This window comes from Megalops cyprinoides, chromosome 12 (genome assembly GCF_013368585.1).
Source record: "Megalops cyprinoides isolate fMegCyp1 chromosome 12, fMegCyp1.pri, whole genome shotgun sequence".
NCBI classification, from domain to species: Eukaryota; Metazoa; Chordata; class Actinopteri; order Elopiformes; family Megalopidae; genus Megalops; species Megalops cyprinoides.
Genome location: NC_050594.1, coordinates 32,711,301 through 32,966,882, shown reverse-complemented (window position 1 = coordinate 32,966,882; position 255,582 = coordinate 32,711,301). Strand labels below are relative to the sequence as shown.

Below are 255,582 nucleotides of genomic sequence, written 5' to 3'. Positions count from 1 at the left end.
GTGGCAGGGTGGGGTACACATGTTGATAATGTGTGTATTGGGTGCTACAACCGTCATGTTTCTGTCTTAATTGCTGCTTATGCAGGTGCCCCTGTAACTACGGAGATAAAACACCTTGTCTCAAACATGTCATCAGTGCAGTTTTTGTTAGGGAAGCAACAGCAGTGCAGCATCTTCCACTTTTAATGCCACACTTCAGACTGTGCCGCTCCTTTAGCTGTTTTCCAGGACTTGGCTCAGAAAGGCTTGTGTGTGATGTTTTGTATGCCTGTATATGTCTGTCTGCATGTGTGCATGTGTGTGTGTGTCTGTCTGTCTGTGTATGCCTATGTGTTTCTTTGTTTGTTAGTAGATATCAGCGTGCATATGTTTGTGCTGTATCTGCCTGTATGTGTGCACCCGTGTGTCTGTTAGTCCCTATGTGTGTATGCATTTTTGTGTCTGTGCATGTGGTTGTCCTTGTCTCTGTATGAGTGTGCTGTTATATGTCTTTATATATGTGAGTGTATCTTGTGTGCCTGTATGTCTGTCTACGTTTCTGTGCAGATGTTGGTATGTGTATGTTTGCATTGTGTCTGTTTGTGTGTATGTGCGCTTCTTCTTCATCTGCATTTTTGGGTGTGTGTCTGTTTGTCCATGTGCACACAGTCGTCTGTCTATGCAAGTTTCATTTGTGTGTGTGTGTGTGTGTGTGTGTGTAAGAGGAATAATTTATTTGAATACGTCTGAGAGTTTATTGTGAACCCCTAGCTCTTGAGACTATCCTTCCTTGCTGCACAGGACCGCTGCCATGGAAGACCTGATGGGGAATAGTCATATTAATCAAGGACTTTCCAGCCAAATACAGCTTTCACCATTTTTGGAGTGGAAACTCAAAGCAATTTCGAAAAACAAAGCAGGCATTAATAGTAGCAGAACACTCAGTCGCATCCTTGCTGTCGCATTCTAGAGTTCACTCCAGGACACATTTGCAGAAAGCTCTGAAATTATATGAACATTCTTTGGGAAGTGGCTGGCTTAGGGGGGTGGGTTGGTCTCAATTAAAGTGTTTATGAAAACATCAATCCCGACAGGATTTAAAAGAGTGTGCTGTCTTGTGAAAACATTCACTTGCACCCTCCCCCAGCGTTTCTTGACAGATAACACATCTTAAACCATACCGATTAGGCAAGGGAGAAGCTGGATGGATGAATAGCTTCAAATTTAATTTTGCTATGTAATATTATCCTTGAATGTTTGTATTTAGCACAATTTGGGAATACCCTGTTACAGGTTTTTTTTTTTTTGCTTTGACATGGTTTCTAGCTTTTTAATTTTTTTCATAAAAATCATAAAATTTCATAAAAATCTTGACTACTTAAGGGCAATATAATGATGATGTTCAGTGATCAAATTAGCTCTTCATATAAACCAAAATGAGAAAAAAATATTTTCATTCTTTATAAACTAACTTTTCATCAGTAAGAGGTTGATCATAGCAACTTTGTGGATTGGTATACATTTTATATTAACATTAAATCAAAGTTGGCAACTGCTCGGAGACTTGGAGTCTCTGGAAACTGTTTTTTTTTTTTTTTTTTTAACCTGTCTGGATTTTCTTATTTCCCAGTCTTTTCCTCACAGGTTTTATAATATGATTTACCAGAAGGGATGAAAGTTTTTATTTAATGCTGGCCTTAGTTTTAGTCAGTGTTGTAGAATCCAGGCGCACCACATTCTGGGGGAAGGGGAAACCACAAATTCTCAAAATGTGAAACATCATATCAAATTGTATGTATGCTGTACACTGACTCACCTCTCTGCAGTGCACCATGTCAGCTCATTTTTAAATTTGATTGCCTTTAAAAAGCGAAAGATGATATCTCATGGCTGCTTAGGATTAAAAAAACAGACTGGTTTCCAAGAAAGCAGTTAGTAGAAGAAAGAGAAGTGTTTCATCTCTGATTTGCATTGAAGTGGAAAGATGTGGGTGCCCACTGCACATGTGCAGGATCCCCTCACCAGGGGTCTGTGGCTGTTTCCACCACAGTGTGGTTAGGGTTGGAGTCATCAGGCTCTCTCAGGGGAGCACACAGCCCCCCACCACCCCCACCACCACCACCAAACCCTTCCCAGCTTTTGAGCATCAGAAATACTCCTCACCCCAATCCCCAGCCCCACCCATACATTAATGCTCCACAAACCCAACACCATCTTCAAAGTCTTACCAGGATTCCCAAAACTTTGCTTCTGACATCCACAAGCAATTTTCCTAGTATTCTTTAGCATTTTGAAAAATGACACTATTAATCTTTTTTTTGTTGGTTTTCCGGTCAACAAAGAGGGTGGTGTTTTTGACTAGTTCAACACAGCTAAGGATAATTTTGAGGGGGATGTAGCCATGTGGTCATGTTAGGTCAGATTTTTAGTCACAAGCATTGTTCACAAAACAATTAGGACTATCTTCACAAGTATGTCTGGCAGAACATAAATTCTTTGATTGAGAGTTGTAGTAAAGGGATAGGCTAAATGTCAAGAGGATTTATAAAATTTGGTACAGACATTTAATCTGTTATTACACCAGTTAACACTATCGCCATGTTTAACATATCATTGTGAATTCAATTTGGCTGTTGTCAAGTGTGGAGGTATATTGGGCAGTGGTACATTGTGGTTGGATTCTGTTATGATGAATTACATTGAGAAGTAGATTCTGCAGAGATGACTCATTTTATCCAAGTTGATTCTTGATGACCTTGCATTAGTTTTCAAAGAGGCAGTCTTTGACTCTATTGTGTGGATAATCAGAGGGGTGGTGGGACTGAAACCTCTAATTGTGGTGTGACCAACATCTAGCAAGGCACAGCAAATAAGGGAGTTCTGCTTATGCTGGATTTCACTGGAGAAGAGACCATTTGACACCTGGATGCTGGTGTAAAGGAGCTAAGTGTACATAAATGAATATGAGCACTACACTACACTACAGTGTTAATATTCATGTTCATATTCACTACAGTGTTCAGCTGTTGAAGATTTTGTACATACTGTGGGTAGGGGTGCTTCTGTATCTTCTTAGACCACAGTGTTCCGTGTCTGGAACTGTACAAAAGCCAGAAATCATGCAGAGTTGTGTTAAGCTGGCACTGCGCCTGAAGTTGTGGATTTTGCATCTGTCGCATGCATGAATGTTACTGCCAATGCAGGGATGTGCTTATGTAAGTAGATATTAAGGCTGATTTCCTGGCACCTTAGGGATTTCTCAAATGGATGGTTTTGGTGCTGGATTTTAAATTTGGCCTGGTAATAACCACTTTTTCTCTTGTAGAGGTAGGTACCAATTCATCTGAGGACAATGAATTTTGGGACTGTGGCTTCCTGCAGTCATGCATCAGTGCCAAAACGTTACAGCTTTGTACTGTTACTCACTTAGCTATAGTATTCCTAATGCCTGTTACAGCAATTATACTTTATTCCTGAGTGTTTGTTATATTCCTGGGGTTTGTTAAGATGTAACTGTCAGTGCCCCCGCCCCCTAGCTGTTGTGTTTTTGTTTTTTCCCATGTGCTTTTGTTTTTCCCTTGTGTTTCAGCCCTGCCCTGCTCCCCGCCCGGTTCTCCACCAGCCTGATTGCTTATCGCATTCACCTGCCCACCTGCACACCTGCTTCCCATTCCCTTGTCAGCCCTGCCCTATATCTGCCCTGCGTGCCTCTGTATTGTTGCTAGTTTGTAGCAGTATTTTCCGACTGTTTCGTCCCGCCCGTTTTTCCGTCTGTTGCTGTTTCCCGTTTTCAACCTGCCTGTTTTTTGATCTGTTTATTGCCTGCCGCTCTGTATTGTTCGCCCGATCTCTCTGCCTGCCCGTTGTTCGACCCTGCCTGTTCCGACTTTACCGTACCTGGATTTTCCCTTGGACTGCCTCTCTGGTTTAGACCCTGCTTGTGAACTGGTTAACGATCTGCTTTGCGATTTCATTAAATCTGCCCGGAAACCGACGCACTTGTGGTCTGCGATTGAGTCCTTGTCTGAGCCCCTTGACAGTATCTTGTGGGTGTGTGTGTGTGTGGGGGGGGGTCATTATGTGGCCTCTTAGTGTCCTCTGTACATGCATCACTATAATACACCTGCTACAGCATCACCATGTTATGGCAAATTCGTATTCTGTATGTCGCATATATAGTCCGTATGTATTTAACACACACACACACACACTCACTTGAACCCTGCTCTTGCCTGTCTCCAGCTTTTAACCTTTAAAGGGTTAAAAGCTGGAGACAGGCAAACAGACTCAGTGGACAGAAGCTGTCATTTGTCCTTACAAAACCCTCCGGCCTGAGAAAGCTTAACTTCCGGCCACACCTTTTCCTGTTTCCTGAGGCCTTAAGAGTATAAGACTGATCCTTATGAGCTTAAGTCTGAGCCATGTGATGGAAAGACTCATTTGATTTAATAAGGCTAAACACATTTTTTTTCTTTAACTGCATTTTCTTTTCAGGTGGCTTGGCAGTATTGACTGAATCAAGGCCTAAATGTTGTTTCATTGCAGTTTCTGTCCCTCATTATTCCCAAAGTTCACACCACCTTCTCTGTTCTCTGAGAAGGTTTGTTAAAAATAAAATGCACTGTGCCTCGGACCTTAAGCATGGGCAATACTAGTTTTTATTTTTCAACACCAGTATCACAGCATTAATATTTCCAAAGATTACCTTCATGTTCACAGGTAATAAATAGGCTTACTAATGTACTACATGTACATTGGATAAAAAGGGCCAACAGCCATTTGTACTGTCTGTCATTTAGGGATTGTAGCCAAACCCCCAAAGAAGCATCCAGCTGTATTAAACATATCTGCACATATACACAGATTTAACTGAGTGAATTGATGGTTGCCTGTCAGTGCTTTTATACCTATAGGGACTGCAGTAACTGTGCTGAGATCTGGCTGGGGAATTAAAAAAACAGGAACTAAACCTCACATCAAGAGAATGACTTCAAGGGGGAAGAAAATCCGGAGTCTGTTTTTGGTTAGAGAGAGAGGGGGCTGGGGGCAGCCATATGATTGAGCGAAATGAAGGACTGCTTGGTACAGTTTTTGTTCTTTCCCAGAATTAACTGAATGACTGATGAAAGAAGGCAACATGCTACTGAACGTGTTACTGAAACATGGTGTAAATAGTGACTCTGGTCTGTGTACAATGTTGTTATCTTGAAAACTGAACTCACCAGATTTGCATAATAATGCACCAGATTCCAGTTTTTGTGATGAAATTAGATCAAATTATAGTTCAGACTAAGTTCAGATCATAAAGACTCTTCTTTCACAGAGACACAAAATTGCAATATTGCAACATGTACAAAGAGAGTATATGTGGAATATACAGTAATCATGACAAAAACTGCTGTCATCAACCATATTATTCACAAGTAGAATGCAGATATTCTCTGTAAGCCAGTAAAAACAATTGCAAATATAGATCTACAATCAACATTGATAAAAAGGGCACCAAATTACCCTGAACACTACCTCAAACAAAAGGGTAAGTGCTACTCTTAATTCTTTTATGCAACTTTGCCTTGTGTGTGTGACAGGACATTGTGAAATTGAAATTGGACACTATTTGATATCAAAGAGGAGGTCTATAAAAATGACATTTTAACACAAAGGCAGCCTAGCAGAATAGAGAGTAACGACATTAAAAATGAACTTGATTTAATTCATTAACTCTTAAAACCACACTGTGACACTATCAGCTTCCTTCAGGAATCTATTTAGTAATATCATACTCTTTGTATATGTGAACATGCTGTTTGAAAATGGCATCATCACTGATTTTTCCTTAAATTAATTAACTACTCATTAATTCTGCAGACAGGACTATCCTCTCATAGCAAGTTGGCTAATTATTCCTGACAAAAAAGTCTCTCTGAGTTGCACAGCTTTCAGTTCTGCCCTTCTTTCCTCTGCTTCACAGCTCGCTTGTTCATACCAGGTCAACACATTATTTCATTAAATTTCAGACATATACAATAACTGATCTACAACAGTCTAACTTGAACATTTTTAAACTATCTAGCTAATTTGTGTTGGGGTAATGTTTGGTAAATGTACATCTCTTCAGTTTTTAGTGTTATGTGCTTAAATGGTATAGTGACAAAACAGAACAATGAAAAATTTAATCTGTCAGAAGTTTAGTTTGACTTTGCCGGCTAATGTACCTGAACTTTTCATTCTCATTCTCACTGTCATTCTCAGCTGCCTGGCTGAATGAAGAAATGATCTAACGTCATGACTAGTCACTTCAGTTATTGTTTATATCACTGCCACATAAAATCTCATCATCTGTGGGGACAGAAGCAGTCTTTGTGATTGTGATATAATAAGCCTTGTTAGGTAAGGTTTTAGGTTTTCTAAATGCTTCCAGGAACAATTATACTGTAACCATTGTGACATGCACATTTCTATCTGCATGGAAACCAGGCCATTCTGATATGGTGAGATGGTCAAAGAGAATATCTCAAAGCCTGTGTGTATTAATAAATATGTCTATAAATGTCAAAAGTGAGTTAATATAGAGTGGATTCTCTTAAGGATTTGTGTCAAATTCACTTTCACTCAGAAAAGTGTCTGTTATAGTTCTATTTATTCTCCTCTGAGAATATATCAGAATTTTTATCTGGAAAAAACAGCAGCTATATTGACATTCAAGCTTTGGACCCACCGACAGATCCAAGGGATATATTTGAATAGCATTTACACCGTATGCCAAGTTATGGTTTGGTAGGGCATACCCCATGCCTTTATGGCACTGAGAGTTAGGCTCTTTTTTGGGTTACCTACAGAAATAACCACAATGACCCTGAGGTGAGCATCATGATATTTACTTCTGTATCATCTAACCTCACCTCAGCATGTGGTAGAATTTGGATAAAATCCCAAAACTTGTTCAATTTCTTATTCTTTTTCTTCCCCATCCTTCCCCATTCTGCCCCCCCTTTTTATGCATCTTACAACTGGTCTCCCCTCATCATCAGCCATTTACAACATACACTTATTTGTGAACAAAAGCTATGAGTATTAAAAGATTATGATTATCATGATTATCAACAAGAACTACATATGTAGTTAGCTAGCTAATTAAGCTCCTATCTAGAAATTCATAATAGGACCAAGTTAGATTTGGGTGTTCAGTGTCACTTTGTGCACTTTCATATCACTGACTTTAATGGCAGGCCTTCTTCTGATTTAGATCTGACATTATCTTTACAGATGTAAAGACACATTACAAATTTAATCCTGATTTTGAATTTGGTGTGTGTATTGTAAAGGCCTATATATTTTGAATTAATTCACTCATACATACACATATACTCACACACACACACACAATACACAATATAGGTCATTCTCTTTCACATTGCACATCTTGTTGCTTTATTGTTTTTACAGGTTTTGGTGGCCAATTTAATGAAATTGGTTTGTTTTCCTGGAGGTGAATTATGTGTTTATTGCAAATTAAATGCATCTGAACATCTGCTGTTATAAGGACAAACAAGTCTGGCAGTGGCAAAATGCAGTGATCCACAAAACAGACATTGTTTTTCTATTTCTGTGTGGAAAGCATATTAAACAAATACAGTCTGGCTCTATTTTACACACATTTAAATGCATTCAAAATTATGTCAATAACAAGAACTGTAAATATATGCTATGTATGCATATTTGGACTAAATATAATTTGGGTAAAATGTAGTTAATGAAGGCCTTAAAATATTCTAGTCGTGCTCTCTGTTGGCTCTTGCAAAGCTCTTCCTTAATGAGCTAGAGTAGGTGGCCTCTTGGCCTCTTATAATAATGAAATTAATAAGATGCTTTCATTGTGGTTGCCATGTCTTGTTTCCTGAATAAATGGTCTGGTGTGAAAGTGCCTGTGCAACAAACAGCCAGTGGATGAAATAATGATCTGGCGAGGTTGTAACAGGGCTTGGTATTCTTGTAGTGCCCTCACTTGGGTCAACACTTCCACTCCAACCGAAAGAAAGGACAGCCCTCTTATTCAGTGTCAATCAGTGGCCATTTGTGTTTTGGTTCCTCTAAAAGTTCCTGATGATCAGAATTTAGCCCGCTTACAATCAACTCTGTAGCTAAAAGAACACGGTGTGTCCATTCCTAGAACACTGTAGACAATGGAGGAAGCAGAATTCCTATTCATGCAGTGAGAGGTCACAGAAGTTACTAGAACAGTGGCCCTTTTGATTCCAGCATGATTGTGTCATCTGCAGTACTGTGAAATGTTTGAAAGGATTCCAAATGGGGTGAGAAAAATGAGAACTGTAGCAATAAAACCTTGCTCATTTTTTATTCTTCTCATTTACTGTGCTTTCCTTTCATTTCGCTTTCATTTTCAAAAATGAGAAAGCATTTACTAAATACAAATAAGAAATACTTCTATCTATTAATGAAATATGACATCACTGAATGGGTAAATGAATTCATAGTATGATTTCATACTATTTCACTGATTTTATCTTTTAATATACCAATATTTACATATACATAGTTTATTGTATTCCTGACTGATGACAAATGACCCAAACTATAAAAGATATTACTCATTTACAGTCTGCTTACTCTACTTGTTGGCTCTATTTTCCATTAAAATTATATTTAATTCATACTGTATAAAGTCATGAATATAATAACTGTCTTCAAACTTGCAGTAGGTTTTTAATATAAAGTATAACTTGGACCCCTTTCCATATGGAGGCTCTGTTTTAAAGAGAAGTCAGTTGTGGTCTTGATTTTTCAAACTTGCATTTCCTCTAAGCACTTAAGGCCATGTGCCTGACTAGGACAGATCAGTCTCTTCTGTGCCACAGCAGGAGCGTGCTATTTGTTTTTTTGTTTTTTTTTTTTTTGGAGGAAGGTCAACGTTTCAAACTGGCATCATTTTAGGCCCAAGCAGGTTTTTAGGATTGGGTTGACAAATTGAAACCTTGGCACTGTTTCATTTGTTCTGGCAAATCCAATCCTCCCTGGGCCTTTGTGATCGCAGCTCAAGAGAAGAGAGTCCTGTATAGCACCTTAATCGAATGAGAAGCAGGCAGACTGGGAAACCAGAGATTTTCATTATAAATGATCTGGACACCTTCCACAGCTCCCTACCAAGCCCAGTAACTAAAACAGTACAATGGTCAGTCTGACAGAACTTTAACAAAAATGAAGGTGGAACATCACACATCATCCTATCCTCTCATTTGTTTCTGTGTCACACAGAGGACTATTAAGCCTACATAGTTTATAAAGCTTTTATTCAGCTTTTGAGGTCTAGGAGTGTATATAAGGTACATGATACTTCTACTGATTTTACATACCCCATCCATGGTTTAATATGCCATAATTAACCACTTAACAACTGAGAATGACGTGAGAGAGTGTCTGAACAGTTAGAGAATCAGGAGAGCTGACAAATTTGTTTACAGTGGATATAACAAGTCTACACACCCTTATGAAATTGCAGATTTCTGAAATGAAAAGACAGAAATGACAACAACATAAATGTCAGACTCTTTCCATCTTTAATGTGACCTTCCAACAAACAAAAATCCAGAGAAAGAAATTAAAATAATAAAATAAATTTAAAAAAAAAACACCCTGATTACATACGTCTGCACCTTTTGCATTTATTACAGCAGCAAGTCTTTGTGAATAAGTCTCTATTAACATTTCACATCTAGACTTTGGAATTTTATCTTTAAATTTTATCTTTTTATCTAATATTTTATTTTCTTTGCAAAAAAGTTCAAGTTCCTTCAGATTACACTCCTGTGTAAAGCTCTCTTTAGGTCATTCCAGAAGGTTTTCGATGGGATTGAGGTCTGGGCTCTGACTGGGCCATTCCAAGACTTTGATTTTCCTTTTCTAAAGCCATGCCTTGGTCGACTTGGATGTGTGCTTTGGGTCATTGTCATGTTGCAATGTGAAATTCCTCTTCATTTTCAGCTTTCTGACAGAGACCAGCAGGTTTTGTGCCAAAATATCTTGATATTTGGAGCTATTCATTATCCCATCCATCTTGACAAGAGTCTCTGACCCAGCAGAAGAGAAGCAGCCCCAAAGCATGATGCTACCACCACCATGCTTCAAAGTAGGTATGGTGTTCCTTGGATGATGAGCTTTATTGGCTTTGCGCCAAACATATCTTTTACAATTTAGGCAGAAAAGTTCAACCTTTGTATCGTCAGACCATAGCACATTTTCCCACATGGTTTGGGGTGACTGAATGAATCTTTTGGCATAATTTAGATGGGCTTGGATGTTCCTTTTTGTAAGAAAGGGTTTCCATCTTACCACCCTACCCCATAGCCCAGACATGTGCAGAATATGAGACATGGTGGTCTCATGCAAGGAGTGACTGGTCCCTGCCAGAAATTCCTGTAGCTCCTTCAGTGTTGCTGTTGGCCTCTTGGTAGCCTCCCTAATAAGTTTTCTCCTCGTCCCTGATCTTTGCAATGTCTCTGTGGTGCCACATTTTCTCCACTTACTGATGATGGTTTTGACAACTGCTCCATGGTACATTATTTATATCCCTCTCCTGATTGGCACTTTTCAACAATTAGCTCTTGCAGTTTCTTTGGCAACTGTTTGCGGCCCATGGCTCAGGTAGGATGCCACCCCAAACATTCAAGCAAATCCTACAGCAATAGCTGACTTTAATCTGGGTTTAATCAGAATCACTTTCATTGATGGCAGGTGTATGCTGTTTACCTACAGGCATGATTTTGAATGTGATTGGTTAGCTTTGAACACAGCTAGAGCCCCCATTTATGAAAGGGTGTGCAGATTTATGTAATCAGGGTGTTGTAGTTTTTTTTTTTTTATTTAAAATGTTCCTAATAATTAACTATTCGTTTTTTCTCTGGATTTTTGTTTGTTGGAAGATCACATTACAGATGGAAAAAGTCTGACATCTACATTGTTGTTATTTCTGTCTTTACATTTCAAAAACCTGAAATTTCATAAGGTGTGTAGACTTTTTATATCCACTGTACCTGTAGTGAAGTAAAATGGAAATGGTTCTTTTTAAAAACATATTACCAATATCCTACCAGGTAAAGTGAAATTATTAGATCATAATTTGTAGAGACTGAGATGCATAATTTCCACTGTTGCCACAAATTCCGAAATTTACCAAAATCCTGTATCCTGGCTTTCTCTCTGGTTGTCTTCTACCTTGATGCTCATGGGCACTTGTGACCCTAAACTTCAAGAAGTTCCATTCATATAACCACCTACAAAAAAAACAAGATTTTAATTATGTTTGCTACCTAGTTCATATGGTCAACAACAGTGAAGCGTGATAGCAAAACAACATGCAGTAGTGAATGTTAACTTCAGTATTAGCTAGTGAACCTATAGCTAAAGTCAGCTTCCTGATAATGTGTGAATCTCTAATTGCCTGTTATAGTTTACTATGTCATTTATGAATGTTATGTAGGTAGGTCTGGCAGTAAATACATTAGTATCATGGAAGTCTTCCATGTAAAGAAAAACTTCCTAATGAGTGAGCCAGCAGGCCGGAGTGATACCTATCTTACAACTAGCAAAATAATTAAAGATATAGCGTCCTAGCTGACTAGTAAATGAGTTGCAGCTCTGGGTTTCATCCCTGTTACGTCTTGGATGTAGAATTAACTAACATTCACCTTGTCTTCTTGAACTTGCAAACAGCCTGCTAATTTCGAGTGACTGAAATGGCCGCAAGATCTGTAATTTATGCATCTCCGACATGGGAGGGAGGCTGGCGTGGAGTTGTTGGAATTTTACTTATTTATTAATAAGAAAAGCAAAAGAGACATGGGCATGGGCATTCTGAAACAATCCTTCTCTTCACAATTGTATAAAATCAGGTAAAGGATAATTAAGCTATTCTAACCAGGGTCTTCTGCTACCAGTAAATTTTTTAATGGCAACTGCCCTCCCCCTACCATGTCCACACATTCTTGATTGAGAAATGTTGTGCCGCTGTATCTGTAACACAGAGAATGGAGTGATACACCATTTGCCAAGTCACTCAACATGTAACCGCAGTAGCAAATTAGTAAACAACCATATCAAAATCCCCCACAAAATTTGAGCGATTACACTTTTTCTGAACCTGTTAGCCTGAAGACATGTCACAAAGGCTCGACTACCTAGCTGGTAGACTGTGCGTCACGTCGGATCGAGAGGATGCACATCTCCAGCTGCACTTGCAAAACCTATTCTGTTTGGAAAACATTAAGGTCCAGTAGTGTCAGTGGAGATATCAGCATATAAGAACTCTTGCTTTAATGTGAGATTACGTGTAGAGGTAGACTTCCAAAGTCAATTGTTTTAGAGGGTGCAAGATAACTAACCAGTTCAATTATTTAGCTAACGGACCCATGGAAATAGTTGCTAGCTAGCTAAAACGGTCACCGATGGACATCTACCAAGATAATGGGCCATAAAATAGCTATCTACTGGCTAAACATGCCTGTCTAACTTGTGGTAGTGCTGCTTAGGTTAGCTAACGTTTGTCAAGGACTCAACCACAGAAGGCCGCTAGTCGTTCATATAATTATTGTTATTTGTAGTATTTTTCACTATTATTACAAGTATTATACTTTCTGCAATGGGAGTCTATGACAGCCCATAGAACCCCTTGGTGGGTTTTTATGAAATCTGGCACATTGACAGTTCAAAGCATCCAGGTATCAAATTTGGGGTCATTCCATCCATCTCTGTAGTGCCACCAACAGGCCAAATTTCAAGGTACTGTTTGTCCTAGGGTTGTGATCTTTTTTCCCCTGAATCCTTGGGTCATCTCAATTCCATTGCACCCACTGCCGTTAAAGTCCGCCATATTGGATTTTCTGCCATTTTGAATTTTTTGAAAAACCTGCTTTTGCGAACTAGTCCTAGATCGTTGATCCTATCACCAAAAAAATTGGTACATATCATCTACAGAGGGTTCTGACCAAAAGCTATTCAAAGAATTTTGCTATGGCAAATGATATGGCCGATGTTGTCCGATGAAATTGCATGGCGAAGACACCAAAACAGGAAGTGCGCCATATGTCAGTAATGCTTGGTTGGAGTCATGCCAAACTTGGTATACTTTATTGCCAGGGGGAATATTGGGTACCCACCAAGTTTCATGTAATTTGTCCACATGGGGGCGCTATACCAGAAAAAGAGAAAAAAATTCAAATGCCTATCACTTTGGAACCAAAGCAGATATTTCAACCAATTTCCTGGATCAAGGACCAAGGATCCTAAAATTTTTCTTTAAAAAATAAGATTTGATCTTCAAAAAGTCTTACCAAAAACAGGTGTTGAAAAATGGGGGTCATTTTCTAATCAGGGACATGTTATTATATTCAGCTAATATGATATGTTCTCTGCCATTTTTCCCATAATTTTGGATTTTTTCAAATACCCAAAAATTGCACTACTCCAACAGTGTTGGCACTTTCTTATTGCAATGTCCAAAGAAGGCACACTGCATTTTATGGCACTGCTTATGTTTAAGCTCAACATACTGTATATGTAGTGGGGGGCAGTACAGTGGTGCAAATAGGTAGCACTACTACCTAACAATATGGAGGTTTCAAGTTCGGGGTGTGTTTGCATTCAGTTTGTGCCTTGTCCCTGTGTTCTTCTGGGTATTCTGGTTTTCTACCACAGTCCAAACACATTCAGGTAATGTCAACTGGACATGCTATATTGCCCATAGGTGTGAGTATAAGAGTGGGTGTCAATGTGTCTGTTCACCCTGTGACTGGTGTCTTGTTCAGGGATTGTTCTGATTAGTTGTCTACCTGGTGGCTTTGTGATGCTTGGCCCCTTCAATGCTGCTTGCAGCTATATTTCATTTTAATATTCTTGGGTGACGCCAACTAGCATACAGGATTACCACGCCCTAAATTCAATTGATTAGTAATAACATGGCGGTTTGCTAGCAACATTTGTGAGATACCTAACGAACTCAAACAGAGTGAATTTTTATGAATGCACATGACATTGCACAGTGCAGAGCCAGCTCTGAACAATTTGGTGCCCTAGGCAAGATTTTAGCTGGTGCCCCTTGCATCACAGCCAATTCTGCCACCACAATTAATTGTGCTTTTAAACTATTCTTTATGGTCAGAACATGACAAACGCTTGCCAAACAGTGGAACATTTCACAAATCTGAGTTATTATAATGATAAAATTTTCAACCTCAAAATATGCATGAGTAAAATTAAGTAAAATCCTTTTTCAGTCCTTTTTCCTCAACAAAACAAATATCTTAATAGAAAAATTAAGTGCTGCAGTGTGATACAGCACACATGTAAGATGACTCAGACTGCAAAGTGTTTTAAAGGATAATGTCAAAAAATACAACAATAAATAGACAAAGAAATCTTAATTCTGGTCAGCATGCCAAACCCTTTGTACAGATGGGCTGAAGCATTTTGTAAGTGTTTTAGCTGACAGTGTAAACAAAATAAATAGACAAAAGAAAAATCTCAACTGTGGTCAGTATCTTCTGTATAATTTTTAAACAAGCAAAGCCATTACCCTACAAGTTACGGGCAAGAAAGACAAGTCTGTGTACAGTCTCAGGTTTTAAAGCTGCCCTGTGACAGCTGATAAGCTTCTTGAATCCCTCATTTTTGACAGTGCTAATGGGGAAGCATGTCCTTTGCAATGCCATATGCAATTACATTTGTGATATCTATGTCTTTGTGTCTTTTTGTTCTTTTTTTTGTCATAAGGCACAGTGCTGGAAAATGCTGATACGATCGTTTGCTGCTGGGTAGTCGCACTGGGTACTTGCCTGGTGCTTGTCAAGGTTCCACTAACAACACTTGTTTGGGACTGTAATTTCTTACTTTCTGCGTGTTCTAACGGTTGATATTGTTTCAAATGATGAAACAGGTTTGTGGTGTTGCCTGCAAGGTTGGATTATGGACCGGGCCAGTGGGGCCAGTGCCCCAGGCCTCGGACTGCCAGGGGCCTCCAAGCCTCAAGCCACACGCGGTGCGTGGTCCGAGACTTCTGAAAGAAGTTGAATGCCTTGGCCCTCAGTGAGCGCAGTGCAAGCTAACCCTGTGTGCTTATAGTATTAGCTAACCACTAGTGCCCCCCAGACCCCTCAGCGCTTACAATGTGAGGGCCCCCCAGACCCCTTGGCATTTAAACAATGAGCTGACCACTAGGTCCCCTAGGCCCCTGGGGCTTAAAGCGTGATCTGACCACTAGTGCACCTGGGCCCCGCAGCATTTACAATGTGAGGCCCATCGGTGCTTAAAACGTAAGCTGACCACTAGGGCCCCCAGGCAGACACCAACATAGGAAAGCGGGGGGGGGGGGTGGGCGGTTTCTTGAGGCAGACAGTGGATGGTTCATGCAGCATACGAACTTGTGAAGAAAAAGTGTATTTTTCAAAATTATGTTGTAGGCTATTCCCCAAACACCTGAACAGTCTTTCCAAAGTAAGTAAGCTAGTAAGCTAGTAACACCCGGCTCCAACAGTAACTAGTATTACTGTGCAATAGACAAACTATTCAATCATATTATCTCACATAACCAATCACATTCCCTCTGTCTGTTTCCCGTTTTTCATCCTCTTGTCTTCTTCTTTTTCTTCCCTGGGCACCAGAGGGCTTCGGTCTTTTTGACATGATTATGCTACTGATGTTAGCCTAATCGTATCACGTTTCACGGTCACTAGCTCAGAAAACCTGCCCATCCCACAACCAGGTAAGTCCGGGAGGGGGAGGGGGAGGAGGAGGGGGGGGGTGCTGTGCGCAACCCAGAAAACACCTGAGTAAATGGCTCCTAGAAATGTAACGCAAACGTGCTTTTACTTAAGTAATTTTATCAACGTCTGGAACAGAATGAATGAACATGCAAGTTCTTAAAAAGACATTTTTCTCCTGCAGCTTTGCTCTAACCTACATTATTTTCTCTCACTGGACGGAACACAAACATTTTTACACAACTAGTAATACTCACCCCTGGTGGAGAAACTCACGACAAGTACCTTTTGTTGAACCAGTATCATTAACTAAAAACTACTACTAATTACTACAATGCATTAACACAACTTTGAACAGCGAATGCGATTTCTTAATCGGCATAGAAAAATCGGTCTGCTCCTTGTCAGGAGTAGACCATTTTTGGCAACCTCCTCTCAGATTTGATGGATTTGAGAAATCATTTTGCCTCATTGTCCGTGGGTGAGTTGACAGGAGTGGGGTATTGTATCTGAGGACATTAAAAAACATTTCTAGGCTATTATTCAGCTTTAGCAATCTCTCCAGGCGATTTTTGTGTTGCAATGATGGTAAATCCAAAGTCTTCCAGTATAAGATGAGTCATTGTTACTGGAACTGTTATCTTGAAATGTAGCACTTTGCATATGCCAGAACTTTTACGACACAGGAGGTCGTTATAGGTCGTAGATGAGTAACAGTAAACAATAAGGTATAACTGATATTTATTTCCCATAAGAAATAATGTTATTACGGGGGGGGGGGGGGGGGGGGTTCTCTGTTGTATAGCAACTTAAATTGGAGATATTAAGGTACGAGAAACTACTGAATAAGAGTGGGTTTGGTACGTTGTCATCACACAGTGCCATTTGACATACCTAAACACTAAAACACACTGTATATGCAGTGACATACAGTAAACGCTGTAAAGTCCACTTCCACCTCGAGAGTCATGCTTAGTCTTACGCTTAGCCCTAACAATGTGCTTATCAATTGTTTTTGCATGATTACACGGATTCTACAGGAAACATATTGAAAAAAAATCTCACGTCACACTTTCACAATGAGAACTATAAAGTCAGCAGGGTCGGGAGGTGGTTCTAGGTACAAGATTTTCTTGGAATGGATGCTGGGAGCGGCATTGCTATGAAGTTACGTCATCTGCACCATAATAATGAGAGGAGTGAAGGCAGCGCTAAGACCGCATAGTGCACTCAGTCGCGAACGGTTTTCTTACAGCTTTGGTGGCCTGTACTTTTCAGTCTGACGTATAACAGTGGGTAGCTGGATGGCATGTTTGTCAAAATCTACGGGTGGTTTGTGATTAAATTTTTTGGTTCATAACACATTGCAGAAAGGATGGAAATTCCAGTTTGCTAAGTCATGACATTGATTACACGTTACATTTTCAACATGACAGGTTCAGCATTAAACTTTCTGAAATCAACATTGAGTCAATGTTTCTTTTTTTATTCAAAGCCTTCATTGACACGTTAAGTGTAAAATGAAAGTGGATTCAATCATTGAAAATTGATTTATGACCAATATTGACACAGTTAACCAAAATCAGTATTAACACCTGCTTAATCAGGCAATATTATATTATATTATATTTACACATCCAAAATGTGATCCCTTTGTCACGACTCAGGCAAGGACTCAGTTGCAGACCACGGGAGATTCGGGTTCCAGACGGGTTTATTAATATTGCTAGGCAAGATCGCAGACACTAAACAGACAGGGTCGAAACCAGAAAAGCAGTCCGTCGGCAGATCCAGGATCAGGAACAGGAGCAGGCAGGGTCGAGAACCAGGCAAGCAGAATATCGGGCGATCAGGACAGAGCGGCAGCCAGGAATCAAGTCAAAGTTCAGGCAAGGTCGAATTACGGGAACAGCACACAGACGAGAAACGGCGGGGAGGAAACAGGTGATAAAACACTGCTACGAAATAGCAACAGGACAGAGACACGCAGGGAAGATATAGGGCAGGGCTGACGAGGGGATGGGAAGCAGGTGTGCAGACAATCAGGCGGGTGGAGATCGGGCGGGGAGCAGGGCAGGGCTAGAACATAAGGAAAACAAAAGCACATGGACAGGGAAAACCAAAAACACCACAGCTAGGGGCCGGAGTACTGACACCCTTTCCTGCAAACACATGCCACAAAGACACACAGTTTGTTACATGACATGTGTCAGTTTGTGCTAGTGACTAGTGAAGGTGGTGAATTTACAACTCAGACTTGTGAGTGAGTGTGTGTTTGTTTGTGTGTGTATATGTTTGTGTTTGTTTGAGTGTGTGCATGTGTTAGGAGCCCATTTCAGCAGCCACTCAGAAAGTGCACACCTTACAACACACAGCTGTTTCTGAGCTCTATGTGGACTGTGTAAGTTGTCCTAGAACCCTGTCATGCAGTTTGTGAACCACCCACTCACCTCCAACACACAGACTCTCATCCCTCATTTCCCTTACTTTAATGACTCAGTGGGCTCTGGCTGCTTCCTGGCACACTTTCAGTCACATCTCCCTAAGGAAACAAAGGCCACTGTTTCACAGCTACGGTGCCACCACCAGCAGCTGTGAGGTGTGTGCAGCAGGACTCCAGCCTCCATGAGTGAGTCTGGTCTCTGTGATCAAAGATAAGGGTCTGGTTTCGAGGGACATGGTGTCCATCAAATGCCAACCTATATTGCTTCTCATTTCGGTTGCCTTGCACATCACAGCTGTCCGTTCACTTCCATACGTATCTGAGGATGCCCTTGCCTGTAACAACAGGGTGAAGGCAGGCCTTTGGTTTTCAGTATAATAGTTTTAAGCCTGCGTCACTCTCCGTGTATTTTGTTCAGCCGCTTGCTTTTGAAGTTAATGCGGAGGACTGTTGCCTGAATTGACACTGGATTTTAACGATACGCATTTCTGCGTTTTTTTTTTACCCCTCCCACGCTCAGTTTTTAAGTTGCCAGTGGTGACGGAATTACTACATCTGGAGCAGAGTTTTGTCCCAGCTGAGCATTTAAATATCTAACTTGTAGCTGTGGAAGTGCCGAAAAAACGGAAATAAAGGATTATAGAATTCTTTCAGCAATGATTCACCAATGGCAAACTTTTTTCCCCTCATGCACCACCACAGAGAAATTAAAGCCTGGTATAACCTTACAACAAAACATGCTGTTCCAAAAGCCTGAAGAGGAAATTGACTACCCCACCTCTGAAGACCCCAAACAGCCCACTCATCTTAATAACATCCGTTGTGCAAGGACAGATGATGTTTAGGGTGATAGCCTGACTGTTTGTAAAATCCGCAACAAATGTTCCAATCCATGTGCTTACTAGGGTTCAAAGCTTGGGGCTTAGAGTAACTCTGCGGCACAACAGGATTTGTATCAGTCTCAAATGGGTCAGCGAGGTGAAGAGCTGCTAAGTAGTGGTGTTTAAATCCTCCTCTCCCCCACCCACCCACCCACACACTGGGCTCTGAGAATGCTCATGGGGCCAGGGCCTGTACCACAGCCAGGGGATGGCAGCCACCCCCCTCACTCCTACCCTCCAGTGTTTGAGGTGCCAGTCGTAAGCTCAAGGCAGGGTCAACAGAGGTCACTGGGGTGGTGGCTTGGCCACATGGAGAGTCTGTGCATAAGCTTAAATCATTCTACCAGTGGCTGTTCCAGTGTTATAGGCAGAACTCATCCAGATGTTTTGAATATATGCAGCTTGATTACACCTACCACTAGAGCCTGTTAGCATGCCTTTATATCTACCTGTCACAACTCTTTTCTGAATAAGGCATATTTTAAGAAACCTTTTGAGATCCTTGCTTATGTTGGTGCATGCAGATTATTTATTCATGAAGGCACTAAATTCAAAGAACATTCTTAAAATTGAGCTCCCTTTCACAATATTTACACAATATTACCATCTTCTTTACCTTCGGGGATGAGTCTGAATGACTGTACAGTGAATTCTCTGAATAGAATGAGGGCTTTCATTATTCATGCAGTTTTCAAGTATAAAATACAGGAAAGGATCAACAGACAGACATGTTACAAGTATTAAGTAAGTATAGCTGTTATAAGCACAGTAGGAAGAAGAAGATAGCAATAGTTAGTTGTATTAGGATAATTCCAGATTTATCAACTGTGGCTTACAATGCCTAGAGATGGGTATTTTTTTAATAACATGAGTTTTTTTTATGGTTTTTTAAGTCTTAAAACATAGAAATGTGTCCTACATATGTATTGCTGTAATTTAACATTTGGCCTTTATTGTCTCTTAAATTGATATACTTATTAAGGTTATTGTGTTGTAATGCTACTGTAATTGTGAAGCAATGTACAAGCAATTTTTATGCTTGTATGATTTGAGGGTAATTTTTCCATTCTATTATGTGACATGAATGGAAATGATGAATATTCTGTCACAAATAGTCACAAAGCACTTTCACGTGACAATATGTACATTATATATCTATCACGGTTTCTGCTACGATTTTTTTCTTGCCAGTCCGGTGTCCAGAAAGAATTTATTTTACCGGACAAATTTGAAACTTATCTGTCACATTTCAATAACAGTCTATGTTACAAATGCAAATATAATGTAGCAAGGTTAACGAAAGAATGACAACGACCTCAAATCAGTTTGACTATTTAATAAACAGTAACGATTAAGCAAAACTAACAGTAACGATTGAGCAAAAGCTCAACATTAGAATGTTAGAATAAAATGTAGGCTATTACGAAACATCTGTAGCCTGTTAAAAAAAGGTTAGGCCTACATGGCATCAAATGTAGCCTATAGGCTACCAGGTAACATTTTATTTCCTCCATTTCATTGCCGGCAAAGTCCTGCCAACTGTGGCATTCAAGCGATGATTGATTGGTATTAATGGGCCCAAAGTGTGCCAAGAAAACATTCCCCACACCATTACACCACTGCCACCAGCCTGAACTGTTGACACACGGCAGGTTGGGTCCATGGATTCATGCTGCTGGCGCCAAATTCTGACCCTACCATCTGTGTGCCTCAGCAGAAATCGAGATTCATCAGACCAGGCTACATTTTTCCAGTCTTCAACTGTCCAGTTTTGGTGAGCCTGTGCCCACTGCAGCCTCACCTTTCTGTTCTTGGCTGACAGAAGTGGAACCCAACATGGTCTTCTGCTGTTGTAGCCCATCCGCCTCAAGGTTCAACATGTTGTGCATTCTGAGATGCTTTTCTGCTCACCACAATTGTACAAAGTGGTTATCTGAGTTACTGTAGTCTTTCTGTCAGCTCAAACCAGTCTGGCCATTCTCCGTTGACCTCTCTCATCAACAAGGTGTTTCCGTCTGCAGAACTGCTACTCACTGGATGTTTTTTGTTTTTGGCACTATGAGTAAACTCTAAAGAAAATTGTGCGTGAAAATCCCAGGAGATCAGCAGTTACAGAAATACTCACACCAGCCCATCTGGCACCAACAATCATGCCACGGTCAAAATCACCAAGATCACATTTTTCCCCATTCTGATGGTTGATGTGAACATTAACTGAAGCTCCTAACCCATGTCTGCATGATTTTATGTATTGCACTGCTGCCACACGATTGCCTGATTAGATAATTGAATAAGTAGGTGTACAGGTGTTTCTAATAAAGTGCTCAGTGAGTGTGTGTACATATATATATATATATATATATATATATATATATATATATATATATATATATATATATATATATATATACACACACACACAAGGCTGTAGGAGAGAGTTTGATATTAGGGGGGACACAACTTGCTGTGAATTTTATGTGTGTATACGTAATCCCAGTCCTTAAAGGAGCATATATCTTGATTGAAGAATAAAACAATATCAGGATGGCTTGAAATAAGGTATGCATGTGTATACATATCTTAAGTGCTTTCAAGAAGAGCTGCATACCTCTGTTACTACTAAGCTCATCTGGACATAGGAGATGCTCATCTGGACATAGGAGATGCACATCTGGGGCAGAGTTTGCCCAACATGAAGGTGTATCACCCAACATTAGCATGTGCCTCATTAGGCCTATATATAAGAAGAGTTATTTTCCTCGTGGAGATGGAAAGTGTATGACACTAATCCACATAACCAAATGTCACACTTTGATGTAATGAATGGTGCATGCCATCCAATCACAGCAGAAGACTGCCAAGTATGGACTACACACAGCAGACAGGTTTTCCCTCACTGTATAGCCAGGGAAAACAGGTGCAACGTTGATGAAAATCTGTGGCCTTGAACAACAGGAAAACATGGAAGTACAGTAAATACTGTGTGTACGTTTTTTGTTTACATTTATTCCATCAGCAGTTTCTAAAACTTAAAATGTCGACTGAATACTGTGGTGAAGTTTTCTTCACAAAGTTGGTCACATCAATCTCCCACCGGTATTACTAGCTAGCTAGCTGACACTAACTTTACCTCAGCAATAGACCCATGTCAGTTCATTAACGATCGGCGAAATAAGTAACAAGCTAACGTTATATATGAAAATTTACGACATACTCAAACAGAATACTGTTCAGTAGTAGGCTATAGAATTTGATGCCGAAAATAGCGTGTGGCGAGTAGCCCAGAATACTTCCTACGTCCTTGATCTGCAAAGGCGGTTACCTCGTGAACTCAATGTTTTTTTTTTTAGCCCAGTGCTTTTTAAACGACTGTTGTAGCTAGCTGTGTCGTCCCAGTTAATCTGCTGTGCCAAAGCGGAAACACTCAGTTATGTTCGAAAATAAAACCCTGTTTAATGGGTTTACTGTGCTCGCAGTAACATGAATTCAACGTATCCTCAAATCAAATCTTATTTTACGTGTACAACGTACAGTAGTTTCAACAGTACTGAAACTAGCTAGCTAATAGCCTAGCCTACAATCGGTGTTGCCAAATTATTCAAAAGATGACTAACGTGAAAGTGGTCGCTAAATAAATCCACACACGCCTATCACTGTCATGTACCATACTTACTCTTTACTCCAAAAAACGACCTAATATGTTTTTTTTTCTTTTCCCGGGGAGCGGGTGCATGTTTAGGGGTTGGGTTCAAGTTGATTGTTCTAATGTGCTTGGTTTGCGTGTTTTTTTTTGATAATGATCCAGTCAGTGAAAGTGGCGCGCTCACAAAACGTGACCGGGGAGAACAATATTCCGTTTCCAAATCAAACTTTCTAAATTCTAAATTTGCCGGTTGTTGTGACACGACTACAAATGAACAAATGATGTTTTTACTCATTTAGAGAAATGAATTTATCGGGCAACTAGTTGGGGGACAAAAATAGCCCACACAATGGGGGACAATGGAACATATACTGACCGGCAGGCACTGACAACCAGCAAAGTGGAATCCCTTTGTTGCCCTACAGCTGCATGGCAGTAAATACTGTATCTCTGTTCCCCTGTTTGTCATCAATGATTAACAGCTAGACAATTAGGTCATCATTATCATACACGATAAAACTGCCAAGCCAGGTTAACCTGCACATAGTTTCTTTAATGTTTTTCTTGATTAACACTTGAGACCCCCTGAAAGCCTCAACAGCAAAATTTTGGGGGGTCTCTGGAAAAATCTTTAAAAAATTATTTGTCACTTGCAATTGTCACTAAAAATGTCTTTTGACACTTAAAGCCCGACATACACAGCCTGCGTCCAAATTCACATCCCTTCTGCTAGGTTGAATTGCTCACGAAGTAATCATCGCTAACGATGCTAGTTGCTTGTCTATGCGATGAAGTGTTGGCGAGAAGAATAATTTTGAATTTACATCAAATTTAATCATAGTTACAATCTGCATACAGCTCTGAGTCCATCTCCACACCCATTACTCTTGTTTGAATTACTCATGAACTCGTCATTGCGTAGATATGGAATACATATTACAAGAAAGAGCGGAACCTAAGCTTTGTAATGATGCTAGTCACATATTTGTACATACCGAAGTAATCACGTTATGAAGACAGATCAAACGCATGCAAAGTAATATCTTTACTAATTTCTTCACCCATTTTCACACTCCTGCTTCTTGGTTGAATAAGTCACGAAGTGTCTATGTGCGTGTGTCGGGCTCGAGTGTGCGCGTGTGAGTAGGGTTAGGCGAGTGTGCTATGTGGATTCTGTTGCAGGGCATAGTTGTTACGTAGTTTTGTAGTTGTGTGAGTGGCCTTATTGTTAACGGTATAAGCCTTGGTGATGTGTGCAAAGCGTGTATAGCCTAGTTGATTGCCTTGGCTTGCATCCATGAAATCTTGTAAAATGCGTATTGAGTCTGTGTAAGACTTCAGCATAACACTGGAGCACTAGGTAGGGGCATACCTGCCAACACTCACGTTTTCCCGGGTTTCTCCTCTATTTCAAGGCCTCCCAGCGCCCTCCTGTTTTGTTGTTTCTCCCGGGAAACTCCCGTAATTTGCATGGCAAACTTTATCATGAATAATCGTCATACACGGATCCATAAGTTTTGTATTTTGTCTGATGTTACCCAAGTTGCCAGATCGTCTATGAAACACAATCTATACACACAATCCACACACTAAATACAATTATTTATTTACTATCCACGGGTCAGGTGGTCAGGAATTAAGTGAAAACATTGTACATAACCTTTAAATTAAGCTTGTCACAAGTACTCTAGTTTTATCATAACACCAAATTAATGAGTACAAATAAATAAATAATCAATGGCATGGATTGATTCTCATAGGCAAAACTGATAGAGCTGTAACATTGCTTTTGTACTTATGCTTTGATGTAAATCATTGTAACATTACATCTGCATGTGTCTGTGTCTCCCTCACTTTTGATATATGAAATATGCCCTTGGCATAACATCAGCCACTTTGGCACTCATGACGCCTCACTTCACTACACCTTAATGTAATCACTGTCTGGTGAAAGTGAAAGCTGCATTATTTATTTCTGTGTCCAGACCCACAACACCTGGCAGGGAAGCTATTAACAAGACTGTATTTATATGTGGCATTCCAAAAGGACACAATAGTTTTCTTTTATGAATTGTGCACTGGTTCTTATCATAATTCTGGAAAGCCGGGATTTGACCTTTGTATTGGTTTGACAAGCCCCCAGAGCCGAAAGGCATAGCACTGCCTTAAACAGATTGCCATGAGAAACCAGTATTTTTCACATATTTTGATGAGTTTATTTATTGTGTGTATATACATGGAAAATATTTTTTTCTGTTCTGTTCTGGTAATGGTCTGTACTAAACAGCCTCATATTAGCAAATGGAGCTACAATATGTTTTTCCTTTTTTTAATTTACTAGTATGATTTTCTTTGTAGATTTAGATTGAGGTTGAAGTTGAGCCTGTTGAAGTTGAGCCTGAACCCTAGAAGCTGTGTCCTTGTGCCACGTCCACTTTTTTAGCAAAATAATTTGCATGTAGAAAAAGCAAAGAAGACCTTCCTATTAACCTCCATGCACTTCCATTCACTCCACACAATCGGCCTTCTCTGACAGGATTATACATTTGCTCTGAGAAACTAGTTTGACTTCTACAGTGTAAATACAAAACTGAATATTCTTAGTATAATAAAATGAATGTGAATGTCCTAATTGTCTCTATAAATATTGGCAGTCCTACGTAATATTTTACTAGCAATCCTAACACCAACTGTTGAGAAAGTATATTTTGTAAGAATTTTAGCTTCCAGACCTGTGATACATTTTGCCAATGTCTCTTTGAACCTATATGAATCTATTTCTATAGCAAGCTTGGCAGTGAACTCAAATTGAATTTATAGTATTAGCCTGATACAAGGACACCAACTACGGGTGATATTCCAAATGGAAGCAATTTCAACAATACTACTGTAGTTTGCAATGGATGTTAATTTTGTGGTGGCTGTGGCCATTGGCTAACACATAAGCTGCTTTGTGCAAATTCAAAGTAGAGTGAATGGTTGGAATCTATCTGCAGAGTCCATTTGATCAGAGCTATACCATGTTGTTGTCAGTTCAAATTAAGTTTATCACTGTCACCATGTGAATCACCATTCCTTCAGATCCATACTCTGATGTGGAAGATATAGCATGGATGCACTTAATTCAATTCAATTCAATTCATTCTTATTTGTATAGCACTTTTTACAACACAAGTTGTCACAAAGCAGCTTTACATTGTTCCCAGGCCTGAGACCCCCTGAGAGCAAGCCTAAGGCAAGGGAACAGTGGCAAGGAAAAACTCCCTATCAGGAAGAAACCTTGAGCAGAACTGGGCTCAGAGGGGGGGGCCCATCTGCTTCTGGCCAGCACTGGGCAGATAGAGTTAAAGACAAGTTATGCAATGTACTTTAAGACATTTACGACTGATAGACAATAGTAGTTAACAGCAGAGTGATTATAAGAATGTCTCCTAGGATGTCCGATTCTTGGAACGCAGTTGGCTTTGATGGGCAGGGCAGCGAGGTAGCAGGACTGGAAAACGGGATGAGACGCTTGGGCTACAGCTCCAGACAGGAGCCCAGAGCAGGGATAGGAAGCAAACAGAAAACAGTGGTTAGTGGATGATAAGAATGGCGGGGATGTAGAACAGAGAGGCAGGAGAGGAGGGGCAGTGAAAAAGGTGCCAGTGTGCAACAAGGAAAAAAACCCGGCAGACTAACATTATGGCAGCATACCTAGGGGACGGGAGGCAAGGGACCGGCATAGTCATGAGGGCAACCCTAAGACAGTCAACACCAACTCACGGCAAAGTCCATGAAAGCAATGACCACTTAGTCCACCAGAGACTCTATGATCCATGCCAGCACGAGGCCATGTCCCTCAGCTGAAAGATTTACTATATAGATATGTTTTGAGCCTAGACTTAAAGGTGGAGAGGTCCAGTGTAAAATGAGTGAGTTTGCTCCTGATTGAATTTTGGCCTATGACCAATATTTCGGTTTTGTCCAGGTTAAGGAGGAGAAGGTTTTGGGCCATCCAATTCTTTACATCTGTTAGGCAGGCCTCCATGTTTGAAATATTCAGAGGGATATCGGGTTTGACTGATATGTATAACTGAGTGTCATCCGCGTAACAGTGGAGATTTCTGTCATGTTTACGGATGATATCGCCAAGAGGCAACATGTATAATGAGAACAGCAGAGGCCCAAACACAGATCCTTGAGGTATCTTACTCTGGAACGAGCGGAGGATTCGTTGTTAATGGAGACAAACTGATATCGTTCTGATAGATAAGACCTAAACCAAGATAGGGCCTGTCCACTTATGCCAACCAGGTTTTCGAGGCGGTCGAGGAGGATACGATGATCGATGGTATCAAAGGCTGCACTTAGGTCTAGCAACACAAGAAGAGAGATACAGCCATTGTCACAGGAGAGTAGAAGGTCGTTGAGCACTTTCAGGAGAACGGTTTCCGTACTGTGGTGAGGCCTAAATCTGGACTGAAAAACTTCCAAAATGTTGTTAGAGTGTAAAAAGGCACAGAGTTGCTTTGATACTGCTTTTTCCAGAATTTTTGAGAGGAATGGAAGGTTCAAGATGGGCCTATAGTTTGACAGGTCATTGGGATCAAGATTGGGCTTTTTCAGAATAGGCTTGATAACTGCTACTTTGAAGGGCTGAGGTACGTGTCCAGACGTAAGGAAGGCGTTGATTAGATTTAAAATTAAACATCTTAGTGTATATATTGTACTCCTCTGATACTGCTTTACCTAACCAATTTGAGGCTTTCCAGTCCACACTGCTTTACTAATGGTAATCTACATGGGTTGACTTAATGCAAAATTTATTCTCATCTGGACAGGCAGGTTGCTGAGGATTCAAATATCAGGAAATTGTCAGAGAAGAAAAGGATTTCAAATTTATTACAGTGAAGGCTGATTACAACACATAGTAGTAGACAGAAGGAAAGATAGGGGTGTAAGGAAAGTACAAATAGCAAAATAGATAAATAAATTCCAGTGTTGATGGTTAACACTAGCTGATTTATGAGTTTAAACAATTTCCCCTGCAGATACAACCCTAAGTCCTGCTGTTTAACAGAATCTGGATACAGCCCATTTTGTGTGAAGTCATATACAACACTTATTTCTTTGTCATGAATTCTGCATTTCCCCTTATTAAAATGGACAGTTTTACAGCTGTAACAGTAAGCCCATGGAAAAGGAATAGGGCATAGAGAAATCTGAGTGTGTACGTGCCTCATACAAGTCCACTGAGGATACAGCCAAATAAAGAGGAAAAAAGAAACAGCGATGAGTGTACAGAACATTTCACTGCAAAGTCCTCCTGGCGATGTGGAATGCGCTGTAGGGGGGTGCTTTTGCTTAGGTCTGGCAAATAGAATGTCCAGCTCCAGCCAGATCTGATCCAGCTCATTGAAGCAATGCATATCTCAGCCCACACGCACCTCCACTCTTACTGCTTGTGTTTAACCCTCCCATCCCTGCATTTAACTGACCCATGCAGGCAAATATGATTTTTGAAAACAGAGAACAATGCTGAAATAATCTGACCCCAAAACACATCAGAGTACTATCACAGTATAAAAAGAAAGAGAAAGCCATGCAACCTGCATGTTATATCTTGCAAACCACAACTCTTTATCGTACTGTTCTTTTTCATTTCTTTCCTTTGCATGCACATTACCAGAATACAGCATTCTATTGAGGCACACTGAGTTTGAAAACTATGGTGAGGGCCAAGGAAATGTCAATTTGCAACCTCACTATCCATGGGATCTTGAGCTCAATTTCTAGGCCAGAATGATATCTTTCTGATGGCCTGCTGATGGCCGTGAACTCAGATTTAATTGTGAGGTCAATAGAAGTCAATACTCTACATTGCAGTGCAAGTTTAGTTTGTATTAGTGAAAAGGGAAAAGAATTGAAGAAAATGAGGGTGGGTTTTAACATTGGCTGGTAGCTACTGTAGCTGTTAATTGACTAATTGGAAAATCAGTCACTGTATGTTTGTTGTTCAGCTGGCTAGCAAGCTACTTTCGCAGTATCTGTAAGTTTTTTATTTTTTTTTTGTGCTAGTAAGCCTCAGAAAATGTCTGACCAGATTCATACATATACATGGCCACTGATAGACAAATGTAGATGTCTGCTAGACATCTAATGGAATGGAAAATTCGAACTATGGAGCAGCAAATGATTGTATCAGCATTTTCCAGCACAAAAAGACACAAAGACATAGATATCACAAATGTAATTGCATATGGCATTGCAAAGGACATGCTTCCCCATTAGCACTGTCAAAAATGAGGGATTCAAGAAGCTTATCAGCTGTCACAGGGCAGCTTTAAAACCTGAGACTGTACACAGACTTGTCTTTCTTGCCCGTAACTTGTAGGGTAACGGCTTTGCTTGTTTAATACTTGTACAGAAGATACTGACCACAGTTGAGATTTTTCTTTTGTCTATTTATTTTGTTTACATTGTCAGCTAAAACACTTACAAAATGTTTCAGCCCATCTGTACAAAGGGTTTGGCATGCTGACCAGAATTAAGATTTCTTTGTCTATTTATTGTTGTATTTTTTGGCATTATCCTTTAAAACACTTTGCAGTCTGAGTCATCTTACATGTGTGCTGTATCACACTGCAGCACTTAATTTTTCTATTAAGATATTTGTTTTGTTGAGGAAAAAGGACTGAAAAAGGATTTTACTTAATTTTACTCATGCATATTTTGAGGTTGAAAAAATATTTTATCATTATAATTGTTTTGAATGTTCTACCTCAGATTTGTTTTTGGCAAGTATTTGTCATGTTCTGACCATAAAGAATAGTTTAAAACCACAATTAACCGTGGTGGTGGAATTGGCTGTGATGCAAGGGGCACCATCTTAAATCTTGCCTAGGGCACCAAATTGATCAGGGTCAGCTCTGCCCTGTCTACTATACTTACCATGTAGTACTAACTCTGTTGCCACCAAACCATACCCTTCCATACCTGAAACTGTTAACCATATCATACCTTATCATTCCACAATGTCTAGCAGCTTTTATCTGTTATTTGTCTATATAACCATTCTGAATAAATATTCTGAAATGCTGGCCGGTATTAATTCAGCCAAAACACTGTTACACAACTGTTATTTCTTCAATTGCCCTCTGGTAATTTGGTTGGATGCCCTCATGTGAATTAAAGTAATTCAGGAAAGGTATTTAAATTGTGGCACAACATAATTCAGAAACCTCAAAATCTCTATTTTGTAGCGCAATTGGCAGCACAGGGTAGGCCTATATAATTAGATGTTGTATGGTAAAAGAACAAATTACAAATTATATCAATTTGGACACTGTAAATGCAAACTGAAAAAATATCAGAAATTTCAGAATTTTGTGAATTTTAAGTTTTCCATGTAGTTTATGCACTTTTCAGCAGATTTCAATTATAATATGGTATTTATATACTCGTATATTTCTATTATGAAAATCTTATATAATAATAATCTCATAATCTTATTATAAACATAATCTTCCTAAGATGTTTGGATTCTTACTCTGAAACTCAGGGCAGAATGTGAGCTGAAATATCCAATTAAAAATGGGTTACAATAATTTTCCAAAATGCTTTTAGAGTACAATAACATTATCTTATAGCTACAAAAAGACATTCTTTATTTGGCCTAACATATGCAGTATAATTACATTACATTTTGTCCCAAAATCTAGTAGAACTGAATCACAGGTACCTGATGCTGATACTTTCCCACATTTGACATATTAGTGTGAACTGGAAAGAAGACATTCTTGTCAGACAGTAAGGTGGAAAGGCAGGCCAGGTCACATAAAAAATTGCGCAATAAGGATCTTTAAGGAGCATTGCATGCGTCTCAAATCAGCACAGCTGCACAAGTTGTGGCAGTGAGACAAGTCTCATGTACAATAGCCGATTCCAAAAACAAGATAGCATAAAGGTGCAGGATGCAATCACTTCAGAGTGCCTTGCTTTTCCCTCACTAATACTCAAGGAACAAAGTTATTCACTCTCTCTTTTAGGTAAATTTACATTTAGTTGCTTAGCAGACATTCTAATCCAGAGCAATTCACATAGGTTACAATTTTTACATTATTCATTCACACAGCTAGATATTTACTGAGACAATTCTGGGTTGAATACTTTGCCCAAGGGCACAACTACAGTGCCCCAGCGAGGAGTTGGATCATTAATATTTGGGTTACGAGCCATGCTCCTTACCACTACATCACACTTCTGCTGTGTCTTTAACATACCTAATGATCTATAACGAATTGTGATATCTTTGCATTATACTCTATTGATTCCCCTATCTTGTGTTTTTTCATGATCCTGGTTTCTGGATTCATTCCTTAATCAGTGGGTGACATTGACAGCATGCACAACCACAGGGTCTCCTTTCTCTTCACTGACCCTCCTGTTTGTATTCTTGAGCTGAATCATGGTATTTCCTCTAAAGTCTTATCTCCTTGGTCAGATAATGAAATATTTTATGCAAATGAATGCAGATTTCATGCAAATGATTAATAACCTGTTTTGAAAATGGTACCAATCATCTGTACTAAATTTGCCTTTGTTAGCACTGACTTGTTAGCACATGCATTTTTTCCATGGGTACAACCATGTGGCCAATGACCCATTCATTTGGTGTTTACAGAGGAAGGTCATCTAAGACCACAGTCACTTTCCTGCCTGGAGGTGATCAAACTTCAGTGTTTCACCTTGGGCCCATTTTTAAAAGTAGTAATAGGGTTCAGTGCATCAACAGAACACACTTACCCTGCTTTTGGCTATTAACAGATACCTACAGTATGACAGTGTGACACAAACATATAGAGGAATTATATGAAAATATCAGTTAATTATACAAAATATATTAAACTCTGATGACTGACAATGTCTGTATATATATTTTATTTTGAATAGTTTTTTGAAAAAGGTAACACCTTCAGCATGGTCAATCCTTTTTAAAGCATTCAATATGTTCCATACTGTGAGTTTATATGTTAAATTGACTATTAATAGGACACAGAAACCCATGTCAGCTTTTGGACTGCTTATCATATCTTATCAGAATTTAACCAATGAAACCACTGTTATCGTGAGAAATGTTACGTGCTGCCAATCATACTCTATATGGTGAATTTAAGGTTTTTAAATACATTTGGATACTACCAAGATACTACATTTCAAAAACACTTCTGAGCTTCATGCATTTGGTTGTACTGAAATAGTAAAGGTACCAGAGCTGTTTATACTTTTGAGGTACTTTTGAGCTGTCTGTACTGTACTTTTGATGAAAACTATGTCTTTGTGTTCATGTAAAACACAGACAATTGCTAACAAATTAAAAGCATCCCTTCTATGCAGGAACACCATACACATAGCAGAATCTACAATCAAACATTCAAACCCCAGTGCTAACCTTTATTAAAATCCTCTTATTTTGGTGTTCAGGTGTGGTATTGATAAAGTCTTGAATCTTGAATATCATGAACCCGAACTGATATTGATAAGATATGATAAGCTGAAATTTCTGGAAACAAGCCTAGGCCTGTTCATAGTAAATTTTAGAAAAAAGTAGTGAAAGCAACAGATGTTCTATTCCTGTGACTATTGTGAAATTTGTGTCAGTGGTAGAACACTATTTATCAGCAAGAAAGATTGAAAAAACTGAAAAATCTGTAATTATTGATTTACAGAAATTGTAAACAACCATCTAGCAGCACTCACTTTTAATATTTCACTCACCTATTTAATCCATTTTTTCAGTCCAGTCCCCATTTACTAACCAAGCATATGTGATCCAAATAGCCTTTGTCAGAGTGTGTGGGTATTTATTGATATATTAATATAAAAATACTATGTTAGTCATGATAATGCGCCAATTACCTGGCCGTTAAAGCCACAGAGGGGGTCTTGTAATTGTTAACCCTTACTGTCTGAGCAGTTCAGAGTAACAGGTACGTACAGTAAGAAAGAGCTGGAATTTCTGCTATCAAAATTCACCACATTTAACGTACTTCAAAATGTTTCTCATCCTTTTTTTCTAAAGAAACAAAACAATCAAATTGTTTAGAGCAATTGGGTTGTTTTGTGGTAATTTCAAAAGACAGCAGGCCATGGGTCTGTAAATACGTGCCTCTGCAGCCTCTGTCTGCAGTAGGAGCCTCAGTAGATGGCTAAAAGGTTAACTCAGCGCTGGTAATAAAAATAATGGAGCTGTCCTCATGTGCCCCTTTAGCAGGCACTACGTGAATACCGGAGCGAAGGTATACAACATCTAATCTGGACAGGGGCGAGTGTGTGAACCTTGTTGGTGCTGATCAACATGTCAACATAACCTTGAACCCTGAGGCAGGGTGGTGTGTGTGGATGGGGGGGTGCTCCTCACTTTGTTTAACTTAGCCGATCCCAGTGATTGACCCAGAGCGAGCTCCCATTGGCCCTTCACAAACCATCGTTTATTTATTTGTTCTCCGATTAATGTTTTATTGCCACTTTATCTGAATGTCAACAGCTTCATAGCGTGTCACGAAGAAAACAGATTACGATACTGTATGCGTCTGAGTAGAAGCTGTGAGGGAGGATGTAGCTGGCAGAGCATGCTGTACCATAGGATCGGCACGTAATGCATGTGGGTTCTGTCGATGCTCTGGAGATTGTGGAAGAGGAGATAGTGAAGTCATTTGAGCCAGAGAGCCCGAGTTAAACATCTGCAGTTTTATGAGGAGTTAACAGACACTCAAATATCTAGTTTTTACTTTCTCTCTCCATTGGAATGTTGTACAGACCTAAACCCATAAACCTTATTCACACAACCTCCATTCTGTCAGCTTCTTTAAATCATGCATATACCCACTGGGTGCACGGTATCAATCAAATAAATTTCACCAGTTGTTGACCTTGCAATATGAAGTGCTGTTGTCCAGATGGGCGTTCTAAACAAATGAGATTTAATTTAAGCAAAAAAAGAGATCCATTTAGTAGTATTAGATTTGTTTTATTATCATTAGAAAGAGTAAGTGTATTGCAATGCAACTTGGACGACATCCTGCGAAGTAGTTACTGAATTTGTGGAAAAAGGGCAAAGTAGTTCTTAGAAAAGTACTCCACAGGGTACTGAGTAACCACATGGAATTAAAAAAATCTGTCCAAGGAAAAAAACAACAACAACGCTTGCGTAATGTTTGCATCAGAAAACAAAGTCAAATTTCAGGCTGAAATATTGTGATTTCCATGCTGTAACAAATGTATCTTCCATATGCTGATTTCTTTTTTTTTTTTTATGGAGGATTTACATTTACGGTTAATGGTCTCCCTTTTGAACGAGCTACTGCAGACTTCCACCAGCATATCCCTTCTAATGCTGTGTCCAGATTGAAACCAGTGTTTACTCTGTGTGAAATCAACCTTGGATGAACTGAAGCAGGAAGGCCTGGCTGTCATAGAGTGGGCGTGAAAATGCACTCTGTAATGACTACGTCAATCGTGCCCATAAAACATCCCCGTTAGTTCCGCTTTTCCCCTCTTGGCATCGGAGCAGCTGCTTACATCACGTATCAGACTGTAGTGACCCACCAGATTAAGCAGTGCTAGAAGTTTTTTGGGGGCTGGCCATTATTTCTTATCACGTGACCAGGGATACACTCTATGCCCATGCAGGGGATTTTTCCATAATGGATATGTTCACACAGTCTGGCTTAACACAACAACAGTAAACAAAATAAGCACCACCCTCCCAGATCCACTCATGTCATTAATAGTGAAGATTAAAGAGTTTTGAATGACCTCTGTCCCTTGAGAAGGATTTTCTGAGTGCACGCATGCACCGGGGATGTTTCTAGCTGCACAGCCAGAGGCCTCACGTTACCAGGCTGGCTGTGTGTCTAAGTCGAATGCCGAGTCCTCCGTCCTGTCAGAGTTACCAAAGGTCACTGAAGGAGAAGAAAATACAGTTTAAACTGGGATCAGGAGTTTTTATTGGGTATACAATTTTGAGCTAAAGTGAGCCCAGCAGCAGAAAGCCTGACACTGACCTAAGCTCAACATGCATTCATTTTCAGTTGTTCGGCTCATCCTGAACATTCTTTGGTGGATGAATTGTGTTCATCTACTTTTTGAGAGTGACTATTTTCTGTCATTTGTACATCCTAAAGTATTAATCTATTTGATTAACAATTACTGTACTCTTCAGATCATTGTATTTTTCTAAATGGGGTCTTTAAATTTTGAAAATTATGTTTTTGCATGTATTATCAGTTTTTCACCAGTCTCTAGAACTACATTTTGGTTAGCTTAATTGTATTGCAAAATAATAATAATAATAATAATAATAATAATAATAATAATAATAGTAATTTAAAAATCTGTGTACTTGAAATACATCTGAAATGAAAATATTTCACAAAATAAAACAGAATGTTGTCCTTTTTCAGTTTTTTCAATGTTTCATATTTGTGGCTGCTTGCCTGGTGTGAAATGGTAGAGACTTGCATTAACATTGCAATGTCAAAATTAACCAAGGCATATACTGGTATACAATTTATGGGAAGAGAACCATTATTTGCGAAGTGAAATGTGTTTTGCAGTGTTTTTTTTTTTTAAGATAAAGCACTACCTGTACCAACCTGATCCTTAATGTTAGACCAAGTCTGACCCAGCCCTACTCTGCCCCCTAGTGCCTGAAACCACCTCCTAATGCCAGAACCTGTCCACCAATGTCTGGACCTGGTTGGGTTCTGGTTGGGTAGCAAAATTCTATGATACCATGAGCAAATTTGTAGTATTGAAAAAGGGGTACTTACTTTACATTGCCCATTTAATCAGTTCTCCACTGTCATGTATTTTGAAATGAGTCATTTTTGTGTTGTTTTTGGCAGCGAGTGAGACACATATTTACTTAAATCAGGAAGCCACAGTCAGTGCCTTGGATCCAAATGTTGCTTTATCATTCCTTGCTTGAAACTACTTTCCATTGCAGAGCATCAAAGCTATTTCTTGGAATGTTCTCTTGTTTTCAGGTTTTTGTCCCTTTAATTACTGTGTGATTTCAAAAGTCTACCGTTCTCTTATTGTTGTTGGCCTTGTGCACACTTCCGGAACATCTGCTTGCTATTAGGGCCTTTTCTGTGCACTCTCTGTGTGTATAGAAAAATGCTGAAAAACAGAATTAGCATCTTATTCTTTTTGCCAGATTCACAGCCATCCAGAGATTTGTTCTTTCAGTTTTTGCCTTCCTGATTACAAATGAATTTTGATAGTGGCGTGTCACCACAATTTTGGTTGAACCATCACTGCCCCCACCACACAGCTTTTGGAAATTTATTAAAAGACCCCAGTGGCTGCTCTGCATGTTACCAGCGTGACAGTCGTCTGTTAAATTAGAGTCAGCAGCCAAGGAACATCTCAGGCCCATTATGACGTACAGATTCATAAACTGTTGCGTCTATTCCTATTCATGCCAAATGAAAAAATGTGACTTTTATCACCCACTTTCAGTCATCTCTAAGTAATAAGCAGAGCTGTAATGCTGCATAATGTCTCTCTGAAGCTGTAGTAATGAAATGAGGGTTACTGCATTTTATATCTGCTGGATTTTTAGCAAGGGGTGATACTAAACATGTGCTAGACTCATGAATTATGTGGTGTTCATGGCCAAAGCTCACAATGCTTTTATAATGCTTAATGTGTGAAAACTGTGACTCTGGGCTGTTTGAGCCTGGTGCTCCCGAGGAGAGGAGACAGATTGGATGAATGCAAGCCAAATGCAGTGAAGACAAATGGCTTGTTTCTCAGCTGCGTCATTAAACAAAAGCACTCTTCCACACTCTTCGAGGCTGTTGACATATTGCAGTATTTAACTGTTTTTTTGGGCATATTTTTTCAAGTAGTTTAAAAGTCAAGGAGCTGTTGTTGTTATTGTTTCTGTCAGTATAGGCCTTGTGTTTTTGTCATTAGATGGACAGTTTAAAATAACTAAAGTAAATGAAACAAAGTTAGCAAATTGTCTTGGCTCATGTTTCCCTGCATCAGCCCAACAGAAAAAGCTGTGGGTGGTTTGTGCTCTTTTCTGTTGTTTCCAGTTAATATGTCATTGAATTGCTTTCTGTGTTATACTTCCTTACACTGTGCCTCTTGAACAACTAATAAAAACTGATTTTGTACACAAGTCCTAGTCTCATGGTCATACTAGCAAGCTAGTATGTTAAATTATTGTCATTTAGCAGATTCTCCCATCTAAAGCAAATCACAAAGTGGACCTGAAAAAGTGGTATGAAAAGTTATACAAAGTGTGTACCTGAACATGTAACAAGTGTAACACAATATCATTTACATACCATTATACGTAAGGGGAACCAAGGAACACACTTGGGTAGGGGCGGCTGAGATGTAGCCTCAAGAGGTGGGCCCTCAGTCTGTGATGCAAAATGACCACCATCTCTGTGGTTCTGACCGCAACAGGAAGCTTGTTCCACCACACAGAGGCCAAGACAGACAGGGGATGTGACCATGATGGATTATGATGAGAGGGGGAACCAAGCCTACTGAAGAAGCTAAGTACAGTAGCCTGGCTGGTGTATAGGGTCTGACGGTAGATTGAAGATTAGGGGGACTGTTTTCCCACACCACTCGATAGCCTAACGCCAGCTTTATGAAATGGGACGAGAACCATCACCAGTAGCCAGTGTTGGGAGATCAGGATGGGTTAGACATGGAGGAATTTGGGGACATCAGAGACCAACCAATCAGCAGCATTCTGCATGAGCTGTGGGGGTTTGATCACATATGCAGTTGACAAAGTGGTGACAAACGGGTGGATTCTTCTAATGTTGTATAGGAAGAATCTGCAGGTCCTATTGATTGCTGCAATGTGGTCTGTGTATGTCAGATCACAAATCAATTGTCACTTCAAGGATCTTGACAGTCTGAGAGGCTGATACTTTGTTGCTTTGCAAGATGATGGTGAAGTCTTTAAAAAGAGAAGACTTGGCTGGAATATACAGAAGCTTGGTCTTTGTCAAACTGTCTAGACATCTACAATAAGACATCAGCTTGGAAAGCTCAGATACATTATGAAACCTGGGTATCAGATGGGGGGGGGCAGTTGTCATCAGCAGGTGTCATCAGCATAACAGTGATATGAGAAGGCATGGTAAGAAATTACAGAGCCAAGTGATCTTGTGATCTTGTAAACAAGGAGACCAGAAGGGAGCCAAGGGCTGAACCCTGAAGGACTCCAGGAGAGGGGGTCCAAGGGGTTGATACAGCACGTTTTTAGGACACCCGACAGATGCACCCTGAGAGGTAAGATGAGATCCAGCTAAGAACTGTGTCTGACATGCCCACTGCTGCCAAGGAAAACAGGTGGACATGGTGATTTACTGTGTGGAAAGCCACAGAAAGGTCTAGAAGTGTGAGGACACAGGCACGGACTCAAATGCAGACCAGACGTACTCAGGTTCTAAGTGGTTTATTTGAAGTCGCAGGGGAGGTACAGAATGTCAGAACAAGCAGGGTCAAAACCAAGGAAGCAGTCCGCAGTGGGGCAGACAAGGGGCCGGGGTCGTAAACAGGCAGGCGAGAGTCGGGACCAGGCAGGCGGATCAGGCAAACAGGTCAGAGCAGCAGGCAGAGACAAAGTCAGGGTGTCAAAGACAGGGCAGACGGGGTTGGAACCAGGCAGGCAGGCGGATCAGGCAATCAGGGCAAAACGGCAGGCAGAGACGAAGTCAAGGAACAGGCAAGCTCAGCACAGGAAACTCCAAAACAGAATATACAGGCGGGAACGAGACAAGCAAAAAAGAACACTGCAATGAACTGGCAAGAAGACAGAGACAGCAGGGTAGATATAGGGCTGGGCTGACGAGGAGATGGGATGCAGGTGGGCAGGCAGGCAGGTGGAGGCGATCAGGAAATCAAGTGGATGGGGACAGGGCAGAGAGTGGGGCAGGGCTGAAACACATGGGAACAGTAAACAAAAGCACATGGATCACATTGACAGGGAGAGCACAAAAACAGCTAGGGGGCCAGAGTACTGACAAGAAGCATCAAGACAGCATACTGGGAGGCAGCCGTTGCAGAGTGAAATACAAAATTATTTTTTCAATCATTTTTCAATAGACTGCTCACCTTTGTTAGGCTTGTCGAGAAGGGCGAGAACAGTCACCCTACCAGGCTCTTTGGTGTCGCAGTCAAAGCTGCAGTTTGGTACCCTGTAGACCCGGGTTTGAGGCCGGGTGGGGTGACTGTTCTTGCCCTTCGCTACAAATGGTGTTAGCCGTGGGATGGCTTGCTGCGAGGCCATCGGAGGCATGCCCAGTGTGTGAGCTGTATGAGGGACCCCCAGGTTAGGTTGACCCCAGTGTAAGGGACCCCAGAGACTGGTGAGTGGGGCACCTTGGGATGGGAGAAGTATGGCAGGGGAATGTGTGAGGGGCACCTTGGTGTGTGAAGCGCATGGGTGTGCTTCCCGAAGGGGAGGGCAGTGTGACAGAGTGCTGTTACTACGGTTGAGTATGTGCTCTGACTGCCATACCAATGAGCTTGGCTCTTTGGCGTCGCGGTCAAAGCTGCAGTTTGGTACCCTGTAGACTCGGGTTTGAGCCCGGGTGGGGTGACTGCTCTTTCCCTTTGCTACAAGGCTTAACACAGATATCCAAATGTGGCTAGCATTTCAACATGGTCTTTTTAGATTTTTTCAATGATGTCTTTTTTAACCAAAATACAACTTTGAAAAAGTTTGAGGCAGCTTTGAAGTTTTGGTACTTGTACTGATAAAATACTGTGGTGAAGAAAATCCAGAGAAAATCTGATGTTGGATTTATGGCCTATGGCGTCAGCTGTGGTTATTTACCTTGCTTAATGAAATTGTGTTCCTCCAGTTGTACATGTGTCTTTACTGCAATGCAATTACACTTGTAAGATAGTGCTGTAATAACTAAAACAATGTGCAAAAAATGTACCAAATAGCATTTTTATGGAATGCTTTTTATTTTAATGTGTACAAAATCGTCAATTTCACAAGATTACAATGTACAGTTATGTTTACATTTTGATTAACACTCTTTCATGAGGTGATATGCAACGTGGATATGAATATGTAGTTGTTGAAAAATAATGACTTCCAGCTTTGTACTCTCGTTGAGAAGGGATGGCAAATGTGACTACTGAAAACTGAGGAATTGTTTGCAGAAGTTTTTCAAGATCTTTATTGCAGTGCTTGCTTGCATTAAGATGCCCTAACTAACAGATGGCTCCACCATTCGTGGATGGCATGTGACATCAGCTTTGTCATTGACATCTGCTGTTGACAATCAATAGCAATGTACTGTCACTGCTGTTACAAATGTTTCCTCTTGACTTTCATATATTTTCCTTTATTTTACCGTTTCTGTATTTTTTCCCTAAATTTGGCTTCCTCCAAACTCCTTCCATTTCCTACCATCAAGTTTCCTGCTCTCTGCCACTCTCACAATCTCATTCTCCTGGCCACGAGCATCATCTTTCTTTAATGCTGCTTAAAAATGTAATTGTCAGGATGCATTCTATCAGCAAAGTTGGAGACAGCTATTGCATCATACATCCAATAATTTACAATCTCTTTTAATCGGATGTTGTTACTTTCACACTGATTTACCAAGAAGGATAAGGCAACGATAACCTCTATGGGGCTTTGTAACGATTATAATTATTATCAGTAATTACTTATACGCTGCTTCTATGAATCAGCATGTGTCGCCGTTGTTTGCATTTTGCAAGATGGCTGCTGCTGCCAACTTTTATGACTCACCCAGAATAATGCTGTATTAATACCATTTATAATCTCTTTTGTACATGGCTGTGAGACTGAACTTTTTCAGGGGTTTACTGAATACCATGAGAGACTTACCATCTTTGTGTGATCCCCATTTATTTCACTAAAGAAAACCTAATCTGGCAAACAATTTGACATTTATGCCAACAACTTGCTAACAATGTTGAAGTATTATTCAACAGCTTTGTTAGAAATATGTGTGGGGGTTTTTTTATCACCTTTAATATTAGGAATCAACACCAATTTTTTTTAGCAAGAAATGAAAGAAGGCAGTTTGAAATCCACTTGTGATTTCATGACCATTTATCCAAGTATCTATTTGCTTCTCACTTCCTGTTGTGGAGAAATTACACACAGTGCTTCATGAGCACAAAGTGAGACACATTTAAGAGCAAAAAATGAATATATAACCTGAGCATATATTTATTTAGAAATTGGGTTATTTAATATAAGATGAAAGTATTTTCTAACTCAATGTCAGAAGTATAAGCCAGATGTTCTGGGAAAAACTCAAAAGGCATGGGCAGAGGTAGTCTATCTTGCATGTCTTAATGGAGTTAAGGCCTGCTGGTAATTGTCTCATGATTAAGTCACGAGACAATGCTAGCAGCTTATATAGCCCAGAATTGCATAAAACGTTAACTGCACGTGGATAGCAGTTCACACAGTTGTTGAGGTCATTGCCTCTAGCTTTAAATTAAGTTTGAATTAAAATGGATGAAGTGATTATAATCTTAAAATATTTCAGAAACTTAGTCACTTTGTGAGAACATTCATGATTTGGCCGGTTCAGGGCCAGTGTGTTCTTTATGGGCTTTTTCAGAGGGGGGCCTTTTGTTTCTCATTTCTGGACTTTTCTCCCCTGCTTATCATGCATTCATTCATGCCTGCACGTGTCACATTGCAATTTAATTGTTTTTTATTTTAGTTTTATTTTATTTTTCTATTTTCCTCCTTCAATCTTACGTGAAACTTTCCACAGTAATTAGGCAGACGATGCTTAATAACTGTTTTCTTGTAGATCTGGGTAATTAACTCTGTATGTCACTGAATCATTGTCCACGTTAGACAATTCATACACTGTATCATTGCTTGTGCTTTAAAACTGGACAGTCTGTCACAGTAAGCGGATGTCGAGCAGTTTCATATCTTACCTCTCTTGACCTGTCTTTAGTTTTTTTTTTTTCCTGGAAGAGGAGTATTTTTGTCTTTCACACTAAACTAATGCTTACAGCACTAAAACTATAAATAAACCACTGTTGCTTTTTTAAGGTTTAAACGTTAATAGAATTTTCTTTTCATTCCTTGAACTGGTTTGTTAACCGACTTCAGTTTGCTAAGATCTTTAGATGCTTGCATAACTGCATGCGTTTGTTACATAAGGAGAGACACGCTGCGCTTTATGATCTAAAGGAACAAAGGACTCATTCAGTGTTATGTTGTTAGGAACTAATAGTCCTCATTTCCTCGAACTTCAGTGAGGTTTCAGATAAAGGCTTCGTTTTCAGTAAAGGCCAAACAATAGGGCATCCTCTATGATAAGCATTTATTTATATCCTTGTCGTTTTTGGGTCCATTTTGACCATCTCACTTATCATGGTTATCTTGACCTCTTCTGATTGATGAAAGAACCATCTAAAGGGGCACTACATTTTAACCTGTGAGTACAGTATATCAGTGCTATTACAAGGGTGGAAGTTTGGCATGGTGGTTAACAAACTGGTGTCATAATGAAAAGGTAACAATTCTTGTGTGGGGCACCTTTGAATAAATAATAATAATACCTAGAAAGGAAAGTTTGAGGACAAACTTTAACCTGGCTTGCCAGCTGTTCAGGGGTGAGATTTTCAGTTTGAGACCATCTCTTGTGGATATGCACATGTTTTTTGTGGATAGGTCCACAACGTTCATTTTGAGCCAGTCAGCTTGTTAGCTAGCTTACTAGCATGCTAAATAGTTAGCCAACTGGCAGGCTACCTACATCATTACCTTGTTAGCCAGCTAGCTAGTTCTTTTTTTGGCTAGTTATCTCACTAATTAAGTCTCTAGCTAGCTACTTTAAGCCAGTTTATATCTGGGACAGCTAATTTGCTAGCTAGCCAGCTAATTCTAGTTTCAGCCAGTTGTCTTGCTTGCTAGTCCAGTTCTACTTTCAGCTAAAGATCTGTGAACAGATTAGATGTGAGAGTAAGAGGGCATGAGAGCATGAAATTGAGGCTAAAAGTGTGAGTCATGCCAGATAACTGAGAGTTGGCAACCCTGAGTTATAAGCTTTGCTCAACAGGCGGTCTGTATCTGTGGCCGCAGCAGCACACCTATTGTGATGTCAGTTGCACGTGAAAGAATGTTCAGATTCTTAACATTCTATCAATGTCAGTCAATGAGAACATTTTATGTAAAGTCATAAATATCTTCAAAAATACTTTAGGCAATGACACAAAAAGCTCAAGCAATGCAATCCAATAATAGCGGAATGTATTGGCCAAGTTTTGTAAGTGTAGCTGAAAAGATGCAGGAGTTACATACACAAAATGGGATGGAATAAGAAGAATATGAAATAATAACCAAAACAGTAAATTGGCTTTGTCAAGCCAACTTACCTGAATCATTTTCTTATGTAGCTTAGTCTACCTGGAAAAGGGTCTATTGCAGCCTATTGCAGGACTGTGGTTGGCTGGGTATGGATACAGAGAAAAGGTCAATGTAATACTTAATACCCAGGAGCAGTGTCGGAGCTTCAGCAATGGGGAGCAGCCATCAGTCCTGCTGAGGCAGATGACACCATCACAAACCTGTGTTTGCTTTGCAGTATAGCAATTTTATCATGGTGGATTTGCATGGCCTATCTTCATACAGAGTTCATCTAAAAAGGGTCACATGGCTGAAAGAGACCCAATAGACTCATTGGCTGCTATAGCACACATGAGATCGAAGCAGGAAATGCTTGGTCAGGCTGACTGTGATTTGAAGCAAATGCCAAGGCATCTAGAAGGCACAACAAAAATAGACTGTTTTCAAACTGAGTCTGTGACCTTTTCATTTTTTAATTGGACAATTATTGGATTTGAAAGCTGTGTTGGCCCTTGTGTTTTGAAAGCGGCTAAAGAAGCTGATCAGTCTTGGGAAAGGGGCTGAGAGGGACAAATGAATGGGAGTCCTGTATTATCCAACTGCAAGGCATGCAGGTTTGCTCCTATAAAGAGAACCCAATTCCCTCTAACAAATGTAACAAATCAAACTTATTTCAGAAGTTGTGAGCAACAGCGTGCCAAAAATATCTGATGTGACCTTCATCGATACAAAATACTAACCTGTAATTTATTTATACATTTTGATATGCTGCTATTGGTGGTGTTTTATTTAATCAAATTTGTCAATGTCTAATGGCTTCCCAACCATGGTTTTGCCAACTATTACCCTCAGTTATTAATGCACTATTTTGTCAGCTGTGGTTTTATGTATCCATGGTTTGGTGCTCTTACAGCATCTAAGACTGTATGAAACTTCTTTTAGGTACATTCGTGTGCAACTATTGACGCCAAAGTTGAAGTCATTAGGCTCACACATCCAGGGGTTGCAACAACACTGGGGTGCCTCAAGGCTGTAAGTGAATCCACTGTCACACTTGCTTCATATTCTGCATTCTGACTTGGAGCAGGCGTTGTGCAGTGGTCACACTGGTATATAATATACATTTCTGTCAATGGATGTTTGAATTCAGTTAGTATTTGGGTTTGTGACTATTGCTGGTGATGAGGTTTCTAATGTAACAAACTTGACCCGGTTGCTAACCTCATTGTTATGGTCACATTCAAGAAGCTGGAAATGCTGTCCAAGAGGAGGCATGTAGTTAAGTAGATAGCTAGATAGCACAACATGTTTTTCTTTCTGAGGTCTGAAACATGGAGGCAAATATGACAAGATACACTTCATTGATTGAATGAACATTCACTGATTAACTTAGTTGGTGTGACAAATTAATTTGGCTACCCTCAAGTGCTCATTGTTTATCCATTGAAAGCAAGCATACATAAATACTTATAAATACTTAATATAAATAATGTCCTTTCTCACATGAAGGTATGTGAGAACAAATCACCATTAACTACTGTACATGTTCTTACATTCTTGACCTATGTGAATTTTTGGTAAAATCGCATGCTTTCTCTGAAAACTGTAGCTATCAAGCTAGCTAGGAAATATAAATTTTATTGTAAAACATGCATTCCCTACAACATTCCCTAGAGGGTTCAGCAGAACCTTCCAACCTATGTGCCAGTTGTCTTGTTATGCTATATCAGCTAAGCCATGCCCTGTAAGTATTTTAAAAACTGCACCTTTTTAAAAAGCTTCACAATATTATCCTATATGACATAGCTAGTAAGGCTGGGTGGGATTTACCCTTCAGGGCCAATTAGGTTTATCTGAAAATGCAGTTAGCTACCTAGCAAATACAATATTTATTTTATTGTAATACATCACATTTTAGCAGTGTCATGTTTGAAATGGAAGGGGGACATTTGCTATAATTGACCAGTAGCCTATAGTAGTAGCCTATAGCAGATGCCACACTGAATACATTTCATAGGCTTATGCACAATGAAGATCATAACAGGGCCATTGTGTAAATACAATTGCAAATGAAAAATGCGTCGGACAGTGCATAGCATCATTAGAGATCTGACACAATTGTCCCATAACAGTCTGAAAGTATGTAGGACCACTTGCAAGCTAGCTAGCTAGTTAGGGCTCATTCACTAATTAGTTCAGACCACAAACTATCTCCTCTTCATCAGTGTCTAGGTGCTTCAGCCAGTTCCTATGTGTGCTGCCATGGTACAAAAATGCCTTCAAAGAATTTCTACACACTCATTTTTAAATGGACTTCTCCATCTTAAAAAAATCCACAATATGTTGAAATATTGTAATCATGTGGTTGGTGTGTATATAAAACCATCCATATTGTCTACTGCTTTTGCCATGTTGTCTACCCAATGACTAATATGAGAGAAAACTCAATGACCAATGAGAGAGAACCATGTACACTGTGTTTTTTTCCTTTTTAAAATCAAAATATTTGATACTGACATTAATTTGTACCATTTTATGCAGATACAGTGAAGAGGCTCATCTTCAGTCCAGAACTGCTTTATTTTCTCTGAATTATCTGTTCAGCTTTCGTAATTATGGTTGTCAGGGTCTTGCAGCTGCATTCTGCAATGAGGACCTATTAACTCCACGAGAAAATGAGCCCTGGGCTACAGGCAGGGAAAAGGAGTTTTCCAGGGCCATTTACATTTATTCACAGAGAACAAGCTTTATACCACCCATTTTAAGAGATACGCGGACACGCAAGGTAAGTCTGAACCCCAAAACTCCCCAGTGCTTCCTAGTCTGAATCAGCCCCACATGGTAAAAATTGTTTCTGCTTAAAGTAACAGAAAAGTGGTACTTTTGCTTACAACTAGATTGCAAGAAAGTTCCTGTTCATTCATAAATGGTTTTGCCTTGCAGCTGCCATGTCTCATGAATTGGTTCAATATGAAATGTTTAAAATGTTTTTTTATGACTAGGAGAAATGATACCTACACAGTATAATAGCTGAGGAAATGGATAAGCTGCCCTGTACTACTCTAGCAAGACAGAGGTGAAAGGTAAGGTTTTCCATGTGCGTTTCTTTATATTGCAGCTGACTGGTGAGGATTTTTTACAATAGTATTCCCAGAGTGATCATCTGGAATTCATCTGCAGAGTAGTATTTATGTATATTGCTGGCATGTAGAGCTACAGTACCCATTTTAGATGATATAGAGTGTTGGGAGGGTTACTTTTAATATGTATTCCACTACTGATTACAGAATACTTCCTCTAAAATATAATTTGTAACGTTTTCTGTTAGATTACTCAATTAAGGGAAGTAACGTAATCTAAATACTTTGGATTACTTTCTGAACACTGTCTTTTTAATTTTTAATGTTTTTTTAAAGAATGTTCATCCGACTAAGATTCTGAACGGTTATTTTTATAATGTTTACTTAGCATTGTTGTAGCTAACATTTTGGCACCCCCATGTTAGGTCTATGGGCATTTCATTGCAGTTTCTTCAGAATTGTAAATGTTAAATAAAAAACTGTACATTACACGAAAACATGAGTTGGAAAAGGCACAAGCCACCCTAAATACATTGTGAGTGATAAAATTGTCGGAGTAATCGCAGCTTTGAACATTTCACTTGTTTTGTCACTGTATCTACTCGTTAGCTAGTTAGCTTTAATACTATACCTACTAGCCTACTAGCTAGCTGAATAGCTAATCCAGTGCAGCCAAACTATGTAAGATCGCTAGCTAGCGATCAATATTAGCTTAAATAATGAAAAAGAGAACTTACTTCAAGATGCTTCTTCAGGTTAGAGGTTGACTCTCTTGAAGCAGATAGCAGGTTGGTTGCTGGCAAACACAGCTTGTATTGTACTGTTATGTTGCAACCTTTGCCAAATTTGAAAGTAAAATGGTCCCGGTATTTCCACGACATAAACGCGTTGCGCTGGTTGCTTTCTGTCTCACTCTCCATTCTACTCCATATATATATATATATATATATATATATATATATATATATATATATATATATTTTTTTTTTTTTTTTTAAATCCAATGTAATTCCTTCAGTAATCTAAACATTTTTAAAATGTTACTGTAATTTGATTACCATCAGTTTAATTGGTAACTGTAATGGAATGCAGTTGCTCATATTTTGTATTTTAAATACGTAACAGCGTTACATGTATTCCATTACTCCCCAACCCTGATGATATAGGGGATCTATACATGTACACCCCTGAACTGGTAAACATGACAGGAATGCTTTGAGTTCATTCTAAAGCCTGGTGTAATGGGGGGGGGGGTCAGAGGTCATGTATGAAAAGATCTGCTTTCACCTCATTTGTTGTGCCATTTTATTACCACAAAGGAACTCAAGGTAATTATTAATAAGCTGAAACCCCATCTGACAATCTGGGCTTTTTTCAGGTTACTTACCACTGTTGGTAATATCATTTGCAAAACTTTGTCTTTACTTTGAGAAGATTGTTACTGGTTTGTGGAAAATCTTGGAGTAGTCATATCATATCCTTCTCAAGATTTCATGAATGCTGAGTTAACTAACATTATAGTAATCCATCAGATGTTTACATCATATTTGTTCATAACACCTTTGACTATTTGTGTTGGCAACAGTACTACGGACACAGTGTTCAGGTACACACTGTAACCTCATGGCAGGAGCACTTAAGCCTTTTTCATTAAGTCTGTCTTAATCCAAGTGCCCTCTAAAGCCAATGTAAGCCATTGTTGCAAGAAACCCTTTAAGTACTGAGGGGCACCCTGTCAAGTAGAGTGAATTCTCAATACCACGCACATGACTGGATCAATTTCATGTGAGCAAGCTCAAAGTCGACTGCTGCTTATAGATATGTCCTTGGTGCTCTGAGTGCTGTCCTCCTCGGGAAAATGGTACAGGATGAAAACAGAGCAACAGAACAATAAACTGTGACTCAGACAGAGTCATGCACAGTTCTTATTTTAAAATGTATTAGCTATTCAATTACCTTAAACCAAATGCCAGCACTTGCTTATTGTAAAATATTCTTAGGCCATTCAGAATACTTCATATTCAGGAGTACTATAGTAATGTTTCTCTGTGTGATTCTGATCCTAAAGCACCAGCTGTTACTGCACACAACTGATCTTTCCTCAGTTCTTTGTAAATCAGTGTTTTGTTGAAGCATATCCTCAGATAGAGCCTGGATACAAGTTAGGCCTCAAGCTGGGGCTGGGGACGTATTTATCATCTCAACTGTTGATGTACAATGACAGCCATTGCATGGCTGTGGGACTACAGGGGCCGCCTCTCTGTGGTGTATCAGGGGTAACGCTGCACCCTAACACTTTTTTTTGTGGAACACTGAACTGGAATGAACCCGATCCTATCTGTTCCAAATGTACCCAAGGTTGTTGTGTTAGTTCTTACAACATAAGCTTTGTTTGCCCAGCCAACCACCTGGAACATTATTTTCCCTTGATGGAGACGTCACTGCACGGTTTCCTGCACAGAGGTGCATCAGGTATGTTCTGCCAAGTTAACACTCAGTATGAAAGATTGATGTTCTCGCATGGAATGCAGAGCAGTTGCAAAATATGTGTGTTAAGAAATGTCACAGCCATCACTTCCAGTTCCATCCCTGGGAAACTTGACTCACTGTGAACTTGCAGTAGCTTCATAAACCATGGTTAAATCCTGTGGAAGGTGGAATTTCAGTGCAGCTTGTCTCTGTATCATTTTGTCAGGATATAGAGCACTGTGACACTGTGGCTTTTTTTGGCAGGATATAGAGCACTGTGATACTGTGGTTAAGGCTTTATCACCAGAGTGCTGCAGGTTTAAACCTTTGTTGGGGCACTGCTTTTGAACCTTTCAACCAAGCACTTACCAGAATTGATTTAGTTAATATATGTAGCTGTATAAAGAGTAGCATAAACATATAACAGCTTTGCAAGTCACCCTGGAGAAGGGAATGTGTTAATCAACTTATTATTATATTGTTGTTGTTGTTGCTGTAGTATAATGGATAAATGTGAAGTGTGTGGCAAATGTCAGCAAACACAGAGCAGTCCACTGACAACCATGAATTAATGAAAACATTCATTAATTGCCAATACCAGTTTCTTTATCTCATGACATACTGATTTTTTTGTATTATTTAAAGTGTTATTTCTCCACCAGAATTGCATTTAAGTGTGAGTCAGGGACTGTCTTCTTTGTTTAACACTGTTCAATCCATGTTTTAAGTTATATCTTAAAGTTAGGTCCTTTATCAACCCAAATATGACATACACAATGGGGTGGTCAGGGGTGACACAGTGTAGGCTAGATACCACAGCAAGCTTCCATAGAAATCTATGGAGCCCTACAATTTCATGTGTTACTGCTGACACCTATTGGAGCGTTACCAAACAGCAATACTGTACAGAGAGTATATCAGTGTTATGTTACAATGCTCTGCATATTTTTTTGTAGATCATGATCCATGTGGGAATACATATTTTATGAAAGATTTCAGATTAGATCATTTCTAAAAGATCATTTCTATTTTACAGTTCTTGCCAGCATTACATTATATCAGTAACAGCCTATTTAGATTATTTGCTATATATGACCATATTTAGATATGTATAAGTGAGAGCTTTAATTATGAATGAAAATGGCTTAATCATGAAAATGGATAAAGGATAGTACCTGGATCAATGACATAATGGGATGAAATTTAATCTTGGCAGAGAGAGGAATTCACACCACAAGATGGCAGCAAAGACCATTCAATGGAAGTTATTTACCCAGTTATAATTCAGTTGAGTTCCATTGATTGGTGACAAGGTTTAAGAAATGATATTGTTCTGGTGCATAAATATTGCCTTTTATATCCTCACCTTCATGAAGAAGCTAAGGTCTCAATAGGTCAAGGAAACAAGCTTGTATTTTAATAGTGCTAAGGATATTCTTCACCCAGAGAGAACATAGCATGCTTTGCAGGGAGCTGCTATACAGCAGTCTACATCCCCTGCTGTGCCTTATACACGACCGTCTGGAACTCAGGCACTTATTGTACACATTTTAAGAAGGTTGCATACAGGGGTAACAGCAGGTCTGATATCGCCAAGGGAACAGCAGAGCGAAATAGTATTATTCTTTGTTTGTATTAAACGCCTGGTAAACACTGTCTGTCGTGGTCTGTCATTTCTGCCTGTTTTTCCTTTGCTCTTAATGTACACCCAAATTGCCACCAGAGAAGTCATTAAAGAACACCTTATTGTATTTTCATATTATTCCAGAAATGGTTGTTTAAAATTTGAGCAAATAAGAATTTTTTACCAAAATGGTTACAACAAGGTCATTCTTGGAGAAAAAGACAGGGAGGCTGCCAATCCGCCATTCAGTTCATCTGACCTAAATCTTTCTCACATGCATTATATTTCCATCTTGTTAAGACCTGTAAGGATCTGCTGCTGCTTTTCAGATGTTTGTTAAAGAGGCTATATTTAACTAGCACTACTTCAAGGGCTGGAATACTGCTCCAGTGCTAGAAGGTCCTTTCTTCATGGATAATTTAACAGGCATAATGCTGATGCGCCCTAAATGATGGATCTAATATCCAATTCACAGGGTTTTGCTGGCAGATTGTGAGAGGGAATGAGGCTTCGTCTCTAACGAGCATACCCTCGCTGCAGTGAGAACCCGCTGCAATGTGAAACTGAAAGGCCCCGGCCTGCACTATAAAAGCTTCCAGATTTTGATGTCAGGCTCGTGTCTCTCCTGTGTCCTTCCACCTCAGGCAGCCTACAGACAGACAGAGAACATATAAATCTGTGACAATTGAGGGAGGCTGCCCATGCCCAGCAATCTAATGCCGCAAAAGGTGGCTGGTGCAACTAATGCACATGTATCAGGAGAGGAGGGTGTGTCAGGATGGGAGTGCTTTGAGGGTCTATGTTAAGTGCAAGAAAGATGGTCTGAATAGAAGTCTATTGTAGAATAGAAGTCTATATAGTCTATTGAATAGAAGCGAAGTTATAGTAACTCACCATAGATGCACATGGCTGCAGTGAAGCATTTTTAAAAGGCCGAGGCACTCATGATTGAGAAATTATACAGTATAAAAGCTTTTATTTCATGGAGAAGAGCAAAGTAAAAATGCGCTCAATGTACCTATTGTGAACTGTTGAAGCTTTTGTCAGGAGTCAGGAGTTCCCAGACTCCCAAGTTATATGAATTTGATTTCTAATACACATGTATGTTTGGTGTTTCCACTAGACACCAAACATATTACCAATTCTATTATATATAAAATAACACATTATATTCATAATGATGACAAATCTGCCACAGTATGTATTTTGTTTCATCTAATGAATCTAATACATAAAAGATCAATTACCCTGCTATGAAGAGTGTTTAAATTAAATACTGTTTATACTATGTCATTTGTGCTGAGGAAAGCAGTTTGATTCTGCCAGCTTTTCATGCATTCTGGATACCTGCTACAGTAATCAGTTTGGTCACACCCCAACAACACTTTTCAAACAGTATTGTATACATGTAATTGTTATTCTAATATGGAAATCACACAAGATGCATGTTTTACTTGTTCAGTATAATACAATTAAATGTGTTGAATTTTAATTGATTACAAAATGTAAGTTTTCCATTTGTAACAATTTTACCAAGGCAAACACGCAAGGAGGTACAGATTAACCATGAGTGTTTTTTTAATCAGTCATACACAATTTATAGCATAATATCATACACAGAACAATCCATTTACACCTGAACTTTGTTTAAAAAGTCCTTAATGATGAGGATAGTTTTTTTATAATGTATACAACACAATATGCAAAAAAATGTATTATAATTTTCCTTATCATCTCAGTTGTCCTCAAAGTTTACAGACTAATCTGAAAAAAGACAGTAAACAAAGGAGTTTTTTTTCCAAAAAATGTTACATCATTATTTTAATCTCCGTACTGTAGGTAAAAATATACTCTACTAAAAGTCTAAATATACTTAATACAAATTAGACTCCAACTAATTTATTTCACAAAAAATGCAATACAAGGATGAATGCATCCACATGTATCCATAACTTTGCTGGTGCGCTGGTTCTGACTAAACTGCAAGAAGACGGCAAGCTGCATCTAGAGGACAGGAGGGACATGAAAAGGTCAGTAAGACTGTGTGCTCTGAGGGTGTCTTACTTCTGCCAAATACTCCCTGTTTTGCCATGAAATCCACAAGCCTGCAGGGCAGAGAGGCAATTGAAATCCACTTCAATGATTCAAAGCTGTAATTGCCTGTGTTGTCATTCCTGCTGTTCTTCCTTCCATGAAGTGCAAAATTACTGTCCCAGGACTCGTTCGCTCCAAACGTCCCCAGCAGCAGATAGTTAGGGATGCTTTTGGAGACAACACTAGATCAGGTTTCTGCTTGTGGACACTAGGAATTGTCTGTCCACTACATCCATAAAATTACAGTTGAGAGGATTTTTTTCTCAAGCAATGTCAATACCTTGTAATATGCAGCATGTTGGCGATCATAAAGTGGTTGTGTGAAAATAGAGGTTTTGAATTTTACATTAAATGGTCCTTCAGTATAGTTCATGGCATTTCCATTTTTATGGGAATGAATCTAGCTGTCTAGCATTATGTTTGCAAATTGTCTCACCTTTATTGGAAATTGGAATTGGGAAATTGTGGCACTTAATATTTCCTTTAGTATTCAATATATTTACATTATACAGTTTTAACTATAAATTGACTTCATAATTAAATGTTTAAGGTGGCATTTACTGAACAAAATAAAGCATTACTTAACAACAAACTGGCACTCTTTTAGACTCTTTTGGTCACAAAACATAAAAGGTATGATATATGTATATGCTTTAAAAGACCTATGTAAATGAACATTTATGAGTAAATTAGATTCTCAGAACTGTTACCAAAATCCCCAGGTATCTTTGGGCCATTGTGACTTAATTTCATGTAAATATGTGTGATAATTATGGAGATGGAGCAAAGCAATAGAAAGGTCTGATGGAAAAGGGAGCAAAGCCTTGCTGTCATTTAATACCCCATGGGTTCTCTGCATTCATTTTTGGCAGGTAAAGCATAGATCCCCCAAGTTCCATTCCATTATAATAAAGCACTGAAATCGTTTAATGAGCCTACAGTCTTGAATAGTTGATTGAATTGAGTAGTCTTGAACAATCAGTTTTAACTGCTGCATGTCTCTGGAGGTCATCACTGCCAACCAAGTGGCCATTGCCTTCACATTTCAGTATGAAACCCATAGGCCCAGAGGCAACAGCCAGACATTAGGGTTTAGATGGAGGTGTAGTGGTTCCGGTAATTGGTCAGCTTGATTTTTTCAGGCAGGATGATGTTGACAGAGTGTTCCTCACCGTTGTTGGCCCTCAGCAGGTAGTCCCGCTGCTGCCGCACGAGCTGGCTGTACTTGGCATTGGCCATCCAGGCCTCGCAGCGGTTGAAGAAGATGATACCTGTGGTACCCAGGACCACCAGGCAGGTGAGCAGGCCGAGAACGGCAAAACAGATGACCTGGCTGCGGGTGACCAGGTGGCTGGGGGCACGCACCGTCTCCTTCATGGTAATCTTCAGCAGCTCACGGTCTGGCGGGCGCACCAGCTTGTGGAACACGTGTGAGGGCAGGCCATGGTGCTGCGGCGGGCGGCTGCCCTCCTGTTCCGACGGCCGAGAGGGCCTGGCTCTGGGTTGAGCACAAGTGTGCCCCACGAATCCCGGCCGGCACAGGCAGCGGAAGCCCCCGTCAGCCAAGCCCAGGCAGGTGCCGCCGTTGGCACAGGGGTGGTCAGAACAGGGCAGCAGGGAGTCGTTGCAGGTAGGGCCGGTGAACCCCCCCAAGCAGGCGCAGGTATAGACAAGCCCGTGGTCAGTACAGCTGCCCCCATTGGCGCAGGGGCTGGGCTCACAGTCGTCCACATCGATCTCACAGAAGTTGCCAGCGAACCCAGAAGGGCAGAGGCAGGAGGAGTGGGCTGCCAAACCATCATCATCAGTACAGGTGCCCCCGTTCTGGCATGGAGAGCTGCGGGACCATACAATGGGCTTTAACCTGGGCAGTTTCACTCTAGTTACTGTCACCAGCCAGGTCTTTCAAAGACTGTCATCACATCACTATTCTATCACCCCTCAGGGCTTGAAGTATTTACATGTGCACAATCTGGGTCCACACATATAATGAATGGTTTTTAATGTACTTTTATGAGTAAATCATTTTTAACTATTGAAAACAGCAGGAATATGGCCTTGTACAACTGAAGATGCCAGTTACCAGAGTACCAGAATTACCTTTTACCGTATACCATGTCTATTAAAGTAAATGTTGTTTAGTTTTGATTCGCTGTGTAACAAAAGCCATTGTTCAGCTTTTGTACCTTTTGGTTCTTTTGTTCAGACCTGTATTTGATTGTTGTGATGTCTCCTGCTGCAAATTAAGCCACTGAAAAGGTCAGCTATTAGTTTTTCTGTCATGAAGCATAAGGAATCGATTTATTGTGCTGCTTTTGTAAGTATATGCCTACAAAAAGCTAGACAAATATCTCCATGACTGAAAACCAGAACTTTTCAAGGCTCAGTATTCATTCATGACCAAACTCACACTGTGTATTCAGTGCCCCTGTTGGCCTTGTTTTGGAAAGAGACCGCAGGAGCTCCGTGTAACACTGGAATGCTTCTCATTAATCCAGAATCCCACAAAGCACCTTCGACGTTTCACGTATTCATTTAATTTAGCGGAGAACACCGGAATGCAAATGATCATTTTGGGTGCAGCGAAACGACCTCCATTAATTTAAATCCCGATTATCCAAAGGCTTAAAAATATTGCTACACAATTGATTTAAGATCAGATTAAATGTGAACTTTGTCAGGGAACACCATCCTTTATTTCATAAGAAAAATGCCAACGGAGTCTGTGGCACGAGGTCGATGGTGGCCCTACTAACGAGTATTCCCCTTGCCTGTCAATATTTGCAGTGCGCGTCGTGCCGTTTTAGAACTAATGGTAACAAATACAGCTTATAAAATTGAGTAGTGTCAGTGGTTTCGGTTTCTGCTTGTGATACTGGTTTTGATGTAAATTCAGGGAAGCTTTTAGAATCTACATTTGTGTTCATCGAGTGAAGTTTGTTGGCGAGGGGAAGATTAGCCTTACCCATTGGTCAAGCATGGTCCAATCCTCAGGTGGCAATTGTCCCCAGTATAACCGTGCGCGCATATGCAAAGGTAACCGCCCTCGCCTGTCTCGATGCAGGTTGCATTGTTAGCGCACGGCTTTGATGAGCAGGAATGGGTATCTGAAACATATTTAAATTTTGAGAAATCCTTCTGCGTAACCTGGGCGTCACATCTTGACGCGAAAATTCCGTTATGGCTTGACATCAGGGCGGGCGGCCCGCTCACCTACATCACACCGACTCCCCGCCCAGCCCTCCTCGCAGTTACATTGCCAGGCTTTCTCACACGACCCGTGCACGCAGCCCGGGAATGGTATGCACTGGTTACACGTGGCACCCTGCCAACCTGGTTTGCATCTGAAAGCGAGTGCAACAACGTATTGAAAAGCCAATATCTTTGATTGTGTCACACCTGTTATTCCTTGTTTTCCTCTTTTTGAAATATCTCTGTAGTCACAGTATGCAAAGCCATGCAATAATCTAAAGTATCCAATACGTTAAGTAACATTTTCTCTCGGGATATAGGTTATTTAAAAGATATATAGGAAAAAATAGAAAATTCCTCTCGGGTCAATGTGTTGTTTTCTTTAGCTCGAGAAGCAAATTGAACAATAGTCTATTACATGGTTTACTACATGAAGGCGTGCTTGTATGTGACACTGATTTCTTTCTAGGTGTTATTTTTAATAAGTGTATTTTAGAATGTATTTTAGATGGATGAAACAACTGCACGGTTATGCGGCTGCTTTAAAAGAAAGAAATACAAAAATCAAAAGAACATTTTGCGTACCTGCATTCTCCAGTTTTCTCACAGAACCCATTGTCTGGATCGCAACCTGGGCTGCATTCAAAACCTTTTCAGATTACATGCAGATTAGTAGGTGAATTATAAAACACTGAAAGATATAAATGGTGTTTGTTCACAGATAAACTCAATGGATACACAAAATTCCGTTATTCTGCCTTAAAAAATGACAAAAATGACAGGACCTGAGCTCAGTTTGACAATACTTTAACGAAAAATGAATTTGATTTTAAAAATACAATTGCTGGCCCCCATCACTACTATTCGTGTACATTAATTGCCATTGTTACTTGTGTAGAGAGAAACACTATTTTTACCATTGCCGATGCCAACGGTGACAAGGAACAACAAGCAGGAGGTAGTCAGTGTGTTTAGACCACAGAAATACATCCTGAGATTTGGGCTAGATGCGCATTTTCCTGAAAGACAGGCATTTGTCAATAGTGAGGTATACGGAATCAAGAATTTAAGTGAAACAGATGTGCCTTTGTCGTTACGATCACAAGGTTTGTGAGATACGAAACACAGTACACCGTTTCCAAGACCGGTCGTGCAGGTCGGTCGTGCAAAGTTGATATCGTTAATATACACAGAATCACAGAATGAAAATTAATAAAACATAAACACATTTTAAATGTGCAACTATGTTAAATGCTAACGAATGAACATATTTACTCTTAGAATACTCTTAGAAGTACACAACCACAGACGGACATATGTGACATGAAAAAAATAACTACAGCCATTGGTCTTATTAACTAACGTCTTGCGTTTGATAACGAAAGGATTACCTATGTCGCTTCGTTGCTCCTCCTTTTACTGTTAAGCATTTTGCTCTCGCTCCAGGTCAGCATTAATGTCATAGTGAAACCACTCAGGCGGGCGGGGAAAAAAGAAATCAAGTGTTGAGAGACCATCGAGTGCACGGGTCAGCTCTGTTTCCTCTCCGCTTGGACTCTGGAGACAGTGTACACGCGCCTCCTACCTAGCCGAGTTTGAAAGGAGCTGTCCAGCACTCCAACCTCCTGAACGCATGCGCTTCCGTTGCGATTTCATATGGTTATAGTATATATAAACTGCTTTATAATGAAAACACCTTGGTGCTTTTGAGCAGTTGAGCTTAAGGTTGAATTTTATTGTGCTCATAAGGACTCTCAATCAATTTAAGACACTCCCTGGTGTTGGAAAAGTAATTTTCCGCTCTCCTTCCTCAGTGTGACACATTACATCTGAGTAAATGATCATCTCAAGTCATCTGAAAGATGCGTGTTTGATTAATTGAAAGATTAATTGTTTCACATTCATAATAACGCTTGAATAATATTGCGAATACTGTGTTGTAATATTATGAGCAAGCACACGACCCACAATGACATTAACTTTATTTATATCTGGATTTTTACTGTTTGATAAATTTACTGTTGTGGTCACTGAAAATGATCATTGATAATAATAATCACTGAGAATAAAGACTAAATCCAAGGATATTACCATCAACCTTGTAAGTGACATGCACTTACAGAAAGATAAGCCACTGGTGAGGAGAGTAACCCTGCATGACCTTGAAGGCTTCTAGTACATGTATATTGTAAACACTGCGTTTGATCAGAAGTAGCCTAGGCTATTACAAGTGCAACCTGTGTAATCGTTTCTAATACACTTCGAATTGTCGCGGATTTGGCACTGATAGGGGTTTTAGAAGGCAGTTTGGCTACTTCTGTGTTTTGTTTGTTTCGTCAAATCACATGAACCTAATGAAAATACTCACCTTGGGTCAACAACAGCGAGATGTACTTGTTCCCAAGGAAGAATGTGTCATACGTGTGTCACGAGTTTTTACAGAACAAGCCTTGTTATTTTGACCGATTGGTTTTGGGGTTTTGGTAGACAGGGACATCACTTTGGCTTGGGATTTTGAAATCAGGCCGATGTAAAAATTGTTTGCTCACATCCTTTTGTCAAATAACCGCCTCATTTTATTGTAGGGTGCTACTTAGCTTTAGCTAAACGATCTTTTACACGTACAGTAAATTGCACTGCAATCTACCCCTACATTAAAGATCTATTCGCAATATAAAACTAAACCCTGATTTTATTTTTTGTTTTTCCAAATCTTAAGATAAACTTGTGATGCAGATTTACCTGTAAAATCCGCCGGAGCAATCTAGGAAGGTTATTGTACACTATATACGAGTAACTAGCTTGTTTGCTACAACACATGATAGCTAGCTATTGACTACAAGAGCACTTGGAGGGTGGGAAATGAGCTAGCATCGAGTGATGCGTCAAGCCTACTACCTAACACAGCTAATACAATGAATTTATGAATGGAAAAAGTTGAAATGAGTGAGTAAAAAATTAATAAAACATTTCACTGTTTTATGTGAGGCCATGGTTATCGTCATGATAGCTACCTATATCAGACCAACTAGCTAGCTAGAAGCTACAAGAAGTGATAACCTAGTCAAGCGATTGTTGGCTAGCTAGCGGTCAACAGCATTTGGATTAATTCACTTAGTTTAAATACTAAAGCTTTAACCCGTTAATAGAACGACGTCTTATTGCTGTAGTAATTGATGTTTCAGTCGAGTCCATGAGCTTTATTGTGGGCAAATGAGAAGAAATGTTCGGTTTGGATATTGAAGAGGTTTGCCTCAGCGATTGCTTTAGTTGCGGAAAGACAACGCTGAGAATAGCTCTAACATATGTAGCTAGCTACTGTCTGAGAGATAAACAGATATGAAAACTAGCTTGTGTTTCAATTGAGTATAAAATCCATAAAGCTAAGGGAAGAGTGTTCTTTAAATAAAATAATACGTCTGTTCAAGCCTGCATGAAAAGGTAGAAAAGAATCACTCCCTCTGTTAGTTTTTTTTCTTTTTTTTTCAGGTCCAGGCCTACATGTCTAAAGATTAAACCTGATCAGTTTTGATGGGGTAATTGTCAACAAATGTGTCAGTCAAATTGGAGAGATTACAACAGAAAAATATATGTACTGGACAAATTTTCCACCTTAAAAATCTAAAAATGTTATAAATGGATCTTAATGGCATTGCAAAAGCACCACACAAGGCATTTTTATAAAATAATAATAGATTTGATTCCAGTGTGCATATCTCTTGTTTTAACCAAAGTCTCTCTTATATTCTTGGACTGAAATTCACCACATGAGAACTTTTAATCTTTATTCAGATCTCTTGCCTGGTGTTTCACTGCCACTCCTGTGTTATCTCACTGGCCCCTGTAGGGCTTCTGCTTGGTGAAGTTAATACTAAGCTTAGCCACAAGGCTCCTTAATCACTTGTTGCAGCTTCTACTTCTGTGCTCTGTTAATTGGTCCTCTAGATGCCATATCCCAGAAATGCAGGTACTTAAGGGGAATTACTCTATGCCACTTAGTTTGCCTGAATTACAGCCTTCTGTGTCATCTGTTAATGACCTCCACCTGATAGGGCAGCATTCAGAATATGCAAGATCTTGAGATTATTTTGCGTTGCTTCCAAAATAAATAAATAAATAAAAAGTGGAGCTCTCGAGTGGCTCAGTTGGCAATGTGCTCGTCTTGAGTGCTGGTTGAGCCCCCATCTACCAACATTGACCGGGAGACCACAGCAGCAGAACACATAGGCTTTGTTCCACCAGGGATAGGGGTGGGTAGGTCTGCCTGGGTGTCCTTATCTCACAGCTCTCAGCCAGTCTGTAATTTGCAGGTGCCTGTGAGTTGCAGAGATGATGTCAGAGGCTTAGGGCATATCATCCAATTGGGGTCCTCTTCACTGAGAAACACACTGTGACATGCAGTGTGAAAATAACACTTGGTTGCTTGCATTTGTCTCTGAATGTAGAGGCTGTCATGGCGAGATGAGCCTAATATACAACTGGCTAATCCAAAAATAGGGTTGCATTAAGGGGCACAAGATTGAATTAATAAATAAATAAATCAAAACAATCAAAATTAGAAAAAAAGACTACAGCGATGTTCATAATTCAGAAGAAGAAGACTACATGTATAAATGTTCTTTTTCTTACATTCAGGGATTCTGGCATTCTGTGGTAGAATGAAGTACTGTGTTAATTTAACGTGCTTTTTTGCCTCTTAGCGTATGTGCTAATTTATCTCTCTTAATCCTCCGATGACCTATGAGGCCATGTGGGACAGTCATGATTTATGTGTCTTTTTACACACATTCTTTACATTCATTAAACAAAAGATGGTTGGAATCACACAAAATGGTGGCAAAAGACTGATACATTTAAAATATATTAGATTATATATTAGATATATATTACATTTAAATATATTAATTGATTTAATATTTTAATATATTCTAATAATATTTTGATATATTTATATAATATATCAAATATATATCAAAATGGCAATAATTTAGAGATTTATATCAATATATTGATTTTGCTAAAACATCTTCTATAGAATATATTCTCTGAATATAATTTTTTGTATGTCATGCTTATTTTCTCAGGTTCTCAGACTTAATGTAGGTATAGATTTGGATTAATCTGAACAATTCACTTCCACACAATATCAGCTCATTGCCATTTTCTTCCACCCCTCAAAATAGGTTCAAGTTCTGTATCTAGCTGCCTACCAGAGACTAAACACTATACTCACAATTATCTTTCAGGGTTTTGAAGGTCAATTAGAATAAAATGGAATACTGTACGCTACTTTATGGCAGACTGTGGAAAAAAAAATAAAGGTAGCATGAATAATAATCTGCATTTCAGTCTTTTTTTGCATGTATGGTAATAAGGTACCTGAGGGTAATTTGCTTTTACAGGTCTGTTTGCTTCTATGGTCATTCTACTTTGATGCTGTTAAGTATAATTGCTATTCATTTTAACAGTGTTTTACATTGATGCCTAGTTACTGTAAATCTGACTCCTCTGTTGTTCTTGTGTTATGATTTTTATACACACAAACACACACACACACACACACACGCACACATTAGTGTGTGTGTGTATAAAAATCACAACAAGTGTGTGTGTGTATGTATGTATGTATGTACATCATGCGACATTAGCTTTGTATTGTAAACCACTAAAAATTGTCTCACTATTGCCCTAAACATTACTATTTCAGAATTATTTCTGTTTGTCTATGTGTGCACTCTGTAGAAATTAGTGACATATGTTCTAAATCACCTTGGAAAATGGCATCTGTCCAGTATCTGGCTGCCTGAGGAAATAAGGAAATTAATTCTTCTGTAAAAGTATATGAAGAATATATATGTCAGTACTGCGGCATCTTAGCGATTTGTTTTGTTTCTCCCCATCCATGTGCTCTTGTTTACTGTTTCCCTGTGTTTCAGCCCTGCCCTGCTCTCCGCCCTGTCTCCGCCCACCTGATTACCTGATCGTCTCCACCTGGCCGTCCAAAGCACCCTTCTCCTCATCTGCCCAGCCCTATAGCTACCCTGCTTGTCTCTTGTCTTCTTGCCAGTTCGTCTCAGTCTTCTGTTACGCTGTTCATTCTGTTTCTGCCTGCCGGTTCTGTTGCCTTGCCTGTTTCCCTCGACTTCGTATTCTTGGATCTGCTTTTTGGTATTGATAGCTGTGTTTTTCTGGTTTTGGGCTTTGCCTGTTTTGACCACATTTTTGGATTACGCTTTGGATTTAATAACCTCTATGTGTACCAGTCTTCTCTGTCTGCGCCTGATTCCCTGCCTGAGTTCTGATAATATATATAAGTATAGAGAAGTACATGCTTACAAACCATTGAAACCTGTACTGATTTTCATCAGCTCAATTCAATGTCTGGGAGAGATCTAATACCCCTGTTATTTGTGATACGTTTGACCCCAATTGATATCATCGATGGAATAATGCTTTTACCTCCCTGTTCCTGCTTTTTTTCCTTTCAGATTGTGAAAGGGAGTGAATTCCTTCATCTTCAATGGTGACTGCCAATCATAAATTTGTGTCCACTGTTCTATAATAGTTTTCTCTGTTTGATCGTAACCTGAGCTCCTCTTGCAATTCACTTGATAAAAACTGAAGGTTGTGGAGACCCAGGCAGCTAAAATATTGTTTGCTTCAATTTTATCACCTTGCACAGCAGGCATACCATTCAACAGTGATCTCAATTATTTACTTGCTTGAAAAATGCCAGTGGCCAGGGCAGGATACTTACATTTGACCAAATCCATTTATACAGTTGAAGCAATTCAGGTTAAGTACCATGCTTAATGCACAATGACAGGACCCTACCTGGGAGCTGAACCTGCAACTCTGTAGTTAATGACTACTACACCTCAATGTCACCCAAATCTAGTAGAACCACTGACAAATGTAGAACAATTATTATATAAATGCACACTAGTATAAGTTATATCTTTAATTGTTTGGGCTCCTAGGAGGTCTCCCTTTGTTCAATGTCTTCATGATTTTGATGTCTCTGCAGAGAGTAATTACATTTCTGTAATTGACACCATAACAGCAACATGCAATGTCAAGGGCATTCACAACAGGTGTACTGTAGCGTGGCACAGATGCACTGCTCTGTAGTTGCTGTGCACATTTTAGCTCCTGAAGTGGAGAGGAGTAGCACAAACATGTCTTGTGGCTCTCTTACCTTGAAGAGATATGATCCAACCATTTTATAGTGAATAATCCGATGGCAAGTGTCGACCTGAATTCTGAAGGGGAGGAGAAGGGATTGGTGCCTCATGCTAAACTACTGAACTACTGTCTTTCTCTCTTTCTCCAGATGTCTGTCTCTCTCTCTTTCTCTTCCTCCAGATGTCTCTCTCTCTCTATATATATATATATATATATATATATATATATATATATATATATATATATATATATATATATATATATATATATAATGTGTGTGTGTGTGTGTGTGTGTGTGTATCAAGCATCATGCTCTGTGCTTGGTGCTCTCTGCTAGGTTGTGATGCATTACATCCCCATTCTTCTCATGCCCAGAGGGAATACTGAAGAAACAGCACGGTAACCAGACTGATTAGAAAAGTAGGATAAAATGATTGATTTGTTTCTCTCTCAAAGACGGAGCCTTTAACCACCCCATCCCCATTTCATAGACATTAATAGAAGCTTTTACAGAATCTGCAGGTAAAACTAGAATAGAGGTCTCACTTGTTTCCCATAAGATCATGCATATCTTCTTCCTTTGCTGATAACATGAATAAAGATGTGGCTTGAGTCAGGGCTAAGGTCAGTGGCAGGAAAGGCTCATTCATATTCTCATAACTCATTAGGAATTCATAAAGTATTCAGGCATCACTCAAGTGGTCTGAATTTGTGCATTCAGAAACAATTTGAGGATTGTTTTTTACGCAAGCTGTCCTGATCAGGGCCTCTGAACCACGCGGGAGCAGGTGCCTCAGGCAGATGCCTGATGGAGAGCATTAATGTGTCACTGTCAGTGCAGGATAAGTCAGTCACTGTCCCTATCTGAGAGACTACAACCCAGCTGAGGAGTGTCCCTCACCTTTCCAGCTACAATGCAACACAGAGGGAGGCAGCAGGGGGCTGACAGAAATCAGTGCCACTCAGTGTGTTGAAACTAATGTGTTCTCTAAAATATCAACAAAGGGCAAGAATGCGACAACCCCTGACTACAGTGTCCCTGCTAAGTGAGCACATTGTGTAAACAGATCATCTTGCCATCCCAAAGAAGAGGCTTTTGTGTTTGTTGCATCAACTCAAGGTGGGATGAAACATGCTGTTTAATCATAACATTTATGACTCTGATATACTACATTGTGAGTGATTTTTCCAGAGGCATGGCAGTGCCTACCTTACTGACAGACCCAGGTGCAGATTGGATTCCACTTTGAGTGTGGTCATTGGGAGTCCCCTTCCATTCTGACAGCTGAATGACACTTACAGCACTAATGAAGAGGAAGGCTCTGTCTCTGAGGAGCTCTTGTCCTCACCTCCTTGACTCTGAGATGCTGTGATTGCTCATGGGGCATGACTGGCAGGGCTCCTCTATGTGTCTTACACTGGCAGCCGATACATTGTGTAAATGAAACCGCTTCCTTCCTCTGATTCCAGAAATTACCCTCAGCCAGCACCAAGATCAGACTCTGCAACCCGATGCATACCCTAAACCACAGGATAAGGGACAAATTTGTTAGGAGATATTGTTGCTAGTAATTGTGTTGCACCATATCATAAATCTGACCTTGAGCGACTCTGCCATGTGCTTACTGCCAGCAGGGGATAACTGAAATCTACTGTAATACTAGGGGAGTGCAGTTTGTTGGCATGAGATGTGTAATTTCCAGTTGAAGCAGGGTGCCTTTTTCAGATGCTTTTACTTTTGCCTTATAAGCCACAGGAGAGAAGCATTTATGTAGATGTAGCTAAGAGAATCCACCATCGTTGCCACTACACTCTTCTCCCAGCAATCACACAACAGAAGAACGTGCCCTTTGACCCAACAGTGTGTGGACCAGTCCGTCTCCTTGCTCCAGCCAAACCATACCAGTCCTGGAGCTGATCACAACTGACTGATATGCATTTGTATTAGCATGCCAAACCATGACTCAGAATGCATACACACAGCTGGATCTTTCTCTGGTGCAAGGTATAAAACAAACTATGAATAAAATGAAAATGGAAAATGAAGAAATAAATGAACTGCAGGAGGGGAACAATGCTCTCCCACCCGTGCAGTCACAGCCTTATTTGATAATGCAGAAGGACCCGCAAAATTAGAGCCTCGTCAGGATGATGTCACCATCTCTTTGCTTTTCACCAAAACAAAGCAGTGGTGACAGCATTTGTTTTCTCGCTGTTTTTTTTTTTTTTATGAGGAGCATGCAAGAGATGTAAAATAGCTTGTACTGCACAGCTAAAATAAATGTGATCAGGTGCTTACATATCACCATTAAACCTGTGTTTTGGTTTGCAACTATGTTAGAGTAAAACCAGTGACATGTTCGTGACAGTACTTCCTATCAGGCCGTGTCCTCCCCATGCCCTTTTGTGCCACAGCAGACTCGTCACAGTTCTCTCAATGCATGCACACAGAGGCAGGATGCTCTGGGGAGGCAGCTCTGATCCTGCTTTGTTGCACTGCGGGCTCTGCTCTCAATCCCATCTCTCTCCTCCGTTGTTTTTAGACAGGCATTTAGAACAGAGCAACAAGAGCATGCTGTCAGTGCCTGTTGCTGTAGAAACAATGACTGGCTCCTCTGTTTCAAGGGAGTGATGACTAACCCCAGCCAAATCCAGGCTCTGTGTTGTGCCAAGTGGGTTTCATGAGTTGAGAGGAATGTGGAAAGAAGCAAGGGCAGTTGGAGAGATGGGGAAGATCGGGAGACGTAGTGACAGGCAGAGAGACAGAGACGTAGTCTGGGTGTAGCCAAGTGGAGACAGAATTCCTGTGGGCCTTGGATTGTGTCTGAAATGTTCCCCCCATAGCCCACCATCCCCCACCCCCCATATGCCAATTTCTTTTTACTGAGTCTAAGGTAATTTAAAAAAAAAAAAACAGCACTGGCTCCTTGCTAACAGCGGCCATCTCAGGACTTACATTTCCCAGCATCATCTTGTTATTTCCTCAAATGAAGCAGACTGTGCCCTGCTGTAAGATCCACATTCTGGAGCACTTTAATGCAGTGGGTGTTGTAATGAAACAAGGGTTTTTTTTCATTTGCGTTACTGCAGAAGTGATGGAATTATCTATTGATTTAATGTCCTTGGGTCCTGTTTCATCACTGTCCCTCCCAGCCGAAAGCGGACACTTCTCAAGGGTGCTCCAGACATGATTGCACCTTAGCAGAGAGGGCTTGCCTCAGAGCATTGATTGCTCACAGAATGCACTGGGGAAATGTATCTGTGGGACTCGGCAGCGGCTGGTGGCTCTGGAACATGAGGGAGCTGGTGACAGCTGCGAGCGGGAGGTGGGTGGGTGTGGTCGCCTCTTCGCTGCCGTGCACTCTAATGCTGAGTGAAAAATAAGCAGTGCATCAAACATATTTTTTTTTCTGAATGACATATTAAAGCATATGTTTCATAGTTTCATATGATCAAAAAAAGTATTGCACAAAATCATACTTAAATCATACAAAAAGATTTGAGTAAATTTTATTAATCTTTGTAAGGTTTGTAATAGCTAGACAGAGAACCATAAATCAACATTAATATTCATATTTTAAACACATATGGTAAAAAAACAGACCCCACAAGTAAAATCACAAGGAAAACTACTTTACTAATGTTAGCTGTCTAAAATAGGCAGCTAATTAGTAATAGCCTACTAAGCCTAGCATTTCTTTCAAGCAAGTGAGCTGGCTAATGCTTTATTTTGCTTCTAAAATATTTTTAAACCTGTAGGTAAATTGTGATCACCTACCTTGTGTATTGTTTTAAGTGCATTTATTCATGTACAAATGTCATCTCAAGTACAATGCAAAAAACTCCCTTTGTGGCTCTATTCTCTACACTTCGGAGAAACTGAGACCTGGCCTCCCATAATTTGACACTTATTAGTTGATAGTGTGATTGAATTTGAGTGCTTATTCTGGAATATCATTATGACAACATGATGTGGATCTAGTGTTTCATTTCCTCTATTAATATTTAGAAGGCAATCCCCCAATTACCCCTGGTAGGGCTGGCAGGTCCCTGCAGAATTTATTGTCTGAAGGCTAAACAAGAACTGAGCAGGTACTGCTCATATATATGTACTATATCTAATTTGCTGGCATTTTTGATCCTCTAATTTTAATTTTTGTTGGAGAAGTTCATAGTTTCTAGGCTGCTTATTCCAGTCTCATTCATTTACACCCTGCATTCAGTTGGGGAATGTTGCAGTAGTGAACTGCACCCTGAATATTTCTTACAAGCATGTCTTGGCTCCCACGCTCCATTACAGGCCTTACTATATTGAATAAAATTCTTGCTGTGCACATTGATGGCAAAATTATGTTCTTAGAGCTGTCTGCTGAATTTACATGAATAATTAAAAGGGGGTGCATTCATTTGTCAGCATAATGTTTTGAGTAAAAGGCCAGATTTCTACTTACAAAACTTAGAGATCAGAGGAAGATCAGAAGGAGAAATTAGTTCAATAACAGCTTTTCAGTCACCCCATTACTCCCAGACCTAATTAATGAATTGACATGACCATTAAACCTGAAATGTTATTTGTCTGAAAAAATCTCTGATTTCAGCCTCCTTGCTTTTCAAATTGATATGCTTATCTTTGTGTTTCGTTTAATGTGGAAATGTTACCCACATGAGCGTGATCATCTTCCAGTCATAAATCTGTTACAGATGGCTGTAGGCAGTGGGATAAGCATTGTTATTTACCACCAGTTGCTTTTCGCCACTGTGACATTTGAGGTGACAGTTTTAGACAGAAGTGTCCTAGTCTGTCATGGCTCTGCAGATGCTGCATCAGAGGATGACAGAGGTGACTGACCACTCTGGCACGCAGTGCCATTGCAGATTAGTCTCAGGCTGAAAGGTGATATTACAGAGGAATTTGTTACAACACTTTATTCACAGTAAGACATAGTAGTCTTATACTATGGCCTGGGACTGTCCTCAAATACCTAGACCCTTCACCTTCCCCCACCACAGGGAAGAGGAGGAGAGAAACAGAGCTGGAATGGCAGAGAGCTGAGGTCAGTGCCTCCCTGCCCATATCTCCTCCGCTCATCGCTAGCTCCCATGGGAGGTCTGCAGGGGAGAGATAGCACAGCCATGGAAATAAACATCCCTCGTAGAAAACTGACATGTACATTACAACAGCACAATTTTGAATTTTGAGAGGCTGATTCTGGGACGTGGGGGGGACGTGAAAAATTGCATTAGTTTATTTTGATGACACTGATGGTCATAGATAACTGATTCCTTTACCATTGATTCATCGTGTAAGCATATCGGCCAAACACGTGTCACGCCGTGTGCAAGGCATCGAGGAGGCATGATCACTGATATATATCCTCTGTGTTTTATATTCCGAACAGGGAAGGGATTGAGTGTTTTTAAATTGGATATGAAATGGATCTGTTGCTGGAAAGCTCAGACAGCAGGCCAGATTAATCGTCTCTGGGTAGTCTGCTGAAACGACCGAGCAGATGAAAATGCCAGTGTCCCTCAGGTCCATGGCAATACATCATAACAAGAATTGTAAAAAATAAATTTAGGATTTGAACACACACAATGAGCATTGTGTGTGTGTGTGTGTGTGTGTGTGTGTGTGTGTGTGTGTGTGATGTATTTAACAGTGCCAACAACAGTACCAACAATATTTTTTTCTGGAAGGAAGCTACCTCTTTGATGTGAACACATGGAGGTGAAAGAATGGAATGGTGGTGTCTGCTGTGCTGCAGAGCCTTATTCCAAATCAGTGCCGACTGATGGAGGACTCATGGGGTGTGTGTGTGGGTGTGTGTGCGGGGGTGGGGGGGGGGGGGGGGGGGGGGGTGATGGCGGGCTTACAGTAACTCAGCAGCAACTGCAGCCTAATTGGGTTCAGCGGGTGAGAGTAGCATCTGGCTGGATGGGCCGGATGCAAAAAATACACTCAGACTGACTGAACTGAGCACTTACCTGTTGTGCAAAGCAAAGCAACAATATTCAAGACTCCAGAGCTCTGGAAAGGAGAGGGAGGAGGAGGCGAGAGAACGCAGGGCCGATAGCCCATCCGAAACTGCACCTGGCAAACAGAATTTCAATTTTGGAGGGCCAGCAGAGCATAATAGTGGCGCATAGGCCGAGCTCTGTGCCCACGCACAGAAACGGGGGCCCCTTGGTCTGTCAGCACTCTTTAACACTCAATCTGGTTTATGTTTTAGACAGCCAGCCTCTCCCTTTCAGTATTACACCAGTCATATAGCATTCAGTAACACAGCCCCTCGTCTGTGGCTGGGGTTTGATTGATACAACGCTAATTGGTCTGGCAAGGCTAATGCAAGCACAAACTCAGCTCACCATTCAGAAATGTTTATCTGGCTTTCTTAATTTGTCTGCTGGATATGTAATAAATAATGATTAGACTGATCTCCCTCTTTTGTTTGAAGGAAAAAACCCTGCTGCTTTGCAGTTGGTTGCTCTGTGTTTGGGCAGTGCTGGCGCAGAACATGGAGCACCTGCAGAGGGATGATCTGGCTTTGTCACGGCATGTCGCCTGGCAGGGCCAGCATGTATCACCTACTCCACAGAGCTTTCCTACTGCCATCCCAGGAGTCACAGCATTTGGGGATTTCGCACTCTTTTCCCACTTTCTCAAGTTCCTGAACAGCTGTAACAATAGGACAACAATTATTTTGCAGCTTAGAAAAGAAGCAATTCCATGGGGCTAGGAATACAGGGGATTACATACCCTTTGCCTTCTTATCTAAAGTTGGACAATTTGGTGTGGTAGAGACTGGTTCAAAATGCATTGGTTCTTACACTGTATATGACAAGCCAGGATGTGAACAATTCAGACATTCACACAGGCTAGGGATAAAATGCTTAAAAATGCTTTGTATGATGTTTAAAATGTCAAAACATTTTGCACCAGTAATAGTATGTATTACATTTTGAAAGTAAGTATGAAGTATTTTTCCATAATGTAACAAACTGTTGCTGAGAAAGCAAGGTTTTAAATGATGTAGTCAAATGAAAACACAGTTAATTGCTGTCTGCCTCAAATTAACACAATCAAGTTATATTGAAATTTCAGATACTGACTTTGTTGTAAATGCAAATTCTACACTAACAAAGCAGACACAAGATAATCAACCAGATTTTGGTCGGGGAGCACACTGCTGGAAAATGTCACTTCTTACAGTACAGGGACCTCAGAGCACTGAGTAGAACTGTGAGGAGCAGCACACTTTTTGTTTCCCTCGAATTTTCTTGAGTGATCAGGAGACTCGGGAGGCTGGCCAGACTCAAGCGGGTCGAAACAGCTTTAGACCACTCTGGGATGCCTACCCCCTGCCTTTTACAGTTTAACAGCTTCCAGGCTGCGTTTCCCAGACAGCAGAATGGCCTCTGGGCAAATTGTGATCAGATGATTGCAGGCTCGGTTTCCCGGGTGATGCACTGCTGTTTTACCCTTGGGCAAGGTACTTAACCTTAAATACCTCAGTAAATATCCAGCTGTATAAATGAATAATATGTCAGATGTAAGCCATGCAAGTCACCCTGGATAAGGGCATCTGCTACCATGAGAGAAAAATAATGATACTCTTGCAAGAGGTCAAATTATACACAGTGTATTGGAGGATACTTAGAGTTGTTTTCAGAAAAAAAAACGGAAAGTTGGTAGACTTTGTACTTTGGACACTGTATATACTGTTAAATGACACTGTGCTGTGCAAAGTGCGAACTGCCAGAAGGTAGAAATTTGGGACCAGTTTAGATGCTGAGGGCAGTTATGTCAATATCTAAGATTGCCCAGCGCTTTGATGTGCATTGGTTGGCTATAACACGTCTGCATTCAGATAGTTTCATTTATTTCATCCCAGCCAGCCCGTAATGTGACATCACTGTACAGCTTGGCTCAATAACACTAACTCTGTTCAGGGCTGCAAGGAACCTGGCGGTAGTGTTTGATGACCAGCTAAACTTTACCAACCACATCACAATGACTGCCACATCATGCAGATTTGCAGTGTATATCCTGATATATATGTATGTACAGGATGCTACACGGCACCTTGTGCAGGCTCTTGTCATCTCAAGGCTGGACTACTGCAATGCTCTCTTGGCTGGCCTACCTGCATGTACCATTAAGCATCTGCTGCTGATACAGAATGTGGTGGCATATCTGGTTTTCAAACAAGCGAAGAGGGCCCACATTACACCTCTCTTTGTCTCACTCCGCTGGCTCTCTGTAGCTGCCCGCATCAAGGCCTTGATGCTTGCGTTCAGAACAACCCACAAAATTGTACCTACCTACCTGAACTCACTACTAAAAACCTATGTTCCCTCCTGACCGCTATTACACGTACAACTTGAATACACAGCTCCTCCTGGCTGCGTTTGACAGCCGTTTGTGGCATAGAGTGACATGCGTGGAGGACTGACTAATAAACTCATCCAGGTGTGAAGCCATCTGAGCTCCTCAGGGATTCCCTGGATTAGTGAGCCCCTTGACCTACATCATGCTGTGACTGTGATCATACGCGTCTGCCGAGTGGTGAGGACCAATGCTGAGGGGAATATGACTTTGCAGAGAGAAATAGTCATGTCATGTCAGGCACAGGTGTTGCTAGCTACAAGTGGAGGATACATGAGATGTTGAATTCATTCAACATTCAGTAAGTAACTCTGTGTTATTCTGTATATGAATAAATACATTTAAAACATTTTTTTGCATTGTTAATCAATCTCAGTATATATGCCTTCTGCATTTCAATCAGTCAAATATTTCCTTACTCTTTCTCTTAATGAGACGCCATTTTATATTGTAGAAATTAAATGTCCAGCCTCCCTAGTGACTCTTTCCCATCCCTTTTTTGGCTTCACATTTTGATATTTAAATCTCTTTGCATTCTCAGTCATTTCTGAAGCAGTGCATGCTGATGTCAGTGCATGCTACTTTAAAATGAGATGCATCCTCATGGCCACAGTAGGAGTCCATGGAAAGGCTGCGGGAACCAACCAGTGAGCTCCATCGATTGGTGGCCTGTCAGTGGCTGCTGTGCCTATCACCAGGGTCAGACAGTCCTATTGACTTGTGGTATCTGAGAGAAACAGGGAAACACTCACACATCATGGCTTTGTGTTGCCCCTGTTAATAAATAAGGAGAGATTTCTCTTTCTTCTTTTCTCCCCCTGTAGGGTTTCAAACTATCAACCATAGGGTTTCAAGATCTAATCCTGGAGAACGCCTGTCATATACCTAAGAAAGGTTCTTGAATTTATTTAGTCAAAATCCAGTTGTATCATTGGACAATGTGCAAAACCTAAGGTAAGTAAATGACATGGATTAGGGCACTTGCTAAATAATATAATGCTATATGAGGTGTCTCAGGCACTGGTGGCAGTGCTTATGTGGCACAGAGACAAATATTAATTGTTTGCTGGGAGATTACCCAGCTGTGTAATGAGCCAGTGAAGGAGCCTCTGCAGTTTGATCCCGGGATTAGAGGACAGAACGGCGGCAGACCACAGCCACCCTTTCCATTGGATGGCAAGGGACGCTGGGATACCATTAATTTTACTTAGAGCATCTGTCATCATGGCAACCCCAAGCATGCACTGCCAAACAGGGTTTAATGAAGGCATCAGAAGCAGAGGGAAACAAACCAAACTAATCTATTGGCCCTGGGTGCATCCCGAAATCCATTTCAGGTTACCATAGGAACTGCAAAGGTGAGCATATCTCTCAAAATTTGTTGTGCAAAAAGGAGAAAAAGGCCTTCAAATGTTTAGCTTCTACAAATTTTAATTATTTATGAAACCATGCCCTGCACTGACATGGATAAATGGGGTAGAGAGATTACACTGAATTCTGCCAGTGACGACAGAGACATTTTTAGCAGAGGGGATTTGCAATTGTCGCAGTATAATATGTATCTTACAGAGCAAATGTCCTAACTCAAGTCATCCTGTTTTATTGCTGTAGCTGCACACCTACCTGTAGGTAGGTCAGAGGAAAGTACCACACTTTCAACAGCACAATTTGGATCTGAAATCCTGAAGACCAGTACCACAACACAGAGTCCTGGTTCTATGGCCTCTCTGAATTGTTATACCAGTTCAGTTGCAATGAGCTCATGTATTTGTACATCTCTGTTTACTCTGCTCGGGGCCAGCCCTTGGCATAGGCTGCATGCTATGCCCACCCCCCCCCCCCCCCCCTGTACGACTAGGCGATAAAACGATAACAATAATTAGCACGATATAATTTTCCTCGATATCTAACAAATGTTTGATAAATGTTTGATATAATTAATTTCCATGCTTAGACAGCACGTACAGAAATGAATCACAAACTGCCAATCGTCACAGGAACAGAGGTATGCATTGCGCAAGCTAGGTTGCACGGTGAGAGGTATAAATTCAGGCCAGCACATGGTATTGTTTACAGACACAGTGGCTGACAGGCTTGTAGTTGGAGCAGAATAAGAAAAGCAAGCGAAATTAGCGACACCGAAGAAAAAGTGGTGCCCATGACCAGCTCAAACGACGAAGACATCGTGGACAAGAAAGGTTACTCAACTTCAGTAGTTTGGAGATACTTTGGCTGTTTACAATCCGACAAAAAACAGAGCAGCGTGCACTGCAAACTGTGCCGAAGATACGCGCCATCAAAGACAGGCAACACCACAAACCTGTTTCATCATCTGAAACAATATCACCCATTAGAACACGCAGAAAGTAAGAAATTACAGTCCTAAACGAGTGTTGTTAGTGGAACCTTGACAAACACCAGGCCAGACCAAACACCCAGCAACAAACGGTCGTATCAGCATTTTCCAGCACCGTGCCTTATGACAAAATAAGAACAAAAAGACACAAAGACATAGATATCACAAATGTAATTGCATATGGCATTGCAAAGGACATGCTTCCCCATTAGCACTGTCAAAAATGAGGGATTCAAGAAGCTTATCAGCTGTCACAGGGCAGCTTTAAAACCTGAGACTGTACACAGACTTGTCTTTCTTGCCCGTAACTTGTAGGGTAATGGCTTTGCTTGTTTAATACTTGTACAGAAGATGCTGACCGCAGTTGAGATTTTTCTTTTGTTTACATTGTCAGCTAAAACACTTACAAAATGTTTCAGCCCATCTGTACAAAGGGTTTGGCATGCTGACCAGAATTAAGATTTCTTTGTCTATTTATTGACATTATCCTTTAAAACACTTTGCAGTCTGAGTCATCTTACATGTGTGCTGTATCACACTGCAGCACTTAATTTTTCTATTAAGATATTTGTTTGGTTGAGGAAAAAGGACTGAAAATGGAAAAAGGATTTTACTTAATTTTACTCATGCATATTTTGAGGTTGAAAAAATATTTTATCATTATAATTGTTTTGAATATTCTACCTCAGATTTGTGAAATGTTCCGCTGTTTGGCAAGTGTTTGTCATGTTCTGACCATAAAGAATAGTTTAAAGCCACAGTTAACCGTGGTGTTGGAATTGGCTGCGATGCAAGGGGCACCAGCTAAAATCTTGCCTAGGGCACCAAATTGGTCAGGGCTGGCTCTGTTCAAAACTGTCAATGAATGACAATGAACAGAAAATGAAGACAAATGCACCTGATGAGAAAATATTTTACACCTGTTCATTATTATATGAATTCAGTTTAAACTGATTTAGAAGTCTGAAAGGAGTGTTTCCTAACTATTCTCAATAGCTGCTGTGTATTTGCTGGAAACCTATACCAGAACAATATATTGAGAAAGTATTTTAGGGAATATTTTTAACTCAACCAATTTATTCAAAAATATGTAAATTATTGCCATTTGGTTTTATTGCAATACATTTCTGCTTTGCATTAATATAGTTTAAATGTGTTTGCAATATATTATTGGCCAGAACAATATGTTTCTCAGTATATTTACAATACATTTCATTTTCTTATGGGAACAATATTGATAATACTACCCATCTAGGTCCTTTATTGGCTATTTCTGGTGAAGGATTAAGGTTTATTTCAAATGTGGTTGAAACTGACTGATGCAACCCAAAAATGTGTTGCTGGAATAATTTCACTGATATTCCTTGTTGTTGTTTGTAGATGCTGTCAGGTTGGCACCTCCTTTGTTTCGGGTGAACTCAGCAGCTCCATCACTGCTCTCAGTGTTCACAGAGAGTTACATGGCCCGCCGCACCCTTTCCTTCTGACAGGGGATGCGTCTTTGAACTCTGCACAAAGCGTCTGTCTAGGACTGCCTTTCCCATATAACTTATTGAGTGTACACCGCACTATATCAGTAATCCCCAGAAAACTGTGGTGGATGGCTGCTAAAAAATGTATGTGGAATATCTCCACAACCAATAAATTGTTTCAATCTCATCAAAACGTGTGTGTGTCTGTAATAAATCGATGACATAAACAGTTACATTGCAAATATGTAATGAAAAGTGTACAGCATCAACTATCTGAAACTGTAAACCTTAAAAATAAGCAATTCTTGTACTGAATCATAAAGGATATACACAATGTGCACTACTGGCAAATTTAACTGTCGACTTTTAAATTGGGCGGGAATTATGTGTTTATTGTATTGTATGTATTATAATGTTAATTGGTCGGAATGGATCCATTGGAGAAATAACAAGTATTTTGTGGATGTGAACCCAAGAGATACTGCATCTCATTAATCCGCTCTGTTCTGAAATGGCCAACTAGACTTTCATATTGATGGGCCAAGCCTTCTATCATGATGAGGTTTGTTTTCTGCTTCCCTGTCTCCCTCTGTATTATCATCTTCTTTTCCTAATTTTCACCCATTTTAATCACCACATTGAAAATGTATCTATCCATCACATGTATCTATCCCCTGCTGACCCCTATGTAAGTATTTAAAGTCATCTTTGCATGTGACCTTCAGAAGCAGATATCAACAGCTAGATCCAGTGTTTGAAAATGGAAATGGCACATGCAAATCGCTTTTATACACACACCTTTCAGACACAGTAGTTGGCACACACTGTACTTCTACTGTATGCAGACCTAAATGCTGTGCTCCTTCTCCAGATGTTGCGACAGTCTTTCAGGATGAAAACATCCACTCTTGCCATTCTCCGCTGAGCACGCTCTCAAGCCTTTGACAGCTGAGTGATAGTGATTAAAGCAAGGCTGACTTCACACTGAAACACCTGAGCAAGGTTTATTTTAAAAAGCAATTATTTCTGATGTGAAGAGAAGCATTATATAAATAGCATGCACAAATAGATTTTGAAGCTTGTCCTCTGCATAAAAGGGCTTTGGAAAGACAGGAATACAGCCTCTAATGGTGTGCAGTATGTACTGAGCAATGTACAAATTTCATGGAGATTAGTTTTCCAATACCACTTATCCAGCTAGTGAGCCCCACAAAATGACTAGCGAGCCCTGGCAACACACAAAGCAGTATCTTCTCAGGCACGTAGAAAGATATCTAACTTATGTTACTATGTAAGCAGCTAGCTTTGTGTTACAAACGTGAATGATGAATGAAGCCATCTGTCACTGTCCTTCAACAACAACGTCAGTTCCTTGCATTTACATATGACATCATTTCAACGTCACAGCAGTCCCAAGTGTGTGGAGTTCTCACCTACTAAACCTCAAAAGAGGAGGCAAGCCATTGCACTATTTGTCAAATGTCTATCAAAGAAATGTGATTGACAAGCTCACTGAGCAATCAGATAAGGACAGTTATGCTATTCTACATGGTCCATGTAAACAAACCACTTTCTTGCATTTGTATCTCTTGGTACGTGTGACGCACAAGAGTATAGCTGGTTAAAGAAGCTAGCTGGTGAAGTAGACAAAACAAGTATGGTACACAGCCACTTCTCCCTACACTTCATAAGTCTTCAGTTCTCAACAATTTCTGTTGATGCACACTTAATATACCTCTGGTGTAGTGAATATAATTCTCAGCATTTGGTTAATGGAGCACATCTTCGCACACAGATCCACAATGCTGAGTGTGCTTTGTCCTAATAAGACCATCAAGACTTTCAAGACTTTGTGCCTATGCTCTTAATCCTTTCCTACCCATAATTTATGTATGCAGCTAACAACCTTTAATTCAGTTTGCTAAAGCAGAATTATACTCATCCATTATTTATGAAGGGAAATTGTATTTCTATGTGAAGGTAAGCCTAAACCTATGTAAATTATTTATTCTGCAACAGGCAACAATGAAAACTAAACCCTAAGACATTATGGTTAAATATATAATAGAATCTTTGTAGGAAAGCTCTCCTGTTACTTTTTAAATTGCAAGTGTGTGCAATATGTGTATGTATATACATATACACACATCTGCATACCCATACATACTTTCATCTAAGCTCAACTGGAGCACTGCCTCACATCTGGTGTCACAGAATTTTAAATGCCAGCACAATGAAATCTTTGTTGTTGATCTGTGGCACATTGATTGGTAACATGGCAACACGCAGTTCTAAGATTAGATCTATTCTAGAAAGAGCTGGTGTTCTGACACACAGCTCAAGCACCACACCTGACAACATGGCTCCACTCACTCAGGTATACTCTTTCAGCAATCAGGATTTACTGGCTTCAAATGTCATATTAATATATCAATGCTTTATGGTCGTTGTTAGAACTAATGCTCTCTGCTACAGCAGTATAAAAATAGGCACTCAATACTGAATGGTATGAGTCATTGCAGAGTGAGAGCAGTTATGTTTTAAAGGTGTAGTAAATTGACTTAAGTGATTTTTTCCACTCTAAGAGTGGAACATAAAGTTCATGCAATGAGTCCCAGTTTTCTTCTGATATTGAGAATTTATTGAACTGAAGGGAAAAGCAATTGGAATGTTGTGGTAGGGGCAACTTTCTTCCTTATCTTGGTGCCATGTTGCTATTTCATCTTGGAAGGTTAATACCTGTCACAGTGTTGAAGACTGAATGTTGAATGTTATCTCTCTCCAAAGGACAGCCATGCAGTATTTCTTTTGAGACATGGTATCAATTGGGATGGAATTTTCAAATTGCATTACTTTGCTTTACTGTCAAAAAGACACTGTGGATAATAAAACATGTCACCTAAAACAAATTTTCTGTCTTTCTTTCTTTCTTAATTATTGTCTTCCTTTACAGATTTGGTGGCATAGTGATAGATTCATATAGTAGAAGAACCTAAAATTCTTAGAGCTTAAAATGCACTAAGCCTCTAAGCCTCTCCAGTGACTCTGTGGAAAAAAAAGCGATCCCTTTGTACTGGTGGCCAGACTGAAGCTGCCTTCAATTACTGGTGATTGCAGCATGTTGAAAGTTGCACAGTCAGTTGGCTGAATGCTCTTGGGGATTAAGAGCATGGCCTTCCTTTCCCTTCACATGGATCTTGGTCTGACAGCTGACAGTTAATAGACTCTCTCCCAGACATTAATTGGCCTCTGTATAGTAGAGTGCACTGCAAGAGTTTGCAGTATGAATATTGTGCTCTGGGCTTGGAGACTTGATTTTACAGAGCAGTTTGAGGAAGAAATTGTACCACATTAATTACCCCAGAGGGTTCTTCACTGGAAACCAACACCTCATTAACAACCTCGGCAACACAAAAATAAGGATCCCCCATTAAAGGGATTGTGGCTCACTCTGTGCCTTTGTGGTATTTTTGCAAACACATTCAGAAAAATACACATTATAACTGCATGTGTTTTAATTGTATTATCAAACTTCAGTCTATTGATCTTGTGTAGGAGATGGAATCTTCACAGTGTTTGGTTTCCAACAACTCAGCCTAAAATACTATGTATTCCACCCCGCTGATCCAATCTTGCCAAGCCAGAGTAACTTCATCACTACATCAAGAAAACTTCTGAAGTGAAAAAAGCAAGAGTGGGAATGAATGCGTGGAGATATGAAATGTATTGCAGGGACTGCTAGCAAAGATTATATACACTGAATTGATCTCTCTGGGATAGAATTCTAATTCCAGTTTTGGGGGAGAACAGGAGCAAGAGTAGTTCTATCTTTATAAATAATAAAACTGTCCTGCTAATAGGTTTTGAAATTGGTTTGTGTCATGAATATTTTACAACTGAATAAACTTTCTTCACAGGCATGGAAATGTATCACTTCATCATATGCACTAAAAGCAACAGCATTTAAAGTGGCAAAGTGGGGTATCCTTTTATATCCTTTTAATGAGACATCACCTATGACTGCACTGTAGTGACACTCCATGCACTGGGCACACTGGCTTTGAAGAGGCACTAAATCTGTTATATATATCAGTTGAGTGTTTCACTCATGCCTCTTAATGTATAATTAAGGAGGCGGTGTCTGAAGAGAGAAATATCCAGGCAGAGCACTAGACCTGCTGCAAAAGAATATCAAAGCTCTAGGAAAATGAAGAATGCTGTGTTATTTTGAGCAAACAGTAATTTGTTTATTTGGCCTGCAGCACCATGGGCATTTATTTGTAGGGATGGGTTTTTGCTTTTTTCATGCTTGTTGGTGAAGCTTAGTTTGGGAGGAGGACTATCTGTGATGTTGCTGAACACCCACACATAACACTGATTCACCACTAAACTTCGACAATAAATCTGTCCACTTAATACAGCACACATAAATATACCCTACTTAGCGCTTTAAAGCTGTCCTCAGTACTCCAGAGTGTCATTGGATGGGGGTGTAGAGCAACTTTCCCAAGAGACTCCAGCCTGCAGGCTTTTGCGCCATTGCCAGCTTCTTCTGGGTTTATTTTTAAAGGATGGGCCTTTTCCATTTCTCAGAACAAGCTAATAATGAACTGGGTTCATCTCCAATGTAGCTTGTTCTACCTCTTTAAATCTAATACTGTACATGCTGGTTAACCTATTGGAAATCTTCAATTCTATCCATAAATTATGACAACACTTGAGCAATGTGAATGTGTGCTGTCCTTCAAGGACCCTTGCTACTAACATCAATAATCTACGCAAATGTCATGAAAAAGCAATATTTAGTTATAAACAATATTTAGTATTTGGAATGTTCCCTGACGCAATAGTATCTGCCTTATCTGATTTGAAATGTTCCTTTAATGAGAATGTAAAAGTCAGGATTTTTCTGTGGACATACCTGCAATTAATTTTATTAAACAAACATCTTTACAATTGATTTATTCAATTTTTGACATGAACATACATATTGATGTATGTATTGATTGGGAGTTTAAGGACCTGAGGGAAATTTTTATTTGACTGTAGGGGAATGAAGCACTTTTAAATTGCATGCATTTGACCTGAATTCCCCACCTGCTATTACAGAAGGAAAGGTCCCACATTACATGTCAAAATGCACTCTAATTAATCAACACCATAAAGAATAATAAATCCACTTCAACTTCTGCAAAAAAAATGTACATTTATGGCAGTGCATGTTTTAGTTCCTTCAAAAAAGCAGTCCTCTTTATAATGTTTTTGCAGTAAGGATTCACTCCTTTCAAAATCTCCCCTTGCTTAAACACCCACTCTCTGTAACAGGTAAGAGATTTCATTTATTCTCAGCTTCCATCACCAGACGATGGTGTCACATTGTTCATTACCTGGAGAGGGGAAAAAGTGTTGTTAATATCACTTAGAAACTGATAAGAAAGAAATGAGAGCAGCATGAAAACACCAGGGCAAGAGGATCTTTAATTAGCCCTGGTTCACACAACTGAGGAGCTAAGAATACTGACAAGAACATTAGTTTGTGAGGGGAACCTGGCAAAACTTCATCCTTGTCTGAATCATTGTCTAAATCAATTAAATAAATTACACAGAGTATTAGTAATGCGTCCCCAGATTTGCTTCCATAATTTTTGCAAGGAAACAAAAATAGATTTATAGCCTTCTTTGTCTGAGGAAAATGGAAATAGAATAGAAAATGAAAATATTCTAAGGTACAGTTTTTGAGCAATAGAAGATTAAATACATTCACAGTTAGTATAAATAAACTTTGTACCTGTGCACTCATTTCAGCTGCCAAAATGCTGATGAAAATTTCCCCACTCATTCACAGTATATTTTAAGGACCCATTTGTACTGCTACAAAACAGCTGATAAATGCATTTCCACTGAATAATTCATTGTGAGTTCTTTTTCAATGAAGTTAGCAAACAGACTGGGAACATGTAGCAAATGAGTTATAAGATAAAAGCATCTGCCAAGTGGGGCAAGTGTAAACATCCTCATTTTCCAAGTGTGAGATTAGTCAGAAATCCTAGTTTTAAAAACATACAGTACTTCTTCAGTGCCTTCATATATGTTGCATATAAGTTTCTAACATTCATGTTTTGGGCTAGGTCGTTTCCTGATAAAAATGGTAATACCAGTAACCACAGTGAAAATGGAATATTAACTGCATAGTATCCTCTTAAAATTTGTGTATTAAATGGTGCATGAAAGAAATCATACATAATAAGTAGTGACCTATTTATTAACAGTTTACTTAGTCTATAGACACACCCTTAACATAAGGCTGATCAAAATTTTTTCTACGTACGATGACAGTCATGCTGGGTGGCATATGACAAACACTGCCATTATGGCTGTACGTGTTCTGATCAATGAAGGCTTTTGATTTCCTTACCATGCAAAGCATTTATCAGTCTGCAGTTGCCCCTTAGCAAAGAGCAGCAGCCACCAGTTTCTTTACTGCTGTTTGAATGAACGGAATAAGGAGGTCTTCTAAAAATCAGTGTAATATAGTCTCCTTCTATCATTATCTCCCACTTGAATAGTTGGTGGAAGTCGGTAACATCTTTATCATCTTGACCTATGTTCCTCCACAGTAAAGCTGGCAGGACTCCCAGCCCTCCTTGCCACCAGACACTGATTTTTCTACTGTGCCATCTGTAATTGTCGAAAGCTTAAATGCTGTATCCATTACTGTATGACGTGATGCTGCCCAGTATTTTAATTAAACCATGTGTGTTTCTGTGTGGCCCTCTCCTTCAGCCCTCTGCCTCTCAGCTAAAGAAGTGAGTGTTGCACCTGGTTTTCCTTCACACTTTATATATTTTTATGAACTATTTAAAAGTAATGCCACATTAACTCATATAGTTATGAAATATGTTTTAATAGTATAAATAGGCCAATTAAATAAGGTGAGACTGTCAGTACTCCAGCCTGAGCTGCTTGTTTCTCCCTGTCTGGCAGTGTGGGTGTGTCCTTTGTTTGTTTTTCCTGTGCATGTGCTTTTGTTTTGTTTTCAGCCATCACCCCACCTCCTGTCCCACCTATCTGTCCTGCTGCCACGCCCACCACCTGAAGCCCACCCTGCGTACCTGTTCCCTGTTCTCTCATCACCTGCCCATGTATATATACCCTGTTGTTTGTTTTGTTCTTTGTGTGATCATCTCAGCTTTGCTCCTGTGTCGTTCTTGCTGTTTGATAAGTTCAGATTTGTTTGGTTTTTTTTTTTTTTGACTCTGCCTGTTCCTGGACTGGTTTTTTCACTATGACTTTTGCCTGTGTGTTTGGACCTGTAATTAAAGGATCTCCTTTAACTACCTGTTTTGTCTGCGCCTGGGTCCTTTACCTGCCAACCCTGACAGAGACCCCCGTTGCAGTGCAAGCACAAGGTATTCATGATAACAAAGATTTCCCTTGCAATGTGGGACAGTGGTTTTATAGTAGAAATATGAGACTGTTACAGGCATGAAGAAATTGTGTGTAAAGGTAAATCTTTTGGATGTATGTTGTCTTCCTGAATAGTCTCCATTCAGCTCCACTCAGCCCACATGAATGAACATGAATTCAGAGGTTCCAGCCCCCTGAACCACTCCTGACTATAACATCCTGGGATACTACAGCTGCAAGATACCCTTGACCTACATACAATCGCACCCAGCTTGATACAGATAAAACACCATTTTTGAACATAAGTTTCACAAGGAAGTCAGTCTTAATAAATGCACTGGTTGAGTGGATTGTGACAGAAGTCACAAGTCTGTATTTTCAGAGTCTGTAATAGCTCCTGTTAATGTCTAGGCTTAAAGGATAACCATAATATTAGATACTTGTTTTGTAAGACAGACTGTTTTAATTTAGATTAAAAGCACATATGATCAACAGACTATATAATGATAAAAAAGCTGATAAAGTGAGAAACTGGTCACAATCGCTGGATGTCAGAGCTGCTGGAGAACTATTCATGTTTGCAAAAGTAGGTTTCCAAAACCCAAGCTAATTATTGTTAGCCATTTCAATATTTTTGTGTATCAATGTGTGTATCTGTGTATTTAAAAGCTGCTATTAAAATAATGCCAAGTTACCCCACACAAACTGAACAAAAACTAAAGCAACTTCTTTCATGCTTCATGATGCCTATGCTTCCTTATAAGCTGCTTGGAGTTTTGCATTACCATGTCCCTCAAATTTTATCGCATCATACAGTAATGATCTGCACTACATTGCAGCAGTAATTCTGCAATTGCAGCAGTAATGTCCCTTTTTTGTTGTCTGAAAATAAGAGTTCACACACAATTCACTATCAATCTCATTTTCTAGAGAGCAAACTCCAATTTTCCAGTTTACCCACAAGATCAGCATTGTATTTTTATTTGGCAAGCTAGCAAGCTAACTAACTGGCAAAAAATAAATAAGTTGTGAAACATGCAAGAAAAATACATCCAACTCAGAAAACTATGAGGCTCTTATAAACAGAAAGCTTAGTGCTTTGACTACTAAGTAATACCTGTGATGACAGATACAGTTAAATTTGCCATTGAAAAGTATGACTTACATCATACCATACCGAGTGATCTGCCAACTTGAAGAGCTAGCCACCTTGAGAGCTAGCAACCTAGGCAATGACATAGCTAGCAATTCACCATGATAGCATGAAGAAAAAATGATAGAAAACACATACCTATGTAACTTAGTTGCCTGGCCTCTTCAAACAGCTACCTTATAACAATGCTAACAGCTATCAGCTAACAGTTACTACTCCTTACATTATTTTACATTATTTTTGTGGGCTGCTGATATTGTTTTTTTGGATAGGATCTTAGGTACAGCTGGTAGTTTGCTAGCTAGCATTCTTCCACTACCAAGATGACCATCATACTGTATCTTTTCTGCCAAGGACTGAATGTGACATGCAACTGGCTTCAATGAGCAGATACGTGAGTGAGCAAGATCTGGGTAGATGGTGAGAGACCCACAGCATTACTAATGATGTAATTTTGAAAATTAAGTAGGAGAAGAAGAAAAAGAGGATAAGAGAGAAAGTGAAACAGTTTAAGTTTTGTTTATTGTGTGGCCAGATTTGGTGCATATTTTGGGAGCATTAGCATCAGCAGGGGAATTTAGACAAAATGACCATTGAACTGTATTAAAACTAGAATGGCTTTGTGAGATTAGAAACAACTGTTCTGAAAGGGTGCAACGCTGTAGTGGTGTAAGGGCATTGCAGTTGGCCTGACCTTTTTATTTCAGCAAATGGTGTGTGTGCGTGTGTGCATGTGTGTGTGTGTGTGTGTGTGTGTGTGTGTGTGTGTGTGTGTGTGTGTGTGTGTGTGTGTGTATTGAGCCATTTTGTACTGATCACAAGATCACAGTAGCGGACCAGCAGCCTTTGAAGTGCCTCAGTCTCTCCATGGATATGCTGGATATTTTTGAAGCTGGGAAGTAAATTCAGTCACATAAGATATAAAACACTGAGTGTGTTGAATTCAACCAGTTACTTACCAATTTATCAACAGACATAAAAGGGATCATTATTTCAATATCTGCTTCATCCATACATCTGATGTATACTGTGTATATCCAGCTCTGTCTAAATCTGAGGTGTGCCTTTCTCTTAATTTGGGATCTTGGGATGAAAACTTGTAGTTGTTCTTTCAGGTGCATTCAAAACAGCAACACTCACCTTCTTTGTATCCCTCTAATGAAATATGCTAAGGGGATTGAAAAAATCCATCCTGAAACTCTCTTGGTTTGTCTTTGATACTTGGCTATTAAGTTAATCCATTTTTGTAGGGTGCATAATTTGATTTATTAACCCTGCTACCATCTCAGTAGTAAATAACTTTATCTTTCAATGAACTTTTATTCTTCTGTAAATGCAGTTAATTAAGACTGTGTATTCACAATCCCAGAACAGCATTAGAAAATGACATCCATACACTTATAATGAAAATAATACATATAGATAGTTCTATAAGGTGCATCTTTCCTGTTTTAAAGCACAAAATCTAGGGGAGCTGTAGATTACTGAGTCCCCCATCTGCCCCCTTCCGTGCTGATGTGCTGATGTTTATTAATCTGAGTATCATTCTATTCTAAGTGGGAAATTATGTTAAAAAGGACTACAGGACTAATCGGCCCACTAACTCTCAGCCCAGGGAGCAGAGAGCTATCACGAGGAAGTAATGAGAGAGCGCACGGCGTGATTGACAGACAACATGTTCTTATCTATGCCGGGTGAGCAATTACTCTGCGTCTCCCAGCCCGACAGTCGCTTTCCACAGCCAATTTCAATCCCAATCAGCCCTCTTGGCAGAGGAATGGGAGCTCAACAGGCTCTCTCTAAAGGCAAAGTCTCACATTGGGCTTACAGAGTGAATAATGTTTATCTTTCAGAACATATATACACCCCCCTTGGTTTGTAAGCTTGTGTGGCTGCCCATAGGAAAGAAGTACTCTTTTGAAGCTTGTATAATAAGAGCATATGCTGAAAATATGAATACAAAAATCAGCTGTGTACCAACAAAATCTAGGCACACTTGCTTCATGAATGTCATTTTCAAATGATTGTATTAAAATGATTCAAAAAAATATTCAAGAATGGAATTACACTGTTTGATTGTTCCACAGTGCATGCACATTGCAAGGCCATCAGTTAAAAGGTTCTGTTCAGAAAGGCTATTTAAATTTTGAACTGCTTACAGTTGCATATGCGAGCTTAGAATAAAAATTGGCATTTGGAAGAAGTAGATTTCTTGGTGTCTTTTAAAATGATTAATAAGTCTGACATTCAGTTATGCAAATTAGGCTATTAAAGTGCAGTTTGCTCCATGTAAGTTTATTTTCTCCATTACACAAATAGCACAATTGAAAAGTGCTATTCTTTTCATTAACTCCTCTGCATATCATTAACTTCCCAGCAGGCTCCACAATGTTAGGTATGTTTATTTTAACATGATCATGTTACTTTAACAATGAAAACTGATTGGGTGTGCAGAGAATCTTCCAACATAACTGATCTCTGCTGCAAATGTGATACTTCTAACACTGTCTATTATTTGAAAGGCGTCATGACAGCTGGGTGTACAATTGGTGGTTCAGATATCGACTGCATGTTGTATGTGGTTCCCTACCAAAACATTAATGAAAAAAAGTCATTTTAAAAAGTTATGATTGTTATTTTCCATTACAGAAATAAGGAATACATGAAAAATTAGCAAATCATAAAATAACACTTTGTCTCATCAAGGCCAAAGGAAGACAGGCGTTACAGGTCCACTGATCTCAGTTACCAAGCCATGAAGAAGGGAAATGACACACGCTCAACAATACATGCGAGATAATGCATGGGATAATTTGGTGAGGGAGAAATGTTGTGTGCCTCATGCACCACTACAGTGGCTATGCTAGCCACTATCCTGACAGTAGACAGCAGGTATGATCATTGTTTACTTTCAGTTGGTTTTATTATTGGTTTTATTCTGTTTGCCCTTGTATATATCACTAAAGAATGAGATCTGTGTGTCTGTCAGGTTTAGTTAAAGTTATGCAAATACCTAATTGTCTTTCATGTTACAAGTTCCATTGGAAATTGAAAATATGAAAGGAACTGAATAAAGCCCTCAATGGCTTCTGAGCATTATTGAGACCTCCCAACATTGATGTAGGTTTGTAAATCTAATATATTCTCAGATGAAATACAATATTAAGACTTGGGTAAAAAGAGGTATTTCTTACATTTTCAGACTCAAATAAATTTGAAGTTGAAGTTGCTTTGAGTGAAAATGCACTCATGCTGAGTCAACTATTTTCACTGATAAAAGTTACCTCTTTATTTCACTTACAATATCATGTGGGAAATGCATTGAATTTTTCACAAATGTTTAGTCATAAATTCCATGTATATCTGTAACAAAATGCTTTCAGTGTACAATCAAGCGAAGTTGCTCAGTGGCACGAGTCACACATTCTCCATATATGAGTACATGCAGATTAGCATAAATAGCTCTGCCACTCAAATTAATGATGGAAATCTGAGGAAAACCTGATAAACATGATGGTAACTAAGAAATTTGCTCACATTACCTTGCTCACACAGTAAAGAACACTGCCCAATGTGTCCTGTGTACTTTCAAGTTACTTTGCCCTAAAACCTTAATGTTAAACACATTTTATATTTTCTGCTAACTTCTGAATAACCCTAAGTGAAGTAAAATTAAGTAAGATTATCTATGTTGTTTTCAATTTTTTACATGCAACATTTAAATGATCAGGTTGAATGCTCTCTTCTTGGTCTTGCTGACAAAGAAACGTTCTATCTTGGAGTTACAATGTGTGTACATTGGTAAACCCCATCAGAAATGCATAACACAACGTATTTTCAACATAGGTGAAAAAATGAACTGTAAGTGTCTTTCGTATGTCTATGCATTTCAGTTTCACACCATTAATGAAAACTGTCCGAGGAAAAATTAAAACAAGAGTGCATCTCTGCAGAATTGGAGTTGGGCAATAGCCAGGGTACCAAGGGGAACTGTTCTGTGGCAGGAAAGGTGAAGTGCTGCTTTTCAGAACTCTGCTTCACCTTTTCAGCATCTGAAATTCCCAAGTATCATCTCACTTTATGAGCCATGTCAGATCATAGGGATAAATGTTCTACACATTTACCTTGATGCAGTTTTTACCTATGGCAACAACCTGCAACCATGTAATTTTTTTCTTTTCTTTTAGTCTGGCTGACATGAATGATAAGGTGTCACTAAACCCAGCCTCAGTTTTGACTTTGAAAAGTAGTTAGCATTGAATGGCCAATGGCCTTTCACAAGTAATCAAAATCAAAGATTACATCAAAATTACATCATAAGCTTAAATCAGTAGTTTATGACAGATGATAATGGTTCATATTTTTAATATTAGTTAATTTTGTCTCAATTTTACTGTGAGCAAGAGATGCAACCAGAATCCCCTTTGTTAATTACATCTGGTTGCATCATAGCTGTAATACCATATATTCATACTGCTGATTAAATACATAATGCTTTGGTTTTTGTATTAGGAGTTTTTAACTTGTGTGAGAAGCTTTTTATGCTTTGGTGACTGAAAACAGCTCAAAGCATTTTGAAAAAATGTGCCTTTCATCAGTTGGGCTAACAGTGTTTTCAACTTGCTGCCAGAAGAGAGGGAACATTTTCAGAAACCCAGGACCACAGAGTAAGGAATGAATATGTGTAGTCATGACAACAGTCTAAATATCCGTATCAAAATCCAAGATGACATATTCCAAAGCACTGGCCAACTGTAAACTTACCACCCCTGGTTATATGAATGTAGGTTTCTACAGGGGTAAAGCCTTGCCAACTCACAATTCTCCGGTGCTAAGGAGGAGCAATGATAATAAATCCAGTCTGTTTTTAGAGGGAGGAAAATCGAATGCTTAATTTGGATTTTTTTGTGTCCACACAGTTGAATATCAGCAGCTGAATTACACATAACTAGTGCTACTGAGCATCACCCCTGAATTTGACTAGTGCACACAATTATAATACCCACATTTGAATCACTTTTGTATGAACAGAGATTTGCATTTGGAAGAAAAATGAGGACTGTGATGAATGTACCTCTCTGCACTCAGACAACTTATTATCGCACTCTCTGGAGAAAAGATCTATTTTTGGTGTTTGCTGTAGACTTCAAATGTACCGTGTTCTCCAAAGCCATAAGGATTTCATTTTTTTCACAGGCAGACATTAATGTGATCAGGTGTCAGCTCTCCAAATTGATAACAGTGTTGGTTAACCATCATATATTGTTGAAATTTGAATCCTGAGGGCCCCCTCCCCCCATTTTGGACCAGAGATGAGCACTGTATTCAAACATAAAAGCCAAAAAGGACAATATGACATCTGACCACGCACTATGTAATATTATTGCAGGATTTGGGACGTTGGAAGTCTTTTTTTGTTAAAATTGCCGGTTTCCAGGCAATATCTCCAAATCTCAGTAGTATTAGTGATGATTTTTTCTGTTTGTAGCTTTCCATTGAAGTCTGTTGATGCTATTGATCTGGAATGCTGGTGGGGAGCATTTTCATAGTCTGTGTTATTGTATTAGCAGGCTGATCATCAGGGATGTCATTAATTTAAAACAGAAACATACTTTATTTGTTGTGGTCGTGGTGGTGCATGCATGCGTGCATGCATGCATGTGGTAAGGGGGCAAGGAGGAGTATAGTGTGAGTCTAGTTTAGTTAACAACATGCAAAGCAACAGTGTGAACACAAAACAATCATGATAGCCCACTTAGTACGTGGTTGTGTTCAGGTGTGTTTTCTGGTGCAATATTTGTTGCATCTGTCTAAAAAAGAACAAAAGAGTTTAGTTACCCATTTCATAAAGTATTCATTATCTTACCCCTTTGATCTGAACAAAGCCTCTGTCATCAATATGCAAAGGACGCTGCTTGATGAGACAGTGCGTTTTACACAAAACATTTCCCGAAAACCAGCTTTTGAAGTATCTTTCAATTGGATGTGGAGTCCTTTATATTAAGGTTTAGATTGTTGAAATATGCAGTTAGTGGGGTGGTGCATTGCAATAGGTTGCTTACAACTCAGTTAGGCTAGCTATGCAAGTGGACATTAATAATATGGAGTGAGATCCAGCCATTTGTAAGGTTCTTGGACAACACCAAACCATAGCCATTATCTCCAAATGGAGAAGACTTGAAGTAGTGGTGATTATTCCCAGGAGTGGCCAACCTGCCAAAATTTCTCAAAGGGCACAATGGCACCTCGTCCAGGAAGTCTCAAAAGATCCCAGAAAACTTTCCAAAGAACTGGCCTCTCTAGCATCAGCTAAGGTCAGTGTTCATGACTTAACAATAAGAAACAGACGGTACAAAAATGGGCTTCACAGAAGAGCAGCAAGGCAGAAACCACTGCTCACCAAGAAAAACATCATAGCTCATCTCATATTTGTGAAAAAGTACCTGGATGATCCCCAAGAATTTTGGGATAATATTCTATGGACAGATGAGTCAAAAGTGAAACTTTTTGGAGGGTGCAAGTGTTCCTACTGTATGTCTAGCATAAAGCGAATACAGCAGTCCACTGTAAGAATGTCATACCTACAGTGAAACGTGGTGGTGACAGTGTGAAGGTATGGGGATGTTTTGCTGCCTCGGAACCTGGACAAATTGCTACCATTTAAGGAAGCATGAATTCTGCTGTACCAGAAAATTCTTAAGGAGAATGTCTGACCATCTGTGCATGAGCTGAAGCTAAACCATAACTGGGTGATGCAGCAGGACAATGATTGAAAACACAGAAGCAAGACCACATCTGAATGCCTAAAAAGAAGCAAAATTAAAGTTTTGGAGCAGCCTAGTCAAAGTCCTGACTTGAATCCAATAGAGATGATGTGGCAGGACCTGAAAACAGCAGTTCATGCTTGAAGACCTACCAATCCGTCAGAGTTAAAGCAGTTCTGCAAAGAAGAGTGGGCCAAGATTCCTCCACAGAGATGTGCAAGGCTCATATCAAATTATAGGTATTATAGGTATAAGTATTTAGTTGCAGTTGTTGCCACCAAGGGTGGTCAAACCAGATATTAGGTTTAAATGGGCTTTAACTTTTTCACAGGGGTGATATGGGTGTGTGTTAACTATTTTCACTGAAGTAACATAATAAACATTAAAATACTGCCTTTTGTGTTTACTCAGGTTCCCTTTGTGCAATATTACATTTTGTTTGAAAATCTGAAACCATTCAGTGCCCCAACTAGGCAATAATAGAAAATATCAACACTTTTTCATATAATGATAAATGAAGTCTATATGCTGAGGATTCAATCCATCTTTTGATTGTAGCTGAAAGCGCATGTTTTTGTAAAATGGATGCTATTTTCAGAGTAAAAAGCCAAAATGCCAGATGGCTTTTCAATCCCTTATGCCAGTTCAAAATCAGTGACAATTCAGCCAATCTGGCTGAAAAAAGTCAAACCTGCAAGTTACTACTGTTAGTTTAACTGAAGATATCCCTGTGCAACACCATCTCACCAACTTCAATTGGCTGTTTTTAGTAAGTATATTATTAATAGTAAGAAAACTATTATAAAACTGTTAGTATAAAAATATTTTAAAGTACAAACATGAAGATAAAAGAGCTATACTTGTCTACTCTTAAGATGGCAATAAACAGGTGTTGCAATAATGTTAAGAAATTCCATTTAATATTAAAACAAAATGTTACATTAAGAGGGATGTGCTATTAAGCAAAGGGATAGTAATTGGGTTTTTTCTTTATTTGGGCTGCATTCTGGGTGCAATTGCATTGATAGGCCCTTTCCTTCACCCACTCGACTCAAGAGATGATTGTGATCCAGGACACTGAAGCCCCTTTTTTCATGGAGGTTGCTGAAGGCCTTTGAAAGAGGTCAAACACACAGCACATGTCCAGGAAATTGAGTTTCCCTCACACGTCATATTGTTTTCTCACTGTCCTAATAAAGGAGCAGAGTGACATTTCTCACTTTAATTGAGGTGAAGGACAACTTGAGACTGACAGCATATGTGGCTCAAGAGCAGTCTCCCCTTAATGGATTAATCTTGGTCTTAGAAATGCCCCCAAACATACACACACACACGCACACACACACACACATACTACCACCACCATCATACATCTTAACCCTTCCATAACAAGCAGCAATGGGTGGATTGTCTCTCATAATTTAAATCAATTGTCAGACAAACATGGCATCATTCCCTCAATTTATTGCACAAACATCTTTCTATTTGTTGTATTTTATACCTCTCTATTTATTTTATTCAATTTATTCTTTTGTTGTTTTTGATGTGTGCCGGACGGTGCAGTTGTGACACTCAAATTTCCTTCGGGCTTAATAAAGTATTTCTTATGCTTATTCTTATTCTTATTCTGATTATTATTTAATTGTTTTATGCCTGATTTTTTTTTTAGTTGTTTTATAAGCTGTGCCAAAATGAAACCGGATGGCCTGAGGATGCAATGGCACACCTTTGGCTTCCCTTGCGGTCATTGCCATATTTACTTCATTACTTTCCAATTGGTCAGTCACCATCATGTCTCTCTGGGGTCCAGTCATGGTCCATGTCCCTGCTCTACCAGCACTGACTCAGACAGGCCATCCCAGTCAGAATAAAGTGCTGTTTGAGCTCCATTTGCCACCTGTCAGCCACTCCATAGTCTCTACATTGTTTTCCATTATCAAGGCGCGTACCCTGCCTTGAAACGAATGTCTAAGATCAGGGAGTAAGCAGCAAACTCCCTCGCTCCCCTTGGACCGGCAGGGAATACATTAAGCCTGATTTAATCTCCTCACCCTCCTTCCCTGACTCTCAGACTTCACCTGAATCCAGATATTTCCTGTCTGTCTACTCTGCCCCTGTGCTACGTTCCCATCTTGATCCCATCTTGTGCAGCTGTGAGAAGACTCTTAGGTAATAGGGTGTTGCTGTGGTACCCCAATTCTCAGTGATTAAACAGAGGGAGTTCCTGCTGCAAGCACACGGCAACAGAGCAAAAATCACAACAAATAAAACAGGGCTGCGAAGTCCCAATGGTATACATGAAGTCAAAGCAAAAATGGAGCACACACAGTGATAGCAAAAGTGATTTTACATTTTATTTTGATTTTTAATTTTATTCTTAATATTTCATGAAGGTTAGACCCAATGAATAAAATTCCAACACTGAAGTGAAATTTCCCAAAAATGTTTAGGATGGAAATGTCACAATTAGAAACCCTGGCAGAATTTGTTTCATGTTCCAAACAGCCACTTAAAAAGGGGTAATATAAAGTTACAGGGAGTTAGAATTCAACTACCCATCACTCATCTCCCATGCATTAGTACAGAGCCCATTACAAGACCCACTTACTAGCTGAGAAATTAAAATTCCCTTTGGCAATTGGTACCTTCAGTTTACCAATCTGTACCCTCAATTTAATGATTCCTGTCTTCAGTTTATGAGTTTGTACCCATAATTAAGCAATTCATACCCTCAATCTATCAATCTGTACCCATATTTAGTAAATTCATACCCTCACATTCTGCATAAGGAAGACTCGTTGTAATCTTGTTGGCAGCACAGTACTCTAACCAAACTGGAGGAAATATTCTGTAAGATCTGATCTACAGTAGGACCAGATTCCCCAGCTGCAATTCGTATCTTAACTATTTTAAATGAAACATCATAACTTGGTCCTAAATCAGCATTTATTGAGCAATTATTTTTGGAGCTCTCAACTCTGTCCATTTTTTTTTTACAAGAAAAAAAGTAAAGTTGTTATGACTTGCCTCCAAATTTCTACATACCTAAACCGTAACCATGTATATAGTAAACCTTACCATCTATTTATCTATGCTAAAGGACAGAGGTCCAAAATATCCCTCTAGTGATTCACACCGTATCAATTTCTACCCATGATTTTGCAATTCATACCCTGATTTTAGCGAGTCATATTCATGGTTTAGCAATTCACGCCCTAAATTTATCAGTCTGTGCCCAGGATTAGTCATTTGTACCCTCAGATTACCCCAAAATCTGTGTAAATCAGATTTGGACGGAAGTTGCCCGTAGTGCTGATCCAGGGCCGACCCGTCGCATAAGCGAACTAAGCGACTGCTTAGGGCCCCCCAAGAGAGCTTGAAATGTTTTTTTTGTGATATATTACATTTAGGGTTGTCGATTAATTAAATATAGAAAAAAAAATACCGTATCAAAAAAACTAACGCAGATTAATCGCACTCTATGATGCCCCTTGACCCCATACGTCACTGTGCATTTAAGCAATAGCCTATCACACTCGAGATCGTGCTGTTATACTGAATATCAGTACGGCTGTGACTCGGTCGTAGGTAGGAGGCTGCAAGCTGAGTGCTGAAGAAAATCACAGCCGTGCTGATATTCAGTGTAACAGCACTACCTCGAGTGTGGTATGGCTTTTATGCAACAGGTTTTCGAACAAGGCTGTTTATCAAGTAACGACAATTTGAGACAACAAAGTATGTTTTTGTCCTTTATTCGGCTTTTATCAGAGGCTACACGAAAAGGCTAGATAGCTGCTTTCTTACATACCCGACAGCAAGCTCGTGCTCACCAGCTGCTTTTTATCATACACACAAAGGCTGGCTATACGGTAGGCAAGCAAGCCACTTTTAATCATACCCCCCTACAGACTAGCGAGCTACTTTTTGTTTATCATATCCAACTGCTGGCTAGCTAGGTTCTTTTATATCATACACGAAACGTATCCACATATACTAGAGATGTGCATCTCCATCACTGAGGCAGATGCGATACACATTTCAATGCATTTCCAACGATCCGATACATTAAAGATACATATGAAGCAACTACTAATGCGATATGATATGATTCATCCCTATTGCGATACAAAAGAATATGATGCTATGCAATTCAATATAGTACAGATAGTTTGATTTTATTGCTTTGGTTCTTAAGTAAACAGCAAATCATAAATTAACTTAAAAATTAATTTTTACTTTTTAGTTACGTGCTGCCTGTGTACTTTTTATAGCAGCACGGCATATTTTGCAAATAGCATGCGTCTTGTCAAATTGTCCGTCTCTCTAGAAAAATCCGAAGTGTCGCCAAACATTTGATTTGTAGCACTTCAGTGGAACGTATAGCTCTTCCTCCTTTATGTATCTGTGTCTCGCCTGGGCACGCCTCCAACCCGCGCGAGACTTGGCCGAGAGACTTGACAAGAATTGGCCACTAATAGCAGTGGAGATGAGAGAGCGCGTGAGAAACTAAAATAAAATCATTGGTCACATTTCTTTTCTATAAAAAAAGGCATAGGACCGCTACAAATAATTATATATAAATAAATCGGATTTTACCGATGCAAAGATGGTAGAAACGATGCATCCCGAGTTCATCCCAAATTGTATCCAGTGCACACTTTTTAAATCAGGGCAATCGCATCGTGAACTTTTATGCCGGTGCACCGATGCGAATCGGTGAGTCTTACAATCCCTATTATATACTATATATCCACCATACATTACTGTTGGTCTATGTTGCCTAACTAATTTTAGTTTAGTTTTTTGGCATCTAAAATGTGACACATTGACAATCATTACAATGTCAGGATAAAATGAGAAACATGCGGACTTATTTCCATCATCGTTCTTGCTGAAACATTTCTGATTTTTTATTTCCTTAATTCATTAGGTCATATTTTTGATTGTTATGGCCATTATTGCATATGAACAGTGAAAAAATGTTCTGAGTGTACGGGAAATAAAAGAGATGTTGACCTTTAAAGTTTATAGTGTCTGTTATCATTGATGCAGTCATCTACCAAAATCCATTTGAATTGAAATATTTTTAAATGCTTCTAATGGCAAATGTTGATATATGCGTCTAATTTAGATTAATTAATCACAAAGCATGTAATTAATTAGATTAATTTTTTAACCTTAATTTTTTATTTTTTTTAATCGCTTGACAGCCATAATTATATTATGTCAATGGTAATCATACAAAAACACAATACTATGTTAACAATAGTAAATAATATTGGCGGCGCCGAGGCAGTGGGGGGCCCCCAAAGCGAATTCTCCCTAGGGTCCCATAAAGGCTTGGGCCGGCCCTGTGCTGATCACACACAAACATGCAATATCTTTCAAGTCTGAAATATAATTCAATGAAATCATCTCAGCTCTCATCAAACATATATCTATATCTATATCTATATATGGCTATAGATAGCCATATATATATATATACACATGGCAAGATCTTATGGCTATATCCCTAATAAAGACCTGCACAATAACACAAACTGGAAAGATAGGCAGGTACACCACACAGCAGCATGCTCTCTGTGAACATACATGCACGCACACAAACATGCATAATAAATATATAATAAACATAGAGAATCAATAAACAGAAATAGAGTTAAATAGCCTAATTTCTTTTGGTTTACCCAAGGTCTATTCTTCTGAAGCGCTTCTCTTCTTTACTTCAGAATTGTATATGGATATTTAAACCTTCATAAACGTAGTGTACAATAATCATGTCGTTCCTGCGGTGGATCTCTCAATTACTTTGCTATTACTTTGAGTGGTGTTGCCTTGTTGTTCTGACCTGAGATCAGTGTTCTCTATCCCTGTTGCTTGCTCTGTGTCATCTCCTTCAGGGGCATTAATGGCATCTCATCAACAGGAACGAACCTGCCTCGGCTGCAGTCCCTCTTTTGTAAGCTAGTTTTTCTTTGGTGCACCTCTTCAGGTTGTGACATCTTTTTTCACCTCAAGTAGTTTTCTTATTTTATCTTTCTGAATGGAGCTCATTCAGAATGCAACTTGCATTACAGTAGGCCTCCACATAGCCCCCCCCAAACTCTTCATCATAGCCCTTTGCCACAGCAAATTCTGTCCTCAGCTAACAGTTTATGGCTAACCCTCTGCAGTTACTCACTCGAGTAATGGGAACTTGGCGGTAAAGCACAGACAGGGACAGTTACTTCCGCCCTGCAGAATGACATAACACAAAAGAGAAGATAATGGCAATACAGTACTAATCTCCATCGTCACAATAATCTCAACAGTGTTCAATCTAAATGAAAGAATACATCATTATGTAGCATGCCTGCTGGTCTCTCCCAGGCAGCGAGGAGATAATAGGGGTCTCCATGGTTAGAAAAATGCCGACGCTGACACGTGTGGGGGTGCTCATTGCCATGGAAACAGTGACTGCGCTATCAATGCTGGTTTCAATCCGCGCCGTGCCGGTGTGACCAGTATCTCACACGGTAGGATGTGCTGCAATTCCAATGATCTTTTCTTTTGCTTTTCTCATGAAATGGAGCTAATGCAGCTGACATTATGATAAAATGAAAAACCAAAGATCCAGGGAATTATGGGATTTCTCTTTTTAGTTTTTGTCACTGTTCCAAAGGGGCTGAAAGCTTAGTCTCAGACTCATGGCAAACCTTTTTTTCCCCCTCTCAGAGCAGATTCTTGACAAAATTGGAGCCCTACTGGGAGGTGCCATGTCTATGCAATCTTACTATAGAATGTGTACCCCATCAGCAAACCTCCCACTGCTCGAGAACTGGTGTTTGCAAGGGAACACAACGTGTGACTGCATGACCAAACAGACACAGACAGAAAGCTAGAGATTTAAGCAACAAATGTGTCCTCTAAATACCCCATTATGTAAACATCACCGTATTGATTTCTCTGTGCATGGGGTTTTTCCGCATATGCATTCTGGCTCAGATTTGTGGAGCCCATTAGTACCCGCATAATTAATTAAAGGGTGGTGTGTGTTCCCAAGAAATCTGACATCAGTGCCAATTTTATAATGAGAGATTTCTGTTGAATTATGGATTCCATTAAGAGCCAGGTGATGGATGTGACTGCCTGAGAATTTCCATAGGTATAGTATCTAATGAAAATTACATCCTGGTGCTCTACCGAGAGCAAGTAGTTAAGTTTTAATATGAGAAAGTCCTAATTTCTTTGTTCTCTGTATTACCAAGGACGTGGCTGGGCTGTGAATCAATTGCCTCAATTTGAGTTGATTAATAGAAGGCTGGTCTTGGTTTTGAACTCTAAATCATGGTGTTTGAGCGGTTCGTTCCTCGTACTGTACAATTACCAGTAAAGCAAAGTATTAATCTTTATTAATTACACTTAATTATGATGTGCCTGACTGCCCAATGTTATCTCCTGAGACCTCTCTCCTTTAACATTGGGGCTCACAATTAAAGGCAAAAAGACAAGGCCTCCCCCAGGTGCCCCTCCAGCTTTCAGACTGAAATGGGTTTCCTGGCAGTTGTGATTTCAAAAACGTGGTGCAGGTGCCACTCACTGCTTTTAAATGGTCACAGCAGGCCAGTGCCGGAGAGGACACAAACTGTCACAAACAGTCTGTCCTTAAAGAGAGCACACTGCCACTCAGCATGGGGCTACCACAGCAACGACAGAGACCCCGCCTGCCCACAGAGCGCGGGATCCAGGCAGCGGATGGCGCTAACCGCCCAGAATGGGTGGAGGGAGTGACAGCAAGTGCACCTCATTGCCCCCGTGACAGTCACTCTGCACCGCAGGGGAATGAGACGTCAGGAAGCCCAAAACAAATGGACCAAGCATGATTCGCTGATCTGAACCAAGGATAGCATTTAGCTGTGGATTGGTTCATATAATTCAGGCAGATGAACAAATGAGCAAGAAATGTGTTTTGCTGCCTGCTAACTAATGATAAAGTACAAAAGCCTCATGATTGTGGTATTTGTGTTATACCTTTTTTGGAGAGACAGTAGCAAAAAAAAAATGCAGAGAATAATGTGGATCATTTGTAGATCTGGCATCTTCCTCTGGAGGTTTACTTTCCAGTGTGAACTGCTGATGATATGTGGAAAAGCTTCCTAAGTAAGAGTAAGCATTGGAAAAGAGTCAGTGGTTGTGATATTTGCCATAGGATAAACACAACTACTTTCCCTTGAAAGTTTTTACTTGGTGTCTTTGGACCAGTATGTAGTCCTCACCTGAAAGATGTATTGCAGCCATTTGGGGTATACTACCCATGACTCAGTTGAGAAGCCAGGATTTATTTCTGCAATTAATTGTGGGGTTTATTAAACTTAAGATCTCCAGTAAAATAACTAAGCCCAGCTACAGCTATACCTACAGTGTAATATGGGTGGGTTGGCTTGGTTGCATTGTGATTCTTGATCTATATCTACACTTTGTGAGGGGTAAATTACTACCATATGAGATGGCCAGGATATGAAACATGACCATATTGACAGCTGGCTGTGGCCCAAGCTGACTAAGTAGCTGCAGGTCGCCCTACAGAGCACCATGTGACTGAAGACCATATTTCAAACAGCATACCACAGCCAAAATGCATTAATTTCTTCATTCAGTCCTATTTTTTTTTTTAAAGGAGCTGTATTTTACCTGGGCACAAAAGGCCACAGTGGACTGTCATTTACTGCGCTCTGAAAAAGAATTGACCACTCAAAGAAAAGTTTTCTTTTTCTTTCAACAATAAAAGCCCCCCAGGGATGCCTTCTGACAGATTGATAAATTTTTCACTCATCTATTGTGACCAAACCACATACAAAGGAGAGAAAGAAGAAAACAGCTTGGTCACATTAACCTCTGGCCAGACCATTCCAAGTCTCGAGGAGAGCCTTTTTAGAATGTGACTTCACTGTCCTTCCTTATCCACACTCCATAGGTCTAGATTTACACAAGTATTGCTCAAAGATCTCATGGCAGGGGGCTTTTAACCAGAGGACAAGCATCTCTTGTTGGTAAACACAGTAGAGAAGAGGATTTCCTTACTATCTAGTCAAAAGAGTAAGAAGACTGCTTTTAGGTATGGTATGCCAGGTATGCCATATGGGTTCGGCAGGGCACACCTCATGTATAGACCCCAGACTTAATCCCTTTTCAGGTGTCACACAGACATAACTGCAATAAATCTGAGGTCTGATATCTTACAAACATTTAGTTCTACACCTTCTAATCTTGTCTGAACACACAGTTCAGATACCTCATATGACCACACAATAAATGGCAAGACCAGGTCTGTTTTGTACTTTCTTCCTTGCTGTCTTCCTTTTTCTTCTCCTACATTTTAATTTTCCATCTTCCTTTTTCTTCTCCTACATTTTAATTTTCCACCTACATTTCATTATTGCAAATTGCCAGCTACCCCAAATAATATTTCTGGCTAATGGTCTTTTCTGTCAGGATAGCATATTTCATCATTGAGCTTCATTTGTTTATTGTACCCTTTTGCAAAGCATTACGGGTCATACAATTACAGGCACAGCCACTGTGGGTGTGATAGTAAGGATACAATAACCCTGTTTTCCTAAGCTAATAAAAATGATGTTTATCTGAATACATTAAATATTGAGCAAAACTAACTAGCGAGGGATATATGATACTGCTTTAACATTGTTTCCACTGTGTTGAAGGTTTCATGCTTAAAATCATCTAGCAAATCAATAAATATCTTGCTGAAGTCATTGCCTATATTCTCATCATAAATTTCATTCAGAGCATCCACAAAACGTAATCTCTATAACCAAAACACATTCAGTCTATAACAAACCCTGTTATTCACAGGTCCAAATTTCATATTCCTCATCTATAATCAAAACAATTTCAGCATATAAATATAGAATGCAAATACTACGTACAAAACATCACCCAGTACCTACACATTTGCAAGAATGGGTCAGCCACTCAAAGTTTTAAAAGCACTAACACAAAACATTTTTGTTATTGATCTTCATAGACTTAGACATAGACTAGGTTTTGATGATTAGAATTGTCTTCTTGCCAGAACCCTTTATCATTTTGGCTCGGTGTATTGCCTCATTTCTCAGTCCTAATCCTTGAGAATGACTTTGTATACTGCTTTGATTTTCAGCCTGGCTCAATTATTCAAGAAAGACAAACATTTAGATTGAGCTTATGACTAAATACTGATAAGGATTGGACATTTATCCATGAATTCACAGTGAAAGAAATATGTAGTTAGATGGGTTTACTTTCCAAAAGGATAAATATTAATCGATAGAAGATCTAACTGAAATCAATAACCTTGAATGCCTTGAATTTATTTTTGTATGCACAGAGACAGAGACATGAAATAATGCAACCTTATTTTTGGATCCAACAATCTCACATTAGTCTCGTCTCACCACAAAAACCTCTGCAGTCGCACCGGAGCACTACAGTAAGATCTTTGTGTATACTTACTAGCCAACAGCTATGTTTCACACGACAGGTCCCATGCTGCATTGCACTGAAGAGGATGCTGATTGGAGGAAAGCTGCTGGTCCACTGACATCATATGGGGAAACTGGAGGCACTCCTGACAACTCACAGGGATCCAGAGAGCAGTGAGAGGAAGAAACCCTGCTGACATATACACCCCTACCCAGAGGAATGAAGAGTTTGTTTGGCTCTCAGTCATTGTTAACTATGGATTACTCAGCCTGTTAGAGTTAAAAATGGCACATACTATGGTCCCCCAGGACTATGATTTAGAGAGTAATATATTGCTTTAATTATGCAGGGGATATGGTGAGGAGTAAGGTTTTAAAACCTAAAGTGGTCAACAGGGAATAGGTTTAAATTCTGTGTGGGAAACAAATGGTGTATACCTGAGGAAGAGAGCTAACGTGAATTTCATCAGTGGGTATAGCCAAAAATATGAAATGGCAAGAAAATATATGCTATTTTCTATGCCCAGGATAAAAGAGCCAGCCCATTTTATGGGTTTTTAATCTTTTAAAGGAAATTCCCTCTCTAACACAACGTACAGCAGCAATATTAACAACTGTCTACATTGAACAGGACAGCTGTGGGCCTCCTTTGGATTTTATCAACATTATATCACACAAAAATGCCTGAGAGATGAAAGTAAATTACATGTTTCATTGCTGCAAAGACCATAGGGAAAACTAGTGGTGATTTAACACTGAAAAAAAAACTCACACAAGTGCCACAATAGCCCAGCAGCAGGATCCAGAGCAAAGACACAGCTTATGTTTCAGTCTTTGTTTTTGCCCCAGCCTCCCTGGGGGTCTGAATCCTGACACATAGCCATGCATCATCCTTGACCACTGACCTGCTGTTTTTTTTTTTTTTTTTTCACATTTCCATTGGCTCTAGGGTGGCTGCTCGTACACCTGCCTGTTGATTTTGAGATAGCATAATGTCTGTCTCCAATCCATGCTGAGCAGAAGACAGTATTGAGCCCTATTTCCAAGGTGACAGCTCTTTCCACATTTATTGATGTGCGTTAAACATCAAACCTCAGTGGAGAACTTTGGCCAACCCATGACCAGCTTCTGTAAATGACACCACAACTTTTTTAAAATGGTTATTAGCTGGGTAATGAGCCAGTTCTGTTAGTCAATAACTTACCAAACATTGTCTTAAATGCTGTAGCTTCCCTACTTAAAGATGAACTTGTATCTCCTCTCAACAATTCAATGTGGAAGTGAATACATTTACATTTATTTATTTAGCAGACACTTTTATCCAAAGCAACGTACAAAAGTGCATACAGTAAGTATAGCAACAATACGGGGACAGGATGTGTACAGTTCCACAATGAGACAGTTCTCAGCTGAGAGCAAGGTCTGTTTGAGGACACAATACTATCAGATTTATACTACAGCGTTTAACTACAGCGTACAGGGCAACTAATACGATACACCTTCAAACAGCAAACATCAACAACTTCAAACAGCGCAATGAGTGTCAGGGTAAAGGCGGCAACAAGAAACAATTCAAAAAGCACAGCAATTTACAACGGCACTGATTGGGGGAGAGGGGGCAGCAATTTTGTGCTGGGTCAGTCCAGGTAGAGTCTGAAGAGGTGTGTCTTCAGGCCCCGTCTGAAGGAATGGGGTGAAGGAGCTGTCCGTAGCGGGACAGGGAGTTCGTTCCACCACTGGGGAGCAATGTTGGTGAAACGCCAATGTCTAGCAGAACGAGCACCTCCTGCCTTGACCATGCAAGGAGCGAGGCGTCCAGTTGCTGCTGAGCGCAGGGGTCGGGCTGGTGTGTATGGCTGGATGAGTTCTTGGAGGTAGGTAGGGGCTGTCCTGTTGATTGCAGAGAAGGCGAGGGTCAAGGTCTTGAATCTGATCCTGGCAACGACAGGAAGCCAGAGGAGGGATTACTTACTTTAGAGGAGTGTTGGTTACTGGTTTTTTCAGATGTTTGTCTGGGTAGCCTGATTAAACCTGAATGGGCGTCTGTGATTGAAAAATCAATTTGAAATGAATCCATCGCCTTCATTAATCAGCACTTAATCAGTCATTTCCTCATGTTGTCGCCAAGGGAGACACGCCAAACAAGCACACAAAACAGTGAGTCATTTTTACATGAATAAAGAAACAAGCTGGTCTGTTGTCTTTTTTCACACGTACATTGAAATGAGCCAGTCAGCTTTTGATCCTGCAGGAACTATTTTTGGATGGCTGACACATGGATAAATGAATGCTGAGATTTAAAATGTTAAGTCTTTGGTGGACTGGTTGCAAACAGCAGTAATGGCATTACAGAGCACCGGAGTGTGAAATGTGTATCGTGGCAGTCATATTTGAAGGAAAATTCCACTAATATGCTGTAATTTCTCAAAATGACCAGAGAGGGCTCTATTGCTCTTGTTTTTCATCATGGTTGAACAGGAAATGAAAGAAAATCCTCGGTTTGTCAAGGCAGAAGGATACATGGCTGCCCTCAATCAGTTCAAATGATACCCTGTTCTACCTTTCAGACTTTCTTCCATTTTAAATGGCTGTGAAGGTGTTGGGGACTTGATTGACAATCTGTTACAGGGTCACTCCACTCTGTATCAATCATGCCATTGTTAATTAGAGCTCAGAAGGTGGGTGACTAAGGCAGGTTTGATTCTGATACAGGGAACTGTCAGATCAGCTCTTCATAAATAATGCTTTGAATAGATTCCGTGACAAGTCAGCTTTCAGCATTGTGCAACACTGAAGGTTTATTCCTAAAAATAAGACCGTTTTCTTAAATGATTACAGATATCATTCTTACTCATCATGTATGCTTGAAATACTGTAGTCTCATATTATTTGTGATATTGGTGGTGTTCACCAATAAGCAACTTTTTTCTATTACTGTACACAACATTAAATGCAATCTTCAAATAATAATTAACATATTATTTGTATATATTATTTTGGGACAAATAAAAACTGGCAACCTTTATGAATCCCTATTTCATATTGTTTTTCTATGAAATTATAATTTTTCAAAGGAGCAGCAGGAAAATGGCTTTGAAAATATGGCTGGACAAGAAATATTTGCTTATTATGCTCTCTTACAACAAGTTCCAGATTTGTTCTAGATTATTCCATTTTGGCCCATTTTATGGTATTCCATAATTCCATTAATCTGTAATGGTTTCATAATATTGATTCCTGCAGCATTTCCTTTACTTTCAGAGCTCACATGTCAGTCTAATGGAGATAATTGTTTATACTACATACATACATGGTCTAATAACAACGCCTTTTTCAGTCTTAGTTTTAATCTAAATCTAGTAGATCATGATGAAAAATTATTTTGTGGTATAAGAAATAAACTTTCAATGATGATTTCAAATAACAGCTTGTACCAGATTAATCTGCATTCTTGAATGTAAGATTTTCTTATACAAGCCTGTAATAGAGTAATCTAAGAAACTGAGGGGTTTATATTTTGCACTAAAGTAATTAATGCATTATGTGCACAATAATGTTATCAATTATCAAAACGAGTCACCTTATATCATGATAAATATCTTGCTGCCTAGTATAAAATGTAACCTCTGTAATGTAACCTCTTTTGGACAGGACATTCTTGAATGACATCAAATAAGATCCCATTAAAGACAATCTTCCCTTTTCTCTCACAACATGAGTTGCTCAGATTAGTGCACAACCAAGCATCAAGTCAAGGCAGAACATCTTCCCCACTGAAAAGCAATACATCATTGTCATCCCATGGTCACTGTGCCTTGGACAAAACCATAGACTAATTTAGCAAGCTTCATTCAACCTCTTTCCCCTTCCTTCCAATTTAAGTGACTGTCTGGGTCTCTTGCCATTTATAGATGAGCAGGAAACATTTTCCAAGTAAATTTAGATATAGCCATCTTAACACTCCCACTGTTATGGACCCTAATTTAGGAACAGCAAGAATATTATATTAACTCAGAGCAATATTCTACTATGGCATACAACATTGAAATTTTGTTTTACATTTTTAATGTAGGAATGCTTCCCAGTTTTGTGACCATCAGAAGAGTGAGCAGTACTGTGGCTATGGACAGCCTGAAATTCACTTCAGATTGTGTATCACCCATCTTAAGGGATCCTACTATATGCACCAAAATGGATATAGCAACCCTGCTGTATGCATTGCTGAATGCTGGAGGAAATATTAATGTTGACTGGCAGATTTGGAGGCTTTCATTGATAAAGTCTCTAGGTGTGGGTTTCTAAGTGTATCTGGCCACTAGAGGGCACTGTTGTGTCTATAAATGAGGTTGTAGTGAAGGCATAATGTATTTGAAAACATACAGTGTAGCATGCATGTCTTCATAGAGATGCTGTGGCATGAACAGTGGCTTTAGTGGTCAAGCCTATCTTACCAATTGCTGGTGGGCCAATGGACAGAGATAAGAGGAACAAAGTTTTGCAGGATTTATGCCAGCATTATCTGCAGGAAGAGACCCTTTTTGTCAGTGGATTTGATCTCAGCTTAAGCGTGTGTTGAATTGCAGCCTATTTGAACAAAGAGTAGTGCAGCCCTCAATGGAAAGTTTAATTGCCCCTATCAGTAAAAGCTGAGGCCTGTTTCAGAGGTGAACAAGGCTTTGCCTTGGGGAGCCTTTGGAAGAATGTGTGGAGGAGAGCAGCCGAAAGGCAGGCCTCCCAGCCCTCACTCTGAGTTTCAGCTGTGGACCTGCTTTTCTCTAGGCAGCATGCTCCCCTCTCTGCAGGCTTGCTTCTAGCCCTCTGGTTGCCGTGGAGATTTCAATGTGTACACTGGAGAATTGAGAAGGCACGGTTTCTTTGAGACATAATTAAAAACTGAGCAGGAAAATTAAACTAAACAGCCCGCTGTCCGGGGAAACGGAGCTGGGGATGTGAGCGTGAGCAAGGGATGTGGTCATAAAGTAGGAACATGACCATGCTCTAGGGACCTGGCAGAGATCTAGGGATGTATGCGTGAGCTAGCCATGTGACTGTGCACTAGGGACATGACCATGAGCTAGGGATGTTGACCATGAGTTAGGGACGTGACCATGAGCTAGGGACGTGACCATTAGGACTGCGACGGTGAGCTAGAGGTGTGACCATGAGGGACGTGACCGGGAACGAGGGACATAACCATGAGCTAGGGATGTGACTATGAGCTAGGGACTTGGCCACGAGAGATTTGACCATGACTGAGGGATGTGACCATGAGGGACATGACTGTGAGCTAGGGGTGTGACCATGAGGGGTGTGACTGTGAGCTAGGGACATGACTGTGAGCTAGGAGTGTGACTGTGAGCTAGGAATGAGATCGTGAAGGACATGGCTGTGAGGTAGGGATATAGCTGTGACCTAGGGACATGCGTGGGCCCCTCAGTAGTCTAAATGAGCTACCTTGCTCAAGATGGCTACAATGAAATACATCAACAAATTCAATTTTGTTTATCAGTCCTATAACCTTTATTTGCATTTTAGTAAAGTGTCAATATTCCTATCATGAACACAACTGGTCTGCCAGCTATGAGAGTGTCCACAGGGCTGCAGGGGTTCAGGTTGTGCACATAAATCTGCACCCCCCCGAGGCTGTGCAGTGCACCCCACCGAGGCTGTGAGGACGTCAGTCTGTCTGGTATACCATATGGAGGGAAGCACCAGTGTGCATATCATTTCCCATTTCCCAGCATGTTCTGAACTCATAGCAATCCAGACAGAATCCATAGTGATGTACAGATCCCCAGATGTCACCATACAAATGTACGTGTGGGTCAGGCTGCCCCTTGCCTCGCTGCAAGGATTCCCCACACAGCATACTTCACCCCATAGCTGGAGGGACTGGGGTACATCTCCACATGCCTGAACATCAAGCTCTGTTAGGATGTCTCTGCAGAACCAGAACATCTGTGCTCATTTGCCAGGGTTGCTGCTCTCTGAGAGTTTGATCTCCTCACTGTCTCTTTTTCATTCAACGTTTTTCCCTGAGAGAAAATCTCCAGTCCCCAGTTAAGGGAGTTGTCAGTTGTTTGTACAGTGGCTGGAATGAGGCCCCCTACACACATAGATAAGGCTTGGCTCAGATATCCATCTCCAGCCAAGGCATTAACACCCCTTGAGTAGAATGACTCAGCAGCCAAGCTGGAGATTAGTAGCATACCAATTACTCAAAGACAAAACAATGTGATCTATTTATTTCTTGACTTGCATATCTGGATTTGGCTGGAATGATACTCAGCATCGCAGCTTGAAACTAGGGGGAGATTGATGCTTTATTGTTGTGGTTTGTCCAGTTTTCTAGAGGTGGATGAGAAACAGATCCACAGACTAGCATTATAACAGATACATCAAGCAATTTCAATTTGTGGAGGATGTGATATAGTTAAATGATCATAACTTTTGCCACAGAAATAGTCTATGAATTTCACCTTCAAAAACCACTGGGAACAGACCCCTTCATCTGTAAACATGTATGGATGCATAACTGTACTAGAGCTGCTTTTATATAAAAAAGGAAAGACATCCATTCAGTGTAGAACGGAATATGTTATAATCACCACCTGGGGACAATCATGATTTCATTCGCAAATCATGCAATCACTTAATTACAATCCAATTACACAGTCCTATGCTCAGAATTTCACACGTGGTGAGCACATAATCTGCTGTAAGATGATTTGATGAATGATGATGACATTTTCGAATTCCAATAACTGTTCCCTGAAAAGGGAATTGGGGGAAAGTGAACTACTGAATCGGTCTTGATGAATTGCAGAGGTTCTCCAACAGGGTGGCAGCGAATTAGCATGAGGCGACCAGGGTAGATTGAGAGGGACCTCAGCAAATATTCCAAATTACTTTTCATTGACAAGTTTACTGTAAATAGCAAAGTTTAGGAGACAAATATTTGCGTTCATGTATTATTCCTGCAATAAGTGAGTTACCACAACATACTGCTCAATAGTTCTGTATGAGGTGAGGCTAATTCTCTTAGATAAATATTTTTTAAACATTGTAATTGTTCCACAAACTATTACACACTTTGTTATTTTGTTTGTTTGTGTGATATTGATATGTTTCCAATCCTGTGTACAGGGATGCTAAGCTACAATGATTGATGTGACACAAACTTAGAACCACTCTACTCTCTTCAGATATTAACATGGTAGCATTACTTTGCTACATGTCAAATATATGAGTGATATTACAATGTGGCACAAACTGTTTGTTGCAATGTGGATGAGATGCATTGAGATGTAGTTTTAATGATGTACCGATTCTTGTACAATTTGTTTCACGTGATTAATTTGGTGTTTTTGTAAGTTAGTTTTTTTAGATATGACTCGATTTTGTATTGCATGTTATCGGAAAGAATGAGACTATGCATATTGATTCATGAGCTACAACTCTACAAAACCTACCGTGACATTCTTATATTCAAACCCACAGACAGGGTTGGGGAGTAACAGAATACATGTAACGGCGTTACGTATTTAAAATACAAAATATGAGTAACTGTATTCTGTTATAGTTACAATTTAAATTGATGGTAATCAAATTACAGTTACTTTAAAAAAAAATATTTAGATTACTGAAGGGATTACATTTGATTTTTTTCATTTAATTTTTTTCCATTTAATATCTATTTAGTTGGAAAATCTATCCAATGATAGGCATCTCCGGGGTGTATCTCTCATGCCCCTCAAGAAAAAAAAAGCGAGCAGCCTGCCTGACTCACAAGAGAATGGAGAGTGAGACAGAAAGCAACCAGCGTTTACGTCATGGAAATACCGGGACCATTTTATTTGGCAAAGGTCGCAACATAAGAGTACAATGCAAGCTGTGTTTGCCAGCAACCAAACTGCTATCCGCTTCAAAAGAGTTGACCTCTAACCTGAAGATGCATCTTGAAGTAAGTTCTCTTTTTCATTATTTAAGATAATATTCATCGCTAGCTAGCTATCCTACATAGTTTGGCTGCACTGCATTAGCTATTCAGCTAGCTAGTAGGCTATAGTAGCCTACTAAAGCTAACTAGCTAACGAGTAGATACAGTGACAAAACAAGTGAAATTTCACGTTCAAAACTGCGATTACTCCAACAATTTTACATTACGCATACAATACATTAAATTGTTAAGCTACTCCTTTCTCACTCACAATGTATTTAGGGTGGCTTGTGCCTTTTCTAACTCATGTTTTTGTGTAATGTAGCCTACAGTTTTTGAATTACTTTTACAGTTCTGAAGAAACCGCGATGAAATTCCCATAGACTTAACATGGGGGTGCCAAAATGTTAGCCACAACAAGTGAACATTCTGAAAATAACCGTTCAGAACCTTAGTCGGATGAACATTCTTTAAAGAACCATTAAAAGTTAAAAACAGTAGGCGTGTTTACATGTTTACATTGGTTGCAGAATGTGTTTACACGGATTCAAGCTCAATCGGAATGAAAACGCCTCGTGTAAAAACCTTGATCGGAATGAAATACCCCAGTCCGATCGAGAATTCAATCAGATTTAAAGAGGTGGTGTAGATTTCTGATAATCCGTTCGATAGGAAAATATTAGTCATGTAGACGCTCAGAATTGCCTGCTACACTTGGAACTTTCTGTGCATGTGCATTACGCGAAATAATGACGCATTAGAGTTTTAAAAAATGGCGGCCAGTGTGAAAAATTGGTCGACGATGGAGACCACGCTGATGTTAAACATTCTCAAAGAATTAAGAATAGTCGATCGACTAGATGGCCGCAGATCCCACAACAACGAGTTGTTTAAGCAAGTTTGGGAGAAGCTTAATGAAGCGGGGGTAAACAGGTATATAGACCAAATTAAGAACCCCTGGAAGGGGCTGAAGAGTGGGTATTATAAGGCAAAACTTACTTTACATTTTTGGCATAATGGAGGGAAATTATGGGACAATGGCCGCTGGCTACTGCAGCCCAACACGGTGTTGATGTTGGGCTCAGCTCGCCTAAGACACCGGAGAGTTCTATCATCTCTCTCTCCCACCTCACACACAGTACTCGTACATTTGGAGTACGGTTGTAGGCTAGATTTTTGTGTTCAATTTGCCGGCTACTTTTCAGGTTAAGGTCGGAGGTTGCTGTTTCTATAAAATATACTGTAAAGCAACCCGAAGTAGCCTAGTAGGTAGCCTATGGTGTAGCCACCAGTCCACTCTAGAACTAACGTTTGTTGGCTAGCTAGAGTATCTATTCCAGTTGCAAGTTTGTGACATGTAAAAGCGCACAAACTATCCAATCGCTTTCATGTAAACAGTACGTTCGGAATCATCAATCGGAATGATTTCATTCCCAATGAAAAAAATGCGTGCATGTAAACTTAGCTAGTGTTCAGAAAGTAATCCAAAGTATTTAGATTACCTTACAGTTACAAATTACATTTTAGGGCAAGTATTCTGTAATCTGTAGTGGAATACATATTAAAAGTAACCCTCCCAAACCTGCCCACAGATTCAGGAATGCTGAAATTCAAAGCATCGTAATTGAAAGTAAATATTTTGTAATGAAGCTACACAATTGTCAATGAAATGAATGGGTATCTGGATATAAGAAGGATTTGAAGAAAGTGCCCTTCTTGTGCCATTAGATCTGTATGCAGCACAGAAATTCAGTTATGCGGTAGCCTGTGACTTAGTATAGTTACTTCAACAAAAGCACATAAGCCAAACAGGTCAATATGACATGTGCATGTGTGTGTCTTTTGTTATTGGTTGCAGAATGAGCTATACAGGTCAGAGAGGGAGTGGAAGAGGGAGAGAGAGTGTGTGTGCGTGCTTGTGTGTATGTGCTTCTGCTAAATGTATTATGCTTCTGCTAATGAATAAATGTAAATATATGTATGTGTGCGTGCATTCCTGTGTGTGTGTTCCTGTGTGTGTGTTCCTGTGCGTGTGCATGTGTGTGTGTATGCATGCATGCATTCCTGTGCGTGGGCATATATAGACACATATGTGTGGGGCAGTGGCATCCCCGTATCTCGGCTGAAGCGTGTAATCACTGTGGCGTGGACAGTGCCCACAGAGCAACATCAAAGCCCGGGTGCCGGCAGGAGGCAGCCAAAGGTGGCATGCTCTTTATCCGGCTGCCACACACACAGCGCACCAGTCTTTTATTAATGGGACCCACTCTGCCTTTTCCCCAACAATGGCCACCAGGCACACAGATCCCAACATGCCCGTGAAACAAGAAAATTACTAGATTATATTAGAAAATACAGATTAACTTGAAAATTATTTTTACTACAGGGATAAATCTGCCCCTTGGGGGCTGGATGACATGGATCTGGTTTACATTTTTGTCCCAGATACTAATTTTGTCCTGATTAAAGGCCTGATTTGTATAATGAGTCCTCTCTGATTCTGGGTCCTTAGGTGCTCTAAAAAATACCTATCCCTGAGTCCTGACATACTTTGTTGAGTTGAATGTACCAATCACTAGTAACTGAGAACAGTCCATGATTGTGTATTGAAATGTCTATATTTATTGAAGTAAATGTGAAGTTTGTAATGCATGTTGTGGCAGTACTGGTGCTGTTCCTAAGTGACTTAAAACCATTGCATTCTGTGTAATGGTTCCATCCATGACTGAGACATCTAGAAAAGAATTGGCAGTCATCAGTAATACAGCACAGTACATGACTTTCTACTGTCTCCTCCCCTACAGTTCAGAAAACATACAGGCTTTATACATACTTCACATGTAGACATTTTCTTTATGGCCACGTCATAAAAAGAGATTTCAATATTACAACAAATATGATACTACTGACATGAAGAATCTGGAGTCTATTTTCTGCAACTTTTGTTCCTAAAAGTATACAGTGGGGTCCAATTTTACATTAATTTACCCAACAGTGTCAAATGATGTAGAAATTGTAGAAGTTATTTTTATTGGGGGGGGGGAGTGTCAGAAAGAGACATAGTAAATGCCCTATTATTAGTGAGCTATTTTAGGGCAATGTACAGAAAGTTAAAATATTCAGAGACAGCATGCATTAGTAGATAATTTTGATAGTTGACAAGAGCTTTCATGCAAGAGCTGGATCAGCAGAGTAGTGTTCCACAGCTATTTTACTCCCCTCCCTCCCTTTTTTAACATCTCCCTGTCTCCGTTTTCTGACTTTAACGGTCTCACAGTTAATCTGACTCAAGTCTGAATACTTTTACAGACTGGGACCAAGTGCAGCTACGTGCAGTGGTAAGGGAATTTGTCTCATAACCAGTGTGTTGTAGGTTCAAACCTCAAACAGATCACTGTCTTACTACCCCTGAGCAATGTGCTTGACTTGAATTGCTTCATTAAAAATCCAGTTAAATAAACAGATTTACATTTTACAAATTATGTCAGTCACCTGGGATAATGCATGCTAGAGAATGTACTGCATTGGGGATGGTGTTCATGGTTGGACGAACCAATCATAAAACAATGAGAAATGGTGTAGTATTTAGTGATGAAATAATACAAATTGTTAAAACGCTCTCTCAATGGGGATATGGATTTGACATTTGTCAATGGTTCTCTGAAGCATTCTGGGGTATTACATGAGCCTGCACCATTCTTGCATCTTCTTACTTGGAACATACTTATACGTGCTGTCTCAGCTGCCAGGTGCACTACTTTCAGACTTTAAATATGAAGTCATCATTCATTGTTGTGGCTCTCCCTCGGTCAGGCTCTAAATGTATCATGAGACTTGTCTAATAAAACAGCATCAGATCCCTGAAGAACTACAATGGATGGACAAAGCTTCGCTGTTGCAGATCAGGGAAACTCGAGGGACAGAGGTCCTGCAGGCCTTTTCTGCACTTTTTCTGGATTCCTCATTCTCTCTGACACCGCTCTCCAACCAGAATGAAACCAACACAGTTAATTTCACTGCCTCCTCCTCTGGCAGAGCCTTTACAAAGTGTCAAATGTGGAAGGTTGCCTCAGGTCCAACTCTGGGCTCTTGTTAACGGCAACCTTGAAGTGCAATAGAGGGCTGGCCTTGCAGTGGAAAAACTCCTCTGCAGTTGCATGCTTTCACAGGCAAGACAGACACAATGCCATCCCAAAGAAATGCTGGGACATCCTCTTATCCAATCCTAGTGAAGGAAGTAGTCGAAGAAAGATTTATATCGCCAGTCATGCCTTCCTCTTTTGATTTATTGAGAGCAGACAACCTTTAACCCCAATCCCAATGCACCAGATTCCAGCAAAATGATGGCCTTTGCCCTATTTGCTTTTGTTTTGAATAGGTGCTTTGTTTTGAATAGTGCCGTATTTGAACATAAGAATAAACAGCGACTGTGTGTATGTGCAACCTAGCCGAGGTAGAAAATGAGATGAATTCCATCTTTTGTTATCCATTAATGACAACCTTCCAGCTAACTGTTCACTAAAATGGCCAGTATTGGCAAGGAACTGAGAGGAGGAGGAGGAGGAAGCCCCTGTGGCTATGCAAGGGAGGTGCTGTTGTGCTCAGCTCTTTCACTCATTCATGATTCCTGGAAGGGAAGGAAAAACCTCTTCTCACACACAGTTATTTATTTCTTTACAGGCATGTTACCGACCATAGCTTGGCTACACCCAAGCCAAAAATGCTTCCACTTGAGGAAGAGTCACTGCCACATCTGTGTTGTATCACCCTATACAGTTATATTAGTCAAATTATCTATGTCTACTATCAGAAATAAAAAGAAACTGGCATCACAGTATGTAAATAAACAGATTTTTGGCAGGATTAACAAGCTACGACAGGAGGGGGTACATGTGTTTACTCTTCCACTACGAGGAGGTGTAACAAAAATGACTTCTGTGTCATGCTGACTGCATCTGAGCATAACAGCTGTTGGGTTTCATTCTTATGAACAGCACAAGGTGAGAATCCATGCCTTGGCATAAACTCCAGAATCCCTGGGCCACAGATTGTATGTGAACATGATCCACAGAGCATGAATACTCCCCTCAAAAAAGTCTGAAAAATCATAGTTACGTTGTTTTGAGAAGACAACAATGGTTTACCGATATGAATGACAAGTCATCTTCCAGTCAGCAGATAGTGTACATGCTTACATTTTGTTTATGATGTGGCGTAAATAATGAAAATCTGTTAAGTGTAAAAGTGAAAGGGTTTTTTCTTAAATTAATCGCATGAGTTAACACATGCATATTGGCAGCCTTATGAAATCATTCCAAGAGATAGTGTAAAGACTTTAAAAATCATAATAAGCATGAATTAACCCTTTACTGAGACTCCACTCATTTTAAATTGACTATTATCTGTAAATACTGGAGTTATTAATATCAGTAAGGTTAATAAAGATAACAGAAAACAATTAACTCTATATTAAGTCCTGAAATTGACATACATCCAAACAAACAATATAATTTTTTACTTAGTCTTAAAAACATCAAAGGATAATTAATTCTGTCAGTACTTCGGCCCCCTAGCTGTTATTTTTTGTGTTTCTCCCTGTCTGTCAGTGTCATCCATGTGCTTTTGTTTACAGATCATGTGTTCCTGCCCTGCCTCGCTCTCCGCCCTCTCCCCGCCCACCTGATTTCCTGATCGCCTCTGCCTGCCTGCCCACCTGCATTCCATCTCCTCGTTAGCCCAGCCCTTTATATACCCTGCTTGTGTCTGTCTCGTTGCCGGTTCCGTCTCAGTTTTGTCTGTTGTGTACCTGCCTGATTACGCGTTGTGTTGATCCTGTGCTGACTTCTGCCTGACATCTGACTTTGTCCCTGCCCACCTCCCTGCCTTGGTTGCCTGATCTGCCTACCTGTCTGGTTTGGCCCAGCCTGCTCCTGTTTTTGACCCCTGCTCCTTGTTTATTCTGCCTCGAACTGCCTTCCTGGTTTTTGGTCCTGCCTGTTCTGCCACTACGAACCTGCCCTGTGATTTCAGTAAAGCCTCTTGGAATCTGAGTACGCCTGGTCTGCGTTTGAGTCCATGCCTGTGCCCTGCCAAATTCCTGCTTTATTTTAATTTTTCAAGGTAGTTACAAAATACAAGTTTCAAGACAGTTGCAAACAGAACGATGCAACATTTAAAAAGTGATGCCATGCTGTGGTCTAGTAGTAGTATATACAGTATGTGGAAGTATGATGTGTAACTTCTTCACTCAGTTAGCCATAATATGGAATTAACAGCCAGAGCAGCACCTACATCAGGGGTCGGCAACCTTAGGCATGCGTACCACCATTGGCACGCTCTCGATAAGCGCGCGAGAGAAGACTTATTTTTTTAAACCCTTTTGCACGTGTTACGGCCAGACTCCTGCCAAAGGTGACTACAGGCAGTCACAGGGCAGTTGGCAGGATAAATACTCGGCACATAAAAGTACAACAACCCGGCTACTCACTCTTCCATGTTTGGTCCAGCCGGGCAGACGACGCAGTGGCGAGTGTTTCGGAGTTTTAACTGGCTGAACAGTATTTATACGGATCAGAGATAAGATAGTTGGAGAGAAAGCAGTGCACGGGAGTTTTAGAAAGAGTGGTTTGAGAGAGGGAAGAAGGTAATGTGGAGTAGAGAAAAGTGGAGATCTGGAGATCGGTGTGCAAAAGAATGAAATAAAATGGTGGGGACCGGCCAGTCTGCAACAGACCGTCGGACCGGCTCCACCGTCCTACCCAAAACAACAAAACAAAACTAGAAAACAAACTCGACAAAAAAATGCACCACCGTCTCACGAACTTTACACATAAAGCTGCACTTAAACATTAAGTGAGAAAACAACTAAATTCGCACAATATACCACGCTGGTACTCACTCAAATTCCCCGACGACTGTGCTTGCTGCCATAGACGTTTAAATTACCTGAGGTGCACTAAAATGCACTAAAGAAGCGCATATTTGTGATAACCACAGTCAGTCTCTTCGACAGGGTTGCCAGTCTGATTTCAAGTGACGTCACATAAAAGGCTTAAATCGTGTTACAGGCTATCAAAACCGATTCCCAACAAGTTTCGCTTTGGAAAAAGCACTAAAACAACACTCTGCCAAGTGCTTACATAATAAACTGCTAACCGTGGAAACAAACTGTGGCTATTTCTGTGCAGGAACGAGTGTTGAAATTGATGGCTAAAATGCATGTTTTATTTTGTTTAGTTTGACCCGATCTCAGTAAGGAAACCAAACTATTGCTATTTCAGTCACACAAGTCAGTGCGAAATCACTATCAATTAGGCAAAATAATAGGCTATTGCCAAACCTGGCAGCCCAGGTAGCGGATTCTGTTGCGTTTCTGACCAATAAGCTGTTGTTGGTGTTAGTTAGCCAACGTTGCTATAAAACGAAATAACCAAATCGTTTGGAGTGACGCTGTGAATGAGAAGCTAATTTTCATGAATACGTTTTGATATTGTGGCTCGTTAGCTACCATATGGGGACATTTTGTGATGATGTGTAACTTAAACGTTGTTCAATGTAAACGTAATATCCAATATTGATTTGTTATTCAGTGCTGTCACTATAGCCCCTTTCAGACATGCACTGAAAGCCGGACCGTATCCGGCCCTTACCCGGAGGAGCTGTATGTGAGAACGCAAATGTCCGAACCAGTCGGACCAGACATGTGACGGATTTCGTTCTGCCAGCTCCCTAGTACAAAGTCCGTCTCATGTCTGAGTGAGCCCATGTGTGAATTAGTGATGTGCAGTTCGTGAACAAACGAATCCCTTTGAACGAATCTTTGAGGTGAACTGAGTGTACTGAATCCCTAGTCTAAAAGATTTGTTCCTTCCTCTTTGCAAACATGCGCGCTGATTAGCTGGCATAGCAGCTATAACTCTCCCTCCAGTGGATATTAGATATGCGGTCTGTCCACGAAGCAGCCCATAACAAACTGCATCAGCAGTACGTTCATGACAACTAGCCAATGGCTGAAATACTAAAACTCTCCAAGCACCTCCCACTGGCCATCTCGGCGGAGCTGGCGATTTAGGGACAATGCAAAAGATCCGGTGACTACAAAGACTCTAAACTCCACCTACTGACCTGATGAACTGTTGACAAGTTCCTCAGTTCGTTCGGACTCAAGGAACTGGTGACTGTGCTGACAAGTTCCTCGGGTCACCAGTTCGTTCGGACTCCAAAGATTCACTGACTATGAAGACCTGGTGACTACGTGTTGCCAGAATCGCTAGTTCTCAGTATAGCAGGCTTGGGCTACATCCGCCATTGACTGTGACGATGCAAAAGGAATCAGAGCGCTTCCGTGACATTATTATAGGAATTAAAAACAATATTAAATATTATTTTGCTCATCTACCTGCAATATTATTTTCTCTTTATATTTTTAGCAGTAGCATATTTTAGGTGCGCGCAATGTATCGCAGTTCTTGTTTATCACAACTGCAATTAAATACGATGTATTTAATGTTGACATCACATTTCCTTTTAACTTGAATAAAGTCCTTAATAAATACTCACAAGTCAACATAGTAGGCTACAAAACAAAACAGAAATGTGATGCATAATCCTATGCATCACATTTGTAGCGTACTATGTCTACATTAACAACAAATAAAAATACGACATCACTGACCAGGCCTACAAGTATATTAAAATGTTTGGGGTGGGTTAGTTCAAAACTTGTAAAACGAATTTATTCGCTTTGGATATAAGCGTGGCTCTTTTTTCCCCAGTGCTTTTTTTAGTTTTAGCAAATGACATGTACTTATAGGCTACGCGTTAAAATGTGGGGTTCTGTTACCTTCCTAAAGATGAAGTATACTTTGCGGCTGCATGATTGTTTGAATAGCATTGTGCAGTTTCACTTAGGCCTAATGAATATTACGATTTAATTATTATTAATTCCATTACGCAGAGTAGGCTAATAATGGACATGCTGTTTGGAACAATGTAGAGTAACTTTTAAAATGCAATAAAACTATTTACAGATTCGTGTATGCTGCGCGACCGGATATGGAAATGAACGAATCAGTGAGGCAAAGATTCAAATCATTTTATTGAACTGAACGAAAGGAACCGAATCACTAAAAAGAATCGTTTTGAACACCACTAGTGTGAACCTGCCTGAAGTTGGCACCCATGTATTTAAAAAATCGAAATGGTATTACTGTTCGTTTGTGCCGTAAAAAAATTTGTTTGTGCTGCTATGGATTTGTAGATATAAACATATTTTTAGGCGATGACGTCACCCAGCACCCCAACCTTCTCCGAATTGCTCAAAAATGGTCTCATTCGTTTGTGCCGTAAAATTTTTCGTTTGTGCTGCTATGGATTTCTAGATATAAACATTATATTTTAAAGTGATGACGTCACCCAGCACCACAACCTTCTCCGAATTGCTCCAAAATTGTCTCATTCGTTTGTGCTGTCAAAAAATTTCGTTTGTGCTGATATGGATTTCTAGATATAAATATTATATTTTTGGGCGATGAGGTCACCCAGCACCCCAACCTTCTCCGAATTGCTCCTAAATGGTCACGTTATTTTCTTCTACGTTTGTGCCATGATAATTTTCGTTCATCCGGCCATGCTTTGGATAAACACTGTACTTCGTGGCAAAAATTCTGTGACAACTTCCAGAACACTGCTTTCTCCATAACGAAGAAAGTGGGTTCTACTGTGCAACGTTTTGCTGGTTGGTGCCCTGAAAAAAAACTTTGGCATTACATTATTTCCTGATAGGCCTACACAGAGCGCTTCAATGCCGAGAGCAATAACATTATCATGGGATCCCAGTAAACTTACGTTGCAGCGCTATTTGGAAATATCCAACACTTAAAAATGACAAGCACTTGTAGCTATTTTTAAAGCCAGATAATTACTTACAAGGCCTGAGTTGCATTTGCTAATTAGCTAACGTTAGTTACATAGTAGCCGTCAAGATAATTAACGTTGTGTCATTAACGTTAGGTAAAAATAATGCATTAACGCTGGCAATAAAGCACACAAAAAGAAATGGCTTTATATATAACTTAAAGGTGTCCGTCTGATATTTGTCCTACTTTTTAAGATACATCTTGTCAGTAGCTCAGATTTGACGCGAATAACGCAGCTCCTGCAGCACTAGAACCTGGACAAAGTTGTAGGCCTAATCTGGCTCAGAGGGAGCTAATTGTGTTGTAAAACGTAAGGGTAGGTGTGTAATGATTGTGAAGTGCTTGTCGTTTTTAAGTGTTGGATATTTCCAAATAGCGCTGCAATGTAAGTTTACTGGGATCCCATGTAATGTTATTGCTCTTGGCATTGAAGCGCTCTGTGTAGGCCTATCAGAAAATAATGTAATGCCAAAGTTTTTTTCAGGACACCAACCAGCAAAACGTTGCACAGTAGAACCCACTTTCTTCGTTATGGAGAAAGCAGCGTTCTGGAAGTCGACGCAGAATTTTTGCCATGAAGTAGTGTTTATCCAAAGCACGAACGAAAATTATCGTGGCACAAACCAGCACAAACGTAGTAGACACTAACGTGACCATTTAGGAGCAATTCGGAGAAGATCTCCAAATCCATATCAGCACAAACGAACAGTAATACCATTTCGAACTTTTTAAATACTTGGGGTGCCAACTTCACGCAGGTCTAGTGAGAATACAGCAGGTCACGTTCCGGAGAATTCACTGCGAGCGAGTGGGCGTGTTGATGACGTTTCTGTCATGCAACCGGCGCGAAACCGGAAGAATACAAACATCTGCTTCGTACTCTTCTCTGCGTGCCTGTACATTGCTTTCCACTGTTTCATTGACATTGCGGACACCTCCAAATACATGCTATTTTGAGTCCAATGATCGTTAAAGAGATAGTTAGCTATAGCTATACTGTCAAAACTTGTCTCTTAGGATAATTAATAACGTTGGTTAGTAGTTTATTATCTGGTTAGTAGCTATCTAAGCTATAGCTAAGTAACCTAATAAGATAGGTGAACTGGTGACCTAACATTACATAGCGAACAACAAAAACCCACTTTCTTGTTATAATAAATGTATAATTAATAATAAACTATGTGTACCGGTTCGGCACCATTTGGATGGCTATGTGTGATTTTTTTATAGGCTACCCAAAAGTAAAATAGCTATGTTCACCTTCTCCTCCTCCGTGCCACATTATGTGGTCGTACCACCGAAAGGTAAGACATTGAAAAGAAAACACCTGAAAACACTTCAACTCGCGAATGCTTTTCATGAACTCGTCAATACTGTGGCGAACCACCTGAAGCCAGCAAATATTATTCTGGATCCTACCCAGCATGCTTTGTGCTGGGTTTAATAAAGTACTGTTTGTACATGTGTTTTTCATACAAGTTTCCTTAAAAGTTTCTAGATTAACTGCAGTAACTGCAGAAGACAATCTGTCAGACAATTGCCTGTTGTTATTGTTGTGAATTACAACACATTACATGTTCAGAATTATAGTAACCGTCAACCGGAACCATAGGGTTGAGGGTTGAGTCATTAATGCACCAGTATAGAAGGTTTTTTTTTTTTGTTTCCTCCCTGTTATGCTGAGAGAGTGTAACCTTGTTGTACTACTCTCAATAAAGCATATCACTAATTAAGCTATTCTTAAATGAAGCTATGTGTACTCCACACCACAATACTTTAAACTTGTGAGAATGCAAGTGGAGTCTAACTGGAAAATACCACAAGGAAATCTGAACGTTTCTAAACTCGCAAAATTTCAAGCGACAATGTACCATACTACAAATGTAATTATTAATGGCATATGATGTTTAACTTTATATCTTTGTCAATTTTTAAAGCTGAAGTCAAATTTCCACTCTTGATTACAAAGGTGGACAATACAGCTGTTTTCAACTTAATTTTCTAAAGCACCTTGAGTTGCATGCACTTTGTCTTTCCTTTTAAATATGTTCATGCTCCCAAAAAGAAGCATATGGATGTTTTATGTTTTTGACAATCATCGCTACAAATGAATAAAATTACTGTTAAACAGATTAAAGACTAGTGTTTTTATTATTTTGAAATTTTATTTTAGATTTAAAATGCTAATTTTCTATAAAATATATTACATTTTAATGTAATTTCACATAACGTGAAAATTTTTGGCCTAAAGGTAGCAGGGGAAATTAAACTTTAATTTCTTATAGTTATAATGTCTTATTTAAATTAATGTTCTGTTTAATTGGTTGGGCATTCATGTGCAATTTGTTCAATGAAAGCATGTTCGAAATAATTTATTTCATTTCTTTATTCAGTGGGCATAGGCTATTCAATGTTTGGGGTCAATGTTAGCAGTGTACCTCTTAAAGCAGAAAGACATAGGAACTACATATTGTCATCAATATTGAACAATGTTATCGCACATCGCAGATTTTACCTCATATCATGCAGGCCTAATGTTAAACTTAATGTGAAACGGCTTAATTAACAAGAACATTTCAGACTGGCACTTCATGTCAAAAAGGTTGCTGACCCCTGACCTACATCATCTATTTCTTATTCATAAACACGATGGCACTAACAAACCTTTCAGCAGCTCTTACCCTACGCTTCCATTGCAGCGAATTTTGCTTCACTCTGATTCAGGTTGTATGGGGGCAAAATCAGAGCGAATTTCGCCCCCATACAACCTGAACAAGAGCGAAGCAAAATTCACTGCAATGGAAGCGTAGGGTTAGAGACACTACCCTGATATTAAATGTCATTCATCCAGGGGAACACATTAAATGTGTTTAATCCCTCTGCAAATCTCCATATTGGGGGAGCAATGAGCTTTTCACACAGACGAGTCCTCTCAGAGCTGACCCAAATTAAGTAAGCGTGAGTGACTCATTTGTTATAATTTCTCAACGTGCTTAAACAGAAAGCCCTCTAATACTGCGAAGCGGCAACTCTCACATGGTCACTGATAAATCTCCTCATGCTGGCACACAGCATTCACTGGAGGAAGAACACAAAGAGGTGAAAAGGGTGGCCTCAGCTGATGAAATGTGAGAAACTTGAAAATGCTCCTTCAATAATCTTCCACCAATTCAGAGACCTGTGCCTGCTGAGAACCACATGGAGAATGGAGGACAATTTAACTAAGCAGCTTCTCTGGTTTGTCAGATTTTTCAGATAGGTATTTCACTAGAGAATATTCATTCTCCCAAATTAGCAAATTACCTAATGTATTGAAGTATATTACATTGATAACTCCTGTCAAAGCGGCTTTTTTATTGTTAGGCAAATGGTAATGAAAAGGGGAAGCTGCCTGTGAGAGTTTAGGGCAGTCTGACTGTACATGCAGTTCCATTGTGGTCTTGGGACTCTGGGAAATGGATATGATTTCAGTTTCTGTCAGAGGAATTTAATGAAGCCCACCCCACAAAGGCCTGCAGCATTATGAGCCACAAGTGTGACCTTCAAAGGAGAAGTTCAAGCATGCCTTTCTCAGCCTTGTCATGATACATTAGGGCTCCATTTCAGATCCTGGTTCTATTTCCCACCATTATCTGTTAGTCCTGCAATACCATTGTTCCTCACGGGGTTTAAATAACAGTCTCCTCTCTCCCTCAGCCAGATTGCATACTTCAGTGAATCCTGAATTTGTCGATACAGAGCGTCACAGCACAATCTAAAACCTGTGAAAAGAAGGATTGCTACGTAATTGGGAAGGGGATATAAATGTCTGCAGGGTATGATGTGGGCTGGATGCTCAAATGCGCCAGCTCTCCAGAGACACAGGCAGGGCAAGGTTGCAGTGTGGACTGATGAGAGTCAGCCAGGCTGCGAGGGCGGCACGGAACTCACCAGCAGGGCATGGGATCCCACCCCGGGGTGCCCATTTGGGAAGCTGGCACAGAGGCAGCTCAAAGAACCAGCAACACAGTGACCCACATTCCAGATGCAGTGCTAATGACTACCTCTGAGGCTGCAAGGAGAAACCCAACCCACCTGCTGTGATGATTGACACAGCCTGCCAGTTCCAATCCCCCCACCTCCCCACCCCCAAGGACAACCTCCTGTTAAGTGGTCGGTTTGATTAGCTTGTGGCCTGAACACTGATTTGACTAGTCCTAAATCCCTTAGTTAACCTACGCTGTGGTTATTCTGGAAAAAAGAGCTTCTAATTGCCCTTTAGAGACATGGATGTGGTTTTCCATTTTCTAAAATAGGCCTTCAAAAATAAGAAATAAAATAATTAATACAAGGTGTTTTTTGCTAGTAATAAGTGAAAAAAATCTGCCAATGGAACTAGTGGAAATACACAGATATTCAAGATGCACCGTCTAAAAACAAGTCCTTGTAGCTCAAGGAAATTTTGCTTGTTTGCTTGTCTGTGTCTTATATTAAGTGTAAAGAGATATTTCGACTTGAAAAGACAAATATGCTTGGTGAGATTTTTTGCAGTGTGGAAGCATCTGTGTAATTTTGCATTCAGATGTACTTTTTTGTTGTTAAAGTATGTTAAAGTCACCTTAAACTTTTTGACCTCAGATTCTTAGGATAAACAGGCAGACATGTTATTTTCTGCATTTGTCATATCACCAGTATGAATATTGCACCCAGCTTCCATGAAAACCATGCCCATTTGTACAGAAGGTCCATCTGTATTATGACTACATTCTCAATTAATGATGATTGCTGCGAAAGCTAATGATGGCTTTGACCTGTGTTTTCAGTATGACCAAATTCCAAGTAAAATTTTGCAGTCACTCTTAATACATATTTCATTTCATTTGAGCTAGATAAAACTAGGCATGTCATGTTGTTGGTGTTCACATGAACAAAATTACAGGATATGGACTTCAGACTTCTACCCATACAGGTTTTATATATGAAAGGGTGTGTTCAAATCGCTCATGCATGCTTCCCTGTGAATATTCTGGCCTGTTGTTGTTGAATAGCCTGTTGTTGTTATTTTTGCATTAATTGGCTGTGATAACAGAGCTACTTGTACCACAACGTCATGCCTTTGAGTACACTTCCTTAATATTAGTTGCTTCAACATTGTGTGGTCTGTGCGGGGAATTCAATGTGACGGTTGTGTCTGTGTTCGCCTGGCTACAAGCAGTTGCTAGTACGAGCAACCTTTTTTCTTAGCGAGGGTCACGTTAACAAGGACAACAAGAGCAAGGAGCATTTCCTAAACAGGACAAAAAAGATCTATATATGATCCATAAAGTTGCCCAGCTGGTGTTCATTGTGTGTCCCTTTCCCTTTGTGTGAATTATTGGTGCTCGCATATTCTTTTCAATTCAATACTGGTGTTGGCACCATTTTTATCAGTCAATACTCATAAATCTAATCAATAATGGATGCATGGTATTGCAGTTCCCAAATGTAAGCACAGACTCTTTAGATTATTCCAATATATTATTGAACAACTATACAGAATACATACCCAATAATGCATCCATGGGCAATGCAATGTGGAAGCAAGTAGCTGTGATGTTTGTGACCCCGCCATGTAGTTTACATAATAGGATGGGAAGCTAGCAGCCATGGCCTGCCCTGGGCCACCATCCCTCTGGTCTCTAATGAACTGATGGATGTATTATTTGGATCTTTATATACTTTGTAAGTAACTGTGGATAAGAACATTTGCTAAATGATTACATGCAAAATGTAAATTTTATCCAACTGCCCTGCCACTTGGAAGAACAAAAAACAATATTTTAACTCATTCATGCATTTAATAGGTAAATAAAGAGAATGAGGTAAATGACTTCTTATACAGTACAGTACATATTTTGGTGCTATATTTGTGCTAGTATTCCAATATTATATGGCAATGTTTTGTGATCTCAACCACAATGTCATCATTGATTATCAGCACATAGCATAGTCCTCTGAGCATGTCAATGCTCAGGCAGTATTTCAAGTCTTGCAATCTGCACCTGTTTCTATTGAGCTTACTGCACATTGAAACATGCCCAGTGATGCAGCTTGTTGAACAACTGTAACATAAGCAAGCTTTAATATTAACAACACCATATTGTTAGTTAGTTGCAGTTTACCAGTGAATATTAAATGAACTTTGACCTCATTGTAAAAAGCTGTCCACTGTTGACTGCTTTGAACTGAGTAGAGGGACAGACATGATACAGTTATGCCAGGCTTGCTTATGAATGTTAATGTAGCTGATGAAATCCCTTACAATGCTATCCAACCAACTTTGATTATCTGTTCACCATGTCTCTCCAGCTAAGGATAACATTTTGTGGTTAAATCAATTATTTTAAATCTATACACTTAAAGGGGAAAAACTATAACTGACCACACTGAGGGTGAGGTTTCCAAGCAATATTAAATAAGTCCATTTAATATTGAATTAGGTTGTGTATTAAGCAAGGTGATATTAACCAGGTTCAAGTGTATTTCAGTTTTCTTTTAATATGATACAACTGAAACCCAAGGAAGTTACCTATTACCTTTTTGGTACAACAAAAACTCCTAGATTCAACATGTTTTTGCTTTCAATTAGATATTTGATATGATATGTATGTTTTTGGCCTATATACAGTATATATCTATTACATAATAATATAGTAATATTACATAAATAAAAATGTGCATAATAAAAGCAGCATTTTATGTGCTTAAGGCTGTCATTTTGACTTGAATTATCTGGTAAAATGGTAGCAGTTATCGACCATCTTAAAATCTCCTCTTGTCTAGTTCAAGTCAGTCAATTGAAGCAAGGACTTCCCATTGAAAGCTATTAGAAAATTGGATTTTAAGTGAGGCCAATAACATGCTTTATCTGGCTCTGATTGGATGATAACCACTTTGTGACAAGAATTTGGCCCTGATCGGATGCTCAGCCTCATGTCTAATTGCACAGAGCTTGTCCTGCAGGGCCGTTAACCAGTGAACCGTGACCAGTGAATTGAAGTCCAAATTCAAACGCCAAATAGGCAACCAATAGGCAAGCAATCTTAATGTTACTTTAAGGGGGCCTATTTACGTATGTCCCGTGATGTAACTGAGGGGATACATGTACTGTTTTGCAGGAAAGAGGAAGTGGAATATGTGACCAATGAGGTTAAAGGTGGGCTAGTCTAGGGATGTCAACCCCTAGTCGATCCATGCTTTATGTCTGTCAGTAATATGATGTGGCTAGGGTTGAATAACATGATGCATGGGGAACAGAGAGACCATTGGTTCTGTATAAACCTATGTTTTAAAAGGAATCAGACTTTGGGGTCTCTGCATCATTGTATTGTAACATTACAACCAACTAGCAAAATCTGATTTTTGCTTACCAGCTGTTGTATATTTATGAACTTAAATGTGAAAACAATGGTTGTTAAATGTGAAAGAAGCAGGTGTTTCCTAACAGTACCTACCTGGCTGTATAGTCTGTCATTATCATTGTGTACCTGGAATTAAGGTATAATTCATTAGAGAGCATGCCTCTGATTAATGAGTTGGCATAAAGGAAATTATTCAAATGTTGGCACATTCGCAACTGAAACATTTGTGCAATTAATAAGTCACGGTTTGATCAAAATGGCTGACCCTCTACATCTATTCCCTTCCCACACACACACACACACACACACACACCTGCCTTTTTCATACCCCACGTTCATACAATCAGTTACCCCCTGCTGGCTAACATCTTACACACAGTAAGCTGCAACCTTAGCACGTAATTTTCACAGCAGTTATTCTACCACTGTAAATGTAAAGGCTCACCCTTGAGACTCCACTGTCTTTCCTTTATAGTTGGCTTCCCCTGCCTCACCATCCACAGCAATTTGCCTCAAAATCTGTACTTTTCCTCACCACACAAAACATGAACATGCTGAAAATAAAAACCCAGCAGACAACAAATGGGGAATGCTCGCCTATCAGTCTGGCAGCAAGACTATAGCCCCACTCCCATCCTGACCTGAGCACAAACCACTAAACTCTCACTTTCTCCCAGCTTGACACAAATAAGCCGTCTCTCCACTCTGTGCATACCCACTGCATCTGTTAATTGGCGCTGGCAGAGCTTGTGGAAGAGAGGGGTTTCCCTTTACCCATGGGGGCAACTTCTGAAGTGGAACATTGACATTGCTTAACAACCAAGGCAGTTACAGAGCAAGTGGCCCCTGGACTAATGACCCAAAATAAGGACATTGACTTAAACTAGAATGGAAAGTCTGAGGACAAACTTTATGTTGGCTTGAAAAAGTCTAGCATGGCAGTAGCTAGTATCAACTTTACTTGGTCTGTGTCTGACTGCTTTAGCAGGCCCATTGCGACATTAGCTGCATGTGTTACTATTTTCAGATTACCATTATCCATGTTAGTCAATGGTAAAAATATTTTCACTGAAATATCAACAAAAAAAAAACAAAAAACAATCCCATTCTAGCAGATGGCATTGGACAATTCTCGAAAGTGTAGCTGAAAGCTGTAGGAGTTGCATACAGAAAACTGGCTGGAATAATAATGACAAGAATAAATAACTAGAGATTAAAGTTTGAGGACAAACTTTTTAAGTTGGCTTAAAGAAACCTAGTATGGTAGCTATTAGTTCAGGGTTGCCAACATTTGTCAGATAGCTGGAGTGAGATTTTCATTTGGAGCGGTCTCAAAATAAGCGTGCTTTTCATGGACAAGTTCACAATTCTTTAGGAGCCAGTCCGCTTGTTAGCTAGCTAACTTTAATATGAATAGTTCGATAACTCGTAGACTACCTATGTAATTACAGCCCGCATGCTGTTTCTTTTTTGGTTTGTTATCTCACTATAGCTAGCTATTTAAAGGCAGTTTAATCATTAGCCAGCGAATGTGCTAGCTAGCTAGTGAGCTAATTCAGCTAATTCTAGCCAAGTAACTAAACCGGTAATGCGCTGGCTAGCATTGTGTTTTTGCCATTTATCTTGCTTTATAGTTCAGATTTACATTAACAAAGGACCTGGGAACAGATCTGGCAAGAGATTTGCATAAGACAAGTGTGAAAGCGTGACAGTCGTGCCATATGAAGGAGAGTTTGCAACTTTGCTCGAGAGACGGTCTGTATCTGTGGCCACTACAGCTTGCCTTTACTGGTGTCAGGTGCACGTGATAGAATGTTCAGATTCTTAACGTTCTATCCAAACTAGTCAGTGGGAAACTCAAATAATAGTTTAGGTATTGAAACAAAAGGCACAAGCAACACAATCACATACTAGTTGAAGGCATTAGTCAGGTTTCATAAGTGTAGCTTAAAAGTTGAAGGAGGAGGTACGTACAGAAAATTGGATGGAATAAGAAGGTAAATTGAGTTTTTCAAGACAAGTTAATAAACCGTCTCCTCGCTTTGCGCAGCAAGACGCAGCTGCAACTCATCATCGATAATCACAGATAACTTAGGCGCCCAGCCCTGTTTCCCAGACAATCTGCCACCTAACGTATTCTTTTGCCAACACTTCACGTGAGTACACACACGTATAAGACATTGACTTATACTTACATTATTGCAAAAAGATTGTACTCTAAGGTTGGCTGGCCTGTGGAATTTTTACCATTGCCTCCTCAACAATGAAAGAAAAAAAAGGACAAATGAATACTGTGGACAACTGAAAAGAGATCAAACTTCAACAAAATATACCAACTGAAAAACATGTCATAGGCAGATGCTGTAATTGATAAACCTTCAGTTCCGACAGTTCCCCCCGTAACTCTGGGATAACCATTGGGGACAGCTGCTCTCCCAAGTCACATGTTTTAGCGTACTATGCTCTCGGTCTAATTCAAATAGGCTGTAATGCTTGTGGTTGTCATAGCAACCCAACAAGGCCAAGGTGGTGGTCTTGACAGTCAAAATACTTCTGAATAGAAATATTTAAACAAATACATAGAGTGAAGAGGAGATTTCTATAAAGTCGTATTGAGGTTCTACACGAGTCACAGAAACATGCAGTACCTGGCATCAGTATTACTAAGCAATCTTGTGCTATTGACCATTATGTGTACCATACAGTTTGTTAAAAAAAACAACATATGAAACTGCAAACATAAGTAGGTTATGAGTACTGATCTGAAGTGTTTTCCTTTCTGATAATAACATGAGTAAGGTGCTCATAAATAGCAATCTAACTTTAAGTAAAAACACTCTGCTGGAAAAATAGCACCATACATTCAGTGGGGATTAATGTTTTATACTGAGGTACAGCATAGTCCAGCTCTGTCCAGATTGAAGTCTATACAGACCACTTTTTTTCTAACGAGAAGTCTGGTTTGCATGGTGGCTGCTTTGCTTATGCTTCCCTGAGGGGCTGTCTGCATCAACACTGTAATGTAGTCCACACATTGACAGGCAGGTCAAAGATTGATTTAATCTCTGTGCTGCCAGGAAATTAATCCAGTGCGTTATTGTGAGCTGAGTACAATTATGCATCTGCATTTTCACAAAATACAGCTCTCTCACCAATGTGCAAGGTATTCATTTGCATCTTAAGAGCCCAGTTTTAACCAGAACTGAGGACTTTTGAGCAGGTGGGCAAGCTGACTGCATCACACACAGCAAGAGATGCTCGCTACATTGATTTATGGCACTTCCTTTCTGCCCCAGTGCCCATGTCCAACAGATGACATGTGGCATCCATAATCAATGTTGTGTACCAAGGAGCCACTGACCTGGAAAGCTTGCCTAGCTGCACTTTTATACCATATCGATACATTAGTTGATTTAGAGTATAACATACATAGCATACTTGTTGATCCCCAATGCTTTTTATAGGAGGAATAGATTATGTTTAGAGTAGATTAGTGGGTATATGCAATGCAAAAGTATGTCTTTGCTTTGGTACCACCATGAAGGTAAATGTTTTTTTCATGGGTCTGTTGCGCAAAGGGACTGAAATTGTGTCAGAGGCGGGCTTTGGGTGTGCTGCATAGTGAACACGCATCCAGGGTGAATGTGGGACTGGGGAGGAAAGCCATTTGAAATTTGTGCCGCCCAGTGAGCCATGGTTCAGTTGTCAGTCAGGGCAATCAGCGACCACACAGCTCCCGGCCCCAAAATGCAAAACGGACCAGCGAGGCCAGGCAGAGGGGTGACCGCCAACGCCACCGCCACCAGTACCTCTACCCTGCGACAGCCTCGACCCAAAATGGTAGCCAGCCGGCAGGAGCGCAGTTCCTGCTCTTCCACCTCCTCCTGTCCTGTGTTCTCTGAGCGCCGGAGCGATACAGAGGAGGACCCTCCACCCCGCCCCCCATCCAGCCTTTCCTCTCCCAGCTTGCGGAGCTCCAGCACCAGCCTTCACAGCTCCAACGCCAGCCTTGTCAGCTCCAACCCCAGCTTCCGGAACTCCAACGCCAGCCTCGTCAGCTCTAACCCCAGCCTCCGGAACTCCAACACCAGCCTCGTCAGCTCCAACCCCAGCCTCCGAAACTCCAGCCCCAGCCTGGGCAGCTCCAGCCCCAGCCTGCACAGCGCTAGCTCCAGCGAGGACGACAGCAGCTGGGATACCAACAGCTGGAGCTCTGGGGCCACCTGCCTGCTGCGCAGCTCCATTAAAAAGCACAGTGAGGAGGTCTTCCAGGCCCGCCTGGGCTCCAGCAGCCGGGACGATCTCAGCGGCAGCTCTGAGGCCAGCTACGTGAACGGGGACGCCGTTGGGGGCAGCTGTACACGGCCAGAGTGCCAGGAGGGGGCAGAGCAGGCAGAGCGGGTGCTGGGGAGGAGGGATTCCGCACAGAGCCTGTCATCCAGCCAGGGCACGGCTGCTACGTCAGCGCAGCTGGACCAAAAGATCGAAGCCAAGCTCAAATTCTCCCAATTCCTGGATGAGGTGACCTGCAGAGTGCTGGACCCCGGCAGCCTGCAGGCTTTCGGTGCTCTCCGGCAGAGGGAACATCCCACCCTGTGGTGCAGCCAGAACGGAGGCCCCAGCAGCACTGGTAGGGAATCCAGGAGGAGCGACGTGGCCCAGTCCATCTACCAGTGGGCCAAGTGCTTGCCCAGTTGCAAGGTCCTGGATGCTGGTGAGATCATGAGGAAGGCTCAGGAGGAGCACAGCTTCCAGGAGCCAGCAGGGAAAGCCTACCTGGAGACGGACATTGACAGCGTGAGGATGAAGGACGAGTTGGAAGCCAACAGTCCCTGGGAGATGAAGAAGGAGACCCCTTCCGACAGGGGAAGGGAGAGAGAGATGGAGAGGAGATCCATGCGGGCAGCCCCAGAGAGGATGAGGTCTCCCAGCCCTCTCTTAAGCTGGAGCAAAGATTTCCCCAAGTACACCTATCGGTCCACATCTCTTCCACGCAGCGTCAGCAGCATGGTGAGTATGAAGTGATGAGAGCAGAAACCCACCTGTGAGGCTATGGCTGTTACCAGTATCCAGCCTATCACTATCCTCTTGCCTACAGATAAATCAGAATGGTCTATTGCTATGTTTTCAGATTTCATGTCTAGAGTTCTTGAATGCTCTTGGATCCATTGGCAGGGCTTTTTGCTGTTAACATGCAATAGATTTTCCATTTGTGTTTTCCATCCTGGGTTTGTTTTCTGCAAATAGAAACATTAAGGAAAGAAGTGTACTTTGTAATCATGTAGAATTGTAAGAAGTTATACACGTTACTAGATTTATCGTAATATACTCAGTGTTCTTCATATTTACTTTGAATACCATTCTGAAAAGGACTTTGCTGTCTGTTTGGTCTATTTTGGTGTCTCTGTTAGCCTTAATTGTTTTACATTCCTTTCTCTAAATATGTACATTTAAAGTTAGCATTTGAACTGTATGTTCATGTGACCTTAGTAAAAACTTGCATAATATACATGCATATCTCCATTTTACCACTAAACAATAAATCAGACCACTCTTTATGTATCTATTCTATTGTCGTTGGTTTTGCCAGCAGTACAGTACATGTGGAATGTCCATGTGCCACAAAACATGTCAGTGCAGGTCAATAGAGACAACAAGCATGGACGCTACTTAATGTGGAAGTATTGATCTGTGAGTTCATGTTTCTGTATGCGGTAGTTTCCTAAGCCCTGTCAATGTTGGAGGAAGTCATTTTGGCCTTAGCTCTCCATCTCACTAGTTATATTTATATATTTGAAATTCACGTGACAGTTTCGCCGAATCAGATTCCTGTCTCCTGACTCTCTAAACCCAAGGCCTCTCACTATCACCAGAGTGCGTTGGCCTTTGAAAAGCGGCTGAGCTAAAATCCATGTTCCAACAATTCAACTGAAACTAATGTTAATCTGATCTAAAAGATTAATCAAATCAAATTTCATTCAAAATAATTGAAATAATCCTCCTTTTTATTAATCCCTGGGCCTTGATGCCTTCAAAGTCATCTTAATTTTGTTGTGTGAACCACAGCAAAAGCATTAGTACTTTTGTAATCACTCAGTCCCCATCTGTTTTAAAATGCGATAAACATTCCTTCAGCCTGATAGCACAGGGCAAAGGTGGAAGTTGTTTTACTGACATGCAAGATGTTCCAATCTCATGTGGTACTTGGCATTGTAGGATCATCCATTAGACTGATTTATCTTCTGGTGCGAGTTGTCTTGACCATACAGAGACAATGTCTGCACTTCTTTTTTGACTATTGAGACAGTCCTACGTTCTCTGTAATTTCAGACAGGAGATTCAAATACAGAAGTTTGAATTTATTTTGTAACATAATGAGTATCAGTAACTCCATATCAAAAAAGCTTTATTTTCATGTCTTTTTTCCAAGTGTCTACCAATGGAATTGGAATAGGCTGCTCTGGACTCCTCCCATTTGGGTCCGACTGATATTCCAGAGTGGCTGGACTTGACTCTATGCTCATCTTCAATTGGTTCAGTCTGAACTTAGTCTAATACTGAATCTCTCTATGTAGAAAAGGCTGAGTTTTGATGAGTGTTATATCAGATATCATGTAGTATACATAAAATAACTATGAATTACAGAAAAATAATTTTTATTGTTGTTAATTACTTCTTAGATCATGACTTCACCGACCAATTTGGATTCACTTGAGGTTTGAGGGCCACAATTTTGTGCATGCTGTGAACGTTGCTTCCCCCAGATTGAACAAATAAATAGTTAAAAATCTGAAGCCTTCACCCTTACTATTCAGCTTCAATAGTCCAATAACAGAGATTCAAGCATGTCTCATGCTTTGTAAGTGTCTGTGAATGTGCCCTATATTAATAATGCACCGTGGATACACTCTTTTGTCTGAGACTGCAGGCTGCAGGTGTGGCTCTCAAAATGCCACATGCTAAAGTCCACCCAGCCATCAGCAGTGACATCAATGAAACACCCCTGCCTATAGGGAGTGGAGAAATTTAATAATGAAAGACAGCAATCACGGAATGTTGGTCGCCGCCGAGAATTCTGTGTGTGTCATCACCATCTGTGTGCAAGGGGGGTCAGTCGGATGGCAGAATTCATCACCGTATCACCTGTGTGGTGTGTTATCTCCACCGCTTTGAGCAGAATGGAAAAAATGCTCCTCCCATAAAAACATGTGGCATGTGAGGACTGCAGACTGCAGAACAGAGGCGTCCTGTGCCTGTAATTTAACAGTGAATGCAGCCATTACTGCGCTTTATGTGTGTGGAGGTGCGTGGGCGGACGTGTGGGTGGGAGAGCGGGCGGACACAAGGGCATTTTTTGTGTGAGTGCATGAGCGTGCGTTTATGTGTATGTGCACGTTTAAACTCTGATTTATTGTGTATTTATAAATAGAATCGCTTCAGCCTGTCAGAAAAAAGCAAGGTGTGGAGTGAGCAGGAGAGACTCCTCCCCATTTTTAAATGATTGGTTTATTGACCTGATTTGACGTAGACACAATCCCACATAGACTAGGAAAACTGCCGCAAGTTAGATGCTGTACTTAGCTCCAGTCACACACCCTACATGTTACTCTGAGTCCTCACAGCATGGGGTGGTCTGGCAGTTCACCGCTGTGTTAGAGCCAGAGAGATGTCACTGCGCATCCCATCTCCTGCAGCATCCCAGGCCCGGATGAACTCACTGCTTCCTCAGCGTAAACCTCTCTAGAGTCACATTACAGTTCTAAAAGCCACCCTGGCTTGTTGCCGCTGCGCAGCACTGCACTGTACAGTAAAGGACAGGCAGTCTAGGAAATGCACTGTGACTGCATTACGAGACAGCATCATCAGAGCACTGAGGAGAGGTATACCCTGAGCATCTCTGAGAAACAATCCCCTGTTCCCAGGTCCACTCCTGCAATGGCTAAAAGACTCTGGGTGTTGGAGGAAAAGTGTCCTGCTCTGCCACATAACAGTGGAGATAAGTGGAGAGAAGACAGAGGGAAATGCCCAGCTGGAGCAATTTGCCCAGGTCTGCCCTGCAGTTGTGATGTCATGTCATGAGTCTGGCAGCATCAATCACTGGGAGGGGGGGCTTGGTCTGTGGCAACGAGAACGGCATCATTCAACCCTCTGAGAAGGGAGGGGAGGGGCTGAGGGTGGAGTCAGAGGAGAGTCCATAGTAACTGGAAGCAGGCTCTGCAGCTTAGAGGGAGATTACTTTCATGACAACGGTGAGTCATCCAGCTGTAGCAGAGACTGTATTCATCACAGCCCAGACTGCAGATCCACGTGCTTCCCCATTGCAGCGCCAGTTTTGAGACATGCGTGGAAGCACCAGTGCTGTGGGCCAGGCTCAATATACTGAGTGAAATGCATACTGTAAAGCTCTACCTCTACAGCACACTTCTGCTGCAGCACTTACAAAGACTTAGTCTAGTACTGTAGTATTCTAGTCAAAACCAGGGATAAATAGTTTGCTGTGAAATTAACAATAAAATGATCACAAGTGGATTAAAGACCCTGTGGAGAGTGATGAAATTATCATTCTACTGTCCCTCCCCATTTGCAAAATTACATAAAAAACTACAGTTGAAATAGGATTTGTCATTCCACCTGTGTGGGAAGAAAGCTTTAGTGGAGTTATTCCCAGTTAGTCATTTCTGTTCATTATGTAGGAGTTGATGGACAGGTCATCATGGAGAGTATTGTATTACTACAATGAAGACTGAATATATATATATATATATATTCAGAGTGTCTGTGGAACTGACAAAAGAGGAAGTAGAAGTAGATATTAAAGAAGAAGTAGATATTAAAGTAAACAAACAATGAGCATGCCATGCTATCAAGGAACTTGTAAAATGGCAAGAAACGAGACAAGAGAATTACTAATGTTACACACAAAACAATGCAAAAGGCTATTAAAATGTAACACATTTACTTGCTTTTCTTTCATATAGCTAGCTAACTACCTATCTTCTTGTAAAGACCGTGTGCTAGGTTTTGGCAGGATACCAGATGGATTAATGCTTGCTGTGGCCATTGACCTTCAGTTCAACATGACTGATTGGAAAAAGCCAATAACACTTCTTTGTCAGTTGTCTGTGCTGATTGTGCTGTTCTGATGACAAGGGTGTTGACACTCCTGGAACTTCTCCCTGGTCCCTCAGCGGAGGACAGCTTGAGCTCCAGTTGTCTGGCTTTGACCCTAATGATCCTACCTGCTGCTTACGGACTGTTCCAGAATTTCTGCGGACTGAAGAAAAAGAACATTAACGTGCTTTTGTCGCATTCCAGCATCAGCAGTGATGTAATTGACAGCTGTGGAGGAGAGGTTATTACACTGCAAATGGGATGTGAGGCATCGGGAGCTACCGATCGTGTTCCTACCTGGACCCTCCCACACACAATGCCATTCATCACACCCCTGTCAGTCATTGGCCACATTGTCTGTGTGGATGGGAAACTGGTAGGCTGTTTGTTAAGCTTAGTTATATTTGACTAAAACAAGGAGCATGTGCACTCCTTTTTGGCAACATGTGACGGATTTGGAACCCTTTGGTGTGGTCTTTATTCATCATTTTATTTATCACTGTGTTTGCATTCCAGTACATTTGCTTGATAGGTAACCTTATGGAGGGCAGCTTAAAAAGCTTACATTGTAAGTTTCAATAGCTGCATTCAGGTTAGTGTTTTTCAAGGGTAAAACACCAGCATGCTGCATGCATTTAGAACCAGCTCCCTTCCCTCTGGTTACAAGCCTCTGTCACATGTCATAGTACTTGCCAAAATACTTTATTTACTACTTTATTTCATTTTCATCAAAAATGTATTTGTTGCAGATGTTTGACATAGCATGAAAATAATCATTATGATCAGTTATCCTCCTGTTCATTTCACTGGGCAGTTTCTGTGATACCCAAGAATCCTGATCAGTATTAAACATCATGTCTGTCAAAGAATCGATGGGAAAGGACATCCATTCTATAGCCGGCTCTGTGCTGCAACCTCAGCCTGACTGAAAATGAATTCCTCTTGCATATTCCCAGCCTTCTACATTATGCAGGAAGAAATGGAGAAAAAAATGCCTTGAAACCATCCTCACGTGTACCCCACAGTACTGAGCTCGAAAGAGGGAGGAAAAGCAACACGTAAGAGGTGGAAACTGCACTGTCCCCTTCGATGTGTGAAAATCAACAGATACGGTTACCTGTTACTTTCCTGCACCCCCCCCCCCCCCCCCACACACACACACACACACACTCACACATACACACACACACACCCCACCCCCTCCTCCTCCCCTCCTCGTTCTCATCTACTCAGTACGGCTACTGAGTCAGTCGCTGCCTGTGGCCCTGGGGTATACTGGGATTCTGCAGCCTACTGCAATTTTTTTTCTCCCTGTTAATCTGTCAGTTTTTTCTCTCCTGCTCTCTGCTAATGCAGATGTAGATTTGTTTACCACGGCTGGTGTGAGGCACTTGTCTGAGAGTGCTTGTTTAAGACTGGCTGTGACACTCCAATGCCTCCAAGAATCTGTCTCCTGCTTTATCCATCTAATCTCTGCTGATTCCTTTCAGGCCTCCGACAGCGAAATGCATAACATAAGGTAAGCCACTCTCTTTTACTTCTCCTCTGTGCTGATTCCCCCCTCCTCACTCACACACACACCTCTCTCTCCCTCTCTCTCTGTCTCTCTCTCCCCCTCTCCCTCTCCCTCTCCCTCATTCTCCTGCCTCCTTCACTAGTGAGATTCTGACTGCCTATTAAAGTCATTTAATCTAGCTGGGATACAAAGGGAAGGTTTTATTTCAATGCGTGCTACTCACAGAGAGGGGACATGCGCAGGAATTTGGTGACCTGATCAGCTGAAAATGAAATGTAAAGCTAATAAACGGTAAGGAGGCGAGAGCCAAGGAAAGCGCGTGTGTGTGTGTGTGAGTGAATGAGTGTTTGTGTCTGCATGCGCATGTAGCACATATCTTTGCCCCTGTCTTATCACAGTAATTGTGAGTGCTTTGCTAGTAATGTTATACCTTACTGGAGTTCTATGTTTTGACACAGTGCACCCCCGCCCCCTAACCCCCCCTCCCCCCCACTTGTAAAAGCAGATGCTGAACTGACAGCTATTCAATTAGACAAGCATTTCTTCTATGCGCTAAAGACAGAATGGGAAATATGCACAAGTAATGCCTGCATGCTGTCTTTCCGAGCTCTTTGTCAGAGAGCTCAGAGTACTGAAGATTGTGTACAAAAGTGGGTGGGTTTGTTAAGACACAGCTGGTTAACCCAGAGCTCACTACATTCAGCACTCTGTCTGTACATTAGCACATTTAGATTGCCTTGAATCTCAAAAGGCACCCTGGGATTTGCTGAGAAATTCAAGCGAGAGAGCAAGCTGTTGGGCAAGATGATACAGTAGCTGTCGCCGTTCAGATCCCATGTGCCAGTAGTTTTGACGAAGTTGCTCAGAGCTGCACAGATCAGTCACGAAGGTGTGGTAGATTAGCAGCAGGTGAGTGGGGGAGATGAGAGATGGAGAGCCTGATTGAAAATTGATATCTGTATGTGGCTAATATCACAAATGGAACAAATTCTCCTGCTATTATTTTGTACATTAAAAGATGGCATTAGCGTGATTATAATTGTTGTTAGTAAGATCCATAATGAGGATAACGATACCATTCTTGCAATTCAATGCTCTGCATATCTCTTCCATACCAACTTGTTGTCAGTCCTTTTCATACTGTTTTATATGGCTAAATTAATTCCATTCATCCCTCTCTGCAGCCTTCAGCTCCAGTGGGGAAATTGATTTAAATAATCACCACAGGCTATTACTAAATTAAAGCAAATGTTACCTATGACATCACTCATGCTTTGAGAATCCTAGGGGCACCTTTTGAAGTAGTGGTGGGAGCACAGGAGTCAGTTTGTCACCATGTTATAATCAAGCCCTTGGGGAAAGGAAAGCACAATGGACTATACTCAGCCATGAGACACAGGTGATAATAGAGAACACGATGGGTTTGCCTGGGATGCCAAACCACATGAGTATCGCAAGGTAGGAGAGGCATCAGATTGACACCATGAGAGACATCCAGCAGAGTGGGAACGGTGTGGGAATTTTGGGGGGGAGGGGAGGGGGGTGCAACTGTGGGCACGTTGTCAGAACACAGGAGAGGAGAGCCGACCGCTGGCCTCGCACTCCGCACTCAATTACAGACAGATTAAGTCCCATCTACTTTTATGGCCATGCGTTAATTCATGCTTAGAGGATTCCGGAACTCGGAATTGGGACAGCGGAGCCAGCTGCCGGCCGGCCTCAGAATGACTGCGGCTTCTCAGGCGTATGATGATGTGTGGAGAGTGCCATGCATTTCTTCTGCACGTTAACTTCAGCCTCTCTGTTTTTCTGCTGGGAGAGCACTTTACTTTTAAGAGTTTACTCTCTTATCATCAGCGGTGCCAACAGGACCGGGTGCTGGGGTTTAAAAGCAATGCATGTCCTTACACTTGGCAGGACAAAGGACCCTCAAAAGAAGTCAATGAAGGCATCCAGTTTAGGCCAGCTGTGAGTTTCTGAGCTCTCAGACTGAGACTCTGTTCTGTTCAATATTTCAATGTGAAGGGCTTTCTAAACATGTAAATTAATGCATTTTGTGGGAAGGTTTCAACCATGATTGTTGTTACAGATGACAGATGTTGTGGTGACAGTGGAAACAGCTGACATTTTGACAGAAGTGCAGTAAGTCATTTGGACAAATGCAGATTACTAATGTTATAAATCAGACACAAACCATCATTTAGACTTATTGAAATATTTGGACCTCAAGAGCAGAGGATTTACCAAGGCTATCAAAGGTTGCATACAAGATCAATGAAGTGAATTTTTAAAATAGTTGCTATGGAAATTGATATTGTAAAGCTTTTTCAGTTATTTCATGTTTTTATAGGATCTCATGAGTAAGGTGTTGCCTGGAGTGAATAACCTCCTAGAGACATCTCCAGTGTTGTTTTTTCTGTGTGTGTGTGTGTGTGTGTGTGTGTGTGTGTGGAGGAGAAATGTGGACAGTACAACTCCTGAAGCCCCAGTTTCATCACCCCTCCCCAGCTCACTAGTTCTCCCTCTGAAAGAGCTACTCCCACTCCCCCCATCCATTCCCAGGGCAATCGAGTGCACTGAAAATGCATTGCTAACTACCTGAGATGTTTTTTACTGCAGTTACTATCATTGCTTGTTTGGCAGATGGCCTTACATACAGTTTTCATTCTACATATTATCAGTTTATACCACTTACTGATCACCATTCTCCACCAGGGCCTCAATATACCTTATTGTAGTGGGCAGTTTGCGGCTCTGCTGTGTCCATGGTTACACTACATGACTGATAACCACAAGGTTGTAGGTTTGAGGCCGTGGTGGGGCACAGCTACCAGTAAATATTAAGCTGTATTAATATCCACCCAAAACTCAAACTGAACGCTCAGTGGGAAATGATGTAAATTCATTGTGTGAAAAAATTAAGAAGTGGGTAGCTCAGTTGGCAGGTCATTCGCTTTTAGCCCAGGTTCAAAACCGGCTATGCCACTTGCCTACAATGACCTGAGATCCCACAGAGGAGGAACAAATTGGCTTCATTCTGGCAGAGATAGTGGTAGTTATGTTGACCAGGATTTCCTCATCTCGCCACTCTCAGGCACCTTGGCATTTGTATGGATGCATAAAGGGGATTAAAAATTAAAAAGCAACACCAGTCTTATCATTAAGCACAGTCAAGAACGACCCCCTCAACACGCAGTACTTGAGCTGTGTATCAGTTCACAATATGCAGTATTTGAAGTTTGTATCAGTTCTTGATATGCAATATTTGAGGTGTGTATCAGTCCTCTATATGCAATATCTGTGTATGAGTCCTGGCAGTAGATACCCAGAAGGCTTCATTCCTCTACCTCTTGTTCCAGTTTGAAGAGCTTACTTCTCTTCTGGCAGGCATATGGCATTCCTCAATGCAATTCCTCCCAGGCTCTGGATTTTGATGTTAAAGAGAACAGTGCCAATGGTCCAAAGCGTACCATCAAGGCAACTACTCTCACTGTTCTTTATGGTGGAAATGATCATTGTTAATTCTGATACTCTGAAGGCTGCCTTTGAATGATTGCATTTGTGTGTGTGTGCGTGTGTGTGCATGCGTGCGCGCGTGTGTGTGTGTGTGTGTGTGTGGGTGTGGGTGTGACTGAAAGCATTGTGGCTGTTTCTGCTCTGCCACATCTTTTGGATCAACATGTACAATTCAGGATGTACCAACTGAATCTTTCTAACTGTTGCTGTTTGTGTAAATGCAAAGCATTAAAAATGGAGGGTTCTGGAAACCTCATGCCTGTCTTAATTTGAGGACATGCCTTCAGACTTTTAGAAAAGAGGCCACATCCCCAAATCTTGTGCTGTATGTATTGCAGGAGACCCAATGTACCCTACGCTGGGTTTGATCACACTGGCAGCTTCTCAGCACCTCTTTTCCGATTGCAGTTGTTGTATTTTATAATTACTACCTGTCTGTTTGAGTAATGGCTTGCAACAATGCTCCACGGGAGCCCAGCAATCATGTGATTTGCTTTTTCTTTCTGTTGGCTCCACTTGTCTTGACTGTGTATTTTTTTGGAGCTCTAAGACACTTTTAAGGCCGGCCAGGGCTACATCACATGCAGGTCAGAAGCAGAGATGGGTTGGTGGGTGGTTAACATGAGCAGTTAGGTGGCAGCTTCATCTGTAAACTATCAAAGGCCATGCTGTCCATAGTGTTAGGGTTAGGGTTAGGGATCAAAATCATTTTCCATCATTCTTTTTATTCTCTGAGTCTTGGCTGCAACACTCTGCTGTGGATGTTTCTGAACAGAGCCACGGAGCAGTGTCAGCATCACATTTCATTAGGAGGGGGAACAATAGGCCACACAAGCATTGTGCATGGCATTTCTCCATTACTTTCTTCCAAGTAAGTTTGTCACTCACACTGAGTAAGCAGATAAGGCACAAGAGCAGATGGAAATGTGTTACTTACTGTTAGCGACTGTGAAGAGCAAATCAAAGCGCAGATAAAGGAAGCATTTAAATGTTACAACTCCCAAGTTACACATGAGCTAACAGAAAATCAGTTAAGCTTGGAAGGTGGCTAAATTAAACCATGTTTATTTATTATTATTTTTTAATCTGTTATGTTACTTTGACAGGGACAATGTTCACAAATCAACATTTATGCAGATGTGTCTGTGTTAGAGTTCCAGATTTATCTCTTATATTCATTTTCATCTGCAGTTCCTGGGCAAGTGGAAAACAGACAACAGTATAGTCAGTGTAGCCTGACACCCCATCTTCACCTGGGACCTCATTTATAAAATGGTCTTACAAACAGATTTGCACTATGTTAACTTTCCTAATGGCCAAGCCACTATATTACAGGCTTGAATTAGTGGTGAGACACACAAGCCTATAACTGTGTGTGTGAATATGATCATGTTGTACTCCAGATTGGGGATGAAGAATGAAATTTTCAATATTGCTTCAACAATTTTGTGCATTAATGGAAATGTAGGTCCCAACAAGTAGGCCCCAGACCTTTGCTAATTAACATTCAACTCTGGTTGTGCTAGCTTTATTAGACGACCTGGTGAACCATGCGTTTTGCAGGGTGAGAGTGTTTAGGGACCGAGCTGACTTTGTTGGCCAACGTGATAGCTGTCTTGTAAGCCACTGTTGCTTTCCCAGACACATCTTGATAAGCCTGTGTGATTCCTTTGGAACCAGTTTGTGTTTCATAGATAAAAGAGCTGCACAATTGACAATATGTCATGCGCATGATCACTTGTATAAATATTACCTACGAACTTTTTGAAGAAAATTTGTACAATTAGGGATAGGATGGAATCTGCTTTTTATAAATGAGACCCCTGGTCATGCCCATAACCAGGCATGAGGTCACCAAGGTCTGGACCTCGGTAATTTCTTTAGAGCTAAAAATAAAATTTGAAGCTAAATACAACTGGATAAAAAAAATCAGTGGTTGAGTACTTCTCCTCCAATGGACAACAACATTGACAAAACCTAAACACCCGGGCCTCACTGTTTTCCGAACCCTGGTTACGGCCATGCCCCTGGTATTAAAAAGCATCCTGGAATCGGATTATAGCTAGGTCCAGTAAGATCGGATATTTCTGGCCAGTAGATGTAGATGTAAGAAGAATGCATTGTGATGAGATCGTGATTGGTTCTCACTGACCATCTCCAGAAATGGACAAGGATGTGATTGGTCTGTGTTGCAGCCAAGTTTAGATGCATCTGGCCACTGAAAGCAAATACAATTGAACAACATTATCTTCAAATCACTTTGTGCAGTGTGGTTTCACATGGTATTTTCATAGGTCACAGCTGCCAAGAAATGTGTTCAAAGGTGTACCTCCTCATATGAAAATTGTCAAGTCAGTCTTGGTGATTGAATGACAAGGCAGTATTCTCCCACCCCTCCAGGCTTTTATCCCGGGCCACATAGGCCTGTACGTGGTACTGCTGTAAGCTGCAGCTCAGACTGTCGTTGCTGCAGACATCACAGGTCTCTGCTGTTATATCTGATGCCATGTGCATCTAATATGCTGAACAAACAGCACTCAGTTACTGCTAGAAGCTCATTGACTTTCAATGGGAGAGGGGTGGCAGGCAGTGAACCCAGCAGGTGATGTGGTCGGCAGGTCTCGTGAACAGGCTCATGAAATGCTGCTCTAGGAGAAGAAAGATCATTGCATTGCTGATTTTTCACTTTTTTAACGCTGCATCCCCACCTTCTCACACAATCTTTGCCATGTAGCAAACTTCCTGAATGAATCTGGCTGCAATTAGCACCACCGTCTTTCTTTTCTCGGTAGCTAGAATGTGTTCTCAGTAAAATCCTAACCAATCGCCTCTGATATGATAAGCTGGACATGTGAGCATATTTAAACCCTGGCAAAAGGCGCTCAGGCCATCCTGAAAGCAGTGATCTGAAGTATAGAAAGAATGGAGTGAGCGTACCAGAGACGCAAGCATTAGCATCAAACCATGCGGCAGAGAATGCAACATTCAACAGCAGTGGTGCCCCCGCAACCATAACAGTTACAGCAGTAGCAATAGCTGCAGGCATTTTTATTTTTGGATCAATGCCAATCACCTTAATCAGAATGCAAAAAAACACTTTGTTCCAAATTTTATTTAATATAGTCTACAAAATGTCTGGAATAATCATATATACCTGTAGGAAATGCAGCTTATGATTCCTTAAGTGCAGTGATACACTGCTTGGCCAAAAAAAAAGTTGCCGTTTGGATTTAAATAAGCAAATGATCTGGGGTTGCTTCAGTTGGTGAGGTCTAGGCTCAGCAAGGTTATGTGGCAATAAAATGAACTTAGCTGCGTACCTGAATGTACTGAATGACCAGGTTATTCCATTGTAGCGAAGGGCGAGAGCAGTCACCCCACCTGGCCTCAAACCTAGGTCTACAGGGTACCAACCATGCCACTTTGACCGCGACACCAAAGAGCCAGGCTCATTGGCATAGCAGTCAGAGCACATACTCAACCGTAGTAACGGCACTCCCTCACACTGCCCTCCCCTTCTGGAAGTGTGCCTATGCGCTTCACGCACCATGGCGTCCCTCGCACATTTTCCTGCCGTACTTCTCCCATCCCAGGGTGCCCCACTCACCAGTACTTCACCCATCTCTGGGGTCCCTCACACTGTGCTTCACCCATCTCTGGGGTCCCTCACACACCGGGGTCAACTGAACCTGGGGGTCCCCTCATAGGGCTCACACACTGGGCATGCCTCCGATAGCCTCACGGCAAGCCATCCCACTCTACCACCATTTGTAGCGAAGGGCGAGAGCAGTCACCCCACCCGGCCTCAAACCCAGCCTCGAACCCAGGTCTACGGGATACCAACCATGCGACTTTGACCGCGACACCAAAGAGCCAGGCTCATCGGTATGGCGCTCAGAGCACATACTCAACCATAGTGATGGCACTCCGTCACACCCATCAATGGATTTTTTCTTCCCTGATGGCATGGGCATATTCCAGGATGACAATGCCAAGATTCATCAGGCTCAAATTGTGAAAGAGTGGTTCAGGGAGCATGAGGAATCATTTTCTCACATGAATTGGCCACCACAGAGTCCTGACCTTAACCCCATTGAAAGTCTTTGGGATGTGCCAGAGAAGACTTTATGGAGTGGTTTGACTCTCCCATCGTCAATACAAGATCTTGGCCAAAGATTAATGCAACTCTGGAAATAAATGTTGTGACGTTGCATAAGGTTGTTGAAACAATGCCATGGGGAATGTGCATCGTAATCAAAGCTAAAGGCAGCCCAACAATATATTAGAGTGTGTGACTTTTTTTTGGCCAAGCAGTGTATGATGCAGTATCTTGAAGCACATAGCATGTAGCTACATGGAATAATTCTTCCCATTCAGGAATATGTTAGCATTCGGATCTGGGGGTGTTATGGGGTTTCTAATTTCCAATCCTCAAAGCTTTAACCTGGATCGGTGGAACACTGAGGAGGACACCATAATGTCTCTGCATGAATTACCTATACTGGAGGGGAACACCTCAATACTACATCCTGAGTGATGTGGGGAAATTGTACATCGGAGGAAAGAGAAAATCTTTTTGCTTTGCTCTTGCACAATTAAAAACATATAATATATAGTCCTTTCACCGTGTAAGTTTTTTGCAAAATCCCATCCTCTTTTATCACGATTAACCCTTAAACATTCCCTCGGTAAGTTACTGATTTGTTCCTTTTGAATATAGTATCCCCTCTGGAACTCCCACAGAGGGATAACATCCACAGTGTGGTGTGTCTCCTTAAGGAAAGGCTTTGATTCTTTTCAAGCTCTAATCTTGTTGCTAGCTAATTGGAATGTTATCACGTTAAAGGCACAAAAGGCTATCAATTAGTCTGCTGTCTGGTCAGGGACATGGAGAGAGATCTGATCTGAGCTCGGCAGCCACAGAATCTGATCTCACGGCATGTGAAAGACCCTCACAGACCTGTAGTATTAAATCTGCAGAGGAGGACAACACAGGCTGCATCTAAAGCTGACTTCATGCTCACTCAGGAAAAGGGGGAGGTGTAGTTCTCATACAAGTCTCATCTGCATGCTGTGAATACATGACCACAGAGTGCCACCAAATCACAGTGTGATATGTTCTCAGAGGGGATGTCTTATTGTCAATGTCTTTATTAAATAGGCATTTCTGCAAGAATCCCAAGGTTTGCCACCTGACCCTGGGGGGGGGGGGGGGAGGTATTGGGCCAGGTCAGCCCAGTAAATTGTAGCATCAAACACTCAGTGTTCTATTTTAAGACAATTAACTGAATTAAATGTATGTCAAGGTTGGGCCAGTGTCAGGATTTCTGTTGGTGGGTCTGGTTCATTTCAGGCCAAATTTCATATCCATCAGAACTCTACATGTTGCAAATATGATTAGCCATTGTGTAAGAAATGAGCAGGTTGTATTTTAACAAACAGTAACAGAGGACTCTGGGGAAATCAATAAGAAACTGGCAGGGGTCTGTTCATTGTTATTCGCTTATGTCTGGTTACACCAGGTTCTTTTAAGTGACCTCTTTTTAAATGACCCAATTGCCTATCATGTATTCTTTCAAACTCAGAATTAAGTACAGTCTGCAAAGTATTTCAATGATTATCTCTCACATGCATACAGTCACACACACACACACACTCACTCACTTGAATACAGACACAAATGACAGGAAAATTCTCTTTCTTGCTTTGTGGATCATTTAGTTAAATTGAGAGAAATATGCTGAGTTTCAGTTTTGCAGCAGTATGGAAGTGGGGTCAAAGTTAATGGCCAGTGATGGTTCAAAGAGGTTAGTCTCTGTGATCATCACTCTCAAGGGGCAGGTTTGTGGGTTTCACCATGAAGGAACAGACCGATGCAGGGCCACAACTTCCTTCACTGGACTCATTTCTCCCATGCTGCCAGACGGGGGGTTGTGCGGGGACGGTGCTAAAGATCAATGCAGGCCATCCTTGTGTTGTCTTTCTCATATTACACCACTTTTCATCATCAAGGAGTCAAAGTAATAAGTTCCCAAAGAGATGTGAGGAGTTTGGTCCGAGGCTTATTTGCTAAAGATGCAATCAGCCTCCGTGTGTTTGCTCTTGTGATAATGATGCTGGGGGCATTCATGCTTGGAAAATATGGTGACCAATTGCTCCCTGGTGCCTGTGTTATGGCTGTCAATAATGGTGAGGTACAGAGTCCCGCTGGGTCGGATACCCTGGTTGTTGTATTTAATGCATTACTATATGGAAATGGAACAAGAAAAAATCAATGCATCCCAGCTACCCAAAGCCTTATTAATCCTCAGCCTGGCAGCACATTTGTTGCAGTGAAACAAAGCGCTTTAATCAAGGACTCTGCTTTACTGCTGAACTTATCAATATGCCAGAGTTTTGAGACACTCCCAAACAACAGGTTTAAGGGGATAATTCAACCACTATTTCATAAAATTGTATGTTCTTCCTCACCTTTGCTTTAAGTAAGGTTCCACAGGGAAGAGCCGTGATACTTTTTACAAAGCAGTAAAATGTGCTAATTCAAAATTATTTTGTGGTCCCTTGAATGACTCCAAACTTCAGGATGCATTTTTCAATGTTGTTTTCTCTCTGGATTGAACCACCTTGCTGTTCATGCTAAGGACTGGAGACAGAGAGGGGTGATGTTGAAGGGATCACGTCTGTTTAAGCTGAAATCTTTCTAAACAGTAACCACCCCCTAAAAATACACAGGGCTTAATATGTCCAGCACAGTCATCTGGACATGCTTGTTGCCCTCATATAAATGTAAAAATGACATGACTCATTGTTGGGCAGTCCGAAATTCCCTTCTAAGTTGCCATAGAGGAGAAATGTAGCATCAAGTGGCAACGTGAGTGCAAATGGAGAAGTTAAAGGAAGAGTTCACTGCCCCTGACACAGTTTAGTGGACTTCATTAGGAAATCCACTGAAGTGGAAACTATGGTCCAACTTAAAAATAAATTTGCATTGTGGTTAGTGTTGCTTTAAATGATGTGGAGACAAGGGAAGAGACAGAGAGGATCACCGGAGAGCAGACTGCTCTTAAAGCAAGCCTGCTGTCATTCTGCCCTACTTTTAATGGTGACAGAGTGAGTTCCTCACATCATGTTAAAAACTCAGAGTATGACACTGAGAAAAAGAGGAAGAGTCTCTCTCTGCCTACATTTTAGTACTGTCTTCAAATTCAAATTCAGATAAAGTTTATTGGTATGACAATAATGAAAAAATGCTGTAGATATGTTCTGCCATGTCTCCAGTCCCTTCTACTCCACTCTGGGTGCTGTGTTTATCCCATCCGGCACATGGACTAGAACATGGGCGAGGGGGAATGGCTCAATGATTAGAGGCCCACAGTGAGTTTCAGCTGAGTGAGGGAGGGTGACACCCAGAGCGTGTTAACCCTAACCCAGGATACAATCCAATGTAATGGCTGTGGTGATGCGCCATGTGGAAGCTAACAGCAAAGCTGACGGCAAAGCCAGGGATAAACCCTTCTCCCACTGCAATGTGATGTTTACTGTTACATTATGTCATTCTGCCAAGTGAATAAATGAATAAATTATTTCACTTGAAGGTGATTATTACAATACTGGTGATGTGGAGGATATTGTGTGCATGTCAACAGCAGCTTATTTCAGCTGTGGTTCGTTACTTTCATTTCATGATGTTTTCACCATTGAATGATTGAGATGGACTTATATGCCAAAGAAAAAACTTATAACTTTTCCAAAATATCACAATGCTTAAAAAAGTAAAAAAAAAAGATATATATATATATACACACATTAATGTTAATATCATTGCACAGAACAAATTCAGATTGTTCACAAATATTACATTTTACTCAAAAAACATGGTTGTGACAGTTATTCACACCTTTAAGGTAGACTTTTAAACAAAATAAAATTGAACAAAATATGTATACACCAACACTGTGCATTTTGGGCGTTCTGTGGAATCTTCTCAAACTATAATGACGTATCCAAAGACTTCCTGTTTTCTTCAAAAAATGCAAAAAGTGGTGATTGACATCCAAATGAGATGACTGTGAAAGACTCTAACAAAACTGGTATGTTTATGATAGTGTCAAGAATTACCACTATGGCATTCATGGCCAGGTTACAAAGAATAAGCCTATTTTGAAGGCAAACCACAAAAAGAGGTGCCTCTATTTGACAGACTACCTTTGAATGACAATTTGAATTTAGATAAGATCGTCTGCTAAATGAATGTAAGGAAGTATGTCTTATTATGACATGAAATTAAAGTTGAGCTCTTTGGACCCGTTTATCAGCATTATGTATGAAAATGTGTGGCTTATTTTGAGGGAAAAACTTTTATGTGAAATATGACAGGGTGTCTGTTATGTTTTGGGCTTGTTTTGCAATTCTGGGTCCTGGAGCCCTACATAAGAGAGAGGCAGTCATCAACTCAAAAATGTATTAGTGCATTGGGGCCAAAAATTTGGTTCCATTTGCCAAGTAGTTCAAGCTTGGCCAGTAATGGACATTTCAGCATGGCAACGATCCACAGCATTTATTCACACCTAGAAAGAAACAGGTAACTCAGCAGAAAGTCAATGAAACTTGCTATGTAGTTTTCAAGACCTAACATTTGTGGTTCAGACTCAGTTCACAATGGACACAACCACAAACCAGACTAAAACACAAAGAATCTAGAGCCATTCTGCCAGGAGGAAAAGACAAAAATCTTACCTTAGGAGGGCTAGAGCCTAACAGAACTGTTAGTACAATCCATAGCTGAGTACAGTTCACAGAATACCAGCTACATGCAAGTGAAAAATGTGACCCCATGTTTTCTGTAATAAAATGTTTTTTGGGAATAATGTGACTTCCCTCTGTGCAATGATATTACATTACATCACATTACATGCATTTAGCAGACACTCTTATCCTGAGTGACATCCAGCACAAGAGAGCATAAATGTATCCATTGAATATAAATGAGTAACAGTGTCAGTCCAGGCTAACAACACTACCAGACCAGTGAATGTGAGCATAACACTGTTCAAGCCCTATCACAAGTTAACTTGTGTGATCTGAAGCCAAGTATACTGCAATACAACAGTCCCTAAAACAGAATCCAAAATACATCACAATACTACACGTAAAATAAGTATAAAATAATAGAGTTATTAGGTGTTAGGGGGCAGGGATTAAATTGGAACCAAGGTGCAATCTGAAGAGGTGGGTCAGAAGATGGCCAGTGGTTCCATTCTCCTAACCTTCATGGGGAGTTCATTCCACTGCGGGACCAGTACAGACAGGGATCATGTCTGAGAAGAGCGACCCCGTTGGGTCAGGACAGTCAGTTGCCCTGTGGATGCAGAACGCAGTGATCTTGAAGGAACATAGGGTTTGAAGAGTAGTCATAGTTATGAGGGGCTGTCCCATTCATTCTCCTGTATGCCAGCACCCAGGAATAGAATAATATAAGGCCTTTTTATTTTTAAGCAGAAAAAAAATAACATTTTTCTCTTACATCATGCTTTTTTGCTATTTTAAGTTATGAATAAATACAGGGTGCATATTTTTACATTGGTGATTTTAAATTGGATATCACATGAAGTACTGAAAGCCTCTTGCCCCACTTACTGCTTTGGCAAGACCAATTCTGCAAGACTGAACCTGTGAGAGACTGCATCAAAGACTGAGGTCATATGATGTGTTTCCCCTGTTAAATCCTAACACCTTCAACACCCCCCAGTTCAACCCAGTGTCAGCTACAGCCAACCACATAATAGAGACCTGAGCAGAGACTCCTACCTTCATGAAACAAAATGTTCCCCTGGTCTCCATCAGGGCTGATCACTCATCGTTCCTAGGAGGCAGTGGATTGTTGTCAACCTGGCAACTGATGACTTCATGTGGTGCATTTCCGGTAAACATGATGTCCCATTAGCTTGTGCACAGATACTGAGGGGAGCTCCCCTGGGCTTTCTTCTGGCTGGCTCTCCAGTGGCCCTCGGGAGTAATGCGATTTCAGTGAGATTCAGAAGTCAGCCAGAAAGATATGCGATTGAATTATGTCTCTCACTCTGCTCCTGAACCCCTCCCCCAGCCCATCTCAGACCGCTCACTCTGCCCCTGCACTGCCGTGAGGATGGGAGGAACCTGTCGCCTAGTCCTCGTGCCAGACCTCCTGTCACAAGGAAAAGAACCAAACCTCTTTTCATAACCAGTTTCCAGTAACCAGTTGTAGACGGTGCAAAATCTGTTTAGTCGTACTTGAAATGCAGTCTTATCAACACTTGCTTCTTCAGACCACCATGCACAAATTACATTTAAATTAATTTAAATAGTCAATACTACTACCCTGCAATTAAGGGTAAATGTTTTGACATTAAAGTACAGAAGCAGTGAAGCTTATGGAAGAAATATATTAGTTGTGCTGTTTAGGTGACAGCATTGTTTCTGTCTTCAAAGTGTTCTATTGTGAATGACCTTCTCCATCTGTCTGGATTTTCTGGGCCAGGTAGCCCTGCAGCTACATGACACACATACTGGGTTCCACCAATCAGAGCTGACTAGCTCCCTCCTGCATGCTGTGTCTGTGCCAAAAATTGTATATTAACAAGATGTTACATTTCCGTTTACCGTATGGGGTGGATTTTTTAGTGTCATTATTATTGCTGGATTCACCATGGGTGTGAAAGCGCCAGCATTCTGTCTCTGTAGAAGATCAGGGAAAAGCGCTTACATCCTACCCATATCAGCTGCATCTTAAATAATGAAGTCTAAGAAAAGGCTTGGGACTGTTAGGATCTACATTGTATTTATCTAATTATCCACAGGAACTGTCCCAGGACAAAGTGTCACTACAGGGTAAAGTGTTAATACCATACCAAGGCAGATGACCCCAAATCGTTGACAAGAACTGTCCTAGAACAAAGGGGTCATCAACACACCAATGCCTGTAGTCCACTGCCTCTATCTAATCCCAATCAACAGCTGTTGAGGTGTGGCCTAATCACACATAGGTATTTCTGTGAGTGCTCATCTGAGCCTAGGCAGTCTTAGTTTGGGTGCTGTTTGCGTGTGTAACTTTCGGCTCCCGGGGAATAAACCTTGTCTCTGCAAGACCGGTCTCATCTCATTCATCTGACTGTCTATTCCACAAAATAGGACCTAACATATGCTTTGCGTCAGACTCAACCACATCCATAGGTCCTTGACACAGTTGCATTGGTTTTGGAAAACACAATTACCAAAGAAAAAATGAAATTGCGTGTTTTCTCTTTTTTTGCCCTCCAAAGCGAGGTCCAGGCTTTATGCACCAACATGCTCCTACTAAAAGAATACAAAGTCCTGCTACGTACATTTATATGTTTTTTTCTTTTAGTCTTTTTCCCCTTGCTTCAATTCACTAACTGCAGTTTTGTGATCCATTCTGGACACTTGTTGAGCAAACTTTAGAAAGCAAAGCATATAGTGGTTCTGTATGATAAGTGTTTCTCCTGTTCTTCTTATATGTGACATAGCTGCTGACAATTAATGCTAATATACTCCTTTTTCTTTAAATGATGTTGACAAATTTCTAAATGATGTCCTGGGGAGTTCTTTGTTGAAACATTTGTGTCTCCTTTTATGTTGTCACATGAGCACTTTAATGCCCTTTTTGCACAATGTTTAAAAATAATTAAAATAGAGGACTTCTCCACACTCCTCACCTAAGGGGCTTTTCTTTGGGGCTTTTTTCCCTTAGCCAAATTGTGCTGTTTTTTTCTTGTTTTATCTTTATTAAACAAGAAAATGTCAGATCACAATTTCTTGTTGGCAGTGAAACTATGGCTTAATGAGCCATTTTATGACATTTGAAATATGATCGAAATGTGTCACCAACAAACAAGCCTACCATGTACATTTATTGCACATTTTGTTCCATAAAACTGCATACATTTCTGAGTAGAGATACCAGCTTCAACGAGACAGGCATGTTATTAAGACCTTTGCCTATGCAGTGTACAATGCACATACGCACAGATCTACGCACCCATTCATGATGCAGGAACTGCGCCTTGAACTATTATGACAGCTCCTTTATCCTGGTTAGGATATTACTCTGCATGGCCCTGCTAGAACACTGAAGTGTTTCATGTTGCCAGTTTTGCATCTACTTTTAATAACAGGATTATGTTCTAATGAAGAGTAGAGTCCCTGCTGGGTTGTTTGGCTCAGCAAGATGAAATGGAGCTGCTTATTCTTACCTCCAGGCCTGGGTTTGTTGTGGCTGCAATCCCCCTCTGAACAATGTCTGCTCAGAGAAGACTTGGCATCATCTGTTTTCTCCTGTTACTTAATGCCTCCTAGGTTTCATATCCTGGCTATTACTATCTGCACTGAGCTTTATCTGTTGTACACGAAATCTATTACAGGAGTAATTGCCTTTGGTTGCTTGTAATGTGGTAGGAAGAGGCCAGGTTTCAGTGCATCACTGGATTAGCCCATGGTTTTGAAACAGATGCTTCCCTCTCTTGATGTCAACAGCCTTAGTGATTGTTTATATGTCTTAGCAATGGCAATACACTTTGCATTATCTACAGATGAAAAAAATCAGCACCCTGTTCCTTTTTGGGCTCTCCAAACAGCTGCCCTGGTGTAATGCATTAAGGGTGTTATAAACAGTGGTCAAACAGTTCTGGATCTGGGCTTGTTTACCAGAGTTTGCATAGAGGTGCAAACTCTGTCATCAAATGTCCATTTGTTGATTGCCGGCAGTGTTTTCAAGCCTACTGGAAAAGGAGTTGCCTGGCAGCGTGCTGATGTGCGGTGAGGACCGATGGCCTTGTGTTTGTTAAAATCTCAGAACGCCCCGCCGTGTCACCTGCCGCTGTGTCCTGAGAGAAGTTTGGGTTGCTGCTGTATCTCACGCCATCATTACTGATGGGCTTGGCATCATTTTCATGTCTCTCTGCCTGCAGCCTCTCCCTCTGCCTGTTTCTGAGCAGGAGGATAATAAATCCCTGTGACCTTTTAACACATGTTTAGCAGAAACAAAGGATGCTTAGCCATAATTAAACCACGAGCCGCTGTAATTACCAGGGTGTGAAAGGGATGAGCACAGAAAAAAGGTGAGCTTCCATTTATAATTCAGGAGCCTGTGATTCATGTCTTGATAAGGACCTCACAAGAGCAGCTATTCCAAATGCCACTGGTATTTTATGTTTACCCAGATGCGCTGTATAGCGTAAACCGCAGAGGAAGGAAATGGCTTTGAATGGGAATGTGGGCATAAATCTACAAGGTAACAGAGCAGAGGGGGAATATTTTACAAAAGAACCCAAGGATGGGAATTGAAATGCGCTTTTTTTCTTTTTTTTTTTTTTTTGTTCTGGCGTGAGTCACGGTTCTTTTATCATTTCTTAAAGCACACTGCTTTTCTGTAAATGTCAGAGATGAATAAGTAGTCTGTGCACGTGCGCTCGTTCCAGGTTCCACTGCCAAGCGAGTTGATTTTCGCCATCAGATAAAGAGAAAGCAGGCATCCAGCTCATGCCAGTGGATTGTTTTTTTTTTCCCCTTCATTTTACAACTAGGCCCATCCCCCTATTAAACGTCCCTGGGGAGGCACGTGGGAACAGTTAGAGGGAAGAGCCACATCTCCAGCAGCACCCAGGCGAGGGGAGCTCCCTTACCTCAGTCCCTGTCTTCTTGCAGTACCCACTGCCTCTTCTCTCTGTTCCTGGCAGATAAGCCTTCGCCAGCATGCGCACCCAGCTTGTGTCTTTCCCCTGCTATCTCCCTTTTGTTTTCGGCAGCGCAGCACTGAAAGGAGATTAAAAAATAATAAGTGTTTTGTGTCTGTGGAACAGAAGCAGGCAACAAACTCACCACAGTTTGTCCTCGCCTCACTATTAAACAGCAGATTTGGCTCTCTGCAGGACTCAATAAAGAGGACAGCAGTTTCTTATGGAAATTCAAACAGAGGCTTCAGGTCTTTGAGTGTAGCGGGAATACTCTTCTAGGGCGTTAAGAGCTCTTTTATCATATTTATGTCATGTTGGTATGTCATTGTCTGCAAAGTAGGTCTGTTTGGGGGAAATGTGGGAGATTCACCTCTGTAATGTGCGTGCAGGTTACAGATTTGTTCATTGGGCTTATGGTGACAGCAAGAGTAATTGCATTAGCCACTCATATTAAACAGGAAATGGCCCATCTTTATCATATTATACTGGTGGAAAGCTATTAGCTGCAGTGTCTGCCATGATAGAACAGACTCGCCTTGGAGCGTGGTGTAGTGCAGGCACATGCAGACCTCAGAAACATTACAGCCCTATCTTTCCACTAAACCTTTCTTACAATAAAAAGCATTCCTCTTCACTAGACATATACCAGTGTGTCACATGCTCTTACAGCTCACAGAGAATGTGTAGGGTTCAGTCACTGCGATCAGAGATAATTGAATCACAGACACCCTCAGGTACTCTGTTTCATACCATGTCCAGACCTCCAGCTGTTGGAATACTAGGCGCATGAAATGTGAGGAGAAAAGGAGACGTGGCAGAAGTGCAGCGGCCAGCACCATATCCCCAGCAGTCCGCCCACATCACCTTTCATCCATTTCAGCTTACCTTGGTTTCCCTCTGACGCTTCAGTAAGGACACAGAGGGGAAGACTTGTCTGTCATATCAACCAGTAGCTGGGCTTAAAGCAGTCTATGGGTCAAAGAGCAAACAGTGATACCACTTTAGATACAGTGCTTAACTACAGAGATGCACAGGTGCACAATGGGGAAGGCAGTGGAGCTGACTCTCCAGCTGTAGCTGCTTTGATCTCAAATCTGGATCTATCTTCAACATAAAAATATTTGCTGGACATCACATCCTCATTCCCGTCTGGGCCTGTGGGTCTTACAACATGGCTGGTGCCTCGTAGTCATCCATGACATTTTGACCCACCTCTCCACAGCGTTACGTTGATGCCACTATGGGGGCAGAACTGGATCACGTGGCCTGATTGTTTTGGAAATACCCCTATTGATTCATCTATAAAGGGCAGTCTGATAAGTGGGATAGGAGCAAGGACCACAGGGGGTGATGCAAGAGCAGGAGAATGTCCGGCAGTGAGGATAAGCTGTCCCTGTCTGGGGTGATCATTGTCCCCAGGCTCTTCAGAGCAGGAAAGAAAGTGATCAGTCTGGCAACTGTGTTTGTGTGTTTGTGTGTGTAGCTGTGTCTGTGCCTCTGAGAGTGTGTGTATGTGTGCGTAGCTGTGTCTGTGCCTCTGAGAGTGTGTGTATGTGCATGTGGCTGTGTCCGTGCCTCTGAAAGTGTGTGCGCATTTGTGTGTGTGTGTATGTGTGTGGCTGTGTATGTGCCTCTGAGAGTGTATGTGTTTGTGTGTGTATGTATGTGTCTCTGAGAGAGTCTGTGTGTGTGTATTCTCTGTGTCTGTGTGAGCATGTGTAGATACTTGTTAGATTGTATTGAATGATAGGCTGAGCCTCGGCCCCAGTCCCAGGCCCTTCCTTGCTGGTGGAAGCATTGTGCTTCCCCATTTTCTTTCAGCAACTTCTACCATTCCCTGGCTCTCTTTACAGTAAATCCCATCTGACTTGGCCTTTATACTAATTTATACAAATCCTTTATACCAATGTCTCCTCTCACCAGTGCAGGCTGCATTATAATTTATGTCCATGACACTAATTAGTTGTATGTGGGTGTTGGCAAAATCAATCAGTGTCAACTACTACATTAGCTAACTGATGTCAGCTGTGTTGATGACTTGATGCCAGAGCCCAGTAGATCTGAGTGCAACTTTTTAATAACCCCTCCATATTGCCCAAACTTTGCCACTTTCATTCATCTCCTCTTCACAGCAGAAATGATGCAACTGGAACAAAGGCGCTCACATCCTGATGACAGAGTTCGACACTCTGTAATTGGCAGTGAGGCTTGCAAGCTATCACTCCCAGCAGGCTCCAGAGTCGCTCATTTTCCCCTCACCGCAGCGACTGAATCAGCTCGGCCTCACCAAGCCCTCGCTGCTTCAGACACTGCCATTCCCTTTGAAAAATCCCCCCTTTGCAAGCAGGAAAGCCACCGACACGAGGAGGACTATAGGGGGCACTGTTTGTTTTGAATAAAAGAGCACTCAGGTTGCTCTACAGATTTGGATGTCCACACTTCAGGTTGCTGACCAGAAGCAAGGTTTAGTGTGTTGCAGCATAAAGAGTAATCAAAACCTTGACCAGCACCCCTCTCCCTTCTCTACTGCATTGTTCCTTTTCATTGTTAGCTGAGAAGCAGGCCAACAAGAGTCTATCATTTAGCAGGATGTCATTTAACAGGATGTTTTGAAAGATTAATGGTGCGGAGGGGAGATAAGTAGTTTTGTCATCGCAGTGAGCCTATGAATGGTGTCTTCAGTGGTTAGCGCCCCATCAACCTCTCCCTGTGCAGGGAAAGGCAGATACAGCATGACAGATCAAACCACATAATGAAGATCTGGTAGATGCACACATGCTTCCAAATGGGAGGCCAGTCCATCAAGGGCTGCATTGTTCAATGCATATCAATAGGTTCTCAGAATTTAATTCGCAATACATATTAATCAGGACTATAATTATGGATAAGGTGTAATACCTCATTATCATCTGGCCATGTTTCTGTCATAGGAGCTGAAATGGAACATACCTTTTCTATACTGGTGCCCTTGAAGTGATGTCACACTTGGTTTTGTGAGTGTTTATTCAATGTAATCTGGCAGCTGGCATGCAGCCTAAATTGGATGCTCGTCAACTGGGTTGACATATTAGAATACCTTGGGGTACAGTCTGTACTCTTTGATCATATTATATCAAAAGGGTTCCTTTCATATGGGATACATGGTGGAGTTTGGAAAAAATGTGATATTAAGGTAGTTAGGATATCAAGCAAGAGGCCTCATGGTTAACATGTTTATTGTAGTGTTCTAACATGTTTATGTGTAGCTGGAGGTCATACTCAAAGCTCCAGGAACATTTTCAGCTAGACCTGTATAATGGTTCTCAGAGTATAGAAGGCTATGGTAAGAACCCAGATTTGGGGATCATGTATACATTGGTACAGGAAGAGACTGGAGATGTTTTGGTGTCAGATTGGAATTGCTGTCAGATGCAAACTGGAAAGTCCCAAGAAGATTTGATGAGATGTTTGTATGCTTCTTTTGTGGTGTATTTGTATCGTATACAAAATGATCTTTTACATGTTATGTAAAGCCCTTGAATACTGCTTCAAACTTCAATGCAATGGAGTTAATGAAGGAATCTGATTGTTATGTCACTGCAACCCTGTCTCTCTGCTCTATTGGCAGGATGAACACATATAGAGAGCTACTCTCTGATCCCACAGGGAAAACATAATCTTCTGAGAAACAGGACATAAAGGGGTGGCGTGTCAACTTCCTGTCCGGGAAGTAATCACATATGAAACTGAACGCAAAGCAAAAAAGATGAAAAAGATATATATTGGGAAAACGGCCCTAAAAAACCCCAGAAATGGTTGTAAGCATCAGAAGAAAAGGTAAGAGTGATGTCACAAAGTCGCCCGCCTCCGACATCACACAGCCATCCATCACCGATGTCACAAAGCCATCTGCCAACATTTATGCGCCCGGTACTTGATCTAGGAAGTCATCGAACAGCGAAAGTATCACCCATTTTATTTGTTCCCCTAGCCATCTAGTCCAAATGTAGTGCTCATTGATTGGTGTGACAGAGTTAGACCAATCGCATGTGTGACTGTGCACTTCATGTACTGGATCTATCACTGGCAGTTTTACGCATTAATCATAACTGTGGATGAGGTCTCTCTCAAACTCCCAACAGTTACTTGTAATCACTGCAGCAGAGGGTGAGACTTTGATTGACTCGCAGCTCATAAATCACAAATTTCCCTCGGAGGTTTTCTTGCCATTACACGTTGATGTATTACTGGACAAAGCTTGGAGCATGCTTGGCTGTGAGAGCTGGCAGGGCCCTGTATAACTGAAGAACCTGACCAATTTTTTTCTGCTCTTTTCCTATTCTCTACTGGTAAAGAGGTGCGAGAAGGTCAGGCTGTTAGCTGTCCCCTGACTTATGAATTGAGAATTGCATTAACATGAGAGAGGGGAGGACTGTCAGAATGAGAGAGGATCATCCAACAGCCCCAACACTCTCCTGCATATCCCTACAGCCAAACACTCTCCTCCATTTCCAAAAAGCCCCAGCACTCTCCTCCACCTTTCTGCAGCTTAACACTCTCCACTGTCTCTCTACAGCTCAACGCTTTCCTGCATCTCTCTAAAGCCAAACAGCTCTACAGCTGGGGGGGGGGGGGTCCGGAGGTTGAGGGTTATTGTAGTGACTACCACATTGTGAGCTGGGTTTCCCCTCTCTCAGCAGAGAGTTATTAACATTCCACCCCTGTCCATTACAGGCCCACAAGCCTGTATTAGCAGAACCCTCTGCATACAGACTAGATCGGGTTTCATCTCGATCTCACATCTCACAACATTTAAACTGTCCCCTGCTTCAGTGCGTGCCTTTGCTGTTTTCTGTTGAACACTCCAACCGCTCATCGTATTTCAGAAATTCAACGTAATGACCTTCAGCTCTGATTGCATGCAACACATTTATTTCACATGGCAGGAGCTTCAGATTAAAGTATTGTTCTGTTTTTTTCCTGCTCATCACCATTTACTTTGGATTTAATGTGATTTTATTGGTCCAATTTTTAAGAACGTCTTGTAGCCAGATGTACACAGATTCCAACCAAGATATAAGGTGGAGGTGTTATTGAATTGTATCACTACCAAAATATCACTGGAGCAGTGAACAATTTCGAGAAAGAGGCTCTTCCAGGGTTTCCTGCCTTCTGTCTGTGGGGTCAGATGCGTGCTGACTTCACATTCAGTCTCACACTGGGTGACAGGAAACACAGGCATACACTATTAACGGCACCCATTAATAATGCAAACATCATGTGGAATTGGATTTTCCTTGTGGAAAAGCAATCAAAGTATGAAAGATTCAAAAAACCGACAGGCTTCATCCATGTCTGCAAACGTGACTGAGGTTGATATTTCACGCTGAGAGACAATCTCGGCCGAGCCAGCCCTGGTGTGAAATGTGAAAGAAGGTCTGTGATTTTTTTTTTCCGCCACTTTAAGGTCTGATTGTGCCAGCCTTTCTTCGCTACACTGTTATTACCTTGATATGATAGTATAGTTTAATCAAGTGAGAAAGCCTCTCAACACCCAGAGACTAAAACATTGTTAGGCATTTGGGCAATTGGGAAAGCGCTGATGCAACAAATCAGCAAAATTCAATTAAGATGTCTGGGAATGGCCTGCTGATATGGCTCATGCTCGAATAATGCATAGCCTGAATGTTGTTGTGCAGTCAGGGTTCATTTGACTATCTGCAGGCTTCATTTACAATGCTCTGAAGGTGCTGATATGACAGTAGTAGTTGAGTAGTTTGAGTCTTTCAACTGTTTTTCACTGCAGCCGTCTAACACCATGTGTCACACCTCTATCACACATTTATTTTTTGGATTCTAAGTAACTACTTTAAAAGTAAGGCATCTTTACATTTCACTTCAGTGTGATTGCTTGTATAGACTTGATGCTTTGGTAAGGTCTTGGCTCCATTGGTGTCTGTACTGAAATATAATATCCATGTCCATTCCACTTTAAAACAGTAGCACATAGCTACAGAACTGTAGAAGCCTTAAATCCAGAGCATAAGCCCTAGACAGGGTGTTTTTCAGACTCAAAACTCTCCAGCTGAGATAACTAGGATACAAAATTAATGTAATTGGGGGGAGTGGGAGAAGTTGCCCTACACTGAGTGAAGGCTGAAGGCTGCTCTGAATCATTTGACTCTTACCCGCTCAGCGCACCAATATTATCATTAAGGTGCTTTTCCACCACACCAGCTCAATGCCCTGTGGAAATTACACTGATTTGGAGGCAGGGGATGGTGCTTGTGAAATGCTGCTGTTGGGGAAATAATTACTCGCCTGTTGCTAGGGGCTGGAATAAAGGGGCTTGCGGCAGTGTGTGCGTAACACTGCATAGTTACCGACTATGGAAGTAGGTAGGATCCCCCCAGCCCCCACTTCATATCAGGTCCTGCTGCTTTAATGCAGTAATTTGCCTCGTTCGAGGTTCAAGTCAGTTACTTTTAGTATAGTAGTCAGTTCAAGGCATGACATTGACTCTTCCAATTCAATCAATGCTAAAGATTGTGTTTTTTCCATAAATTTTCCCTTCACCATCTTTAATGGGAACAGCTGTTGCAGATAGCATGAATATGGCTTTTTTAGCTTCAAGCATATTCATGTGTAATACAGTATGTTAAATGTGGTGATAATAAACACAGTGTGTTGAGGTATATATATATATATATATGTATATTAGAGTACATTGATTGATCCAGTATATAAACTCATTGCATAGCTGATTGAGGCATTGATCTACGACCCATACAGTGATGCATGAGTGCATGCATGTCTGTGTATGTCTGTGTGCGTGTGATTCAGTTCCTGGAATCAAATTTCACAAATTTCAGTTTCACTACAGTCATTACAGTGAAAATACCTCATTGTAATACACTGTACTGTATGTGTGTAGTAAAGACATTTCAGTGTAGTCTGTGCTCTCCACATCCAATCTCTGTATGCCAATAGAGACTGAATGAGTTCATTGCAAGCAGATTAAGTTTTATTGTGGAGGAATTGCACACAAAGTGAGGTAGCCGGTTTCTTGTTTTCTATTACAGCAAGGGCTTGTAAAATCCACCTGAAAATGCAATTTATTCTTTTTTTCACTTTCTACTATCAATCACCCAGATTACATTGTCAGGAAAAGGTGTCCTTTTAATTACAGGCGTGGGACTGAACATGGTCCACTTCATATTTTATTTTAGTCTTGTCGTCCACATAACCCCCTTGGTGGTTCACTTAATGAGCTCAAGCGAAACAGTGAAAACTAAACTCCACAGCTGCGTTTTCCCCACGGCATGTTGAACCAACCAAGCTTTTATTGAAAAGACCTTTTCTGAGGACAACCAGTAATCTGCACGCAATATCCAAACAGCATTCATATACTGGTCCCAGTGCATGATAACACAGCAGCCCTCCAGTGTGTTATTAGCGAGATCAAACAGGGTGTTGTGGTGTTACCATCTGCTGCATGCTCCAATTCTCATTTGAGTGACCCTGGCTAAAAATAGACAGGACAGGAAAACTGAGCCCTTGAGGTTCCAAGTCTGGCATGATTCCTCCAGCGTGGGTTTAGGGGTCTGGGACTGAGGAGAGGGTATGGTATCTGTTTTGAGGGAAAGCTTTTTAGACACCGGGCACCTTTTAAAATCACTAGTCACTGAAAAGCAGGAACCACTCTTCCATTGTGTGTCCATTGTGAGGACTCTATAAATTTATCTCTCTCTCTCCTTCCCTCCCTCTCTCTCTCTGTCCCATTCAAGTAAATTCTTTAACCATATTACTTTAGTCCCACAAAATGCTACAGAAATGGGGTTATACAAACTTCTTTGATTTTATTTACAGTAGTATTCATGTGCTTTTGCATCTCATGAGTTCTGTCATTCCCTGACCAATGCTGTGTTTCCTGCAGCCATGACAAGCTAGCATGAAAATACTACAGCATTATCTCACTATGTTTGCATGCTTGCATTAATGTGTTTGTGAGGCTCTTCCTTGGGTTTAGTGACGCGCAAAACAGTTTAGCTGTAAACCACTGCACAGTCTTCATTTGTCTTGCCTCATGAAACATTCGACTTGTCCATTGGTTGGGTCAGTGTGGTACGGGGTGAGGTTGGTTTTCGGAGTGCCCATCCACCTACATGTCTGTCATCTGTGCAGCTCCCTGCAGGAGCAGAAGGATGATCTACGCAAGCGTCTGTCCTACACCACCCACAAGCTGGAGCTGCTGGAGTCAGAGTTTGATTCCACGCGCCAGTACCTTGAGACAGAGCTGCGCCGGGCCCAGGAGGAGCTGGAGAAGTTCACAGAAAAACTGCGCAGGTGAGCAGTCTCCCTTGCCCACCCCATCCTTTATTATCACTTCCATCATCCACCCAGGGAAGTCTCTGAATGGGCTGCATGATCTGGTAGAAGCCCAAGGCCTCAGCTGAGCCAGAGTGCTATCAGAACATTCCTTTTTTGTCTCCTGCCCATTCATAAAACATATATTCCAAAAGTGGAACAAGGAGCCACATCTTACATATCTTAAAAGCAGTGTTCCTCTTATTTCTGGGTCACAGGCTCCAGGCAACATTGAAATATAGATAAATATAACTTCAACCAGCTGCAGCTTCCCAAAGCCTGTTTCAAGTCCTGACGCAATCCACGTTATCAAAAGTCCAAAACAGGCCTAAAGGTCAATAGAAGAGCACAGGGACATGGGCAGAGCACAGCCAAAGGGATCACATTATGCATTACTTTAATGGTTTCTTCTCTTGCATAAGATTCCAACCTTAAGCATCCAGCATCAAGGCAAGGGAAGCATAAAGTGCATCTGGAGGGAGAAGTAGTGCCTCTCCATGAATTTCCATTACATTATATTCATTTAGCAGACGGTCTTATCCAGACTGACTTCCAGCATAAGAGAACAGAAGTGTATCCATTCAAGTTGAATGAGCAATAGTGTCAGACCAGGCTAACAGCACTCCCAGACCAGAAAGTGTGAGCATAACACTGTTCAAGCCCTACAACATATTAACTTGTGCTAACCTCACTAGACAGGCTTGAAAATAAGGGAAGCCATGTGCATACACTTCCATGTAAGATCATCAGGTTTAAGAGTGTGCTCTAACCATATCATGCAGCTTGCCCTAAGCCATAGTCAGTAAAGGCTAAGGCTGCCCAGTTAAAAGCTACTGTGTAACCGCAAGGTTGCAGGTACAATTTCAAGGTGGGTACTACTCTTATAATGTGAAGGAAAATGTTTAACCAGATTGTCTTTGGTAAACATCCAGCTACTGTATATGAATAGATAATACTGTATGTGCAGGTATATATTGTGTAACTCAGTCTAGAGAAGGGTTTCCGCCAAGCTAATACAAGGTGAGAATAACCAAGTCATAGCCTACTCCAACAAGTCTTGTGGTTTAAGATTCATGCACACAACATATGCCTACTGTGTAAAACAAGACCTACATGCAAACATTTACCCAATCAGATTCATTTATGCAAATGATTATATTAATAGTATTGGTTTCTCCCACTGCGTATAAAGGGACAAGCACAGCTCACTGCTTTCATTATACTAATGCGCTGGAATGCCATCAGAAAGAACTGCCGTTTTGTCCCGAAATTAGACGCAGTGGGCTACTGAAGCTGAACGTGCTGAAACATAGCCAGCATTAATCATAAATCACCCCTAATGGTGCGTTTTAATCAGAGGCTTTTGTTACAGCCTCAGATTAAAGCCTTTCCCCTGGTTTGATCTCCTCAGGGTAATTTTGTTTTGTTTTGTTTTGTTTTGTCTTGTGGTTTTGTTTAAGTTGCGTTTCCCTAATTGTTGTTGCACCACCATGTGACTTTATGATAAATAACCATGAAATGTGTGGTCGGTAAGTACTTCAAGTCAGTGGGCATTTTTAAGCAAATGTCTGCAATTGAAGTGCATCATCCAATCAGGTATTTGCCTCTATAACTACACATGGTTAACATCCATAGCACGCGGTGACAGGTACATGTTGACCTGAAAGTCTGGGTAGGGTGCTTTCTGGCAAATGTGTACAATTTACAGCTGTGCTTACTTCTCTCCCTCTCCATTTTCCTATCTTCAAGGATACAGAACAGTTATGCAGCTCTGCAGAGAATCAATCAGGACCTGGAGGATAAGATGCATAGGACGGTAGGTGGCTTGGATAAGCACTAAAGGCATAGGTCCACACCACAACCAGTCAGAGCTCAACATGTGTGTGATGTCACACCGGGGGTAATACTGGATCACTGCTGTATGTACAGAGGCACCATTCAAAACCACAAGCCCCTGCTCGTCAGCACAGCTTGGTGTTCATTAAGTCATGGCAACAGTAGCATTAGATCCCCACAACAAATGTGCAACCTGATGGTAAATCATGTCTTGGAGAGCTGACAGTTGCCTCCTTTTTACTGGTGAAAACAAGGTCAGTACCTTGCCCAAGGAGACAACACCCCCAGAGTCCTGAAATCTAATCCAAAATCCGGAGTCTAGAAAAGGCTTTAGTAAAAATTTTACATGCATAATACGTCCGCCTGTCCACACATGAGTGCTTGACTTTATTTGAGTTACAGGATCTTGCTAATTTAGCTGCTTTAACCTTGACTGCGGAGTCAGACAACCAGCTGCTTGTCACCGGGCTCTGTCTGGTCGTGTCAGTGCTACGCATTGTGCATAGAGGAGAGGTGCAGAGTGTCGGAGAGTGGCTGCTTCATTGTTCCAACTGAGTAGATCAGATGCAGGCCAGTCGGCAGAGATGGATCACACAGATTAAAGGAACATGAGAAAGAGAGATGCTTCAGCATGCTGTTTGCCCTCCTGTGCTGCAGCCAAAGAGCAACAGGAAGAAAGCTGTCCAGCAAAGTTGACTAAAACTTGAGTCCTTGTCTGCAACTTTTAATTGCCTAGTAAAAGAAGGGTCAAGATTTTTAAAAAATGCAAGGTCTCTGTCTTGCAGACCTGAGTAGCTTGAGAGAGTATGTGAGTCCATTAAAGAATGTGATGGCATCTCCTGGTCTTAGATCTCAACAGTGGCTGTAGAGGGAGAGAGTTGCACTGTTCACTACATAATGTATGCCAAAAAATGTGTTATCACTCTGTCTGAAGGGAATCTCATTGATTACACTGAAACACATACCTTATGACTGGCAACCCATTAACGGCTATGTAGGGATATGGACACATATCTACAACCAAAATCAAGTTATTTACAATGCTTACTCCTCGCATCTTTGGAATGTATATGGCCCTGGCCATCTGGTAAGGAGAAGATTAGGTTCTGCATGACCCCTCACCCTTATCAGGCCATAAAAGAACACCAAGCCATTTATTGTTGGGCTTCATGACACTGCTCTTGGTTTAAGATAAACACAAACATCCTGGCACAGCCATGCGTGCAATACCTCTATGGCACCTGAAATGTGAGCCCCTATGGAATCACACACAGTTCACTGGAGATTCTCAGGACTTTGTCACATAGCATCTGCATGGGCTCCTATTGTCCAATCAGATCACGCAACAATTAGAGGTGCGAGTTTTCTACCAGTGACCGAACTGCGTGCCCACGTGGACTATAGCATTTGAAGTGGCTCTATATAAGTGCAAAAAGCAGTGTCCCTAGCCCCCCAGGGATCTCCCTTGGCTCCCAGGCTCCCTGTTGCTGATGGCATCACACCTCATCTAGCTCCGCTAGTTCCTTGCTCTGGGAGGGGGGGAGTCCTTTCCCCCCGAATGCACTTAATTTTTCTGAAATCAGCAAGCTCTGAAAGAGGAAGGTTCCTCAATCACCGAAGCCTCCTGAAATCGAACCGATGCATCCTGAACCCACCGCCAATGCATCGTGAGTTTATCTTCAACTCTGGATGGCCAAGCTCTTTGCAGTACGCCCCATTTTGAATTCACAACCGGCTCTGGAAGCAAGTCCCTCGACAATGAAAGACGCAACCTTAGAGACTGAAATGCCCAACGCGAAGTTGAAAGACGGCTATCTCATTGAATGCAAAGATGACTGGATCTCTCCATCATTCCTGTGTCGATAACATTTGTACCTGGCAAGAATGCCAGAAGACCTAGCTGCGGGTAATATGTAGCGCTTCTTTTATGCATGAATGCTATCCAATGCGAGGTTGGAGGCCGTCAGTGAAGACGGCTACTACGGGTGTGAAGACAACCGGATCTCTTTGACATCCCCATGTCGACGTTGTGTGTCTGGCAAGGAAAGCCAGAAGAAGCGGACCCCCAGTGATGGTGGGGCAAGGGATCTCTCTTACATGTCTCTGTGTCTTCAGTGACAAACCCAGAAACCTCCAGTGGAAAACAGACTGCGACCTCCCTGTAGGCCTTCTACAAATGAGCTGCCATCCCCTCAAGTCTGATGGACTTATAGTTCAATGAGTATTATTGTTTAATACTGGCATCGCTTGTAGCTTAGCTGATTCGATCTTGTATGAGAGGTGATTATGCGCATCCGCGATTCGTACAATGATACATTTTTCCCCATTACAGTTACCATTACTGTAGGCCATTATGTTTTGCCAGCGCATGTCAAGCTACGGTTATCACTTCATGATCTCCTGTAGTTTGACTTAGCTGCTGATAACTGCTCCGAAATGCACAAATCCTTATCATCACGTTTCCCCTTTTTGTGTTGTCCTGTCTCACAGTAACCTTCTCATGATTGATTCATTAATTCATTTTCTGTTCTGTTTGTTTAGATATTCTAGTTTATTTCATTTTGTTTCGTCAGTGTTTGTCTGCATTGTGTTAATAAACTTGTTTTATTAATTAAAACGTCGTCTCGTCTGAATTTTGTATTGACAAACCAGGCTCTAATAGGCTTAAAAGACCTCATTTTATTAATTATTATGTTCGTTGAGGAATGTTAACTATCCTCGCCAGATGGCCAGTGCCTCTGTGGGGATAGGCATGTCCCCTACATAACTGGTACCCCATGTGAGGAAGACTAGCATCCCCTACAGGTACTAAATGTCACCTGCTTTATCAGCCAGAGAAGACCGTGGTCTAAAAAAGAGCAAGAAGTGGAGTGGGGTTCGTAGCGTCCTTAAAAACAGCCTGGTGTGTTACATATTCACATTCAGTAATACCATTGTAATCACACAAAAGGCAAAAGAGTAAAACATTACAAAATTACAGCTTACATTACAATGCTGCCTGTATATATCTATACAGATTACCCTTCAGCTCGCATGACTCATTTGGTAATGTTAATATATTGTTTGCATTCTTTACTAAAATGCTGTCGAGTAGTGTACCACATCCTTTTGTCGGTCATGATTGTCTAAGTTTTGTCACTTTCCTCTGTTCTTGCCAGTGCAGAGAGGCTCACGTTTAGTTCTTGACAGGTGTCTACGTTCAGGTGACTACAGTGTGTTGGGTGTGTCCTCGCACAGTCCAGTTACTTTAAGAGCGGATGAGCAAATTGCTTCTCATTGCCTCTGACACTTACTCCTCATGAATACTGAATGACACACGGAGGCTTCGTATACCATCCATCTCTCCTGTCCCCAGCTTTCTAGACAGCCTGTCAAAGCCCTGATATCATATCTGTTTTCAGCAGGGATCACTGAAAGCATTACTCCTCTGTTTCAGTGGTGAAAACATCATTCGGCCATTGAGCATTTTAAAAATAAACTTGTACTTCCATTAGATAAACAACCAGAGCAGTGGACTTGATATTTGTGGACTTTGCTGCCCAAGGGTAGGAATTTGTGACATTTACAAACAGACTTATTGTATTCCTCAGGGCACCTGAGAGAAGGAAAAAACAATCAAATATTAATGTTATTATCTGAGACAGGAATAACAAAGCTAAATTAGCGCTGACCCACGGCTAAGCGCCAGCTTAGCGGAGGGGGAATCTCATTCTGCCTCAGCAAAACCTTGCAGCCCTGCGCAAGTGACAGAAGATTAACTCTCTACAGACAGGCAGGAAGGTGCAAATCATAACCAGACTAATGTCACCACAGACCGCAGGGGGACGCAGGACAACCCTGCTCCTACCAGAGAGTTTGTGCCCAGCCACCACCAGCACGCTGGTGCCAAAGGGCAAGGGAATAATGTGGGGTGTTTCAGTTTGTGTGTTTAAAAACATTGAGGGTACTTTCATACTAGGGTGTGCACCAAAAGAACAGACTCCACTCGAACAAAGTGAACTCAAGTCCTTCGAACCAAAAGGGGTACAATTCACCTTGGAATTTAACTGGTGTGAAGGCAATACACTCAATATACAGCAAGCAAAGCAACTGCTGATGACATCAATTCTGAATCCTTTCAGTTTTTTCCACCTTTTTACTGTTGCTACATCAGTGTATGCTAATCATGATTTTAATACACTTTGCAAAATTCAATTCAGTCAACCACCTGACTGTTGACCCCATCTGATAGTGAGACAATATGCTGTATGCTTTTTTTTTTCTTTTTTTGTGACAACAGCCTAGCTCATCCTCTAAAACATTGTTCATGCAAGCAAATGTCAGTTGTTGACATACACTCATATACATTTGTCCATTTGCTTCTGATTTGGGTACCGCCTACATATTTTTGTAATGGATCAATGCAAATATCTGTGTGGAATAACCAGCAGCCCTTCTATACTACCCCATAACTTTTGTGCCTGTCGTGCCTCAGAATTTAACAGGAGGCCAACACTCTGCTGTTGTCTTTCACATGAGACAATACACAGAGGTCCTGATTGACTGTTATTAGATCCTATGACACCTACTGCAAGGAATATGGGGTTACCTGGTCTCTTGGTCAAACTCTCTTTCAGTCTGGCAATCTAATCATCCTCCAGTTTAAGATAAATACTTCCTTCTCCACACCAGCTAATGTGTTATTAATGTTATTATTTTATTATTATCATTATTATTGATATAATTATTTTTATAATGTCAGACTTTCTGTTAAAGGGTTAAACACAGAACTAAGTATGCTTTTGGCATATGGTGTGTACTCAGGTATATGACTGAGGCGGAGCCACCTGGGGCCTCATTTATTAAATAAAAAAAAAAAAAAAAAAATTTGCGTAGAAACCATCCTACATTTGATCTAAGATCGTTTCTTAAATGTGCGTACGTGTGATTCAGAGAAAATGAACGTACCCACAAAAAAACAGTGCGTACGCCACTCTTCCAGATGTGAAATCTATAAATCACAGATGATCTTGAAATTGTGCGCAGTTGAATGGTTTTAGATCTCCGCATGGTAAACACCCCCTAATATGCACTTTTGTAAGTCGCTTTGGATAAAAGCGTCTGCTAAATAAATAAATGTAAACGTAAAATTAATTTCATTACCATATAAAGGAGCTCGAATCAGCTCGGCAAACTGTACCTGCTTGTCAGCCATTCGTCATCATGCCCAAAGACGTCTGCCCGGTCTGTAAAAACTCATTCCCTTCTTATTGCGCGGTTGGCGATATCTTCGAAAAGTGCCAAAGCTGCCATTCTTCCACTTCCAAACCACTGCATTATTGGACATTTTATAGCCTATAGATTGACCGAAATGTTTTACATGTGCGGAACCATAATATGTATATTAAATAAATTTCCTTCAAGGATGTGTCAATTATGCTAATAGGGGTAGTTTTGGAAAACCAGTGTGTGCCTTTGTTTTGTTTTCCACAAGTAGCCTAGTTCATGTTGTTTTAATTTATTAATAACTTTATTGTGCAAACCTTTAAGCTATGTATAGCCTAAGCCAGGGGTGTCCAAACCTCTCCTGGAGGGCCACTTGTCCTGCATGTTTTAGATCTCTCCTTGTTCCAACACAGCTGATTCAAATGATCAATTCGTAACGAACTCCTGAAGCTACTGAATAACAAACTGATCATTTGAATCAGCTGTGTTGGAGCAGGGAGAGATCTAAAACATGCAGGACAAGTGGCCCTCCAGGAGAGGTTTGGACACCCCTGGCCTAAGCAATGTGTTCAATCTGGCAATACAACTACAACAGCATCTACCACTACTACTAATAATAATAATGCAGTAGTATTATTCAGCAGTATAATACAGTAGTCGCCCCAGCGGATGCCTGAAACCGCGGATAGTACCGTTTTTTTCCTATACATTTTATAAGTGACTAACGGGCGGATAGCGTATACAGCGTGGATACGCTGGACAAAGGGATGAACCACGGCGTGAGATTTCATCACGGTACTCAGAACGGCGCGCAATTTAAAACTTATGAATTGTTTATTTCTAGAATTTTTCATTTAATATTTTCGGACCGCAGTTGACCGCGGGTAACTGAAACCAAGGAAAGCAGACGACATGTTCGCGCTCTTAGATTTCCGAATACTTGCAGTACTCCAACATTGCCACAAGGAAACGTGCGTACGCTAAGTACTTTTTTTTATAAATCTGAACTTTAGCGTGGATTTGAGCGTACGCACATTCTAAGATCAAATCTGTGCGTAAGAACGTTTTATAAATGAGGCCCCTGGTGTTGCTCACCTAAGTGGAGTCATTTCTCAAATTGCACTGCACATCTACGATTAGCACCTTTTGTTTGGCTCAGAAAGCTCATTTGTTCCTCCATAAGTGACTAATGTTCCAAAGCTCCACCAGATGCCAAGCTCTGTTGCCGTTTCCTGAAACTGTTGTAAAAGAACAAAGGAACAAATCTCAATCGATGCATTTTGCGACTGTTGCCATGTCTTACTAAGACGACGTCCTTATACAGGGCAGCATAAACATATTACACCTATTGTATATATTTATAGTTGGATTTTTTTTACACATTGTTCAAGGGTACAATGGCACTGTCCCACCCCAGATCTTCAGAAACTTTCTGTTTATAAGCTCAGATCCCTGAGCACTGTGTCTTTTGGAGCCTGAAAAAAGGGTTCTGAAAGCACTGCAAATTGCTGTTGTTCCCAGAGGGTCCTGGCTGCCCATTACATTTGCATGCCACCAGACTAAATGGCAAAGGGGCGAAATCAGGTAGGCCTGAAATGTATTGATCCTGCCCCTCCTTGCTGCACTGCTTATCGTGGCCATAGCACCCAACACACACACACTCACACTGACTCTCAAAGCAATTACACGATCAAAGATGGGACACGATCGATGCCACAAGCAATTTGCCTGGCCATGAAACCTTGTTAAAGAACTATTATTCCCCACTGGACGAGAATATCTCACAGCCACATAGTGTAAAGAGCTCTCGTTTTGGCCTGGGCTCCCAGTGAAGTGGTGGTGGACAACAATTCTTCACCAGTGCATTTGGGGGGGAGGGGGGGGGTCTGCATTAGAGCCCGTCTGGAAGGCTGACCCTTTCCATAACACCTCTGTCTTAAAATGTACTGTCTAATTCATCAACACAAATCCCTTTCATGGAGCAGCCAATTGGTGTGTGCTGTGGGATCTGAGCCTGAGAGGAAGGATAATAGTGAACAGACCCCTTCCACAGTGGAGAGAGGGATACCCTTCCACTCTAAACAGGGCATCCTCAATCACTCTCTTTCGAGTTGTAGGGTCAGCCTAGAAAAGGAGTTTAACTGATGACTGGCCATCCCTCAGTGTGAGGAAAACCACATGCAAAGAGAAGACAGTGGGACAGTGTCCTCACAAATGAGTAGACTATTTACAGCAACTATTTACAGTTTACAACAACTGCGCTATGTATGATGTCATTGCCCATCGCTTCTCTTCGCTCATTTCATAGCGTTTTGGAGCAACCGTGCGCTTAAATGAGAAAAGTATGCATGGTATCAAGATGCAATCAATCAAACCTTCAATTTTAACGAGAAACGCGGTTGTTTGAGTATTGACTAATCTTTGTCCATAGTTGTTAATTACTAATGCGCAAGGAGGAGATTGCGTATGACTATATTCGGCAATATTCTGGAGAGTTTCCTTCTTCTTATGTACCGTTAGCACATATATTGCTTTGGTGACATTGTGGTTTATATAGGCTAAAGCCTAATTCTGCGAAAGCAAGTATTAACGTAACTGCTGTGCTTAATCGCTGACCACTGTTTTTCACGGAAAACATGTTCTGTTGACTTAAACTGAAGGCCCCGCTGGCTGCTACCCATATAAGAAATGATGGATCATCCTCTTATCTGAAACGTTCGTTAAAAGTCCGTATGACAGCGGCGGGCCTTGGAGTTGTAGTTCTGCTGAAAGATGAGTCCCTGCCGCAAGTCCGCTCACACAGGCTTGCCTTTTGTAATTAAAGATGATGAATCCCATCCGAAGCTGACCACAGTAGCTCGTTTTCAGACAAGATATCTCGAAACGAGCCGTTTGGAAGCGAAAATCATTTCCTTCCCCGACCGCGTCTCTACAGGTGATCAGGGAAATGTATTGCTCTGATGCCGCGAACAAAGACCAGTACGAGAAAACGTCTCTGCGGTAGACGCCAGTGAACTACACACACAAATATTGTCCAATATACGCTTATGCTAGGTCATCAGTACATTTAAACCAATCTGACGGGCCACTATTGATCCATTTAAATCGTTTACTGTAAGAAATAGTTCATAATCATTTATTCATTTATACTAATTTTATCTGAGCCTGAAAGCTTGCAATAAATGCCTTGCCTCACGGATTGGAAGGCGAGATTTGAGAGTGCGCTGTGTGTCTGTATATATTTGTATATAGGCCTATTATATCCAGGGACGTGCGGTCAGGGGAGGCAGGAGAGGCAGAGCCTACACTGTCATACTCCAATGAAAACAGATAATAATAAAAATATTATATAAATATTAATACAAATAAATATAAATATAAATAAATAAATATATTATATAAATAAAAAAATAAATATTAAGATTTTTCCACTGATCTGTGTTATAAATGTCATTTCTGTATGATTCCAATAATTTTTTATAGTCAAAATCACCATATTTGCGGAGCTCAGCTGCAAATACATGCAGAGACGAGAGATGCGGCAGCGACGAGCTCAGCCTCCCCTCTGATTGCGCAACCCTTCAGAAACTGGGTGGAGCGCGGGCAATAAGCGCGTGCCTGTTACTATCTCTCTGTATGTCACCAATGTAATGTTTGTAGACCCCTTCATTACATGTCCTCTATCCTAAAAAAATTCTCAAAATTGGACTTTCAATCATTTATATAGGCCTACCATCTTAGCTAGCTTTAGTCATTTTCGTAGAGGAAGGTGTTTGCATGATTTGACGGAGCAGAAGATAGCAACTAGCAGCTAACTAAAGGTCACATGGTAGCTAGAAATATCGTTTCAGCTATCACATGATGAATGTGTAAATGAACATAAACTTGTTACGGTTATGACATTTGATATCTTAATGACACAGTGTGTTATAGGATCTTAACAAAATGGAATTTCATTGCGAATTTGTATGGGGTTTCCGTTATCCGGTAGCCCAATTATCGGGTTTTGCCTGGTAAAATAGATTTTAAAAACGATTAATTAAAAACTTGCCGGTCGAAATGTCTGGTAATAATGCAAAACGTAACTATAACGACGGCTATTTATTTGTGTGTCTGTTTGTTTGTTTGTTTAGCTATAACGATTGCTTATTTATGAGTTCAGCGAGCCGCCGTACCCCGACTGGGCTACACTGGCTAGAATTGCCTGTGTTCTGCCGGTGTCAACAGTGCCAGCAAAGAGGGGCTTCTCTTTGCAGAATCAAATTGTCTGGAGAAGGAGAGAGTGACGCACCTTATGCGCATTGCAAGCTGCAAAGACACATTGGACACGTTTGATTTGAAGTTGGCAGCAGAGGACTTTGCCGCAGTGAAAAAAGGAGAAAATAAAATGTTACCTGTTAGCCTATAGGCTGCATTCGCCATGTAGGCCTAGCCTTTTTTAAAACAGGCTACAGATGTTACAGGTTACAGGTGTTTCGTAATAGCCTACATTTTAGCGTTTAATGTTGAGGTTTTGCTCAATGTTACTGTTTGTTTTGCTTAATCGTTAGCCTACTGGTCATTAAATAGTCAAACTGATTTGAGGTCGTTGTCATTCTTTTGTCAACCTAGATGTAGGCTACATCAGGCCTATATTTCCTTTTGTAACATAGGCTGTTATTGAAACGTGACCGGTAAGTTTCAGATTTGTCCGGTAAAATAAATTCTTTCCGGACACCATACCGGCACGAAAAAATACTAGCGGAGACCCTCATATGGGGGTGTACAAGGCCGGCCCGACGCATAAGCGAACTAAGCGGCTGCTTAGGGCCCCCGTGGCCACCAGGGGGCCGCCAAGAGAGCTTGAAATGTTTTTTTTTTTTTGTTTGTTTGTTTTTTGATATATTTAGGGTTGTCAAAATAACGCATTAATTTAGATTAATTAATTATAGAAAAAATAACGCGTCAAACAACTAACGCAGATTAATCGCGCTCTATGATGCCCCTTGACTCCATACGTCACTGTGCATTTAAGCAATATAACATGAGAAGGAGTGCTGTTATACTGAATATCAGCACGGCTGTGATTCGGTTGTAGCAGTCGAGTGCCGAAGGTAATCACAGCCGTGCTGATATTCGGTATAACAGCACTCCCTCTCATGTTATATTGCTTTTATGCAACAGTTCTACAAACAAGGCTGTTTATCAAGCAACGATAATTTGAGACAACAAATTATGTTTTTGTCCTTTATTCGGCTCCGCCGACAAAAATAGTTCCTTCAGTATTACATTTACACGTGTTGTCATGCAGCACATAAAGTTTCTTGACTGCAGGATAGTTAGCTAGCTAGGTAGCTTCCTGCTTTTTATCATACACGAAAAGGCGAGATAGCTACTTTCTTTTTTTTCATACCCGACAGCAGGCTCGCCAGCTTTTTATCATACACATAAAGGCTTTTAATCATAGCCCACTACAGGCTTGCGAACTACTTTGTAGCATTAATGGACGGGCTAGATATACGTTGGCTTGCTAGCTAGCTATTGTTTATCATACCCAAATGCAGGCTAGCTAGGTTCTTTTATATCATACACGGAAACGTATCCACATTATATACTAGGGATGTGCATCTCCATCACAGAGGCAGATGCGATACACCTCTCGATGCATTGCCAACGATCCGATACATTAAAGATACATATGAAGCAACTACTAATGCGACGCAGTGCGATTTGATTCAACACACAATGAAACGTGATACGATGCGATACAAAAGAATATGATGCTATGCAATTCAATATGGTACAGATAGTTTGATTTTATTTCTTTGGTTCTTCTTAAATAGATCATAAATTAACAAAAAAAGTGCAACTTTTACTTAACATATTTGTTTCGTGCTTCCTGTGTACTTAATAGCGGCACGGCATACTTTGCAAATTGCATGCGTCTTGTCTAATTGTCCGTCTCGCTTGAAAAATCCGAAGTGTCGCCAAACATTTGATTTGTAGCACTACGGTGGAGCATGCAGCGCTTCTCCCACCGCGATAATCTGGGACTCGCCCGGACACCCCTCCAACTCGCGCGAGACCGAGCCTCAACCCCCGTTATATACTATATATATCCACCGTTCATTACTGTTGGTCTATGTTGCCTAACTGATTTTAGTTTAGTTTTTTTTATTATTATTGCATATGAACAGTGAAAAAATATTCTGAATGTATGGGGAATAAAAGGATGTTGACCTTTAAAGTTTATACTGTCTGTTATCATTGATGCTAATCTTAGATTAGATCAATTCTGTCTCGCTACATCGACCTTGTGCTCAGTTTCAGCACTATCTGCATTGTATGTCCTGTACACATCCTTCCCTTGTGCCTGCTTGCCTTTTGTACGTCGCTTTGAATAAAAGCGTCTGCTAAATGAATAAATGTAAATGTAAAGGATGCAGTCATCTACTAAAATCCATTTGAATTGAAATATTTTTAAATGCTTCTAACGGCAAATATTGATATGTGCAATTAATTTAGATTAATTAATCACAAAGCATGCAATTAATTAGATTATTTTTTAATTGCTTGACAGCCATAATTATATTATGTCAATGGTAATCATACAAAAACGCAATATTATGTTAACATTAGTCAATAGTGGTGGTGGGGGTCCCCAAATCAAATTCTGCTTAGGGCCACATAAAGGTTTGGGCCAGCCCTGCTCTTCATTCGGATTAGTGTGCATTTGAATTAATATAATGCTATCCCGAAGCTGAGCACAAGTTACAGAATTTTGCTATGTAGCCAGGTGGTGCTGTCCACAGAACTGAAGCAGCTCACCCTAGAGTTAGCTGCCCAAACCAGGCCAAATTCTCATTCCAAATTTCCATTCCGTCAGAATCACCTGCAGAGTCTGTTTCCTTTTTCCTTTCCAGAAAACAATACTTAGAAATGCTGACACTAGCAAGTCATCCCCGAAACCATTTTCCTTACGTACATCAACCCATTACCCTCGCAAGATGCCATTTTCCGTCCATTTGCATCTGGCTCGTGCGGGAATCAGTCACGGTATTTCCACAGAGCTAGTAATAGTAGTAATAGGCAAGGGCTGATTTTTAAAAACGTTCTCTAAACTGGCGAAAAATATTATTATTCATTTGCTTAGTATATATCCATATTCATCTCTATGCAATGCAATACCTGTGATCTCACCAAATCCAGAATATGCTATACAGCTGGATTTTCATTGGGAGATGAAATAGAGCCAAATTTTTGTAGCAACTGAATTTCAGTACTTTCTTTAAAGAGTACTACCACTGTAAACTTCCATCTTCTGGTCACACCATAGCTTCCTAATTTGAATCGGGTGCCTAAGTGCAGGTCTGCTCCTGTGGTTCAGAGTCTGTATCATCTTAGTGATGTTACAGACATTAAATTTGGCTTTTGTAGACATAATATACTTTTATATACTTTTTTTCCAAAATTTTCTAATCCACATGAATGTTCTCGCTTAATTGTTGTCCAACCCCCAGTCAAGTCTGAGGCAGAGAGGGCATATTGGATTAGCCACAGGAAACATTGTGGTCGTGATGACTAATACTTCAAAGTCAGCCATCTTTAAAATGTGTATGCATTGCTTTCAAAGGAGTTTTAATAGGGTAGAAAGTTTTCTCTTTATAGACATCTTTTAATATATTGCTTAATTAAAACTTCCAGGCAGATTGATTTTTCCAAAAGGGTGTGAAATGTTTCATCTGTTGTGTTTTCCTCAGAAGTCTGTGTTATGTCCCAACTCCTGACTAATTGTATCTCAGAGGGTTTGAGCCACGCTTGTTGCTAACAGAAACAGTCGCTTGGTCTCCTAATGGCATGACAAGCAGATGTTTGTAAAGCACGATGCCCTCATACATTCGTACCCACCCGCCCACTACTCCCCAAAATGAGCAAGTGACGATAATTAAAATGTGTGCTCAATAAAAGATCTCAGATAACACTGAAATTGTATTACGTAAGTGAATCAATGTCGGTGCATCACTAGGTAATACAATTCAGAGTGCATCTCTGTTTTGGCCAGCTGTTGCCATGGGAACGTCATCTCTCTCTCACACACACACACACACCAAAACAGTAATTAGATTACAGAGAAAAATGACTGATTGTTTTGGTGGGGCCTCATTTGTGCTGCAGCTCTGATAACTGTCTTGAGCTGTCATCAAGTTTGTAAAATTATAAGGCCTGTTACAGGACAAAACAAATGCTCCAGCTTTGGCAACAGGAAGCCATGCACATCAGATAAGCCCCATGCAGCCTAACACACTGAGGGAGAAGAGTGTAAAGCAGTGAGATTGTGCCAGAACAGGTATACCCTGTGTCCAGGCATGGCTAGGGGCAGCCGCTCAGCAAAAAGAGTTGCAAGTATGCGATTCAGTGGCTGCAAAGTAGCTACTGCAGCGTTATCGCCTCTAAGCATGGATTGGTTCCCTCTGATCAATCGTGGCTCCTGAATTGGAACCGACAAATCTATTTCTCAAAGCCAATTCTGCCGAAATGGGGGCTCAGCCTGTGCCCTGCTTTCATGAGTGCGAAGCTCATGGTCAGAGCATTGGAAAAGAGAACTACATCAGAGCAGGCATTTGATTTATCTGCTCAAGGTTTTCCTACTGGGAGCTATACAAGCTAGTCTCTGCATGTCTCTTTATTTCCCCCCATCCTTTAGACAACTCACAAATGTTTCACCAAGTAATTCCTTTAAGATGTCAATTGCATTTCTTTTTTTTGTCAAGAGTGACACTTTGAGTGATACATTTACACAAGTGTTTTGTGTGAAGCATTAACATTCCTCGCTCAGAATGGACAAAGAATGCTGTAGTTAGTATGATGGTCCCTTGTTCTAAAATAAGATAGATACAAAAAGATTAATATCAATATTTAAAATTGCTTGCAATTAGAGGGGTTGTGCTGCTGTATACTGTACATTTGAGTTTATAGCTGTTCATTTAAAATGGGATCACAGTAAAAGTACAGTTATCCAAGCATCCAAAAGGACCATGTCAGAGGGAGCTATAAATGAGTGCACCATTTTATTTCCTGTGAAATTTACAGCCAGTGAAAAACTGGCTGAGGACTACCTTGTGGCCTCCCCAGGTGTTTGGATACCCATGTCCTAAAGCACAATTCATGAAAGATTTGTGTGGGTGAACACTACCCCTAGAGAACTAATGTGCATTTTGCTTGAGCTGTTGAGCTGTAACTATGAAATTACTTTTATTTCACAGCTGAAAAGTCCATATAATATTGGCAGCATACAAGTTATGTGTACACTGGTAAAGGTACCCATCCTAATGACTGTGAAGCGATACTTATATTGTAGTTAGCAGTGTCTTATATCATAAGGGCAGCACTGAACACATGGCCATGGCTTAAATTGTGCTCGCTTCTATAGATACATCTATAGATGTCATACAATGGAACATGGATTCAAAGAATGGTGAATGCACAGCCACCAATGACACTAAGAAAAATGCTTTACATTTGTATAGCACCTTTCAGCCTATCAAGGTTCTCAAAGTGCTTTACGGTGAGGAGGGGGACTCACCTCAACCAACACAATGTAGCACCTACCTGGATGATGCGTGGCAGCCATTTTGTGCCAGAATGCTCACCATACATCATCTGAGGTGGATAGGGAGGGAGTTATTTAGCCAGTTATATTAGGGGATTATCAAATGGCCAGATAGGCCTTTTTCACGTAAAGATGGCGACTTTCCGGTCTGAGCCAACAGGGGGTATCTTTACTTCCGGTTAGCCATCTTCCCTATTACTAGCGAATAGGCCTTTTTCACGCCGCCATATTGGAAAGCAACAGGGGGTAAAGTTACTTCCGGTCAACAATGGCTACCGTCGGCGAAGATGTGTGTGTTTCAGTGATGTTCTCCAGATCTTTGGCAAATCTGCCAAAATTCCGGCTCTCACACATTGCTGAAACGGTGGATATATGTTGCAAAACAAAACGATCCAAACTGGAGCGTGGTTATAAACTGTTCCATGAACAGTTTATCTTTAATTATGAAGGTAATGTCAGCTAGCTACGGAGAGATGGATAACGTTAGATCCAGCCACCTAGCACCTTGTGCACTTCAATAAAGCTGTGTAATGAAATAGTCTAATTGTTCATTGTCATAACGTATGTCATGATAGTTTAATAATCATTCATGTTTGTTACGTGCATGTTCTTTTTGGTATAGTGTCAGTGTCCGACGTAGAAGTAGACGGTAGTGTCGCAAAACGAGCACGGTGCTACAGGTCATTTAAATAGAATGAGGAGCCACACAAACTGGAGGTGTAGTGAAGATAACACTGAATCTGTTAGGGGGCAAAAGGAACAAGAGCGCTGAATAAATTATTGTTTGCATCGGTCTGTTGAAGGAGATGCTTTGGCTAGCAACGCTAGCAACATCAACATCAACGTTTTCTCGACCACAGCAAGGTTTGGCTCGACGAACATCAAACCCCAGTCTTTCAGTCGACCTGTCATAAACGGACTTCCTGGCTGGGGTTCTGTCAGAGACCCATGGAAAAATACAAGGCACCGCATCTTTTTAAATTCTGTTTAGACCACTAATTGCTGTAAACAGGTCGTCGCCGCGAAAATGCATGCTACAAACAACAGTGTCATCACAGACGTTAATCAGCGGGCCTTCCTCTCTCTTAATTGCTTGAATCCATACTCTCTTGCCACCGGCCTATCGGAATAAATCCCGGTGGGCCGGTGGACCGTCAAAAAAAATCCATTAAGTTTTTTACCGGCCGTGTCTGTGTGCCTATCATCTGATGAAGTGGTTCAATTGGGAGGACAGAAATGAACGTTTATTTCAATAACACGATACCACAATTTCATGAATGCTTTCACTGCTAAGGCATTTTGCACAGTGGTTTTCAATGACACACGTTCGTATGTAAACCTTTACGTTGACACTGACAAAGTCACGTCACGATTAGTTCAAACAGAGCTTAGTCGCGTAAGTTTACCAACAACGTGCTCATCTAACCTAAGTAAAATAATGATTTTTAAAAGTTTTTTTTTACTTAAAAAACCCGCAGTTTTTAAAATTAACGCTAAATAAAACGAGACAAGTTTTCAATGTTAGCTGTTTGCCGTTATCAAAGCAAGCAACCTAGCTAGCTAGCTACTAGCGGGTTACAGGGAACCTCAGGACCGCTCAAGTACATACCTACCATTAAACGCGATGATATAAAACTTGCTACGTGACGTATATTCAGAAGAATATAATCGCTTGTAAGGTCCATGCACATTAACTAATTAAGAGGTAGTTTCGGTTGTAGACAGAACTCGAGAATCGCAGCCAAATATAATTTAATTGTGCTCCTGATGGTCCTAGCGGATAAATCCAGGGCTGAATTTCTTTCTCAGTACACCCCTGTCTCTTGCCGTCATCATCACGGGGAAATGCGCGAAAGCTTAAATAGCTGTTTTTGTTTGCTGTTTGTACACACAGGTACACAACACCACCTCTTACTTCTCGACTTTGCCATTGGTAATTTAGCCAGCCACAGGGGGAACCCCCCTGCTCTTTCCGAGAAGTGCCATGGGATCTTTATTGACCACAGAAGTCAGGACCTCATTTCATCCAAAAGAAAAGCATTAATCATTATGAGAAATACAATCTAAATTCTTGCAATGCCACTTAACACAATTTGCATAGCAAATAAAAAGGAAAGAAGTGATGCAATGAAAAATCTTGCAAAAGTCTACCTTTCTGTAGAATACTTGAATGGTAAAATACATTGAAAAAGAAAAAGGGCTGCAGTTATTGAAACAATAACTCAGACAGTCTTGTGCTGACAAGGCCATTTTGGATGATTGATGTCTTGTTTTCCAGCCAAAAGCAGGACCTCTCCATTAATGAGAGCCTGTAAATGAGTTCTGCAAAACAAGCTGGGACATGGGGGAATATCCCATGCAGAACTTCCTATGTCAGAGGGACATTATGTCGCCGGGGGTCACTCCAAGTGACCTGTACCACAGTGGGTTCCACAACCTTTGGCAGAACTTCCCAGATTGATTTCAATTTCATAGACAATAATGTACAAATCAATTGTGTGTCCAGGGGACTGGCAGCACACAGAACGAACAGCAGGAATGCCAAACGGTGCACCTTGAAGTCCCCACATAATTAGTTATGACTCGCCGGCCAGCTGTCATCATTCAACCCACAGGCATCGGGCCACCGTGGAGTTGCAAGCCCGTTTAACAAAGCAGCGAATGCCATCATGCTGGTGGTGACACATGACACAACCGAGACTTAAGCAAACCGCTGCTACCTCCAGCACAAATAGCGCTAGACCAGCGTGAGCCATTTTCAGAACAGATTGGGAGTGTTTCCTCTTTTTTAGTGGTCAGTTTTGCACATTGGCCATTGCAGCATGTCAGATATATCATCTCTCAGGAGCTACCAGCTGTGTGATGGCATTTTCATTTACCCATGTCCACTGAGGAGCAGAATAAGACTCTGTCAGGTCTGTGGTGATAACTTATGTGTGGCAATACAGCTGCAAACACTGTCCCACTGATGTCTCAAGAAAGAGATCACCCATAATCAGGGTTGGGGAGTAACAGAATACATGTAATGACGTTACATATTTAAAATACAAAATATGAGTAACTGTATTCCGTTACAGTTACCATTTAAATTGATTGAAATCAAATTACAGTTACGTTTTAAAAGTATTTAGATTACTGAAGGGATTACATTGGATTTTTTTAATTTAATGTCTTTTTTTTCATTTAAAGTTTATTCAGTTGGAAAATCTATCCAACGATAGGCAACTCCGGAGTGTATCTCCCATATTCCCCTCACGAAAAAAAAACAAGAAAAAAGCGTGCAGTCTGCCTGACTCACAAGACAGTAGAATGGAGAGTGAGACAGAAAGCAACCAGCACAACGCGTTTATGTCATGGAAATAGCAGGACCATTTTACTTTCAAATTTGGCAAAGGTCGCAACCTAACAGTACAAAGCAAGCTGTGTTTGCCAGCAACCAAACTGCTATCTGCTTCAAAAGAGTCGACCTCTAACCTGAGGAAGCACCTTCAGCATCACTTCAGCATCTTCAGCATCACCTAGCATCACCTACAAATACCTAAGCATGCATCTGGACAATGAGCTGGACCGGTCACTGAACACAGATGCCCTCTACCGGAAGGGGCAGAGCCGGCTCTTTTTCCTACGAAGGCTTAGGTCATTTGACATCTGCGGTAAAATGCTGCACATTTTACCAGTCAGTAGTGGCAAGTGTCCTCTTTTATGCTGCAGTCTGCTGGGGAGGCAGCATGAAAAACAAGGACACTAGGCAGCTGGACAAGCTGGTGAAAAAGGCTGGCTCAGCGCTTGGCAGGAGGTTGGATTCACTGGGGACTGTGGTGGAGAGATGTACAAGGAGTAAGGTGCAGGCCATCCTGGACAATGACCACCACCCCCTCCACAACATCCTGGCAGGTCAGAGAAGCAGCTGCAGCGGACAGCTCACCTCGCTGCATTGCAGGACTGAATGGTTCAAGAGATCCTTTGTCCCCACTGCCATCAGGCTGTACAACACCTCGGCCAATGGCCAATAGCCAAGAGCCAATAGCTGACGGCTCTCTCCCCCCCTCCCTCTCTCTCTCTCTCTCTCTCTCTCTCTCTTTCTCCCCCCTCTCTCCCTCTCCCTCCATACCCACCACCCTCACCCTCTGGACTCTGTGCAATAATGTTTGTTTTATCTGTGCAGTAATTCTTGCTTTGTATTGTACTGTACTGTATCTGTGCAATATTGCTTGTACTGCCTTGTACTGTATTGTATGCTTGTATTGTCTCTGACCTACCTCACGTGAGCTATGGGACAACTGAATTTCCCAAAGAGGATGAATAAAGTATCTATCTATCTATCTATCTTGAAGTAAGTTCTCTTTTTCATCATTTAAGATAATATTGATCGCTAGCTAGCTATCTTACATAGTTTGGCTGTACTGCATTAGCTATTCAGCTAGCTAGTAGGCTATAGTAGCCTACTAAAGCTAACTAGCTAACGAGTAGATACAGTGACAAAACAAGTGAAATTTCACGTGTTCAAAACTGCGATTACTCCAACAAATTTACACTACACATATAATACATTAAATTGTTAAGCTACTCCTTTCTCACTCTCAATGTATTTAGGGTGGCTTGTGCCTTTTCTAACTCATGTTTTTGTGTAGTGTACAGTTTTTGAATTAACATTTACAATTCTGAAGAAACTGCAATGAAATGCCCATAGACTTAACATGGGGGTGCCAAAATGTTAGCTACAACAATGCTAAGTGAACACCGTTCAGAACCCTAGTCAGATGAAGATTCTTTAAAAGTTAAGAATGTTCTTTGGATTTCATCTCGCTCTTTATTGCAGTAAAAAAAATCACTCAAGTTTACCTATTTAGATTTTGATACCACTGGGACATAGTTCATTAAGAATCACCCAACCAGTATACCAGTGGTTCTCAACCGGTGTGCCATGAGGCAAAGTGAAGTGTGCTGTGGAATTCTGAGGACGATGCGTTTTTATATGTTTTATTTATGTTTTATATTGTGCTGTTAACCTTTTCGCACGTAACTTATTTTTACTTTAACTTGTTTTATTTTATTTATTTTATTTTAGTATGTTGCTGTTCATGATACCGCACTATGTTGGACAAGTTCTTGCTCCTATGCACTTCAATGCATTTTTAATAAATTATACGATTGCCTGTCTGATTTAACTATCTGTTTGGTAATATGGGTCAAATCTCGCTAATGACATTATAGCCTATCATAATGTGTGTGACATTCTTCATAATTAGTACCAACTTTAAGATGGTGTGCCTTGACGTTCTGGTTTGGCCTTTGATGTGCTTTAGCCCCAAAAAGGTTGAAAACCTCTGCAGTATACAGTAGCCTATGCCACATTCACACTTTTACTTACATAATTTTAAAAATTAAAAACACAGTGTTCAGAAAGTAATCCAAAGTATTTAGGTTACGTTACCTTGAGTAATCTAACAGAATACGTTTCAAATTACATTTTAGAGCAAGTACTCTGTTTCTGTAGTGGAATACATATTAAAGGTAACCTTCCCAGCCCTGCCCATAATTCAGGTGTTAAGGTTCTGGAATGCAGGTGGAATACAACTAGAAGTAACAAAAACATTGCACACTCCTGTCTTTATGCAGTTATTTAGACCAATGTTTTAGCCATAAACATGCATTTGTCAGGCCTTCAGGTATGAAGCTGATGAAGGCTTGTTTGATGCTCAAACCTTGATCTAAATAAATGTAAAAGGTGAGTAGAATGTACAGCCTTGCTTTATTAGTACCAACTGTTACTAATGAAAAGAAAAAACAGAAAGACTGATTTGCAAAAGTCCGAGGATGGAGGTGATTGATTATCAACCGAGCTTCGGCAAAGCATGTTCCTAAAGCGCTGGAGCAGGCTGGCTCTCTGAGCACTGCCGGTGTGAAAAACCCCTTTCTTCAAACAAAGCGTTAAAAGGATTGGAAGTTCCCAATCAATCCTAATATTTCCCTGGTGGGGGGGGGGGAGTCTGGCGGCTGGTGGCAGCAGCGGGTCCCACCTTTGCCAATGCAGAATGTGATTACAAGGTATTGGGGGCTGAGCGAGGCAGCAGAGGAGCATGCAGAGAGAGATTAATGGGAAGCCCGCAGAATGGCCGTGAATATCAATGCCAGGTTATTGGTTATGCCGATGTTAATTATAGCCTATAACAATGTCCTCTACCTCTGCATGACAGTATAATAGTGAATCTGTTGTGAAAAGGGTCGCTCTCATATAAATCATTTGCCAGATACAGCTTTATAACGAAAGGGCCCAATTAATTGGTCAGCAAGTAAGCATTTTGTAACCATTATACCATTTTTATTAATAGATAGCCTTGCCTTGATTTTTTTCTGCTTATGATGAATCCAAAAAAGAAAACACACCTTGCAGGATTATTTTCAGTTGATTGATTAAATAACTTAAGAACTCCACACACTGATTGTTGTGAAATATCCCTTTGCTAAGATTTCAAAACCTTTGCAGAACACATGATAAATCAAAATAAATCAACCCAAGAAACATGATGACATCAATGTTTATCACTCAGATCTAGCATAGATCAATTATTGCTTTGATGAGAACAATTAGGATTTATTTTTAGCACAATTTCCTTTAGTAATTAAGGAATTATCAACTATCTTTCAGTGGCTGCTTTCAATTTCTGCATTGTCAGTGATGGTACAGTCCCAATTTGTTAATATTGCCCTTTTCATTTCTGACCTCCCATTTGTGTAGATGGCTATTACTGTAGGGTTTTTTTTACTTACAATTTTACTGCATAGAAAAATCCCAAGAGAACATCAATATGCTTTAAGCATTATATTTTGGGCTTTATTAAGGGATTTTTTAAAAGTCTTGTGACTTTTATTTTTTTATTGAACCTTACTAATGTCAAAAACCAAATGTTAACAGGCATACTGATAATTGATGAGTTCAGTATGTCATTTGTGTAGTCTTGAGAACTACTTGAGAAAAATGAGAACCACTGATGAATTCACTAATAGCATTCATATATTGGGAAGAGCTATATATTGTATCAAATATTGTACTTGCTGATGTTTTTCTTTTTATAATCAGGATCACTTCTACACACAAATACCAACATATACATCAAATTCATATTTCTTAGTGTGTTACTGATGAATAGACGACTAAGCAATTGGGAGGTTCACAGAGCTTTTGTGTTTGTATAATGTTACATTGTATTATTTTGTAATGACCTAATTACATATTTTATGCCAATTTGTCTCCACAGCCAGCTATTTTTTAACTGCTTATATGGTCTGTGTGGTTATGCAAGTGCCCTTTTCAGATATCTTTGAGTTGTAGAGAGCTTTCAGTGCGCGATGACTGTTGTTATAGATTTGTATTGTTGTTATTATTCTTCTATGCCTTATTGCTGTTATCATTGTCTTTAATACTGTTATTGTTTCCACTGTTCTCCCTGTTAACTGACACGTTCCTTCAGTCACAGCACCATGAGGAGGAGAAAAGAGCCCTGAGCCGAGAGATCATTGTGCTCAACAACCACCTGATGGAGGCCAAGATCACTATCGAGAAACTGCGAGAGGACAATGTGAGTGTACCTTTCAGACCCCATGGAGAGAGGCTTTCTGTTGCTTGAACCTGCTGTAGTCACTGTTGACTGCATATGTATTTAATGCCTCTGTGGTTTTGGATAAATCCTCAAAAGATTCCTGTCACCCAGAGGAATAGAACAAGCTAATTGAACAGGCCCCAAACAGGCCCCCCTCCCACCACCACCACTACCAAATGTCATATGACATTATCCGCCATGGTGGGCAACACACCCCGGCAGGCTGGCTCAACAGAGCCGGTGATTTCATTTGAGTTTGTGCCACTGCTCTGGATCAATTGTTTCCCTTAAATATGTGGATAGCCTTATTCCAGCGGGGTGGTCAGCTCAGGCTGGGGAGTAAGCAGGGAAAGCCCCAGGGCAAGTTTCCATCCATGGCTACAGTCTGCATCTCAGGTGAGCGAGACACACAGCTCCAAGGGTTCTGGACAGCCTCTAACTTATAATACCAGTCAGGGGCTTTGGGAGGAGGGACTTCATTAGCGAGAAGGAGCGACTCGTTTATCCCATGGTTGCTGCAGTGTCCCCAGGCTACGGAGGGGAGATTTGCTGCAGGCTTAGGTAAGGAGTAAATGCTGCATGATATTTGCCTTTCCTTCCTTGGGCGCCCAACCCATCAGCTCAATGCATAAGAGACTGGCCACAACTGCCATCTACCCAGCAGGCAACAAGAAACCCTTGACTAGTGCAGTGGAGGATCATTTCCAGCGCACAGCTGATGATGTGACCCTAGGGGGAACACTCCTCTGATGTTCAGAATGTCAGTGCCATGGACTGTGCATCCACTTGAAAGTGAGAAAGTCCCAACGGTCTCATAAAAGACTTTGAAAAGAGAGATCAGGGATAAAGAGTAGAGGAGTTTCACCAGCCAGACATGAAAAGTCAGAGTATCCTATCAGGGTGTCAGAGTAACTATTCTGGCACAGTGAGAATGGAGAACAACATATGTGAATGTTAGCTGTAGCCTAATGGACTGTTGGAATATATATCTTAAAAGGAGAAGATGTTGTTCTTAGTCCCACATACAAACACACTGATGCAAAAACCCTCATTACAAAGTGGTGTAGGATTGATATGATTCCACAATCCATTACAGTTAATATCACCACCACAGGGAGCTTGATGAGAGAAAAACATCTTTAATGCAAGGATTGTGTACTGATCTACTCTCCTCCAAACAAGCCCCCCTCCACACTAACACACACACAAGATAATAAACAAATAAATAAATACATAAATACATGGATGAATAAACAGTTTGTTTATGAGAGCCATAAGACAAGTGGACAATGTGCCAAAGCCATTGCTCTGGCCACGAGCCATGCCACAGAAAATGATCTTTCGTCTTAGAATTGATTGGATGATGTGCAGCGGGAGGAGAGGTGGTTGTGTATATTAATGCTTGATGCCACTTTGGCATTGGCAGGAAAATATCTGATTACTCACAGGCTGGCAGAGCTGGCTCAGGGTAGCCCACGTGGAGAGGTAAAAAAAAAATGCCTCTACAAGAAATGCAGGCACTTCAGATTTGTTACCTTCAACTTTTTATGTGATCCATCACGCCCAGTCCGAACTCACACACTTGCCCTCTGCGCATTGATCAGCCCACTCTGTGATGCCTCCCAAATGTCACAGAGAGGTCAGTCAAATGGGCAAGAGTTCAGTGAGGGTTGGCCACCGGCCCTCTTCTAGGGCATGCTTGAATGGCAATGCTATGGTATCGATTCCATCTGCAGCTAAAGCTCCCATTTTTTAAACTTGGTGGTGGGTGGCTGGAATGTGATAGTAACTCCTAAAGCTATGAGTGCTGCATTGCAGGCTAGATGGTCTCCATGCTTGCTGAAAATGTAGATGGTGTCTAGACCAGCTGCACCACACAAAGCTGACATAAGAGTGAGGGAGCCACAGAATTTATGAGCATTGCTAAATAAAAGCACCATAATGTGATGAAAACCTCATGAATCCAGACAGATTCAATTTAGATTCAGATTCATCTTTAATACTGCACCAAATACTGGGCATTCTGAGTACCAAGTAAAGAAATAGCAGAGTAATCCTTAATAACAACTTAAGATGTTTTACAAAATCATATTAAATACAGTAAAGTTATGTGTGACATGTAATAGTTAATAGGACATAGTGAGTTCATCTCATATAAATCATGCCATATAAATGGCACTAGACTAATTATGTTTGTCGTGGCAGCTAGCATTAAACATAATGTTTTTTCTGCTTTTTTCCCTTGGCATCCTTTTTTGGCCTCACTGTAACAACCTATGCAGTTGCACAGGGGCACTAGGCGCAGCAAACACAGAACTTTCCATGCACTCACCTACGGACTACTCATCACCCATAATGCACCACAGTGAAGTAAACAGCAATTGGAGGATGGGCGTGTCTCCGCTTATTTAATCTAAGCGGCTCACAGACGTTTGATGAACAGCAAGGCACCTGAACACAGAGGAAACTCTCACCCCTTCCCCAGCAGTCTGAATCCAATGTGTTCTTCTTCTGTGGGCCCCCATTCGCTGTCAGCTGATGACACACCCGGGCCCAAACCCTGACTGTAGGGTAAAGAACAATCTTTAGCTGTCTGAGCCACTCCAGAGCCCCAACATTGGGCTTGTTTAAAGCTCATTTACTTCATCACATTTTTATATGCACACAGAATTAGCCTGCAAGTGATCCATTTAATGCATATCCCACAAAAGAACAGTTAAAAATACAAGACAACATAATGCTAAACATGGAGTAGTTGGCCAGCTGCAGTTCAAAGCAAACATGTTGCATAGTTAAATGTTGTAATATTTCCTATTGTTATATTACATAGCTAAGACTTAGCACCAAATAAATTCACAAATGGAAGAAATGTTAGAACGTCTGTGTGAAACATTAACCTACAGCGCTTATTAGACCAATTCACTAATTACACACGTCATCTCATAATTAGAGGAGCATTCCAAAAGGGTGATGCAAAATGAATGTCTTTTGTGCCATTTGTGCTAGAGAGGAAATGGCAAGTGTTAGACGTCTTCAGACATTCCCAGTTGGTATGTAGGGCTGGGACGATATGCTTTTGTCACGATACGATATTATCACAATACTTTGGTGCCAATTCGATTCATATTGCAATTCCGATATATTGCGATTCTACAAGTATTGCAATTCAATAGTATTGATTATTGCGATTTTTCTGGCACTATTTTTATTCGTGTCACAGTATTCAGCAGCCCAAGCGTTTAGAAGCACCCTCTACAGGCCTGGTGGAATTCTCGGCCACTCTTGGCTCACATTTGTCAGTGAAAGCAATACAGCAGTGCAGCGCCACTATTACGAATCGAAAGTATCGATTCTGGGAAGAAGTATTGATATTTAGTATTGTGCTATAAAAAATCGCGATATATCATGAATCGTTTTTTTTCCCACCCCTATTGGTATGAACTGTAAACCTGACCATGTTAGGCTGTTACCATCACCAGTGTACATAGTAGTCAACATCAACAGATGAATGCAAAAGCCATGACTCTCAGAGCCAGTGAAAAACAACCAAGCTGATGAAAGCTGACAGGCAGTTAATCTGTAGATTGGGTATGGTCTGAAATAGCTTTAGGTTTTGCGCTTCTTGTTTTATCTGCATTAAATATGAGCACCAGTGCAGTGTGTATGATAAGGTAAGAGAGAAAGCTGAGGAAACATTAAAACACAGGGGCTGCTTAGGCACAAAATACCCAATTCCTCTGTTCTTGACATCTACCTCCAATCATCTGCAAAGTAAGACTCACAGGCTCTTTAATAGTGTCCTGTCCTCCTGGATTTAGGGAGTTTGTGTCCTGCTAACACCACCTAAGGTAAATGTATTTCCAATGCCAACTATCAGTGACTGCACACATATGCGATTTACAGCACTTTCACAGCAGCAGAGGCCCAACGCAGGCGTGATTTGATGTTCCTGTCAGGATTTGACCTTAATCTACTACAGAGCACGCATCGTGCAGATTTATCCATTTCACGGCGGGGTCAAGGCGGTGTCTCTCTTCCCTAAAGTGCACAAATGCTTCCGGTCCAGAACTCTGGCACAGGGATTGTTATCACAAGGGTTCTGGATAACCTGTCAAACTGATTGTGTTTGCGCTTCTGTGTATGCTGTGGGTGGAAACAGAAACTTCTGGTCCTGTTTGACACTCTCCTACTAAAACCTGTCCCACCCCACTACCTCCTACAGCCTTCCAAGTGAAAGTACTGACCCTCTGCATGAAGCCTCATGTGTCTGAATCAGAGCTAATGCTAAATCCTTTTCTCTCTAGGACTTGTACAGAAAGGACTGCAACCTTGCTGCCCAGCTGCTCCAGTGCAGCAAATCTCACTACAGAGCCCACAAGCTTTCAGAGGTGAGATCCTCCCCAAATTCAGATTCTTTCAGCCACAAGCCTCCACCCTTGAGGGTTGGTGAATCCCAGGAGCCTGCCACCATTTCGAAAGAGCCATACATTTGGAGCGAGGCTGGAGAAGGACTTTCAGGTTCACCCATGGACAGAATATGCTCAGGGCACACAGTTTTCTGCTGAGTTTGCTGTGTGTCAGAACCAACAGAGAAAGGGCAGCCGATATTGAGTTCCAAGTCAACTTCTCCATTACCAAGCTAATGTAGCTGTGTCAAGGATTTTTGTTTTTTTTCCCTGTATGCCCAAGTCCGCAATACCTGAATGATTGCCAGGAAATGGCAAATCCCATTACAAGCAGCCGTCCCTTCTGTCACACTGGCGTTTCATGCCCTCCGCTTGATTTATGTTGCTTTCTCCACATAAGCTACATGGCTGAGACCTCTCAACAAGCCGTGTATTTGCGGCCCCTGCTGTTTGTCACGTCTCCATCTGAGGCCTCCAGCTGGGAGGCGGCGGAGGGCGTGACGTGCGCAGGGAGAGGGCAATCATTCCCCCCGTTGCTCCTGTCTCCCCCACCGTTTCCTAGCGTGTTATTGCAGGCGCAGCGTGGCAGAACCAGCGCCGCTTTTATGGAATGCCTTCATTCTTTCATATAAAACTACGCTCAGAGTCTTGAGCAGCATTTAGTGGCAGTATCCTGGCAGCTGTTAAATCTGGTTGAGAAAGCACTGTTAATACAGGGGAGTCCTCGGCTGAGATTTGCACTTATCGACTGCTGTAGAGGGCCCACCTGCTGGCAGCAGGGATTTCCCCTTGTACAAGAGCTAGAGGAATGGGAAGTTGAAGCACCATCATCTCAACGCAGCGCAAGCCTATTTATAGAGCATAACATGCTTCCATGCTGATCTGTTCTGTGCTGTAGCTGTGGGTTTCATTCACTTTCCCTGGAGCTAGAGATTCCCAGGACACATCGCATCAGAACAAAAAGGACTGTTTACATCAGCCATGTCATCAGCCAAGTGCAAGTGCCGCATATGCAGCAACGGAAAACGACAAATTACCACAGTGTCACTGATTCTGACAAAAGTATTGTAAAATATCTTGTTGTTGAGGTGCACATTTATGATTAAAGGAAAGCAGAAATGTAGTTTTAGAAATGGAAATTAAAATCTGATTCAGGATTTTTTTTTTTTTTTGTTTGGTTTATTTTATTTGTAGGTTGGAGGTCTATGGAGACCAAAACAGATTGAACTAAGAAATAAACATGCCTGGATTCATCCTTAAATATTCTCTTTCAATAACCCTGACGCATCTTTACATGGCTGGCAGTGACTCTTAGATCACTGGCGGTGGTTTTGTTCTATCATGTTAAACTGTAAGTGCATTCTGCAAGATAGGGTAGATGGTTACCACACACCCAACATCATGAGACATGCAAAAATGATTTTTAGATTAATTTAAATTCCAAATTCTTCTTAAAAGTTTAGCAGCACTTTTGGGTTGTCATATCATTCCAACAAACCCTTCCCAATTTAACCCTTTCACTGTAGCTGTTCATGATGTAATCGGAATGCACTGACAGAAATAGCTCAGAACAGCCACCTTTGGCAAACAGCGTTTCCATTGGCAGGCCTGCACAGGAGCAGTTTAAGTGTTTATTGATGAATGAGTTAAGAGGAAAGACTGACTGGTTCTTTCAGTGTATTGTAACTGCTCCAAGCAACTCAGCAAGCCTGGGTGGAGAGCACAGATTTGAAAGTGAATAGAGCACTCAGAATCACATCACTACCTCCGGCTGGGGGGAAATGCTGATGGAAATGTCAATGCAAACTGGAGTTATAGCTGTTATATAACTTCCCAGAATGCATCGTGACAGCTTCATTTATTGATCTATGGATTGTGAGTGTGTATTTGGAATGCCTAATGTCGTGTAGTGAGAGCAAATCCAACTCTCAATTTCAGCAGCACAACCTGCCATATGATATAAAGCACTTGTCATACATACTGATACTTGGCATCAGTCAAATGCCATACAGCAGCAGATAGCAGTGCTTACAGGTAGCACAATCTAGAGGAAGGTACTTTACAGTTGCAAGACCAGAAACCCCACCCGACTGAGACTGGATAAACACATAGCACTCTCAAATTCTCATGCCATGAAAAACGTTACAATACCGTGTGAATGTGTGTATAACTCAGTCACAGGCATCATCTGAGGCAATGCCAATGGCCTTGATCCATGGCTTCTTCCAAGATAAAAATGCATTACCTAATGTGCGGCACATTATCTTCACATATCGTCCTGTTTGTCTTTGTGATCTAATTCCATACATCCACTAATTATCGGCTGCAGCGTTGCGTTGGCTCTGCGGAGTGGGGGTGGCTAGTGTAGTGTGTAGAAGCATTTGGTGACCCTGAAGCCTCACCTACTTCTCTATTGAGTTTTCAGTGGGGAGGGATTCTAACAATAGCACAGACATCAAACAACTGGTGTTTTATGCCCAGCATCTATTTTCACCCAAAGCAACGGTGTGATGCTTTTTTTCTCTCCCTTTCTCTGTTTTATTATGATTTTTTTCACTCCCTACTGGAAGCCAAAGCGATGGTCTAATCTGAATCTGAGCTGCTCCCCGGGAGCCGCTGTGAGTTTGATGGTGCAGAGAAAGACACCAACCAAGACCCGATGCTGCTGACAGAGAGATTTTGAGTGACCTTCCCCCCCCCGCCATCCCTCACTCTCCCCACAAATAATGCCGGGGGAAAAAAAATCGCACACAAGATTCTAACTTGAACTGACAACAACTTTTTTTTCTGGTTGTACATTGACAAGGACAAGGGATACTGCAGACAGCATGGCCAATGCAGAGTGATTTGATGCGCTGTTGTCCACACTGATTGATGGAGCCCGGGGGGGGGGAGAGAGCACACAGCAAGAGGGAGGGCCGGATCTCTGGCAAAGCAGGAGGGTGTTGTGGTCAGCAAGATCATTAGAACAGGAGAGGCCGGAAAGTCCCACCGTCAGTCCCCTGGCCATTCCATTCGGAGACGTGGGAATGCATCATGTCTCCGCATCTGGAGCCGTAGGGGGTAGAGTGCTGATGATGATGACGCGCCGCATGTGTTGCGCGTCTGCTGTCGCAGAGGGTCATGAATATGCGTAGGTTGGCTCGGTGACGGCGTCTCCTCGCTGGGACCCGGCGCACGACGCAGTTTTCTGACACCTGCGAAGTTGGAGGCATCCGCGCTTTGACGGCATGCCTCAGAACCTCCAACTTTGATGTTGTATTCATGAGCTCCTCACCACACGCCTTGCTGGAGACATCCCCACTCTCACACATTGCTGCCTGGCCTTCTTCCTTCACCACTTCTATTTATCTCCCTTCTCTTTTCTTTTCCTCCTTTCACCTCCTCTCTCTCCCTCTCTCCTTCCCTCCTCCTTGCTGTGTTCAATTCAAAATGCTTTAGTGACATAATGTACCTGTACTGAACATTTTGTTAAAGCTTAAAGTCAATATCAACGAATAACATCCATTTCATATGAATTATACGTATAACACAAACAACAACACATCACTAATTCAGTTCTCTGATCCATGTCTTTGACAGTTGTCTATGACAGTCCTTTCTCTTTCAAATTCAGATTTAAATATGCTTTATTGGCATGACTGTTCTGAACATAATATTGCCAAAGCAATTAACATTCTGTCCCTTTCTCTCTCCCTCTATCTCTCTGCCTCTCTTTCTCCCTTTCCCTATGTCTCTCTCTCCCTCTCTCGGTCTCTCTCTGTCTTTACCTCTCTCTCTCACTCTCTTTCTCTCCCTCTTTCCCTCTCTCACTCTCTTTCTCCTTCTCTCTCTCCCACTCCCTCCCTCCCTCTCTCTCTCTCTCTCTCTCTCTCTCTCTCCCAGCTCCCCTCTGAATTTCAGGAGAGGGTGAGCATGCACATGGAGAAGCATGGCTGTGGGGTGGCCCTGCCCCTCTGCCACACGCCCTACTCGGACTCGGTGCCCACCGCCGTCATCGCCAAGGTGCTGGAGAAGCCGGAGCCCGGCAGCAGCCTCCCCGCCACGCGCTCGCCGAGCCCGCAGCCCCAGGACCCCGACTTCCTGCTCAACAGCATGGGCAGCGAGCGCCTGCAACGGCGTGCGGTCTACAAGTCGTCGGACCTGTACTGCAGCGACACGGCGCTGTACTGCCCGGATGAGCGGCGGCGGGAGCGGCGGCAGAGCGTGGACCTGCAGGGCCCCGAGGGGGACCACCTGCAGGCGCACAACTCCACCGACAGCAACCCCGAGGAGGACGGCTTCCCCACTGGCTTCCCCCGCCGTGAGGCCTCCTTCGCTGACTTCGCTGCCGGCTCCCTGCCAGCCTCCAGCTCCTACTCCAGCTTCAGTGCGGCATCGGACGAGAAGGGCCACGCCCTGAGCAGCACCGTCTCCTCCTCCCAGCAAGCCCTGTACATGGACTGGCGGGACGGTGAATATGAGCGCAAGAGCAGCTCCTCCTATGAGAAGGACAGCCCCGGCTTCCCCAAGTCGCGCAGCTTCCAGCACATGGGCCGTGGCCCACAGAACGGCAGCTCACCCGCCTACGGCCGCGCTGTGTCTGCCTGCTTCGGTGAGCCCTACCCCTCTCTCCGCCTTGCGTCCTCCCGCAGCGTGGGCTCCGCCCAGCCGTATGGTAACGGGCGCGGTGTCCGCGTCCCCGAGGAGGAGCTGAGCGGCCGCTGGAGGCAGCTGAGCGTGGAGGACATCAACGCTTACTCCTACCGCAATCCCGGCCGGGCGTCGCCCTACAGCTTCTCAGAGCAGCACTTCACTGTGGGTCCTGCCAAGATCAAGTTAGGCCCCCTGTACAGCAGCTTCCAGGAGGGCGATGACGTCTACCACAGCCGCGTCCTCGACCACTGCTATGCCCCCTCTCCCAGCCCTGGCCCCAGCCCCGAGCACAGCCTGACCCTGCTCAAGCAGGACAAGGGCCCGCTGTACCGGTCCCAGGAAGAAAGCCAGGAGTCAGAGCGCAGCCTGTTCCACTCAGGAAGCTCCAAGGACAGGGAGAGCACCGCCGGCAGCATGAAGAAGGAGTATGTGGACGTCAGCCCCAACAGCTCGGCGGAGTCTTTAAACCAAAGCCCCCTGGAGCCCTCTGACATGCAGCACTACCAGCTGGAGCGCCAGAGCCCCACCCTCCAGAGGAAGACGCCGACACAGTACCAAAAATTTGGAAGCACGGGGCTTTGCAGAAAGGACAGTCTGACCAAGGCGCAGCTTTACGGCACTCTGCTGAACTGAGGGGGCACACTCTTTATGCAGGGGATAATTCTTTAGGTCTCTGCCAGGCCTGCTTTTGAGCCAAGGGCAACTGGAGCAGGAGACAGCTTGAGATTCCAGCAGTTAGGTTTCAGAGGAGCTGAAATGCAACACTGGAGTGTGTTTGCAGCCTTAGTTTTACATGTTTGGTTGATGTAGTTAAAGCAAGCTGGAGACAAGCTGCAGCTTTCTTTAGTATACTTCACAGTATGACTTGGTTAATAAAGCAGGGGTTACTTAACCAGGGTTTAAGGACAGAGGGGATTTATGTGAGGAGACCGCTCTACTGCTGAAACTTGGAAGTTGAGTGACATTTCACATGTTGCTCCGAGATCAATAAACATGTTTGCCCTCGACTGTCATAAAAAAGGGTGTCATTCTGAAAAAGCAATAACACAGATAGTGGCAGAATTAGGTACAACACAAGAGGATACCAATTGCACAATTATAACGTAATTGTCAAAGGTAAAATGAAAGGCAGCTTTGAAAATGACTGTTAAATTAATGGTACATACAGTGTACATTAGGTGTGTGCTTAAAAGTCAGATTTGCCTATCACAACCAACAACATGTAGGTGAAAGGACTGTTTGGAAGTCTACACCCCACTGTCTTTCAATATCTCACACGCTTGCGGTATGTACGTGTGTTTGTGTGTGTGCCCCCATTTAGGTAGCTGAACTGTGGGGCCTTGAGAGATGCTTCAATAAATTGTCGCAATCTGTTAGTTTGGTACAATCCAGCTTTTTAATCACAGAATACCCCATGCTTTCACTAAGATGCCAGTGAGCCCAATGTTTATCTAAAACATGAATTAGCTGGCAGATTGAACTGACTCCCGCCAGACACCCTTGGTACATTTTGCCTTAATTCCTTTTGGTAGCTGTAGCTGCCGGTTTGGCTCCTTCCCATGGCCTTGTAAATACATGTTTATAGTTCTGGGTATATAGAGGGTTTTAGAAAGGCCAGGTCCTCCTCTACTGTGTAGTACATTTCCGAGAGAGGACCCGCATGGGCCGCATTGACCGAACCAAAATTAGCGACTTGCTCCGGCAACTCCTTTCACTGTGGTGTTTCTTTCTGCAATGCCTTCTCCATTAAACCCTGACCTTTCTCTTAGGGTTCTCTCTAACTCAGCCACGTCATCGTCGCTCTTGTTTCAAGCTGCTGCCTTGACTAGGAACGGACTACCACTGCTGCTGCTGCTGACGTCATCAGCAGGCGACCGAGAGCTCTGTAACTCTTCCCTAAAGTGTTCATTTTTTTCATATTTTTTCTGCTGAGAAAAGAGCAGACGCAGGTCTCAAAAACTTTATTTTCTTAGCAGCGATGTAGTCAGCTGGAAATACAGAGAAGTTGAAGTGGAGGCTCATACACATTGACCCATTTTTTAAAATGTATTCCTTTATTGTTGTAGATATTGAATTATATAATTAACATTAGTTCATTTCTAGTTTTGATTTTCTCTGTCACCTTAATGTTCTTCACTTTGACTCTTTGATATGTCCCTCTGTCCTGTTCTACCTCAGATCCATTCACATCCTTCTATGAAACAAGGTCAGCTGTTTGTATTCACATTATAATGCATGTTAATATATTTTGTCGTATGTTTCTTTACTTAATAAAGAACAATGATGAACTTAACCCATGGACAACTAGCATCAGAGCTTTATTGATTTTTATTTGCTAGATTTTCATGCATTATCAAATTTTATTTATTTCAATTCACGTTGATGGCAAATCTCCTTTTGCAGATGATATCCAAAATTCTTAATCACCCAGAAAAAATGTTAGCTTTTTGAGATAAGTGTTTCATGAAAGTGACATCAAAATAGGACATATTCTAACCTAACTATTGGCTGAGTTGTAGAGGGATAAACTTACAAAAAATTACAAAAAATGGCACTTTCTCTGTGCAACTGTTAAAAAGACAGCTTTGCTTCAGAGCGTCCATCCTCCTACGTAGCCTTCAGTCTCCATTCCCCTGAAAGACTGCTTGGTAATTTAATATCAATCCAAATGACAAAATGACATAACTTCTCAGGTGTGGGTGTAGGAGGAGGAAAATACTTCTGAACTGACTGCACAATGCATTCCTGAGAAGTCAGAGAAACGTTACCCCTTGTAATGGGCATTTTAGTGTTTTCCACTTCTTCACAGAGGGTTATTGGTTTCTCAGGCAGCTTGCTTGTCAGCTCTCTGTGCATCAGTGGACCCATCTGATTGCTGTGAATGAAATTAAAGATGACAATCCCTGGTGGAATTCTGCCCACAGTATTCAAAAAAATAAATAAGAAAGGACAGCTATTTGATTTGTTCTACAATTAGGTCAGTCTCTGAATATGGTAGATATGGCAGCATACTCATTACTTTTGATAATGAACGTACAAAGGCATTGCAGTTTACCCTTTGAAATGTTAATTAACAAAGCTTTCTTTGATCCTCTTCAGTATAACGTGCCTTGACTTCTTTTCACCAACTTATGTAGAAAATGTGTGAAAACATTTTTCTTTTTTCTTCTAAGAGAGAGTCCTTTGAAAGTTAAAAAATTTAAATTGTCCTTTTTAAAGAAGCCTTTGTTTTATATAGTTAAGCATCATACTTAGCGTTCTGTTCAACGTGTATTATTTAAGGCTATAACACTAATGAGTCAATCAACAGGTACCAGGCACTGTCTTACATGGGCAAAGTGCATTGCATCTCTGAATAGAAGCACTTGCAGAGAACCCCAATATGTCCTCTAATTTTTACATGAAATTTTAAAAGGCCTTGATTTTACTGCTGCATCATGCATGGGTGAAACAACCTTGGGGAGAAAAAAGGTTAAAAAAACAATAATATATGCATGATGGTACTCTGGTTTAAAACAAAATTGGATGGATTTGAAATGTTATCACAGTGGCCATACTGCAGTCCTACAATCCTGAGGACATATAATCATATGGCAGAACATGTGCAATAATACCACCCAAAACTACAGAAAATATGGTTCCCATGGTGATTCCACCACACTTTTAATGGGAAACAGGCAAACAAAATCCAACACAGGAGAGTCCACAAGGCAGTTCCAGTCTAAAGCACAGGTCAAAACATGATTCAGGTCCTCCTCCAAACAAGGTCAGGCACCAGTTTCTCTGTACACAAAGATCTTTGCCTTCACACTTCCGTTAAACAGCAAACCTGCCTCCCTCCCACACCAGGCACTGAGGAGAGGGCTCCCTTTTATCTGGGGTTGATGAACCCAAACGCCTGTCAGTGTCCAATGGGAAGGTGTGGTGTGAACTGGGGAAGGGGTGGAGTCACTGGTGGGGAAGTATCGGCCCTAAATCACCTCTCCCCTTGCTGTGTCACTTTTATATATAAAAATTATATAAATTTATATATAATATAAATTATATATAAAGAACAAAGAGCAAATTCTCCAGCTGGAATTCAGTTTCAGTTATAACCACAAGTTATAACCATGATTTGATTTGACCTTTGTGAATCTTCCACAAGATGGGCTAGAACTTGGTTAAAAAAAAAACTGGTCTTCTTACCATGTAGTAGTAAAATATTCTCTCATCTAGTGCTGAAGTCCTTCATTCAGTGACATTCATCCAGATGCACATACGTATGGCCGCTTTGGATGTTTCTCATGGTAAATGAAGACAAATAAGTGATCAGTAACGTCAGGTCTCAAGATGGACCCCATGCACAAGGGATTTTCATGATAAAAAGTGTATTCACAAAAACATTAAGCAGTAGACTGGGTTCTAAAATTAATGAGGCATAAATAAGTAAATAAACACATGACAAATAAATCCTGGGCTTATCACATTGAATTTACTTCCATCCAGTCTGTCTGTAATTATCATGGTTATATAAAGATGAAAAAATAGATCTGCAAATTCATGGCAGCAGGTTGTTTGTGAGTGTGCGAGTGCTGTGTGTGAAAGAGAGTTAAAGCGTGTGTGTGACTGTGTCCCTGGAGGTGCTTCTTGGCCATGTCCCCCTCAGCCCTCCCAACTGTCAGTGCCAGACGTTGACCTCCCCGCTCCAGTCGCATGTGGCGGCCACCGCAGGCAGGACAGGGTGGAGGCTTATGCCCACGCAGGCTTCCTGGTGTGCCTGCAGGGTCCGCAGCGCCCGGGAGCTCTGGTAGTCGTAAAAGTGGACCGAGCCAGTGGCGCTCCCTGAGGCCAGGACTGTCCCATCAGGGGAGAACTCGCACCCCACTGCAAAACCCTCCACCTGGGACAGACGCAACACCACAGACCACATCAACAAACCGTGCCACTGAATCCTCAGTAACACTTTACAACAGAGATGATCCACTTAATAACCCTTCACTGCAGTAGCTTTATAGGCACTCTCAGAGGCTGCATATCAACAAATGAATGCTGAGAAATGAAAAAGACGGGATGAATCTGATGTTTGTCCATCTCATATTCTTAATATCCTGCCTTCAAACGGTATTTGATTTATTCTTGCCTCCTTTACAAGTGTTATTCCTCCTGCATCTATTTCCTGAACATGAAGAGTTTTTATAGGCATTAAAACGCAAAGGTCATTACCTGGTCAGTATCTAGTCAATATGTGTGGTCTTACTGCAGTCAGCAGGCACTGACCTTGTGTCCCTCAAAACGCCTCCCCTTGTTCATCCTGTAGGGCCTCTGTGCTGAGAACAGGGCGATGTAGTTCCCGTTGGTCTGGGCGACGAACCAATCATTGTGAGGATGCAGCGTCAGGCTGGGACACGTGTAACGCTCCTGCAGAGAAACAGCTTTTATTCTCCGGAGGAAAGACCATAAAAGACCGTAAAAGACCAAGTAACACTGACACCAGCAGAGCTGGTCACTTTCTCATGACTTCACAGAAAAGGTCCAAATGTGCTTTTCACACTTTAACAGGTGCAAATCAGATTAACTGTAACTGAGAGGAGGTTTTGTGGTTTACAGATTATTATGACACAGCACCATGTTCTATACTTTATGCCAAATGTACAGCTGTTTTTTTATATGTTTAATAAAATCTAACCATACTACAGTTTCTGTAAAGGGCATGCTTTTACAACCAAAGGACACAGACCTTCAGTGCAGTGCTTTGCTTTGTGACTAACACTGACTGCAGCCCATTGCTTTGTGGCTAACACTGACTGTATTGCTTTGCTTTGTGGCTAACATTGACCACAGTGGTTAACTTTCACCACAGCAGAATAAATTCTACAATAGATCTCTGTTTTGGTAAAAAGGAGCCATAAATTCTCAAAGCATCAGAGAACCCAGTAGAGCTTCAGCTCCGAGTTGTAGCAGATTTTCTGCAGGACAAAAACATTCATCTGTCTGATAATAGCAGCCCCCACGGAGGTCTCTCCCCACTGCTTACATGGAAGATCTGATTGGACACTTTGGCTGACGTCTGGAAGTCCCAAGCGATGAGCGTGCGTTCAGCCGAGTCCCGGCTCACCGAATCACTGCTGGTCACAAACTCCTTCCCTCCTGCCAGGAAGAGGATGTCCAGGGTCTGCTGGACAGCTGCCCGATACACCCTCACCACCTGCTGGGACAGGAGGTGCTGGAACAGGAGCCCCCTCAGTGCCCCCCTTCACCCGCTTAGCAATACAGTGTCCTGTTTGCTTAAAACAGCAATAAAACCAAATCCCTCAAACACCCTCCCAATCAATGATGACTCTTTGAACTTCTTTATCACAGCAAGAGCCTCTGTATGTACAACTGCAACATGTATTCTTTGTTAATCATGAGTTCAGGTGTGAAATGATTCCCAATTGGTGTTGTGGGGTAGGACTAACACCCCCGCCCCCAAGTCACTCTCATGGGACATGGGTTGCCACAACCAGCTGGCTGAAGTCACAGAGAATCACTCCTCTGGTTATTTTTGACACACCTTGCTTGCTCTCCCACTGCTGAAATTCAACAGTGAGACCTGAAACCATGTTTGCATGAGGAACCATGTGATCTCTCAGCCTATGAGGGAGACAAGCAATGCCTTGATTAGCAATGATGGGTAACTGCTCAATGCTCAGGCTCTGCACTGACTTCTGCTCTTACTGGCAGAACCAATTATCTCAGCATTATGACAAAACCCACATGGGAGTGTCTTTATCTGCACCCACTGCCTACGAATAACATCAAAGGCTCAAGTCACATCACACAATACAGCATTTACTGCAGACAGAAGCTCACTTCTACATTGCAAGCATGCATGGTAGTGCTTGGGAGATACAGGGCAGGCAAAAGAACAGGTGGAGAGCCAAGATGGCAGGTTCAGAAATGAAATGGAAGCTGACCTTGCTGGTTCTGGTGTCCCAGGCTTTGACTTCTGGGCTGAATCCCCCACACAGGAAGACATGAGGGTCGCTGGGCTGCAAGGCAAGGCAGGTCACCTTGAACTGGCTTTCCACTTTAAACACCTGCTGACCTGAGAACAAAAGCGAGCACGGCGTAGTCAGAGGTGTGGAGGAAACAGAGGGCACTCCACGGGCTGCCTGCAGCTGTCTGTGTGGTTCTGCCCTTAGTAACCAATGGAATCTGGCACAAACAGGGTCCTTTTCAACTTAGCTTAATACTATCAAAAGAGATTTGTTTTTTAAGTTGAATTTTACCTGACATAGGGGGATTGAGGAGTAAATGAGTTACAGCTAATGGGAGGCTGTTGTCTAGGGCTTTTCTGTTTTTGAACATTGGGCATTCCAAATTTTTTTTCACTATTCTATCCCATTTTGGAATGCTCAGCTGTGTTCTAGAAGCCACCCTGGAACTGCAACCCACGAGGACAGTCTGTGATGGGGAGACAAACCCAGACTAGAACTGAGTCCATAGGGATAAACCTTGTAATCTGGGCCAAATTGTTCAGTGTAATTTGTCTTAATTTTGAGATAGATTCTTTTCATGGCAGACCTGTTTTTACAGATTTAAAAAGAAAGCTTATTTTAAACACATGAGTAACTTTGTGACTTTGCATAGCATCTCTCCGTACATACAAATCTTTGTTCAAGAACCACTTTAACCTAAATAAGTATCACTGCTTTTACAGCTATCTCTCTAAGAGCCCTATTTAGAGGGTGCAAAAAAGATAGTGTATTGATGAAATGCAAGTGGCACAGATAGCAAAAACTGACACTTGTGCCAAGACTGCTATGATCCTGAGTGCTTTCCTAAGTGGCTGCACCACTGAATGGGTGTGACAAATGTGTATCACTTTGGTTTGAGATGTGGACTGGCTTTAACACCAAGCGGAGCAGCATTTAAATTGTTCTCAAAATCCACAGAAACTTTGGTAATCAAATACCTGACAAAGACTGAATGCAGGAACGCGCTGTACCTCCGCACTTTCCTCCTCCAGTGCTATCAGAGATTACATGGCATAGTCTTTGTTGAGGAGAGGGGGTTGTGAAAATGATGTGGGCTGGACCATTCAGAAATACACAGCATTGTGGGACAGCTGACACACCTGCCCACTCAGTGTGGCGGACCACTTAGCTTCTCCCATATGTAGGCTAAACAGGTAATTTGTTTCTGAAAATGAGTTTTATTACTATGTTAGTAGAACACAAGGTACAGTGCGGCAGACATACTGTACATGACCCATTGGAAGGTGGTTCAGACCAGGTAATTTGCCAGTTAACCCTCGGGAACTGCACAAAAGACAATGCCAAAATAATGTATACAAAGGAGAAACAATGTTTACATTATATGCAGCCATTACTTTCCTCATAAAATACAGCCTTTGAACACTACAATACACTAAGCACTCCTGTCTTGCTTATGACATAATAAGTGCAATATTAATATGTACTTTTAATCGGGCAAATCCCTCTAATTAGTTAACTGTGACAATAATAATCTCACAGTACTGACAATAATTTTCTTTTTAATCTTGAAGTTCCTGGCTGTGGCTTGTTGCTGCCCATTTCGAGCTCATGTTTAAATTTGGCCAGTCTACATTTAAATGTGTCAAATAATTATACAAAGCAGAGCTAACTTTTCTCAGCACTGCGTTTATCAAGGCTGAGAGGGGACACAACACTGCAGTGAATACCCTTGGGATCGAGCTTCTTCGTTTTACCCTGCTGACTGTTGATGATGCCAAAACACCCAATTCGGCTTAACACACAGAGTACCAAACTGCGCAAGAATTTCTTGCAATTTTGTTTTGCAATCATACAGCATAACCACAAAGGAAAATGCACTACTAGTTACAATGACAGCGCTGTACAAGTCTAACAATCATACAACTCTTCTGATCATTGTCTGTAGCAAATATTGTATCACTTAATTATTAGTTTCTTATTGACACAAGTCATAGTGTCTCTGGTAGACTGAGCTGTTAGTGCTGTTGCTATATCACAGCATGGTGTCTCTGCCCTGATCTGGTGGTGACAGCCTCAGGTCTGCCCTTGTAACTAAGCTCACTCTCTACATCCCATCCCTTAGTCATGCTGCTATAGCCTTATTCTGTCAGGGTTTCCTTATTGTACACAGGCTACTCTTCTCTACACTCTCACTCATCCAGTTGATCCTCTCTCCAACCATATACATATACCTAATAATGGCTTCTCTGTTTGCCCCCAATGCTACAGAGCACCTGCTGGATCTTCAACTCCTGCAACATCACCACCTGCTAACCTACCCACTGCAATAAACAAGATGCTTGGACTATCACTGTCTACTGACAGATGAGGAGTCGCCACTCATAGCCAGCCCGAGGCCACCATACCATCCCCTGGCCACCTCACTGGCTACAGAATGTACAGTAACTGTTGCTATTAACTAGCGCTGTACTGAAAAATTTGAAGCTTTCTTCATTTAATTGGCATTTGATTGTGAAATTAAGCATTTGATTATTAGGATGGGTGTTCAGTTGCAGTTTTAAGGTTATTGCTACTGTAATACAAGAAATTTAGATGTTAAAGTGGCCTACTTAATTTTGCCAACAAACTGTGGGGCACCAAGTATAACAGACATTTTTTCATAGACAGAATGCCTATGCTACGAAACGCACCATAACGCGTTTTGTCCAGGAAAAACACAAACGCGTTAGCATTGTGTTCATGCACAGAAATAAAAAAGGGATGGTTCCTGACGTGCACTGAATTGACCGCTGTGCTTTTCATTTTGTGGACAAAAGTAATTCTGTCCACGTAGTAGATGTCCTAGTCCAGCATTTATGCTTTTGTGACACAAAATGCAGAATGCACTATGCTATCATCATTCCATGCCATTGAATGTACATTTTGTCCACTTAACTGTTTGCTATATTACTGAAAGTATGATGTGCACGAAAGGGATTTAGCACTATATATTCTGTGACTCTGCAGTTACAGAAGGCATTCCATCCACAAAAGCAAAGGCTGCTTGAACTTTCGTAGACATCAGTGTTTTGCTTACGTACAAAATTAGTTATAGGCTATATTACTGAAGGTATGATGCGCACGAAAGGGCTTTGGTCCGTGAGTCAGCAGTTTACGGAATGAATTACGTGTCATGAAATCGTACAGGAATAATTCTGTACACTAAAGCAAATGCTGGTTGAACTTTTGTCGACAGAACTGTTTGTTACATTCATTCGGTCACTTACGAAATGCCGAAACAACAGGCCTAAACGATGACATCACGACAGACGTTCAAAGCTTCATTCAAAAACGGTTGCCTAAAATTCGAATGGCAAAAAATGGCATTCGATACAGCCCTACTATTAACTGATGCTTTTATGTTTGATCCCAATGTTAACACTTCCACTGTTTCCAAAAGTCTTTTCCCAGTGTACAGCCCAAAGCTGTAGGTGTGAACACAGCCATATTATGTGGGTTTGTCAAATTAATGAATCTCAACACCCCTACCTTTACCTCTGGCTGGTACCCTATTATGACTGCTTGACCATACAACAGGCAGAGATTTAAAAGAAGTGTTTTCTCTCAAATTACAAATCTTCCAGGAAAAGAGCAGAAATATAGTGAACAGGAGCAGATAATGTTGCCTTTACTGTGCATGTGAACATCGTCACAAGAGAATGAAGTCTTTGAACACATCTTGCCATTGCAATCCTGGCTGGATAATTCCACAGCAATTTGAAAGCAATCACCAATCATTTATTATTTATTATGTTTTAAGATGCATACTGAGATTATAGCTTGGTTGTCTTCTCTCCTCTTAACAGTTAAGCATGCCAGCCTCTACCAGTCAAACCACATAAAGTGTAGAGGCTCTGCTGTCTAAATTATCTCCAAATAACTACTATGATTATTACTACCCCTACTATCACTACTACTACTAAAAAGAGGAAGAGGAAGACAACACCAATAAAACAGCAGTTCTCACCTTTGCTCGCTTTAGCTATTCTTTTGTTTCTTGTCAGAGAAAAACAACAGAATGGCAAGAAAGAATGCCAATCCTCATTTGGCAATACAGATTAAAATGATGTCTCCTTTGCAGGAATGACTACTAGACTACACCAGCTAAAAACAGGCAAGTTAATGTGTGTGATGGTGAGATATTGGTAAAGATTACATATTAGTGAGGGTGAGATATTAGACAAAATGAGGTATTTATCAGCATGAGATATTGACGAAGATGAGATATTAGTGAGAATGGGATATTAGTGAGAGTGAGATATTTGTGAGCATGAAATATTTTTGAGGATGAGATATTAGGGAGGGTGAGATGTTAGTGAATGTAGGATATTAGGAAAGATGGGCTATTTGTGATTGTGAGAAGTGGTTTGGGAGCAGGGGGTGAACAGAGACAACCTCTCTGACACTCACTGAGGTGTGAATTTGTATCACCACTTCACGCCCGATCCACCACCAGTCTGGCTGTCCTGATTTGAAGATCAGGCAAGGTAATTAATCTGTCACGGCCAGGGTCCCAGGCAGGTGACAGCCACACTGACAGCCACATCTACATCCTGTCTCTCTACCAACCGCTGTCACCTCCGGTCACACGTACGCCCCCAACATCCTTCTGCAGGAGATCACTCACCGTAAACGGTCGGGACAAGTGATGTCACAGTCTTATCAAACCGATTACTGCCTATAAATGTGCTGTAACTGGTGTACAGTATCACAGATAAAGGGCAAGGCATTGGGGAAAAGAAAAGATGAACAAATCTGCTTTGTGTGGTCACCGTTGGTTTTAAGGCAGTGCTGAAATGGTTTTTAATATTTGGACAGGTGATTGGTGCTGGTCACATCTTGTACAAATAGGGGATAAAGGCAAAAAAATCCCACTGAAATTAAACACTGGCAGAGCTATTTTATGGAATTAGAGACTGGAGTCAAACTGGCCACCCTTTCTTGAAACCTTCAAAAAATCCTACATGTGACCATATTTTCCCTATTGAGATATGAAAAAATACAGAAAAAAATGAATGGTATTACATATTCTACATATACTACATATACCATATAGACATATGCAGATAGACACAGGATTTGCATTACATTAGGACATCTCACTTGGAGTCCAGAATGTCCGAAAATGAAATTTGTCTAAAGACGCACAAATTTCAAACCATGTCCTCCACGGCTACACAATGCAAAGTGGTAATTCCACACTAACACAATGGAGAGGTATGTTCAGCTCTAGTCACACCTCTCCCATCTTATAAAAGCGTATGGCATTGTCATACTTAACTGCATAAAAAACCTGTCAAGCATGATGTGCACCACTAACCAGTTTTGCCAAATGTGGCAAATGTGCCAAATGGGAAGCAATTACATCTCTAACAGTGATGAATTGTCTTTTAAAGTTGTCAAAAGATGACCGCAAATAGGCAGCATATGGAACAACACCCCTACACTCTTCAGCTAATACCATGACAAAATACCATTTTAATATGACATTTCAACATTGCCTCCTTCATAAGTGGTCTAAGTGATAGGTCATGAAGCCTCGTGCATTTTTATTGTGTTAATGTATTCATAAATGGCTTTCCTTGTGATGAAAACATTTGTAATCAATATCACGCATCAACACCTACACATTTTAAAGTCCTGCCAAGTTTTATGGTAATAAGGCAATACAATCCAAGTTTTCCTGTTGGCACTTTGCCAGTGATTCCTCTTCTGAATTATCATCGCTGTCTCTACATATCAGGAGTCTATTGAAAGCTGCCTTTTATCTCATGCGCAAGTGAAAAATAACCACAGATAAAAAACTCATTTAAGCCAGCAAAGCTGTGATAGCATCACAAAATGACAGTGTTTCAGCCTGTGGTTGCCTTCCAGGTGAATGTTATTTAATTGCAGTAGTACTTAACTTTCTCCCGGTGCAGCAGAGAGCAGAGCTGATAAAAAGCTTGACCTTAGAGAGTAGGCGTTCATATTCCCTAGTATTTCCCAAGATTCCCAAGTGGTACGATCCAAAGGCTTTGTCGAGGTCTTGTGTGGTGCAGACTCATCCCAGACCCACAATCCCAAAGTTCACTCTGGGAGAACCACACTGGTATGGCGTCAGATTTATGTCAAAAGTCGCGAGCGCAGAAAACATTCTCGCACACAAAGCAGCCACCACGCGCGAGAGAATTTCTGCTTGGCGAGCGCTGGAGGGCATACACGCTCGCCAAGCAGAAATTCTCTCACACGTGGTGGCTGCTTTGTGCGCGAGAATGTTTTCTGCGCTTGCGAGAATGTTTTATACGCTTGCAAGCATGTTTCCTGCGCTCACAAGAATGTTTTCTGCGCTCGCGACTTTTGACATAAATCTGACGCCATATACTGGAGCCTCCCTTTACAACTTCTGCAAAACTGCTGGTGATTTTGAGGGACCTGCGGGACCTAGATTTGGCTCACATGTTGAACTGATCAGCAAGATTGTATCTTCCACTTCCAACCTCTGCAGTGTGTTGTTGTGTTTACTATAACAACTGAGTCTTGTACTCATTAGGTTACACACTACAAATTATTTCCTAACAATACATACTCCCTCTCAAGCCTGTGTACGGACAGACAGTCTCCTTTGGTTCAAACTGCTTAAAGCAGATTACTCCCAAGCCATCTGATATATGTTTAATTATTGTGTAAAATGAAATGCTCTCTGCTCAGTGAGATCGACTCTCCGGTCATCATCTCTCTCCACACCACCCATCAAAGCGACTTAAGGTGATCGACCCAGTGCGTTTCGCCGCCGACACGGAAAATGAGAAGATGAAACCTCATTTCCACGGTGGCGTGACATCCGCTGATTAGAAAGAGGGGCCTGCAGCACAATCTGAGACACTAGCAACTAGGTTATGAATGCGCAATTAACAGCATCGTTTTCTAATGTCTCCACTGATGGTTTTAACTTAGCTAACACGGTGAAATGTTGGGAAGCAAAGCATTGGTATGTACTTATTAACAGCCATATACATGATATACATGTTGGATGGAACAAAACCAGTGTATGTTTAATGCATAATGCCATTAATATTGCTTTTGTAAGCATTTACAACTGTACTGCATTCTGAAGTGTTAATTTTAACGCATTTTACATGAAGGTTACAGCAATGCCACACTGGTTACGGCAAAGAGGAAGAAAATGACAGCGTTTACCTGAACTGGTCATAAAGAGCGTGCTTGTACGTGGACATGAGGTGGAACCTTTATTGATGGCACTTAACTTAGCAAGCAGAGAGAGCCGCGCTACAGGGACAGTATTTGAGTACATCTCAGCTGCTCCCCGCCACACAAATACGCTCTCCCCATCAACAAGCAAATCATTCCATCCACGCATCTGTCACTTGAAGGAGCGAGATTGCTGCATTGAAGCGGCCACTCCAATTTCTTTCAAATCAAGGATCTCATTCACTCCAATACACCCATCACTTGTTGTGGTAGGGGGGTGGCACTCTTCGCAGTCAATAAAGAGAGCAGAGATTTATTTTGGTTCACTCAGGAATGATAACACATCTTCCCTTCTGCGTGTTTTAAATTGTTGTTTTGTTGATTTTTTTTTGTATAATGACATGGGCAGAGGTGGCAATCTATCATCCTGATCCTGCACTAATGTTTGGAGAGAAGATAAAAAATCAGCTCCCTGCATAATTAATAAGCCTCTTCACGTTTTAATTAAGAAACTTAATTAGCTTAGCTAAGAGGGGCGATAAGGAGTTTGTTGGATATGGCGGCTAGCACGCGTTTCTGAGAGCAGCCTGAACAGCTCTCTGTCCCTGCCTTCAGATCTGCAGTGCAGGCCTTGATGAGAATAAACACAGAATATAGTGAAAACGGTGCTGCAGAGCCAAGCGCCTCTTTTCTGCCTAATTACAAGCTAGACTTTGTTCTTAAAGGCCGGATGGGTTTGACAGGCAGTGTTGTACTGCCTTTTGTTTCACGTTATCAAAGGAGAAACCACCATAGGTGATTAAGACAGTGGGAGTGAAACATATGAAAGCAAAGAGATTCTACCACAAAGCCTTGAGAGCAGGAAAAAACAATAGGAAGCATACAGCTGCCGAGTGTCTGTTCTGAGAATGGGAGCCTAGACAACATGCCAGCACAGACAGCCAAATACTGGCAGCACAGGGGCTTGGCCTGTGCGTTGAGCATGGCCCCCACAGTAAAACTAGCCCTCAAGAGCTACAGCTTCAAACTCGCTTCCCTCTCTTCAGCTGTAATGTGAAATCCCTGTCGCCCTTCCCAGCATGCACTACCACAGCGGTCACAATGCCCTGTGTCTGTGTCACAAATTTAACAGATGAGGAAAAGCACCCCAGTTCAAGCTTGTAAACAGCTACTGCAAAAGTGTGCAACGAATGAGGACAATACAGCTATCGTCGACAGGGTGGAAGAGTTCTTCTGGGCATGGAGATGGACAATGGGGCTTTACTGGGCCCTAAATCCGGGTGAGATCACTGCCTGCACCAGGCTAACCCTGTCTCAGCCACCCTGTTTCACAGCCCCACTGCCTCTGCAGTACACACCTGTGAAGCAGTATGTCCTCTGATCATGGGCAGCAGTACAAAACACAACCACCCTGCAACTCCTCATCTTCAGGCTGCCACACACACACACACACACACACAACACACACACACACACACACACACACACACACACACAAAAAACGCACATACAGCTATATATAAGTGTCACTGTCTAATATGAGGAAGACCTTATTTCATTTTTATGGGGGCAACTGCTGGTTCCTCCTTACTACAGGCCATGAACATGTTCTCCGTTTCATCATTACTGAGATGTGAGGAAGACTAACGCTACAGCACTGGCACTGTATTTATTTCCACAGCTTTGTGGGGTCTGTTCAGACATGCAGGTGGTGTGGTCTGAGCACAGTGCAGGCAGAGCCATATGAAGCCGTGCCTGTGTAGAGTATGAAGCTCACCTCCTATCTGTACTCAGGCATGCCACACAAATGTGGGCAACTCCTGTGGACAGAGGACATGGTTTGGTGGATGGAGTGCCGGGGTGCCAAGGCCCATCTGTGCCATACACCCTGGAGGAGACAGGCAAGCATCACACTCCACTGAGCCCAGCTGCAGCACCAGCACCAGGAAGGCCCGGCGATCCACTGGCCCAGCGCGAGTCACCACCACTACCATCACTGATGGACAAGATTAGAATAGGATTAAGTCACCGCATGTGATTTGGTGGCGGAGAGTGCTGGGGCCATGCACCGGCTTCACCTGCAGTGATATATGCGTTATCGATCTCCTCCCGGAGCTGCCGGGCTGTTTCATGGTCTCGTGGAGTAATTATCCGTGGGCCGTATTGGCAGAATCGGCAGGGAAGGGCAGCGCCCCATGGAGCCCTGTCCCATGGATATGTAGGCCAGAGGTGCGTTCAATACACAGTGCTACAGGCCCCTCTGTGCTCAACAGACAGCTGTATCGTACTACTGTATATGCACACTACCCACTTTAGCATATTTTCCAAAACATCTAGAATTTTCCCAGTATTTTACAGTATAAATTGTGCATGCGACTGTTATTACTCCGATTTACTATACATAGGGTATTCTTCAGAGGCTTCCTACAGATTTTCCACTACACTCTAACTTTTAATAATTTACTAGCTGGAAAGCTAATAACAGTACCCAAATATTTATATACTTGCCATACACATGCATATACAGTTATATACATTAATATTTCAGGCTTGGACTTCATCATATTCCAAAATATCTTCCATAAATTCCGTTGGGTTTATAGCAATCCATCAGTTGTGCTGCTGTTCCTGTGCTGTAAAGGCACTATTTAGTTGTGTACATGTTTATTAATTTATTGGCAATTCGTTTTTGCCCCAGGATCAGCTGTATTTGAGGAGCAGATGATGCTATGCCTTATTTCACAGGGGAATGCTGTGAAATCATTTGTGTGCAGAATGCGATTGGACACGAGCTTGGGAGTATGGGAGGAAATCCAACACTGTGGGAGGAATCCAGCAAAGCAAGAAAACTACTTGACATGCTAGCAGAACTACATGACCATAATCATGATGATAATGATCATCATCATCATCATCATAACTGGCATTAGTACTTTCAGCAAAATGCAATCTATTTCAAGCACAGTATGATCACAGAGAGCAGTGAGTTTCATCAGGTAATTTTTTTTACAGGGTGAGATAATGTTTGAAGTCACAATGACTCAGAAAGCAGGTTTTGGTCTATGATACCATAAGTATCTCAGCGGATCACTATTGTACAGTGGCTTTAATCAGAGATAATCACAGCAGGTCTACATTGCCAGTGTATCCAGATTATACATGCGTGTGTGCGTGCATGTGCGTTTGTGAGAGAGCTCAGTCTGTGAAAAGCACCCTGCAGTCCTCCTGCCCACACATCCAACGGACTCGTTAATCACAACCTCCTGAATTGTTCATCCCTGTCTTAACCTAAACGTAACTCCACAAATTGGAAACATGCAGGCTGAGGTCTGAAATAGGTACCACAGAGGTCCTGTGTTACCTGAGGCCATGCAGAACCACTGGGCGCCCTTGGTCATACTATGCACCGCCTAACAGAGATGCAGGGCATTCATACTGCATGTACCACCACAGAGGCTGTGTGTATGTTCACAACACAAGATACCGGTGGTGAATTAAAAAAATAAGAACTGTACAGAAATACAGTAACAAAAACTAAAAAAATTCAAACAAAATTATCTGCTGACTGTTTTCAAAAGCAAGATTATTTTTCCATCTTTGTTTACATCACTTTGCCTGGTAACAGTTGGATTCAACAGCTGGGGTGAATGTTGGATTCAATATAGTGGGGTGGATGAATTTGTTCAGTTAAGCTCCTGATCCAAAAAGGCACTGAAAGCTGACTGGCTGAATGCAAGCTAGCAGTCTTTCTATTGTGACAAAATGTAAGCCCTTTAAGAGAAGCTCTCAGTCATCTTGAACACATAGATCCTACACACTGGAATATGCCCCTTGGTTCCTATCCATCTAGCCAGTCACCAGTTTTACACCTCTTTACACACAAACTACTAGTTCCAATCACTGGTACAACAAAAGCTTATTTTTCCAGAATGATTGAACTATATCATAAACACTGTACTCACACAGCGTAGTGTAGTGGTAAGGTAAGATATTAACAGGCCACAGTGAATATCTATCTGAATAATTTAAATTGCTCTTGGTAATACCGTCTGCTAAATGACAATAATGTAATGCAATGTAATTCCTGAAATGCTGCTAAAAGCAGGACAACATGGTTCCTGGAAGCGTGTCCTTGGGTGGGTTTGTGTGCCTTCCCATATAACCTCTCACTGTATACCTTTATGTCAGCTGTTTGGACTGACTCATTAAGACAATGGGTGGGCACCAGAGGGTTTCCAGTTCTCCAGGAGCAGGGCTGCGCTCCACTTAGACGGAATGGCTGGAGTGGGTCTTCTCATTAGCGGAATGAACGCAATCAGTAAGTGGCTATGTTGGATCAAAACATTATCCTTAATCAAAACATTAACATTATATGAAAAATCAGTTTCAAATGTAGATCTAAGCTGCTAACTGAAAAAAAAGAACAATTCTAGACCATCATGTAGCTGTATGGTTTCTGTCTTTAAATTTGAATCTTTGATGTTCCCTGATCCAGCTGGAGTGAGACACAGCCAGTACTCACTGGTCTCCACGTCGGTCAGGTGGACCATGTGGTCAAAGGAGCCAGTGAGGAGGTGTCGCCCGCAGAGGGTCCAACAGGCATCCCGCACCGCCCCGCTGTGGGAGGAGCATGTCCGCAGGCACCGCCCACTCCCCGCACCATCCCAAACCTGCCACACACAAATACAGGGTCAACATAGCTTCATTGCACAACCTCACTGTCAGAGACCCGTCTGGCTCCAGGCTCAGTGAGCACAGCCTAGCCTGGTCTGGAGACAGGCTGAAATACAAAGCCTTGGCTCTGAAGGAAGATCCAATAATGATATTATAATCTTACATTTTAAGTTCTCTAGGGGTTCCCAGCCAAAGAAAGTCAAAACACTTTCTTATTAGCCCTCTGAGGCTCGTCTTAAAGGGTATGGCTCCATTTCTGTGAATTAAAATGTTTTGAATTTTTCAAGATTACCATCCGTTTTCTCTCTGTGTGTTGCTTTGCAAACATAACTATTCTGAGTTTCAAATAAATGTTAAATTCCACAGTAAATGCATGCTTGTTCTTGACCCCTAAACTTGAAGTTAATGCCACAATACACATGAGCAAACCTTTTAAATTTTAATACCACTCAAAATTCAAAGAAAATGCCAATGTGTTTGGCACAATGTAGCTCTTAAACCTGACTGAACTGACCATTTGCTATGCTTGCATACACAAAAAGTCACCTTCAACCCCTCAGCTCCAAGATAATGCCCAGAGCCTTCCAGTTTTTATATCGATGCATTACCATATTATGACAAAATGAAGGAAAATTCCAATTTGGTAAGCACCACACAGCTTTTTGTCTTCAACAAAGTGATGTTCTGCAGTGCAGTGAATGAATGCAATTGCAACCTTCACCATTTGTCAGAACCAATCAGACAGATCAACCACTCACCTTTTGTTTGTTTTAGCCAAGTCACACCTCAACGGGGAATTAAAAAGCAATGGAAAACCATAAAAAGATGACAGTGATTTCTGGAGTCAGCATGTCAAAAGCACTATAGTGCTACAAATGTTCTCAACTATGAGATGAGCAGGTTACGAAGCTTGCACACCAGCACCCAAGCATTTAGGCTGTGATGTGGAACAGTTGTAAGGATGGAGTCCAAAGTGAGGAAGGCGTCATGCCAAAGCGCGTGATGGATTAGGGATGCCCTAATATGGACACCGTGCAACAGCATTCAGTCATTTTAAATGACATACTGAGATGCTTTGTATGGAAGAATACACTACATGTCTGATCACATATCATACTTGCTTAAGGGATGCACTTATCCAGGTGAGCTTGTATTTTATGTCTTTTTATGAAGCTAGATGTTTCAAAAGGAAGTTCCATTTAATTTCTCTGCTCTAGGGAACAACAGCACTGGAAAGAAATGACATCTTTTATCAACCAGGATTCAAGCCTGCAACCATCTGCTTATAAGCCCAGTTCCCTTACAATTATGTTACACATATGCAAAAGGAATAGTTAAGGTCTTCTTATATACCTAAGTATGGTTTCCAAAATTACACTTGAGACTCTAATTCAATGTCCTTATTAAGGGTAATCAGAGATTATTCCCCTTATCAGTTTAAGGCATAAAATGATACTCCCAGTATTCAACATTATTCATGCCATTATAATAATATCCCTATTTTCTTCAGATTCAAAGGCAACAAAAAGATGGTACACATTGTGGATGGATGATTAATATAGCAATATTATTCAAACACATATTATACAAATGGGCTTAATAAGAGCCTTGGAAAAAAGATATCTTAGTGCAGGCTCCATATGCTGAGTACAGTTGTCCTGAATATTTATAAAAGTCCTCATATCTGATTGGCTCGTTGATCTTTTATTTGCCACTGACTGTATATGTGTACAATAGCACAGAACAGAACAGTAAGCGTTTATTGATCCCCATAGTAGGGTATAGGTGCTCATGATTGTGTGGCTAAGATCAAGTTTGCATTTAGAATTTGGTCTAACATTAACTTCACAGTCATAGAAAACAAAGACACACAAATATATGTTTTTAGCTGATACAATTATAATAACTGCATTCTTGTGCTCCAATAGCATTCCCTGCAGTTAAAATAATTTGTTCAAGTTGTAAAACAGCTTAATAATATTACAAATCCCATTGTAGATGTGCCTTGCTTACAGACCATTTTTATCCAGCAGAGAGCAGAGGTCGGAACACAATTAAAGCCCTCTGCCACCGTGGGAAGCATTCTGATGTCCCTAATCGGATCTGTGCCAGGCAGGAGCCATTACTCACCCCTCCTGCAGGGGTCCTCGCCTGCGGCCTGGTCACATGATCTTTAGCAAGGGGGTGTCGGGTTGTGGGGGGAGTGGGTGAGGCAGCCCTTCTCAGCCCCCTCACAGTAGCACGGCCTGTCTGCCCCAGCTGGCTGAGGGTGTGTGAGAGTGCCGGGGGTCCGGCAGCAGCATGGCCTGGCAGGCTCACAGACGGCCACAGACACCGCCGACAGACGGAGGCCGCCCGGGCTGCGCCTTGTTTTCAAAGGCAAAGCGGTCGCGCGGACAGCTTGCCCTGTGCAATGCACCCGCAGGGGGCTCCAAAACGCTCTCTCTGAACAGCGGACGCCATTAGCATAGCATTGCTAACATTTGCTGCCGAGACTGGTATGTTTCTGGTCCAAAAGGCCGGATGCCAGAATCACCCTCGCCCCCATGTATGCTGTAGCACCGCACTAAGCTCTGCGGCACACAGCAACAGCCATTAAACAACAGGCCTGTCTACGATGGGCCTCTGCTGGCCGCTCTGACCCCAAGCAAACTGGAGGGACCGTCTGTCCTGTGGGGTTTTTCTGGGGGGGGGGGGAGATCAGTCCCCCCTCTCTCTCCTGTCAATCAGAAGCATGACTCATCAGGAGCCCCGCGCACACAGACAGCACTGCTCTCTGCACACCTGTCAGACCTGGCCAATTACACGCAGGGGATGCACTCCAATAGCAGCCGGCAGCACAGTCAACCCCACGTCCAGACCTTAACGAACAGATGGAGACAAGAGGGCCAGCCGTGCAGAGCAGCGCTTAATGAACCAGAAGGTTGCTGGGTCACATCCCTGAACAAGGCACTTTACCTGAAATGCTCTGGAAAAATATCCAACTCTATAAATGGAGAATTTGTAAAAATGCTGGCTCTCTAAGTCACCTTGGATAACAGCATCTGCCAGGCCTATAAATAATAAAGAGCAAAAACCTGTCCCATTATTTCCCTGTTCTGCACAGGAAATTCAGAGCTCTGAATATAAGAGCTTCATCCACAACCCACTGATAAAAAACTCCTGAATCTGGAAAAAAATATAATGTGCTGCCTAAAAACTCCATTTCACAATGACAGCCTCTGCCTGAGGTCTTGGTCAATGTACTGCCATGTGGTAGCCCACAATGCATTTCCAGAGGTGGTGAATGAAAATGGTTCTTATAAGTGTTAATTGGCTGTTTAATATGTATTATATGCAAGGGGTTGGGCAGTGTTGTGACGGGTCCCCCACTTCTCTGTGTCCGCACTGAGGGGTGTGCTGAGACTACACGACTCTGGGCCACTGATGTTTGGAGACAAGGGCTCGCTTTGTATGGACAGTGAAAATTCCCCTTTTATGCATTTAGCGTTATTTGAGAGATGATAAAGGCCTTCTCTCTGAATTCTACCATGTGAGCCGCTGAAAGGAATGGGAATTCAGAGGTCGGTTGTTATGGCGACAGATGAAGAAACTTGCTGTGGCTGTCAAGTTGACAAAAGCACCTTGAGACGGAAGATACGCCGTGTTCCAGTTCCACCTCCCGAATACGCACAGGAACACACACACACACATACACACAGTGAGTACATGGGCTGAATTACTCATCCATTATAGACCCATTCACTGTGCTGATACCTAGTTTATGTATTATACTTAACCTTCACCTTGCTTTAAGTGACTAAGCAAACACAATGACATAGATGTACTTTCATTTCAACAGCATTGCTCCTTTGACCTCTTCAAGGTGGTGAGGAACATGTGTGTGTGTGTGTTCACAGATTAGGCCTGTGTGAAATGACTCACTCCTGCAGGCCCAGGTCTCTAACAATGGTAGTGCCAGACACAGAGTGAATAGGTTGCCTCAGAATGATTCAGTGACATTGTCCTACAAAAGCCAAAATATATTGGGGGAGGAAGTCAGCAGAAATTACAGGTGACACCTCCTCCAAACTCCACACTCACTCATTAAATTCCCCTACTCACTCAGTACACCTCCACAAAGGGAAATTCACTAAAACATAAGCCGCTGTGATAGCAAAGGGGAAAGAGCTGTTGTGAGGGATGCAGTTCTAAGGTCCTTATTTTGAGTGTTCTGCACATCAATGTTTTAAGGCGGAATGATTAGTCACAGCACTTCAGTTTGGGTTCCGGTACTTGACAACACCACGGTTGTTTCAGCGATAAGTCCGTTGGCATTCTGGGCTTCAGTCGGCTTTTTTACACCCCACTTTGTTGACCACTTATGCCTCTTAGAAGTTTATTTCGTTGTTACCTTAGATGACCACAGAGTCAACAATGAGGGTATCACTGCACTCATGGTTTTGGCTGTTGTACACGTACAGAGATAGCAGACTTATAAAAAAAAAAAAAAAAAAAAAAACCTGCCCATCAGTGATCACCTTGCACCCTGGTCTGACAGAACACCTTGAGGTCTTGGTTTTGTCCTTGTGCAAGGTGTCCCACTCATTATTACTGCCACCGTTTCTGCTCACTCATGAGGACTGGAGTCTGCCACTGTTCCCAGTCTCCAAGCCTCTTTGTCACAGCCCGGCTATTTAGGCAAACTGTTGGCAACAATGGAGACAAAAGCAATTAGCGCTAATCTGCAGCTGTTTTGCATTCACGGTCACAGCTGAGACTTCTGACAGCCCACTAATACAATGAGCACCACTGTGTGTCAGGTTGCAGCCTTCCTCTGCAAGTCTCCAAGTGTGTGAAGTTAAATGCAGCTTCTGAGTCTTTGGGAGAGAGTGGTGAATGGAAGTCTGCCCGCCGGGAAAGTGACTGAGTGGAAATCCTTCCGGCCCCCACCCACTCATGGTGCCCACCCACTCGCACCACGTTTGCCGTGAGCAAGAATCAGCTTTGAACCCTGGGCCACACCACGGTGCCGCCGAACTCCAGCCTGGCCTCCCGCTCTGGCAGCCGCTTCCCCCTCCCCCAATCTGGGGACACTGTGAATGAGTCACTGAAGGGTGGGAGAAGGCCCCCTCCGGTTCCCCATCATCTCCTCAGCCCGGCGCAGACGTGAAGCTGTTCCACCAGGGCAGCGCTCATCGAGTGCTAACTCTGCTGGGAAATAAGATTCCATTTCTGAATTGAATCCATCAGAGACCATGCTCTAAGAAAGAGCCTCTGAGAAAGGAGGGAAAAGGCTGTTAACTTGCATGCAGACCTGAAGGTCAAGGCAACCGCAGCATACGGAGTAGCTTATTCAACTAAAAATGGAGCAGCGAGTTTATGAGAAAAAGATTCTGCTTTTTCTGCAGAGCTGGCCACGGCATTTCAATGGCTTTGGCTAAGGTCGGGCATGTCCGGAGTAACATTTCTAACAAGGGCGGAGTTCTGCAAGTCAAAATGAGGATGTGTGCCCAGTGTTGGCTGTCCTGGAGAGTGACGGCTCTCCAAGGTATAGCGTTCGGGGGCAACTGTCACTAAGTGGATGCTCTAGTTTAATATGAGGAACCATCTGTCACAGGTCTTACTGAAGCCTGTACGCCTTGTTGTTTGGGGTTCTATCAGATGGGGCTTTTCTGTGAAAGAACAACCAGGGGTCCGAACTCCTCTCCAGCACGGGAGCCATCCGAGACGTACTCATCCATTTTAACTGGGTGGTAATGTCTGTCTCACAAGGGCCTGCACTTAGCATTTTCTGCTTCTATATGATGGTGCAGTGAACGTATATGTACAAATAAAAAACATATTAAGTACACAGTTTGAGCTTTGAAATTACATTCAATCAAAGGGCATTCTAAAATTATTTAATAATTAATTATTTAATAATTTATTGTATAAATAATTAGAATAAATAATTACCTTTTGTTGGCTGGTAACAGCCTTTTCAGAAAAAAAAAACAAAAAAAAACAGAACAGTTGTGTTCACCTGGTAAATTCAACCATACTATACAGGATACCATGATATATACCATAGTATATACCACAGTATTTACCCTCCATATTTCTATAACAATGGATACTGATTGCAGTGCATCATGCGAGCACAAAGAAATATTTTTTGTTCTTATTTCTGTCGGAACACAGTTCTGTGTAATAGGCTGGCAAACTAACTGGTCCAGGTTGCTTCTGTCAGCAATCTCACTGCGTAATGACTCTCTCAGCATGTCCTGCAGTGACATTAATGACAGAGAAGACTTTCACTATAAACGTATTTACAACCAGGCCTCTGAATGTACACATCAGGCTCCTGTTAACCTACAATCCTTACATACTGCTTGCATTTATGGTGTTATAGCATCACATACATATACATATACATATTAATAATTAATTAATTGTCTTACTACATTGTTTTTATATTGACAACATGGTTGCTTTATACCTACAATGAATGCCCTTTGTGCATGAGTGTAACTGGTACAATGGAGTATTCTGTCCTTCTTTCCTATAGTAATTGCCGTATCTGAACCTCAACATATGTCGTTCCCTTCACTAGTGGTCCAGACCAGTAAGCTGCAACAGTGGTTTCAGCCACTTAGCTAATGATAGCGTTATACTAGCCCGCTGCAAACATAAATGTGTTTTAGGCTCTCCAAGTCTACATAATGACTTGGCTGCCTGCCTGGTTCTCTGGAGCCCAGCATAAACCTGCACATACCTGCCTGCTATGCGTCTCTCTAAAAGGTGCTTATGTGAGAGGGGTGCAGTTAAATCACACCTGGAGACCCCCTGGAAGCTCTGCCCGATCTCTAGAAGACTGCACTGGCTTCTTTTACATTCTGCTCTGCCCCTCTTTCCATTAATCAACCACCTTACATCTCCACAGTTCCCATTGCTTTATTTAAGGTGCAACAGGCTCACAGTTTAAAAATGAAATAGCACTCATGTTGAATCATCATCATTTTGTGCTCACTGGAATGTCCTCACAGATGCCAGTGAGCTAATACTCGAATCCAATGAGGTAGATGAACAGAAAGCTAAACATTTCTTTCTCCAGCTATTATGCGGCTTGTGAAGCTTTTAACGTAGTGCAGCCCCTGACCGAGCACTAATCCTCCTTCTTTACCTACAGAGTGACCGGGACCTGTATAGCAAAGCAGCTTGGTCCCTCCCTTAGAGCAGGACTGTAACGCTTCCTACTTGTTTTGGGCACAGATTGTTCAGATTCATTCACAATGAATCAGAAAGACAGAGTGTAGGTGGAAGACGTCAGCATGCAAACCCCCCAGGTCCCCTGCGGGGGGCGACTTGGCAAGCAGGCTTACATAGGCACAACCCCAGGCACCAGGGCAGGCTACAGTAAGCCCCACTCAGGCTCGCCCTCTCAGGGCCCAGTGCTCGTTGAGTAGGTGGGTGGTCTATAGAGGCTGTAGCGTGGATGTGTCTACATATTCTCCACTCGCTGCACCAGCGGACTGTCTGTACCACTTTGAACATCCACACATCAGCGCGCACCCTTCTGCCTGTATTCTATTATTGAATGCTGCACGGCTCCCAGCATGAAACAGCATTACAAAGTACGGCCGCACCCCCTACCCCTCTCCTCCCCTCTCCGTGCAAGAAACCTACACTTGTGAATTATTACCATATCAGTCTAGGACTAGGATCTCTGTTAAATAGGATTAAAAAGATAATATGTGCCTAGTGCCTTCATTTAATAACCCTATACCACAACGAGCATTTTGCTCAATTTGTTGGGAAAAGCTACAATAATTAATAATAAGAAGAAGAGGAAAAAAAACAGACTGAATCTGCATAATGCCTTTCAAGGTTCTCAGAGCGCTTTACAGTGAAGCAGTGACTCACCTCAACCACCACCAAATAGTGACACCCACCTGGGTGATGCACGGCAGCCATTTCACACAAGGCTAATGCCCACATTTAAACTGGAACAACACAGCCAGATTGAAGGGGGTGACTGGAAATTTGTCCAGGACTCTGGGATGGCCCCTCATCCCGTGTTGTAAGTGCTGACAGATCTTGAACGACCAAAGTGTTAAGGACCTTAGTCCAATATGTCTGGCAGTGTCTAGAGCAGTGTCCCATGCAATCTATTGGGTGTTGGGTTCTTCAGTTCAGTCAAGAGGGAAGACTGTTCCCTAGTTACCTATGAATTCCACTCCCAATTGCAAAAATACAAAAGTAATATACGTATGATGAAACAGCTTCAAGACAACAAGAATTGCTGCACCTTTCTCAACAAGAGGTGGTGGCAACTAGAGTACTGGGAACTACATCTGTAGGTCACTGTCACAAGGAAGCACTGCCCCCTAACGGCAAAAATGAAAATGCAGATCAAATCAGGGACTCTTCACAATATTTGTAAACATTTAAAGAAACTGTGAAAACTAATTTTAAATTAAACCTTACACTTGCAAAAAGCACTAATTGAGTGCTCTAAACAACAAACAAAATTGAATAAAATATACTTTTTCAACCCTGTTAAATCATGATTGCATTGTATATTATATAGGTGATGGATGAACTTAAAATAATTCTTTTCATTGCTAGAAAAGGTTATTCTAGCAATAAAGCCAATCTGTCTCTGCAAAACATATGGGTAATATTGGGTGTACCACCACATGCACAGTGTTCAGAAGAAGACACTTCCATTCACATGGTCCAGACAAAACTGGCTCCTTGAAGCATCAAATGCTTCCTATTTGATCATTTCAATATGATCAGCCTCTGAATGTCACTCATTTACTCAGCTAACAATCTAGGACAACATATAAACTACAATGCATCTAAGATCCCCATTACAAACCTTTTACATAATCATGTTTAGGGCATGTCAATTACAAATAAATATGTTCAACTGTCTAAAATTATTATTCTGCTTTATACTGCCATAACTAATTTCATGCATAAATAAATACATCATGCATAAACACCTAATGTATGATTTAAGCAGTAGGGTGAGGGGAGGGATGGCTGAAAGGATTAAAAGGAAATGTGACTGCTAGGTGCAATTACCAATTGCTTATGCAATACTACCTGTTAATGATGATGTGATGATGTACACATGAAACTGTGCACCTAGTACTGTTACTTAGTAACCCACAAATATAATTATTATAATTTGTAAAATAAATGTATTTTAAAAATGCAGCCTATTTACCATGGCTAAGGGTATAAATAAGTTTAAGTAACAGTGTTTGAATAACCCAGTTTCAAACTTTATTGTATGTGGTTACTCTTAAACAGCTGCTGAATTCATTTAGTGGCTTTGCTCTAATTCCTCTTTTGGGTCTTCCCTGTCTCTAGTGCTGCCTGCCAAGCCATTTGTCAATACCTCCTAGTCTGAAAATTATCAAAATATCACCAGGTCCTGTAATTCCATCTCTATTTTAAACTTCTTTAGTAAACAGTTTTGTTTTAATGTAATGTATGTGCATGACCCAAAAAGAGCCCCCATGCACTGGACTAGGACAAGATTTCTCTGTGTAAACCTCACCTTAAAAATAATCCATTAAAGAAGAGGTCTGATCTGGGGCCAGTGCTTATGGACTCACTTTACCTTCATCGTGTGATTCTGAGGAATAGAGCTGAGTCTACTGAGGTGGAAATCACCTGTGGTAGGCTGCTGATATGCCTCTGTTATCTAGCATACTAGCTAGTTAACATGGATTGTAAGCCTTCAGGTCCCCTGCAGCTCAACTCCTGCGATGTCTCTGAATACATCATGCTATTCAAAGGGTCATTCTGTGTTAAACAGAACTGACTGTGGCATCAGTTTCTCAGATTTGAGTTCATACATTCATCATGTGGAGAGCCTAGCATTACCAAAATCTCTCATTTTCTTTCTTATTAAAAGTAATTTTTGAAGTGCAATTAACTAAAGTAGTCAGTATTTTTGTGCCAACCCAAGTGCGCTTCAAGATATGGTCATTCCTGAGCTACAGTGTCATCCATTTTATAGCTGTCAAGCTGAAATGATTACAAAAATTTCAAGTAAGTCATGCATTATTCCAGTGAACATATTAAAATTCACTTAAAACATTCACATCTTGCCTTTGGGGATGTAGCTTGTACCAACAGCATAACAATGAAAAGAGAGCCCTGAAAAGTAACCACAAGAATGAAATTACAGAGGATACCAGAAAATTAACTTCAAATTAACTGCAATGAAGGCTATGTACTTCCCTCTGTAAAGAATATGATAATATATAAAATCAAATGCTCCAGTAACATTTAACTTGGATGAATACACTTCTGTTCTCTTGTGCTGGAAGTCCCCCTGGATAAGAGCATCTGCTAAATGAAAGTAATGTATTTAATATAAAATGCTGACCACTTAAGTAATGTAAAATGTTCCAGTAAATATGGACCACTTAAGGATTCACAATAGTACCAACTCAATAATATTACCAGCTAGTCAATTTTGCGCACATCTCAGCTCTAGCTTGACTCATCCCACATACTAGTAATGCTGCACCCCCGGAAAAACACTCTGGTTCTGGAGGGAGGAGTCGACTCAGTGATGATCATTGGCACATAGCATACAGGGACTGATTGCTACATGCTAGCCAGTATCAACAGCAGTGCTCTGTTAGTGTTGAAAGTTCCAGCAGCAGCATCTCAGCAGAACGCTCCTCTCCTGCTAATTTTGTGTCTACAAAAGAAAACACTGTCCTCTAATGGTGAACACTGGTAAGTGACTCTTGGATTTGATCAGGATTTTAGCTTGTAAGTCTTGGAATGAAAACTATGGGCTGTTCTTTTTTTTCCTTTAAAAGGGGGTATTACAGCCTGTTCAGTTAATTTTAACAACAATTAGACAACAACAACAATTAATTAGTTACTGAGAACGCCGATATTACATAACATTCTGAGTTCACTGTACAGGTAAAGTGCCATTTCAATTCTTTTCATCCCTTTTTCACACCATTTGCAATCAGTAGCACACTAGACTTGTCACTTTACATGCATGTCTTGGTTTATTTTTTTGAGATATTGAGACTCTATGAAACTAATGCTGCAACAACAATAATTTATTTAATTGTCCTCAATCAGTTTCAGACACCCAGACCATGTAAGCCTGAAACGCAGACTCCCTTGACTCTGACACTTTCACGGGTGTTTAGGTGAGAACTTTATTGCCTGGTACACAACTCTGTGATTTCAAACAATCCTCAAAGCCCACCCTGCTTTTTGGTATAGAATCAAGCAATATAAATGCAAAGTGAGGTGTGGTATTTCAATCCAAGGGGTGCAAGCCCAGGTCCCCAGAGCAGTGACTTGATTAATGCATGGAACCCAACAGAATGAAGGCTGCAAGACAATATAGCATATGGCAAAAATGCACCTGCGAAAGGACCCGCAGCCAGCAAAGCAATATTCGCTCGAGGCAGTGTAACTGACAAAGGCATAGCCTGCTCTGAATTATGCAAAATGCACGTCTCCCTCTATTAGTTCTGGATAATTCGCCTCGAGTGTCACACAAAGGAACAGCTTTTGCTGTCCTTGTTTAATAGCCTATATCATAAACTGCAATAAGACTGCATACTGTTTGTTACTTGGGGTCTCTGATGACATGCTCCAGACCACCTTTTTGGTAATCCTGATTCTCATTGCAGCTCATTTAATTATGCACTTTATGCTAGACTCGCTCTGCAAAATGAAATATCGCACTGTCTGAAGATCTGCATAATATATTTCATTAGCAGCATGAGCTCTCAGCTTGCATCTCCTGGCAAATAACTGCTATTATACTGCAGCTAAGGCAAACACAGCACTCAAGCCTGACAGCCTCAGAGCTCTCCTGCTGGTGAGGTCAGGGTCATGAGTGGCTGGTCTGGTAACTGTGGTACTATAACCCTCTTCACCATGATTATTTCTATCTGTGTACTCCCACACAGCTCAGATCTCAAGGTGCCCTTCTGGAGTGCAAGCTGAGCCCTTCAGCCTCATTAAAGGATGACCTTGATGCATAGTTGGCAATTACAAGCAGGGTTTCATAGGGGGAGAAAGGCATAAAACAAAACAAAGGGATCTAGAGAAAAAACCTGTTTGTCACACTGGTAATTACAATTAGTGACAGGGAGAAAAGCTTGGGTCGAGTTATAATGGATTATCAATGATTCACTCTTTTGAACCAGTGAATCAGTGTTTTGTTGTGGAGAGCAGAATCTTTTGATTGGTTCAAACAAGTCGGTGATTACATTACATTTGCTTAGCAGACACTCCAGTACGCTCATCCAGAGTGACTTAGTAAACTCACAATTTTAACGTATGACATGAAATGAATGTAATGAATGTATGTCATGTAATGTCATATCCTATTATAAGGCTGGACATTTACTGAGGCAACTCAGGGCACCTCGCCCAAGGATACACAGTGGCAACACTGTACCTATAGTATAGGCTGAACCAGTGAAATGGACAGCACAAGGTGCCCATTACAGTGTTCAAGAAGTTTATTACAGCAATCACATCCCCAGGGATACAGAAGGGTGTGAAAGGATACAAGGTCCTCCTGATTGATTTTGTATTTGTGCGATTTGAATGTCAGAAGCCTTTGACTTCGATGGAAGCATCTGTCATTCTGCAAACTGATGATCAAAGCAGTGGAATAATGAGCCATGACTGTGAAGGGTCTGCTTTCCTCTGCAGAGGAAATAGTTGCCGTCACGCTAACAGAGTGGCCCGATTCCACTGGAGCTCTACCGCAGGACTGGTGGCCCTCAAGGGGTAGGGAAAGAGCTCGCCCAATCAGGGCCATCCAAACCACCGTCCTTTCCACACTGATATAGAGTCAGGTCTGTCTTTAATTCTTCATTGCTTTTTTTAAGACCCGGAGAATCAGGTCCACACATTGTCCGGAGTTGCCCTTTCACACATGTAGTACATAGATTCAAGTTGATTGTGCTTGCGTGTTTTTTGATAATGATCAAGTCAGTAAAAGTGGCGTGCTCACAAAACGTGATCAGAGAGAACGATATTCCATTTCCAAATTCCAAACAAAAATAGCCCACACAAATATTGGGGGGGACATGCACCCCCCCCGGTTCTGACGCCCCTGCATACTCCACACTAATCTTTTAGTACGCACCATTAAGTATGCAAGTACACAGCACCCATCGTGAATATACTCTATATAGACTAGAATTCTAAATTAAGGAACGCTGATGTTAATTACCTTTGAAGCCGTACAGTATTTTGCTTTCATAATAAATACTACAACTGGCATGTTAAGTTAGATGACAGTACATCAAATTATTGATGTTAGCATAATACCAGTCACAAATGTGATATTTGCAATGATTTCTGGAATGTGAAATGTGAAACATCTCCAGAATGGTGTGCAGCACACTTCTTTTTTCAGTGATTGTAGTATGACATCCAAGTACTTTAACACCACACTATCCATACTATCATGTGTGAACATACTAGAAGATCAAGCACACTTGATAAACATACTACATAGCATGCTAGTGTGCGATTTGGGACAGAGCCCATGTTTCTTCACCTAGTCCACTCTCGTGTTAAAACGCTGTAGTATGTGTAAAGAAATCTAAAACACAGGTATTTTAAGGAGCATAATTCATTATTACATTATTAATAAATGTTAGTTTAGATTAAAAAGGGACAGTTATGGAATGAATTACTTCTGCACTTACAGCTGGTAAAACCTGGAGTATGAGTGATTAGAGTAGCAGCAAAGTGTAGCACATTATAGGCTTAATTCTTACTGCAAAGTGGACTCGAAAAGAGATAAGACGTAAGAAGTTACCCATTTTTTGTGTAGAAAAAGTCCACAACATATCCCTAACCAAGCCAAGACATCACAGAAAAAATGTCGAATAGCTTAACTTGTGAAATTCGGAACATGTGCTCTTGATTAGTGAGCTGTTGGAGAGTTGTGAAAACTGATGAAAGGCACGGGCACTCTACCTGCCTGTTTCACACCCGAGAAAACAGAGACACCCCAATTAAAGACAAATGAGCTTGACCATTAATGTCACACAACAAAGAGCCTCAAGGTCTGTCTAGGGTGATTCATGACTAGTATTTTATTAAGCGATGTAGTTTATTTAATTTGCTTGCTGGCTTTGTAAAAGGCAACAAAAAGCTACTTTTCTGCTGAGAGGCTTTCAGGCTAATTGGATCATGAGTAATAAATATCAAATATCAAAATACCCAGGGGCTCCTGAGTGCCTCAGAGGGTAAAAGCAGTTGTTGTTGCAAGCGCAAGGTTCAGCACTATGGTGCAGGTTTGATCCCAGCCATGTCTTTGGCCGATGATGGCCAGGAGCCCATAGCTGCAGAACAATTTTGCTTTGTTCCACAAGGGGATATCGGGGGAGAGTTGGTCAGGCAGGGGCTTAATCCACCCTTTTGCTCATCAGGCTGTGCCCACCCACACAGACACGGAGGATTACGGTAACAACTGGGGCCGCATGTCAAAGGACATAATTGGGCATTCCAAACTGGGAGAAAAACGAGGAAAAAAGCATTAGGTCTTTGAAATTATTTTGAAAAATCAATGACCTTTTATGATATCATCAAAGACAGGAGACTCATTTACACATATTGAGTTTAGACATTTTCAGTACCCTTGAGACACAAACACAGCCTTCACCTCCAACACTTTTAAACTAATTTTTTCAGTTACTGTCCCAAGCTGATTAGTTAAAAAAACTCTCCTATTCAAAATCTGCAGCACAATTTTTGCAGATTTTACCTTTGTTAACAGAGCTGCAGTCAGTTGCTCACAATTATTTCTCCTTCTACCACTAATAAAACATCAGATTTCTACAAACATTGTCAAGGTTAAACATACTGTAAAGAATAAAACCGTTTTTGTCCCCTACCTTCAAGTCAATCACCTTCTGCCAGGGGCAAAATGTGTTTCAGGCACAAAAAACACCATAAATAGACCAAGTGTTTCCAATGACTAGCTGATAAAATCTAAAATGAAAAACTGAAGTCTTTCAGCTGTAACACTGACCTCTGCTGGTTCCCAGCCTGAGGAAAAAAAATAATCAGCATTTTGGATCTTGAGGTGAGGTGCACATCCATTATACTTTCCAGTGTTCACACACAAGTTTTTCAAAGGACATTTTTTATTCCACTACACATTGAATCATACAGCAATGGAGTGATGGATACAGGGTACATGGGAGGTCTCTGAGTCAACTGCATGTACAGTGCGCAACAGGACTGCTATGTCCAAACCACTACAGGTGTGCAGGAAGGTCCTTTCATTTCCAATGTACTGGAGAATCACTGGAGAATAACTGACTGTAGAACTGCTCCATTTTTTTGTGTTATAAAAGTGACAAAATGAAGTGTCATTATTGACAATATTATTAATAATTTTTTTTATTAACAATGTATTATGATGTCATAATGTTACACTATTAATTATTAATTTAAAAATGAAAAAGAGTAGAATTATTGACAAACAAGTGAAGCCACCATGATGAAGATATCATGATGCATGATGTTAAAAGTCATCTTTCATCTGAAACTCATATGCTGCTAAAGGAAAGAACGACGGCTTGGGAATAGGAGAACTGAGAGCTCGAGCCTCTACAGAGCAAAGCCTTTGTCTAGGGGGTAAAAGTCTAGCAGAACCAGTAAGGCTGTCTTTATGTGATAACACTCAAAGGAGAATTTCATCATGGTTGTGAAATATTTAAAGAGGGACAAGATGCAGTGCAAGGCAGCACCCCATTGGCCTCCTGTTTGCTGGAAGAGATGCCACACCATGGACAGGGTGTGTTCTATCTACCCTCAGAGAGCCTTGCTTAACAGAAGCATGTGATGAACTGTTTAGAGAACCTACAGGTGATGGCCTGTCAGGAGGCTACAAAGGGCTCTCCCAGACCATGTTTCCCAGGAGCTTAGGTGCGGGCAACAGCCTGGGCTTTTTCATTCTCAGGTTTGGATACTTTGAACTACTATTGGTTCTACTTTATTTGTGTTCAAATATTTTCTGTAGCACTATCTGGTGCTGAGCAGTTTAGTTTCCATATGTCCCAGTGGACAGAGCTCTCCTCATCCTGTTAATAAGTTTTTGAAAAATCACTCATTTGAGGACCGGCATGCTTAAAGTTCAGTTATTTTGTTTGATTAATCATAGACTCTTTTAGCTAGTGGAGTTTAATGCTATGTAATACTTACCCAGCTCTAGCAAGACCCTGTATGATTATGCATAATATACTTTATATTTACTGCTTACTGTTTCTCTCATTTATTCTTGGTCATAAATGCTCTTTAAGCTGACTTTGAGTCATGTAGGCTTGGGAAAGCACCTTTACCAGAAAAAAAGATGCTGGGCACTCAATCATGATATTGAAGATATTCCTACTTAAAACTCCACAACCTCATAAAAAATCCTGCAAAGTTCAAAAGCTAAAACTCAGTGCTTGCTTTCATTAGTACCATGAGTACCAATTTAAATGAAGGTAACCCATCAGTAGCTGAATCATTTTCATGTATTAAACTGTGGTAGCACCACCTTTGCCACCATAACATGAATTAATTATAATCTTACCAATTCACATTCAATTCTTACCAGTTCAAATTTTTGCCTTGGTCCATCTTCAACCCTTTTTCAACAGCCTATATTCTAAGTGCACACAGAAGCATAAAACATTGCACACAATTTAGCAGAAAGTAATGAGCTGCAAATAGTGGATCCTTATTTAAATTGCCACACCTTAAAAATAAGTAAGACACTAAAATACTATTTTAAAAAGTGGGCTGATAATCAAATACTGGTATCCTCTATGTGTAGCTCCCTGGCTGCCCTTGAATTACCTGAAGATCAAGGAACATCCTAAGTACCATATTTGCATTAAAAAGAGCATGTCTCTGCTTTAAAGCCCTGTATCAAGCCAATGACTTCCTACTAATGAAATCCCAACAGTCTGCCAGTTTTGCCATTGGGACAAATGAGTATTTCTACCTTTCAGGACAGTTTACATCTGCCCACACAATCTCAAAAGGTCCTCCCACCAAGTCTGCACAAGAATAACAAAATTAACACCATAAAATAGCACAACTGATTTTTAAAATTAGTTCATGATTGCTTCTTTTCATTATTAAAGCAGTCATATAATATTATATTTAATTAATGTTCTTCAACATTTACCACAGTTCTGTTCAGCTAACTTGCTTGCACTAGATGTTCTAACACTGGGGTTTCAGTCAGGTACACCAGCCCTTCTTCCTTATTATCCATCCTAAAAATCATCTTTTTTAAGTAATACTAAGGCCTGTGAGATGAATGTCTCAGCACAGTGCTGTCTTTTGTTCTGTTACATTCTGTTTACTTTCCAGCCCTGAACCCCCAACTCCAGCATACACAGCATTTGTACTCTACTTGTACCCTGCTACTCTTACAGGCTGAGGGATGCCTGACAAGTCTTCAGGATGCTACATTTAGAATCTGGTCAAAAGGGTCTTGTATTATCCAGCTACCCATGTACCCTGTCCTTCAGAAGTCATTGGCTGAATGTAAACTGGGCTTAACAGTACATTGCTAACTCCTCCATCATTCACTTATTCTCCTTCCACATACGATCTCATTTCATCTTCATTTTTTTTCCTCTCGAGCGCTGGGGAATAACTCATGCTTATTAAATTCTCTTTGAAGTAAATGGAACTTGAAAGGGTGCAAGGACTTGCACTCTGCCTGAAGAACAGACTATTGTGCAAAGCCTTCCTCAGGATACAGTCTGCTATTGCAGATTATCTGACACACTGTAATACCTTTCTTTGTGTTCATAAGTGTTAAAACACTATAGGAGATTTTTCTTGCGAGATGAAATGTTTCTTACTCCTTTGATCCACGAAAGTAATAAAGAAAAAAAAATGTTGGCAGGGTTTGTGTTAAGTAAATGGTGGTGACTTTTGTCACCAGGGAACAGCTCTCTTTTGGCTAGCCTGAAAGGAAGTGCTCCTGTCATACCACTGCCAGGGCAGGGGCTGTGAACCCAGCTCACCCCGGCTGCTGCTGGCATCAAAAAGAGAGACCCCGCTGCCACCGCCCAGGACTGATTTGAGAGAGCCTTTGAAGGCGGTTCTTTGAATCTTGGAATCTGTTTGACAGCCCCTGAGCTCACATCCTTCTCAGTAAGTGGGGAAAAAAACACAAACAGTGTTAAAAAACTCTTTAAAAAGGAAGGCGTAAGAGCTGATGTTCCACACTGCACTTGTTCTCCACACCAAACCTCAAAGACACAAAGACGAGCTGCAGAGGCTGACAGGTTAGTTGTCACCTGCGCGCCTGTGACAGCCTACAGTATTTGACATCATCCCCTGCACTTTGGACTTTGGTCTCCCCTCACACGACAGATACCTATCCACTGCTTTTGGACAACAGAATTGATACTACTAGAGCACCACCTTCTAAGGCAATTTGGCTTGCATCAATTCTTACAGACTTTCCCAGAGCACTATAATCAAACCAGACTGATTAATATCATTTCCAATTTGCACACAGAATGGAGGGACGCTATTTAGGAAAATCATATATGTACTAATAACTACATCAATATAACCGGTTCCTTGTTATCCATATTGTTCCCAATGGGCAACCATCAGTTTTAAGAGTGTATGTTGTAGGCTACATGACATTTCATGTTTAATGTCTAATGTCTTGAGACTTGCGGGTTGTGGCACGGTGGTACCAGCCACGTAGGCCTCGCCATCTGTCCCGGTCTGCTTTGCCAAGCCCTGGAACGAGCCGGACCCGACACAGAGCACTCACCCTCCCACATAAACATGCAGCCCCATCATGAATATGGAAATTGTTAATTATACAGGGCTTATCCGACGGCCCTCACACTGCAGCACACAGAGACTGCCATTTCCACAGGATGAAAATATTTATTCATCTCTGCCTGCATCTCTCAACCTTTCCTCCCATAATAAATGAATCATCATCCTCCTAGCAGGCAGTGGAGTAAACACTTGTGTTGAGAGGGCGGGGTGTCCGTGAGTGGTGCCACGTCTCAGGAAGATACGGAAATGTGCTTCTCTCTTGGATATGTCAGATTTCACACTTTTCAACCTCTAGGGCAGCCTGGGCTGTGCTTTTGACATGGCTCTAGCTGTGCCACTTCCCAGGAGCAGCATATAGATATGTGTTCCTAACGATGTGCTAAAGCACACACTACACTGCGTGTGTCATCAGAGACCCTACGCCATTTCCTCTGAGGTAATCAGATCTTTCTCTGTCCATTTCGTTTTAGCTATCTTACCTGGGTGCTGGTCAACATACAAATGTTAGCTGTGAACAACTACCAATTCGGTGTTGTTAGATGTCCATATTTCCAGGACCAGTTCTAGTTCTAATTTCTAATCAGCCAAATCACTCCCCTGATGGTGTGATACATTTTGCTCATTTTAGATTTTAATGGACAAATTCATAAAGAGCACAGGAAACAAACTGCACCCACTCCTGTTCTTGCTGCTGTTAGCACCACATGAATGTAGAAATCACACAGCCAGCCAAAGTCTGACCTGAGTAGTTGAATGCTCCTCAAAACTAACTCTGGCACAACCTAACACTGGTATGAGCCATGGCAAGGATCATGCTTAGAAAATTCACCAACTCACCATTATGCAAAACAACAAATTGGACAGAGCCCTGGAGAAGGCTACATGAAGGAGTGAGGCGCTGGGTACCACTATCAAGTACAATGGTGTGACTTGGCTGCAGTACAAACACATGCTAACCACATGGCCAATAATCTCATCCTAGAGGAGCCCAGAAATCAATTAACAAATAAAGAGTATCAGCCTATCAGCACGGGTGAAATTTAGTACTATTTCATAATTGCTTGCCTGTAAGAATCCACCCAGTTCTCTGCCCAACCCCCTCCTCAAGGTTACCTTGGTTGTCCTGTCCATGGAGGCAGACAGCAGTAAGTGGCTGAGATGGGGCACTGGGCACCACTGGACTGTGTTGACTGGCCCCTGATGCGCCTGGAAGTGCAGCCGCACACGCCTGGGCAGCTCCGCCCCGCTGCACCGCCTCCCCAGGTATGGGCGCACGCTCTCAGACACCTCCATCAGCAGCTTGGATCCTGTGGCCTGGTCTGAGAGAGCGTCCCCTTGTGGAGCCATGGATGAACCTGCCTTTTCCTGCTGGGCCAGTCTTTGTCGCTTGGGAATATAAGGTCTGACCACCTCTGTATTATGCTGAGACCTCTTTACAGCAACATCACACCCAGAGCTGCTCAACGATGCACTTCTGCTGCTTTGAGGATGCACTGGCTCAGTCAAGGGATGAGAGACAACCCTCCTGAGAGTCCCTGGGGTTGCTGTGTTACTGCACTGCACTGCTTCATGTCTTCCCTCTAGGGGACTGAGAACAGGTCTGTTTTGAAAGCTGGAGCTCAATCCAAACTGTCCTTGCCATCCTTGAGAATGCTCCACCTGACTGTCAGGGTTGGCATTTGGGCGAAATGGCTCATCCTCCTTTGAGGACTCATCCTCAGAGTCGGAATCTTCATAAGCCACCAAAGAGGTCATTGTGCTGTGTGTTGAGACCTATGAACAATAAGACAAATGCTAAGGGACATTAAATTATGACCACAGATATGCATAAAAAGTGGCACTGATTCAACACTAACCAAAAAGCTGTATATTCAACAAACTTCCCTTTGCCATGTTCAGAGACTACAGGTGGAGGTCATAATTCATAGTCTGTTATCATTTTCAACTAGGTAAAATTAACACTTCAACAGTTTCAACAAAGAACTTTTCTGATCTTAGTTCTTCTTTCCTAAACCTGATTACATCCAAACACATTGCTAAATCATCACTGAAATCTGGGAAGTGCAGCCAGGGAACAAACTTGTTTGGGAAAAAATAACACTTGAGTGCCATCTGCTGAGTCCTTTGGATATTGGTTATGGTGTATTTTTAATTCCATTCCGTATTTTAGATAAAAACAAATGAATGCGAAGTAAAACTGCTTTACCTATAGTCTCGTCGTAAACTTTACTTATAGCCTAGATCTTAAGCCCGCACCTAGCAAGCTTGCATGGTTCATCTGGTTAGCTAGATGACTAGTTTCAGTCAGCTGTCTTGTGGCGCACAACAGTTACTATTAACTATACACGCACAACTACTAACTACTACAGAAAATGTAAAATAAATACAACTTATTTTATATCATTGATATTAAATGCAGAGCAACTTAAAACGTTTTCAAGCAGAAGACCCGCTAGCCTGGCATAACGAATTGGCAAGATATCTAACTGGAATCATTCATTTATTTTAAACTAGTTAGCCTAAGATCCCTACAACGGGTATTGTTTATAATAATACAGCTGCTAGAGTGTCCTTGTAACAAATTCCCCTTTAATACCTATAGACTATTGCAGTCACAGTATTAGTTAACTAGCAAGCAGGGTACCTATCCCCAACCGACCTGGCTGCAGCATTTCAACGCTCGTTTCCGCTTGGAGGAAGCAACATTTATCCTGGTGCTGTTGAAACTGTGTCCTACTGGGAACTTTTAAGTTACTATTAATTTGCGCGTCGTTCACTGTTTTTGGAAAATATATTATATCAGATATATAGAGGCAATATTTTATACCTAATACTTTTAATAATAATAAGTGTGTGGCTACGTTAATGTATTGTGACATTTATTTTTCCCCTTTTCTCTTCTTAGTTGCCTATGCCAGAACCATTTCGAAACAATTTGTTTCTTTCAGGACCATTTTAATCGATGTACAGCTGGGCTGATGTAAGTTGAAAGCAAAATCAGTGATACCGGTCCCTGATTCTCTCATAGGTAGGTATAACATAAAATAATTATTTCTGTATAGCATTTAAAAATTTGATAATAGCTAGTCAAATGTGTTCCCGGATTAGACAAGGCGCTCTCTATGTCTGGCTAGAATGGCACTGCAGTTAAATTCATTCAGTTCGCTAGACATCTAGCTAGCTGTCGTCAGCACTGTTCATGGTTAGTGGATAGCATATGGCAAATGTGTCAACCAGTGAGCTAAGCTACCTAGCCAGTTGTTTAAATACACAGTCATAAATCTGAAAAGAAGAAACTGAATGTGTGATAGGTGGGTGATCTGAGCCAAAACCAGCTGAAATACGTCAGTGTGTTGCCAAAAGCAAATATTGGTTAGCAGCTAGCCACCAGGCTAAATATCAAGCATGGCTATGCGCCACTGATGGTTATGTCTAAGTCGTCATTGTAGCTACGTTGGGTGAGACAGATTGCTAAATTGTACGGGTAGACAAGTAATTTGTCTAGGACATAGGTAGCTTAGATAGCTAACTAAATTTAGATGGTAAACGTGGGAAACAGATTGGCAACATGGAAACACGTGGTATTTTAATATTTCTCTATTAACAGGCACTGTTTAATTGTGTTTTTAATTCATACGCTTATATACATAAGTTCGTTGGTACTGCGGACATGTGGTTATGTTGGTGGGGTGCAGTATGTCGCTAAGGAGTCTGGAGCCTGCCATGTGGTAGTTCTCCTAATTGTGTTGATATCGAGTTTAGTCTCCCATTTCCACAGTATAACATGACATTGACGTGAGCCGTATGACAGTTACTAGGTGTCGCCTTCAATTGAACAGTACCCTAAGGGCCGTTTTAAAAGCAGACGTACTTTACTGCATCTGAAATTTTAAGTCTCCTGTGCCCTGTAGGAGGCGACAGTGTGTCAGTTGTCAGATTTATAACAGAAGGCTGTAATAAGGGTCCAGCTGAATTTTTCATGGATTTCCTCGTTTTGCAGCACTGTGAGCCCCTTTGTCTTTCTCACCCCAGTCCTGGACGGCACTGAAGATGACAGATTGTCAGGCAGAAGGGCCAATTAATGCAACACCAATGGACCTGTACGAGAAGCTGTCAGCCCAGGGAGACAAAGTCAGAACCCTGAAAGCAGAAAAGGCTGACAAGGTAAGATCGCCAATGACACAAATGTTTGCATGAGGGTGAGATGAATGGGCAGATGGTTGCATGGCATACTGTAATGAGAAGAAACATCCAGGATAGTGTGTTGGGACTAGCCCTGGATTTTCCTCTCTCAGAGCACCTCAAAGTAATGGTGTGTAATGTTTTGCCCATTGAGGACCTCAGCAGTAGTTTGAGTAGCACTAGACCAGCCCTCTCTCTGAGCTCTCTCGTTCTATTTTCACATTTTGTTCTATGATTAGTTTTCATTTGCAGTTTTCTGTTTTTTTCGAGGGTTGACTTTTCAATATGCTGAGGGAGCAAATTTTTTTCACTTTTAATATTTATCAACCGTGAACTTGCTGAGTGTATTTGTTTGGAGATATTATATTGATGTCCTTTGTTAAATGAAGAATAGTCCCTAGCTGTTTTCCTCAGCTGTATGTTGAGCTGTGGTTCTGCTCTGTTACCAGGCAGATGTTGATGCCGCAGTACAGTTATTACTAAAGCTGAAGGTGGACTACAAAACGCTAACAGGCCAGGACTACAAGGCTGGATGTCCACCCAGCAACAGCATAGCACCACAGGACAATGGGCCCCTAGCTGACGAAGGGGAGGACATGGTGGACCCCTGGAACGTGTCCACTTCCAGTGCCAAAGGAGTGGACTATGACAAGCTGATAGGTGAGATAATGTTATGACGTCACATAACAGGAAGGAGTCACATACATATGAGAGCTGCAGCTCATTCCATGTTGCCTGAAAGATGAGTGTTTCCCTGCCTTCCAATTCATTTTGTTTGATTGAGCTGTTGACTGTATTTTGACTTGAGTTTGACATGATTTGACAGTTATTTGCTTTAAGCTTTTATTTGCACTGAAGGAAGGATTACTCACATCTTTAAGACCAGGCCTTCAAAGTCAAGAAAGCTGTATAAGTTAAGCTTAATGAGTTGATCAGTTATTTGTCCTAAACCTTTAGCATTTAATTGAACAATGTCTCAATGGTCTTGATCAATTAATTTGTATACTGATTGACGCTATTTCTGTAGTTATACAAATGACTGGAAATGTGTTGTTACTTGTCACACCAACCATACAACACCTTTTTATGACAGAGGACTAACAGCTCATACCCAGATTGGTCTTCAAGTAGCAGCTCAGTCTCAAACTTAAGTAATGACGACCTCAGTTGGAACAACAGCCAGCATCTTGGAATGCAGTAGATTGCCATGTTCTTCCAGGCATGACGGTAACATTTTGCTCTTTTAGTAGGAACTAAACTTTACCTCAGTAACCACTAACCACATTGCACTGGTTGTGTGTTGTTTCAGTGCGGTTCGGCAGCAGTAAGATCGACCAGGAGCTGGTGGACAGAATAGAGCGGGTCACAGGACAGAAACCACACCGCTTCCTGCGACGGGGAATCTTCTTTTCTCACAGGTCAGTGAAGTCGTCAGTCACTCTGCCAGGCTGGCCACTGGGACCGCCCCAGTGTGGGACAGGAAGCTGAACTGCCCCCTCTGCCACAGCAGAGGACTTGTATTGCAGAACAAGCTTACATTCTGGTTCCTAGTATTGATGGACATTACATATATATTGTATGAAATATAAAAGGATGTATATATGGCAGTGTCAGAAAGTTTTGAAAGAATAAAAAATGAACTCCATCATGTCTGTTTTGTAATGAGTACATTAGTCTCTCTTGTGCTTATGAGTTCTTCAGCCATTAACAGTGACAAAGAAGTGAGACTCAGAAAGTGTGTTTTTGCATCAGAGCTTGAATCTGCCTGCTCCTAGCAGAGGAATAGGATGAGTACCTCTGCTTCTGTGGTGGGTCTGACTTTAAGCCCGCACTGATTTTCTCTATCATTCGTTCCCTTGCAGGGACATGCACCAGATCCTTGATGCGTACGAGAATAAGAGGTCCTTCTACCTGTACACGGGCCGGGGTCCTTCCTCAGAGGCCATGCACGTGGGCCACCTCATCCCCTTCATCTTCACAAAGTGAGCCTCTGCCATGCACCCCATATCTGTGTCCGTTAACTGCCCGTTTTCTGTTAATATTGAATAAATATGGTTGGATGCTTACAGATAACCACTATACTCATGCATGAAGGGCTTAGAAAGCGGGTGGCAAAAGCATGATGGTTTGGCACAGGCTGCAGTTTTTTATTGTGTCATGAAGTATAATATTCCACTTTTATGTACTGATATCATACTGACTAAGCAGTATTTCTTACTGTGATATTACACTGAGGTCTTATTCAGACTTTAGTAACATTGTGGATCTCTCATTAGTCCAGGGTCCAAACCTCCGTTAGCATAACAGCTGTTGCAAATTCATCCATCTACCACGTGAACACTGAGGTCATTTGACTGTTTCTATATAGTCATTTATAGTGTATATAATATGTTATGACCAAACGTTATGCCCTGTATTTTTAGCTGTTTTTCCTGTTAGTATAAAGCCAGGCTCATGCTTGCACAATTCAGGTGCAGACCTTAAGCATATATGCCTGCCACTGGTTGCAAACAGTTTTTCAACTGGTTGTAAGCAGGGGTCCCGGAAAGTTCAGTGGGTAAGGATCTCTGAGTGCACACTGAGCTGTACGGCCTGGGTTTGATCCCATCCATGTCATCAACTTACAGTGACCAGGAGCTCACAGCAGACTGTGGCAAACTGGCATAGTTCTACCAGAGATGGGGGTGGGTATGTCAGCAGGGGCAGCTCGCTCATATTGGCACGTTAAGGCACCCTGTGACTTATTAGGCGGGTTTCTCAGATGACATCATTGAAGCCACACCCATCCTCCAATAGCTGCCTAGCTGACTGTGGTGTGCCGAGAGACTTGCAGTGTGAAACACAGTGGTTGGTGTGTGGGTATCAGAGGATAGCACTCAACACGTCCCAGCATTTCTGCATGAGCACAGTGGTTGATACGGTGAGAAAGACAACAGTATCCAGTGGCCAATTGCTAAAACATTAATTTGTTACAACCCCTACTTCTTATCACTACACCACACTGCTTTGCACTGAATAATTTTGTCCCTGAACGCTCTGCTTGCCAGAAATGGTGGTTGTGTCCCAGCATTCATGGTTTAGTTATGCTGGACAGATTTTACAGTGTTAAGACTGTAAAAATGTGTAAGAACATATGACCAGATCACATGACTGGATCACCTGACCCTCCGCACAGATGGCTGCAGGACGTGTTTGATATACCACTCGTCATCCAGCTGACGGACGATGAGAAGTACCTGTGGAAGGACCTGTCTCTGGAGGAGAGCCATCGCTATGCTGTGGAGAATGCCAAGGATATCATCGCCTGTGGCTTTGATGTCAACAAGACCTTCATCTTCTCTGACCTGGACTACATGGGGTACCCACTCCCTTGCTGTTTTGTTTATATGAGCATCTCAAGATCAGGCCAACAGACTGTTCCATTGTTGTACACCAGGGGGCACTTTTGTGTATCAGGACTGCCCTGAAATAAGCAGCACAGACCTAATATTATTTTGACTTCATCTGCCTTTGCCATCCACGTTGTACACCCTGCTTAATCTGTGGGAATTCTACTCCACAGAATGAGCCCGGGATTTTACAGGAATGTGGTGAAGATCCAGAAACACGTGACCTTTAACCAGGTCAAAGGCATCTTCGGGTTCACGGACAGCGACTGCATTGGTAAGAGGCACAAGATGGACCGACATGGGTGTTTAACGGTGTGGTGCTGACTAGAGCATCGTTAGGATCTAGTCCATTTTCACCCAGTAAAAATGCATTCACAAATATGTGGTATACCTATTCTCGTCATGTTGTCCACATTGTTGGTGCACATGCCCCATTTGTTTCCAGAGTAAGCAAAAGGTTGAAAAATAAAGGTAGGCAACCTTTGGGTGCCTCAGGGTTCTAGCTGGATGATTTCCTTTAGTGCCACATTAGTCTGCCAGTGTTGAAAGACCTGGCCTTGTAATCTGAATGTTGTGGGCAAAAGTGCAGCAAAGTACTTAGCCACTCTTTAAGAAAATATCCAATGTGTAAATGGATAACATGCAAAACGGGAGCTACTGGGTAAGGAGGTCTGCCAAGAAAATGTGTAATTGTAGTATCTCCAGTAACAGATTGTGTCAGAGATGTAGAACCTATGGTTCTGAAGTCTTTGTCGTTAGTTAAAAGGTGTCCTATGTGCTTTACCTCAGAGTGTTTGGTTGGTTAACATGTATCTACTTCACTTGTGGATGTTTGGGAGAAAAACATGGGTCATGTTGTGAATATACATCGTCGACAGGTCTGACCTGGATACCTCAGTTTGATCTGTTTTATCAGTTCAGCTCTTGAATGTTTATAAGTGAAAGCCACATGTATCAGTGTGGGTTTGTGCTGTAACAGTCAGTTCTTAAATTTCACAAAGCTGGTCCAGGATATGTGCTGAAAATATACAGCCGCAGATAAGACAGGATCGTCAATGCCAAAACTGTTACTGTGTAGTATAGACTGAAGGATTGCTGTGAAAGATCTGGAGGCACCAGTCTGATTCTAATGTTTTGGTTAACTAAAGAAAAAGCAGATTCAAGCACTGGCCAGTGAGACCATTGTACAAAATCAGCGGTCCAGGGCCCAAACAACGCAGTTGTTAGCGGCGAGACACTATTCTCTGGCCCAGAATGCACCTGAGCGCTCCTCTCTCCCTCTCTCCCACCCCCAGGAAAGATCAGCTTCCCAGCCATCCAGGCAGCTCCTTCCTTCAGCACATCCTTCCCCCAAATCTTCAACGGCAGGAAGGACGTGCAGTGCCTCATTCCTTGCGCCATTGATCAGGTCTGCAGCCACACCTGAGCCCACAACCAGTCATCACAGTGTGTGATCCCACCCGCTGTAGCGCACTGTGCCCTGCTGCAGATGTGACCTTAGCATACAGGGCAGCTTTATCAGACAGCATCCCTTAGTTCCTAGAAACACCGACCAGAAGAACCTAATCATTTACCATGAATTGTAAAGGTGTGCCATTAAATTGTCACAACAATCAGGAGGCTTAAAGAGAGATATGGGACGGCTTTAGTTTCATCACAACAATCAGAAGGCTTAAAGAGAGATAAGGGACGGTTTTAGTTTTATCTCTCTAAAGCAAAGTGTTTTCTTGGAACAGGTAAGTGAGTACGGTTTAGTTTGGCGTTCAGTATTGCAGCTCCTCAGCTCAAAAAAGACCTTTGGCCTGCTATCAGTTTCTCATCCCTCTATCCAAAACTAGCATCTGGAAACTGAAAGCCTCACATCTAACCAGATGATAGGATCTGTGCTACACAAAGTGTAAGTCAATTTGTCATGTGACAGGTAGCTGGACACTACAGTCAGTCCCACACTGGCTCCTTATACTGTGATGTAACCACACTCCTCATACCGTGACTGTGGCATTAAACTGTGTACCCACATTGGTCAAAAATGCAGACCGGACAGAGCCAGAGGTTGGCATGGAACTTCTGTTCTTGTTTTATCCAGCTTAAAATGAGACTTGGTTTGACTGCCCACAAAATCTCGTGCCTGTGTAAGTGATAAGGCTGTATTAGGATATTATGGAGAGTCTGAAGAGATGATATATATTCATAACAGTGCACTTAAAATTCATGAATTGGTCACGTCTCAGAGGATTGCGTTCATCCTTAATGGTGAAAGGGGGAGACCAAGGGACCAGCTAGAGCATGCTGTCTTCCAAATCCTTTACAATTTAAGTTTTGCCTTGAGGTTTAACTATTAATAGAACGTTATCTTTTCTCTGAAGCCATAAGTGTGAGGGAAAGATTAACTTGTCTACCTTGTAGTGCGCTGCTTTTACAGTCAGAGGCCAGAATCCACTGGAACCTGGTTAACCTCTGTGAGGATGAAATCAGGGCATGTGTGTCACTGGTATGTATCATAGTCGTAGGGGTTGTGAAACGGTGCTTTTGGTGTATCTATATTGGAAAGCGTAACTGTCTTCTGTGACTAAAGCTTAGTTCACTTATGATTTGCTACTCATTTGGCTTGTTTAGCAATTACAAGTTTTCTTCGATTCATGCTCAAATTGAATGTGTACATGGCAAATAAAGTATAACAGAAAGAACAATGTGAATATCATTGCTGTGAGGTGTAGTATCCCTTTTACGCCTCAGATTGTGTAGTACACATGCTTAGAAGGGGTAGTTGCTCTCGTAAGCAGCCACTTGCTACTGCTTGGTGCATGCTCAAAATTTGCATCCAGTGGCATTCAGTGTAAGGATTCACAGGCCGTGAGGATCTGCCAGCAGCTAATGAAAAAGAAAGATTCAGTACCTTAATGAGTCAGGACATTGTGTCCTGTAGAAGCACAGCAAGAGGCAGTGAAAGAGACAAGGACACAGTAAGACATGAGCACAAAGCTGGTGAATTGATGACCATGAGCAATCCATCTGCAGACACCCACCATTACAGACAATGGAGGCAAGATGATTGGGGGAAAATAGCCAGTCCATTAGAAAGGTATGCTCTGTACTATATTATAAGGGAGAGCTCCTGACTAGAAGGCAGCACCGTAAGGCTGAAAATCTTTCAGAGTACCGGGGTGCTAGCACTCATGGGCAGCAGTGTGGTGTAGGGGTGAGAAACAGAGCTCATAACCAAAAGGTTGCTAGATTGACTCCCTGCTGGAACACTGTTGTTGTACACTTGGGCACGGTACTTAACCCACAGTTGCCTAAAAATCCATCTGTCTAAATGGATAAAATTGTCACCAATGTAAGTCGCTCTGGGTGACAGGTCTGTTGAATGACAATAATGTCATGTAGTGTAGAATGTAGTGTGCCAGGTTCACTCAGTATGCATTGGAAATCACTCAATTGGGATTTGCAAAATTTGTCCCAGGCAAACAGACCCCTCCTAACAGGTTTTATAGAAAGCACCTGAGTAAGTACTTTTTTCATTCATTATACTTCCTTTGCAGAAAGTTAGTTGGCCATATAGTGAACAAACACCTAGCAGTGTGTGGAGTGTGAGGACATAGCTAAAGCAAACAAATACTTATCATGGATTAAATATTATGTTAATGCATAATAAAATATATGTTAACATTTTATAGAGGACTTGATGTACATTTCAGTTAGCAAATAGATGGTACTATGTACTGTGGTATAACTGCTTTATTTTTTTTGGAAGAACCTTGAAACAAACTTACCCCTCCCTTGTCACTCCAGGACCCGTACTTCCGGATGACCCGTGATGTGGCCCCCCGAATTGGCTACCCAAAGCCCGCCCTGCTGCACTCTACCTTCTTCCCCGCCCTGCAGGGGGCGCAAACCAAGATGAGCGCCAGTGACCCCAACTCCTCGATCTTCCTCACCGACACCGCCAAGCAGATCAAGAACAAGGTACTCGCATCACTGCCAGAGGAACAATTGGTGAACAATTGGCTTGAACTACAGTGATGTCGCTCTTCTGGAATGAGGTAGCCTGAGACCCCCGTGCCAGAGACCTGAGAAAAATGCCAGACGGACATCCTACTAGATGACTGTACAACCTAATTACCACTAATTAATCCAAGTTGCACACCAGATCCAGAGAGAGGTTATGCTTCAGGGATCAAAGTGGGCCTGCTGGTGTCACATAGACCCCATTGTTTGGATCCTGCGCTATCGTATGTCTTCCCGGCTGGCTTGTTAAAGAAGCTTTGAGGGTGAATTAAGTCAGATCAAGGTTAACTTGCAACCGATGATATTTTGTGTACATTTTTATGTTGAGAAGAAATAAATCCACCATGTGTAAACTACTGTATGCATGCTTACCACACAGATTAACAAGCACGCCTTCTCTGGGGGCAAAGACACCATCGAGGAGCACAGAAAGTATGGCGGGAACACTGAAGTGGACGTGTCCTTCATGTACCTCACTTTCTTCCTAGAGGACGATGAGCAGCTGGAAAAGATTCGACAGGTGAGTGGAGGGACAAGGCCTACTTCATGGAACCTTTGGCTTTTGACTCGAACAAGTTAAAACAAGTAGGAAGTCAGTGAGGAAGTACTGACAGAGGTTCTCCTTACCAGCATTATTCCCAAGCTGGACCTCAAGGTTTTTCAAGCCGTTACTGTTAAATGTATCCACAAGACAGAGTTAAAGTACCACTATGACCCCTTTTACACTAGGCTGGGAACCCAGGTTTTAACAGGATTCCCTGGGTTTGGCTTTGGTATAAAAGGGTCTACTTGGGTTATTAAACCTGGGAGTGCTATCCAGCTCCGGAGATGGTCCAGCTGAGTAAATTCCCAGGTCTGCTTTAGTATAAAAGGGATCCCAGGATCCATTATTTGTGCATTGTGCAGTATTCACTTTCACATGAAGGACAGAAGAAAATGTCTCCTCCTAGATATTGTCGCTGACTTCAAGTTTAGAGTCCTCTTTTGGAATCAAACAATTCCATTCAATTTACTAAACCAACGCTTTTCAGTCTGAAGATTGCAAGATTACAGGAAAATGCATTCAGGTTAGCATAATATATGAACAGAAAGAGTATTAAAAAAACATGTCTGAACAGTACATTGTCTGTTTAAAAAGCCCTTAGGCTACTGCATTCTTCTCAGTCATGCAGGTAAATATTTTATGCAGCAAAAATATCAGCATGACTGACTCAATTTCTGAGTCCTGTATGTCACTGTATCCTAGAGGCATTAGTCTCATGATTAACGTAACATTGTGTAAGCCCTGAGAATGCGAAAATGGAATCTATCAAGCTCACTAGCTCTGAATCTAGCAAAGCAGGTTAGCTGGAAAGTTTAGTTTGCTAAAATGGATAATTGTTTCACCAAGAAAAGAAAAAGCATGAGGAAAAGGGAGGTGGATGGGCAGTAGATGAAACCTGTAGCTGCCCTTTAAAAAGGGGGGGAAAAAATCACATATATGTGTTCTCCCTAAAATTTATTTAACTGTCACAACATTATGTCAAATGTCTTGAGGCATTTCGCTTCTTCATCAGCTGAGGCATAGAGCTTAGCTGAGCAGCAGTGTCACATCACACATTTTTTTGACATTTTTGACTTTTTGACATCTTGACCTGGAATTGAGGTGGTCCTATGTAAACACGGGGAAACCAGGAAATTCCTGGCTGTACACCCTAGTATAAACGGGCCATAGTGATGAAAACCAGGGATAATCCCACGTTGAAACTGGGGTTCTGTGTAAAAATGGATTATGACTTTCTCATAACTTGCTTACCATAAACCAAAAGTAATTTTTCTAAGTATGAGGACATCTCACCAGAAACAGTGTGTTGTAGTGGTTAAGAACCAGGGTTTATAGGATGCAGGTTCAGTTCCCAAGTGGGGCATGGCCATTGCACTGTTGAGCAAAGTACAGCAGGCTGAACTCAGAAAGCTACGTGTCCATGGGGGTAAGGCCCTCTGCAAAGAAAACAAGTACTGTACTCCTAATGAAATGACATTTTTCTCTGTCTAGGACTACAGTAGTGGGGCCCTTTTGACTGGGGAGCTGAAGAAGCATCTGATCGAAACCCTACAGCCCATGATCACGTCCCACCAAGAAAGACGCAAGCAGGTCACAGATGAGATCGTCCAGCAGTTCATGACTCCCCGGCGACTGGATTTTAACTACTAGTGTCAGAGAATTTTAGCAGTGAGTGCTTATCCAGAACAGAATCACTAAGCCATCTCTACATGGATGTCGATGTCAAACCTGGCACTGTGGCACAACGAAGACGTCACAGCCCCCCGTCAAAATGCACGCAAATCATGTCCCCTACTGTGCAGTGCGTGTCCAATAAACCACATGTCAAAATGGTTCTTTTGTGGAACTCCTCTTGAATATACTTTTCATGACATAACATCTACAAGACACTGGAAAATGAAACAGTATCTTGTGTTTTCGTCCCTTCAGTGCATTTACTGGTAGACACATCTAGCCCTACTTCTTGGAAAGAAGGAGTTCACTGTAACTGATTAATGAAATTAGGCTTTTGACAACACTCAGGCTATAGAATGTTGGTTGTCTACTGTGTTCAGTATGAAGACAGATTTGTCCCCACGGTAAAGTATGTATGTGCAAATGTACGAAGAAGTGAAAAGTCATCAAATCCACTGATTACTGTTTCATGAATAATTTTATTCAATAATTTAGAAAAAATTATATGTGTCAATATAAACACTCAATCTGCATAACAGTTTGTGCGTTTCAAGACCTGTTTGTCATACATACATACACGGCAACACACACACAAAAACACTCCCATCTTAGAAAACTTTTTTTTTCAGTGAAGACTGAATATGAGAAATTGACAATATCCACACAGAACTTTTGTTGCTGGCTTATCAGGGATCACCGTTTACAATTTCTGTACCTCAGAAAAGTCAACTCTTCAGTATTAAAGTATTTTCATAATGCATTTTTGCCTCCAAATAGTTAATTTGGTTATAAAATGGTAAATATGGCATAAATATTAAACTAATACTGACAGCCATTTGATGACACATAAGGCTGGTATTAACTATATACCAGGATGGACCCTAACATTCTCTAAATCAACAGTATTTGGCCTTCTAACATTTTTTTTCATTTTCAAACCACACAGTATCTTGGTTTCATTTCAAGCTAAATGTAGCAAACCAAAAAGTACACTTTTATAAATACTTAAAGTTAATGCCAAACAGGTTTGCAGGAGGACTGAAATGAGGCATAAATCAAATTCCTCAGCCTGCACTTAACCTTAACAAGATATTCTTGAAATGATAATGAGAAAATACACCATTTTAGAGGCAAAGCCTCACTAAGCAATAAACTGCAAGTATTTCCATTTTCACTGAAAGAATGTGACCAACAGTGATCCATTTTAAGGCTTTAAAAATGAGACAGAACAGCAGATTTTTATAGGAAGTAATTACAGCAGGCTGACATTACATTGTCCCATCTCTGAGAGATACACAAGGTAATGCCTATGATATTTCCATTGTAGCTGTTTCCTAAATTGCTCATGACCAGTACAGACCTGTTCTGTGCATCTTATAGTAAAGGACTCTGGTCAACGGCAAGCATAAACCATGTTTCCTGATACCAGCCCGCTGGGTAAATCGTTCCTTAGGTGTCCTATTGATGATATGTGACCTAGACCAATAGACCTTGCAATGACTAAGCACTGTAAAAGACACATTCTGGTTACTGTATTTTACACAGGATGAACATGCCCTCTACTGTGTGACCTAACCAGGCCTGGGGAGAAACTACATCAGGTTACCATTACTGCACAGCTCAGGTTGTTGCAGAAATGTCTCACCTCAGGCATAGGCCTACAGGTAAGGCAGGTCAGTGGAAACATGGTTAGTGGAAGCATTTCCAGTTCCAGTCTATTGTAATAGCTACAAGCTACAAATGTAACATAGTTCTACCATGATTCCCTTTTCAGAAGTCACTGAGATGATTGGTCTCCCATCACACAGACTGAGAACTGTGCTTGTGGCAAGGAGGACGTTGCAGCATTCATGGGCTCAGTTCACTGCAGTGGGCATTGAAAGCCACCGATAAAAGAATAGGTTGTGCAATTGGATGCCTATTCCTGGAACAAACGTCTTCAGGTATTCCCTACTTGTGATATAACGACAAGCAGATTTAACAAAGCTAAAATTTTTCTGCACCTGTGGGCATGTCAGTTTTACCATTCAAATTGACCTGTACACTAGAACTTAGTTTAGGTGGAATTAGGTCAATGCTTGATATAAATGGGTCAGTACTAATCAATTCCAATTTATACTAACATGACTGTACTACTGCAACCAAACACTATTGCAACCAAAAAAAAAAAAAAAAACTGAAACGTATAAAAGCAACACAAAATACTGTCCTCTGAATTTGTTTCCTGTGATGACTTCTGAAATGTCTGAGCAATGAGTGCTAAAAATAAACCCCTCTGCATTACTTCAAGTGGAAGTGTTTTTTTGAAATTTCCCTTTCTAACATGCAAACCAAATAGTGTAATTTGTTCCTGTGATTCTTAGCAGCTGGAATGACAGAAAAAATTCTGCTGAAGTAAACATATTCACCATTAGAAACATTACAAGAAGCTGGCCGGAGGACACCTGTGGTCTTCAGCTATCTAGGCAGCTTCATGCAATTGGCAAATCAGCAAGTCAATTAATAGAACTATTAACATAGAAGGACCTATAGGCAGGCATGTGCCCACTGCACAGGGCTGGAGGACAGGGTGCTAGGGGGGCTCAAGCCCCAGCCCTTTTGGTCAAGTCAAAAGTGCCCTGTCCTGCCCAATCAAACATTGCTAAGGTATGCTTTAAGCCACTGTCCTCCGGAAAGTTTGTGCCTGGCCCTGCCTACAGGAAGTATCGGATATGTTTTATTTGTGTAACTGGATAACCAGCTCCTGTTGATATCATTAGCTAGTAGCTTGCTAGCAAGCTAAATAATTGTGCTCTGCAGATCAGAGAGAAAGTGTCAAAATTAAGAAATTTGTTTACCTTTCCATTCTTGTCTGAAATTGATTAAAGTATTGAAACACCATTTTTTAGATCAAGAGTCATCCATGGTTTGAACATTCACAAAGTCCCAACCCTACTTGCAATTACCAGTTGATGAAGTTAATTAGGTAGTTGTTTTGTTAGCAATTAATTAGTTGTATCTGACAAGGCTGCCAGGAACCCAGTCTTGCTCCTACCATCAAGTATTGATTGCTTGATCCATTACAGACAGGCGTCTCCTCCAAGCCTTTATACAGAGCGCCCTGTAATCAGGTCATTGGCTGACGTTCTAGGGTGACTGCTTAAGGATGCGCACCACCAGCTCGTATGTGGCAAACACCGCCATGTTGACAGGGAAGGCGCGCATGCAGTTGAGCCCCAGGCCCTTGAAGAAGACCCCGGGGCCCTCCTTGCGCAGGCTCTCGGTGATGCAGTGTGCGAAGCCCCTGTACCTCCTCTTCCCCATCCCATCCACCTGCAGCCGGGCCTTAATCACATCCATGGGTGTCCCGATGGTCCAGCCACACATCCCTGAGAATCCACCAGCTAGCAGAATCACCATCCACCCTGGAGGATGGCACACACACACATATATACACGTGCACATACACATGCACGCATACACAACTTTTCAACTCGCTTGGACTTGGTCATGTTTCTAGCTTAGTTCCTTCTTATGAGGATCTGACCATCATCTTACCTGGCTGCTTCTGTCCGGCTGGTGTTAGCTGTTCACAGATGACATTGTAAGTCAGGAAGTAGGTTGCAAAGGAGGCACCATCGCGGAGAGCTAAGGCATTGGCACCCTTGTACAGGCCCAGCACACCCTCCTCACGGGCGATGGTCAGCAGGCAGTGCACAGGCCCACGGTATTTGGGCCTGGACTGTGAGGTGGAGCTCAGATAGGGCTCTGTCTGGCATTGAAGGCGAACCTTCACAATGTCGGCTGGGGACATCACTGATACCTGAGGAGAATAAAAACAAACACGAGCCATGACCTCCATGCTCTGTATACTCTGTTGGTCAAGGCCTGCAAAATAAGTGGGTAGGGCTTCCTCAACATTTTAATTGTTCTTTCTCAGTTCCTTCAGCTGTGTGCCCTGACCTTGTTCAATATCCTCCTGAGCAAAACAACATGGAGTGCTTTGTGAAAACAGGATATAAAAAGGATGATCTAATCAGCCTCAACAGTCGCACACCCTGTTTAGTCTACACAGTAACCAGGAATGTATTCGAATCACCACAATTCAATTCACATTATCTGTGAGTTAGTGAAAAAGGCTGATATACAGGAGATCTAACTAAGAAAAATTATGAAATCCGCTTGTTTCTCTTCACACAACTGAAGGTCTTAGGTGTTGACGTGTACCTACAAAATATTTTTCCCTTATGGAGAAATATTAAGGAATCATATCATTCTAAAAAAATGAATAAATGTAACCTTTGTGCAGTATCTCCCTTTGAGAATAAGCATGGGGTAACTATCTGTGCATGCTAATTAGATTAGGATCATGCTGAAAGTGTCCCCAGCACCTGAGCTACCCCTCCCGCTAATCCTGAGAGGAGGATGTCCAGTTTGGCGGGTGGGGCGTCCGGGCTCCCACCGTGCAGCTGACGCAGGCCCTGCAGGCAGTTCCTGTAGGTGCCAAACACCACAGAGGAGCTGATGGAGACGGTGGTGACCGGCATGGACATCCCCTTGTAGAACCCGTTCACCTGCCGGAGGTCAGAGTGTTAGGACTGTGCCACTAAAGTGAGCCCAGCTGCTGTGCCATGTTTGTTTTGCCCATCGCCAAGGTGCTCACCCCTTCTGTTTTCCAGGTGCTATGAATGCATTGCCAAACACCTGTGTACTTCCTTTGGGTCTGTATTCTCACCTACAAGTATGATAAAAGTACCAAATGACTACATCTTCATCCAAACATAGACACATGCAGATGGATATAAACACATTTGGAATGTATATGTATCTGTACCTTAACTGTATCCAGAGGGTACCCCACAGCCACTCCAATGGCTCCTGTGAAAAACAGACAAAAGACAAAAAATGGAACCACAGTCCCGAGCCCTGCTCTCCTGCAGACAAGTGGCCTCAATCTCCTTTAAACCAGGTCCATCTCACTACCATGACAACATACATTCTCATGCACACTTTCTCTAGGCCAAAGAACATTCTCTATGGTTGGCATGTTTCAGTTTCCAGGCCTCATCCTGAGCCCTGGCTCCACTGGGACATGTGAAATTCAGCACCAGACCACCCACTTTTCAAGAAACTGCTGGCCCAACTCAGTCACCCATAGTTGTTCAAGGCCACATTGGTGATAGTGCAGTTTAAGTTCATCTGCTTGTTTCTCCTCCAAAGATGAAGATATGCTTCAGTAAACAAAAATAATGTTTAGCATGTGTTTAGCCCTTAGTGAAGGCCAAAGAGGATATAACATTTCCCAGCAAGTCTTATCGAAGTGAGAGATGAAAATGCCATAAGGCCATACAGTTATGGAAAGAGCAATGTTAATATGTTCAGGCTTACAACACATCATTAGCTATGAATCCAGAATCAAGGATATCTACCTGCTGCGGGTTACAAATTTCAGATATAGTTTCAGATATAAAGACCTCCAGCACCATTAGATTTCATAGGGTGGGATTTTTCCAGCTGCTCTCTTTAATCCCAGAGATGGGACCATCTGTTATCAGTCCTGATGTGAATGATTTCCCCCGCACTGGATATTGTTTGTTTTCTCTACATATGCCCTATTCTCATATTGTTGTATTGCTGGTGTTTGAGCTGTAGCAAATGAGAGAATTTGAAACAAGAGATGATGTGACCTAACTGTCAGGGCTAAGGAGACATTTTGTGAATAGCTGTCTCTCGTAGGCCACATCATAGGAGTTAACAACCCTGTACAGTATCTTAGAGAACCAAAATAAGAAATCTAGGATGAACTGAAACTGAAATGGTAGCAATATTTATGCTTGCTGATGATAATCCAGACATTATTACCACACTGTAGCTCACTCTACATCATCCTTGCTACCACAACATTGTATGGAGATTGAAAGTCAGAACATATTTTCATATGTGTGATGTATATCAAAAATATTTAGTTATCTGGATTGATGTTGGTTAGTCCATTCTGCAAACACTTTTAAACAGTTTTGCTTGTACCACTGATATTTTAGGGATCAAAAGTATGCTAAAGAGTAAAGAAATTGATTTCTGTTTCTGATTCATTGCTGAGTAATGCAATATGGCACAGACTGGTCAGCTGGGCATGGTTTTACAGGTCTAAGCAACATGGGACATTCCCTGTGAAAAAAGAGCTGAAATTTGTCAAAAAAATTCCTTAGGAGGAACGAAAAAGAAACATCTAAGATATGACACAGAATGCCCCACACTTTGGTTAAACCAATAAAACCATTATCAGCTGATCAATTTGCCCCAAAGTGCATTACTTAGCAATTGTAGGTGAATCAGAAACAGGAATCCACTCTTTACCAAGCATTTGCAGAGATGATACTCCATTAAAGTATCTGTGGCACAAAGCAAAGTTAAATGGCAGGGGTTGGCATGAGTTAGCTAACACACTAAACCAAATCATTCCAGATAATTAAATATGTTTATTAGATAAGGATTAAGGATTAACATAACTAGATGTACCATGTATAGATCAGAAGTTACAGCGCTTTAGAGGAGGCATGTATAGGCCTAAAGGGTCAGAAAAATGCATACTTTAGTCACACTGTTCTTAGTAATTGTTTTTGATACGAGTGTTTAATGTAAACCTTTCTTCTTTCATATAAATCTAAGACGTCATTGACACTTTTGCCCTGTTTGCGCAGATCAATAATATGTCAGACTACGACAGTATTTAGAAAACGAGTTTCTACAAATACAACCTACAACGAGTTTCAAAGATGATTTAAAATGAACCATTATTTTTCATGTTTGTACAACTGTTTGTTTTGTTTGCAAAGTATTTAGAAACATTTCCAGTGTTCTCATATTTCTCATTTGCATTCTTTTTACATCCACTGAGAGTGCCATTCTGGTCAGCTCTTTTCGGGCGATTTACTTTAAGTGCTTTCTTCTAGGTTTTCGAAAATAAACAGGAATGCAGCATCTTAAACATTTCTGAGGTGTATACCTGAGGACATCCAAACAACGGTTTTGGTAAAACCACTATTGATTTTCTCCATATCTAGAAATGGACAAATCATCGTCGTCATCATGGACTACCTATTGCACAAAATGAAATTTCAACCCAAAACGGATCTTCGTCGGTATAAAATTAAAAAAAAAAACATCGACACATGAGACAGACTGCGACAAAAACATACGAGATTGCATTGTCAGATAACATCTGATTGAAGTTGCCGAGGTTAACATTTCAGCTGCAGCTCGCTATGGGCAGAACGACCCGATTTGGTTTCGTATTAGGTGTGGACTACAACACAACAACGAATGTTAACTGGTGAATGTATCGTCTGAACCCTTGTCAAATGGGTTGTTGTGCTGTTTCCGCGATGGTTATGTATAATGTAAAACACACGAACAGTTTATGTTGTGTATCCCGTGGATCGATGACCTCATTTTTTCTGTCGGGTTGACAGCACAACGACTTTGAACGAAATGGTGACAAGATCAGCTGCAACAAATTATACACGGCGTAGAATGAATAGCCTATAAAGCGGATTTTTACCTCCAACCGACCCGGCTATGAAATCAGCAAAATGCATCCTTCTTCTTTCCGAAGTTGACTCAAGTTGATATGAATGAACTAGCTAGCTAGGTCTAGCTAACAAAAATGAACGCTGATCTTGGATTGATGAGAGGGCTTCTAGTTGTGTTAGCAGGTCTGTTGTTTTTAGTTAATCTTGTCATTTCAGTTACAGTTTCTGATATTACTTAAGGTCAATTTTAGCTGCAAAAGCCAACACTTTCATTTACAATGCCATTCTACCACACGCGACAAGGAAAATGGAATGTCACAAATTCTAAAAACGAATGCACCCGAGTACTGCCGATTCTGCCGAGTTCATCTGCAAAGACCACCTACCGGCCACAATCCGGAATCGCTTGTCACTAAAGCTGCCTAACTGTGCTGTGATATCAACGGATATTAACCCAGATTTAGGCTTTTTTTTTCATTTTGACTGCGGTAAATGCTGGGTGAAGTGTATTTAGGGTGAAGTGGTGGGTTACTTTTCCCTTGAAAGAAACTGGGAGAGATTTTGTTTTGACTTTCTAATCTAATACGTACCATAAATATGAGAAGAGATGAGAATGGCCTATTATCATTAAATTTCTGATGTTTTTATGCCGCTTGTACGCGCTCTTATCAGCAAGGCACCGGATTTAGGCAGCGCTGATGACGCAAGAACATCTTCGTAAATCTCTTGAAATTATAACATAGGCCTACTTTTAAAATGATTAAGAGAACATTTTTTGGTTTATATATGGGATGGAATGGGATATGTAGGAAGCTGCAATCAGCAGCAGCAGCTTTTGCTCACATATGAATGGCCTATATTTACATCCATAAGGTGATGATATTGTAATGACGAATGTCGCTGAAGACAAACGGGTTCACAGACAACGTTGTGCTTTTATTTGGATACGGAACACAAAACAAGGGCTGCTGTCGGCCACAGCCCACGCCAACCAAGTACCGAACGATCCGCAGGGTAGCTCACTAACTTGCACCAACACCAAAAGTGAGACAGTCAAGAACGTGATAAACCCCCCAATTTAATATCCCAGCAGCCCCCAGTAAAAAGGGGCGGGGT

At 41.4% G+C, this 255,582-nt stretch overlaps 5 protein-coding genes across 10 annotated transcripts; 2 read left to right on the top strand and 3 right to left on the bottom strand.

Annotated features, from left to right (window-relative positions):
* Positions 1–52,209: 52,209 nt before the first annotated feature.
* On the bottom strand, positions 52,210–57,205 carry LOC118787165 (protein delta homolog 1). The gene is made up of 6 exons (XM_036542628.1): positions 56,959–57,205; positions 56,485–56,586; positions 56,153–56,216; positions 55,589–55,719; positions 55,341–55,482; positions 52,210–54,212 (listed from the first exon to the last, which is right to left on the bottom strand). Exons 2-6 carry the CDS (start codon positions 56,555–56,557, stop codon positions 53,468–53,470), a joined length of 1,155 nt encoding a protein of 384 aa, XP_036398521.1. The 5' UTR covers positions 56,558–56,586; positions 56,959–57,205; the 3' UTR covers positions 52,210–53,467.
* Positions 57,206–136,366: 79,161 nt separating this feature from the next.
* Positions 136,367–197,775, top strand: LOC118787290 (brain-enriched guanylate kinase-associated protein). 3 transcript variants are annotated; one of them, XM_036542804.1, is made up of 7 exons: positions 136,367–136,618; positions 157,466–157,674; positions 162,022–162,183; positions 163,954–164,020; positions 186,307–186,414; positions 190,740–190,823; positions 194,727–197,775. In XM_036542804.1, the coding sequence occupies exons 2-7, from the start codon at positions 157,604–157,606 to the stop codon at positions 196,107–196,109; spliced, it is 1,875 nt and encodes a 624-aa protein (XP_036398697.1). In that variant the 5' UTR covers positions 136,367–136,618; positions 157,466–157,603; the 3' UTR covers positions 196,110–197,775. The 3 variants fall into 3 exon arrangements, with proteins under 3 accessions (XP_036398697.1, XP_036398700.1, XP_036398698.1); XM_036542807.1 differs by lacking the exon at positions 157,466–157,674; XM_036542805.1 differs by lacking the exons at positions 136,367–136,618; positions 157,466–157,674 and adding an exon at positions 136,763–136,906.
* A 406-nt stretch (positions 197,776–198,181) lies between these two features.
* On the bottom strand, positions 198,182–235,831 carry wdr25 (WD repeat domain 25). 2 transcript variants are annotated; one of them, XR_005005366.1, is made up of 8 exons: positions 235,818–235,831; positions 234,272–234,931; positions 214,191–214,338; positions 202,415–202,545; positions 201,493–201,663; positions 200,736–200,876; positions 199,665–200,358; positions 198,182–198,351 (listed from the first exon to the last, which is right to left on the bottom strand). XR_005005366.1 is itself a non-coding variant. In XM_036542693.1 (7 exons), the coding sequence occupies exons 2-7, from the start codon at positions 234,911–234,913 to the stop codon at positions 200,137–200,139; spliced, it is 1,455 nt and encodes a 484-aa protein (XP_036398586.1). In that variant the 5' UTR covers positions 234,914–234,931; positions 235,818–235,831; the 3' UTR covers positions 199,408–200,136. The 2 variants fall into 2 exon arrangements, 1 of the variants encoding a protein (XP_036398586.1); XM_036542693.1 differs by lacking the exon at positions 198,182–198,351 and having other exon boundaries at positions 199,408–200,358.
* A 294-nt stretch (positions 235,832–236,125) lies between these two features.
* Positions 236,126–247,004, top strand: LOC118786781 (tryptophan--tRNA ligase, cytoplasmic). Of its 2 annotated transcripts, none has more exons than XM_036542095.1 (11): positions 236,126–236,186; positions 237,191–237,322; positions 237,790–238,000; positions 238,650–238,758; positions 239,203–239,322; positions 240,516–240,698; positions 240,903–241,003; positions 242,025–242,137; positions 244,522–244,695; positions 245,117–245,257; positions 246,773–247,004. In XM_036542095.1, the coding sequence occupies exons 2-11, from the start codon at positions 237,209–237,211 to the stop codon at positions 246,929–246,931; spliced, it is 1,425 nt and encodes a 474-aa protein (XP_036397988.1). In that variant the 5' UTR covers positions 236,126–236,186; positions 237,191–237,208; the 3' UTR covers positions 246,932–247,004. The 2 variants fall into 2 exon arrangements, with proteins under 2 accessions (XP_036397988.1, XP_036397987.1); XM_036542094.1 differs by having other exon boundaries at positions 237,159–237,322.
* Positions 247,005–250,056: 3,052 nt separating this feature from the next.
* Positions 250,057–254,794, bottom strand: slc25a47b (solute carrier family 25 member 47b). Of its 2 annotated transcripts, XM_036542932.1 has the most exons (6): positions 254,496–254,794; positions 251,769–251,812; positions 251,598–251,669; positions 251,326–251,508; positions 250,493–250,757; positions 250,057–250,359 (listed from the first exon to the last, which is right to left on the bottom strand). In XM_036542932.1, exons 1-6 carry the CDS (start codon positions 254,530–254,532, stop codon positions 250,082–250,084), a joined length of 879 nt encoding a protein of 292 aa, XP_036398825.1. In that variant the 5' UTR covers positions 254,533–254,794; the 3' UTR covers positions 250,057–250,081. The 2 variants fall into 2 exon arrangements, with proteins under 2 accessions (XP_036398825.1, XP_036398826.1); XM_036542933.1 differs by lacking the exons at positions 251,598–251,669; positions 251,769–251,812; positions 254,496–254,794 and having other exon boundaries at positions 250,493–250,750; positions 251,326–251,394.
* Positions 254,795–255,582: the final 788 nt, after the last annotated feature.

Excerpts from the sequence above, each read along its gene's own strand:
- LOC118787290 (XM_036542804.1), top strand. The coding sequence starts at position 157,604 with ATGAAAAAGATATATATTGGGAAAACGGCCCTAAAAAACCCCAGAAAT. Across the intron at positions 157,675-162,021 it reads TGTAAGCATCAGAAGAAAAG|CTCCCTGCAGGAGCAGAAGG; the intron begins GTAAGAGTGATG and ends TCATCTGTGCAG. Across the intron at positions 190,824-194,726 it reads GAGCCCACAAGCTTTCAGAG|CTCCCCTCTGAATTTCAGGA; the intron begins GTGAGATCCTCC and ends TCTCTCTCCCAG.
- slc25a47b (XM_036542932.1), bottom strand. The coding sequence starts at position 254,532 with ATGCATTTTGCTGATTTCATAGCCGGGTCGGTTGGAG. Across the intron at positions 251,509-251,597 it reads GCACCTGGAAAACAGAAGGG|GTGAACGGGTTCTACAAGGG; the intron begins GTGAGCACCTTG and ends GACCTCCGGCAG. Across the intron at positions 250,360-250,492 it reads AGCCGGACAGAAGCAGCCAG|GGTGGATGGTGATTCTGCTA; the intron begins GTAAGATGATGG and ends GCCATCCTCCAG.
- LOC118786781 (XM_036542095.1), top strand. The coding sequence starts at position 237,209 with ATGACAGATTGTCAGGCAGAAGGGCCAATTAATGCAACACCAATGGAC. Across the intron at positions 237,323-237,789 it reads AAGCAGAAAAGGCTGACAAG|GCAGATGTTGATGCCGCAGT; the intron begins GTAAGATCGCCA and ends CTCTGTTACCAG. Across the intron at positions 245,258-246,772 it reads AGCTGGAAAAGATTCGACAG|GACTACAGTAGTGGGGCCCT; the intron begins GTGAGTGGAGGG and ends TTCTCTGTCTAG.
- LOC118787165 (XM_036542628.1), bottom strand. The coding sequence starts at position 56,557 with ATGTATTTCTGTGGTCTAAACACACTGACTACCTCCTGCTTGTTGTTC. Across the intron at positions 56,217-56,484 it reads CACCGTTGGCATCGGCAATG|GTTTTGAATGCAGCCCAGGT; the intron begins GTAAAAATAGTG and ends TAATCTGAAAAG. Across the intron at positions 55,720-56,152 it reads GAGAAAACTGGAGAATGCAG|ATGCAAACCAGGTTGGCAGG; the intron begins GTACGCAAAATG and ends ACTCGCTTTCAG.
- wdr25 (XM_036542693.1), bottom strand. The coding sequence starts at position 234,913 with ATGACCTCTTTGGTGGCTTATGAAGATTCCGACTCTGAGGATGAGTCC. Across the intron at positions 202,546-214,190 it reads CCTGACCGACGTGGAGACCA|GTCAGCAGGTGTTTAAAGTG; the intron begins GTGAGTACTGGC and ends TTTTGTTCTCAG. Across the intron at positions 200,359-200,735 it reads GGCGTTTTGAGGGACACAAG|GTGGAGGGTTTTGCAGTGGG; the intron begins GTCAGTGCCTGC and ends CGTCTGTCCCAG.